We start from the raw sequence: 288,358 nt of genomic DNA, 5'->3' as shown, positions 1-288,358 counted from the left end.
TTTGATATAGTCCCAGCTGTTTATCTTTGCCTTCACTATCACAGCTTTGGGTGATGTGTCTGTAAAGATGTCTTTGATGTGCAAATCACGTAGTGTTTCGCCTATATTTCCTTCTATATATTTTATGGTTTCAGGTCTTATGTCTAGTTCTTTAATCCATTTTGAGTTGATTTTTGTGTATGGTGTGAGGTGGTGGTCAAGCTTCATTCTTTTGCATGTAGCGACCCAGTTTTCCCAGCACCATTTATTGAACAAACTTTCTTTGCTCCAATGCATAGTCTTTGCTCCTTTGTCAAAGATTAGTTGACCATAAACCTGTGGGTTTATTTCTGGATTTTCTATTCGATTCCATTGGTCTGTATGTCTGTTCTTGTTCCAATACCATGCGGTTTTGATGATTATGGCTTTGTAGTATAGTTTGAAGTCTGGGAGTCTGATGCCTCCATTCCCTTCTTTTTTTTTCAGGAGAGCTTTGGCTATTCGGGGTTTTTTGTGATTCCATATGAATTTCATCAATAATTGTTCTATTTCTTTGAAGAATGACATTGAAATTTTGATTGGAATAGCATTGAATCTGTATATTGCTTTTGGAAGGATGGCCATTTTAATAATGTTTATTCTTCCAATCCATGAGCAGGGGATGTCTCTCCATTTCTTTGTGTCTTCTTCTATTTCTTTTAACAGTGTTTTATAGTTTTCTTTGTATAGGTCCTTTACCTCTTTTGTTAGATTTATTCCCAAATATTTGATTTTTTTTGTTTCAATAACAAAAGGGATGGTCTTTTTGATTTCTTCTTCTTCAGATTTATTGTTTGTGTATAGGAAGGCTACTGACTTTTGCGTGTTGATTTTGTATCCTGCCACTTTACTGAACTGATTGATGAGTTGAATTAGCTTTTCTGTGGAGTTTTTGGGGTTCTCTATGTATAATATCATATCGTCTGCAAATAGTGATAGTTTGACTTCTTCTTTTCCTATTTGGATTCCTTGGATGTCTTTCTCTTGTCTTATTTCCCTGGCTAGGACTTCCAGTATTATATTGAAAAGCAATGGTGAGAGTGGACATCCTTGTCTTGTTCCAGATCTTAATGGAATTGCTTTCAGCTTTTCACCATTGAGAATGATACTGGCTGTTGGCTTGTCATAGATGGTCTTTATGATGTTGAGGTATGTTCCTTGTATCCCAAGAATTTCAAGGGCTTTTATCATGAATGGGTGTTGCACTTTGTCGAAAGCTTTCTCAGCATCTATTGATATTATCATATGGTTTTTATATTTCTTTTTGTTGATGTGTTGGATAACGTTGATTGATTTACGGATGTTAAACCATCCTTGTGCCCCTGGAATGAATCCAACTTGGTCGTGGTGAATTATCTTATGGATACATTGTTGGATTCTGATAGCTAAAATTTTATTGAGGATTTTTGCATCAGTGTTCATTAGGGAGATTGGCCTGTAGTTTTCCTTTTTTGTGTTGTCCTTGTTCGGTTTTGGTATTAGTGTAATGTTGGCTTCATAGAACGTGTTTGGTATTGTCCCTTCCTTCTCAATTTTTTGGAAGAGTTTGTGAAGGATAGGCACTAATTCGTCTCTGAATGTTTGGTAGAATTCATTTGTAAATCCATCAGGTCCTGGGCTTTTGTTTTTGGGGAGGTTTTTGATTACCATTTCAATTTCGCTAATTGTAATTGGTCTGTTTAGGTGTTCTATTTCTTCTTTATCTAGCTTTGGGTGATTGTAGAGTTGTAGGAATTTGTCCATCTCCTCTAGATTGTTAAACTTGTTTCCATATAACTGTTCATAGTAGTTACTGATTATTCTTTTGATTTCTGCTGTGTCCGTTGTGATTTCTCCTCTTTCATTGATGATCCTGTTTATTTGTGCTTTCTCCCTTTTTTCCTTTGTGAGCCTGGCTAGGGGTTTGTCTATTTTATTGATTTTTTCAAAGAACCAGCTCTTGGTTTCATTGATCTTTTGGATTGTTTTTTTAGTTTCAATTTCATTTATTTCTGCTTTGGTTTTTATTATTTCTTTTCTTCTACTGGTTTTGGGGTTTTCTTGTTGTTCTTTTTCTAGATCTTTGAGCTTCGAGATTAGGTTGTTTCTTTGCGTTCTTTCTTGTTTCTTGATGTGAGCTTCTATTGCTATATATTTTCCTCTTATTACTGCTTTTGCTGCATCCCATACATTTAGGATATTGGTGTCCTCCTTGTCGTTCAATTCAAAAAATTTTTTAATTTCTTCTTTGATCTCCTCATTAGTCCAATGGTCTTCCAGTAGTGTGGTTTTTAATCTCCATGAGGTAGGAAAGTTCCTTGCCTTCTTTTTATGGTTTATTTCTAGTTTGATGCCTTCATGGTCAGAAAAGATGGTTGATATGATTTCAATCTTGGTGTATCTGTTGATGTTTGTCTTGTGCCCCAGTATGTGATCGATCCTGGAGAATGATCCGTGTGCGCTTGAGAAAAATGTGTACTCCATTTTTTTGGGGTTTAGTGTTCTATAGATGTCTGTTAAGCCCAATTGCTCTAGGTCTTTATTTAGAGCTTTGGTTTCTTTACTTATTTTTTGTCTTGTTGATCTATCCATTGTTGATAGTGGTGTGTTGAAGTCTCCCACTACGTATGTGTTTTCTCTGATGTCTGTTTTCAGAGAGGACAACAGTTGTCTGATATATTTTGGTGCTCCTTCGTTTGGTGAGTATATGTTAATGAGTGTTATTTCTTCTTGAAGTATTGTCCCCTTGATCATAATGTAGTGACCATTGGGGTCTCTTTTTATCTTTTTGAGTTTGAAATCTGTTTTATCTGATATAAGTATAGCTGTTCCTGCTTTCTTTTTTGGTCCATTTGCTTGTAGGATTGTTTTCCATCCTTTAACTTTGAGCCTATTTTTATCTTTTGTAGCTAAATGTGTTTCCTGGAGACAGCAAAAGGTTGGGTTTTGTTTCTTAATCCAGGCTGCAACTCTGTGTCTTTTTATTGAAGAGTTTAGTCCATTTACATTTAGAGTTAATATTGATATGTTAACATCTGTATTTGCCATTGTGTTTGTCTTTCCTTTGATTTTATTTATTTATTCTTTTAATAACTTTTTTTTTTTTTTGGCCTTCTTTCATTGTTATTCGTCGCTCTGAGGTTCTGGCTTTAGGACTCCTTGTAGTATTTTTTGGAGTGGGGGTTTAGTTGCAATGAAATTCCGGAGTTTCTGTTTGTCTGGGAAGGTCCATATTCTTTCTTCAAAGAGGAAGGAGAGCTTTGCGGGATAGAGTATTCTTGGTTGGCATCTGTTTTCTTGGAGTCTGTTGACTATGTCCCTCCACTCTCTCCTTGCCCGTAGTGTTTCTTCGGAGAAGTCTGATGTCAGCCTGATTGGTTTTCCTTTGAATGTTATCTGTTTCTTCCCTCTTGCCAGCTTCATTATTTTTTCCTTGTCCTGGATTCTTGGGAGCTTTACTATTATGTGTCTTGCTGTATTTTTCCTTTCGTCGTGGAAGTTTGGTGTTCTTCTTGCTTCTTGTATATCAATTTTCAGCTCCTTCTTCACATTTGGGAAGTTCTCTTCAATTATCTCTTTGAATATTTTCTCTGTTCCTACATCTCTCTCCTCTCCTTCTGGTATTCCTATAACTCTTATATTTCCTTTCCTCATGGAGTCAGATAGTTCCCGAAGTCTTTCTTCGTTCTTTTTCCTTCGTACTTCTCTTTCCTTTTCTGTTTTGGTTCTTTTTATTTCTGTGTCTTCAAGATTACTTATTCGTTCTTCCATTTCATCTATTCTGCTTTCATTGCTTTTCCCAGAATTCTTTAGTTCTTCCATTAATTCTTTGATCTCCTGCATTTCTTTTACTTCCCTCTTTAGGGACTCAATTTCTTTCTTCTGACCATTGTTTTCCCTCTCTAGGGACTCAATTGCATTCTTCTGATCGTTGATTATTTTTCCCTTATCATTGTTTTCCTTTATGACTTCTGTCAGTTTTTTAATCACGGCAATTTTAAATTCTCTTTCTGGAAGGCTCAGAAATTCTTCCAAGTTATTGTCGTTGCAATCTGGGGGCTGGCTTTCTTTTTGTGGTGTGCTTTTTCTCTGGAGAGTTGCTAGGTTGCGTGTGGTTCTTCTCCTCCCTACTGTCTGTTTTCTAATTTGCCGTATGCGTTGGGACACTGTGTTGTTGGGACTTGCCGGCATCTTGGGTGGGCTTCTCTGTTCCCCTCTGGTTCTTCCAGGAGTCATCTGTCAGTTTCAAGCAGCCTTTACTGGAGAAAGGTCCCTGTTCTAAAATGCCGATGTGGGGACACACTCCCCTGTGCGCCTGGTCTGCCCCGGCGGTGGGTTCCTGCTTCCCTCTGGGCTTGGACTGCAGGCCAGAGGGGGTCTGGCGTGGGCGAACTTCCCCCGCTCACCTCTGGCTCCTGAGGAAGCCTTCTGCAGGTAGTCTTTACTGAAGAAATGTCCCTGTTCTAAAATGGTGATGTGGGACACACTCCCTGCGCTTCTGGTCTCAGGCACACTCTTCTGCGCGCCTGGTCTGCCCCGGCTGTGGGTGCTCGCTCTCCCTGTGGGCTCAGACTACTTGTTCAGAAGGGGCCCGGTGTGGGCTAACTCCCCAGCTGGCCACTAGCTCCTTCAGTAGCCTGTTCTGGGGTCAAGTCGCTAGGTGGCACCAGAGATCTCTCCTAGAGCCCTTGGGGAGCTGATTTTCCACCCCGTGGGACAGGGAGCAGAGCGGGGATGGTAGGGTACACCTCAACAGCTTTGGGGTGCTGTGTCTGCCTTGTGCCCCACCGTCGTGGGGAACCCACGCCCCTAATTTCGTGCCCCGGGTCTCAGTTCCAAAGCCCTCAGTTCCAGGACGCGGGCTGTAGCCCAGATCAGTGGCGCGGGAATGGCGCCTTTTGAATCCCGCTCCCCTGCCTGGTCTCAGGAACTTTTTATGTGCCAGCAATTAATCTACGTGCTGCCAGACATTCGCAACATTTATTGGGGTGAAATACTGTTTCATCATACTTGGATCCCAACCACATTATAAGGTCCTATCAAAATATGTGCAGCTAAGGCACCCCAATTCACCTCTTTTTAATAATATTATTAATAATATTAAAATTATTAATATTAAAAAGATATTAACAACAAAAGATATTAACTGATATTAACAAAAGATCAGTGCCATTAGCACCTGAGCTGCCCACACAAGATTTGAACCCTGATCATCTCCACAGCAGGGCTTTGAGCTCTCTGCTACTCCTCTTTTTCCTTCCCTCCCTCCCTCTTTCCTTCCTTCCTTCTCTTTTTTTGTTTTTTTCTCTCAAGTCAGATCAGATACAACTCATTACATGTTCCTCTGAAAATTCGCGTAAGCGTCCTCGGAGGTTGAAGAAAAGAGAAATCACTGAAAAGAGAAATAGCTCTCACCTCCGCACAAGAACAGCAGTCCTGCCCTTAGACTCCTAAGTGTTGCCTTCTTGAATCTGCGGTATTCTTATTGCATAGAAACAAAGTTGGTGTAGCCAGACTTTCCGTTCACAAAGAAATTTTGCAGAAATCAGGCAGTCAACTTTGGTGGGGGAAAAAAAAAAATCTGACCCCAAGAAACGTGACCCAAAGAAAAGCTGTTTTATAAACTGAATTTTTGAAAGAAAAGGTTTAATGTTTAAGATTTTCTTCTATTGCGCAGAGGTTGCCAGATTTAGCAAATAAGAGACCCACTTGAATTTGAATTCTAGACTTGTCATAAACATTTTATTTAGTATTAATGCCCCAAGCAACATTTGGGACATATTATACAAAAATTATCTGTTGTATATCTGAAATTCAAATTTTGCTGGGAAGTCAGTATTTTACCTAGCAAACCTATTAATAAAGAAAAACCTAAAAATTTTCTTCTAGCCAAACTTTCTAGCAATTATTTAAGAATAAAAAAAGGATTTTGCAATTCTTTAAGGAAGTCTGGGTAAGCGATTAAATGAGACAATAATTTCTTCTGTAAAACATTTGAGATCTAAAGTGTCATTTTTGTACATTTGTATTTTTATGTTTTGTCACAGTATTCTACACTTTTAAAAGCATAATTTTGAATTTGGAAGAAAGGATCATTCTGGGTTAAGTCTGTTTCTGACTCAAGCCACTCAGAAACACATATTCATAAAAAGATTTACACAGCAAAGAAATTGATGAACTTCAGTTATCATCAAGACAAAGACATTAAAACAAATGAGGAAGAAAAACTGTCTTTTCCGCATATCACTTTAATCAACCAGAATGATTGACTCCACTGTACTCTGTTCTTTAAATAAAAATGATATATTAATGTCTTATCTGTTCTTGGCAGAAGGTATAATCTTTGTGTAAGATAAGCCAAGATTACAGAAGCTAGAGGATTTGGAAATTACAACACTGTCTTTCAAGACAGATGACCCATCTTCAGAAGAAATCCAGAGCTTTGTGGAGATCACAATACCCAACACAAACCATGAGGGACCACTTTACTCACCCTTCAAAGTATCTCTGACGTCTCTCTCCACCAATTCCTTCCCCTTCACTATTGTCACAAAACAGCTTTCCTGTGACCTAATGCTGAGTAAGCCCAACTTCAAACACACAGTCAGGGTCTTACATTCAGATTAAAAGTTTTGGCTGAAACTATTATCCTAGAATTCTATAAGCAGAACTAACTTGGAGAAGGAAAAGCTGAGGTCACATTCACCTCAGCCCTACACAGTGTTTAGAAAAAGATACGGTGGTGATGCACTCCCTAGCCATCCTTGGGGAAGCACAGCCGCCTCTGATGTGTAAACATGGGCCATCCCCCTACACGTGTGACTTATAGAACGAGTGTTCTCATAAATATTACATGAAAGAGGCTGCAACTGTATTGTTTGGAAGCAGAAGGTCATCAGTATTCTTTCCAAATTATCACAGTGGCGATTTCATTTTCGTAGAACTTGGTTGTTTGGAGAGGTTGTTCCACAGTTGTTTGGATCTGTTTAGGACATGAGGATCATGACTGACCAACACAAACAACCAGAGGGCAGGTCATTTATTGGAGATAAAACCAGACTACGGAAAAAAAAACCCACAATATTTAGGATTAGGATATCTTCTCCATGAAACATTATGAAACAGAAGGGGCTCTTGTTCTTATTACATCATTGTAGCTCTCAGGAATCTACACTCCAGCAATCTCTGATGAACTTAGCTAATTTAATAATTAAATGTAGAAATAAGATTATTTTATAAAATAAAATTACATCTTTTCCTTCTTTAATTGTCTCTCTTTTTTTTTTAACTCTTTGAAGTTCCTGGAATATGCCAGCCTATGACTCACTAGGAATAGGCGAAGATCACCTAACCAACAGGACAGTATTCGGCCCTCACCAGAACCTGCCCACCTGTCAGATTCAGGGGGATGAAAAAGTTAATGAGTCCTTGTACTTGCAGAGCCTAAACTTTGCACGCTAGTAGAGAGAGGGATGACAAAACAGAAATAACGTGAGTGAAAACCAGAGACTGGGAAGTGCCAAGAAGAGAAGTCAAGTATTATGAGCACAAACAGAAGGAATAGTTTAATTTAGATTTTCCAGAGGAATAACTGCTGAGTCTTAGGAAGTGGGTAGAATTTCACTTGGCAAATATGGGGGAAAGGGGTAGATAAAAAATCTAAAGGAGCATTGGCTCACAGTAAAGAGTATGAAGGATAAGTCTGAGAGTCAATTGTAAGCAACTGATAGAGTACCCATTAAGACAGACTTGTACTTTGTTTTTGTTTTTTATTTTTTGTTTACCCAGTATCTGTTCCCAGTATCCACTTTCCTTATTCTGGTAACAGCATCTGATTTTTTCTTTAGGGAACTCTCCTTCCTAACAGTCAGCTGCTGTTCCAGTAGGGCTAGGGAGAGTATAGAGTAGGAAGAGAGTCTCATAGATCCTTGCATTTAATAGCTGCATGGAAGAAGGCAGTGCAAAGGAAACAGAGAAGGAATGGCAAAGGAGGTGGGAGCAAGATCAGAAAAATGGTGCTGAAAGACTGTACGGTGGTGACTGGGAAACAGTCATTGAATTTACTGGAAAGAAGGTGTGGATAACACACGAGGAAAAGAGAGGGAGACATGTTTCTACAGAATGCTAAGGCTGGAGCAGAGCTAAAGAGGGTTAGTAAGAAAGGAGAAGGTAAGGGAATGGAAATTGCCAGTGCGTATTTTTCAAATCTTTCAGGTAATTTAGATGTGAAAGAAAAATGAGCAACAAGGCCTCCAAAGCAAATGAAAAATCAAGTGTTTGTATATACTTAAGCATGATTAAAAACCGATGGGAAGAATCTAATTGAAAGGATGAAGATGCTTGAGAAAATCGAAATCTTCAGCAGTGTGAGGTGCCTGGCAGGTGGGAGGGGATATGACCCAGAACACAGGTGGGCTCTTCTTTGGCAGGATTCAGAGAGCAAACTGGTGCAAGTGAAGCGAGAACAGTGTGAAGGGGGCATTCTCAGACAGTCGCTTCCATTTGCTCTCTGCATAGGAAGTGTGAGGGTGATGTGGGATCAGGAACCAAGACGAACAAAGAATAGAAAGGGAAAATAAAGTCAGAGGAGGAAATAAGTGGCTACATTTTTAATACAGTTATTTTTGGTCAATTTTTTTTTCAGTTGTCTGTTGTCTTTAATCAACATCTAAATAGATAACATATTCTTCTATAATTATAATATGGAAATATCTATGAACAAAATAGATACATTTTTGGCAAATTTCTAGAAAAGAGTGGTGTCAGTCAAGTTCATCCAAGTTTTTAAGCAGCAGCCTCTTCACAGCCAGGGCACGGTCAGTGTTCGGGAACAGTGGTAAATATCCGTAGTCGTGCATCCCTTTGATTTCTTCTTTTAGTGCTCTGATAAAAGTGATGTGAATGTGCTTTCTCTCTCTCAAAATATTTTAGTCACAATATTGGTGGGCCACAAGTTGACTGCAGGTAACTGCAACAGCACAAGCTGAAACAGCATAAGGAGGGACTGCTGACTCCAGTGCGAGGAGATGAACTGTCTGGTTTACCATCTGGTGCTGCTGGACAGTTCTCTTCTCCTTCAATTCTTCTGACGCGATTTGGATTTCATACATCACCCCACAGCCTCCTGAAATATCAGTTACTTTGATAGCAGTAGCTTGAGGAAACTTTTCTTTAAGAACTAGGGTCACTCTGAGCTCCCTCTCAGTCTGTGAGGCAAACATCCGCTGAACACAGTGGAGAAAAGGAAACCCGCGGCTCCCGCGGAAAAGGTGCTCCACGCCGCCATGCCCGGCCAACGCGGCGCGCCGCCCGAGTGGTCAATATTTTAAAGACGGGTGTTTCCACCTTACACCCATCATAATAGCCTACACAAAAAGACAGAAATAACAAGTGTTGGTGAGGATGTGGAGAAAAAGGAAATTTTGTACCTTGTTGGGGAAAAGTAGATGAGCCCACCCCCTGTGGAAGACAACATGGAGATTCCTCACAACATTAAAAATAGATCTACCATGTGTTCCAGAAATTCCATTCTCTGGTATTTGTCCACAGTATGCAAAAAACACTAATTTGAAGGAACATGTGCACCCTTATGTCCAATGCAGCACTATTTCCAATAGCCAAGTTATGGAAACAATCTAAGTGCCCCAAAAAGGAGCTGCTTAGATGGTGTGGTCTATATACACAACAGAACCCTACTCAGCTATGAAAAAAAAAAAAAAAGATGAAATCCCCCCCATTTGTGACAACAAGAATGGAGCTGGAGGGGGTTATGCTAAGTGAAATGTCACAAGGAGAAAGACAAATACCAGATGATTTCAGGCACATGTAGAACATAGAGAAACCAAACAAGGCACAAATGAAACTCAACCACAACAAAGCCTAGAGCTATGCCTGTGGAAATGCGGCTACTGAAGCGGGAGTGGAGTGAATAAATAGAGAGTCCACTGATATATGGGGGACTGTGGGTAGATATGGCAACATACATATTAAGAGGTGTGAATCTATTCCCCTAAATCACACAGAGTTGTAAAGCAATGTTATCACAATAAAATGAAGTACTATGTGAAAAAGAAATTTAAGTTAACATGGTATAAATGCAGAGTGATTTTCAAAAATGCACACTTGAAATGTAATACTATAATGCAATGTTACTATGTTACTTCAACTAAAATATTTAAAAGAAAAAATAAAAACAAAATACACATATTTGTTTGCAGGAAGACTTGCACACCCATCAGATTAGTTACAATGGAAGAAATACATTTGGAGTCACCTGAAAAAGCTTCTCTCCTCTTGAAAACAGGCTAAGTTACAAATAAGATAACACAATTGGGCCTCCCGGGTGGCGCAAGGGGTTAAGCAACCCACTATGAAGCAATTCACAGCCTCTGCAGCGTGAGTTGGATCCCCAGCCGGCCAGGGAGCAACACATATGGCACAGCAGACCTCTCCTAACTCACCCACTGCTCCCCTCAGCAGTGTACTTTGGTCAATCTGCCTGTTCTGTTCCCTACTCTGTCTCTGCTGAATTATCTCACCCCCCACACCTCTGGCCTGTACCCCAGCTCTTGTATGCATAAATAAATAAATCTTTTAAAAAAAGAATTTTAAAAAAAGATAATACAATTAACCCTTCAGCTTCAGGTAATAGTCAAGGGTTGGGGCAAAGGCATTTTTTATGACAAAATTAGGAATGAGTTTTAAAACTGAAAATGAGTTTTGAAATCAACAACTTAAGTCTGTGTTGCCAATTGGTTAATATTCTCATCAGGTAAGGAGCATGCATTTTTATAAATTACATCAACTGTAGCTACTGACAACCACACCAAACATCCAAATTTAATCAGTATATGGATAAATGGAGTGTTTGAATAAATAAATAATTTAAATAATGGCTTTGTCTTTGATGCTTGGTTATAAAAGCCTTATTCCATGACAGATATTCTAAAGGTATCATAAACAACCATCCACTAACATAAATCAGAGCATATACCTTGCAAAGCAATATCACTGATGTCTATCATCTGGCTGTGATTGATTATTTGCTTATCCCGAGCTCTTCTAAGTGCCAAACCAGGTTGGACACTGAAAGCAGGTTTGGTTCTAAAGGGGGCAGAGGGTGCTCTAAAGCCACTGCATTAATGGTTTCAAATTTTTAATTGCTCATCTTCAACATATTCATGGTCTGAAATAAAGTAATTGTTAGGGAGCAAAATCAAAGTAGCCAAAGTAAATGAGCAAGATGTCTGCATAACTCTCCTCAAGGAAGTTCCTGGTATGCAATTTTAAAGACAACTTTGTTAAACTGACATTCAGTAAAGGTCAAAAAAAAAAGTCTATGGGGACTTCCACACTCATATTTGTCTTACTGCATATCAATTTTTCACCAAATCAATCATTTTACCACCATTTTTTAAAAATCTGTCATGATGATGTATAATTTTTAAATGTTCTGACTCTGATGACACCATCGCTGAGATTCTTGAGTCCATTTTCTCATTCATGGGACCTTCTCATTGGAAGTTTCCTCTGACAATCATCATCTGTCAAAATCTGCTTTAACATGCTACCTCCTCTGTGAAGCCTTTTCTAGCTCCAAGTAGTAAATTAACCCCACGCTCATCCTCACATACAGTAGGCTATTTACCTATCTCTGCCGCTGGAACTTGTCGTACCCCTAGCAAAGAGGACAGTGGCTAAAATGTAATCTTGATAAATGTACGATTTTAAAAGTCACTGGAGGAGGCTCCCTGGTGGCACAAGAGGTTAGGTCGCAGCACTATGAAGCCATCCACACTCACTGCAGCACAAGTTCGATCCCCGGCCAGGGAGATACCCACATGTCACAGCAGACCTCTCCTGTCTTGCCTGCTGCTCCCCTCAGCAGTGTGTTTCAGTCAATCTGCTTGTCCTGCTCCCCACCCTGTCTTTGGTGAATCCTCTCATCCCCCGCACCTCTGGTCTATACCCCAGTTCTTGTATGCATAAATAAATAAATAAATCATTTTAAAAATTAAAAAAAATAAGTCACTGGACTACAGCTAGTCTCTCCATGACTAACGTGACATCTCAAGCAGTTCCTTGATGCTATCCTTCCAGTCACACCACCCACCATGGTCTCCTCAGACAGCACCCAAAACGCAAGCCCTTCCACTCACCCATCCTGTTTTGGATTCATCCTCAAAGATTTCTGTGTTTACCATCTTGTGCTCTCATAGTCACACCCATGTGCCAGTCTCCTTCCTACCCACCTTCTCTCCCTCCATAATTTTTAGGTCTACAGCAGGAGGGGGAAAGTCTATATTCTCTTAACTGTTTATTGCTACTTTCAGACACGTCCTGTACATGTATCTATAAAACTCTCTTCAGGCTTCCTGACTTATACCAGCTACTTCTCCTTGTCCATTTCATTACCCAAAAGTTATTGATAACTTTGGCACCTATTTCACATTTTCTCTCATTTTTTACATTATTAGAGGGAACTTCAACAACTACATGGAAGTATTTTAAAAACAGCAAAAGCACTAGCTGGTTTTTTTTTTTTCTGGTTGTATTTTTTTTAATTTTATATATTTTTTACATCATTTTACATTTTTTTACAATGTATGCATTTTCGTCTTAGTTATAATCCCGTAAAATTCCCACATCCTTGTTTTGATCCTACTCCCTTCTCCCCACCGTGATTTTTACTTTATTATAATTAGTTTTTTTTCTGATCCCTTATTTGGGTCTTCTACATTCCTGTTATAAGCAAGATCATCCAGTATTTTTCTTTTTCTTTCTGGCTTATTTCATTGAGCATGATCTCTTCCAGCGCCATCCATGTTACCAGCTGGTATTTTTGAGCACTTTCTATGTGCCAAGCATGGTGCAAGTACTTTGATGTTTTATCTTGCTTAATCTGTCCAGCAATCCCATGAGGCATGAGCTTCTTCAGTTAACCTCATTTTACAGTTGAGAAAATGGAGGCTTATAAACTTACTGACTCTTGGCCAGCATCACATAGCTCATCAGTAGCAGAGCTGGGAATGAAACCAACCCAGGCAGCCTGATCAGGGAGCTGCCCTTTAAACCACGAGCCTGCTACCCAGTCTCTAGATTAACAGAATAGCCCTGCCCCACAGGTCCCTAACTTCCCAACCACAGCGGCCTCTATAATAAGTACCCACTGCCAATCCTAGGCATTGCTTATCCTTCCATGTCACCTTAGTGCTTTCTTCCCCCTTTCACCTGTTCCTCTACCCAATGGGAGGTCTCCAGTCCTGCTATTCACTTCCTACCTTTCTAGATCAGTAATAGCCATTAATCAGTCTTCAGAAAACTAATTCCTGTCCTCCAGCCTTACTTGTTCCTCAAATTACTAGTCAGAAATCACTTTAATCATTTGCTTTCACCTCTTATACCCAGGCCTCATATTACCTCACCTCTCAGCTGCATCTCACCATACTGCTCCCCCCTCACATTCTAGAGCTTGGGTTTGGCTCCCCTACCAATAGTTTTTCCACTATTTCCTGAATTTTCTGAGAATTCTTACTTGGTTCTTCTATCTAACCCTTTGAAATAGGTTTCCCAGGGTATCCTCACTGGGTCTTTTATATTTTTTTTCTTTTATAATTTTGAATGAATGTTTACTAAGATCTATTTCAAGATCATAAAAGCACAATCCGGGCATAGCACAGACCTGTCAGTTTTTTGAAGAAATTAAAAAATGCAACAGACTTCTCATGGGTGTACCTCGTTAATGCCATCTTGATTTTCATGTTCATCATTTTCATGCTTATGTATATAACACATGCCAATTTTTTAACTAATTATATACATATATAATTTTTTTGCTGGTTTTAAAATTTATGGTATCAATGCTAAAAAGAAACAAGTCATCAAGTCCTAAAGAGACATGAAGGAAACAAATGCAAATTACTAAGTGAAAGAAGGCAATCTGAGAAGGCTTCTGTATGATTCCAATCATAAGATGTTCTGTAAAAGGCAAAACAATAAAGACAGTAAAGGGACCAGGGTTTGCCAACCTCAGAGTTGGGAATAGGGCTTATGAATAAGTAGAGCACACAAGAATTCTAGAAAAGTGAAAATATTCTGTATGATAAAATAATAATTGATGCATATCATTATACATTTGTTCAAATTCATAACCTGTATAATACCAAGAGTCCAAATGTCAACTCTAGGTAATTTTGATGTATCTGTGCAAGTTCATCAGCTAAAAGGAAGGTACAGGGACCTCCCTGGTGGCACAGGGTTTAAAGTCTCAGTGCTATCAAGCTATTGCCAGCCACTGAGGCATGAGTTTGATCCCTACTAGGGAGCTGACCCATATGGTGTAGCAGACCTCTCCTGTTTTGCCTGCTGCTCCCCTCAGCAGTGTATTTCAGCAGATCCACCTATTCTGCTCCCCACTTTGTCTCTAGTGAAGCCTCTCACCCCCTGCACCTTTGGCCTACACCATAGTTCTTGTATGCATAAATAAATAAAAATAAATCTAAAAAAAAAAGGGAGGCTCACTCTGGTGGGGGATGCTGACAATGTGTGAGGCTGTGCATGTAGGGAGCTGTGCAGAGTAGGGGGCATATGGGGAATACTGTGTTTGTCAGGGAATGAACCCTTGGTTCAATATTGCTGTCAACCTAAAACTGCCTTAAAAAAAGTAAATCTTTTTCAAAAACACTTTATGGTATAAACTGTACATACATGTCAGCAAGATGTTATTGACATTCATGTTTTCAACATTTTTTTAGAAATCTAAACAATTTGTTGTTTTTCCAATGAGTGAGCACTTAGGCTGTTCCCAGGATTTCAAAATGTTTATACACGGGACACCCTTATACTCTTAAATTTTACTGATGACCCAGAAGAACTTTTCTTCATATGAATTTTATTTGTAATATTTATCATATTAGAAATTGAAACACATTTGTGCAACAAAAGAACTCACAAGCACACAAACTGTGCCATCATAGCAAGCCATTCTCGCAGGTGTGAGATGTCACAATATATCCTGTAGAAACCGGAAAATTCCACTGTACTTGTCAGGCAATGAGCATGAAAATCAAATAACTACATAGTTTTATTCTGAGAAGGTTTGAACTTAACAGACTCTCTAAAGGATCTCAGGGACCAACAAGGACCCAGATCACATTTTGTGAGCGCTAATCTTGGGTATATAAAAGGTTGACAGGACCCTGCCAAAAATAGTTGTATTGTACACACTCCCAGCACCTGGCAAGTCTGCTCTTTATTTTTGTGGGTATCAATAACATTTACTATAACTTGCATTTCTCTGATTTACATGTGTGTAAATGCATCTGTATATGTGTGTATAGTAGGGGTGTGTGTGTGTGTGTGTGTGCATGACGTTATCCTTGCTTCTTTACATATCCTAAAGTCTTTCAAATAGATTTTTTAAATATTTAGTCTTTTTCTTATGTGCTCACAGATTTTTTTTCTTCAACAAGAATGGTTGTTGTTATGCAAAATAATGAAATTAGACTGCTATCTCACAACATACACAAAAATTAACTCAAAGTGGATAAAAGACTTAGATGTAAGACCTGAACCATAAAATAGATAGAAGAAAATATAGGCAAAACACTCCATGTCATGGGTTTGAATGATGATTTTGTGGATTTATCTCAGCAAGCGAAATAAAAGAGAATATAAACAATTGGGACTAAATCTGCTACAGTGAAAGAAACTGTCACTACACCAAAAAGACACCCTACTGAATAGAAGAAAATACTTGCATATCATACATACAGCAAGAGGTTGATCTACAAAGAAGTCATACATCTCAAGAAAAATTAAAAAATAACCCAATTGAAAAGTAGACAAAAGAGTCAAGAAGACACTTCTCCAAAGGTGGCCAATAAATCGCTTATTGTCAGGGAAATACCTATCGAAACACAATGAGATGCCACCTCACACTTATGAGAATGGGCCATGTCAAAAAGACCAGAGGTAACAAGTGTTGGTGCAGATGTGGAGAAAAAGAAACCCTCATACACTGTTGATGTAAAGACTGCAAAAACGCTAATTCATAGGGACTGCTGTATTCATTTCAACACTGTTCATATCGGCCAAGCTATGGAAACAATGAAAGTGCCCAAAGGTAGCTTTTGCACAACTGAGTGAGTGGATGAGGAAGATGTGGTAGTTACACACAGTGGAATACTACCCAGCTATTTAAAAAAGATAAACTCAGTGGTGCAAGGGGTTAAGTCTCAGCACTATGAAGCTATCTGCAGCATGGCAGCCATTGCAGCATGGCACAGTCCTGGCTGGCTAGGAAGCTACCCACATGGTACAGCAGACCTCTCCTGTCTCTCTTGCTGCTCCCCTCAGCACTGTATTTCTGAGAATCCACCTATTCTGCTCCCCACTCTGTCTCTGATAAATCCTCCCACTCCCCAGACATCTGGCCTACACCCCAGCTTTTGCATGCATAAATAATAGATCCTTAAAAAATAAAATAAAAAATAAAAAAGATAAACTCTTAACTTTTGTGACAAAAGAAAAATAATTCAGGAGAAAGACAAATACTGAATGGTAATTACTTATATGTGGGATATAGAGAAAGAAAACAATGGTTTAGATAAAACCAAACCAATAATAAAACCTAGACTCTGACTATAGAGGCTAGCAGAGTGGGAGAAAAAGGGGAGAAGCAAAGTGGGGAGGGGACACAATGCACTGTGGTGAAGGGCTATTGGTGTCAGTGGTGGGCATGGCTTGAGAACACATACCTGAAGGGTGTGATCTTGCACCTCTATCTCATACACAGTGTTATAAACCAATGTCATGTCAATCAAAAAAAAAGTATGGCTGCTTTTACCACAAGCAGAAATAGGGTCACATTTACTTTTTAATATTCATAGTACTATTTAACATTTACTTTAAAAAATTAAAAATTAGTTTATACAATCAAAACCGTACAAGGACCTTAAATTTGATATTCTTTCTATTTTATCAGTTACATTTACAAGTTACTGTTGTGTCTATGCACATATATTGCACATGTATTTATATATAAGCTATATATACTTTCTCTAAATAGTTTAGAGATCATGTATACTACACTCCTGCATAGTATATTCCTGTATAATATGTTTAATATATAATTAGATAATATTTGTTATACAGTATTATGATATACGTATATATTTTTATATTTACATTTTATACATTATATGTAATATACATTCTAGTTCACTAATTTGCCCTTCAGCTGTGGCAAATCCATCATTTAACCCATTCTGACTTTTCTATATCACTGGCTATATCTCTTATTCCTAGAACTTAGTTTTCTTTTTCCAATCTATCTGATCTTTTCTCGAAGTGTCTTACTCTTTTTTATATTTTTAATTATTTATGAATTGAGCCATCTGAGAAATTCTTACTAATTTTTTCCACCAGGTTATTTCATTATTTTAAGTTTTCAGCAGTATAACCCTGCTTTTTTATGCGCTGAGTGATTTTTTTTTCCCTTGATGACCATCTCTTTGAAATCCTACGAATTTTTTAGATGATGTCAATTTCAAAGTCTGGAGTATTGTAGTCATTACATAACTTAATTTAATGTCACAACATGTCATGCATGCCCTAGTGACTCACATTTTCTGGTCCCATTATCTTCCTCACAAGTTCTCATCTTACTGAACTTCTGACTTAGCTAAACACAGTATTCCTTGATGCCACCAAACCTTTGCACGCAGGAGTCCATACCCCTAGAATACCACCAAGTACCTCTTTGACCTAGAAATTTCCTGGCATCCTTCAAATTTCAAGAGGCATTTCCTCTCTGGCACCTTCTTTCGACTTCTAGATCCCTGATGCAGCTCGGCTGCAAGATGCCAAATGCCCTTTATCTTATTTTTTGGAAAAACTACTTAAATTGCTGTATCCTCTATTATACTGTGAATTCCTTGAAAAGGGGGCTACTATTTATCTTACCACTTCTGATGCCTCCCATAGTGCCAGGCCCATTGTAAATATTCTGCTGACTCATCAATAAAAACTCTCACAACTTGCAATCTAAGAAAGATTACATGATCTGCCTGGTCTCTTCCAGATCTAAGATCTATGACCTTATATCATCGGCCCAGGGGCAAATCAATTTTATCTAGAACTATACAGGAAAAATATGCTTGTTCTTTTCCTATTTGGAAGCCCTATATCACAGGATCCTGTAATATAAATGTCACTATAAGCTACCCCGTAGGCTGCCACTTGCAGCTTCAGTCTATTTTTTAAAATTCATAGGGATAAGTGTACATTATCCTCTCTTAGAGCAAATAGCCCTTCAGCTTGACCAAGTTTAATGTCCATAAAAATCAGAAATGCCACAAATTGAGGCATATAGAAACATCTCTCATCTCTCCTTCAGGCTCTGTCTGCCATCTGCATCTACATCTCCACTGCTAACCTGCATCTGACCACTTTCAATCTAGAAACCTCATTCTCTGTGGAATACTTGAATCAGAACTAATTACAGCAATAACTAAAATGGTCCTATGAATGCATGCACGGCACAACAAGAATACTTTTACTGGATTACTTAGCCGTGGCATGCTAGGTCTGTTAATGTGCTCTGCCTGGCTTCACCGCAGACATACTTCAGAAAATATAAGCCTGCAGTTAAAGTAACAGAAGGCCAAAGAAACCTGGAGAAATAAAGAATCAAATTCATCTCCTGGGGGAAATGCTTTAAAACAATCCACTAATGGGAACAAGGCACTTAATAGGTTCATTTCAGAGCAGATCTCAGAGGCTGGGTCAGTGCTGAGGAGTCATTCATGGGGGTTTTCTGCCACATCCCTTTTGCCTGAGTTTAGAAAAGCAGCCTGAGAAAGGGTTCAACAGAAGGTTGGGCCGGGGATTCTGATGCCCAAGTTCGCAATGTGCAGCATCCCTCAGGGAGGAGCAGGAAGGACGGCCTGGCCATTCTCTGGTTTTCTCTTACTCCTTACTCTCTATGAAGAAAATGCAATCTAAAAATCTTAATTCAGTTTGGTGTTGCCAAGGCATAAAAGTAACCAGCTCAGTCTTTCGATCATTCTATCAAAATAGAAGGAAATATGGGAATAAATAGGAAGCCACAGGACAATGCCTGAAATCAGAAGGCAAAAGTTCAGTAGTTAATACTTTGGACTCTGAATCAAAACAGAGTTATGTTTGGAACTCACTCCTTCCACTTAGAGCTGTGTGACCTTACTTTTCAGAGTCCTACAGTCTACCTATAAGAAAGGAATGACAGCACCTACACTGGCAATAAACATTACATAAGGCTTTGACACAGGAAAACAGGCATTTGTTAAGTCCATTTTATTAGTTTATGAAGCCAAAATCAGTTTTAAGTCTGTTCAATTCCAGTCAAATGTTATCCCTTAAATAAATAAAAGGCAAAAATAAGCCTAGATCAATTTAAAAATTAATTTCTTTCCCAAAAATGTTAAAATCACAATAAATTATTTTACTACATACATGAAAATCAAGTTCAATTTCCCTCACTGTTCAAAAGCAGAGTATTCTTATAAGGTCTTTCTTAATCTGAAATGGTCTAATGCAAAGAAGCAATCACCATTAATTTACATGGAAAAAACGTTTAGCAATCCCAGGCCCAAAAAATAACCTAACAAATCATGTGTGTGTGTGTGTGTGTGTGTGTATAATTATTTGTAGAAATATATTATGCAAAGAATATAGAATGTAAAATGGAATAGCACTCAGCTATGAGAAAGATGAAATCTTGCCATTTGTGACATGACCTTGAGGGTGTTATGATAAGTAAAGTAAGACAGAGAAAGACGAATACAGTAATACAACTTCAGTAATATGTGGGATATAAAAATAGCAAACAGACAAAACAAAATAAACTCTTAGATACAGAGAACAGATTGGTGGTTACCAAAGTGGAAGGGGTCGGGGTGAAATAGGTAAAGGGGTCAATATTATGGTGATGAACAGAAAGCAGACTTCTGGTGGTGATCACAAGTGTTTACAAATGTCAACTCATTATGTTGTACCTGAAAGGTATGTGATGTTACAAAACAAGTTACCTCAATGAAATTTTATTTTAAAAGAGAATGTCTTTATCATTCGCTTTATCATAAGAAGAAATGAAGAAATGAAGCGAATAATCTAAATGAGCATGAAACAAAGGACTCACCAAGCAAGGAATGTGGTATAGTCAATGAAATCACATTAATGTATCGATGCAGAACAATCTTAAAAATGTGAAATGCAGCAAAATAATGTACATCAGATGAGTTACAACATAGTCTACTTATATAAAATAGAGAAATGTGGAACATGTATACAGTGCTTTTTATGTACAGACCATATTTTAATGATATAGTTTGAAAACAGAGAAAATGTGTTATTCCCATACATGGGAATAAAAAATACTGAATCTGGGAATCTTTATCTTCAGGAATAGGTAGGAATATGATTGAAGAGAGGCACCTAGAGGGTTTCCACTCCACTGATAGTGTTTTATTCCTTAAATGGATGAGATAAGAGAAAAAGAGCCATTGAAGGAAAAGCAGAGGAGGCAGAAGAGGAGGTGGGAACGTGGAGGTTAGCTTGAAGAAAATAAAAGAAAATGCTGATTTGACTTAAGTGAAGAGTAGGTACATAAGTATTTGGTATATAACTCTCTATGCCTATCTGAATATTTAAAACATTTAATGATTTGATAAAAGAGATAAATCTGTAATTTACACAGCCCTAATTCACCATCTTGTATCTTAAAGGCTGGGAAGATTTCAAACACACAAGCACACAGACACAAGTGCCCATACATTCAAAAGACTCTCACCTACTGATATTTGGCGGCAGATGCTATGGCAGTGCAGGTTGGGGGTTGGGCAGAGAGGAGGGAACCCTACACTTCCAAAATACCAACAATAATGTAAGCCAACATTACCTCAATTAAGAAAAAACATTCTCACCAGAGGAAGCAAGCCAGTGTCTAAACTCTCCATTTTTAATCTCTGTAGCCATAGCCCTCCCGGCCATCGTGCAGCTGTTTGAATGTATTTGTAATCTTTTTGAACTAAGCTCCAAAGAATTCTGTTCATGAATAAAAAAATTATATTAGCACTTACTCATCAGTACGTCAAGACAAAAAAATAGTATATGAACAAGAGAAAGGTTTTGTTTCCTTCTTCAAGAAGAAACTTGATGTCAGCCCAAATTTTGGTTCCCGGTTCAAGTCAGTTCAACTTACTGGTAAATATATATTTATAAAAAATGTATAATTCCTTAATTAGCATGTGCTACATATTCTGGCTTCCTCAAAAACCACAAGTCTTCCACAACCTTCTCTTGGTCTAGTAGGATAATAAAAAATGCCCTGAGAAGAGGCTGCCCAAGGAGCCAAAGGAGGAGGCAGAAACACCTCATCTGAAAGCAAAGAGGCCCCCAACAGTTAGTGCAACTTTCAACATGGAGGATGACCACTGAACAAAAACATGGACCTTTCTTGGCCATCAGAAAGCTCTATGTTGACAACTCAACCATCTTGTCTGAACACAAAAGCCTCTTTTAGTTAGCAAGCGTGTCACATAATTCTTTACAAATAAGTGTTATATATTTTTCAAGTGGTGTATCAATACATATGCATCCATAGAAATAATTTTACGGAAGTAGCATTAGTGAATTATCCCATATTACCTGCATTCTGCTAGATTTTCTCAGCTAGGGGGAAAAGGCAAGAAATTACAGAGGGTACACACTGGAAATGTGCCCCAAATATAGGTGCTATATGTAGCAGTAGAAAAACATGAGAGTTGATACACTGACACTCAACTTATTCCTTTTCATAGTGTAGGATAAACTTGGGAATGACGGCATGAGAATTGGGCCAAGGGCCAAGGACTGAGGTATAACCACAGGTACCCCAAATCTTGGATTTCCTGAAGCCCTGGGATGACTACAGGAAAAAGCTGAGACCTAGTAGTTACTTTGCACGGAGAACAACCAGCTCTAACAAGATCTAGGCAATGGATTTCTATTTTTATTTTGGCTGAAAAGGAATAAATGGAGTACCAGGTTTCCTCAGATCTCTCCCTATTTGTATTTTCAACCATATGACAAGTTTTCCTACCTGATAGAAGGCACAATCTGAACAGTTGACTTTGGTTAATGAAGATTTGCGTGAGCTTGAGTATTAAGTGTCAAGAAGTGAACCTTCTCATTATTCCAAAATCAAATTCTGGATGGTATAGTTGAGAATTTGGAAATCTCCTGATCCAGTGGCCTCTCAATTTAGCAGATCATCAGAATCTGCTAGTCTTATTTAAAAAGATCTATTGGTGGAGACTCCCTGGTGGCACAGAGGTTAAAGACAGTGCTATCAAGCTATCACCAGTCACTGCAGCACAAGCTCGATTCCCTGGCCACCAGGGAGCAACCCACGTGGCACAGCAGACCTCTCCTGCCTCTCCCACTGCTCCCCTCAGCAGTGTATTTCGTGGATCCGCCTGTTCTGGTCCCCACTCTGTCGCTGGTGAATCCTCTCACCCCCCCCACACCTCTGGCCTGTACCCCAGCTCTTGTATGCATAAATAAATAAATCTTTTAAAAAAATTTAATTTAAAAAAATAAAAAGATCTATTGGGTAAGAATCTCCAGATCTGTTATATGCTCCACAGTGTTTGCTGCAGTATTATTTATAATGGCTAGAACCTCGACGCAACCTAAGTGCCCACTAATAGAGACCTGGATGAGGTATTTCCACACAATGGAATACTATTCAGCTATGAGGAAAGATAAAATGTCTCCGTTTACAGCAAAATGGAAGAAGCCCAAGAGAATAAGTGTAGTAAAGTGAGTTAGAACAACAAAGACAAATATTAGACATTTCCATGTATATGAGTAAAACAAGGAATCATAGCGGAAGAATCGACAAATCAAAGTAATTATAAACTAGTGGGCATTCATAAGTGAGGTTTCTGAGGTTCAGAGAGCAGAGGATGAAATGGGATAAAGGTGAGAAGTGTAAATGAAGAAATCATATTTTATTGAACATCTAAAAAAATTAACACAAGTACAGTCAACTTTATTGAACATCTAAAAAAATTAACACAAGTACAGTCAACTCCTCCGTTATGACGATCAGCTATTATGTGTAAAGTGCCTTCTGTGGATTAGACACTTTGACAATCATCACCTCTAATACTTACACCTATTCTTAAATCCATGCTGAGAGAAGACACCTTCATATTATCTTCTCTCTCTAGGTTATCAGCACTATTCTTAGCTTATCCTTTCAAATGCTCTTGAATGATATTATTAAGTTTCCACGTGCTGTGTCAGAAAGTCCTGCCACCTAAGCGAAGAAGATAAAGTAGTGGAGCTGGACTTTGCAGGAATAGTAGGTGTGACAGTTTCCTAGGACTGTCAAGGTAAACATACTGTTTTCAGGGATGTAGCATGAAAAGCTCCATAGTGGCCACGTAATTAACAAACTCTTTAGAAACGAACATGCTGATGATTCACAAGCTGGGATTAATAACACAGTGCAAACCATGGTGCTTGACTGCCGGTCATTTCCAGGCTGGGCTCCCAGAATGCATCCCCCTCACACCACCAGACATCTCCATGTTGGTCCAACTTCTGATTTAGATTGACAGGTGCACTTGAGCACTGAGACACCTGGCTGTACACACAGAATGGTTGGGCTTTTACTAAAAATGCCCACCACAAAACAAGTTTAACTTCAAGCAATATTGTTGCTGCTGTTTCCTCTGCTCTTGCTTCCAGAATTTCTATCAACAGACACTCTGACTTTAATCAAAATTCACATTAAGTGTTTCATTTTTCAAATGATTATTTGCCATCCTACAGGTAATTTACCTGTGAAGCATAATTTGTCAAAAGGATAAAATTAAATAAAACAGCATCTGACAATTTCCCTGGCAACACCACCACCAGTTCATGCCACTTGCCCTCCATTCCCTTATATAATTTCTGAGACCCAAAAAAGCCTCCCAAAGGAAAGTGTTGGCAACTTGAAGACATCACCAATCCCCTTATAAATAGCTGTTCCTCTATAAATCCCCTATAAATAGCTGTTCCTCTAAATAACCAGAAAATTGAATGGATCACAACACGAGAACAAATTAGCAACTCCACAGTAAACACTGACAACACTTCTCTTGTGATTATTTAACCTCCTCAGTCAATCATGTAAATGCTACATAAGCTAAACTACTAGATAAAACATAAAGAAGATATAGAGATTTTTCCACAAATTAAAAACTTCATGAGTTCTATCTACAGAAAAGTAGCTATTTAAGGGTCTTCAAAAGCTTAGCTCTAGTCAAAATTTCCAAGCTCATTCACAGTACATCATGCTTGATCCTCCCAGAATTAGCAGAGAGAGCAGTCACTGAGGAGTGAAGAAGCACATTCTGAAGTGGGAAACCTGAGTTTGAGTCCAGATTCTCACTTTACTTGCTGTCCGACAAATAGTTATTTTATCTACCTGAACCTTTTTAAGCATGATGCCAATCAAAGAAACCATAAGAGAATGATAGATCTATGTAAATTTTTAAATATCTGTACATATTTTCTTTAAAAAGTATTCATTTTGGCATACATTTTTTATATCTCGATACATAGTTAAATAGCCAAAAAATGGAATTCAACAAAAGGTATTACAAATGTATGTGTGTATATAGATACATATATATGCATATATAGTCATAGCAAACATTTATACATTCATATTAGAAGTAAAGTGAGGAGTTCAGCAAAAGTAGAGATATGGGCCAGAGAAATAAACGTGGGTCTCATCAGCAGAAAACATAATTGAAGCTAAGAACATGGGTAGGTGAAGCCGTAAGAAGGGTCCTGGGAGCAGAGAAGTAAGGTGAACTGGCCCCGTAACTGAGTGTGTAGGAATGTGAAGATTTGATGGCCAGCGGGAGAGAGGCAAGACCGAGAAGAAACACGGCCCAGGTGAGGGAGGAGTCTGGAGGGTCAGCTCACAGGGCTGCAGAGCTGAGGCCAACAGTGTCCAATTCTATGGAAGGATCAAGTAACTTGGGGACCGCATGTCACTGATCAGTGGGACCCTGCAGAGGTAATGAAGGATCTGGGAGGGGAGGAAAAGAGAAATCTGGCTGAGAAGGGTAGGAGTGAGATTACCAAGAGGTATGGACAATTTTTCCTACTAGGCTGACCTCTCCTTTTCTTTGCGGTTTGCCATGTTTATTGCTATTAACAAAATGTAAAAGGATATTAATACTATCAAATTCAGTGCTCCCAGGCCTCCCCGGTGGCGCAGCGGTTGAGCGCTGGGTTGCGAAGCTGCCCGCAGCCTCTGCAGCGCCGGTTCGATCCCCGGCTGCTCCCCGGCCACCGTAGGAGGGTCCCACACGGCGCGCAGACCTCTCCTGCCGCCCGCTGCTCCCCTCAGCAGTGTACTTCGGTCCTTCTGCCTGCTCTGCTCCCCGCTCTGGCTCTGGTGAATTCTTTCACCCTCCCGCGCTTCTAACTGTACACAGTGCTTGTATAAATAAAAATAAATAAATCTTTAAAAAAAAATAAATTCAGTGCTCCCAAAACAAGTACAAGTCAACAAGTATAAAATACATAATATTAATTTAAAATATATGGGAGGGGCCTCCCTGGTGGCACAAGTTAAGTCTCAGCACTATGAAACAACTGCAGCCACTGCAGCACGAGTTTGATTCCCAGCTGACCAGGGAGCAACCCACATGGCGCGGCAGACCTCCTGTCTCGCCCGCTGCTCCCCTCAGCAGTGTATCTCAGTCAGTCTGCCTGTTCTGTTCCCCACTCTGTCTGGTGAATCCTCTCACCACCCCCCACCTCTGGCCTACACCCCCAGTTCTTGTATACATAAGTAAGTCTTTTTAAAAAAAATAAAATAAAATATATGGGAGATTTATGTAACACACAGTACATGTTAGTATATGTTAGTTACCATTAGGTTTGCAAAGAATAAAAAGTTAACTTATTTAAACACCTAACATGACAATGTATGTAAAGTTCTTATTTCAGTACCTGATACTAATATCGATACTAACATCAATTTTAATCTTTACTGGACAAATTCTACTTCCACTTATTTTACTTCTTTTAAAGTCTTTTACTTCATATATGCCTCTATTGTAATTATAGTTAAATTAATATGGATTTAATAAGCAGCCAACTATCTCACAAAATTCTATTCAAAAGTATTTGGTTGTGCTGTTTTTTAAGAAGATATTCCAAAATATGTTTTTTCTAGGTTATTAGACAATGTGACCAAGTTATTTAATGAGATTAATAAATTCTCATGCTCAAATAAACTTTTAAAAAAAAATCAAAGGGAAATACATGCTGCTTACAAACATTTCTTTTCTGTCCTTAACTTTACCGACAGCCACTGTTCTATTCTGTTCTTGCTCACTTTTCAAATAAAACAACACAATGTGCAGCTGAGATTCTGATGTCTCCATACAAAGGGACCAGGGCTCTTTAAAAAATAACTGACCACATGTTTGGCACAGCAAACCTAAAGGTGAGCCTGAAGATCCATGTTGTCAAGGATGCTCTCGAAGATACTTGAAAGTGATGGCAAAGGATCAGGTTTGAGGGAGTTCCAATGTCAAGGGCACAATTTATGCAAATATGTATATTATAGATGGGGAAAAAGATACACAAAAACACTTGACTTTTTTAAGATAAAGAACATAATAAAAAGAACAGCAAATGAGTTCTTTTTTTTTCCTGAAAATTGGCCTTCACCTGAAAAGCAACAGGAATCAGCTTGCCACCCGGCGTTATGAACGCATTTCAACAGGTGTGAGGGCTCAAGAAAGTGGGACATTCTGTGGTGCTAATATATTGGACATAAACCACACCATTCTGCAGCGTTCCTCTGCTGAAGAAATCTGTCTAAACCCTTCCAAAATGCCCTAAGAAAATAAGTAGGATTAAAGCTGTATGACACAAAAGCACATTTATTTTTCTGACAACTATAGATTATTCAGTAATACTTCGCAGTGCACCAGTAAGCAGGGAGCCTGGAGAGCTAATAAAAGTAATGAAGTCTTTGTAGTACATGAACTCACTGCTATTAAATCTCTTCTGAGAAATGGGATGAGCCTGCCAAGTTTGTTGGGAGGACGGCTGGATTTGTAAGCTGATGAAGTGAAAGAGTGTCGCCATGTGGCAATGGGGCTGTGAGATAATGGGCACTAATGCTCAGAAGGTGAATGCTTATCTAGCCTTCGACTATTGAGAAGTGATGATGACATACAGTTGGATTTATCACATTTGTATTTGTCAGCAAAATCTGGAGATAAAACCACAGCTTTATAATATCCAGAGCAACCAGTATTGAGCTACATATGGAAACTTCACATTTTTCACCCCATGACTGATATAATTTGCCATCCCTGTTTAAAGACGGGAACACTGACTGAAGTACCTTAGTGACCCAGAGCCCTGGAAACCCATGATGATGTGGAGATCCACAGAAGATGCTCCTCGAGAGGTCTATCAGTCAAGGCCCGAGCAGGACTCAGCACACTCCAAATCTGGAATGCTTCAATTACAAAGGTGTGGGCATTGTGCAAAGAAGCCACAAAGGAGGTGCAGGACCCCAAGGTACTGACAGTGGGGCCATTTATCACCCGTGGGACAAAAGGTCCAAGAAAAGGAAAGGGTTACTAACATCTAGAGATAGAATGGTTTGTTCAGAAAATATGACCTTCATGGAGCTGTGACCTTCAAAGAAGCTACTTGCAGGAGGGCAAGGAAGAGTAATACCCCAGCCTCGATTCCCTCTACTCTCCAGCAGGTGCCGCCACAGAGTAGGGTGGAGTGGCAGGCAAGCGACTGAAGGGGTGAAGGGGTCGATACCCAATGTAAGTGGAAAGGTACAATTATTGACTCAAATAACCTCTTGTGTCTTTGGCTCAGTCTATTTTATTGATAATTCCCAAGATATTATTTGCAGGTTCTAACATAAGAACACGCAAACATTAATCCCCAACAGTCAATTTCGTTAGGCATTTCCAGGTCACATTATCTCTTGCTTCTCCATAAAAATCGAGACTTAAATCCCCAAGAGAATATTTATTTTCATCCTGCAATGAATGCCTGTTGTTGAGTAGTGACTTTTTTAAAAGTGAATAATTAAAGCTCTCAGTTCTTTCTTTTACAAATCAGGTGACCAATGTACTTACTGTGAACGATGACAGGTTTTTGGCTGCTTGTGAACCCTGGAAATATTGATCAGTTCAAAATATTTGGAGGCTTGCATCTCCCCGAATTTGCTTACTGCAGCCCTTCTTCCTGGTCGGTCAGGAGAGCACCAGCAATTTTGTTATCATGATAAATTATCCTTTCTGGTAGGTCACTCTTTTTTACCTAAAGTCACAATTTGCTCCTTCCTTCGGGTCACAACCTGATTTTTCAGGATGACAGATTTATTGCTTGCTTTGTGCTCCAAAAAACAAATAGCCAACATTGCTCAAAACACAGTCCTGTCACAATAACTTTGGCTATTTTCCAATGGGAATGAGAGGCAGCGTTTATTCCTGTTAGACAGTGGAGAAGAGAGAGAGGGCATTTCTACATTCTCTGACTCTGGGTGGGAGAACAATAGTTAGGTTTAAACCAAGTTTCCAGTTTAAGCAACTGGTAAGCACGATGTAATTGGCATAGTGTTGGGGGATCTTTTCTTCATTTGAGGGAGTGCAAAGAGCAGAGCAAACAGCTACTTTGGCCCCCCAAAGGCAATCTTTTCACTGGTGACGCATTTCCCTCAGTCATCAGAAAGCCTAAGGTCCCCCAGGAAATATCCCTAAGACCTGACAATAAAGCTGTTATGTTTCTATGGAAAAGTAAGGCCATGTAGCAGAGCTCTCACAATAAATTGTAGACTGAAAGTGAGCAACGCTTCCAGGTCTGTTGCTCTAACACACACATACACACGCACGCACGCATGCACGCACGCAGACTTAGTCTTCCATGCTTCCTTCCCCAACCTGATGGCTGGGAATGCTGCAGATCTCCAATTCAGAATCCCACACCGCTTCTACACTGTCCACTTCAAAAATGCATTTCTTCCTTGAAAAGTCTCAGACCTGTGCACACCGGAGTCTCTAATTTCAGCTCAAAGTCCAGCATCCTTTGAGATTTGTCAGTTAACCTCTTGGTTCACTAAACTAAGTTCATCTTCGTCCCATAGAGAACTAAAATCCTGATCTCAGTCAATGGTGCCACAACCATCCAACAAAATCCTCTCTTCCTTGACTTATCCTGAGTGTCTTCATACAATGGAATACTATATAGTAGTAAAAAATATACTACTAATAATAAATGCATGAAAAATAACTATATGTTTCATTGTAGATTAATCTTAACAACATAATACTGAAAGGGAAAAAGTCACAATTAACACATGTTATAGGAGTCTATTTACATGTAATGTGAAAACAGGCAAGATGAGCAACATTTCACTCTATCATGAGTGGTGGGTATTTATAGTAGGGTGTGTGACAAGGCCAAATAGATATGGTCATTATCCATATCTTATCTTCCATACATTATTACTGAATTTTCAAGAAGAGACTATACCAAGATAATTAACCCCAGGATCTACATAGGTGAAATGATGAAAAGTCAATGAGTAGTAGAACATTGAAAATCCAATCAAATTCTATTCAATGCCATAAAAAACAAAACCATCTCCAACAAAAATCTGAATATTTCATTTTCAAAGTGAATCAAATGATACTATATAGACAGACATAATTCAAATGATTGGTACTTCCAACCTTATTCTAAAACAAGTTTCCTGCTTCATCTTACTGAGCATTTGTTATCCTACAGCTATAGGTAAGGTACTGTACTACTTCTGATAATACAAATATGATTAAGACAAATTTTCATTTCTCAATGAAATGAACAAAGGAGGGAATAAAGAAAGAGCAACAGTGTTTAAGAACTATAAAACTAGGTTTAGAAAAAATGCTATAGTAGAAGAATCTACAGATTCTATGGGGATACAAGAAAAAATACCTAATTTTTGAGGGAAGTAGAGTCGGGAAGGCTTCAGAGATGAGGATTTGTTTGTTTTGTATTGTGTTTGGGGTTTTGTCTTGTTTTGGCAGATGAAAGGAATTCATGTGTGCAAACAAGTGGTGGAGCACTTTCCAGAAAGGACATGTAGAGAAGCATAAAAAGAGGAACAAGCAGAGTGTTATTTGGGAAATGAAAATATAGGATATAAGATCAGAAAGTGAAGGACCTTCTACAAAATTCCTTTTTATATTGCAGGCGACAGCTCAGCTAACTACAGCCTGTTTCATAAATAAAGCCTTACTGGAGCAGAGCCATGCCCAGCAGTTTATATGTCATCTATAGCTGCTTTTGCACTATAATGGCAGAGTTGAGTAGTTACAACAGAGACACTATGACCACAAAGTCTAGAATGTTTACTATCTAGACTTTGCAGAAAAAAAAATTATCAATCAATGCAACAATGAGGCACAATATAATGATTGTAAGGAGGAATATAAAGGCATAATTTTTATATCTCTAGAAAACGCTCATGCATGGTGGTCAGGGGTTGGGTACTGAACGCTACATCATGACAGAAAAAGTCAGAGAGATGGTGGTTATAATCCATGCCATTTTGGAAATGCTGTGTAGTATTCCATAGTATGAATATACTATAACTTACTTACCCTTTCTACCATTAGTGGACATCTGGGTTGCTTCTAGGCTTTTTTCTTTTATTAACAATGCTACTTTGAATTGTAATATATCTCTTAGTCCACTTATACAAGGATTACAGTTTACAATAAACACCACACAGAATTAGCAGGTCATGTGATATGCGTAAGTTTAGTTCTACTGGATAACACCAAATTATTGGCAAAACTAGTTAAGCATGGTGAGCACTTCCCCAGTCTCTGCATTACCAGGGAGGAAAGGTAGAGCAGAGACTGAGATCACAGACTCTGTAACCAATACACCTGCAACAAATCCTTGCTATTACTTTTTACTTTGCAACCTTACAAAAGTCACTTATCCACTCTGTGCCTGTTTTACTAGTCTGCTAATGGAAATAACTATAAGGTTGTTGAGAGAATTAAACAAACTCCCTATAAAGTATGTAAAACAATGTGTAACTACACAAGCATTAGATACCTTTTATGAATTCAGTTTGCTGGGAATGAAGTGGTAACTTTTTTTGGTTTTTACTTGAATTTCCCAAATTCAAGTAAAATTAGACCATTTTCTTTTGTTAGACATTTATCTTACTAATTCCTTAAAGTTCTCCATAGATCCTGAACTAATCATTTATCATTTATATATTCTGAAAATATCTTTTCCCAGTCTATGACTTGTCTTCTTCACTCTCTTTATGACATACATATATTATAGATTTTAATCTTAGGAAAATATGAATTTTCAAAAGAAATCCTCCAAATACTTGAAAGTCAATGCCTAATAATTGGAGAGAAGTCCACCAAAATGACTTACACCAAAATGACTGCCAGTCACATGACAATTACCAAGTCCTTCCTTTAGCTTTTTATTAAATTCTACTAGCTTTATGCCACATCGAATTCTTAAACGAAAGTAAATTTACCACAGCCAAGGATACAGAGAAAAATAAGCACAATCCTTGTCCTCATCAAGCTTAACATCTAGTATGATGAATGAGCAAACACACTGAAAGAAATCTACGAGGGCAAGTACTGCGAAGTCCAGGCAGTATATATGCCACTGTACGTACCACCATAATCCATTCCTATATTCAGGAAACTCATTTCATATTTCCTCAAGGAGAGGAAAATGATAAAATATGCATTTACTGCTGTAATGATCAGGAGATTTGAAAAGTCACTGTTTATAAATAGCTTCCAAGCCATGAAAGAACAGGTTTAGTTTTTGCAATTAGGAGATCAGGAACAGGAAAGTTGTCAGAGATCCAGTGTCCAAGGAGATGACCCCTGTTCTCCCATTCCTGCCCTTACCACATGTCACCAGGGGAGGCTTCAAACATACTGTGCATACAAGGCAACTGTACGCAAATCCCAAAGTGTTGGTTCAGAATCAATCCAACTTTGGTCCTTAGTTCAATTATCAGAGAATAAGGAATACTTTAAAACACAATTTTCTCTGACATTAAAATATATTAGAATTTATTTTAATAATCAAAACTTATTCCAGTGACCTTATAATAATCATTAGCAGTCAGAAGACCAGTTGTTAGGAACAAGCATTTAAATGGATTTACTGATCTTGATTCAGTAAATGTTTATGTTAATAATGATAATGCTAGTAGAAAAGGGGCAGCTATGTGCCAGGTCCTGAGCAAAGCATTTTCTATCACTCATTTTATTTTATGTATCAGTAGTCCTATGTGCTAGGTATTACTAGCATTCTCTTTTTTCATAATCTATGTGAATTATGGTTGATCCATTCAAATCAATAAACATTTCTGTACATCTGTTATTTGCAAGGCACTGTCTGAGGCATTTTAGAGACTGTGAAAAGCAACACAAGTGATTATACCAGAGACTACAGAGCTATGAACCATCATAGGAGAAACACCACTGCTTTACAACTCAAAGACAGGAGTAACCACACATCTAAAGTAGTCCAGGACTGCCCTAGCGACGCAGGAGTTGTCTCAGCACTATCGCCAGCCACTGTGGCATGAGTTCGATCCCCTGCCGGAGAGCTCATCCACATGGTGCAGCAGACCTCTCCTGTCTCCCTGCTGCTCCCCTCAGCAGTGTATTTCAGTAGATCTGCCTGTTCTGCTCCCCACTCTGTCTCTGGTGAATCCTCTCACCCCCTGCACCTCTGGCCTGTACCCCAGTTTTTGTATGCATAAATACATAAACAAAATAAATCTTAAAAAAATAAATAAATAAAGGAATCCAGAAAGGTTTCATTCAACAGTGTTAGCACGTTGTGGCTTTAAAACTGTGGTAGCCCCTCTCTCTACACACAAACCACAGGGAGTCCGCCATGGGCCTGAAAGGGAGGGGTCACCCATGGGAGAGGGCTCTTCTGGTTGCACACTCAGCTCCATCAGGGTTCCTGACAGCGTTGCTAATCTGCCCACCCATTGGCTCCTTCTGATTCTGATTAGGTGTCAGTCTTGCCTGTTGGTGGTATCATCTGCCCATGAATTGGACCCTGGTCATACCTCATTCCTTCCCAGTCTGTCCCACACTCCCTGGAAAGACCTGTTAGGACCCAGCAAATCATGTCCATAGAGTTCTTTAAACTCCTCAGAGTCTCATGCTACATAAGAAAATGCATGGAGATTTAAAGGAATATCACTGAAGCCAGCTAGCAAAAAATATTGGACTGCCTCTGGCAGTGGTCAGGAACATGAAAGGTGGTTTGGGACCAGCATGGGCACACATAACACCCATGTCTTCAACTCACTTGTTCTTTTTCCATTTATATTTTGTAGAGGATCTATAAGAACATGTCATCGAAAAATAAATATTTCCACAGAAGTGAGCAGAATTTTCCAATGTCTCATCCAAACCAGTCTGTACACATGCATAGTCTGAATAACAGAATTATTTTTCTTCAGTCAATGATTGTGTTTGTTTTCTTTTTGTGGTCCTTAGAAGCTACCAATGAGATAGCCTAGAAAGTGTCAGGCCCAGAGAGCTCATTGGAATGAATTTGCTACTCCTTGGCTTGTCTCAAGAAGCGAGAAATTAGGGCCTCCCTGGTGGTGCAGAGGTTGAGCGCTGGGTTGCGAAGCTGCCCACAGCCTCTGCAGCGCCGGTTCGATCCCCAGCTGCTCCCCGGCCACCGGAGGAGGGTCCCACATGGCGCGCAGACGTCTCCTGCCGCCCGCTGCTCCCTTCAGCAGTGTACTTCGGTCCTTCTGCCTGCTCTGCTCCCCGCTCTGGCTCTGGTGAATTCTCTCACCCTCCGGCGCTTCTGACTGTACCCAGTGCTTGTATAAATAAATAAATAAATCTTTAAAAAAAAAAAAAAAGAAGCGAGAAATTGCAGAGGGTGAGGAGTGACTCACAAGCTGAGTGGTAAATCCCTCTACCTATGGACCTTTTTCCTCCTCTGGACACACTCAGCTCACAGGAAACAAAACCACAGCCAGTTCATCAATTTTGGGCATGGAGAGGGTTGTGGTTAAAAAAAAAAATCTTTCTTCATCATCACTTACAGGAGATGAGGAAAGAAAGAAGAATGAACAAAACAGGAAGAGCTGAAATCCAGTCATTACAGTTCATCTTCACCTGAATCAATCCTTCAGTTTCTTCCCCTGTAATGGGGTTGTCTCTGAGGGTCCCCCTAGTTTAATAAACATTTTCCGACTAGATTACTTTTTTCCAGACAAGCTCATTCTGTTATGCTTCCCACCAGGTTGGTTTCCCTACATACAGAGGAAGAAATCCTCAGAAGCAGCAGAAATTAGAGTTCAGGTCAGAATCCTTACTGAAGATTAGAGTTTCTCTCTGTGCACAGAGGTCAAGCCAGCACCACCTCTCAATTTGCCAGGGACAAATTGCCTCTCTCTATGGTAAACTCAAATCCAACTCGTAAAAATATTTTCAGTTAGATGTAAAAGCTTTTTGACTAATCCTGTTAACTGTGTCATTGAGTCACTCAAATACTTAGGAATAGAATGTGCGTTTAAGATATTGAGTAAAGATGCCTGCTGCAAGACTGGCTATGCCTCTCCTTCACACCTTTGGCAGTTTCTTTTCTAGGTATGGCCTTCCCTGGCTTCTCTATCTAACAGTCTGTCCTCCAAGTCCTGTCCTCACCCCTGTTTTATTTCCTCTTTAGTGTCTCTCCTCATCTAACATGATATATTTTATTTATTTAAAGTACTGCCTGCCTCCTTTCTGTGACAGCAGAGCTTTGTCTATGTTATCCTGCTGTATCTGTAGCACCTAGAACAGTAACTAACACAGAGGAGGCACTTAACAAATATTTGTGGAATGCATAAATAAATATTACTTATTATGAGGCTATAACAACTGCCATGTATAAGAGAGAAGCATAAATTAGGCATTGACCAAATAAAGGCAGCCCCTATGTACAGCTCCAGATTATAAGGAAGTCACACTCTACTCTACCAAAAATAACTAAATAAACGAACAGCACATCTGGGCAATCATGACACAGTCCAAAGTCTTATGCATTGATCAGGGGACACATAGCTTTAAAATGGTAACACATTATTCTAGTGTTTTCGATCTGGTTTCAGTAATCTACACAGTAGGCAAAGGTGTCTTTAAAAACGTTCTACTGGAGAAGCATCAATCTGAATGCAGTCACAGCTTTTGCTTCTCAAGCACAAGTTACAATGGAGCTCACAATAAAATGTTACTTTGGCTCTAACATACATTCCAGAATAGAAGAAAATCCAGAACATACATTCCAGAATAGAAGAAAATCCAGAATCTCTCTCTTGGGGCTTCTCCTAAATTATTTCCAGATACCTGTGGCTGAGCCCATCCGAAAAGGACCAGGCAGTGAGTGAGGAGCCCTTTCCAGAGCAGGACTGGCCATTCTCACGCCTTGCCCGCCCAACCAGCTCTCAATTCGTGGTGCCTTGGGTCTCACTCTCAGCTCGCCCAGGCTCCAGTCAGCTCAAGAGTACTGTGGTAAGAGGCTCTTCAGCATGGAGAGAGACCACCCTCATGACCAAATTCACCGTTCTATTTTTCCTCCCACAAATCACAACTATCTTTTCATCACCTGATGCACAGAGTCCCCTGCCCCTATACTCCGCTTGCTCAGAAAACACTGGTTGGTCACTTCAGCCAAGAGCAGACCTGGAAACTCAAAGAAACCTTTCACATCGCACCACCTCTCCCCACCATCACTCACCTACACATACCTTCATTTATATGACAAGTCTCAGGGCCTCCCCTGGTGGCACAGCAGTTGAGCACTGGGCTGTGTAGCTGCCTGCACACAGCCTCTGCAGCACTGGTTCAATCCCCAGCCACCGGCAAGGGTCCCACATGGAGTGTAGACCTCTCCTGCTGCGCCCGCTGCTCCCCTCAGCAGTGTATTTCATTGTTCTGCCTGTTCTGTTCCCAGCTCTGGCTCTGGTGAATTCTCTCACCCTCCCACGCTTCTGACTGTACCCAGTGCTTGTATAAATAAATAAATAAATAAATAAATAAATAAATAAATAAATAAATAAATAAATAAATAAATCTTTATATGACAAGTCTCCTTTATTCCTATGTCCCAAAACCAAAGCAGTTGGCAACTGCACTAAATGGGCTCTCAAGGAGCTGCACTGTCCTGTTTATCCTTGGACGTAACGCTTTCTTATCTTATTGCCAATTTACCATCTCTAATGCCTCCCCCACTTGTAGACTCATCCTTTTTGTTGGTAGAATTCAATGCCTTACAGTCACGGGACTGGGGACCCTATGGCCTTGCTGCCTGTGAGTCAGGAGGACACTCCTAGTGGCCTAGAAACCACACATAATCTCTGTCAGGCGGCCCCTCCATCATCACACCAGTGAGAGTACGTCAAATCCTTCTCATCTTGCCTGATTGGTAAGTAACATGTAACCACAGTTGCCAAGACGAAAATTTGGTTCTTTTTTAACTCCTTCTCCTTCACTTCCCATGTCTATTCAGTTCTATTTCCATAATAGGAATTACATTTATCTACTTACTTTCACCCCTACTGTCCCTTTCCTAGTCCAAACTGACAGGTATAGCATGATATTCTGCAACAGTTTCTTAATACTCTCCTTGCCTCCCCACAATCCAATTCTTACTGCATCCAGAATGGTCTTTCTAAGTCAGACATATCTGATCTTTATTAATATTATTATTATTATTAGTTTCTTTCTTAGTTCCCTGTTGTCCTCAGGGTAAAGATTTTCAGACTCCTTAAAGCAGTTTACAAATGGGATTCTCATCTAGGGTTATTATTCCTGATTTCATGTCTTGCTCCTCCCTTTACTCTGTCCTCAACACAGAATAGAAGGACATCCTGAATCTCCCTCTTGGGGCTTCTTGTAACTTATTCAAACACTTTCTTCTGATCTCTCTATTCCAGCCTTTCAGGACTACTCATCCAGCAACATGCCATATACTATTCCAGTCACCACTAACTCTTTGAACACACAGTTTCATTTTCCTGGCAAATTCTGTCCTCCCCATCAACTTTCTTGGATTTGACTTTAGAAATCATGTCTTTAAGAAATCTTCCCTTACTTCCCCAAAATCTTCAGTACTCCCATCATGCTGATCTTGCTTCCCCATACTACTGTTCAAGTTCTGTTATCACTGCCTGTCTGTTGGTACCCCATTTGGGCCTTGATAAGCCCTGTAAGGCAGGGTAAGGTAGACAGATACATCCCTTAATGTGTCTCTAGTAATTAGAAGATGACCAGCAAAAACTAAGCACTCAGACCTCCCTGGTGGCGCAAGGGGTTAAGACGCAATCTATGAAGCTATCCACAGCCACTGCAGCACGAGTTCTATCCCGGCCAGGGAGCTACCCACATGGCGCAGCAGGCCTCTCCTGACACTCCCGCTGCTCCCCTTAGCAGTATATTTCAGTCAGTCTGCCTGTTCTGTTCCCCACTCTGTCTCTGGTGAATCCTCTCACCCCCCACATCTCTGGCCTGTACCCCAGTTCTTGTATGCATAAATAAATAAATCTTAAAAAAAAATAAGCACTTGGGCCTCCCTAGTGGCGCAGCGGTTGAGCGCTGGGTTGCGAAGCTGTCCGCGGCCTCTGCGGCGCCGGTTCGATCCCCAGCTGCTCCCCGGCCACCGGAGGAGGGTCCCACATGGCACGCAGACCTCTCCTGCCGCCCGCTGCTCCCCTCAGCAGTGTACTTCGGTCCTTCTGCCTGCTCTGCTCCCCACTCTGGCTCTGGTGGATTCTCTCACCCTCCCGCGCTTCTGACTGTACCCAGTGCATGTATAAACAAAACAAACAAACAACCCAGCAAACAAATAAATAAAGCATGCCTCTATAAAAAAAAAAAAAATTAAAAAAAAAAAAAAAGCACTCAATTTATTTTTAAGAGTTAATGCATGAAGGTGTTACCAGTTGTCACAGGTTGATTTCTCTGAAAGGTTAAGAGTGTAAGAGACATATTGGGGAGCAACCAATGAAGAAAGGGGGAAATGCCAGATAGATGAAGGAAGGCGTCTGACTGAGATGCACCTCTGACAATGTCTCTGCCAGCTGAGCAGAGTGTGGAGCAAAGATGCCCAGGAAGTGGGTCTGAGTTGGGCAAAATGGCTAGACCTTCTGATACCTTGCTTAGTCACTGGAGAGGGTCACTCCAAGCTGATCAGGACCCCAGCCTGAAAGATGAGACAAGCTCTGAAAAGCCAACAAGCGGTGCTGTCAGCTCTTCACACTCCTGGCAGCTGGGTAACGAGCAAGTCCTTTCCCAATGGAGGGTCGAGTGACTGTCGAAACGTCTCCCCAGCTACCACCATATAAACACAGGCATTCAAAGGGGCGTGACTTGGGCTTTGACAACAATATCCAGAGATGGATTCCAGAATACTTTGAACATTAAAAACATGACTGTATTAGGGCCTCCCTGGTGGCGCATGGGTTAAGACGTAGCACTATGAAGCTACCTGAAGCTATTGCAGCACGAATTCAGTGACCAGTCAGGGAGGTGACCCATATGGTGCAGTAGACCTCTCCTGTCTCCCCGCTACTCCCCTCAGCAGTGTTTTCAGTCAATCTGCCTGTTTTGCTCCCCATTCTGTCTCCAGTGAGTCCTTTCACCCCCCATACCTCTGGCCTATACCCCAGTTCTTGTATGCATAAAATAAATAAATCTTTTTTAAAAAATCACTGTGCTAAATATATAACTCCCAAGTATTTTTGAGGGAAAGGGTGTCATTACTTGATTACATCAGTTCTGGCATATTTGGTTTTCAAAAACTAATCATCTTTTTATTTATTAACAGCAAATATACCTATATTTTCTTGTTTTTTATTTTTCTTGAGGTCACAATGGCTTGCAACACTGACTCAGAGTTGCAGGTTCATGCGTCTTTAGATGTTACCCCACCGTGGCAACCATTGTCCCCACCATAATCCATGGGGCCCCCTGCTCTCTGTGTTCCCCACCTTCCCTCTCCCCCTCTGGTAGCCTTAATTCTACAATCAGCTTTCAAGGATTTGTTTTGTTGTGGTTGTTTCCATCTGTTCCTTTGTTTTGTTTTACTCTATTCACATACAGAAAATGTGACACCATCCAGTATTTGTTATATCATTCTAGAATCATTACTCCTTCATGTCTAAAATGGATTTGCATTTTGCTACATAAATTATTAGAACTTCTGAATGGGCCATTTTTAATAACTGGTATAAAAATAATGAAAGGTATATTACTGTCTTAACATGCTAATATCATCTAAGTTGAACTCAGGGAGCCCAGACTAAAAACACTGATCATTTAATAATAGCATAATCAACAGAATGAACAAATCCTATGAAAAATGAGAATATCTGACTCTGCTTTAAGCATTTCATGTGTATATTCAATCTTCTAACTAGAAATTTTAAAATATTTTTAGTAGAATCTGAAAGCATTTTTACTAAGTTTTCATAAACCAATAGAAATATTTCAGGAAAATATTCTAAGGGAGGCAAGTTGTTTCATGAAGCCTAAATTAGAAAATTCCATTTTAAACATTCTGTGTAGAAATGTAAGCACCACAAATATGTAGTTTCACTAACCTTAATAATGTGTGGAATAAAGGTAGTTAAATGCACCCTCACCTTTTTATTTATTTATTTAATCATTAATATTTTGTGCTCCCCTTCCTAAATCATCTTTGTGATTTGGTCATATCCTGACATTTTACAATCCTTGGCTTTCTCTACCTTATACACATACTCAAACCTGGCTTCCGAAAGGACAGAGTTTATATCTTCCCTTAAAGGAAACGGATTTGGTAGGATATTTGAAAGGCACAAATTCTTGTTGGAGAGGATGGGCAAAGAGTTGGGATATGAGGACACAGACCAGAATCTGGCCTTTGGTAGTCTGCAATTCAGTAAAGGAAAAAAAGACCTACAAAAACTTAACTGATAAAGAAGCAATTAACAGTAAAGAATAAATGTGGTGTGAACATGAGCCTATTTGAAATAATAAGGGGAGATTTTAATAAAATGAGGCAGGGTGTGTGTATGTGTGTGTGTGTGTGTGTGTGTGTTAATCTCTTCACATGAAATTTGCCTTCCTACCAGAACTTTAAGGACAGAGTAAAAAATTGCTATCTATACATGCAGTGTTTTACTGACTTTAAAATACAGCAGATATAAAACAGCTGCTTTTTGAAGGCATGGCTGAGAAATGGATCTTAATGCCATCATTATCCAAAAATGATCGCTATGCTGCTATCAGTCCCTGATTATCATGTGAGATTGCATGGGTTGTTCACACCTCTAGAAGCCTCAGGATCTCACCCCTTTCAGATCCCTAAACTCTTACTCTAGATTAACATACTTCAAACAGTTTTCCACTTTAATGGTTAACTTCCACTTAAAGCAGTGAGTTAGATGTCAGGAGAATGTTATTCAGTCAACCACTATTTATTGAAAGCCTAGTAGGAGCCAGGCTCTCAAGAAAAAATCCTATCAACTTGAAAGGAGTTCATCTTTTCCTTCACACCACAAAGACTGCAGTGCAGTGCAGTGTGTGTGTGTGTGTGCGCGCACGCGCGCGCACGTGCGTGTGCATACACATGTGTGTGTATTCTCCTACTGCATTACACTTTGGCTAACTTACAGGACTGTGAGCACATACTGCCTGGGTTCAAATCCTGGCTCTGCCACTTACTTGCTGTGTGGCCTTGGACAAGTTTCTTGACTTCTCTATAAGTCAATTTCACCATCTAGAAAATACTTATGTCTTAAGGTTGTTATGAGAACTAAACAAAATGTTAAATATATTTAATGCAGCAGCCATTTCCCCTTGCTTACCAGTTTAATCCTTGCACTAGACCCCCCCCCCCCCAGGGAAAAAGGAAATGGAAATATCACATAACCTGACTTCAAACTTTACTAGAATGCAACAATATTAAAAACTGTTGGCCAAAAAATAGATACAAAGGCCAATCAAAAGTTCAAAAATAAATCTTGCAACTAATCTATGATAAAACATCCAAGACCATAAAATGGGAAAAACAGACTCTTGAAAAAATGGTGCTCCACATAAGAAACTAAATACCAAATGGACTAAAGGTTTAGATACAATGATACAATACATAGAATAAAACATTAGTAATACATTCCATAATATCAACAATAAATATATTTTGGGTGACTCAACCCCTATGGCAAGAATTTTTTTTAAAAAATTAGGATTGCCTTAATCCTTAAAAAAAAAAAGCTCCTGTATAATGAAGGAAAAATACAAGATAATTAAACAGACACCCTATAAAATGGGAGAAAATATTTCCACAATATATAATAAGGGATTACTAACAAAGATATACAAAAAAGCTGTAATTCAACAATAAAAACCAAATAACCCAACAGGATAAATGCACCACGAAAAAAGAACACCCTACAGGAGCCCTGCCACTCCCAGTTAATCCCCACCCCTTGGGTATCCGGAGGCAGGGCTAGGGAGGGTTACTCGCTAGTGGTCCAAGATGGAAGTGGCCTTGGTGCACATGCGCATCACAATGGCCTCCCAGGGGGCGGGGTCAGGTCACGCTTTTGAAATTTGGTCCTGACAGTTAAGGTTTGTTTTACTTCCAAGAAACTGCCCCTGACTCTTGAACAACTCTGCAAGACCTCTTCAGTGGCTGGCCCATGCCTCTTAACTTGGGGGAGAGGACAGTGGTGGAGAGACCCCTCAGCTCTCCCCCAGTTCTGGTCCTGATCCCAGCGGCAGTAGCCAGGGTCGTGACCCCTGGAAGCTTGAGCCTTGCTGTTCTCCGGATTAATTAACCCTAAAAACATCATATTCATTCTTCTGGATATGCCCCAGAAGGATCCGTGCCAGAAACAAGCCTGTGAAATACAGAAATGTTTACAAGCCAACAACTACATGGAAGCTAAGTGTCAGGCTGTCATTCAAGAGCTGCGTAAGTGTTGTGCGCGCTATCCCAAGGGAAGCTCTCTGGTCTGTTCAGGATTTGAAAAAAGAAGGGGAAGGAGAGCTGACACCGAAGTCCACAGCAAAGTGAAGTTCTACTGAGAAGCAGCCAAGTACTGCCCCAACTTCCACCAAGTGAATTCCCTGTATCCTCCTGACTCTACTTCAGGCAAAGTGCAGCAACTTTCTAATGAAAATATCAATTTTAAAAGGTAATGAATTTACTTCTCTATACCGGACAGATAGAAACATAAGTATCTTCTAAAAACAAACATGTAGAATGCAATAAACGGAACTGCTAAAATGAACTGTTAAGGGAAAAAAATTTTAAAAACCCAGACTTAAGTATATCATTACAGAAAATCAAAGATAAAGTCCTCAAAGAAGTCAGAAGAAAAAACATCTTACCTGCAGAGGAACAAAGATAAGATTTATATCCAACTTCTCAGAAGGCATGCAATCAAGAAAAGAGTATAGTAACCTATTTAAAGTGTTGAGAGAGAAAAACAAAACACCAACCTAGAATTCTGTACCCTGGGAAATAATCCTTCAAAGGTGAAAGAGGAATAAAGATTTTTCTGAGAAAAACAAAAGTTGATGGAACTTGTTTCCAGTAAAACTGTCACATAATTTTTAAAAGCAGTTTCTTCGAAAAAAATGACATAGATTAGGTCATCAAAATAGCATGGGTATGGTATTGTTATAGAGCAGCCCCGATATTAAACGGGTTCCTGGCTGTGGGTCCTCACCCGCGTGCTTTAAAGAGACTTATGAATACTCTACTACAGACACATGCAAAAGGGTTAATAAAAGGTTTATTTACAAGAGGAAAGGAAATAAGGAAAATGTACAACTCAGGGAGAAAATAGGGAAATAAAGTCTTTAATGCGTCCTACCCGATCCGACGACCTGGAAACCCAAAGTCACTCCCAGAGCTGGCCGGACGCTCCGAGCTGGCCGAGAGCCCAAAAATGGAGAGCCCCCCAAAGCCCACGTGTCTGCCTTTTGTATCCACCTGGCTGCTTAACCCCACCCTCAGGTCCCAGCCACCTTCCCTTTGGTGGTGATGGGATTTGGAGTTCCCAGTGTCTTTGGCTTTGACCTGGGGTGGGGGTGGAGTCCACAAAGCCTGTATGGAATTTACTTTGGGACAGCCTTTTCCCCCTAACAGTATCACTTAGTTATAAGGTTGGTAAAACAAAATTCCAAACAGTGGCCGCTATCTGTGCACTTTGCACATTTTCCCCATATCTACATGGGGTTTTCCCAGAGACTCCAATTCCCTCCCACATCCCAAAGATGTGCACAGTAGGCTCACCGCCATGTCTCAGTGCCTCTAGTCTCAGAGTGGTTGTGAGTGTGTCTGTGATGGAAGGGCCTCCTGTCTAAGTTTGGCTCCCACCTTGTGCCCTGAACTTCAGGCACAGACCATGGTCACCCATGACCCTGAACTGTAATAAGCAGATTGGAAAATAAATGGATAAACAGAAATGATTGTTTAATATAAGAAGTGTTTGGGGGGGGGTCTTTACTCAAAAACTTGGTGATATTTTTGTGACCAGAAATATACTGTAGGAACTTAACTCTTGTTTATATCAATTAGCCTATGGTTGGTCTTGTTATGTCTTTTTGCTGAAAGTTGAAGTTTCCAAGAAACAATTGACATTAAATGAGGAATTACTGTACATGGAAAACTCAGCTCTGCATAAAAAAAAGAGCATCAAAGACGGAATAGTTGGAGGTAAAATAAAAACTTACTTTCTTATTCTTAATTCATCTAACAGATAAGTTTGTTCAACATAATACCAACAGCATATTTAATTATGTGTGCTTATGTATTATATATATTATAAATAGTACTTATGCATGTTTATATATAAGTAAAATGAGTTACTTATGCATGTTTATATATAAGTAAAATGAGTAACAATGATTAAAAGGGATGGAAGAAAGGAATTAGAATGACTTTATTATAAGTACACTTCCCATGAAATGGTACAGTGTTTTTTTAAAGTACACCTGGATAAATTATAAATATTTATTATAAACTCCAGGGCAACCAAAGTAAAATAAATGTATAATTGCTATGCTAAGAAAGGAGAAAAAATGGAATCATATTAACTGCTCAATAAAATGCGCCTCCCTGGTGGTGCAAGGGGTTAAGCACAGCACTATGAAGCTACCCACAGCCTCTGCAGCAGGAGTTTGATCCCAGCCCGCCAGGGAACAACCCACATGGCACAGCAGATCTCTCCTGTCTCACCCACTGCTCCCCTCAGCAGTATTTTTCAGTAGAGCCGCCTGTTCTGCTCCCTTCTCTGTCTCTGGTGAATCCTCTCACTCACACCCACACCTCAGGCCTTTACCCCAGTTCTTGTATGCATAAATAAATTTTTTAAAAATTGAAAAAATAAATGCTCAATAAAAACCTCAAAGGCAGAAAAAGACTGGAAGACAGAAATAGGAACAAAGACCAAGAACAATGAATAGAAAAGTTAATGAGGGCCTCCCCTAGTGGCGCAGGCGGTTGAGCGCCACGCTGTCGAGCTGTCCGCAGCCTCTGCAGCGCCGGTTCAATCCCGGCCAGCCGGCCAGTGAGGGTCCCACATGGACCTGCAGACCTCTCCTGTTGCGCCCGCTGCTCCCCTCAGCAGTGTATTTAGTCATTCTGCCTGTTCTGTTCCCCACTCTGTGTCTGGTGAATCCTCTCACCCTCCCACGGATCTGACCTGTACCCCAGTTCTTGTATAAATAAATAAGTAAATCTTTAAAAAAAAGAAAACAGTTAATGAATATTAGTAACGAATAGGGTAGATATAAACCCAACTCTATCAATAATCACTTTAAATGTCAATGACCTAAATACACCAATTAAAAGAGCAATTGTTAGAGTGGATCAAAAATATGACAAACTATATGCTGTTTACAAGAAACTAATTAAATATACGGGCACATACAGAATAAAATAATGCTAGAGACCTAGAGACTAAAAACCCTAAGGAAATCTAATAGTCAAGAGGGTGCTAATTTTATTATTCACTTCTAATTAGTGAAATTTTCACCCATAATTTTTAGAAGAAGAACAAAGATATTCTTTACCATCCTGCTCATTTGTCCCTTCATAGTACAAGTAGAAAAAGTCCAGAGTAGCTCTCCCCTAGGTGAGTGGGTCAGAACTCTCCTGGGAAGACTAAAGTCAGATGGAGGAATTGGGAGATGGGAGGGGAATGTCTTTTAGATTCTGCTATGGGTACCTTATTCAGTCAATAATTATTTTACTGCAGGCTTTTTAATGTAGCAGGCAAAGTTGAAGGTGATAACACAAGTGTAAAAAAGGAAACACGCTGCCCTCTAGACGCTGCAGGGTGACCCCTCCAAAGGCAAAGTTAAAAATAAGTGAGCTGTTTAAAAAAGTCTTCTGATTTCTTGTTTGTTTGGTCTTATTTTAATCATTCAATGGAGAATGTGCACCAGGTAGCCAATGTGAGAGTTTTCTAGAGCAACTGCGTGTGGGAAATCAAGGGGAACATGATTCTCACAAATTGTTCCTCTCTTAGAAGCACCCTGGCAGAAATTGCCAGAACATGAGTCTTCCAGTCAGAAGTGAGTAAAATGCTGCAACTACTCCAATCAATACATGACTGCTCCAGCATCCCCACAGCCATGTGTATGGAAGGGCGCTGGCAGCACAGCCATCTCTGTGCTAACATTAGCATGCTCAAGGAAAACCAAAACCTGCTGTTTCGGGCTGGCAGACCTTCTTAAAGGCTCCCCACCACCCCCAACACCTCTACCACCTCCACCTCATCTTAGATGACACTGACTTATATGCAGGGTAATGCAAGAGAAGGCAAGGCCCTTTTTCATCTACAAGGACTATGGCTAAACTGTCTACAGAATCTCCCCACCCTCCAGATAATTGCTTTTCTTATGTACCCATATTAACAAACAGGAGATTGAAAAAATGAGAGGAAATCCAATAGATAATATAGCCAATGTTTCTGGATCCCAGTCCCTAAGATCTTGGTGTTCCCTCTGCCAGAATCCCCATTCCTGCAGATATTTACATAGCAGGCTGCTTCTCACCAAAGTTTTGGAAGTTCTTACAATTTGGAAAGGTTTTCCTTCCCTGACTATCCCTTCTAACGTGGGATCCACAACTCCAGCCCTCCACAGTGATGGGGCACCCTTTTGAGATAACTGCTTATCACTCTTGATAACTCATTTGTTTTTTTGTTTCAATATCAGGTGAATACAGACCCCATGAGGGCAGGCATCTCTGTCTGGTTCTCCATTGCAGGGTCAAGGGCTCCATACATGCTCAATAAACATCTATTAGCCAGTGTACAAATGCTAGACCCCAATGACTGAAGTAGCTACTGGTCTACAGTTACAGTCTGAATATTATTTTTCAATTGCTCCATTTCAATGGGTTGAATTCCTCATAAGCAAGTCAAAAGCAAGAATTGTTGCAATTATGCAGGGAATTCAGGTGCAAAACACCCAGGTTGACCACAGATGTCCATTTGAAGAGCATCAATCTAGTTTCTACAGAACTAGAAAGTCACTTTACTTTGTGGTATGAAACTGATTCTAGTCTCAACTCAGCTGCTTCTCAGCCCTGAGAACCTGTCATCTCTCCACGATGGTTTCCTCCATTTTTTAAAACAAGGTTTAGCTGATAATAGGTAATGTTTCTTTCACATCTAAGAAAAAAAATATTTTTCTATAATTCTAGGATGAATTATAAGCAAGATTCTGTTTTATTTTAGCAGGGGTGGGGGGGAACCACATTTATTTTTTATCTATTTTTTAAATGTTTCCCCCTCTGTTGAAATGTGTTCACCACAAAGCTTTAAAGATTTTTGTTAGCAAAGACTTTAATAAAGAAATTTTACAGTTATCAGTTACATACCAAAATGCTTCCATTGAATCCAGAGTTAAATGTATAGTAACAATAGCTAATATCTATTTGCATTTGCTTCTAAGTATCTCACATATACTGTCAATTCTCACATCAACTTTATGAATATGTAATGATATAGTTGATGATAGAGGACAAGAATAGAAAGGCTGGAAAGGAGATGCCCCAAGACCAGAACCTGACTCACAAGGAGGGGATTGAGGGGAACAATCTGACCATTAACCCAGCTGTAGAGGTCGTGACCCTTAGGCACCAGTGCCTTATCACAAGGCATAAGACCCAAGCAAGATCAGATGCTATAGGGAGTGGAGCACGGGCCTGAGGGTAAAGATATGGAAATTGGACCCACCCTGGAATCTCTGGTTCCTTCCTGGTTTTTCCTAGTTATCTTAAATCAGCAACAAGCAGGCCACACCATGGAGGAGTGACCCCTCCCAAAGAGAAGAGAACTATATCCATACAGTCTCTGCACAGGCTCAGGGCAGCACTCCATCGGCCCACCTTTGACTATGCGGATGCCTCTTCTCACCAACTCTCTCCTGCAGGGCAGCAGCTTCCTGCCTGCCCATGACCTGTCAAGGCCGCCTGCCTGCAACCATGCAGGCTTCTCTTAGCAAACCTGTCTCTTCTGGGGCTGCTCTTCCTGCTTTCTTGTGTCTATGCAAGTGTCCTTTATTCTTCTGTCCCTTTCCCTAATAAACCTGCTCTTTCAATATAACTACTGTCTCTGTCTCGTGGAGAAACTCACCTGGGAAACTCGCCACATGCTGCTGAAATGGGAGCTCTGGGGATACCTTTCCCAGAGTAAACCCAAGGACTCCGCACTAACTCCAAAAAAAACGACATCATAATCACATCTTTCATAGATGTAAAACTGAGGCCCAGAGGGCTTAACAAAGAGCTTCAAGTCACCCAGTATGTATATTTCAAGTGTAGATCTGAACTATGCATGCACCTAGAAGCTTCATCACCATTTTTTTTAAGATTTATTTATTTATACAAGAACTGGGGTATAGGCCAGAGGTACGGGAGGGTGAGAGAATTCACCAGAGACAGAGCGGGAAGCAGAACAGGCAGACAGACCAAAAGTACTGCTGAGGGGAGCAGCAGTTGAGACAGGAGAGGTCTACCATGCCATGTGGGTCTCTCCCTGGCCAGCTGGGAATCGAACCCGCGATGCAGAGGCTGCGGACAGCTTCACAGCACTGCGCTCAACCCACTGCGCCACCGGGAGGCCCAAAATAAATAAATCTTTAAAAAAAAAAAGAAAACTGCTTCCTCTCAGAAAACAGCGTATATTCATTCAAAAGGCAAATAAGGGCCTCCCTGGTGGCGCAAGAGGTTAAGCACTGCACTATGAAGCAATCCGCAGCCTCTGCAGTACGAGTTCGATCCACCGGCCGGCCAGGGAGCACACCCGTGGCTCCCCTCAGCAGTGTATTTCAGTTGGTCTGCCTGTACTGTTCCCCACTCTGTCTCTGGTCAAGCCTCTCACCCCCCCCCCACATCTCTGGCTTGTACCCCAGCTCTTGTATGCATAAATAAATAATTTTTTAAATAGATAAATAAATAAAAGGCAAATAAATTCTGCAACATTTATGACAGTTTAATAGCCCTCTTATATACAGTTCCTGAAATAAGAAAAAGCATTACTAAAAAAGGAAAAGGGACAAAAGATAGGAATGTACAGTGCAAAAAGATTAAATATAATTTGCAAAGAAAATGTAAAAATGTCTTCAAACTCTGCTATCAAAAATGCCTATAAAATTTAGTTTCTTACATTAATATTCTTACTAAGACAGTTCATAGAAATATAAATTGACACAACCTTTTGGGGGATTTTTTTAAAGGGTACCTGAAGCAGTAAAAGTAATTATAAATGTAGAAAAATATTCCCATTTATGAAAATTTGGATAGCTGTTGAAATTCAATGACAGATATATAGGAATTCTTTGTATTAAACTCAACTTTTATGTTTATTTGAATTTTTCATATTAAAAATATTTCCAAGAAAAATTTTTATTTAAAAACATTCCATTCTTCTTAGGCTAAAACTCAAAATGTGTATGCAAAATATTACTCATCTTGGCCTTATTTATAATGCTCAAAAAATTATCAAAACACATTTCTAATAAAAGAAATGTATTATTTTGTATAATTAATGTGCAATTAATGTATAATAAATGTATAATTATAATGTATAATGTATAATAAATGTACAATTAATGCAAAATTGATAGAGTAGAATATTAAGCAACCTTCAAAAAAATCATGTGTATAAAGAATGCACCATGACACACAATAAAATTCCTGGTATAACATCCACTCAAAATGAAAGAAAACCAAAAAATATATATATATGTATTTTGAAAATATATTTATATCCCTCCCCACAAAAAGGGAAAAAATACTCAAATCACACAGATCCTCTTGGATGGTAAGATTATAATTTTTTTTTAAGATTTATTTATTTATTTATACAAGAACCTGGGTACAGGCCAGATTCACGGGAGGGTGAGAGGATTCACCAGAGACAGAGTGGGGAACAGAACAGGCAGACTGATGAAATACACTGCTGAGGGGAGCAGCGGGCATGACAGGAGAAGTCTGCCTTGCCATGTGGGACCCTCGCCGTCCAGCCAGGATCGAATCTGCACTGCAGAGGCTGTGGACAGCTTCACAGTGTTGCGCTCAACCACCTGCACCACCAGGGGAGGCCCAAGATTATAATTTTTAAAAACTGCTTATACTTCAAAAGTATCTTCTGCATTTTCCTACAACATTCATGTAGTAATGTTACAATGAGGAGAATATGTAATCTAAACATTAAAGACAGAAATAGTGAGTAAGAAAGAGAATCACAAATGTAAAAATTAACTAGTCATACTTGTAGCTGAGCTGTCCCCAAAATGCTACCATCCTTAAGGGAAATGCCCACCAAATACGGTAACCTCATCAGATGTACCTGAGCAAACAGAAAGCCTTTCCAGCTGGGAGCTCCAGTGACAAGGGGGCAACCATTCAAAAATAGTGTGAGAGGGTCTCCCTAGTGTCCTAGGGGTTAAGTCTTAGCACTACCATGGCTACTGCCCACCACGCCAGCCCCTGGCCAGGGAGCTAATCCACATGGCACAGCAGACTTCCCCTGTCTTGACCCTGCTTCCCTAAGCAGTGTATTCCAGTAGATCCACCTGTTCTGCTTCCCACTCTTTCTCTGGTGAATCTACTCACCCCTCCCCCACCCCCCGCATCTCTGGCCTACACCCAAATTCTTCTATGCAAAAATAAATAAAATCTTTTTTAAAAAATATAAGAGAATACTGTTGAGCAGAGCCCTAATGAGGTCACTGAGCCTCAACAGCCTTCACAAACCTAACTGACTCCACATGGGGGAGCCTGGCTGACCTCTCACTTGAGCACACTGTATGATCTTAGACACTCCTGCAGGATTGACACTTCAGAAGCCCCCAAAATAACTGACAGCATACAACAGAAATAATTATTCCTCTTTGTAGTTCATGAGTATCATTGTTCACTTTTTTTTTAATATTCTTTCAAAATCAAAATCCCCATGATCCAGTTCTGCAAGGATATGTTAAGCTTTCTTATTTTCTTTCTTTCTTTCTTTTTTTGGTAAGCAATTGAGTGGTCAGGGTTTGAAAATAAACAAGATGGCTGCAATTGTCTGATAAATACTCCATTTTTCCAGATGGAAGAAATTAGAGAAAATTTAACAGAACGTCAAAATATTTATAAGAAATACGAGATGAGAGAATTGTGTGAGACAGAACAGATAGAGAAAATAAACAAATGTAGTCCTTTGCCACCTCCTAGGTCTCATTATAAATCCCTTAACTCCCTGAACTGCCTGAGTTTCCTCAACCGGGAGGAGAGCTGAGGTGAATGAAAGTGTACACAAAAAAATATTAAGGGTAAACCTTGTTGGGAAGGATGTAGAATCCATTGGCTTCCTTTGGACCTGCACATCCAGCTGTTGGGTGCCGAGGACATTCTATTGCATCATCTTGCCATGTTAAGTGCAGTAACTGCCTTCATTATGGGAGCTATGCACGCGTAACTAGTTTTGTAGAGAACACCAACACGTGTGACCAATGGGACTCAATGATTGGGAGCTCCAAGATGACTGAGGTATAATTTAGATATATTTGAAAGGTGAAAGCCCAATTAACAAATACTAGAAATATAATTTTTAGGATGCCACTACTCCAATTATTTCAAAGAGTATGGTTTTAAAAAAGACGAGACTTGAACTCACAGATGAAAAATCAAATTATTCACATATTTCTCCATAGGAGGTGTGCATTTTTAAATTTTACCTTGGTTAGCTGTATTCAAGTTTTTTTTTTTTTAAAGAAACCTGTGTATATCTATTACTCTCATTCTTTTTAAAAATCTTTCTTTCAACCAGGTTATTTTATTTTACCAACTTTAGGTCAACAGCAAAATAAAGTGGAAGTTTAAAGAGATTTCCAATATATGCCCTGTCTTCACACATGACATCCTCCTGGATGTGGGCTGATACCATGTAACCCAAAATGCAGCTTTCCCCACCAGAGTGGTACATTTGTTACAAATGAGGATCCTACACTGACACATCATATTCACCCAGAGCCCATACTCTGAATCAGGGCTCACTCTGTTATGCTTTCTATAAGTCTAGACAAATGTATCCATGTGTCCACATGTATTCACCATTATAGTATCACAGCGCAGTTTCACTGGTGTTTCAACAGGTGCTTTAACACTGGGGAGGTTTTTTTTTTATTTTTAATTCTGTGTTCTTAAAAACCCAAATGAATCCTTCATTATCCTAATTAAAACAAACATAAAGGCAAAATTTCAGTATTACAGTGATACCTAGCATTCATATTCAAACAGCTGTTGAATACTACTACTAAAAAAAAACAAACTTGGTTTTCCACTAATATATCTTTTTAAAGATTTATTTATTTATGCATACAAGAGCTGGGGTATAAGCCAGAGATGTGGAGGTGTGAGAGGATTCACCAGAGACAGAGTGGGGAACAGAACAGGCAGACTGACTGAAGTGCACTGCTGAGGGGAGCAGTGGGCAAGACAGGAGAGGTCTGCCTCGCCATGTGGGTTGCTCCCTGGCCAGCCAGTGGTCAAACTCGTGCTGCAGAGGCTGCAGGTTGCTTCCTAGTGCAGTGCTTAGCCCCTTGCACCACCAGGGAGGCCCAGTTTTCCACTAATATTAAGGGAGAAAGTCTGCCATTTAAAGATGTTCATCATCAAACAACATTCCCCCCTGTAGTCCCCTTCACACCAGCTCCTTGTTTAATCACTGCTTCTTCTGCACATTTTCCTCATTTGGGTCCTTTGGTCTTTCTTTAGGCTACTTCTTATCTGAATGCTCTGTGTCCTATCTTCACTTCCACCAGCCACCCTTCAAGTCCCAGTTGTGTCCTACCTCACCTACGAAGTTGCTGTGGATTCTCCCTCCCAACAGTGATTCATCCCTCTATACTCTCACTTTGTCACTATGCCAACATTTGACTCCAATTTATGCACTGATTTCTACCAAATTTTCATAAATTTGTATGTACAAGTAAACTTTTCATATGGGTAGGTTTTATCTCCACAACTGAGTTGTAAACAGCCAAAATCTGGGCTCATGCTGCTCACTAAACTCTTTGCATTTTTTATTAAATGGCATCAGCCCAAATCCATGTTTTTTCTATTATGAGGAAAATAAGTAAGGTCAGATGACAGTAAAAATAATTTCCTTATGCCTCAACTGAACTAAGACAAGACCATAAACCCAAATCCATGTGATTCACTGTGGCTCATCCAGATGTGTCTCCAAAGATGAGAGATCTAAGCACACTGATTTCAACTCTACTAGATAATTAGATGATCTATAGCTACCCAGGTCAGCCTTCCTCCAAATTCCACACCCAATGGGTTCCTCTACAGATAACTGGAAATGTATTACAGGCAAATTATTTACACTAGGGTATATTTCTCTGAAACTAACCTGCCCTGACATGTCTCAATAAAAGCGAGTGCTTTATTTCTGGAAAACAAAGTACTTTAAATACATAGGTACAAATTTTCAGCATAGATCTCTCATGGATCTACAGATGTGGAAACAACTGTAACATGAAAGGGCTGAATTGAGAAGGTGTGTTTGTGTAACAAGGACAGCTTCTCTTGGCTGACATGGCTGTTTTCTGCTTAAAAGCTTTTTAGTGCTATTGTAAGAAAGCTGCCCTTTTCTTTTTCAAGCCCACCCCTTAGAAGAAAGAAAATATGGTTGGTGATCATTAGCCAGTTTTATTTTATTTACTGAGATAAGATTTATAGCTTTTGAGTAAGTCTAAATTCTTGTGTACTACCCACAATTACCTTGGGACAGAATATCGTGAGCAACTGTCTTTGTAAAAGACTCTGCCAAGACAGTGAAAATTCCTGACATCACTGGCCCCAGTGACCTCAAAGAAATGGTCACAACACAGTTCATTACTGATTAAAATAGTCACCTAACAGAAGATCATGTGTGGGGAATAAGTTTTCTAAATGCAATGGAAAAGGGAAGATTATTTTAAAATGATATTGGGATAAGTAAGTTGAGTCTGTTAACAGAAAAAGGGAGGCAAGAAAATGATATGTGTTAATGCACAGAATCAAGCCCTCAAATAGAACACAATAGTTTTAAAATCATTAAGAACTAGTAGAATACCAAACAGGTCTTTGGAAGAATGATAATACGTTCCTCAGATTTGATGCAAAAGAAAAAAATATGAAAGAAATGATAACTAGATAAAATTTTTACAAATGTAAATTTCTAAATAACAAAAACAATCAAGTTTGGAGGAAAATCAATCTAAATACCCAACAAGGAGTGTTATATCTCATCTTAAGGATTGAAAATAACATAACTCTCCCAAAAAACAGGAAGACAAAAGAAACAGCTGGTGATACAAAAGAAAATGAAAATTATTAAACAGCATGTGAAAAAATATTCATATACTAATAAAAATATTGGTAACAATTATAGCAATTGATGCTTATTTGTGCTAAGATCTTTATATGTGTTATCTATTTGATCTTCATAATAACATTAAGTGTATACATCCTCATTCCCATTTTATAGATATTGAAAGTAAGGTTTAGAGAGGTTGCTAACTAATCCAAGGTCATATAACTAGCATTTGATTACACAGGATTGTGTTTACCGATCTACATATACTCAGGATAGCTACTCATCACTGATTATTTGTAATGTGGGCAGGTGGTAAAAAAACAGTCAACTTACATGCTGACCAGTTCAATGAGCTATAACTCCTCCGGAAGACATGACAATAATTGGCAACACAGATCAAGCCACAATGATACTCATATATTTTGTACTGATAATACTATTTCTTAGGATTTCTAAATCAAAAGAATAAAAAAGATGAATATATAAAGATGTCTACTGTATATTAACTCAAAACAGCAAATATTTAGAAACCACCATATTCAGTTTAAGTAACTTTTAAAAATATCTTTATCAAGTAGTAGCATAGAACAACATAGAAAAATGTTAAAAATCTAAGGTAACACTAAAAGATAAACATGTCATTTTATTTTTAATCTAAAATATAAATGAAGAATGAAAGGGTATACAGGAAAAAAATGAAAATATCTATATTTGGATATTTTGCAGCCATCTCAAACTAAATGTGTCCAAGCTGAACTTATAATCCTTATCCAAATTTTGCAAAATAAACAATCTACATTAAGAAAATACTCTAAAAGTTGTTAAAGAAACACTGATAAATGTGAATTTATTTCCTAATCATACTTCTTGATTCATTTGAGCCAAAGGATCTAAAAACGAACTAAGGGCCTCCCTGGTGGTGCAGCGGGTTGAGCGCAATGTTTTGAAGTTGTCCGCAGCCTCTGTAGCTCGGGTTCGATTCCTGGCTGCCCAGAGAGATACCCACATGGTGAAGCAGACCTCTCCTGTCTTGCCCGCTGCTCCTCTCAGCAGCGCTTTTGGTCATCTGCCTATTCTGCTCCCCACTCTGTCTCTGGTGAATTCTCTTACCCTCCCACATCTCTGGCTGTACCCCAGTTCTTGTATAAATAAACAAATCTTAAAAAAATTAAAAAAATAAAAAAACGAACTGATATGCAGTTAAAAGGTCTAGAAATGCTTTAAATTTAAGCAAAACTTCTAGTAGCAACCACAACAGTGCTAGTTGAAGTACAAGTTAGTGTTATTGCAGTCCACTCTTCAAAGAACAAGATATTTAAAAAAAAAAAAACTAACATTGATTCACCGCCTTTTATGGGGAAATCATAGTTTTAAATTTGCTACAAGAAATGACATCCTGGGTCTACCATCACATAGTACACAACTGACCTCTAGACTCCATAGAAAGTAAAACCTGCCCCAACAGTAAGCACCAACATTTTTCAACAACACCAAAGTTACCCTAATTTTAGAACAAGGCACTCAACAATCCAGTCAAGGGCATTATGTGCTAAATCTACTCATACTAGAAGAACAATCCTCATCAAATTTGAGTCCAATTTTGAATTTTTAAATAAAATTTTATTGATTTATCATTGGTTTATAGACACACAGCTTCAGACCTAGGCTCCTTTGTTCACATTCTGGTATCTGGATCCTGGAATCCCTTAATTTGGTATCTTGATTCATCTTCATCAACGAATTTACCCACTCCCTTAACATAATATTTTGGCAATAACAGTTAGTGTAAAAGTGAATGAAGTGACTGCAATACACTATCTGATTTCTACCTTGGTTCTTACTCAACTGAATTGTAGTAACAAAAATGTTCTATATCTGCCTAGTCCAAACACAGTAGCCATTAGCCTGTCATAAAGGACTATTATTAAGGATTTACAGTGTCATGAATGCAGCTGAAGGTATAAATTTAATTTTAAATAATTTAAATGTAAGTATAAATATGGCTACTGTGTTAGACAGTACAAGAAGCCTTATCAAAAGATTTTCTAAGATGGGTCCAAGAAGTTTCATCTAAGACTGATTATTTGTTATCTTCTCATACTTGAAATTCTCATCTCTGGAATCAGAGAAATCATGAGAGAAATCAATCTAACAAATACATGTTAAGACAATCTTAGTTCTCACTTTGAAGGCATAGCAGCAATTGATTAAAACAGGTTCCTGGATTAAATGAATTAATAAGTGATATTCTGTGTAACAGACTGACTTCAGTCTCAACACAATTCAGCTGATCTTTTCACCTGCTCAGAGGAGAGCACAAGATTTAAAACTTCAATAGAATGCTTACGTATGACTGACAGCAATACCTATCAATTGGATCTGCCAGTACTGCCAATTTAGCCATGTCTACCTCACCATTTGCATTTCATTACCGACCACATGCCATACTGAAATGAAGACACTGCTTTGCATAAATTTGGCATAGATTTGCATGCTCTCTGGAGACTCCCAATTCACTGCAGCAACTATAATTTAATCATGCTAACACAATTATTCTCACCCTGATGGCAGCAAAAATCCTCACATTTGCACAGTATATCAGAAGTAGCTACTTATTTATCTCCAAATGTCACTTCCGTCCATTTCATTATAAATAGAATCCTCATGTTGAACTAGACATGGGATCATTACAACAAAAACTGTATTCCCAAGTCACCTTTGCCACTACATGGCTATGTATCTAAGATCTGATCAGTGGGATATGAGCAGAAGTTGTGTTGTAAAACCAAGCATAAAACCATCCTCTGATTCACCCTGAAGTTTCTGCTGGGTGAAATGTGACCATGATGGTTATTACTGAGGTAGGTTTCTTAGTCCATGTGAAGAAAGGCACATAAAGAGAAACCAGAAGCCTGGATGTTCATGAAGCTGCTATACCAGACCTGCCATCTGGTTTAAGTCACTGTTAACTTTGCACTATTGTCACTCATCACTCGTAGTTGAGTCAAATCCTAACAAGCACACACACTACACTTGACTCAAAAAGAAAAAAAAGTGTTGAACTCCTCTGGAGTTTCTCTAGGATGATCTTCATTATGGATGACATCTTTATTATCATCAGAAGAAACCATATTAATCTTGAGGTCTAGGATAGCTATAATAATAAAAGCTGCATTAATAAAATTGGAAGGACTGCCTCTCACTTCATGAAGTTTGATAAATGCAGACGAATGGAAACTGAAGGGATGGAATGAATATAAAACAAAGCCATTTTCTGGTTTACAGGATGGCAGGTCTATGGGAATTCCAAGTCTTATTGTATACAATGTAGGACTTTGCCCAGGGAGTGGACTTTGATTTGTAAATACTCTTTATTTTTTTTTCCTGTTTATTAACATTGATTTACAACCTCTGTATCTATTTTGAGGGTATTGGTTCACACCTCTATAAATATAAGTTGTCATACCACATCTACTATCAAAACCCCAATAATCTTCCACCATAGTCCACTGAGCCCACGCACCCCCCCACCCTTTGTTCCCAACCCCTCTGGCAGCCTCAGTCTATAGTCAGATTTCTGGGGTTGGGTTAGGTTGGATTTGGTTTGATGTGCTCCTTTGCTGTTCTTTTGTATTCAACATACGAATGAAATCATCAAGTATCTGTCTTTTTCCTTATAACTTATTTCACTTAGCTAAATCCCCTTTAGTTCCATTTATATCATCACAAATGGCAAGAGTTGACTTTTTTTATAGCTGAGTAGTATTCCATTGTATATACACACCACATCTTCTTTATTCACTTATCTGTTTTGGGGTACTTAGGTTGTTCTCATAATTTGGCTGTTGTAAATTGTGCCGTAATGATTATAGGAGTACATGCATCCTTTTGAATTAAAGTTTTTGTATTCTCCTAGGATAGATACTGAGGAGAGGGACTGCTGGATCATATGATAGATCTATTTGTAATGTAATGTCTCCCAAAGGGGCTGGACCAGTCCACATCCCCATCGGCAGTTCCTTTTACTCCACATCCTCATCAACCCTGTTGTCACTGGTCTGTTTGATATGAGCCATCCTCACAGGTATGAGGTGAAATCTCATTGTGATTTTGAAATGCATTTCCCTGATAATAAGTGATGATGGACAGTTTTTTCATGTGCCTGTTGGCCATCTGTAAGTCTTCTTTGGAGGTGTCCATTGAGTTCTTCTGCCCACTTTTTGATTGGGTTATTTATTTTAATTTTGTTGAATTATATAAGTTCTTTGGAAGTTTGAATATTAACCTCTTGTCAGATGTATGATAAGCAAAAACTTTCTCCCATTTTGTAAGATTTTTTTTGTTTTAATGAGTTTCTTTTGTTATGTGGAAGTTTTTTAGTTTAATGTTGATTTGTAAATATTCATTTTTTAAAGATTTATTTATTTATACATACAAGAAGTGGGGTGTAAGCAAGAGGTACAGGGAGGTGAGAGGATTCACCAGAGATAGAGTGGGGAGCAGAATAGGCAGATCTACTGAAACACACTGCTGAGGGGAGCACTGGGTGAGGCAGGGGAACCATGTGGGTTGTTCCCTGGCCAGCTGGGGATTGAACTCATGCTGCAGTGCCTGTCAATAGCTTTAACCCCTGCACCACCAGGGAAGCCCTGATTTGTGAATATTCTTTTTTTTTTTCATGCATTTGGGTTATCTTTAGATGTTTAAATGTTTAATAAAGTAAAATACACTTAAGAATATATATAACAAAATTTATTTCTGAAAAATTATTTTTCTTCTAAAATATTAAAAAATAAAATTAAAATGAGAAATGCAAACGCAAAAATGGATACCTAATTTTATTTATTTATTTTTTTAAATTATGTCTTTTTTAATTTCTATATTCCCCATACAATTGCAACCCCCTGATTTTGACCCCAATGCCTCCTTTCCCCACTCCCCCCTCTAAGGTGTGTCTCTGGTACATAGTTGTTTGTTGATTTTGATTTTTTTCTTTCGTATAGTTATTCTTTTTTTTTTAATTTTTTTTAGATAATAAATTTTATTGTTATATTCCCCATACAATTGCAACCCCCCCATTCTGACCCCAATCCCTCCCCTCCTGCCCCCGCCCCCCTAAAAGTGTCTCTGGTTCATAGTTTTTTGTTGATTTTGATTTTCACTTTCTTATAGTTATTCATTTTCCTGGTCCCTTATTTAAGTTTTCTAGATTCCTGCTATGAGTGAGACCATCCGGTATTTTTCTTTTTCTTTCTGGCTTATTTCGCTGAGCATGATCCCTTCCAGCGCCATCCATGTTGCTGCAAATTGCATGTGTTTATCTTTTTTGAATGCTGAGTAATATTCCATGGTATATATGTACCACATCTTCTTGATCCAGTCATCTATTTTTGGGCATTTGGGTTGTTTCCAAAGCTTAGCTATTGTAAACAGTGCTGCTATAAACATAGGGGTGCAGGTGTTCTTTGGAATTGATGTTTCTGTGTCCTTTGGGTAAATACCTAGGAGTGGAATTGCTGGAGCATATGGAAGCTCTATGTTTAGTAGGTCCAGAAATCTCCACACAGCTTTCCACAGTGGTTGGGCCAGTTTGCACTCCCACCAACAGTGCAGGAGAGTTCCTTTTTCTCCACACCCTCGCCAACATTTGTTGTTGCTAGTTTTTTTAATATGTGCCATTCTCACTGGTGTAAGATGGTATCTCATGGTAGTTTTGATTTGCATTTCCCTGATGACAAGTGATGTTGAACATTTTTTCATATGCCTGTTGGCCATTTGCATTTCCTCTTCAGAGAAGTTTCTTTTTAGCTCTTCTGCCCATTTTTTGACTGGATTATTTTCTTTGTTGTTGTTGAGTCTCATCAGCTCTTTGCAGATTTTTGTGATCAGTCCTTTATCATTAGTGTTGGGTGCAAAAATGTTCTCCCAGTTGGTGGGGTTAAAGAACTAGACATAAGACCTGAAACCATAAAATATATAGAAGGAAATATAGGCGAAACACTACGTGATTTGCACATCAAAGACATTTTTACAGACACATCACCCAAAGCAGTGATAGTGAAGGCAAAGATAAACAGCTGGGACTACATCAAATTAAAGAGCTTCTGCACAGCAAAAGAGACAATAACAAAAACAATGATTTGTGAATATTCTTAGGGAGCAATGGCCAATGCAGGCAAACCCCTGAGAAGCAGAGAACAGGCAACCTGATGGCTACAAATCTACCTCCCAGGCTGGTGCTTTCCCGCAGGCTCCACTGAGCTTTTCTCCATTTCAGTCCCTCCCTCCCAACTAGAGGAACCAATGACTGCTAGAGCTTGAAGCCTCTTATGGGTCAATGGGAGAAAAGAGAGACTAAGCAGAGTTGGAATTTCAACACGCACTTGTTTTCTGCCTCCTCCCCTGGGCTCTGAGCTCCAACAGGGAAGGGACTTCATCTGGGTTCTTGACTGAAGCCTCCCCATGTTTTAACCAATGTCTGATCATGGGGGGAACACATAAGCACTTCTGAAATTTCACTCATGAATTTTAACTCATTAATGAATAAATTATGGTGGTGGGATTATGTGTGTTAAAAGCCATTTTTTCTTTTATGATATTATAATATTCTTACAATATTAAAATTAGAAGCTAGGATTGCTTGTGTAATTTTTTTGAATAAATTAAACATTATGAGGGGGAAGTAGCATTTTTTTTTAAATATTTACTTATTTTTTTATACAAGCACTGGGTACAGTCAGAAGTGCGGGAGAGTGAGAGAATTCACCAGAGCCAGAGCAGGGAACAGAACAGACAGACTGATGAAATACACTGCTGAGGGGAGCAGCGGGTGGCAGGAGAGGTCTGCTGTGGGTTAGCTCCCTGGCTGAGGATCAAACTCATGCTGCATTGGCTGCTGATAGTTTCCTAGTGCAGATACTTAACCTCTTGTGCCACCAAAGAGGCCTGGGTAGTAGCATTTTTATCCAATAAACAAGTGTTGAGCTGATATTACTTACTGGGAACTCACTGTATTGGAGAACACAGGGATAAATAAGACAAAAAGTCCTTGCCCTTGAAGAGTTATTACAGTTCGCTTTCAACTTACAATGAGTTTATGTCCTGATAATTCCATTTTAAATTTAAAATAATATAAGTCAAAAATGCATTGAATACATCTAACCCACAGAGTATCATAGCTTAGTCTAGCCTACCTTAAAGGTGCGCAGGAAATTTATATTAGCCTACAATTGGACAAAATCATCTAACACAAGCCTATTTTATAATAAAATGTCAATATCTCATGCAATTTATGAATGTTGTTTTGAAAATGAAAACAGAATGGCTGTTTGCCCTGGTGATCATGTGATTCACAGTGGCTTCCCAGCATCACACGATGTTTCACTAGACTGAGAATAGATCAACATTCAAAATTCAAAGTATGGTTTCCACTGAACACACTTCACTTTTGCATAATCATGAAGTTGAACAATCCCAAGTCAAGCCATCTTACATCAAACCACACTTAGGTCAGTGTATATATACTGGAAAACTGGTGGTGTCTGTGCAGGATTTATTTAAATTAAGCAATAAATGTTAGTTACTTGTGTAAAGTATGGTATAATGTGAAAAGGCCAACACAAAAATTCCAAAGCCTTTCCACAGCTTGACTTCATAAAGTAAAAGTTACATATACATCAGTAACAATCAGCATCCACGCAACTGCTGGCACAGATTTGTAAAAAGGACAAGAATACTGTCAGGCATGCTTTCATTAGTGTCTCTGCATAAAGTCTGTGTTCATTTTCACAGCCCAGGCCAGGGAGCACCAATTACTGGGCCCCCTGCACACTCTCCTCTCGTACTTCCTCTGTCATTTATACAGTGACTCCCTTGAGCCATTCTCCATGAAGAAATGCAAGCTCTTCAACAGAGGAGCAATCATATCTAGTTTATCCATGTGTCCCACTAGAACTCAGCATAAAGATAAACTCAACTGCATTCACAAGAGACCTTTTACCTTCTGTGTATCTCAAAGAAAGAATCTCACATAAATGGAACCCTTTAAATCCTTGCATATCATTACAGAGATCTACTTCAAAAGTTCTCATACCAGCAATGGTTGTGTCAAGGCCTGAAGACAGTTAATATTTATTAAGCACCTGCTGTTTACCATCACTTTCCCTTAAGTACTTCACATTCATAGACCATATAATTCTAACACCCACCCGTGATAGGAGTACTATCATTCACCCTAATTCACCATGCCAGACAATGTAGACAGGTCTCCCACATCTCCCATCTAGCTGCATCTTAATGAACCTTCAAGTCCTAATTTGAGGTTTAGAGGCTGTTTAACACCAGATGCACATCTCATATTGTTCACTACAGGACCCCCTGTTTTATCAGCAAAAGAAACATTAACTTTAGAGCCAGATATGCATGGAAGACTCTGGTTTTTACTAGTTGAATAAACTTGAGAAAATTATTTACCTTCTCTGAGATTCAATGTATTATTTGCAAATAATGATTGAATTCACCTAACTGTTTTAAGATGGACTTCTATTTAAGGAGCAGGAAGCAAAAATGAAATAAGAAGGGTGCGGGATGCAGAAACCTGATTCAACTGGCAACTTCTCTGGTTATTACTATCTGATAAGGCTGAACAGTTACAGTAGTGAGGAGTTTACTACCAGCTGCTCCTTCCTTTCCCTCCCTACAACACAGGTTGATTCCTGTACGTAGAAATTCCATGTTCAACTAAAACGGTTTTATGTTTGCTACTTAGTCATTTACCTCATTTTGTCTTTTGCTTTCCATTTCTGCTTGGGAATTGGGTAACCAGAATCTCTTCCTGTGAGCCACTTACTGGTACTTCAAAACAAGGGCATTGTTGCTAATAAAAAATATATTCCAAAAAGACCTGGCTTTCCCTCATGACACTGCTCCAATGCTAGTTCTTAAGGCTAACTCTAAGGGGATCTGAAATAGAGAATCCACCCTAGGCAAAATTCTAAGGAAATCAAGGGTAGGCAAGTCTTATCTCCATCTTCAGCCTCCTCTCCCAATAAGTGCTCTTTTTAGCAAGTGTGGCTTAGGTCCTGGAACCAGGCCTCCCGATTATTAGCTTTTGTGATTTACTAGCTGTGTGACCTTGAGCAAGTTGCTTACCATCTCTGAACTTCAGTATCCTCATATATAAAGCAGCTTAATATTATTTGCCTGATAGGGCTGTGGTGGTTATGAGGCAGACAGATGCTGCTGATATATTATTCTCTCAATATTTTGAGATAATTTTGAAAAATTCAAAATGAAAAATAAAATTATTTTAAATACCGCACAATTGCCGGGGTCATTGGGGATCAGGGTTGGAGGCTCAGCGGACCACCTAGGCATTTTCTGCCCTTGACTATATACTCACTTTATCACTTTAATACTAAACAGATGAACTTCTTACTTCATTGGTGTGTCAACTGATAACTGATACTAGTAAAGAAATACTTCCACCCCTAAGAACTTTATGTTTCCTCAAATTGCATATGAGCTGCATTCAAATTCCAGTACAGCTGTATGTGAGACCCTATGCATTCAATACTGCAGAGAATTCTAGATCACAGTTCCTTTTCTTGAGATTCACAAATGCCAAGCCTCTCTTAAAGAATTTAATTGTAAATATACAAGAACAAGTAATAAAGTTGGGGGGAAGAATAAATAAGAACACAAAATACCAAAAATAAAACCTGGCACATTATGAAATTAATTGTTAGAAGAAGCAGATTAAATAATCAAAAGCAACTCCAATATTTCTGAATCAGAGATTTGATCTGAGAGCAATTATTCCAACACTACCTAATGAATGACTCAGAGTGAACTTGAAAGTGGAACCAAGATACTGTGTGACTTGTTGACTCCTGGATTGTGCTTATCTCACTGTTTCTATTTCTTGATCTGAAAATTGGGTCACTAGGTTAAACCAGCCTAGAAACAGATTTTGAAAAAAATACTAATCTACCAGAAAAACAGGAAAAGTGTTTCCTAATGTTATTGGGGGAAATGTACACTATGCAAAAGTTCAAGTGATTTAAAGCAGCGTGTAGAAATTAAACCCCGTTTTAAGAAAAGCAAGAAGTAGAAATTATGAAAAACTGCCACCCCCCAAATTGGTGCTTGTTACTAATGGTATTTTATGAGCATTCCAAATAAGGTGAATTATTTGCATGGCCCCTTTATTTTGCACAAAATAATAAAATTAAGCACCCAGGCATTACCAGATTATACCGTTTCCTGGAAAATTGCTTCCTTTCCAGATTATTGCTCAATTAAAAATAGAAGAGAAAGTTACAACAATTATGAATCAAAGCAGAATTTCAGCTATTCTCTTTACTCTTTTTATTTCCCTTGAGAAATAATGTATCCTTTATAGCTTGTAACTTTCTCAAGGTCCACCAGGAAGGACCCTGAAAATAGATACCTAGCATCTAACTAGACACTAAGTATTGGCATAAATTTTGTGGGTGTCACTTAATGAATAGGAGATATTGCCACAACTTAATTTTATTATCAGTCAAACCGACTTTAGAAAGCATTATGTTTTTCAGGGACACTGGAATGTCAGCTGAGCAGTGTTATCTGACTTGGTCAGGTCAAGGCAAATTATCTGCTGGTCTAGGGACATCCTGACCATCAACTCCAACTTCTTAGTAATCTAGCTCAACCTGAATCCTTTCCTTTCTTTCCCTCTAAGCAACCAGGGAAAGCCTATATAATTCTCATCTTATAAAAGAATTCATTTAAAGGTGGTTTGAAAGTTAATGGTTAAACCCATTGTTTGTGGTTCCATGAATATAGGTCACAATAGTAACAAGCCTTTAGACAGAAGGTACATAAAGAGGTAGTGAGCAGTTCAGGACCTTATTACAACATGTCTATCAAACTCAGAGGAACAAACAATGTGTCTGATTGATTAAAAAAAAAAAAAAAAGTCTGGCAGACAGCTCTTTTTGTGCCATTAGCCCCAAACCTTGCCCCAAATTAAAACTGGAAGTTCAAGCAAAAGTTTTCCTGACTCAGTTCTCTAGAATCAGCCTCCTTTAGAACAAAATTCTCCTTTATATTCCAGATTCTCATCTTTCCTCTTTCATGTGCAGCTGCTGGTGACCCAGGAATGTCTGCAAACACAATTGTACCAAGGAGGGAAATACCAATGGAGAACAGAGCAAGACCCACCTGCTTCCCCCCCCCAACAGCACAACATAAAAGCCCCCTTTCCTTTCACTTTTAAAACTTCTGGTCCAGTCAGACTCTCATCTTATGGGAAAGGCCAAATAATAAGATGGCAAGAGAACAATATGCATGTACCTTTGAAAATAGTTTAGTGAGAGGAATCTAATTTCTGACCAATATTTATTTATCAAACTAATATCACTTCCAAAGTCTCCCAATACCACTTATTTGGACCCTTGGAAGCTGTGGGTAATATGATGGTGGCTCTTATCACATTATTGTTGTCACCCATGTGACCATGAACTTTTTCCCTTGCTCTTATCACCAACCAAGTCCTATGTGGGTCATACAAGAGGTTTGATGAACAGCTCTGGAAGCTAGACTGGTTTAAACACAGCTAGTGAGAGATTCAGACTAAAGGTACAGTATTAGATTGTAAAAGAGCACTTTAGATAAAGGGAATGCAATTGGAAACCAGAAGATTAATTATAAGACTATATGGGGCAATACTAAATTTCAGATTTATAAATTCTAAATTTGAAATTATTTCAGATTTATAAAGCCCATGCAGCTGAATAATAGAAATTGGATGTGGGGATAGTATAAGCTTTTATAAATGCTTTCAAATGTATATATAGTATGAAAGAAGATTGCACTCATGCTCATTTGTATGGGGAATTAAGTCATTAAATTGTCAGAGTCAAAAAAAAACTATGAAGCAGAGACTAAATGTAAGTGAACACTAGGAGTGAGTACACTTAAATTTCATTTTTCACAGAGATGAAACCTGACCAAATGAAAAAGTAATTAACTAGCTTAGCAAATACCAAAGCAATCACTTCTGCCAAAACACAAACAAAATTCTCTTCAAATGTTTGAGCAAGGGTGATCTCTAGTGTATTTTCCATAGAACCTACCAATATGTTACAGATGCTTAATAAACACTTTGATAATATTGGCTGAGTGATCAGTCTCCTATATTTAAACATATAAATCATATCCACCTCTATACCCACATACCATTTACTATCCAAATGTTCAGAGTTTCTTTAAATAAAAATAAGTAGATTGGAGGGGATTTAATCACTTAAATTACAGATACTCAGAAACTAGGGCCTTAGTTCTCTTTACTATCTTGCAAGATGGATGGTGAAAGAGCTAAGAAGGCAGAGAACCTGAAGCCAAGAAGACTGATGCTGGTGACCAGGTTAAGAAGGCCAACAAGGCCTGGGCCTCCCTGGTGGCACAGGGGTTAAAGTCTCAGTGCTATGAAGCTATCTGCAGCCACTGTGACATGAGTTCAATTCCCAGCCAGGGAGCTGACCCACATGGTGCAGCAGACCTCTCCTGTTTTGCCCACTGCTCCCCTCAGCAGTGTATTTCAGTAGCTCTGTCTGTTTTGCTCCCCACTCTGTCTCTGGTGAATCCTCTTACCCCCCAAACCTCTGGCCTACACCCAAGTTCTTGTATGCATAAATAAATAAAAATAAATCTTTTAAATAAACTAATCCACATAAAGTGCATATAACTGTCTAGTCATAGCAATTAGTACTGAAATATTTGCTATTATTAGGGAGACAGATGATAGGATGGGAATATTCAAGTGTGTGTGTATGTGTGTGTGTGTTCTAATGAGCCCAACTTTATTTTCTTTCTGTACCACCTCTCCATACATCACACTCACAGATCAATGAATTAGTGGCAGTTGTCACTGCTCTGAATTGCTGATGTAAAAATCCCTGGGGAAATACAATGTTTCCAAGCTTCAGTATGACTTTCAACATATGTTTGGTTCTCAGGACTCCCACTTCCTCTACACCTTATCTTCATAGAGTTTGGTCGGAAATGGTGCTGTGTTCTAGGGGTGGCCTCAAATGAACCAGCTTTCCTGACCCATGTGCATTTCTCTCCCTTTTTGTGCCTGAGTCTCCTCTCTGACTTGGACTGTAAAATCCCACACATAGAGATTGTTGTATCCTAACTTTGCAAACTCTGTCTTGCGTACTTATGTGAAATGAATGCCTGCTAAAATGACATGTGCCTTAAAAAGGACAGGAAGAGAGCAAAATTTAAGGGACATGGCAGACAGTATTGACTGCTTACTCTGATCCATTCTTTTGTTCTTCCTTACTAACAGAATCCTATTTTTTTTCTCTCTGTTGTGAGCTCTGCTTGGGGTTAAATCATGAATATTGTTACCACTCAGGGCCATTGACAGGACTGAGGATGGGCAGATGACAGAGATCTTACCAAGGACATCAAGAGAAACCTGTGAGGGTGTTAAGGGTTTCTTTTCTGATGAAAAGACAGAAAATGGGACATGCTAATTTCTCACCTTGGATGTTGCATTTTTGCCCAATGTGATTCCCAAAACCACTGCAGCCACCTTGTAACAATGAAAGCTACCTGAGGGCAAGTCAACATGTGAATAAGGGTGGGGATAGTGAGATTCAGGATCCCTGGATGTCACAGAGAAATGAATTCACCTGTCCAGGAGTTGCCCTCTGCACATATATATACATACATATACGCACATATACATAGACACACACACTCATGATGTGAGAAAGCATATACTTTCCTTAATGTTGAAACCAGTTCAGTCCAGACTTTGTTACTCCCCATATCTTAACTAAACCAAGGGGAAAGCATTGTCTTCAAGAGAAAATAACTTAAGGATTTGTCTGGAGCTGGGGTGGGGTGAGGAGTTGGGGAGAATCTGCATGAAGTAGTAAATGATGGATTCAGGATATATTTTAATCTATTGTTTTAATTGTAAGAATAGTTTATCCTCTTACTTACATAAAAGCTGATTTTAATATTCCCTTAAAAAACTTTGCATGAAAAATATTTAGTGCTATACAGATGACAGAACTGCTATGGCCTTTGTCCATAGCGAAGACCAAAATCAATTTAATTTTATTTTATTCAACACCTCCATGTTAACAAATCGGAAGTCAAATCTGACATCTACCCAACATCACAACGTATGGTGGGCTTACCTTAGGCATAATTATGAAAATAAATCAATGTTAATTGTTCAACTCGTTAGCTCCCTTAACTGACACTAAATTTCTGACATCATGATGAGCTGCGGACAGCCCTACCTAACCACAGTAACTCCCCACTGAGTTGGACTTTGGGACAGAATGTAAAACATTTTACATCTATGGAGCTAAATAAAGGAAGAAATATTCCTCAAATCTTTCTCTAGTTGTGAAGCCTCTTTGCATGAAACTGAAGTCCAATTATAACAGAAGAGAGAGCCCAGCAAAGGGAGGATGCCCTGAAAAACTGTATGTCCTATCAAAATTCAGAACGAAGAAATGCAGAATCAGGACTAGCAAAATGTGTCCTTATTTGTAGTTCTGTTTCAATTACCCTATCAAAATGGACTGCCCCTGGACATTTCTTTAGAACTGCAATTAGAAAGTTTAGGTGCCCTTAATCAAAAAGTCCTACTCTTTATTTTAAAACATTACCTTTTTCCTGGTATGGTGGACTGCTGTCTTTCTAAATCTTACCAATTTTTGGATTTTTAAATTAGTATTCTCAAACATTTTAATCTTTAGTGTCTCCCCTGTTGAAGCTTTCAGGATTCAAATCTCTGTTTTTGAAAAAAAAAATGGGTTTTGGTCTTGTTATTTACCTTGTTCATGTCCCTCTGCCTGTTTAGCCAACTTTATGCTACCCCTCCCCCATGAGTGTAGGAGAATACTACCTCCATCCAGTATCTACTTGTTGTCTTCAATTTTCTTCTCTTTTCAGTGATGACTCACATGCAATTATACGGCAGATGGGACTCTGCCACCAGTCCAGGTCTCACCATAAAGGGCATGGTCACTGCATCCCTTTAGTTTGGCCACTGAAACCAGGCTCTGCCATCTCTAGGGACACTCTGACCTTCATTTGTCTCCTACTGCAGGATTCTGTGTTTTAGTAGATCACTAGACAGCACCATAAGAATGTCAATAACTATATGTCAAATTATTAAAATACTGAGAGCCACAGTGACTGAAAGGACACACTTGACCTTATTTGGCTAACGGTGAAGCCAGATCTAGTCCAAGCTCCATTAAAGACTGAGGAAAGCAGACTGGTGAGTGCCCAGGCCCTAGAAGTAAATGGACCCATTTCTTTTTCTTTTTAATTTTTTATATGTTATTATTGAGGTAGTATTATTTTACAGCACTGTCCATGATTCAGGGGACTAGGTTCATACTTCCTCAGATATACATCACCATACTCCACCAGTCCCATCTCTTACTAGAGAATCAACCTAGGAAAAATAATTTAACTTCACAAATATCCAGTGTTCTTATTCTTAAGATGGTTCTGGGGGATATTGACCCCTGTGGAATAATATCATTTCCTACTACAGGATGCTTGAAGTGATTGATTGAAATAATCTTATTAGAATTTAGCCCAATGTCTGCCACAGAGTTGAACCAAAAGTTAGCTATTAAGTGCTAGAGAAGTAGTCCAGCCCTGCACCCTACAAGACAGGGATAGACATGCCTCACTCTGTTTTACCCCAAGTGATCAGCCCTCAGTTCACACCATAGAGATGATCATCAATTTCACCACTCTCATTATCCTCACATTAAAGACTTTCCCATGACCTTCTTTATTTTCCAATAGATTGGTCCCATTCCCCATGATTGTTTTTCTTTTGCCATTTCCTTCCTTAGTCTCTGAAATTACCATTCTCCGAGATCTTCCTTCTTGATATTTTCCTTTTCCAGGCATTTACCCAGTGTCCACACCTGTGAACCATTGTGCTGGGAATGGACAAATAAAGGACTCATACTTTAGCAAACAAATAAAAGAGAAAATAAGCCATCATGATACAGAAAGAAAAGACAAGTGTATGATATATAGATGTGTGATATCTATAGTACAGGGACTAACACGGTATAGACTACAGCATAGAGTTATATGCTGGCGGCTGTGTGAGCACGAAAGGAGATCATTTTACTGAGATTGGAGACCTGCCAAGACCCATGAAGAAGGGACTGAGCACCTGCTAAGTGTCAGATGCCAAGTCAGATGCTTGAGACACATTGCTAACATTTCACAATGGTGATAGGAGGTCAGCCCCATCTTCTTCATTTTAGAAGAGAAGAACTCTTCACACAATGCTCAAGAGAACTTGCTAAAAGTAAGCATTTATTGAGTATCTACTATGTATAATACTCAGATACAAACAAATATAGTTTAAGTCATTTACACATACATTTATGCTGTCACTATCTCCACTTTATGGAGGCACAAGAATAAGTACATGGTCCACAGTCACGCCACAAGTGACAAGGCCAAGGTGGTTTAAATCAACTAAATATGTTATGTCTATATGTTCATGTATACATGGGTACATAAACACACACACACACACACATACAAAATATCTAACAACAGGAGAATGACAATTTATGAAGAAGACATTTGAAAAAACAGTGGCCAGAAATTTTAAAATATGTTTTTTAAAATGACAATGGAATGGAAAAATATTGACCATAATAAGTGTCTAAAAGGGCAGGCTATAATATAATGCATACAATATGATACCAATTTTGTCTATGTTTAAGTAAATACATAGGAAAAGACTGAAGAACATACTTTAAAACATTAAATCTCAAGATTACAGATGATTCATATATCTTTCATTCATACTATTGGCATTTTCTTTTAAATATTTATTTATTTATGCATACAAGAGCTGGGATACAGGCCAGAGATGCCAGGGGTGAGAGGATTCACCAGAGATGGAGTGGGGAAAAGAACAGGCAGATTGACCAAAATATACTGCTGAGGGGAGCAGCAGGGGAGACAGGAGAGGTCTGCTGTGCCATGTGGGTTTCTTTCTGGCCCACCAGGGATCGAACTCATGCTGCAGAGGCTGCGGATTGCTTCATAGTGCGGTGCTTAATCCCTTGCGCCACCAGGGTGGCCCCAGCATTGTCTAAGTTGTTTTATTTTCTTCAATATATACATATCAACATGTGCACAGATGTTTACATTCATGTACAAATGTGATCGTAGTTCTTTGTTGTTTTTTTCTTGTTTGGTCCTCCCATTCACATAATCATCTTGCTTTGCACACAAAAAAAATATATTTACATGAGTCCTTCTCAGCCACCCATTAGGCTCTATTTAGTGCTTTTTAAGGCTGTACTATAGCCAATGGAATGGAGAACATATAATTTATTCAGCCACCCTCCGTGGTTAGCTATTTCCTCTGTTTCCATTGTCTCACCAGTAAAGAAATGCTCCAAAGATATATCCTTACACACAGGCCAGGCTCAGCTCCAGTGGAATGTGCTTAGGCTATTGAACATTCACAGCCCCTCACGCCTGTGTGGTTCTGTGTGCTGCTTCCTCTTGGGACTACCCTACTTACTACCTAGCTCCTATTTGCCTTATTTCCTCTGGGATGCTTCTTCTCATTGTTCCCAAAATGGATTAAGAATCCCTAGTGTTCCCCAGCATCCTAAGGTTAGCCCTGGTAAATGACTCTCAGTATATGTCTCTTTCACTAAATTAAAGCTCATAAGGATGACTCTGTGTCCTTAGCCCCAATGACAGACTCTTCCACATTTCAGTTGATGGAATAAATGGATGGATGGAAAAATGAAGAGATGAATGAACAGAAACACCAAACATTCTGACGTGTTGAGGAACGATGAGTAGTTCTTTGCAGCTAGAGTGCAGAATGAATGTGAAGGCAAATTAGAGAGACATTTTTTAGAAGATCAGATACTATAGGGTCTTAGGTATCAAACAGATAAATTTTTTTCTAAATAGTATGGCAGATCATTAAATGCTTTAAAGATGCAGGATATTGTTTCTAAGAATTCATTAGGCAGAAATCTAGAAGATTGCTTAGAGGAAGCCAGAATAAAGATCAGGAACCATTAAGAGAGGAGAAAGGTGAGCGAAGTGAGGGACGAGATGAGGGCCACTATCTCTGCGCCAGTGGTCAGGATGGAGGTGCCATGTGTGTTAACATTTAATCTTTCCACCATCCCAAGAGTCTCGGTTCATGCTGCACCCACAGTGAGGAAACAACATTAAAGGAAACACAGAAGTCACATAATTAATGATGTGATCTAATGGCACCTTAAGTCGCTCTGGCTCTAAGGCAATGAGCTCTCCAAGGGGCATGTGCAAAGTCAAGGTAAAGGCAGGACTAGAAAGGAGGGGATGCCAATGAGAGATGTTGAGGGAGCAGAATGCACTAAGCTTTTCAATTGAATAGACATAATAAGTAAATTAGAAGAGTTCTTAGAATAAGCCCCCAATTTTTTTCAAAGATTTATTTATTTATGCATACAAGAGCTGGGATGCAGGACAGAGGTGCAGGGTTGGGGGTGGGTGAAAGGATTCACAGAGACAGAGTGGGGAGCAAAGCAAGCAAATCTATTGAAATACATTGCTGAGGGGAGCAGCTAGCATGACAGCAGAGGTCTGCTGCTCCATGTGGGTCACCTCCCTGGATGGGGATTGAACTTGTGTTGCAGTGGCTATGGATAGCTTTATAGTGCTGCAACTTAACCTCCTGAAGCACCAGGTAGGCCCCAAGCCCCAAATTTTTGATATAGCAATTTGGTGAGAAATTCATCAAAAAAAAAAAAAAAAGGTGACATTCGAGATGAAAGATAATGAGTTCCATTTTGGACATGATGAATTGAACCTGCACTTAAAATGTCTCAGTATTTTACTTATGTTTCTATCATTGATGGGCATAAAGCATTATCATCTTTACATTTAAAATTCTTTGCATTTCCCCAGTGTAAGTCTTTCCAGTCATCAATATTATTGACAACTGATATTTCTTGAGTGATTGTTATGAGCCAGGCTACACATCATTTAATTCATAAGATAATTTTTCAAGGCAGAATCTTGTAATGATGAAGATCTTGAGCACTAGAGTCAAACATGGATTTGAATCCAGTTTTATCATGTATTACCTGTGTGGTATTGGGTAAATTACCTAAATTTTTCAGTTTTTCATGAGTAAAATAGAGGTAAATAAAATAATTATTTTGACAACTGAATGAGAAAATGTATGTAAAGCATTTAGCAAGATGCCATAGAAATGATGCATAAAGTCATAGAGGGAAAGAGAGGTCAAAACCAGTCAAAAATCGTATCTCTAGTAATAGAGCTGTTCTAAACCTCACATAAATTCTAATATTAATGTAATTAATTGCAATAAAGTTTTAAGATTATACTAAAGACAAGAAGCTACTCAATTTAAATACAGCCCAATTAAATTTTTGTGGTAATGAAAGTTAATAAGAGGATGGGTTGTTAATCTCACACTTCCAAATTTTTTATTAACTGATAATCTCAACTTTTTTCTTCTTAATTACTAGGGATATATTGAAAAATTAGACAGTTTGTGACATTGTAGGGAATATAAAAGGATATGAAGGAAGTCTATAAAGGATTAGTATCTAAATAAAGTTTGAAGGCATATTTTATGAGATTTCCTGGAAATAAAAATAATAGGCAGAAAATAAGCCTACCTCTTCAAAACTCATTTTTGTCTTTCAATTGCATAGAGCATAAGATGACCTTTGTAAATATTTTCAGTTTTTTCCCATTAATCTTTCTTTTTCAGTTTTATCATTTCTCAAAATACAATAGAAAATGAAGCACATATGCATTGATGCCCTCATTTTATTACAATCAGTAGATTGATGTTCTGAATAATCAGCTTGCCATGAATTGAGAAACTCTTAAGGTATAGATATTTTTAAATTCTACTTTATCATTTTTGATTACACATTTCACTTTTTCACAAAGGATTGCAATAGAAAAGAAACAATATCCATTAGAATAACTGAAACACAAATCAAAGTAGCCCACATAAAATTTAGCTATATAAAATATTTGATCCTAGACATACACAAATTATTTGAAAGATTATTTAATTCATGTGTTCTACCAGATAATGTTAGTTAATATATAGCTTTCAGTTTCATGAATTAAGAATGTCTACATCTCTTTTGTAGCTCTATATTTTAAAAATATTTTAAGTATTTATTAGTATAAATATTAAATATATTAAACACTTAAATATTGACATTTTATGTATTTTAAATAATTACTATATTTTAAATAATTACAAAGTGATCTTGAGATCATTAGATAATTTAATTACTTACCTAAATGTTTTTAGAGACCTTAAATGGAAACCAAAAGGAACTGAGTTTATTCCACTTTAAAAAAAGATATGAACCATAGTCATCAGCCACAGAACAGAGATGGTGATACACACAGGGAACTCACCACAAGCCTACAGAAGAATGATGTCTCAGACATTTCAATTGCCAAAGATTGACTAAGGCTCTGTTTAATTTTTAGTGCTGTTAAAAGTGAGTAATATTTACTTGGCCATAATATTACTGTGTAAAAATCACTTATCTTTCCTGCCAGGTGCCACATTTCTCACAGTTATTAAAAAGAATGAGAAACAATCTTTACATAGTCACTCCTTTCCCAAACCAGCCATCCCACCACCTTACATACTGTGTTAAGGAAACTGATTAATAAAAAGTACCAAACCTAGCCCAGGTCCCAAATAAAATCAGTGCCAAAGCCTTTTCCTTTTTAGTGCTAAGATGCACTAGTAAACAATGGTTTGGCAAGAATGAATTGCTTCAGTATTTGGAAGTTTTCTGTAAATTCCCCACTATCTGGTGCAAACCAGTCCATTTGAATGACTAGTAATTTAGAGTGCTTGTTTTTTTAATAAACTCCAATTCTAAACATTCTTAAAGGGCCTTGCTGGTATATGTTGTGTACCGTGCTCAGAAGAAATGCAATTTTACAGGAATATCAGTTCCTAACAGATATGCCTTAATGTCATGGAAGAGTATATTCAGGAAGTTTACAGTGACTGTAATTCATTAACTGGACTTAACATCATCACACAACATGGGTTCAGATGACATTGTTGAATGCCTTCTAGATTTTGGCAAAGATGCCTTGGAGTCATTAGTTATCTGTCAATCATTTACAAATCCTTTCTGAAATCAGTTAGCAAATAATGTTTTATCCTGATAAACATGTATCCTTGTGAATGTGAGTCATTGTAAGTTTGTTCTGTGTTGGTATCTAAAGAGTTGGCGGGATAGTGAAGATGTTTAAAAGGGAATGCTGTGATGCAAAGTGCCCAGTTTGCCAAGAGGAACTGGTGAGACTGTGCCTTGGTGGAGAAAAACAAGTGCTAATGATGAAGGCTGTGGTTGGTTTGTATTTTTTGCCGACACAGTAGCTTATTAGCTCTCTGAGCTGGTTCTCGGCACCTGTTATTTGCATCACATGTGAATGTAGCTGCAGTTCCACTTTCAGAAAAACATGTTCACTTCTCACAAAGTACTGAGTACCTATTTCTATTAGGTTAGCCCAATAGATAAGCTTCAAAAGACCAAAGTAACTTATTAATGTAATGTTTCCACAGCTTGCCAGTAAATTCTGCAGAAAAGTGAGTAAGAGAGTGACAAATAGCAAATAACGCTTTTTAAAGCTTCTGGGAGGAGGTGTTAGATTCCTGATAATTCTATTATCTCTCATATTTTTCATGTATTTTATAAAGTAATTCTCTCTGTTAAATTTGATTGAAATTTGATCTCTGTGTCATCACATATTTTATTAACCATACACAAAAAGGAATAAACTCAAAGCAAATCACTTCATAATGCTATTAAGTTATAGGAATTGTGTGAAATCTCTGAGTATCAAATAGGTTCCATGACTAAGACAGAACAAAACACAGAGCCTCCCTGCTGGCTCACGGGGTTAAGTCTCAGCACTATCAAGCTATCAGCAGCCACTGCAGCATGAGTTCTATCCAGGCTGGGAGCTGACCCACATGGCGCAACAGACCTCTCCTACCTGGCCCACTGCTCCTAGCTGGCCCACTGCAGTGTATTTCAGTTGATCTGCCTATTCTGCTCTCCACTCTTGTGAATCCTCTCACCTCCACACCTCTGGCCTGCACCCAGTTCTTGTATGCATAAATAAATAAATCTTTAAACACATACACACACACAACAAAAACACCCCAACACATCAGGCTTGAAAATATATACACATGGGCTTTAGGCATGATAGGGGCAGATTCTTTTCCAGAAACCTTGAAGAATAAAATAAAATTTAAAACTAACTAGTAGGATAAGTTACATTCTAACTTACCCAGTATCCTTATTTTAACCAAAGTTTCCCTCCTCTCTTTGTTAACCACAAATTAAGCACATCATACTGAACCCTTCCTAATAAGGCACAGCTCTGTGAATTTTTGCCAGAGGTAATATGTGTCCACAGGACCTTGCAAATAGTTATTCCCTTCATAAAGCTTTTTCCTCCACAGAAAGTAAAGGTTAGATTTAGCCTCATTAGCATTCTCATTTAAACAACTGATTTAATTATTATAATGTGTTAATTGATGGATAGCTAGCTATCTTTCTACTCATCTATCTCTTCTTTGTAGATCCTTGGCCAGGATATATTCATTAGCACCATCCCTTCCAAATGCCTTCTATCGACAGCGGTTCAAAGATTCAAGGAAACACTCTTGAGTTTCCTAACTTCACAATTCTAAAGAAATGAATAAAACATCCAGCAATTGATCTCTAACCTCTTGCTGTTGTATTCCAAAGTGTAAGGAGTACATTCTTAAATAATCTTGATATCTGTTTCAAAAAGATGAAAGATATAACATCAGCCAAAATGATAGGTTCCTAAAGTAATACCCAGTGAAGCTGGACCCCCAGTTCCTTCAGGTTCTGTAGGTCCCTTTACAACACATTCAGAACAGGCAGCCTCTGGTTAGGATGCTGACCTTGACTGACCACAGAAAGTTTCCATTCCCAGAAAAAAATCTTCAACATGCTTTCTTTTCTGCTGGGGAGGGGGGGAAGGAGGATAAGGAGTGTGACTCTATTTTTTCAAAAGAAGATATAATCTATTTTAATCCAATTTGGATTCCTTGCATACCCCCAACTGCACAAAAATAAAACATAAAAACACACATTTAAAATAGAACAAATTGAGGGGCCTCCCTGGTTCCGCAAGGGGTTAAGACACAACCTATGATGCTATCCGCAGCCACTGCAGCATGAGTTCGATCCCCAACCAGGGAGGAGACCCACATGGCACAGCAGACCTCTCCTGTCTCGCCTGCTGCTCCCCTCAGTAGTGTATTTTGATCACTCTGCCTGTTCTATTCCCCACTCTGTCTCTTGTGGATCCTCTCACCCTCCACACTTCTGGCCTGTGCACCAGTTCTTGTATGCATAAATAAATAAATCTTTATTAAAAAATAAAATAAAATGAACCACATTGACAGGTCATTTTGCTTTATAAAAAAGTTCTAAATATAGTGTTCTCTGAATACATTAACCAGTGTATTCCATATATGATCTGTGCTATTTTTTAAGAACATGGCTACTTCATAAAATATAATCAAGATGACAATTCCAAGTTCCCCTTATTCGTAGCGCCCACGAGGCTTGCCAGTTTTCAGGTGTCAATGAATGCTGAAGTCAAAGCTGGATGGCTGACTCTAGGAAAAGCATTGCTGGGCTGGCGTGAGCTGCAAGCTAATCTGCTGCTTTTTAATGTAAAATGTAACATTATTTTGACATTTAAGAATGATGACAAACTATGATAATTTAGACATGAGCATTTTGGAGACATTTCTCAAATATGAATGAAGTGAACCTGTTGCTTCAAGAATTTCTACTGAAAATTTGGATTTTTAGAAAACTTATCTCTTTCTAATGAGTTTGACAGTTTCCTTATATTTAAAGACCTTCGCTGAGATTAGTGGTGATATTAGTGAGCAGACATTTTGATATTGTATAATGACAAATGTGGACATCTGGAAATTTTGCAAATGTGTTGAACATGTTATTTCTTCACATTACCAATGTAAGGTATAATAAAAATATGCATACATAAAAGGTACACCTGAAACATAAAATAAGCAAATAAATTTTAATATGATAGAGAACAAAAAGTCCAGAGATATGGTTTCAAATGTCACATTTCAACTAATCTTTAAGAATATACCCCTGGTGGATTTTGGGTATAGTGTCAAGGAAAAATATTCATAATTGGTTTTAAAAGTTATTATAATATTCTACATTCTTTTTCTAACTTCATATCTTAAAGACCATATGTTCTAATGTACTTCAAACCAAACAATATATCATTACAGACTGACTGCTGAGGCAGAGATGAGAATCCAGCTGTCTTCTATTAAACTAGACATTAAAAAGATTTGTGAAAAATCCTCCTTTTGTAAATTATTTTGTTTTGAAAAATAGCTACCTTTAACTTAAAATGTGTTATTTACACTAACATATAATGGACTCATTATTATCTTGATAATTTCATCTATAAGTAATCAATAATGGTTTTACTTTCTCAATTTTAGTATCTAATGCAAGAAATGCTAATATAGGTAAAAAAAATTTAGGGGTACTAGTAATTTTGGAGGGTACTAATTCTATTTTTTAAAGATTTGCTTATTTAGGCATACAAGAACCGGGGCTGCAGGCCAGAGGTGCAGAGGATGAGTGGATTCACCAGTGACAGAATGGGGAGCAGAACAGGCAGACTGACTGAAACACACTGCTGAAGGGAGCAGCGGCTGAGACAGGAGAGGTCTGCTGTGTCATATGGGTCACCTCCCTAGTGGGGGATAGAACTCATGCTGCAGTGGCTGCGGACTTAACCCCTTGTGCCACCAGGGAGGCCCCTTGGTACTAATTCTTTTTTAAGAGAAGAGCTGCTTTGTAGTTTTATGTTCCTTAATATACACATGGGTCTGTACCATGTCACTACTTGATTATTTGAAAGAATAACAGCAAAGAACTGACATGGATGATTATAATCCCCTAATCTTTCATGTTTGAAACACATACTTACTTGCCCAGCTAAAATATTCACTTTCCAGTCTCCCTTGTAGCTGTGTGAATGTATATATCAAATTTCTGTCTATGAGATGTAAGCAAAGTGTTTATGTAATCATTTTGAGAAGTAACCTTTAAAAGGAGCAGGCATTCTCTTCCCTTCCTCTATACTGATACCTGGTAGTGGTGGCTAGAACACTAGTAGCTATTTTGGAACATGAGGACAAAAGATGACGGAGAGTAAAATGAAAGGAACCAGATTCTGAACTTTGTAGTGCCCCTGTACCATCCCTGGATCACCTACAGCTTAACTTCTTTTATAGGAGAGAAATAAAGATCTTATTTAAACCATTGTTGTCCTAGTACTTCTAGTACCACATATAGTAGAAGTACCAGGACAGACTTCTACTATATGTGGTCAAAAGCACAATTTTGATGGGAAAAAATGCTAAACATTTTGGTATTTCCAAATAGCATCTCAGACCAAAAAGAAATGTTTGCTCCATTAACAAAATTAAAACAAATAGGTAAACAATTAACTGGTCCACAACATTTCTCTAAGAATGCACTAATCCAAGAATCCAAGCTTTATTAATTTGAAAAACAATAGAGATGGTCAATAAAAGCCTAACACAGTAGAGTCTGGTCATTAGTGTTTTTTTGTTTTTTTTTTTTTAAGTTAAAAAGTGATCCAGAGCTTGTCCATGGGTTCTGGTACAAAATAGTAACTTTAGGGCCTCCCTGGGGCGCAAGGAGTTAAACACAGTGCTATGAAGCTATCCCAGTCGCTGTAGCATGAGTTTGATCCCTGGCAGGCCAGGGAGATACCCACATGGCACAGCAGACCTCACCTGTCTCACCCGCTGCTCCCCTCAGCAGTGTATTTCAGTCAATCTACCTGTTCTGTTCCCACTCTGTCTCTGATGAATCCTCTCACCCCCTGCACCTCTGGCCTGTACCCCAGTTCTTAGATAAATAAATAAACAAATCTTTAAAAAAATCAAAATAGTAACTTCAGAATTATGGGGAATATATTATACGTTCATCATTATGCCAGCAATCTTCTCAAAGCATACATTTTATTTTATTGGAGGTGAAGAGTTAGGCTGCCCCTTTAATCAACTGAACAATGTACAAACAATGTAGGGGTAACTCCTCAGCAAATGAATAGTCATAATAAATAAATTGGCTGATCAAAACATGAATAAATAAATGACCCTAAGCTTAGAAATACCACCTGTAGTGTTTCAAAGTGTCAGTCATATCTGCAGTCATCACTTAAAGAATTAATGTCTGCCAATGTTATCATCTAAAATATATTTACAGAGGTCAGAAGAGCTACGTCTGTCCTTCTCTCTGCAAAGAGGTGATGACATCAAGGGGAGCATGTCACAAGCCTAAGTTTAGTTAGAGGCTTTAAGCTGTTTTGTACTAAGTATCCACTAAGTGTGATCTTCTGACCCCTCAGTTTTACAACTTTCCACTCTCTGTGATGCATAGCACCTCTCCACTTCTGAGTTAATCATTTCTTTACCATTATCTGCCAAGAGTTCTTATCTCTTTTGCTGTCACTTTATAACAGGGTCCTCTTATCAACCTGCATAGAGTCATGTGATCAGCCTAAGCCTATCAAAAGTTTCCGTTCTTCTGATTAGAAACCATCATGAAACTGGATACATGGTTTACAGCAGGTCACCAATGCTGGAAAAAGTACAGAGTCCAGGGAAAGACTTACTTGTTACTTTCTGAATTCTTGAATTTTTTTTTTTTTAGCTTTTACTTACTTTCACTAAGGGTTACTGTAGTCTGAAGTGTCCTCCCCAAGGCCACAACACTTGACAAGCTGCACTTTTTCATATGCTCAATGATTTCTTCTTTAAGCAAAAGGACTACCTATAATTTCACAAAGAATGTCTTCTAATACAGACACGGGGAATTTACAAGAATCTCTAAAGCACGGACTTACACCTATTGGTAAGTAGGAGCTGCTTTATTTATCACCTATTTATTATTCTGCTTCACATGAATGCATGAAATGTAATCTCATTGATGTATCTGGCATTTTAAGTCATTGTTTTTCCTGTTGTGTTTATTAAAAGCACATAAACCCATGCGTATATCACACATCTGAAATTCAAAAAAAATCAAATGCACATGTCAAACATCTTCATTACAGTCACTGGTGTTGGATGTCTCTGTATTATTAGCCTAAAGGAGAAAATAGTGTTCCTAATATATCTATTTCATCCCTAATATTTTCTGATAATTTTTATCAGAAATAACATGCTAAAACTTGAATAACTTGAAACAAGTTAACCATATGGAACGATCATTGGTCAAACATTAAGAGAAAGCTTCCAAATATTTGTGAAGTTTCCAGCCACACCACAGTGTGCTGTTTCATTCATTGCAAGTACTGTAGAAAATCTTTGTTTTTCTGGCAAATAAAAATTTTGCAAAAAAAAAAAAAATCAGAAGAACATTAGGAGTCACCGTCTGACTTTCAAAAGCATGAGTATGTCTTGTTATAAACTTAAGTAAGTAGAGCTAATTTTCACTTTCAAAAAGAACAAAAAAATGGAGTCCCAAACTTTTTAGTTATACAGCAAGAATACATTTAATTAGTCCTAGAAGTAAAGTACTACAGGCAGTGATTCCCAGCCATCTGTCAGCATTGTCTGTGAGTTTCCTTCTTCCTCTCCCCTGGTTACTTAAGGACCGAGGTCTTTTCTTGTAGCTTTCGGACTGGAATTTCCCTGCGAATTTGCAGAGGCCTGTCCCGAGATCCAGCGCTGTTAAAGAAGGGAAATCAGGGCTTGAGGCTTTGTCTGGTCCGCCTTGGTAGATGGCTGACTCCACTGAACGCAACGACTGCTGTTTTTTGGGTTTTTAATGGGCCAACTCGACCCTAAAGTATATCAATGAGGAAAAGGTTACCAAAAAATATTCTGTATTCACGAAAAAGACAACACAGGGCAGGCAGGAAGAGAGCAGCAGAGAATCAATAGCTCTGCGGATAAGAAGAAAATATGGGCACAAGAAAGGTATTGGAAGAGAGGCACAGAACGATTTCAAATCTTCTCCTTGTCCAAACCGTCGCGGCGCATTGGCGATGAGTTCCCTGCAGGGAGCTAAGGCGCTGGGCGTTCTTTCCGCCTGGCGTCTGGGGTTCGCCGCGGGAGCGCGCTCGAGCTGGGGTCGCGCGCCCCGAATGAAGCGCGCTCCAAGACTCGCTCCTGCGGGGGGCCATCCAGGCCTCCAGCCGCAGGTCTGGTCTGGTGCAGTCGGGGTTAGGGGGCTGCAAACTAAGAAGCCAGTGGGGATTCTAGACCACACACGCCGACCTCCCGAAACGTCCCATCCCTGGGCGTCCCTCCGACCTCGGGATGAATTAATGGGTCTAGGGGAATGGGAGGAGACTCTTCTGCAGTTCATTCTGCTACCACAAAAGAACTGCGTGTTCACCCACCATGCAGGTGCTCAGCACAGGCTTTGCTGGGACAGAGGCGGGTCCATCCTGAGAGTAAATAAAGAACATCCGTAAGGATGGGAATGGCGGGGTTCCAGTTCTGCCCTAGAGGGACTATTAAACACTGAACCTCAAAAAAAAGTACCGAAGGAGGCCCTCAGCACACACTGAACCTGTCCAGGTACTTCCGGATGCCAGATCCCTAGAGGACAAAATTCCAGTCAATTTTCCAGTAAAAGTGACCTCTTTCGGAATCCAGCTTGCAGGCCTCCGCCCTTTCCGGCCGGTGTTGCAGCTCCACCAGTGGTTGTGAGATGCTCCCATTTGCAACATCTTTGTCACACAGACAGGCCTGCTGGCACTGAGAGTCCATCCACTCTCAGCGTGGCCTCCAAGGAAGGTTAAAGATTCGTCCTGGGCCTCTCGGCTGGACAGAATCAAGGAGGGAAAGGGGAGAGAAAGGGGGGAGGGGTCTGCGATGTCATCAGATTGAATCCAGCAGTTGGATTGAAGGCACTGACTGCCTCCTGAAGGCTAGTTGTCTCTTGGCACGGGGTCTTTCTGACTGCCCAGGGCAGGCCCACTGAGAAGACCCAGAACACAGCTGCAGAGTGCCTGAGGGTCCAGGGACGCTTTGAAATGAGAAAATTGGAGTTGGGATGGGAGTGGGAGGTGGCTCACAAATCTGAGCTCACTGTATACCGAGAGCAGATGTGGGTGCCAACTCTACATTAATTCCATTGTGTTGTTCTAGAAAACTGGCTGTTTATTTAGTAAGCTGTCTCTGTGGATCCTAGCTGGGCCAACATTTTTCTTCTGTGCACACTGGCAGTTTCATGAAAATTGTGTATAAATTTCTGTGCTCATATAGAAAAGTGGAATTAAGATATTCCTTCTACCTACCTGAAGATCATCCTTCATTGTGGATAAGAGAGCAGATTCAGGTTATTAACAAATTGTTTCTTTAAGAGTTAACTAGCTCTGGTGCACAGTCCAGATTCTTGAAATCTGGCTTAGGATTTTTTTTCTCTCAAATGGGGTGATTTTCCAGAATGAAATGCAGTACTAACTTAAAAGAGAGGGAAAGAATAAATTGCCCATCTATATCAACAAAAGAGCCAGATTTGTGTGCTAGAAAATGTCATACAGGTATATATTGACATCCCCCCCCCATGTGCCCAACATTATCCTTTGATATGTATTAAATTAGCATAATTCTCCAGATTAAATGCATTTATAGAATACATTATACAATTCGATATAATATATATTATCCACTGGAAGTCGTGTCTGCAGAGTTATGGGTATATAATACACAAAGTAAACACTGTATTAAGGCTGTGAAGTCATTTACTATCTGGTCCCCTAAACACTCTTGGAGTCTGATTTTATTCCAGCAAGTTTTGTACCCATAAGGATCGCTGAAAAATAATGCCACCATGGAAAGTGATATAGCCTGTTGTATCACCCTAAAGTGTATCCAACTTGATTTGCAGTGCAGTTGAGAACACCAGTCACCCAAGCCCTTATTCTGAGCTTGCTGCTACGGTTGGGCAGCCCGGTCACTCCAGGAAGCTAAGTGCAGGTGCCTCCTCTACTCCCTGTCCTATCCCAAAAACATTGCTTCCCAGATACTGTTCCTGACCTGTATCCACAAGTTGTGACCAGAGTAAAAATATTTCTTTAACCCCTTTCTTACTGAACCAAGAGAAGTTTATGAAAGAAAAGAGAACAGAGGCTCAGTAATTCGTTTTTCCTTTACTTGACCCCTCTACCCAGACATAGTGTCCAGGGTTATCTTGGATTTAGGTTGAACTTGAACTAAGCTAGAGAAGGACTCTGGTGCAGACTATCACGTGGAGGCCCAGACTTCCCTCAAATACCTCTAGGGATGCTCTGAGCAGGGTAGTAGTCAGACTTTTTTCTTCCCATGTCCAGAACCTACTCAGAATAAAGTTATTTGGGTTGCACTTCCTCATCTTAGCTTATTGGGTCAGAAACTTCACTGAGAACTCTATTTGGCTTCAAGGAACGTTAGGAGTTAGGCGTGGGGGATAATATGGTTTGAGAAAATCTTGGGAAGAGTTGAAATATGACCAGTGTGAGTTTGAGAGATTAAACCTGGGAGAGCCAAAGGAACTGAAGTTGACCAGACAAATCAATAAAGCTTATCTCCTTTTCTGCCTTTTGGGAAACTCCATTCCATGTGATTTTGTGTGATTGGAAAGCAAGAAAATACATACCTGAATTTTTTTAGTGTATTATAAGACATCCTTACTTTTATTTTATTTTTAAGATTTATTTATTTATGCATACAAGACCTGGGGTACAGGCCAGAAGAGTGGGGTTGAGAAGATTCACCAGACACAGAGTGGGGAATATAACAGGCAGAATGACCAAAGTACACTGGTGAGGGGAGCAGAGGGAGAGTCAGGAGAGGTCTACTGCGCCATGTGGGTTGCTCCCTGTCTGGCCTGGAATCGAACTCATGCTGCAGTGGCTGTGGATAGCTTCATAGGTTGCGTCTTAACCCTGGCGCCACCAGGGAGACCCCATCCTTACTTTTAAACTCCAAATAACCTGAACGCAGCTGGCCATGAGTTGTGTGAGCACTTTTATCTGAGTCACTGAGAACTGTATCAACCACTGTAAGACAGTCAAGTTAGCAAGTACCTCCCACAGTCAGACATTTTTAACAGCCTTTCAATGGTTAGCAATTCCCTGTTTAGTTATTTTCTTTACAGAAAGAAGAGTTTGGGTGAAGCTGCAAGAAAGAGAAGACAAAGAACTGACATTTATTAAAGAAATGTGTACTGCTTTACTGGCATCCTCTCATATAAAGTTTAGTTTATTAATCCTATTTTAAGGGTGAAAACAAGTAATCAGAAAGGTCAAGCAATTAACCTAAGATCACTCAGCTTGTGAGGAGAGTGTGATGTAAATGGAATCCATAAATCGGATTCTGAGCACTTTGCTCAAGGTAGTAATTATTTGCCCTTGTGATATATCATTATTTATTTTTTTATTATCATTATTTAAAACATCTACACATGACTCTTTATCTTCCTTTTCACTCCACAGTGGAAATCTGATCCAGAACCTTGTAGAATTCTGAAGGAGGGAGAGGAAAAATGTATAGGGAGAGGGGGAAATTATATAGGAGACAGCATGGAAACTTAGGGCAGAGCAGAGCCCTGGGAAGCCACTTCTGGTCTATTCCAGAGTTTTCCAGAAGGCTCTCTGGAGAAAGGTAGCTCATAGTTATGGATGTATGGGGCAACACAAGGGTGAACAGTGTGGAGAGGAAATTCTGAGCATCTACTTGTTACAGTCTGAGTAGGGCAGTATGAGGAGGGAATTTTGAATAAGACTCAAAGTAAGTTCCTGGGTTTAGAGATGACTTTTCTCCAAAAAAAAAAAAAAAAAAACTTATTTGTCTGCTGGGAGAAGGAATAAAGAAAGAGTTTAAGCACCCCCAACCCTCCTACCCCCCCCTTTTAAACACTTCACAAGCCAGGATGTGTCTCCTGCAATGAGAGGCTGGTCCCACATCAAGCGCTACTATTTTTCACAATAAATGCTCATCCTTGCTCAGAATCAGGCCGGTGGCTGCCTCAGCTTCTGTCCCGTCCCCAGGCTCCATCTCCTCCAGCAGATTCCGTAGCATTGGAAAGAAACCCTGCGGGGAAGCCGAAGAGTCAGTCCCAAGCCTAGGCACACGCTGGCCGACTCACTCCCTAAAGTTGTTTTCAAGTTGGAGAAGCCGGCACCCTTCAATGGCGCCATCAGCCTAACCTCCGTGACCCTAACACTTTCCCTAATTCCGAGGGGTGGTGACCCTTTTATTTGTTGACCAAAAGTGATCCAAATTGATGAACGCCCCACATCTCTGAGCTGCCCGTAGCTCTTTAATCTTAAAAAACAGAAACCCGTAGCGCGGGACTTTCTTAAGGCAATCGATCCATTCCTGTGCTTCCAGAACATGGGAATTCGGAAACAAAGAGGCTTGTTATTACCTCTTCCCTCCAGAAACTTCCAGTCTGGCCTGACAACAGTTGAAGGGTAGCCTAGAATAATGTAATGCTAGGGGCTTATTTCCTAGCCCAGGTCGAGGAGTGAGAAGGGAAGTGGAAGCGGAATGCCAGGGTTCAGCTAAGCCCTCGGCGCCTGGTGGGTGGTCTTCCAGCGCCAGGATCGGCCTCCAGAACGTCACTCCAAATTCGGTTTGTCCGCAGTATGGACAGAGGTGATTCCCAGAACGGTTCGCAGTGTGGAGTTGGAGCCGACTCGGATCTCCATTTCAATTACAGAGAGGAAGAGGTAGATTAGACTGGACCACCTACCCACCTACCCAAGCCCCGGGCCCCAGCAAGCGCCTTTCCAAGACCGGCTCTCCCGGCTCACTGAGAGGCCGTCAGCTCTGCCAGGGCCGGACGCTCCTGGACCCTTTGCGTTGGGTTGCGTTGCCCCAACGCAAATGAAGCCAAAAAGTTCTACAGTGAAGTCTTGTTTACAGAGTTGTAGATTCCGATCCTGACCAAACTGCAAAAATCTCACCTTTGCTCAGAGCAAGGATGTAAGGTTTTCTGGAAGAAGGAGGTGGAGGGAGTTTGGCTCACCCCAGCGCTCACTTCCCTTCACGCTGTCCTTCTCAGGAAAGGTAGAGCCAGGATAGAGCGCCCCCTCCCCCGCCCCCGCCCCGACACCCGCAGTGAGGCTGGATCGATCGCTAGTGGCCATAGTTCTTTCCTGGGTTGTTTGTCTAACCTGGTAGCAGTGGTAGCGGCTGTTACCGAGGGTGTCCCTAAGCAACTTGCGTGCAGTAGTAAGGAACTCTTACTTTTTCCAGCGAGTAGAAACTCCTCACCTATTCAAATGTTTTTTTTTTTTTTTTCAAAACTTCGGCCCGTACAGAGAGCTCCTTGGGCATTTGTGTCTGTGCTGATATTTACCCCCTCTTCTGTCAAGCGTGCGCGGGACGTGGGTGGGGGAGGGGACAACCTAGAAGCGAGGATCAATAGCTCGCCCTTTAGAGCTCAGAAGCCCAATTTTGGAGTTCTTGTTAAACTTAATTTTCTGAGAAAAGCCAAAGCAACCACGGGAGGGCTTATCGGGTGGGAGGAAAAGGGGAAAAGAAAACAACATGCAAAGCCCGGATTTCAGTAGCTAATAAACTTGCTCCTCCTCCCCCTCGGTCTGTTCCGACCCCTAGACAAAAATCTGTATTTCTTCAGCATCTGAAAAGTGGGCACGAGGCACAAGAAAGGTTATTATTCTTGTTTCTTCAAGACACCAAACAGCAGGCGTGGAGAAGGCGTCAGGAATTATTTCCAAGGATGTGCGCGGTTGGGCAGGTCACGGGAGGGTCCCGACGTCCAGGCGCGTGGGAGAGTTCCAGCTTCCACGCCAGTCCTTCCGCGGCCCGGGGTTTGCCGAGCCCAGGAAACTCCAAGCACTCCCGAAAAGCTTGGCATGTTATCCCTCTGCAGCCTGCTCGCGATAAAGCGCGCGGGGGCCGACCCACACCTCTCTGGTCAAGGGTAGGCTGGTGCCGGCGCGCGCTCGGAAAAGCGGCGGGGAAGAGCAAGAAGAGTGGAGGCGGGGAGCACAGCACGCTAGTTCCTTGCTCGAGGGTTGGGCGTGCGAGACCTCCTCAGCCGCAAACCGCCGGGTGGATGGGGCGCACGGCGGGGTAAAACTGACCCCGGATTAAATATGCCAGGACTGCGCTTCTCGCGCTCATCAAGGCTACCGGAGCCTCCCCCAGCCATCATCCTTTGTAATTGCAACCGTCAATCAAGGCTTTAAGACAAAGTCAGAACCGGGAAGGACTGGCTCAGGGGACCAGTCTCCTCTGAAAGAAGGTGGAGGCGTGAGGGAAGTGAGGGGATAGGGGAAAGTTTGCCAAAAGTTGGCTGAGTGCTAGGAAGAAATCGCGAATGCGCAGAGTAGTTTAACCCGGAGCTGTCTCCCCGGACCTCCCAGGTTCGGGTTTCTGGTCTCCGCCATCAGTTACGTTCACCGCAGCCAGGCTGGATTCCTAAGTGCGCTTCCACTAAGAGGTAGCCTACGTGGCAGTAGGTAAGGTGTTGCCAGCGGAGGTGGGATGGGGCTCTTAGCAGCCCAAGCCGGTGGCTGTGTCTGCGCGTCAATGTTTAGATCACACCGGTGTGCTCTCCCATCACAAGGTGATGGTCTCCTCGCAAGCCGCCCTTTGCGCGTCTACCTGGCTCCCTAGCGACTCTACGGACTCTGCCTCCTAGAACCATCCCCAGGTAACAGACCAGATGTTAAGGGAAGCCTCGGTCTCCTCTCTCAGCAATCCCATTCTCGGAAAAATCCAGGCGGATCCCAGGTCACGGGGCAAGTGGGTCTCAGCTGCAGGGGAATCCCTGGCCCAGTGGAATTGAAGGGTCAAGGAACCAGAGCGGATGTTCGGAACTAGGAGAGGGTTCAGAGGGTGGAGAAAGTGAAGTGAGGAGGGCGGTGCTGAGCAGGGCAGCCCGAGCCAGGTAAGTCTTTCCCTCCGTCCCAGCAGTCTGGTGGTCGGAGACTCCACCAATTTCCTAGACCCCTAGCTGAGAGTGATCGGGGAAAACATGAGGGTGCCTGAGGGTTTCTGACAAGGACCAACCTGTGGAAGAGTTCCCGCCTGCCCCATCCACTGCAGGCGGGGATTCAGACATTCCTGAGGGGGTCTGATAGGACTGGCTCACCGCAGCTCTTCCCTTCCTGGAGCTGGAGGCCTGGAGCCCCAAGGACTTGAAGTTCCTTTGATTCTTAGAAAAGGAAGTTTTCTTCCCTCTTGAGATCTCCTGTGCTTTCCGTGCCCCTTCAGTTCGCTGCTAACAGAGTGGTCAGCCTGGACTAGAACTTCAGAGCAAGTGAAATGCCTTGGACCCTTTCTCTGTGATACCACTGTGGATTTATTTAAAGGGTAGACTTTTAAAACCCTGTCCCCAACCACTGCTGTCCCCTGCCCCCCCCCCCGGGCCCCCCATTGCCCCTCCTGGTGTGTGTGGAGATGAATGAATACCAGCTGGCCCTTTTGTCCCCATCACTCCCACTCCTGGTCTTGGGGGGTGGGGAGGGGGAGGTATTGGGGGATGGGAGGGAAGCCTGTTCTCAACTGAAGAGTCTCTAGTGCGGCCTAAGCAAGTGCCTTTCCCCAGACTGAAGCTGGGTTATGAATGTGATCACAAAGTGCCAGGCTAGAGCAATCTCAATCCCAAGTCCAGGCAAGGAATTGTCCACAGACGTTGACATAGTTCTGTCAGACTCTCTACTTCTTTCAACTCTTCTTCCTCCCACTCGACCTACCAGAGCATCTATATCCCTCCCACACTGAGGGCTGCAAGCTCCCCTGAGGATCTAGACTCAAATTCCCCAAAGCTGCCAGCCTGGTATTTGGGAAGGCATTTCATAAGCCCCCATAACCACTTTGATTGCAGTGGGAGGAGTTTGTTCTTAAATAAAGTCCTTGAAATGAACTGACTCTCAAAGTCTGCTTGAATCTAGAAGCAGAGCACTGCAATTACTAGTGAGCCCTGAGACTTACCTCCCTTTCTGAACTATGTGCGTGTGTGTATATTCTTAATTCTTAAATGTAGATATAGTTTTAATTCACAATATGTAAAACAACTAGTAATACTGAAAATAAATTGACATTGTTGCTTGATACTACCAGATCTGAGCATCTCAGTAATTTTGGCAACTTCAACCCACTCCCCCTAACAAGCTAGTGGACGCCCCCACCCCCCAGTTTAAATGTTTTGATGAAGTGTAGATTATGCATGTCAATGATTGGAGTATATTTCAATTCATCAAATACTAGACCAGACAGTTTGAAAGTGAGAGCTCAATGCCATTGAAATAGAATAAATTCAGATCCTTTGAGATTCAAATTTACCCCCTTGTGGGTGGACTCTGATAATTATCAGCCTCTCAGCCTACACTGAGTATAAGTCATTTCACATGCAGCCAGGAGGCTGGAGAAAAAAAATGTTTTTCATCTTGTTGGTATGAGATCTGAAAACTTTGAAGACGTAGCTGGGTTGGTGGCTGAGGAGTTTGCATAACAGATGGTACTTTAAAACTTTTTAAAGTGCTAGTTGGGCCTCGGGTCTCATTTGGATGGTCCACCAGAGGCACCAGAATGAAAGAGGAAAGCCCACACTGATCTTTGCAGTCTACATGGAAACAAGTTCACTAAAATTTAGGAAATCTGCCTGCAAGATAATGCCCCAGGATATGTATGTGTGTGTGTGTGTGTGTGTGTGTGTGTGTGTGTGTAGGTAGGTGATTTTGAATGAACTGGGAAGTGTGGGGGGCAAATGGGTAGCTGTTCCTCAAGTTCCAGGCAAATGAGTGAATTCTCGACCTGACTGTCTCCTGGGAGAGGGATGCTGGGCCACTCCGGGCAAGCATGGCCCACGACGGGGCCTCTCCGCTGAGTGCTGAGGGGGAAAGAAGCTTGGGTGTCCTGGAGGGAGGGCAGGCTCGGCTTTTGCGAAGAGCAGACAACTCAACTTAACATCTCTTTTCTCCTTTAGGTTGTTTAAATGGGTGCTAACCTCCCCCTCCAGCCCCTCACTCGACCAACAGACACGCGAAGGCACACCCCACACCCACTCGATCCCCATCCCTCCTCCTGGCTTCCCCTCCGTCCGCAGAAATCTCCGTCCTAACCTCATCCTTCGCCGCCGGGCTCAGACAGAGGTCGCTTCTCACTAGCTGTAAGATCAGGCAGCTTTTACATCCCCCGCCCCAGGCCAGGTTGGGTTGGGAGGGGGTTAAGGCGGGGTGAAGAGGTTGGGGCAGCCGAGGTTGGGGGGGGTGTCGGGATGCGCCTCGTCCTCATTGGCTGGCGGCTGGTGTCCGACCCGAGTCCGGAACCCGCGTCCCCACTCACTGTCATCACCCCTCACCCCAGACTTCCCCTGTCCCCGACCCCACTTACCTCCCTTCTCCTCCTGTTCCCCTCTTTGCTCCCCGGCACCGGCACCCTGGGGGTTGGAAAGGGCTGCTCTGGGACCCGGGGCGCGGAGTGGACGAGGCAGGAGAGGGAGGCTGGAACTTCGCAACTCCACAGTCCTGACAGCGGGGAGAGGGAAGCAGGGGCCGGGGAAGGGGCGGAGAGGAGAGAGGAGGGGAGAGAGGCGATGTGAGGCGAGAGAAACAGAGAGAGAGAGAGACCCCTGCCGATCCCGAGCCAGAGGGCGGGCGAGGAAGGGAAAGGAGTCACCCGAGCCGTCCGGGAGCTGCGGCTGCGGCTCCGCCGCGGTGGCAGCAGCAGCTCCGCGGCCGCCTCGGCTGCGCGCCCGCAGCTCGCCCATCCACGGATCCGCGCCCCGGGCAGCAGCGCCCTTGCCACCGCCGCCGACTCGGCCCTTGCCGAGAGCGCCAGGGCGCCTGGACGCCGGCTTCGCCTCGTCCCGCAGCCCCTCTCGCTCTCCCCGCGGCCTGGGGACGACTCCGGAGCTGCGAGACTGGACGGGGCTCAGAGGTCCTGACCCGCAGCGGGGAGAAGACGGAGGAAGGCTCCTGCGAGCGGGTGGGTGAGCAGGCTCCCCAGGCCCCCCTCCTGTGCGCCGGAGTTGAATCTGTGCTGCCCGTGTCCAGGTGCTGGGCTTGCGGACGGACACGGACCCCTCGCCCCCGCTCGCGGCCGCCTTGTCATGCTGCCTAAAGTGGAGACGGAAGCCCTGGGACTGGCCCGATCGCATGGGGAACAGGGGCAGATGCCGGAAAACATGCAAGGTAAGGAGGCGCCGGCGGCACCCGGGCTACCGAGGCGACCTCACCCCCCGGCTCGCCCTGGCCGCAGGGGCCGCCCGCCTCGCGCGGGAGCCCAAGGGGCCTGGCTGGGCGCTCGCCGAGGCGGGGTGGCGGGCCCGCGCGCGGCGCCCGGCCCCTTCCAAAGGTGCAGGCATAAAAGTTTATGGCTCTTGAACAATGAGGGGCGGAGGTTTTCTAAGTAATGCCTAATTGTCCGCTTCTAATTAAGAAAACAGAGGTTTCGAGCTTTATGGCTTCAGGAGAGAGGCAGCTTCTGGCTAAGGGTACTTTAGAATAGTAAGATCATTCTAACAAATGGAAGGTCTCCCTGAAAACCCGGGCGGGTTCTCGGTCAAGGGAACTTTAGCCAATACTTCTGTGTGGAGGAGAGGCACTGTGTAGGAAAGTCAACTATAGAAATAGGTGGCTCAGGAGGGGCTTATTTGAGCGGTTGGAATGGATGTGGGACCCCTTAAGTCAAGGCGATTACCCGGAGCCGGCTGGCATTTGGGCGATTTCAGAACTGCAGGCAGAACTTAAGAGGACCAAAGTTACCCCTGCGCCACCCGCGCGCGGGTTGTCCCGAGTGAGCTGAGGGCTGGGGACTGCGGTCCCGGAGCTTGGGAATATGGAAATCCTTTTATTTGTGGCACGGGCTCTTGTTTGCTAACGACTAAAAAGCAAATCCCGCTGACTATATTTTCGATCCAATCCAAAATAGCGACTCCAGATCTGACTGTTTAAAGCCTTCAGAAGTTTATCGCAGTTGCCCTGGGCCAGGGGGGAACAATGCTAGGAAAAGTCACCGGTGCTCTTCCATCCTCGCCCCATCCAGCGCGCAGGATATGCCGGCCGGCGAGCTTGTGATCCCGAAGCTTCCTGCCATCCCCTTCAGCGAACTTGAAAGTGCCGGGGAGGTGCTGAGAGCAGAGTTCAGGGCTGGTGCACGCCGCGTTGCGGGATAGGCAGCTACCCGCGCACCAAGCCCTCGGCGCCTGGGGCCTCATGTCGCCCCGCTGACTTGGGAAAAGGGGGTGCCGGGAAGTCGTGCGTCGGGCTATGAGATCTTTGATCCTACAGTCTCTCCAAGCCCCCTGGAAGGGCTGTGGCTGTCCCCCGGGGCTGAGGTCTCGGAGACTAACTTGTGGGTTGACGGCTGGGGGAACCCGGTGGTCCCAAAGAAGTATTCCCGCACCTAGGATTCCCACGAAGTGGGGACGTGAAGTGGCGCAGGGAAGTCAGATCCGGGGACCTCCGCTGCCAACTCTGGAGAGAGATTATCCATTGGGCGTTCCGTGAGGCCGGCGCGATTCTTGGATGCAAAGGGAAAGTTTCTACTCATTTCCGCGCGCGCGTTTCTGAGGGACTCGCGCAAAGTTCAGGCAGCAAGAAATAGGGGAGGCAAGAATAAAGGTTTCAGTGCGGGGGAGGGCGGGAGGGAAATACCTTTGTCACATTTTCTTTGTAAAATTCGTGAGGGGCATTCTTGACGACCTGATACCCAGAGCAGGAGGTCAGCTTTCCTTGTGCCCAGTGCGAAGCCGCCGCAGGCTCGGCCCCGGGTTCGAAAGCAGCGTGGGAAGCTCCTGGACACTGCTTCCTCCAGGCCACAGTGCGCCCTCGAGAAGGGCTCGTGGGGATCCGGGCCCATTTCCATGATTGCTCTGCTTTCAGCGCTGGAAGCGCCACAGTCAGATCCGTGGGGGATCCAGAAACAGGACCCGCGACAGGTTCGGGGGCTGCGCGGGGCGCCCAACTCAACGGGAATTTTACCGCGCGCTTCTCGGCGACCCTGACTTCCCAAGGCCCCATCGTCTCTTCCTTTCTGTAGACAGGGATTTCTGATTCGGTTCTCCAAATGCACCTGGGAAACTCTGAAAGGTGCCCGGGGATCGCACAGCGGCATCTCCTTGCACGGTCTCTGTCTTTGAATTTTCCAAGGGGTCCCTATCCCCTAGTTGGTCTTTTCGGTATTGAACGCCCTAGGTGGGCACCGAGTACCCCTGTAAACAGTTGCCTTTCTGTGCCCCTTAGGTGCGAAGTTTGAGTTTACTTTGGGGGAAGGGATAGAAAATAACACACATTGGTAAAGTACACATTTTTTCCGTCCCTAAAACGTGCCTCAAGACAATAGTCACGAGTTTTAGAAGAGACGGGTCTGTGAACGAACTTCTCGAGACCTCAGTCTCCCCGAAACCCCCAATACCAGAGCGTGGACCTCATAGGGCTGGGACTCAGGCCGGCCCCGCCCGGAGGACTATGCTCAGCATCTCTTTACGCCTATTTCATGGAGCCCTGGAGCCTGGCTCTGCTGGATCATCCTTTCCCCGGGTCCCCCAGCCCCCGACCTCTGGCTAACTCACTTGGGTTCAAGACTCAGCCCAGGGGTCTCCGCCTCGCGGCGAGAGGTCTGAACTCGGTCGGCCCCGGCTCGGCCCTGGGCAGGGGGGTGCCGCAAGTGACACCCCGTCCCCGCCCTGCGCTCTCCCGAGTCCCGCAGAATCCGCTGAGAAAATAGAACTTTATTTTTTAAAGAAGAGGAAGAAAAGAACTAGTATTGACCCCGAGGCCACTATGGTAATAGGGGTTGGGGTGGGGGCTGCGCGCTCTTTCCTTTTTGGTAAACAAATCAGAGGAAACTTCGGCCCCGCCAGCGGTTCCCCATCCCCCCCCGCCCCGCCCCCTGCAAATGCCACTGATTAACTTAAAACAAACTCGACTTGGTGTTTGTGCGCCTGTGTGTAGCCGAAGATTGAGCAAGGGGCGAGAGGCGAGGGTGCCCCTGGGTTTCAGAGGAAGGAGCCCCGAGGGGTGCGGGCCGGGCTGCGCGGTCCTGCCCCTCGCCAGCCGCACTCGCCGCGCCCGCTCCCGGGTACCGGACGCGCGTGCACGCGGAGTCTCGGGGCGGGCCGGGACCAGGTATTATCTGGGGTCCCTCGGTCGGTCCCCTTCCCGTGCATGGTTTCTCCTGGGGCTGCGAAGACGCCTTCGCTGGGCTGCGTCGGGAGGAAGGCGGTGACCAGATCCGCGCAGGGAGCGGCGCAAAGCTGCGGCCTGATTTCTGTTCAACTTCACTGGCTGATCTCGAGGTGTTTATATTTTGCAATGATGATCGGAAACATGTGAAGTTCATTACAGAGCTTCAATACTTTGCGACGAAACCAAACCCGCATGTGTATCCTTTCCCTCTTTTCTCCTCCGGGCGTTCCACGCCCCCCCCCCACCCCGTTCCTTTTTATTTTTACAGATTTTCAAATGTGGGGAGATGAACAGTATCCAGAACAGGAGTCCTGTCAATACGGAACTGAATGTTTCGATTAGTCTCAGATCTGAACGCTGGGAGCCGCAGGCTGTTTTGTTAAAGTGGGGCTGCTGCTGAGAAGCAGGTTTCTGGGGCTTCATTTTCTCGGTCAAGTGTTTGCAGCTTGGTGTTGCCATCCTTATACGCGAGATGTACTTGCAGCAAACTTAAAGAGTGGGAAAATAATGTTTGTGCTTGTTAATCTTCCTTAGGCAAAAGTGGCATTTTCGAACTTAATTTTAAGGATGTTTAAAAGATATTATAAGTTGTTACTTGATGCATTTTACATTTATGTTCTCATTTGCTGCTTTTCAGAATTCTGAGACTCGTGTTCTACAGTGGTCATTTTTTAAAAAAAAGTTAACAAAAGAAGTTGGAATTATTTTTAAATCAAAAAAATGTAAAGCAGATACTTATTGAAAGTTTACTCTTTACTTTCACTGTACAAAAACTGTTCTCTTCAGTACAACTGGGTAAAAGATATTTTTATTTTTCATTTTACTGAGTGATATTTGCTCACCAAAATGCCTTTCATTGCAGGATTACAAGCTATATAGTAAATTAATTGAATATGTGTATATATATATATACATTTCTCTTCTTGTTTCAGTGTCTCAGTTTAAAATGGTGAATTACTCCTATGATGAAGATCTTGAAGAGCTCTGTCCCGTGTGTGGAGATAAAGTGTCTGGGTACCATTATGGGCTCCTCACCTGTGAAAGCTGCAAGGTTTGCTTATAAGTTGCTATCTGAGAAATATCATTTTCAAAACCAAAGTGAACCATTGGATTCCTTTATAAAGCTAAATTTAGGCTTTGTTTAGACTCAACAAAGGATGAGGTAGTCTTAGAAAGATGATTTTTAGAAATATGTGTCAAATTTAGTTCAAAAGGCAGAGAAATTTATACTGTTTAGAAAACTTTGCCCAGTCTCATGGCTTTAAAATATTTTATTATTGTAAAGTGATGTAGCCTTAGAAAGACTTCTATTTCTTGCAGTCCTAAATATTGATTTTGCTTGACTTATATATATATTTAAAGCATCGTTGTTCTTGAAAGGGACATGACAAAGTATTTCCCAAATACATTTTAACTGCAGAGTGTTCTGTGCTCCAATTCTAAACATTTTTATCCACAGACATAAAAGACTAAGTTCCCAAATGCCTGATTTCACTCTGATTTATACTAAAAACAATTTTAAAGATTTTTTTTTTGAAATTTATATCAGAAAGTGCAAGAAACCAGATCTTTGTTTACTAGAGTACTTCTCATGAATATGACCTCTTTAAATGCCAGAAATCTTAATATGTGAAATGTATTATATTGTTGCTAATAATATCAATGATAGTTTCGAGATTTATCTCAAATCTTTTTATGTATTCCCCATTTTTGATACTATTTTCAGCAGCTTTTTAAGTAGAAAACTCAGTACAATATTTAAACCACTGCCAGGAAAATCCCTGCATTCTCTATAGCAAAGTAAGATTGTGTCACTTTATGCTTAGTAGGATAAATAACAATAGAACATCCTGGTAAAGCCGTTATCATATTATAGAGTTACACATTTTATTTTTGATAAATTCTTTTGAATAAAATATAAGGAAAGCATGTCCAGTGCTAAAATATACAGCCTTCTGCTGTATATTTCTTTCCTTTCCATTAGCTTTGCCTTTTTTTTAAGAGTTCCCTTACTTGAATGTATTTCAATGGAATTATGAATATTTTCCCAACTTATTCTTTAAATCCTTCTGCTTTCAACTATTTAGTGTTGACATTTGTAAAAGATCTGAGGTGTTTTGCTCTTCAATTTTTCCACTGGCATTCTGCAATAGTTTGTCACTGAAATTGTGTTAGACTACTTAATAATGCAGACCCCATGAGTACCTCTATCTGAACATGAAGGTTACTAAGAAAGCAGATTTTTTTAAATCATGGGTCAATATAGAATGTACATTTTTTCCTCTGACTGTGAAGATGAAATGGTGTATAGCCAAATCTCCTGAAGATTTGATGTAATTCTTCAGGAATATAACTGTGATGCCAGAAAAGTCCCCACTATGGCCTGGCAGTATTTTGGAGGGTTGATCTTGTTAAAATGCAAAACAAACCACAGAACCACAGAAGGGCTCAAATGGTACAATGAAAAGATTTACTGGTGATTTCCTTAAGATAAAACAATGGAAGAGACGGGTGTCAGATTTATAATGTCTGTCTATTTTCTCTGTCTTATAGGGATTTTTTAAGCGAACAGTCCAAAATAATAAAAGGTACACATGTATAGAAAACCAGAACTGCCAAATTGACAAAACACAGAGAAAACGTTGTCCTTACTGTCGATTTCAAAAATGTCTAAGTGTTGGAATGAAGTTAGAAGGTAAGATTCTTCTAAAGACTACTGCCTGTTAGAACTCTCCAAGGACATAGGATTTAAAACAACATTGTATTTGTAATATGGTAACATTATTTTCTTACCCCCTTAACATTACTGACAAAAATAATGTAAGATCTTTTTCTGTTAGAAGAATAGTCTAAGTCTCATTGACACTCTGATTAAATGTACTAGGAAAATTTTTTAATATAAGTTGCCCACCCACCTTCTTTTTTTTTAATTTGGGGACCAGATGCATTTGACACTAACAGGTTAGGTCAGATGAAAGCAAGAGTAAAGTAATTCAAGGGAGAATAAATAAAGTAACTTGCAAAAGTATTTTTACAAGAAACCCTTGAGTTTTCAAATCAGTAGGGCCTAGTAAAAGCTTAATTTTTTAAAATAGGTGTACTTGTCATAATTGCTACTATAAATTTCATGATTTCTGTGCAAGAGTTAAAGGCTTTGTTTGTAAAAAAGGAGTTTATCATGTAAAGTATCTTTTCTGATAGGGCAGGAAAGCCTATTTTTGTATTTTTGAAATGATCAAGTCTGCTTGAAAAGCCGGAAACATGAAAAATAATGAACTATTAAATCAGTAGCACTGGTTTGAGAAGAACAAGAGTATGGTTCCTCAAAGACCACATTAAACTTTATGTTGAAAGAGCAGAACCTGTACTTACAATGTACAGATTGGCAGACAGTAAAGTTAATATGTGACTGCTGTAAATAATTTGTAGTTCATGAACTATTATGGGCTATTACTGTTTTTTAGCCTCTGACCCACTGAGTTTCTACAGATTAAATATACTGCAAATGAAGTAACAGTAAGGGATACATATCACTGATATGTGCCACATAGAAGAGTGCATTTTATTTGATCAATGAGACGCAGGCTAGTTTTGTTTGGCATTTTCCTATTATGTGGAACTTAGACTTAATAGAAATACCCAAGAAATTTCAAATAAATCTGCTAAATTGCTAATAGATTCCTCTCCAACAGAAGTAACCACATTGGTTATCATGAGGACTGTTAACTCAGTATTGCTTTTAAAAAGTACTAAAAAGTAAATTAATGCTTATTAATTTCTTTATCATCAATCACTTTATTATTTTCTAAACAGCAAGCTAGTGTGGTAGATGCTTACCATAGTATGAGACTGAGAAAATAAAATGTTAAAAGTTAAATGCTGTGGTTACTTATGATGTCATTTGATTTTTTTAACAAAAGGTTGTATTTCTTTACCTTAAAAGGTATGTTTTTTAACTATAAGTCACTCATGGTGCATACTCAAACTTCCTTAACAGTGATAAGGAACAATTGAATATCCAACAAATTATCATCCACTCAAAAGACTCATTATTATCTTGTATAGTATTCTAGATTCCTAGCATTCATGATAAATTTTTAATGCTATACTAATCCTAAGATAAAAAGCTCAAAAACTTAACCTCCAGCAATTTCAACATGTCACAAGCTGTCAGAGATTGCTGGTTTCTCTAATTGCCATTGGCCACTGTGGGCTTGGAGAGAACTAACTTATTAGGCATGACCCCAGACTCCACACGGCAGGCGTCGTGATGGTGGACTTCCTTGACAGCTCATGAAATGAATTTGCTTTAACTATGTCCAGGTCTGCTTAAATTAAAAACCATAACTGGTGGTTATCTGATGTGTGAAAGTGATATTTTTAAGAAGAATGTGTACCTAACCCTTTTGCAGCAAAGTAGCCAAAATGGCTTTCAGGATGGAAGATATTCTTAGGAAAAATATCCAAAGTTTAATCCAGAAATAGGTTAATATTTTTTCCCTCACAGTTCAAATTTCTATGGAAAGACCACAACGTAAGTGGTAATAAAAACTGATCATCTTAGCAGGAAAACTTAATCTTTCTTAGCCATTCACTGTATACCCACTGTATAGCAAAAATTATGCAGTCTTTCGAGTTAATATGTCCACTAAAGGGTTAATATGTCCCTACCTCTCCAAAATATTTTTTTGATGACAAATACACGTTGAGGAAAGGATTCATAAATTAAGAGGACAGGGCTTTTGTTGGAATATTTGCGGGCTATTGTAAAGAGAACAGCCACACACATACCACTTCTGGTCAATTTTCAACATTTCTGGAGCATGTGAATAATCTGCATCTTATTTATACCCTTCTTCCTTTCTTCCTCCAACAGCGGTAAGGGCTGACCGAATGCGCGGGGGACGGAATAAGTTTGGGCCAATGTACAAGAGAGACAGGGCCCTGAAGCAGCAAAAAAAGGCCCTCATCCGAGCCAATGGACTTAAGCTAGAAGCCATGTCTCAGGTGATCCAGGCCATGCCCTCCGAGCTGACCATCTCCTCTGCTATTCAGAACATCCACTCTGCCTCCAAAGGCCTACCTCTGAACCATGCTGCCTTGCCTCCCACAGACTATGACAGAAGCCCCTTTGTCACATCCCCCATTAGCATGACGATGCCACCTCACGGCAGCCTGCAAGGTTACCAGACATACAGTCACTTTCCCAGCCGGGCCATCAAGTCCGAGTATCCAGACCCCTATACCAGCTCGCCAGAGTCCCTCATGGGCTACTCCTACGTGGATAGTTACCAGACAAACTCCCCAGCAAGCATCCCGCATCTGATACTGGAACTTTTGAAGTGTGAGCCAGATGAGCCTCAAGTCCAGGGCAAAATCATGGCCTATCTGCAGCAAGAACAGGCTAACCGGAGCAAGCATGAAAAGCTGAGCACGTTTGGGCTTATGTGCAAAATGGCTGATCAAACCCTGTTCTCCATCGTCGAGTGGGCCAGGAGTAGTATCTTCTTCCGGGAACTAAAGGTATGTCATCAGCTATTATAACTTATAACACTCCTTACCAGAAAGACCTGACCATGTTCCTGGTTAACATAGGCTTGGTCCTAAAAGTACGTCTTCCTTGCTTTTGTCCTTTGCATGGTTTATGGAGTAGAAGAATTTTATGACCTGGACTAGAGGACTATAGTAGCTTAACTTTGTGGGGCTTTTCTTGTTTTTTAATTTTAGCAGGGAGGGAGGCATTCAGTGTAAAACACAGGTAACTTTGTTTTCTCCGAATAGTACATTTTTATTTCCTTTCACTGAAGTAGTTTGTGGCTAGAAAATTTAAGTCATTGTGAAACAGCACTTGGTAAACTTTTAAAAATGAACCAAATAAATTGCTACAATATAATTGCTACAATATAATTCCTTTTTTCAAAGGAAAAAAGATGCCAACATTTAGTTGTGCTTAGACCCAAAAGAATGCAAATGATACCACTGGTTAATAGTATCAAGTCGGTATTTACTACCTGTTTACCTCAACATTAGGTTGGTAAAGCCATTGTTTTCAGAGCAGATTCCAATAGGATGTTGACTGTCATTGGCTGGGGAGTGGCACATGTGAGGGTGAGGGCTAGTGTACTTGGCTGGGGTTTTAGTCTCATAATCTATGTCTGTCATTGATTTTAATGGATTGGTACATTGTAAACACAGTACTTGTTTGTATAAGGATCTCTGTTTAACTACATAATTATTTTATTTCCTGAAACTTAAGACTGAATTAATATGGGAAAGTTATATAGAAGTTTGGAATCTGAAGTAGGTACCATGCCGCGTTTGGTAGTCGGTGGTTTCATTCTCTGTTGTAAAAACAAAAGTGAATTCTGGGCTTGTATCTGTTACAAAATCAACTTCTTCCTTTTGCTGTCATGGGGAAGAAGTGGCCGCTGAATTACTGTGGCTTCTGATCACCTAAGACAGTTGAGTTTAAAATCTGCCAGAAGGGCAGTATAAAACAGACTTTGAAGGGCTTTTGTTCAAAATTGTTTGTGTAGATGGACCAGGGTATATGAAAACCATAGCAGTCTTCATGAAGCACTGTGATTTGTACATGGAAACAGAAACAGTTATGTGAACAGATCCGATTCAGTTCAGAGATGACCGTGGGCATTCTATTAAGACTGACATATGTGGCATTTGGCTTTCTTGTCCTTTGTTGCTACCTTTGAAGAGCTGAAGGGGGAGACTGAGGTCGCAGGGGGCAAGCAGAGGGCACTGAGCCAACAGGCTGGATGTTTTCAGAGGATATAACTGCTCTGTGATAACCAGGGCATTTTAAAATTAAAAACAAAAAAAAAAAATTTTTTTCTATCTAGTGTCTTCACAATTTTATCCTTAAAAGGACAGGCAAGGTATTAGAAAATGAAAATGATAATTTTTTTTTTGTTTTTTTTTGTTTTTTTAAAGATTTATTTATTTATTTATACAAGCACTGGGTACAGTCAGAAGCGCGGGAGGGTGAGAGAATTCACCAGAGCCAGAGCGGGGAGCAGAGCAGGCAGAAGGACCGAAGCACACTGCCGAGGGGAGCAGCGGGCGGCAGGAGAGGTCTGCGCACCATGTGGGACCCTCCTCCGGTGGCCGGGGAGCAGCTGGGGATCGAACCGGCACTGCAGAGGCTGCGGGCAGCTTCGCAACCCAGCGCTCAACCGCTGCGCCACCGGGGAGGCCCGAAAATGATAATTTTTAAACAGAGCTGAAAGTTAGGAAATGTGAAAATGAGGCAAGCACAGCCTTTGGGATCAGATGGACTCGAATTATATCCTAACCATTCAATAACTGTGCCCTCGTGGGCAGACTGTGGGTCCCTGAGCCTTTATAGGGTAGAGGGTATAGAGGAAATAACAATACATCTGTTGAGGGTTTGCAAGGAATAATGAGACTGAGGAAAGCAGCTAGTAGGGGGAGCCTGGCAGATAATACACTCAGTCTGTGGGTGCTATTTAAAAGTTATTGTTGGGCCTCCCCTGGTGGCACAGCAGTTGAGTGCTGGGCTGCGAAGCTGCGCGCACAGCAGCGCCGGTTCGATCCCCGGCCACTGGGGAGGGTCCCACATGGCGCGCAGACCTCTCCTGCTGCCCGCTGCTCCCCTCAGCAGTGTACATCGTCATTCTCATTCTGTTCTGTTCCCTGCTCTGTCTCTGGTGAATTCTCTCACCCTCCCACACTTCTGACTGTACCCGGTGCTTATATGAATAAATAAATAAATCTTAAAAAAAAAAAAAGAAAAGATTAACATGTAAGAAAGTAAAAGTTTAAAAAAATAAATAAATAAAAGTTATTGTTGCTTGATGGCAAGTGTGTGGAGGCTTTCCATAATACTATCTTTATATTCAGAAAGAAAATGCACTTGTACTCTCTTAGTAATTTGGCTTTGGGAAACATCACCACATGTGTTACAGAGGAATATCATTGTATAAAAAACACTCATTAATTACTACTAACTGGAGACTAAAATTTAACAGGCTGTAAATTGGGTGCAAGATGAATACAAAGTTGAGTAAGACAAACTATTTCCTTTCAAGGATTTTATAAGACTTTCATAAATAACTATTAAAACCCATAAAAATAGCATAAAGATAGCGAAGGTTGTATTTCACAAATTCTCAGGCCAATTAATGCACATTATCTACAGGTAAAAAAGGGAAGTGTTATATAGCAAAGATAGACAGTCATAGGCAGGACTTTAAGAGTGCTAGAGAAACATTCTTCAAATTTCTCTCTTCTCCCCCTATAGCTAAATTCTGTGAAACTTCTTGTAAAGAGCATGAGGCTTAATATTTGGCTAAAATACAGATGCTTTGGGGAGAGGGTCATATTAAAGCATTGGCACTCACTCATGCTGTTGTTCAGTGTATTTGCAGTCTTCCATGGTTTGGAGAAGGAAAGGAAAAGAAAGTAGAAGCCCTGGGGGTACCTGTCAGGGGTAGGAGACACCCCCTGGAAAGACAGACAAAGTTGACCCACTTCACGGTTTGCTGTGGGCTTAGACTGTACAGCAGCAATTCAATGGGCATGTTAGAAATCATTTTAAAATCAGTTGTGAGATGACTATTCACATTTGGAAGAATTCCTTCTCCTTTTGTTTATAAATTTACTTTGTTAAAAACAGAGCAAATCCTTTGAAGCCTGCATGGAGACATGTGCCTTGTAATATCTCCACAGGGCAGGGACTATTTAATTATGACCTGCAGGAAGAAATATATTTTATACTGGAATTTGTGCACCAACACCCACACACACCCCACCCCTGGTCCAAAGTTTCACTCGAGAGTGCATGACTTTCTCTATACCAGGCCTGCTGATATTTCCTATTCTACCCTGCTTTAGTTTAATTTATTTCATGTTTTTTTTTAAATTTCCGCTCATGACCCACTAAATTGATTTCATGACCCACTAATGAGGCATGACCTACAATTCAAGAAACATTGCTCTAGGGAAGGTTTTGTGGGCCATCCACTGGGCGTGGCCTACCTGCCACCACTAACAACTCCTAAAAAGGTCTCTTCCTCCTGGCAGGCCTCCAGGACATCTCTGAAATCTGCAGCCCCTAGTCCTCACCCTATCTTCTTGTAAAAGTTGTGGTTTTTAAATATCATTTGGGAAGATTAATGTTTCCCTGTAAACATTTGTCTTCTCCTTTTTAACTTCACATCAAATTACCCATCAAGTGGGTAATTAAAGGGCCGATGGCTTATATACCTCTACAACCCAAAATGAAAAGTCACGTATCTACTCCTGGAAAATAATAGAATAATAAGGCCAATGACCTCTTGCTCTCTTTCCCAGGACAAGTTACAAGCTCTGGGAAGCACAAAAGGGAATACAGATGTCATTTGCTTACTATGTAGACTAGAAGGACCAGAGGAAATTTGGTGGGTTGATTTGTTTTTCTACATATTTTCAAGAGGCAAATGGTTCCCATTCAAAATATTGGAATAAAAACAGAATTTACAATGCCAAAACTTGTAGCTTGTGAAATAGCACATAAAAAGAAAAAAAAAGTGGTGGGGGGGACATTATACTCATAGAAACCATTCAATTTCAGGACTGAAAGATGATAAGGGAAATAAGGGACAGAGGACATATGTAAGTGGGTTTCTTTGTTTTTCTGTACACCTGTAAGGGGCAATCCCAATCCCCATGCAAAATAGTCATGGAGGAAGATGAAATCCACGCCCTGAAACTAGTAGTTTTGAAATGGCACATGTGCACTAAAAGATACTCTGCCTAGAAACCATCGATTTTTCCAGAGCTGGAAGAGATGGCAGAGGCTATAAAGAAGAAACTGAGGCTCACAGAGATTGCGACTTGACCAAGATTGTACAACTATCGAAGGACATGACTGGGACTGGCAGATTCAGGTTCAAAGTAGAAGTACTTTTGCATAGTTCACCCCCCACTCCCCTACACACACGCACAGATAGACAGCATAACCTTTGACTTCAGAAATACAGGCCTTTGCCAGTGACACTAAAGCAAATCTCTAGGTTATCAGAAGTCCATCACAACCACCCAATTACTAACTCACTAATAATCAGTAAGACATTTTCTCTGAGCCCAGACAACCCCCTGGGAGTGAATTAGTTACTGTAGGAAGCTACAATAATTCTCTCAGACCACTGGGGTATCATTCAGTATGGAGGCTCTATCAGCTAGCACTTCTGAGCCTTGAAAGAGTATTCAGAGCGTTCTCTGGTGCTTTCCTCTCTGCTCACATGTTCATTCTCTGGGTGAATCTGCTTCAGCCACAACATGTGGGTTTACTCAGAAGTTAAAATGGCCAAATACACACATACCCTGTGTTCTACTACATGCTGGGCATATTCAGCATGGGGTGATTTTTTATGTGTCCGTGAACATGTGCACAAAGAGATTTCAGGATTGTACCAGGTGATAGATGAACCACTAATTATAAAAGCATTAGAAGTGTTTCCTGAGGTGATCTTACAGCCCACACATCTTCCAATCTTCAAACCGAAGCTGTTTTACAATGATCTCTACTCTGACTTTTTCCTTGTGGTTTTGGAAATTAAGAGCAAACTCAACACCTCCCTAACCTGCTGACAGGGTTGTCTTTGTGAGTCAAGATTGTAATTTTTCTTCCAGTTATTTTCCTCTCATCTGCATCTTGAATATCTTGCAAACATGAGCAGTGAGAAAATAATTCCCACTTTGTTGAACAACTAATGAACCTAGAGGATCTATTTGATCTTCTAATGAGACCAGATGTCTTGAGAGGATTCTGGGAATGGATGTAGAAGAACTTCCCCTCAGTGAATGATTCTGATACATGCAGGAATTAAAAAAAAAAAATCTGAATTAATCCTGACTGAAACACATAACTAGCTTTTCTGTGGAAAATAGGTCTCAGAGACTCAGGGATTTGTGCCAAAGGAATTCAGCCACGCTTAAGGAAGCGCAGTTCTCACTAAAGTGAGGAGACCCGGGGCGGGAGTAAATCTTTCTTTTTCTCTGGTCCATTACAGAAGCTTTCTGAGCAGAGTCTTCTTTACTTGTTTTTAACTCTCTAGATCTCATTCCCCAGACTTTAGTTCACCACTCAAAACCAATACAGGTCTATAGTCTGAAACGTGATTAAGTCTCCATCTTTAAGCCACATCCTTCATAAATTTATTCAGCCCTTTTTTCTAGAGGGACTGGGGAGAAGAAGGACCCTGTATTGCATCTTTCCACACTCACCTGGCATCCTGCTCCCCTCTGCTTTGCCTGAGTATTGGGGTTCAGACTTGGAAGTCCAGTGCCTTCATCCCTGAGTGCTCACGGGTGCTCCGAAAGTTACAGACAGCCATTTACCTTTGTTTTCATTTCTCTGGATGCAAAGTGTTACTGGGGAGAGGTGAGAGCAGAAAATGAACTTCAAAATTATTTCCAATCAAGAGGCAAGAAATGTTTCTATCTCAAGGCAAATCAAGGCATCTATTATCATTTCACTTACTCATCAAAATGATATCAGAATAATATAAATCTACCCTACATAGATTTACAAGAAAATGTGAGAATTGACTGTTGTTCCACCAGAGATGAATACTGCCATTTTCTTCTGTCTTTGTAAATTTGGGGAGAATAGTGGATATCACCTCCCAAAAATCTGTGCTTGTTTGTAGTCAACTCTTTCCCACCCCATCTCCTGTCAATCCTGAAATTTTTTCCTAACAGTTTTTAGTTATTTATTTAAAAAGTATTAAACTTGCTTGATGCCATGAGAGCAAACTGCAAACCCACTTCAGACTCCCTGAAGATTAATTCAGAGTCGATATGCTAGTATTTTCCCTGTGACATGTGCTCTGTGGGAAGTGGGGATATTGGGTAGTAGGAGTATTAGTAGTGATGATCATAACTTCATTCGGGGTTTGCTTGTTCACACACCCGAGCAGCTTCCTATTCCTGTTAATATACTTAACTATCTACTAGAATCATGGGGAGAGCAGGACAACAGCCAACCATACTTAAGACATCCATATTTAACTGGACAATGGCCAAGGTGTCTGACTATGAACAGTAGAGAAAATGGGGAGGAAATCAGGGCGTCCCTGGTGGCACAAGGGGTTAAGCACCACACTATGAAGATGTCCACAGCCTCTGCAGCATGAGTTCAATCCCCGGCCCACCAGGGAGAAGCCCACATGGCACAGCAGACCTCTCCTGTCTCCCCTACTGCTCTCCTCAGCAGTGTACTTCAGTCAGTCTGCCTGTTCTGTTCCCCACTCTGTCTCTGGTGGATCCTCTCACCCCCTGTATCTCTGGCCTGTACCCCAGCTCTTGTATGCATAAATAATCTTTTTTAAAAAAAAAGAAAATGGGGGCCTCCCCCCGGTGGCGCACTGGTTGATCGCTGGGCTGCGAAGCTGCCCGCAGCCTCTGCAGTGCCGGTTCACTCCCTGGCCACCAGCGAGGGTCCCACATGGCGCGCAGACCTCTCCTGCTGTGCCTGCTGCTCCCCTCAGCAGTGTACTTTGGTCCTTGTGCCTGCTCTGCTCCCCGCTCTGGCTCTGGTGAATTCTCTCACCCTCCTGTGCTTCTGACTGTACCCCAGTGCTTGTATACATAAGTAAATAAATCTTAAAAAAAAAAGAAAGAAAAAAAGAAAAAGGGAGAAACCAGCATTTTCCTTGCTTTGCTCAAGGTCATATGGTGAAGGGGGAAGAACTAGCTTCTGTTGGATGCCCAGTTTGCCTTTGCAGTACTAGGTGCTTTGGGTCATTTTCTGGTTTGGTTTCTGGTGAACTAAATACAGCATTAGGTCTCCCAAGGGTGGAAGAGTGTCACATAGTAACACGTTCTTTCCAAACAGTCTCTACTTCTCAGGGTTCCAGTGACCCACAAGAGATGCATAGTAAGACTTTGCTAAGCAGGTTTTGAACCAATGAAATAGTTTAATCAAATGTTCAGCCACCAAATCAGTTTGGGAGGATAGAGAGGTATGGAAAAAGCAAAGACATGGAAACAAAAAACCTAGGGAGCTCATCGGCCTCCAAAACTTGGGGTATTGGTCACAGGTGAGGGTTTAGGAAATACACAGTCAACAAAAATGCTTCCATTTTTCCTTGACTACAGCTTAGACAATGGATACCAATAATAGCTGCCATTTATTGAGCCTTTACTACGAGTCAGACAATCGTGTTTTGTCTGTGTTATCTCATTTCATACAGATGACTCCCATGCAGGGGGCCAGATAAGGCCACCTCGACACATTGTCTGACTTGCCCCAAGTCACATAGCTAATGTGTGGTAGTGCTGTCATTAAAATAGAAACTAATCATGAAAGTCTTTTGTAAACTGTAGAGGACTTATAATTGTTAGCATTATCACTATGCCCAGGTCAGTACCACTTTAAAAATAGGTCTGCAGAATCTCTGTGATTTCTGAAACTGCAGAGAGAGGCTTATATTCAATGGTCTACTCTTATGTCATTTTTTTCCCTTATGTATTTCAGCAGGGGACAGAATCGGAACGTGAGTACAGAGAAGTTTGCATCAGAAAGGGATGCAGGTGGGCCACTGATTGTAGAAGCTTCTCAGGGGCTTCTAAGCCTTAGTCTGTAAAACCAGTCTGTATCTGGAGGTGCACAGAATGAGGCAGTTAGGTGTGCAGTTTTGCTGAGTTCTTCCCTGACTAGAGAATACTTGGACAGTCTCCCTGCCCTTAGCCCCCCAGTGCCCAGCACCTGTTCTATTGCATAATCAGTGGAAACAGTTTTGCCAGTGTGTGCCTGCCTGGAAGCATGTATATAACTGTTGAGGGTAAATTTGGTCCCTGCTTATGCCAGTACTTGGACTTGGCTAGCAAGGCACACGAGTACCTCAAGGATCTTAGGGCCCCCTGAATCTCTGGATCCCTTCACCTCCCTGTCTGCACATGTCATACAAAGTCAGGTAACAGGTAGAAAAGAAAAACTCCAAAAATATGACTCATGTGTGACACCCCTTAATACTTCTGAAGGACTTTGCCCTCTGAACCTATGGGGTAAAATGGTCTTTATATTTTCCAGCCTAAGTAAAGAATGACTTTGCTCTGACTTATTCTCCTACAGCTTAGGAAGTAGATCATACAAATCTTTGAGGGCACAACATCCATTTGCAGAATGGCTGCATAGAAATTGAGCATTTAAGCTATTCTTCACATTAAAGACATTAATCTCTAACCCAAGAACACCACCCACACTCAAGAACGACATATACCACGTCAGCTAGTCTAGCAGCTGGGACTTTCATAAATGTCTGCTACTCAAAACCTAATTCCCTCAGCACTTCTGTATTCCCCATACACCAGGCTCAGCTCATGCAGCCAGTGGCATGAGGTCTGCCCAGCTTCTCCGGGACTTGCCTGCCTTCCATATCATTTTATATTCTCCATTCGCCTCTACCTCCACCTCTAGACTCCCTGTCTCTTTTCTTACTCAACCTGAATTTCTTCTGTCCCCTCTAAGGCCTCAGGTGTCCCAGAGGCTCCTATAATAGACATTGCAGTAAATACTCACTTAACATTGTCACCCACAGGTTCTTGGAAATGGCAACATTAAGTGCAACAATGTCTAATAAAACAGGCCCTTGAATTGCATTTCTTTCAGACATCAGCAGAGACCTACTTTTTCTCATCTGTGTAAAAATGAACCCAAGGTGTCTGAGGGCCTGCTTGCTGTGATTGGCTCGGAGCTGTGCTTCTGGGTTAGGACTGTGTGGCACCGTGCTAACCCTTGTCCTCAGCGGTCTCTGCGTTTGCCCTTCAGGATGGAAATGTGTTCCAGCAAGGAGGGCAACCCCTACTTTCTAGGCTGGAGGATGAGTGGGGAAGGAAAAGAACTTCGGTAGGTTGCCCTAAAAGTGGGCTGTATTCAATAAGAGTGGGTGAACACCTGTCAGTGGTGGATGCCAGCAAGGTGATTTCCCCACAGTGGGCACAGCTTACCTTGCAGGAGAGACTCTTGGCTCCGTCTCTGCACAGTAACTGTGCATGCATCCCTACAGCCCATACAGGAAGGCAACTTCAAAATTCTTGGTTTTGAATAGGGTGAAGGTTTCTGTGCACAGCAAAGTAGTTCTACTTCATGCTTATCTTCAGCTCCACACAGCCCAAAAAAGGGCTGCCAATGTTTCCTATGCCAGTGGGTTCCAAAATGAAATCATTTCCAAATGCCATATTGTTTTACCTAGCAGACTGGCTCAGTGAATTCCTCATATCGGGTGTACTCTGAAGGACTAGCCAGAGACTTTGAGGAGGGAAATTAGAAGTCTGAAGTACACTGCGCTGTTGGACACGACTGTTGATCATTTCTCACAAAACTAAAAGAAGACTATATTATCTTGAATAGGATTACACAACATTCTGGATTAACTTTACAGCCAAACTTGATCCACTTCTAATTCTGTAAGAATGCTTTTTCTTTACATGACAGATAGAATAATTGGCCAACAAGTCTAAAGTCTGTCCTTTATTGTGCAACAAGAGCATTGCAAAGGTGGAATGTCACCTCGGATGGTTCCATTTAAAGGCGCCCATCTCTCTTGCTAATTCCGGGCACGAGGGTGTAACTGCTCTTTCATCAGTGGTTCTCAGTGTTGGTTTTTCCAGTTTACAGCAGGAAAAATTGACTATCGCATTTCTAAATACCCTGTTTACAGGATATTTTACCTAGGAGAGCAGTATAATTATTTCATTTAAATTAAAAACATATCTTTTCTGGGGCTGAAACAAAGTAGACAGTGGACACATGTTGAATCAACAGACTCAAGGCTGAAAGGAGAGTCGCCCTCTGCAACGGTGAAGACGATATACATCTTGTCTTTTATGTTAAGCAGCATTAAAGATATATCCTTGGTGATCTGAAAAGTTCCAGAATAATGTTTGCAATGACTTCCTAATTTGTGCTCCTGGCATTATACAGGCACACATACATTCATCGACAATAATTACATACACACAGAGGCCTGTGGTCACCAAATAGTTCTCCAGCAAATCTCGTGTGTATATCAGAGTTTTGAGTGCACATCCTGTTTTCAGACATGTTCTCTGAAATGTTGGCTCTTTCGAAGGTCTGTTGTTTTATTTTGACTACTATATCCTGCCTCCTGAAATCTCTACCGATGGTGCCTTACCACACACATTCTGTCACCACCTTTCTGCTCTTTTTGATCTAAAGTTGTAATGAATTAGACTTTGCTTATTACCGAGTGAAGGTATTACTCTTTCATTTCCCCTTGTAAAATAATGATACAGATTAGTGTTTGTGGAGAAATGTTGCCAACAGAATTCTTCAAAAGTTTTCCTTGGTGATGAAAGCTATTATATTATTTTGACTAGCTAATCAAATGTAATTGGGTAACTTGAAGTGCCCGAGCTTCTCCTTGTGCAGTTATCAAAGCAGGAACTGGGATGGTGGAGCTGATAAAAGGTGTCTCATGTTATTCTTTCAATTATAGATCTTACAGAGTGAATGAAAGAACAGTTCTGCTGCTAAAAACTCAGAGGCTTGAAATGCTCCTTAAAGTTAACTGCCATATTAGCCAGTGAACACCTTATTATATATTTTAATTGATTCTTGCTCCAGCTTTGGAGGAAAGAAGTCTGGGTCTGTTTGGCAAGTAAGTTAAGGGATAAGATGCTTGAGCACGCAACATTGCTGCTTATATTCGGTTCAGGTTCCATCAGTATCTGCAGTGAAACAGTAGCCTCAGGTCTCTTTTGGAAGGAATATCTGGCTTTTAAAGCAATAATGTTTTGTTCTCATGTATTGGGATTCATGATTATTAATGTTTTCAAAGGAGTTTTATTTTACCATTGAGAATTACTTTTATGGTTTTATCAATAAGATGTGGCAATCTCAAAAACACAGCCTCATATCTTTTGAAGGGTCCAACTGAGGTTTTAGAACAAATGTTGCTTCCATGTCACCCGTGTAGCATTTTCATGAGTTGAATCACGCTCTCAAGCTGTCCCTCAAACTACTCTGGCTAAATCATTAGTTGTGACCTAGGATTAGGACAGATTCAGTTTTTAATACCTTTTAAAAGGTTCACTCACTTCCTAGCTCATCATCAAACATTTATTGAGCTCCGACTGTTTGTCAATCCCTATGCTAAATTACTAGAGATTAAAAAAAAAAGAACTTCAGAGAAAGACAAATCCAGCTCACATGTGGAATATAAAGAAATGAAACAAAGGAACAGACAAACTAAACCAAAATAAACACTAGAAATGGGAGTGTAGGAATGAAGCTACCAGAGGGGAAGGGTGGAGAGCAAAGACAGGGGACCCAGGGACTATGGTGGAAGACCATTGGTGCAGGTGGTAGGTATGGTGTGAGCCGGTACCCCTAAATCACACAGTGTTGTGAATCAACTCTGCCTCAATAAAAAGAATAATGCAACTGAAAATATATATTTTTAAACCACCCTTTACTTGACATACTGTTAAGTCTTCTGGGATACTTTTCTCATTTATGCTGGAACTCCCTGGCATTTTCACAGCACCAAACACCAGGGCAAGCCCTGACCCTGAAATTTTGAGCAAGTGCCTGGGATAGGCATGTGAAGGACCCCAGCTATAATTGCACCATTTTAAAAATTATATTTGAACTGAAAAATACAATTTCATTTCTATAGATCCCAAGCCAACCACCAAGAAGTCCCTGGTGCCCCTCTATGCTTTGCCCCCACCTTTTCATCTGGTATCCTCATTTCTAGACTCAGAGAAACACAGCTTAGCCCAGTGATGACTAAAGTGTAAAAGACTAGTGCAGACTCCTTTAGGGGTGCCCTGGAGGCTGGGAGCATGTGGTCAGGGATGGGGAAGTAACACCTATGAGAAGGCTACAAGGATGAGTCATGACCCAGGTAAACAGGTGAGACTAAGGGGGTTAGGGAGTTTATTAACAGAGACACCTTGTGCAGAAACAGGTATTGTCATTGTACTTCTGGAAAACTGGGAATAATTTTAAGGCTGAGGAGTTAGTGTTTAGGAAAGTTACAAGAGATGAATCTGGACAGGTGACTAGGGACATTTACATAAGGTCCTTTACATGGATTTTATTCAAGGCAGGGAGGGAGTCTCAGGGGAAGCTAAGCACAGGAGACCCAGAGGGCTGGGAAGAGACCGGGCAGGCTTGTGTCCTCATCATTTTGGTTTTGGTTTTCTCAACATTTAGCTAAAGCGCTTTCCAACTTTTTAGGTGCTACTTAAATTTTGTTGTTGTAAAGAATGCATGTTGGGCCCTCCCTGGTGACCTAGGGATTAAGTCTCAGTGCTATCACCACCGTGGCCTGAGTTTGATCCTGGCCAGGGAGCTGACCCACTGCTCCCCTCAGCAGTGTATGTCAGTAGATCCACCTGTTCAGCTCCCCACTCTGTCCCTGGTGAATCCTCTCACTCCCCCCCACAACCTCTGGCCTACACCCCAGGTTTTTTTTACGATTTATTTATTTATACAAGAATGGTGGTACAGGCCAAAGATGCAGGAGGATGAGAGAATTCACCAGAGACAGAGCAGGGAGAGAACAGGCAGACTGACTGAAAACAGTGCTGAGGGGAGCAGTGGACAAGACAAGAGGGCCTCCCCAAAGACAGAGGGCCTCCCCTGGTGGCGCAGGTGGTTGAGCATAGCGCTGTGAAGCTGTCCGCAGCCTCTGCAGTTTGATCCCGGCCAGCAAGGGTCCCACATGGAGCAGCAGACCTCTCCTATCTCACCCACAGCTCCCCTCAGCAGTGTATTTCATCAGTCTGCCTGTTCTGTTCCCCACTCTGTCTGGTGAATCCTCTCACTCTCCCGCGCATCTGGCCTGTACACTGGTTCTTGTATAAATAAATAAATCTTAAAAAAACAAAACAAAACAAAAAAACAAACAAAAACCCCCAACTGAATGCATGTAGTTAATATCTTTTATATGCCTGGCTATTTTTGCTTTTCTTTCCAATAGATGTTCTAGGTAAATTACAGCTATTGGTGAGGTGCATTTATTTGAGTTTTTGGTCCATGTTGTTGTGTTTTTTCTCCACACAACATAGTTTTTGACCGGAAAGGTTTTTTTTCTTTCCTTTTTAATCTCAAATTGCTCTATTGCTATTTATTTCACAGTCATTGATTTAATGGCACCTAATCAACTTTCCAGTTTTTATGCTTGTTAAGGTAACTGTGTAGCCCAGTGTACTTAAAGTGATGACAGATCAAATTTAAAAATTGCTTTTTCTGGCCTCCCTGGTGGCATGGAGGTTAAGCCTCAACACTATCACACTATGATTGCTGTGGCCTGAGTTCAATCCCCAGCCAGGGAGCTGACCCACATGGCCCAGCAGACCTCTCCTGTCTCGCCAGCAACTCCTCTCAGCAGTATATTTCAGTAGGGCCACCTGTTCTGCTCCCCACTCTGTCTCTCATGAATCCTCTCACTCCTACACCTCTAGCCTGCACCCCAGTTCTTCTATGCATAAAGAATTAAATAAATCTTTAAAAAAATTGCTGTTCCCAGGTCCCACCTCTGACCTGATGAATTATTCCTTCCTTCCTTCAATATGTGGTAATTGAACACCTGCTAGGTGCCAGGTCCTGTTCTAGACCAGGGAAGTCTGTAGCGAGCAAGATCAACCAAAGCACTGCTTTAACCGATGCTCACCTTCTAATGGGAGGGAAACATGACAAGCCAAAAAGGTAATGTGAACTGATAGAATCATGTGAGTATGGTATGGGGAGGCAAGGAGCAGTTAGAGAGTTTAAGACTGACATGAAGAGTTGACACTTGAGTTGAGATCTAAATAATAGGAAAGAACCAGGCTAACACTGGAGACAGAGAAGTCCAGACACAGGAAGTACAAAGTTCCTGAGGTAGACTCTTCCTTGGTATTTGCAAGAAACATGAGGAAAGCCAATATGCTTGACTGAGGGGACAAGTGGCTTTTGATAAGGCCAAAGAGTGTGACAAAGTCCAACTTGTCAAGGACTTGGATTTTATTGTCTTTGAAACAGGAAATTATGGGAGGATTTTAAGCAATGGAATGACTCAAATTCTCATTATAAGGAATGTTATTCTGGCTGCAGGTGGGAAGTGGGTTGAAAGGAAGCAAGAGGAAGTAGGAGATCCAACAAACCAAGAGAGAAATGGTGACAGGCCAGGGCACCCGGTGGAGATGGGGAGAAGTGGACGGACTCCTGATACTCACTGAGGTAAAGATGACAGCATCTGCTGGAAAGGGTTTTGAGAGAAAAAAGATGAGACAGCAAGACTAGGTTTTTCACTTAGGCCATTGAGAGCCATTTGTTGACAAGGGGAAATAAAATCTCTAGGAGCATTTAGAAAAATGCCTGCTCATTTTCTATTTTTTTCCAAAGATTTATTTATTTATGCATACAAGAGCTGCGGTACAGGCCAGAGGTGTTGGGGGTGAGAAGATTCACCACAGAGTGGGGAACAGAACAGGCAGATCTACCGAAGCACACTGCTGAGGGGGACTGCGGGTGAGTCAGGAGAGGTCTGCTGCGTTATGTGGGTTGCTCCCTAGCTGGCCACGGATCGAACTCGTGCTGCAGAGGCTGCATACAGCTCTGCAGGCTGCGTCTTAACCCCTTGTGCCACCAGGGAGGCCCATCATTTTCTATTTTTTCAAGGATTTATTTATTTATGCATACAAGAACTGGGGTACAGGCCAAAGGCAGGGGGTGAGAGGATTCGCCAGAAACAGAGTGGGGAGCAGAACAGGCAGATCTACTGAAATACACTGCCCGGGGAGCAGTGGGTGAAACAGGAGAGGTCTACCACGCCAAGTAGGCAGCTCCCTGGCTGGCCACGTATAGAACTTGTGCTGCAGAGGCTGAGGACAGCTTCACAGTGCTGCTCTCAACTCCGTGTGCCACCAGGGTGGCCCCTGCTCATTTTCTAAATGTTCCCCAGACAGAGAGGTCTAGATACCAGAATCGCTCCTTAGCTGCCACTTTGAGGAACAACTGATTTGTTCTGATCCATGTTTTTATTCAAGAGGGCACAGTTAAACTATCTCATGCAGATAAGAATTCAAACTCTCCTCAAAGTCCAGGATTCTCTCCAGTTTCATTTTGCAATCTACTGAACTTAACAAGCCTTAACATTCTTTTAAATGCAAAGAAGATGCTTCCTTCTGCAGATTATGTCATGTCCTGTCAACACAGTGAAAATGTGAGGTCGCCCCTCCCTTGATCCTAACTTCTCAAGAAGGCTTGTTAGGGCACAGCTACATGAAAACCTAGAAATTTGGGGGATCCAAAAGTTTGGGTAATTAAGCCAGGGGAGACGGCTCCCTATGCTGATAAAAACTGACTGGTTTGCAGATTTCATTGGAGCAACACCCAGGGAAATGAGGGCTGAGAACATGGTGTGCCTGCCCACAGGACTTTCCTGTTGGAAGACTGACTTTGAGGGGTAGGGAGAGGGCAACATCGGACCACTTGTTTTAAAAGTACAGAGTGTTACCTTCAAAAGTGTTTTTTTTTTTTTTTTTTTTTTACTTCATTGTGGATTCTACAGGAGCCTTTGAGGCTAGTTTGAGTCAGCGCTATGACATTGTCCCAGTTTGTTTTCCATGGTGCTTTTCATGAGGATAAACATATTAGTTATTTTAAGTATTCTGTATAAATTTTCTCTCCATTCCTCAGTTGTCTTGGTGGCTCATTTAAGCACCCCTGGAACTTTCTCTTCTAAATTAGCACAAGATTTCCTCAGTATTTTCTTTGCAAAACTTCTCTCCTCCAAATGCAGAACTGTGAGTGCTCTATGAATTATCAAACAAATGCAAGGATTTTTCTACAAAATTCTCGACTTGAATATTCAAGCTTGAATATGCACACACGCCAGAATCAGTAACCTTGCTAATAGCATTGAGAGTTGATCTTGTGTAATTCTTGAGTCTCCCAATGTTCCAATACATTTGGCTTCCCATTACTTAGTAGCTTACTTAATTTACTTCTAGGCATATGAAATAAAAAACCCTGATGTTATTTTGCCTAATATCTTTGGAGTTGAAAAAACTTCTTGCCAGATTATTTATTCATGCAAGTCTACTAAGGATCCTGAAGCTTATACAATTTAAGAAGCTCTCAGTGAATAGGGTTGCAAAAAATCTTATCTTTTGCATATTTCACACAAACATTAGACCTTACGCAAGCACACTGCATAGATCCCTCAAAGTCTAGAAAGTGACCATACAAGGCAAAGTTTCTAATACTAAGCTTAGTTTCAGGTAACAATGTTTTCACTTTGCAGGCATTCCTTGTGTTAGGGTATCATTTTAGTTCAGAGGGTGGTGGGAATAAAGCCAAAAATCTACATAGATGATAATATTTTAAAATTTGATCTAATCAGCTTTGTCTAGGTCATCCTAATCGAATAAAATAGATATAAAAACCAGGTACCTGCACCGATTTTTTTTTCTTAAAGTAAATTTCTCATTGACCATTAGATGATCAAGATTGTTATGTTCATAGACTAAAAAAATCATCTTTCCATGAGCTAAGTACAACATCTACAGTATCAGCAGATGTTCTTTAGCTATTTAGCCTGACCTACTACCTCCTTACCTCACTGTGTTCAATACCACCCACAGTTCCACTTGTCCTACCCCATTCTCCTTGCCCCAAGGAATTTCTAATATGCATATCAAACACATCTAAATAGAAAGTGATGTAAGTTCTCTTTCAGTTCCAGTGAATGCCTAAAGAATTCATACTTGACAATAATAGTAGTGCTTTCTGTGGATACAGGGTTCACAGTGATCACAGAGAAAGATGAGGGATTTCCTATGGTAACATTATGAACGTGGTGTAAAGGTTTGGGGACTTCTCATAAAAGAGAAATTCAATTTTCCTATTCTTAAAAGGGATCACAGAGGATTCCTCTTAAAAGTATTGAATTATCTCACATTTTCTGTTCGATTATTTACTTAGTCTTGCCTTCCACATCAAGTAAAAAGGTAAGAGTTCTTAAGTGAATAATTAAAAGGAACTTTGGAAAATATAACCAATTTCAGTTTCAATGCTGTGTGTGTATGTCTGTGAGTGGTTATTTCTAAACTGGATGTTAGTTGGCTTTAAAAAAGAATGTTCAAGAATATTTTGATTAAGAGATTACTCTCAAGAATTCATAGTTTAAAGTAAATTGAAAGGCTTTGAGAAAGTTTTTTGTTGCGTTTTACCCGTTCCTAATATTGCTATAAAAATGAAGTGACTTTCTTCATTATTTTTCATTTATGAGGTATTGTCATACAGGAGAAGAATTTAAAAGTTCTCACCAAAAAATAGATTAGGTGGTAGATGATAGGTAGATAGATACAGAGATACATACATGCATAGACAGATACAAAGAGACATAGATACATAGATATGATATATACATATATAAGTAAATAAGTGATGGATGTGTTAATTGGCGAGGTGGGAGGAACCCTTTTACAATGTAAACAAAATCACCATAATGTACACTTTAGAGATCTTATAATTTTTAAGTGTCATTTACATCTCAATAGAGCTGAAAAAATGACTAGGAGACCAAAGGCATAATTTTATACACTGCTGTAGGTAGTTGGGGAAGGCATCTACTTTGCTATTTATAACAAGCTGTCAGTATATGCTAATTGAATGAATGGGGGGCAGAGCCCCTTTCTGTATTTTCTGTGGGCTTGAGCTTTCTTAAGTCTTTTGAGGAAAAATTAAGGTAGAGACAGCAGGCAGTCTAGCAAATTTGATGATCCAAGTCATATTTTGGAGTGTCGAATGATTATCTCTAAACTCTGTAAGTCAAGAATATCTTTTAAATAAAATGATCAATCAGGAGATTGATAATAACATTAATAGAAAATCTGATAATAACATTATAGAATAACATTAATAGAAAATCTGATGCAAAAATTAACTGAACTTGTAAATACGACAGAATTAGAGTGGGGTTAAGTTGCTGACTTTGCTCTTAGAATGCACCAAAGCGGATGAGGTATGAACAAGCAGTGATGACTTTCAGGGGAGTGTGATGTCAGTTTGACAGGCTCTCAGGTCAGAGAGACTTCTAGGAGAATTTATAGGAAAGAGCAGAAACAGAGTTGCCTTCTGAAATGAAACAAAACTACCTACTTTCCCAGACATATGTATCTTTTATGAGATGATCTTTTTTAGGGTCATTTTCTTCTTTGTTGTGGAATTATTTGCCCTGATGAATATCTACTGATAACATAGAAATTAGTCACATCATTAGAAGAAATATTTTGATGACTGTTGTTTAATTTCAAACTTAAATGTACCATACAAAACACTTTCAGAGAGGAATTAATATCCACAGATATTACTTGAAATGCTTTTGCAATATGGTTTTCCACAGGTTTGAGCTCTATCTTACTTCACTTTAGAAAGTAGGAAATGAACCCTAATCTATCACTAATTACCTTAGATGTAAAAGCACTTGGCTGCAGAGATGAAATATTTCACAAAGGTTTCTGAGGTAAGGAGCATTTATTTATTTTTAACTATCAAAAGGCAGAAACACATTGAAATGGCACATGGAACAACAATGCCCCAAATCTGTTGTTTCATTACATTGGAGTGTGGGCAAATCCGGTTGCTAAATTATCCCATATTGAGAATTGGTGAATAAATATTTACATAATTGCTCCCACTTTTCCTGACTCTCTTAGTTTGATAGTTTTAGTGCAGAGGAATAAAAATTGTTTTTATTAAAAAAGAGAGCTTTTGAAATTGAATGCTCTAATTAACTGTGGATTGTTTTTTAAATAAGACTATTTCAGATTGAAAAAAGCCTAATTGTCTCCATTCTAGTGGGTTTTGAGACTGTGATGAAAAGATGAGCTGACATTCAGGGAGACCATGTGAACCAGTCCCACCTGTGCCACTGAGCAATCTCACTGTGTGAAAATGAGCCTGTCATCCTATTTAGCAGATTTTTTTCCAAAAGATCTTAAAAACGGATCACTTTTAAAATGCATGCATGGAAGCTACCCTGGGTTGGACTTTATGTTTGAAACTGTTTATTCTGTGTGATAAAGGGCTCCGTAGATATGGAATGCTGGTTCAGGTTGACAAAATGTGTTTTTATTGTGTTAGAATTGGGGAGGAACTTGATTAAGGTTCAGTATGACTGTCTTCTTCTTAAGAAAATACTTGGAAAGGAATAGGATCTAACTCACTTATCAAAAATTAAAGTAAATGAATAGTAGAAGTAAATCCGGTAAAAATTATCTTCCTGATTTGGGATGCTTCTTATGCCACTAAATTCACTGCTCTCAAAGGGAATTCCTAGGTATTGCCATTTATCAAAAGAGCCTGCATTCCAGCAAGCAATTTGGGATAGGCAGAGGATGCAAAAGCATTTTTCAGTATTATAGTTTCTAACCGTATTATAAAATAGCCAGATATCTTTTTCAATTATAGCTTGTTGATTAATAAATAGCAGTTTTGATTCAATATCACAAAATTTGAGTGATTTGAGATTGCATGATTTATCACATAAAGTAAAATTCTTTTAATTAAAACTTCTAAAGGTTAAATAACATTTTATATAAAATTTGGAAAGAAAACAGTTGTTTCCCCGCCATGGAATCTGTTTTTAGTTAATAGGGAAATGGGAGTAAAATATTTTATTGAATCTAAATATAGACTTTCATATATTAAAAGACAAGCTATTTACAGGTGATTTGTTACTAAATAAAATTTTGGAGGAACACTTTTAATTACCAAAAAGGTAAGGTAACAATAAACACAGGAAATATAAATGAATAAAGTGTTCACAGGCTCCTGTTGCTTTCTGGACTATAAATAACCCCCCAGTTCTGCCCCTATTATTAGCATCTATGAACAAAAGAAGATTCCAGAAATAGAAAGGGGAAGAGCCTCTTGGTGAGCCTTGTATTCTATGGCATAGGAAATGTTTCTAGCAAGCACATGAATTTAGGGGGTTAATTGATTTTTAAAAAGGACATTTCCATGCTGCCCATTTGCCAAGGAAATTCTTTTACTGGCATGTTTGTAAAATTGGCCGGCTGATGTTTCCTCTGGGTGACACAAGGTGTGATGAAGAATTTTATCTTAACTTCCTTACCCAAATCAGCACTGATTGCTTGCCTTTTTGTTAACCTATTTGGTTATTATCAGATTACATCCATAGAGGACCCGTTAACATAGCTGAAGTGGGAAGTGGGGGTGGTACCTGGAGACTGCATGGACTCCAGTCCCATCTCAGGGTACCTGCTTAAAGTATTCACAGGTATATTCCTCGGCCACAGTTTCCTGGCTGAAAAATGGAGTAAGCATTTTGAGTCCTCAGTATTCCAGACACGAGGTGAGGCAGTAGGAATATAAGGTAAATTAAAAATACCTGGTGCCTGTTCACAGCCATGGCTGGAGAGACAGACTTTTGAACTCAGTAGTTAGGGCTGACAGAGAATGTGTCACAGAGATGATACAAGTGCCAGGACAGCAGGGCTCTGCTGTGTGTGGAGGGGACTCTGGGGAAAAGTTTGCAGAGAAGGTGCCATTTTTACTAATTCAATCTTGAAGGATGCCCCATCTATGAAAAGGGCTGAGAATATCAGTACTTACTTTTAAGAGCTTTGAGAGGAGACAATGGCCTGGTATAAGCTTGCTGAAAAGCCTGGAAGACAACAGAAACAGACATAGGCTACTGTTATCTTTCATCACACATGCAACAAATGTCTGTTACCTTACTAGGTATATAATAGAATCCTTATTAGGATTCATGAGTATGATTATTAGACCTATTTCTAATTTCCAATTACCTGTTCATTAATTTTCCCCTTTTTTGATAAGTACTTATGAATGAAATTGTTTGAGAACTGATTATAACACTAATTAAAAGTGAGAGGTACAAAAAATCTCAAGTCCGTTGGTTTTGTTTCTGTTTTTCAAAAATCAGTATGGACCAGAACCAAATGAAGAAAAAATAACTTCCCCAAATACAATTATATTTTTCCGGCAAGTAGATTATTTGACAATGATTATTTTTAAAATAGTCATGTTTTTGGTGATCTTCAGGACATGAAATTATGTAGATGCAGCATCCAGGAATGGTAGATTATTTTTTAAACATTAATTACTTTCACAAACTGTGTTTTCTAGTGAAAGAAATCATCTTCTATGTAAAATAAGTATTAGAATTCTCTCTCCAGTAGAAATTGATTACTTTCCTATCTTGAGTCAGACAGCTAGCTCTGTGATTATTTCATTGAGCAATATATTCAACAGATATCTTTTGAGCCTACTGTGTGCAATGTCAAGCAAGAGAATCAATGTATAAAATGTTCCACTATGCCTTTTTAGAATGAGACATTTAAAAAATAGAGCAAGTCCAACATTGGTTGCAAATCCCACCCACACTTCCATTAATATAATCGAATCAATTTTTAACTACAAAAGAGGGATAATGTTTTGCTTCCACAATATGCAGATGGAATGTGCAAATAATTTGAGCAGACATTGATTTAGAATTTACCACTGTCAGTAACTTTTACTCTCACTATTGCTTTTGTCAAAACTAAGTGTGATACAGAGACTAGGTGCAATGCGGTGGAAGTCTGCCCTGTGCGTTTGAACTGTCAGAGACAGACTAGTGAAAAGTCATTAAACTTGCAGCCCAGGTTCAACCACAAGGCAAAGTCCACGTCCTGCCCTCAGCCACGTCTCATTGAGCCCACTCATCCGGGCTTTTCTCTGGGCAGCTCTTTGCCTTCTTCCTTTCAGCATTGAACGGAAGTGAGCATATTTGAGTCAGGAGAGTGAGGAGACTTTGAGTCTCATGTAGCCAGGTTTCCAGAAAATGTCAGCTTGGTAGTTTGAATTTAGAAAAATTAAAAGTGTATATAAAAGCTCTTCTGGTTTCATTTGATTTTTTATTAAGAAACAATAGTGTTTATTTATCATGTTTGGCTTAGAATTGCTTTGCTATTCAGGTCTCTCGATCTAAAGAAGAAACAAAACTCAATAACAACTTTAAAAAATAGTTTTCATTTGAGGGTGGGTGAGGAAGTTATATGGAGATTGAGTGGGAACCTCAACCCAAGGACAGAATAGACAAGCAACAATTTTTTTTCTCCCTTTTCTTCAGAAGTAGTCTTCCGCATGGTTTAATGTGCTAACATAACCCCGGTTCCAATATTTCAAAAGATACAGAACTTCCCAGCATGATGATAAAGTTTTCCTGTGTTCCAATAATAAAACCTCAGCGTACCAGTGATTTCCAGTTCCTTTGTGTCTCAGCAACCTGTGAAGACCAAGTAACTCCTAAGTACTCCCCTGCAGTATCAGTGTGGGAGTCGGAAACAGATGTTCACGGGACAATGCCATTTGTTGTCACTGTCGATACCATGTGGCAACTTTCCCAAACGAAATTGTTTGTGGATGGAAAAGAATGTAAGCAGTGATTCATGCCCAGGAATTTTTTTTTTTTTTGGACTGCAGGCTAACCATATTTTATTTATTTTAACTCATAGAACATTAGCAGATTAAAAATTGTAGGATAATTTACTATTAAAGTGCTTTCCTCTCTTTTTTTGTTTTTTTTGGTGGAGCATTTCCTTCTAAAAGGAGTGACTGTTTTAGGTGGTTTACTGGAAATAATAAATACCTTTTATCTGAGAAATCAAATAAATGTCATGCCTTCCTTAGTGTTTTTTATTAATAATTTGGAAGCATAGAAAATTCAGAATAATTATTAAGTAGAAATGTTTACTGGTAAGGGGAGCATTGCATAAACTGGGGTTGGGATTTTCATGAATATTACCAAGGAGCAACCACTAACTCATACTTACTGTAAGAGATTATAGATTTATCTGTGTAAATTAAATGTTCATTTATAGAGAAGCTTAAAATGTGCTTAAATGAAATAGGTGCAACAAAGTTACTTAAAAATTAGGTCACCATGTCATATGACACCTATACAAACCATTTTTTCAGGAAGAAAGCCGAACAAGAATTTGAGGCATAATATCTATGCTCCTGCCATTGTTATAAAAACAAATTGTAATCCACAAATGAAAGTCTGTTAATGTTTATTCATAACAACAGATGCCTAAGGCCATAATTATAAAATATTTTCTGTTCTTTTAAATACATAGGTATCTCTTATAATTAGGTTTCTACATCACAGAAAATTATTTTAAGGGACATGAAACAAAATCTGACTTTTAAACAATAGCCAAAGAAAAGATTGGTATCACATGTGGTGGAAGGAGTCCTAGATTAAGAAGCCAGAGTCAAGTTCTAGTTCCACTATCATCTAATCAAGTGCAGTGTTGGGCTCCCTCTTACTGGACCCTTTTTGTCCCACTTGCAAGATAACCATTCAGCCTGGGTAACTCTTAGGATCACTCTGGGCTCACACAGTCCTTGATTTTAGTTTGGTAAGAAAAATTGTTTAGATGTAGGGAGCCCACATTCCTGCAGAACTTAGATTACCTTTCTTTGGATCACATACACCTTTGAATATTTGATGAAAGCTGTTATTAATCTTCCCAGAAAAAGAAAAATTTGCATGCAACCCTAAGCCTTCACAGACCCCTGGGAGCCCAGGACCTCAGGTTAAGAACTTGATGGCTTTCTCCAGGCTGGTAGCCTCATGTCTCTGTGAAGATTTTAAAGTTGATTGTTTTTATTTTCCAACATTTCCATGTTAGAAATGTGACATTGGTATCAGCATGCTTGAAGAAATGAAAATGCATGTTGGTTGGTGAACTGAAGACCAGTATAGCGCTTGAAAGAGCTGCATGTGTCCACACAGAGTATAGAGGGACAAAGGACATCACTATTTCCCACTCGAGCCCTTGCTGTGGAACACATGAATGAACTGTGTATGGTCTTTTTACATCTTTCAATGAGCGAACCAAGACTGGTGGTGGTTATTTTTAATTTAAGAAAAATTCAAAATTAAATGTTTCTCCCAAAGTGTTAACGAATGAGCCCAGGTCGGATCCTTTCAATTCTTATTTTCTGAACCAACACAGAATTCTGGATGGTACAAAATGTTTGGAGGAACTCACAATTTAAGTAATAAAAGCATACTAGAAATTAATTCTATTTCAGATTTAAGACTATTTAAACTGCTCATTTCCTTCCAGTATACATCTGTTTGTTTTTTTTTTAAGTCATTCATGGGTAATTCTACATTTTCCTAAATTATCATATCATTTGAAGAAAACTCTGAACGTAAGTCCTTTCATATGCATGAGCTCATGTGTTCCTTTAGTTAGTATCCTTTTTAATACATACTACATAACTAAACATGTATGATTTATTTTAATAGTAGTTCAAGTCTCAAAAAATGTACTGAACCCTTATCATCTACAAAATTGATAAGCTTTGGTTAGTGTTCTTTTCACCCTCATAACTATAGCTTTTTAAGTTTTCTAACTAGCAAATTCTTAATGGGTCACATTTACATTTTTCAGGTCCTGTTAATTTCTCCTTATTAAGGTTAAATCAGACTTAGGTTGCCAGCTTCTGGCACTCAAAGCGAGTCGAAGGTATTATCAAGAAAACAGAAATTCTACCTCTGATGTTACAGGAAAGCCCCCAGTTCTACTTGACAGAAATGATTTCAATTAGGGAGTCCCTGGTCTATCTTTTCTATTTCACTAGGACAAATGTTATTGGTATAAGGGGAAATCCTTGGATACCGGATCACCCACGCACTCTGTGGAGCAGAGTTACTCAGAGCATTCCAAATCCCATCTTTGATCTCTGGCGATATTTTTCTCTGTTATGTCACAGAGGTCACCTGGCTCATGTGTGACAAACTGCCTGCATAAGTCACAGTGCCAGTGGCAGAGATTTGTAACCATGCCCCTGGTCCATTGCCTTTGAATTATTTCACAGGCCCGCTGCTTTACATTTACACTCTGTCGGAAGATGAACAGGGGAAGGGAGTAAAATCAAGGGCAGGGTCTCATCCTGAAGGACAAGGGGAAACAGGTGGAAGGTTAATGGCCCTGGAGCGATTCCACAAGCCTCTCAGGCTTGATATATGGGCCTCGGGCCTAAAACGGGCATTGGCTTTCAAAGATATATTATTTCATTTGAGGAGAGACATTCTGGAGTTCCTGCATTTGTCTGCTGATAGATGATCCTCTGTCCACAATTGGTTATGGCGTGTGAGTTTTCCTTGGGCCTGCTCCCGTACATAAAAATTTTGCTGAGCTCTCCAACCTTTCACATGCCTTTAAGAATGGGACGAGTACAGGCGCGGTTGGCAGGCTGTGGGATTTCTGTTGCTGCTATTTTAGTAGATCCTTTTGAACCAGGAGGCAAGTGGGGGATGAAAGACACTTCTGTTCATTCATATATAACTTGATAAGGGTGGCCTTGCCCAAAAAATGGGGGTGTCGGGGATGTTGGGAACCAAACCTGTGTCAGCCCACTAAGATGAACTCAATGCCCTACTCAGTCAGATGGGTTTCAAAAGTTGCTTCCATAAAAGATAAATGCCATTGAACAGCTTTTGACTTTGTTTGTACCCTCCTAAGCTTTTAATCAGTGGCTTACTCTTTTTTTATTAGGGTGTTCAGAAAATGAACTGAAGTGATTTGTGGAGAGGGGGAGAAAAAATAGTTAGGAAATGATGCTTTCTACAAAGAGCAATGACTGACTTGCTTAATAGGAACCACTGGGCAACAAGACCAAAATCTATGTAATGGCACAAATGTTATAATGAATTGAACTGGTCACTAGATTAATGGAACCAGTCAGTTGAAATAACCTTGTGTGGCCTCTAAAAACTTGCACTGGAGGGTCTAAGGCTGCAGAATCTCTTAGTCCCTACCTCCTCATGGTCACAGATTTTTATTTTCATTGAAATGTCTGGAATTCTAACATGCCTTAATTTATAAGTATTCCAAAAGTAATTATTAACTCTGGTTTGGGGTGTGTCTGTATGAAATCTTTAACCTTAAACTTCCTGATAGCTGTTATACGAGCCTTGTCAGAGATAATGCTTATTTTTATGGTAAGCATTAAGAAAAAATGAACTCTATAAATTCACTGTCTAAACAAAAGGTGGGTTTTCTTGCCAGTTCTTTTGTGTTCCACTGCCCCTGTATTGGGTGAATATTCACACCACTATATGAAATGTCAAAATCCTACTTGTGGATATTTTAATCTAAATAGCTTTGTTGAAAGCAAATTCTTCACATGGAGAAAACTTCCATTATCATCATAAATACATTGGTATGTTTAAGAATTTAATACCAGTCTAATAATAATGAGTGCTAATAGGGATTTAATTTCAACAGATTTATAACAAATTATGAGCACATTCACATCCACTCAAAGGCACCTGTGTCACAATCCCTATTCAAACAAAATCCAGCCCTCAACAGAAAAAGGTGTTATCTGGTCTGTGGCCCTGTGAATCATGGAATTACAAAGATGTTCTTATCCTTCCCTCTGGAATATTGCAGAGCACAGGTTAGACCAGAGTGGGAAGAATGGAGACACGTGTCCAGTACCCGCAGGAAGAAACTGTAATAAGTTTTTAAAGGAAAGCTTCAGAGAGAGAGAGAGAGAGAGAATTGAATGACCAGCGTAGCTACCAGCAGAATCTGCTTTTACACTTGTTGCTTGAATAAATGGATAAAAGACTGCCAAGGACTCAAAACTCCCAGCTGGGGATACAAAGATGAAATAATGCCAGCAGAAGGGCAGGTCCCAAGCCACACAGGCATGCTTTTCAATCACAGAATATGTGGTTGTTTCAGTCATTTTTTTGCTTGTGACCTAAATGCTTCATTCCCGTGTTTGAAAAGTTACTAACTTATTTCAGTCATATCTACCCTTCTTTTGGGTATTTTGTAGTCAGTAGACCACAATCCTGTGGGTTATGTCAATGCCTAAAGCAAAGATCAAATCAAAGACTCTCACATAATAGAAGCTCATTCTGAATTAGTAAATAATGCGAAGCTTCTACATCTGTCAAAGTCTTCTAGCTCAGATGGACACCTCCATAAGCTGATCCATAGGAAGCCAAATACTTGCAAACAGTCTCTTAATTGCTCATTTGCAGTTGGACAAAATGCTAAACGCAGAAAGACTTCAAAGCCAATGGAATCTGCATTGAAAACAGGATCTCAATACACACAGTCTCTTATTGTTGCAAAATTAGAATAACAAATGTTCCCAGCATGAAGCCAACATAAACTTGCCTGAGTGCTATTCAACCTGAGACATATTCAACTTTTTTAAAAAACTGCAGTGGGAGAGGCATATTTAGCACTCCGTTTGTTATTCTATACTGTTCGTTTTAATGATATATTTAGGTCTCCATCACACTTTGTATTTTTACGTGTAATTACCCGTATTAAAAAAACACTCATTAGTGTTATGTTCCACTGACTTAATTATGTCTTTAATTAAATCTTGACTAACTGGGGGTCACTGCAGTGTCAGTGGGATTTGTCACTGTTCTTCAGCAGGTGTCTGGTTGCATCTATTTCTGCTTTTCCTATGGTTTGAATCTATTTAAAAGCTTGCTTTTTCCTAAATGCCAGAAAGAGAGAGGATTCTCATTGGAGGGACCAGACAGCATGTATTTGACAGGCAACTACTCCCTGAGGACTTGTTTGGAAGAGGAAAGTTTTCTTGTCACCAATTTAGAAAAAAAATCTGAGTTGGGGGAAAGATGTTGAAAACAGACTTGGATACAGCAGATGCACTTTCTAAAAGATTAATAGATTTACAATCTAGAGATTATGATCATTATTTATGAACACATTTCTCAAAGTTCCTTAAAGAACAAAAGAAATGACATGTTATTGTTATGAGAAAAACATGTCATTAGATGTTTTATACTTTGTATTAATTATTAGGTTCACATTTATCATTGTAGAAATATAAAAAAAAATTATAAAAGATAGGAGTCCAACTGATACAAAGATTTTTATGTATCTAAATGTGCAAGTTGGGGCCTCCCTGGTGACCAAGGGGTTAAGTATCAGCACCATCACTGTGATGGCCTGAGTTTGATCCCCAGGCCAGGAAGCCACCCACATGGGGCAGCAGACCTCCCCTGTCTCTCCTGCTGCACCTCTTAGCAGTGTATTTCTGTAAATCCACCTGTTTTGCTCTCCACCCTGTCTCTGGTGAATCCTTTCACACACACACACACACACACACACACACACACACCCCACCTTTGGCCTACACCCCAGTTCTTCTATGCAATAAACAAAGAAATAAGTACATATGTAAGTAAATGTACAAGCAAAATTCATTATTTGGAATGAGCTTTAATATATTAATATTGTTATACCTTCACATTTCACAATGGAGTTAGATTTATGATTTTTTCTTAGGTTTATGATTTTTAACACACTACTTAAGGGACATATAATCCCCACATTCATATAATAGGCACGAAATGATGATTTGAAGAATTGATTAGTTCAGACAGGCTTTTATAATTAGTTTTCAGCTTTCAACATCATTTCTCAAAACATTTGCTGTGTATCTACAAAATTTTTTACATTTATTAATCACATCTAAAAATACATGCAAGCTGCCTGAAAAGCATTTAAGTTTTTTTTATGGAATTAGATGACACTTGTAATGTAACCCCTAAGAAACTAAACTTAGACTGTAAGTTTCTAAGTTTATAGTCTAGAAAGTTTAGGACTGTGCAACAATGCTTTTTTAAGGTTAAAAGGACACTTTTTATACTAGTGAAAGGTGTTTTTCAGAACTTGTTTCTGATGGTAACTAAATGGAATAAAATTATACACATACTATCAATATAAAATAGTATTGTAACCTTGTTGTCATTATCATTTGCCGTTATATAAACAATTTAATTTTTGTTGGTTTACCTACAAATGTGATTGGGCAGAGTAAGAATTTGAAAAGAAATATGAACAATACTTTGAAAATTCAATTCATTTCATCATAGAGTACTTATTTCAGCTGCCTCTTAAGTAACACATGCCCTCATTTCTTTTCCATTCTCATTTGCTCTTTCTCTAAGTTATCTTGTCCCTTTTTATGTAATCCAAACATTACATGTGTGACCATACACAACTTTTTAGCCAGCTGGGATTGTGAGATAAGAGCTTTCATGTATGCTATGGATTTCTATACAACCTTATTACTATCCCTTGATAATGAAAGGCTGGTCAGTGTATAGCTAGGATTAACTATTGAGACTACATGAACTCCAGATTTCCTTACCTTTACACACATGATCACTTAATGTACAGCTTAATTACCATAGGGATAGTCAGATATTTTTACAATTCCTTCTCTTATTCAGTACATAGTTAACCCAAGTATCCCTCCTGTGCCAGTTAACATTTTAGAACCCGGAGATTCAACATAAAGAGTACAGACAGAATCCCTACTCTAGAGGAACATTTTCTATTTATTTTAATCACTTTTAATTTTTTTTTTAGAATAATTGCACTAACTTGAAAAAGTAGTTCTAATTTAGCACAGTAGTCTAATCAAGACTTAAAGTTCAAGGGTTATTTTAATAGCTAGTGATCCTTTTTTTTTTAAAGATTATTTATTTATACAAGCACTGGGTACAGTCAGAAGCGTGGGAGGATGAGAGAATCCACCAGAGCCAGAGGGGTGAGTAGAGCAGGCAGACTGATGAAGTACACTGCTGAGGGGAGCAGCGGGCGGCAGGAGAGGTCTGTGTGCCATATGGGACCCTCGCCCGGCGGCTGGGGATTGAACTGGCGCTACAGAGGCTGCGGGCAACTTCGCAATCCAGCGCTCAATCGCTGCGCCACTGGAGAGGCCCCAGCTAGTGATCCTTTCTGAAGCCAGTGTCAAGGTTTAAAAAAAAAATAATAATTATTAGTAAGAATAACTTTTTAGTAAACTTATAGTTAGTAATTATGGAGATGAACTAAAGAGGGTAGAAATCATATAAATGATTCCACTTGATGGAATCATTAGGGGTATTTTTGCAAGTTAGAGCTAAATGATACTCATTTATATAGGCTTTTAGATAAACTCATAAAGCTCTTATTTGTCTAATTTCATAGATCTGGCATTCTTTTTTTTTTTTTTGGTGGGACTCTCGCTGGTGGCCGGGTATTGAACCGGCGTTGCAGAGGCTGCGGGCAGCCTCGCAACCCAGGGCTTAACCGCTGCACCACCAGGGGAGGCCCTCATAGATCTGGCATTCTTAGAGAATAACACGTTATACCATGTAATTTCAATTAAAAAATACATTAACCCCTTTGGAGTAACCTAATTCATTGATTCAGATTTTACAAGAACAATAAACATTGTAACATAACAGATGCAGTATCAAAGTATACTAAATCCATAAATCAAAAAATATAACAGTAAACAGATAACAACAGTGGTTCAGGTTTTTTAGACACAAAGTAATTCTGTGGTTGAACACTGCTAGTCTAATATATTAAGAGTTCCGTCCTTAAGGTCACATTGTGAGCACCCTTATTTTTTTATTGGTGAAAATATTTATATTTGGAATTAGCCATCTGATGATCCCACTCATCACTCAGCTTAGATGATCCCAATTTTGTTGGCAATATCCAAAGCATCACTGTCAGGAGCCATTCGAACACACGCCCTCACTTCTCCATCACATCTGATCAGGGTGTTGACCTTGGCCACATCAATGTCATAGAGCTTCTTCACAGCCTGTGTATCTGGTGCTAGTTGGCCTTGACCTCCACCATGAACACAAGTGTGTTGTTGTCCTCCATCTTCCTCATGGCTAACTCGGTGGTCAGGGACACCTTGTGGCCAGTCTTGTTTCTCCTGGGGGTGCTTTTCTGAGGACATCTGGGGTGCCTTTAGTGTCTCAGTTCTTGGGCTGCAGGAAGGTGGGTGATGTGTGATCTTTTTCTTGAGACTGTGGACACCTTTCAGTACTGCTTTCTTGGTCTCCAAAGTTTTGCTTTGGTTTTGACCTTAGGAGGGTCAGGGATTTCCTTCTTCCAGTGCCATCTTCATGACAGCTGGAAGCAGTCTTGTACCAGATCCAAGGATTAGTTGAAACATGATGGTAAGGTCAGTGTCTCTTGGCTTTGCCCCATGAAGGCTCTAGTGTGAGTTTCGCTGATCTGGGAGTAATGATCCTGCCTTGTGAGGGTAGGAGGAAGAGGCCAGAGATAGACACGCTCCCTTTGCCAATTATAGGTTATATGCTTGGCTTGTTTAAGGCTCAGTCTCTTCATCTGTAAAACACAGTCTTAATTCTTTCAGAGATTTTGCAGGGAGTTAAAGGACTTAACACAAATCACATTCTGGTAGTTTATCTTCAGGAAGTACCAATTTGCCAATTTCCTCTTTCCTTAATCAATGCTTACAAGTCTCTGTGCTGTATTTAATTCACTCAACCAATATTCAACTTGATGCAAGTTACTTCCCTCTTAGCAGAGCAGAGGTCTTCTGATGTGGAAATTAGATGGGCTTTGGAGTCATACAAGCCCAGCCTCAATTCCTAGCTTCACCAGCTACTGGTCATATGCTCTTAGGAAAGTACCTTAACTTGTGTCCTGATATATAAAATAGGGATACTGTACAACTTTCGTGTTACTTTAAAAATAAATCATGTTTCTAGAACACTCTGGGCTAGAACCTGGATTCAAAGAGGTGAATTAGTAATGGTCTCTAACTTCAAGAAGGAGGATACACACTTTTAAAAATAAAAGCCCAAGTGCTGTTCTTTTCTTTTAATTTATATTTTTAATTTTTTTAAAAGATTTATTTATTTATGCATACAAGAGCTGGGGTACAGGCCAGAGATGTGGGGCGGGGGGGGGGCGGTGAGAGGATTCACCAGAGGCAGAGTGGGGAACAGAACAGGCAGACTGACTGAAATACACTGCTGAGGGGAGCAGCGGGCGAGACAGGAGAGGTCTGCTGCGCCATGTGGGTAGCTCCCTTGCTGGGGATGGAACTTGTGCTTCAGTGCCTGCAGACATCTCCATAGGTTGTATCCTAACCCCTTGCGCCACTAAGGAGGCCCCTCTTTATGTCTGTTCTAAAGACAATTTTCTTAACTTTGTAATTCTCTCCTATTTCTTTTGGGTCTGATGTAAGAACTGCTTAGTCCCTGGCACCCCTGGAGGACAGATGAAGGAGAGGAACATGTTTGCATTTTAGCTTATGGTGAGGAGATAGAAAGTCTGGAGGAGTCAAAGAGGAGAAAAGGGAAAGAACTACAACAGACAAGCAGGACTCCTCCACCACTGCTACGTGACTTTCTGTCCTCCTTTTATTAGTATGTCAAACAAGGCTTATTTATGCTAAAAAATGATATCTATCATTAATGGGATGGTATGAGAGCGGGTGGAGAATGAGTTCCAGAAACTTTTAGAACTGAAGAAACTCAGTAATGATGTTACAATATGGTAAGTGCAATTATACAGCTCCCCCGAGGAGATTAAGATCTCAATAAAGTGTCCATTTTCCTCTGGGTAACTGACCTGGGTGACAAGTGGGGACAAGGAAACAAAAGGTAGACACATTTTAGCTTCTGAAGGGCCTCCAGTCAGTGATTTCTACCTTCTCACTTTGTTTGCCTTGTAGTCACATACATGCCCCTCACACACATACACATGCGCGTGCACACACACAAATACACACACTCACACTCCAACACCCCTTTTCTAAATGATTCTCAAGAAGAGTTCAAGAGAGTTCAAGTGCATGCTCCTAGTTTGGTGTCCATTCTTTTCATAGAGTTGGCTGGCGGGGGGCAAGGGGGCGGTCCTTTATTTTCTAATTTTCCTACTTGGACTCTCTCATTTAGGTCAGTTTGTTCATCACAGGTTAATATTTTAATCACTCCACTGCACCCACACAGAGATGTGTGAGACACCCCCCCCCCCCGCTCCTGAAGACAGAAACAAAGCAAAACAACCACCCTCCTAAATCAGGCCTCCCACATGCCACACCCACTTTTCCGGGTCATGACACCTGTGTCCCCTGCCCTGCCACTGCGTCTCCGGTGATTGAGTCCTGCCAGCAAGCAGCCTACATGCCTGCTTCTCCATGGGAATCCGCTCTCCTGAACCCTGAATAGTACCAGTGACCATGGCTGTGTCTGCCCAGGCTGGCTCTTCCCCTCTACCCAGCCTTTAGGGACTATTTTTCTCTCTGTTTCTTTTTTTTTTTCTTAAGATTTATTTATTTATGCATACAAGAACTGGGGTACAGGCCAGAGGTGTGGGGGTGAGAGGATTCACCAGAGACAGAGTGAGGAGAACAGGCAGATTGACGGATGTACACTGCTGAGGGGGGCAGCGGGCGAGACAGGAGAGGTCTGCCGCGCCTTGTGGGTCAGCTCCCTAGCTGGGGATCAAACTCATGCTGCAGTGGCTGCGGATAGCTTCACAGTGCTTCATCTTAACCCCTTGCACCACCAGGCAGGCCCCAGTTTCTATTTTTGATTCCCTCTGCTTCTCATGCTACACTTTCTTGGTGATTTCACCCACAAACCCCTTTATGCTTTACCTGCTCTTCCAGACCCCACAACCGCATTTTGAATTTTTTGCTGAATGCATCTGTGTTCACCATCAATATCTCCTCCAAAGGGCTTCCTTAAGTCCTTTGATTTTTTTCCCTCCCTGCACTGTCATATAACTCATTCCTTTCTGCTGATACCCTAGGCTTTCTGATTTGATCACATCACTCTCAGCTTTCCATACATATTCAGAAAACCAAAAACTCCACCAGGTTAACAATGTCTTTTTCTCTCCCACCCCACAGCTCACTCCTTCACCTTAGACACACCAAGCTCCTCTTCTTTGTCCCCTCCTCTTCTGCAAACATCACACCTTTGTGCACTGGCTCATCTTGCTCTCTTTGGTTGGATAACCCTTTGGTTGGATAACCCTTCACAATATTTACCACACTATGCACAGCGTAATACTTAGGTGAGCTTAAATGTCAATTCCAAGAACTTTCCTCAGTTGCTTGAGCTGGAATGAATTACCATTTCTCATCATACCATAGTATTTTGCTTATTCTACTTTTTTTGGGCTATTTTACATACCAGTGGCTTTGCCATCAAACTCAAAGCCATTGCTTTGACAAAGTGAAGTTCAGGCATGGAATTATTTGAAACTGAGACTGTGTGACAATAACTGAACATAACAGTGATCATGTCGCCTCCTTCCCCCCAGTGTTACTGATCCATCAGTCTTCCCAACTTGACCTTGCCCCTACTTGTCACTGTTTCCTCCCACAAACCGGAGCATAGTTTTGAACTCAGTAGTTATTACACAAAAATTTTCTTGAGCAGAAATCCTCTTAATCTGCAAATGACTGATATTGATTTAAAGCAGTGATTCTCGGGCCTCCCTGGCTGTGCAAGGGGTTAAGATGCAACCTATGAAGCTATCCGCAGCCACTGCAGCATGAGTTCTATCCACGGCCAGGAAGCTGCCCACATGGCATGGCAGACCTCTCCTGCCGCGCCCGCTGCTCCCCTCAGCAGTGTATTTCAGTCGATCTGCCTGTTCTGTTCCCCATTCTGTCTCTGGTGAATCCTCCCACCCCCCACACCTCTGGCCTATACCCCAGCTCTTGCATAAATAAATCTTTAAAAAAAAAAAAAAAGCAGTGATTCTCAAACTTTTTGTGCTCAGGATCATTCTGGAAAATGACTGAGGGCTCCAAAGACCTTTAGTTCATGTGAGTTTTAACTATCAATATCAATAATGTATTAAGAGCTAATGCTGAGAACTGGTTAAAACAGAACCCACAAGCACATATCCCGTTTGTCTCCAGGGTGGTGATGTCATCACATCCTACAACCTCTGCATTTGCGAGAGGTAGAGGGTCAAAAGGGCAAAGAACATCTTCCTATAATTGGGAAAACAGTTTTAACCTCTTGGACCTTCTGATCACCCTTGTAAAACCACTGACTTAAATATGATCACTTTGGCGGAGATACATGTTTTCATTGGAATTGAAGCTTCATGCCAAGTGAAAGTAATTCTCAAACTGGAATTGTCAATTCAGGAAGTACATGGAATGTTGGGAGACACCCGGAGGAACCCTTCTTGACTCTCCTGGGCAGGGATGGCAGAATCATCAAGGCAAAGGGCAGCTCAGATGTAGGGGGCATGGGATCATTGACAAATAGACTCAACCTTTCCTTTCTTGGCAGTCACAACCCCCTCCCCAATATACATTCTTTCATGCTGGTGCCACCCTAGACCCCAACCACATTGAGTTGCCACTAAGGGACAGCTGGGTCCCACTGTGCTCATCTTTCTGAGATCAAGATCCCTTTGGGTCTCTCTGACTACTTTGATCTCTGGACAGCCCCTAAGATGGGAAGATCATGTGCAAACAAAAGCCTATAGTTGCTCTGATTTTCATTTTGCGTGGAAGTCTTATTTGCTTTGTAATACTTGATTTCTTTTAAAGATTTATTTATTGATGCATACAAGAGCTGGGATACAGGCCAGAGGTACAGGGGGTGAGAGGATTCACCAGAGACAGAGTGGGGAACAGAACAGGCAGATTGACCGAAGTACACTGCTGAGGGGAGCAGTAGGGGAGTCAGGAGAGGTCTGCTGCACATGTGGGTTGCTCTCTTGCCAGCTAGGGATCAAACTCCTGCTGCAAAGGCTGCAGATTGCTTCACAGTGTGGTGCTTAACCCCTTGTGCCACCAGGGAGACCCTATAATATTTGATTGAGCTAAGGATAAAGGACTAGGTATGACTTTTGTAACAGAGTGATGTACTCTGATAATATCTATTATTTATTGCGCCCCAAGCCTTGTATTGAGTTCTATGTGTGTACTAGGCAATGAACCCTACCCACTAGGTCCATATTACTGAGAATTAGACTGAAGTTGGGATAAGGCTCAAGGAGGTTATTTATTTGCCCAAAGTCACATTCATCTGTTGGCCACAGGTTAGGCCTGTGTTTGTATCACACTCATCTGATTCCAAAGCTCTCACTCTTTACTTCATCATGAATTTTTCTCATACTCTATTCCCAAGCCTAAAAGGCTGGTATATGAGTGTGTGAGAGAAATTGTGCACACACATGCCATTGTGAAGAGGGAATAACTATACGGTGGAATTTTCTAGAGCCTTTTAAAGGGTAATGTATTCAGACATTGACCCACCTGGTCAGCTTATTAGAGGTGCAGAATTCCAGCTCCAGACCTACTGAATCAGAACCTGCACTGTAACATGATTCCCAGGTGAATTGCATGTATCTTGAAGTTCAAGAAGCACAGATCGTGAGCACAGCCATGGCTCCCCAAACTGAAGAGAATAAAGTGAAGCCATAAGTAGGGTGCCCTGCTGACTAACATACCCAAAACCTTTAGTGAAAGACAAACATGACTTTTTAAAGAACAGGCCTTACTTTAAAAGCTTGCACTTAGGCTATCTTGTCCACGATTTCACACACAACATCCTAACTTTGCTAGACTTCCTAGACTGTGCAGAAGAGGCTCTGTAGTGTCTGATAGTCATCTTTGAGGTCTACCTGCGATGTACTTTATTAAAAGCAAGCAAAGACCTTCAGGTCCCCATTCAAAAATGTGGTTTGTGGTGAAGTCTAATTTGTACCACCAGGCAAAGGTCACACAGAGGTGCTTGTTAATGCACTCACTCTGGGATGAGATCAATCTCCATACTTCACCATATTGATCTGAGAGCACATTGGTACTACCCGCCTGAACTGATTAGCTGAGTGTGAATGAGATAGATGCCACTGAGCCTGAGGATCCAAGTGGGGTGGCACCCTCAGCCAGAGGCGGTGTTTCCACCTCCTCGAGGAGGCTGACCCTGGTTCCTACTCTTAGGATCGTGCACTTGTTTATCAGTTACTCAGGAAGAGATTTTAAACCAGACAAGGTGTTTTTCTACTACTGGGAGTGCTTTTCTTCTGTAGTTTTGTAAGTCACGTGTACAATATAGGGCTCCAGTGTGGTTGATAAAGCTGGTAGATGGCTGCTTTAAAGGGTCACTTTGATGTGACCAAAACAAGTTCACTTCTTAATTAAAAGATCCCGACTCAGAAAAGTCTTCAGAACCCAAAAGGTGTTCCTCTGTTTCCTTCTGTGAAAACTTTTTTCTTTTTTGTGAAAACTGTCATTCCTGTATCTACATGATTGTCTAATTGCAGAAACACGGGGGGAGGTACTGAGTCCAGCTCGTTAAACATTTATATGACCTTTGTGTACTGTTTCTTGTAGTAATGGGCCTGTGAATTCTAGACGTGAGGGGGAAACAACCCAACCAGCCACGTTCTCCTTCACACAGATGTAGAGTCCAGATTCAGAATGAACACAAGCATACCTGCAGCTCTTACCGCTGCACACGTGGTGTCCATGAGGAACTGCGGAGCCATCCATACCCTCTGCTTCTGAGGTTCAGGTCATAGAGTATTCCATTTAAGCACATCATTTTCTTTGTGCTTGATTCTAAGTATGGATCACATAGAAAACAGGCAGATGGGCCTTCCTGGTGTCACAAGGGGCTAAGTCTCAGCTATTCACAGCCACTGCAGCATGATTTCCATCCCAGGCTAGGGAGCTGACCCACATGGCACAGCAGACCTCACCTGTCTCTCCCGCTGCTCCCCTCAGCAGTGGATTTCAGCGGATCTGCTTCTTCTGCTCCCTACTCTGTCTCTGGTCCTCTCACACCCCCCCAACCTCTGCACCTCTGGCCTACACCCCAGTTCTTGTATTCATAAATAAAGAAAATGGGCAGAATATTTATAGGAAGAATAACTGTCCTTTTCTGTATGCGCACACTGTTGCTGGAGGGAAGTGATCTTCAGAGAAGGGGGATGCCATGCAGGTCTGGATTTTCAGAGGCATCCTCCGGGCTTTCCCGCAGCCCTTGCTAGTATTACATTAGTTCCTGTGTCTTCAGACTGAGCTGGTTGACTGGTTGGAGTGGACTGGTCAGTTCAGTCCTATGAGAAAGTAACTTAGCCAACTCATCAAGTCAGTTCATTTTTTAATTAAACTGACCTGTGGTCTCCAGATGATGGAGTCAGACACAGGCCTGGGGAAGGGTGATGAAAACCAAGTCATGCACAAAGCTGCTCATCCACTTGGGACTCATTGTACCTGAGTGTTAAGACGGCAGCGTATGGTGTGGGTGTGGGCGGGATCTTAACAATTAGAATAATAAAAATGCAGTGACTTGAGCCCATGGTTTTTTGAATGAGTCTGTTACATGTCCTTGTCGTGATGATGTTGGCAGTCACACAGGTTGGAAAGCAAAGGGCTGCCAGGTCCAACATGGACTACTTTTCCTATCATTTCTTTATGACTGATTAGGACACTTCCCTGCCAAGTAATTATTTTTTGTATCTTTCTGGACTATAGAGAATACCAAATAGTAATCCTAGCCCACTCCTAGGAAAGTGCATCTGACTATTCCACCAGTTGGAATCCAGCCAAGCCCCGGGGTTGGTACGCTTATGCAGTGGTGTTCTGCGCTGGTTCTCATTCTCCTGTCTTGACCATGTTTGCCCCTACCCCTCTCATCTGCATTCGAGAAGCATTCCTTCCATTTGAAGGACATTTCTCCCATTTTACAATGGCAGCACTTGGTAAAAGGGAATTTGATACCTAGCATTCCACTTCTCAGCCATCTCCGGGACCCCAGTCTATGCTATGTGCGCTACATAAATTCTCAGGGATCCCGATTTGCTGGCCTTCATATATTCAGCAACAACCCCATGGTTGTATATTTCACTAAGTGTGAATAAAGGAATCACTTCCTAGGACTGTTGGAGACACATAGGGATTGGCTAGGGAATGATCTACAGAGTCCCCGCCCCATGGGGACAGGTTCAACAGGGCGATGCCTGTGTCTCAAGAAGGGAGTGTATAGGGTGTGTGGAGGTGGAGGTCCACAGGTTTTTCTCCCTTCCTCTGCAAGAGAAAGAATCTGAAAGTAAATGTACTGACAAATATATGTTGTAAGGTGTGTCCCCCTCATGCACAGGTGCAATAGAGCTGGGGATGCAGTTGGCTAAAAGTGGTTCCTATGACTTTGATTCCAAAATCATGACTGCAGTCTCCCTCCTTTAACTGGCTGGAACTGGGGAACTGAAAAACCAGTCAAAACTGGTGGTAACCAATTTTAGTAAATAGTGTTCCGTGATAACGATGGTCCTTATATTTAGGTTTGGGTTCTTTCCTGGAGTGGAGGTGCAAGCAGCTGTAAGAAAGTGCCCAGGCAGCCAGGAATTATGTGATGGCCAAGTTCACCTTTGGTTCTTCCAGAGCTGGGCCCAGCCCAGGATGGGGCTACCTAGCTCTCACTCAGGGGCACCTCGAGGCCAGGGGTATCCCTATGCAAGGGCACAGGGTAGAAAGGTGTCAGGGGATGTGATCCCAAATGCTGCTCCAGTGGGCACAACTGGGAGACATGGCTCTCATAGACCACCAGCAGAGTGGCCAGTCATTCTACTGTGACCTAATGGACACTTTCCGAAGTTATAAGCAGGCTACTAGGAAAAGGATCCCAGGATCAAATTACTCTTTGCCTAAGTACTTTCAGAGAAAAATCTGCTCCATCATAATATAATAATGTAGGGATTTTTCAAAACTGTGGAGACAGCCTCACCTTATTGCTCCTTTGCCTTCTTGATTCTGCTTCACCCAGAAAAACATTGTCCTACCTCAGTTGAGGCACAGAATGGACCCCCTTGAAACTAAGTAGAGGCCATCCTCTATCTACCTTCAGTCTTTCCCTCAAGTAGGAAAGATCTACCTAGACTTTATGTCTAGGCAGTTCCAGGCTCACTCATTTGATATCTCTTTTTGTATTTTGCAGTTCCAAAAGACTGTTTCTCAAATCACAAACTTCTTTACATTTGAAACAGAAGAGTTAGATTACCTTTAATGCATTTCCTTGAAGGAAAAAAATTGCGACAAAGTTATGTTGAAAATAAACTGGTAGGGAATAAGTAAGAAGATTGTTCTTTATTCTTTTATGACAAGGCACAGTGAGAGCCCCAGGCTGGGGTTCAGAACACCTGGGCTCCCATCCTGTTTCTGGCATCTGAGTAACCTTATATAAGTCACCTGGTCTGAGTTTTTGCCTCTATAAAATGAAGTTGTTGAGCTATGTAGGTGATTACTAGTTTCTTTCAGCGCTGATCCAGCAAAATCTAATTATGCACCTACTGTCAGGACCAGGTATGGTTCAGAATATAACAGTGTGGGGGTACCTCACCTTAGGCAATGAGGGGGACGCCATTCATATTGTCCAAGATACAAAATTAGAAAGAAGGTATCAGTGTCTTAACATGCCAAGCTAAGAGGACTAGAATACTTCCAGTATACACTCGAGAAATTTTTCATTTTCATAGAACAAAAATTGTTTGGCTTCTGGGCATCCATGGTGGCCTAGGGGTTAAGTCTGAGCGCCATCACCACTGTGGCCTGAGTTCAATCCCCAGCCAGGAAGCTGACCCACATGGCGGAGCAGAACTCTCCTATCTCGCCTGCTGCTCCCCTAGTCAGTGTATTCCAGTGGCTTTCCCTGTTCTGCTCCCCATTCTGTCTCTGGTGAATGACCTCACCCCCTGCACCTCTGGCCTATGCCCCAGTTTGTCTACACTAAAAAATAAATAAATATTTTTAAAAATTGTTTGGTTTCCTTAGAAATAACCCACAATTTGGACCTGAACATTTGACTGCTGGAATTCTACCCTCTACTGTCACCACTTTCTCTGATAATGATTCTGGGTTTCCAGAGGGCATAGCTGACTGTACACTCAGCACTGTGACCTTTAAATTTCATGAAGGGAGTATCCCCTCCCCCCAGTCACCCGGGAATTGGGTAGAGGAATCATCCCAGGAGCCTTTGTAGCCAGAGAATTCCCATCACTGAATGGTCCTTCGGGACCTCCTTTGCCTCCGCCCTCATTTTGGTTGTATTTTTGGTGAGCAGTATTTAGGCCACTTGGGTCCTTTCCTCCTTTCTTTGGCTCACTGCCTGATTGAAGCGGCCAGCCAAAAAGGGCCCAAGGACATTTGAGCCTCTAAAAAAAATTTCTGGCTTTGAAATGCAGCTTACAAAGGAAGATGGTGCATTAAGAACTTAAGGGAGTCACAGAGCAAGCTCAGTAGAATATTCCCACTGTTTCCCCTTCTTTACCCCCGTCTCCCCAGGACTGCAGTTGTGCGTCCCTTTCACAAGGTGTGGAATAACCAAAACCTTTAAAGTTATGACTTCATCACCAATGTCCAGGGCTGGCTGCAAAGTGGAATTCTGTGGCTGGTGGCATTATTACCTTTAAGATAGCATCTGGAAATGGGGATCTTACTCACAACTGCTTTCTGGAAAGTCCAACCAAATCACAAGAAAAATTATCATGCTTCAAGGGTTCTGTCATCCTTGTTTGAATATTATCTGCCGGGGGCCTCCCCTGGTGGCACAGCGGTTGAGCACTGGGTTGCGAGGCTGCTCGCAGCCTCTGCAGCGCCAGTTCGATCCCTGGCCACAGGCGAGGGTCCCACAAAAAAAAAAAAAAATTATCTGCCGGTCAGACATGTGAGACTACTGCTTTAATTATACATAGATTTCTAAACTAGAAAGCAGGAAACAGGTAGCCATCATAAGTGATATAACTCCCAGCCAGAGAAAGCACTGGAATATACTTCAATTTACTTTTGCTTAAAATATTTCTTTTCTCATTCATCAAGCTGTTCCACCACCTGAAAACTTTCCCTTGATCTCTGTCCAGTGCTGCTCATATTTTACCTCCTCTCAGTCACTTAGATTAAGTTTCACTACCACCCATGGGGTGTCAGCTCTGTGCACCATGACATGAGCCTGGCTCAGTTCGTTGTTCTCTTACAGCAAAAGCAATGGTTGTGAGAGCCATTGAGGTTCAACTCATGGGGGTTGTTTGCCCAAAGGTATGCAGGTGAGAATGCCAAGCTAGGAACTGGGGTTCCTGACTACAGCACCCACACATTCCTTTACAGTCCTTTGTGGTACTGATTATGCTGTTAACTTGGGGGTTAGATGCATACATCCTCTCCTTCTCTGGACTATCTCAGTTCATCTTTGGAGTAAAACAAGCCATCAGAAAATGGTTTGCTACAACTGAATTATCTCTGCCCCTCTTCACTATAGATTTAAAAGGAACTGCCTGAGAAGCAAAATACTGTGTCTGCTGGGATGACATTGGTAGACCCTATAGTTTACTGTACTCTCTAGAATCCCCCTTTGAAAACCCACAGGGATATTTCTCTCAGGAATTTGGTGCTAGGAGGAGCTTTTTGCAAGTAGTGCTTTGATTTTATCTCATGCACACTACAAATCAAGTTCGTAATCATGCTCTGGCTACAAGAAGCCAAAGTGTGACCCATTTCCAACAGCTGAAACAACCCTTATAGAGCTCATTTTGGGGACAGATCCTATTGTTGACTTTGACTCATTTTCCTACCTTTATTTTCCTTTTATCTCCATTTTCTCATTATCTCATTATTTGCCTTTTATTATACATGCATATAAAATACTTCAAGTCTTTTTTTTAAAGATGCACCACAGCACATATATGTCTGTCTACAGCTGTGCATACATACTGTGCGTCTCTATATAATACTCATTTTCCAATAGTTGGTTCCAAGGAGGTTAACACCTGACATGCTTACCTTGTGCACTAATTATTTTGCATGGCTAGATCTTGTTTGGTCAATTCATTTGTAAATTTCTTAAGAATAAGAACTAGGTCTTTTGTTCAAGTTTCAGTAACACCCAGCACCAATATATGTTGTTTGATTTATTATTGACTGGGATAATATGTCCCTAATCTGACAAGATAAATGACTCCCAGGTCAGCCATACCGTCATACAAACTGTTCTTTTTAATATCAGTCTTACAAGATGAAGTTCATCGCTAGGCTGATTTCCTGCTTTCTTGCAAAAGATTGCAACCTTGTGGAAAAGTCATCCTATTGTGCTAATAACTGAATTGCCAGGTCAAAGCAACTCTTAGGTATGGACATAACTAACCTTCTATGAGCAGCAGGAACCCCCTTTCTTCCCAACTCTTTACATATGCACATGCTTTAACTTTGTAGCCATGGAATGTGATGGATTCCTTAAGTCAGGGGGGAAAATAGTCTCATCATGTTCTTGTGCTCACCTTAATCAGATCACATGAATCACAAGTGGCTGAATATGGAAGTTTAAACAGAAAAGAACACCAGGACTGCTGCGTGCAAATTCTCCTCTAACCCCCAAATGTGATGAACTCACTATTATCTTTTAATTAATGATATTTCAACAGTGTTTTGAAATGCAGGCAAGAGGAGGAATAAAAACTGGCCAAAATCTGTCCTTTGCTTTGTACAAATTCTGAGAAGGTAGCTAAGTTCTATTTGAAAGAAATCGGCTAAATTATATTATGTTGTCTGCTATGATATGTATCTTTTTTAAAAAAGATTTATTTATTTATGTAAGAACTGGGATACAGGTCAGATGCGGGGTAGGGTGAGAGAATTCATCAGAGAGAGCAGGGAGCAGAACAGGCAGACAGACCGAAGACACTGCTGAGGGGAGCAGCGGGCGAGGCAGGAGAGGTCTGCAGTGCCATGTGGGAATCTCCCTAGCCTGGAATGGAACCCATGTTGCAGAGGCTGTGGACAGCTTCACAGCGCTGCGCTCAACCCGCTGCACCACAGGGGAGGCCCTGATGATATGTATCTTAAAAGTGAGATTAACATTTACATATGCTATGCAGTCTCATCACCAAACTTAGGAATGTGCCCACTTATGTAATTATCTCAGATTTACATAAATAATAAAAAAAAACACTGAATAGCTGGTATTGGCACATTTTTATATAAAGTAACAGTGCATTCGACATCCCAGAGAAATAAGGTATACACCATGCACATGAATGTTCTGGATAAATGAAAGTTACCTTTGGAAACACTGAATTTTGAAAAAAAATTAATAATTTTTGGTGGAATGTCTTTTAAGATAAATGACACCATTCCCCCACTTCTTGAACAGAAGAGGCATTTCTTATGGCTTGCAGGGCCGGTGAGTGCCTGTGTCCAGACCCTGGGCTACAGAACAGCCCCTTTAAGGAGGTTCCTGAGTTTTAGGGCCCCTGATCATCTCTACTGAGTGACGGGGTAGAGGTGTTCAGGAAGGGTGGGGTGGGGAGGTGCTGGTCTGCTTTGCTTTCTGTCTCCTCCACTGCTGGCAGCTATCATGTTCATTTCCCAACCACTGTCCACAGTTCACTTTACACCTAATCCTGTGGGGGTGGGGCAGGACCAAGCTGGCCCCTTTCCCTGGAGACTGAGGATATCAGCTGTGTGACAGCTGCTCACCACCCTCAGTGTCTGACTGTCCAGACCTTTGTCGCAGAAGGGACAGCAGGCACACTGGTCAGTGCCTTATCCCAGCCTCGTTAGGGAGCTCTTGTTTGGTAGATGTTTTCAAAGGGACATCTAGAAAATTTAGCAGAGGTTTGTGCCCAAAGGAATAGCATCACAAAATAGATCCTTCTAGTGACTGCGCCTGTGATGAATTAGAACAAAAGGGAAAAGCCCATGGTCTTATCTTCGTCCCAGAATCTGTGGACTGTTGGTCATGACGTAGGGGATATGCAGTGAGTGTGGACTGGAGGGCGTAGGTGTGGATGGAAGAGAAGGGGCAGATATGCAGTTAAACCCCGCAGCCTCCTGCCTCTCTCACCTGAAACAGAATTTAGATTCCATGGTGGGGAAGATCCTTTGTGACTTCCATAGAAAAACAAGAAAGGGGCCAGAATAGTTCTGTTCCCTGGCTAAGCATTGACAGATAGGTCTTTGTGTTATGGAGCAACAGCAACACAATTACAAAATACGCTGTAATCACGTCTGGTTATCTCAGAGTGGGGAAGAACGTCAGGTCGTAAATCTATTGGGTATTGCCACAATTGACAGGGAAGTTTTACTGGCTGTTATTTCTCTTGTACAGCATTGTATTTAGTGCTTGTTTAATCATTGCTAATGTGAAATCATTTTTTCTTGGACTTTGTAGCAGTTTATTATAGAAGTTGGAGATAATCTCAGTGTTCTTTATAAAAACAGTGAAGGATTAAGGCATTAGGGTAGTCGTGTGTCTGCATTGCCCAGAGCAGGTTCTCATTGAGATTTGTTAAGTTGATCTTGATTTGTTTTGGTTTTGGTTTTTCTCTGCCCGCTTCTGAATCTGCCTTTACACATGTCATCATGTCACAAAGGAAAGCATAAGGAAGTGGAGGTCCACCTCCAGGCTTTTCCTTCTTTTTCTTTTGCCAGAAAGAAGAAGAGTCTTCACATCATTAAAAAAAAAAAAAAATAGTGTATTCCAAGAGTTAATGTAACAGGAGTCACGGAGAGAAAAACAAAGAATGTGCTAAGCAAGTCTATAATGTTCAAAACTGCTCTAATGCACCTTCTCTGCCACTCCGTTGAGCCTCTGGGAGTGGATAAATGAAGGATGAAGGGCTCCCCAGCTTCCTGAACAGATGGGAATTATAACTTATTCCCACTTCTCTGCTCTCCTTGTAATGTGAGTTTCTTAAAAGCAGAGATTGTTTTAGTCACTTTTCCCCCCTGACCCCCGCCAGTTTCTAACACTGGTCCCAGCACATCAGACCTTAATGATGAGAAAGAAGACATGGGTTCATGTCCACTTTAAACTACAAGCCCATCCAGTAGAATGCTTTCCTAAAAATATCTCCTTAAAGCTTAACCACAGCAATTAGGGATGTCAGTTTTTTAATGGCCCTGCCAGGGGGAAAGCGAAAAAGCAGTTCCCTTGCAGGATGGCTACAAGGCAAAGAGAGGGGCCGACAAAAAGGTTTCGATAAGTGAGATGTGGGTATGAGAAAGATCTACACATTTTTCTTCTTCTAATTGTTTGCCAAATTCACTGTTCTTGTGAGAAAGCACACGTTTCTAATGATTAACATTCTGGGTTGTGGGAAGTTGTGCTTTGTAACAATATGAGGCTGTGTTCCTTCCACACTCATCTGTATTATCTGTATAAATAGTTTCTCTTATGAGTAACTAGGCTCCTGAGATAAGTCCTTCCTTTTATTACAGCTGATAACACAGGATTATATGAGGTGATATTGCTAACTAGTAAGAGGTTTTGATATATAATGGAATTAGTCTCCATCGTTCCTCCTCCTGAGCACCCAAATTCTACCCAAGTTGTTTACTGACAGCATTAATGCTTGGAGGACTTACTCACAACTGGCAGGTTATTTTTCTCCTCTCTCCCCGACTCCAGTGTCACCTATAATTTTGTTTCTAATGAAAAAAAAAATCTTCAAAATTGCCAACATCTCTTATCTGAAGATAAAGACCAAGTCGGTCATAAAATTTACCCTGTCCTTTTATGCACGGAGCGGCATAAAAACCCTGTCACCCACAGCACCGTAGAGCTGCGTACTCGCCAATTTCAAGATAACATAAAATATTACATAATCAATTATGGAAACTAATGAGATTGAATTTTGGCACAGTAAACCTCCTCAGAGAGTATTAAAACAAGGAATCAATTGCTCAGGACGGGTGTTAAAATTACAATCAGTCAAGAAGCCTCTACCAAGGGCCAGATGTGGGTCCCGACCGCAGGCATTTGTTGGGAGGGTCAGATACAAGTGACAGGGGGCTCAGAAGGGGCAGACGTTGCTGTTCATTTCACCAACGTTGAAAGAGTTGCTTGCTTATACCGTCACGCACTGAGAATGACAGGGACCGTCAGGCAACTTCATTGTTGTGTGAACATCAAAGGGTGGAACTTCAAACCCAGCCTGCTACACACCTGGGCTCTAAGGATGTCACTGACCTAAACATTATTAAGTGACACACGACTATATTGTGGGTTAGGTATTGGAGACTTATGGGTAAACATGGAAACTGGCAGAAGTAAAGGCAGCACAGTCATCTGTAAAGCTGCTTCATTTATCAAGCATTTATAAAATGCCTCTCTTTTGCCAGGCACTGTGGTGGGCACTGTGGGCCTGCAGTTTCAGGGTCCTCAGGAGGACAGATACACAGGCAATTATAAGACACTGCAAAAACAGGGAAGCTGTAATAGAGAATCCCTGTTAGATACCAAGGATGAAATGCACAGTACAAAAGAACAAAGGAAAGACAGCACAAAACATAAAACCAAAAATGTGTAGTGCAAATGGTGGGAGCCACACATGTATATCCACCTACTTCCACAGCTCCTAAAGAAGCAGAGGAACCAGGAAAGACATAGATTTTAAAAGCCCATCCATCTCCTTACTGCCTTTGGACATAGGCATCGTAGGTGACAAGGCAACTAAAATTGCCCAACCCCTTTAAGAGAAATTTCTAAATTTCTCTCTCTCTCTCTCTCTCTCTCTCTCTCTCACACACACACACACACACACGCACACACAGAGTTATAAGTTCTCTCTCTCTCTCTCTCTCTCACACACACACACACGCACACACAGAGTTATAAGTTCTGAAAATGATACATCCCATGCTTTTTCTGAATATAAGACAAAAGTATATACTTATTTGGAAGTGTAGCTTCCATATCCCAGAGGAAAAGAAGTCCAGGAAAAGTCTATTTTACAATTTGAAAATGTCCTCATGCTGGAACATTCTGTTGCTATAGTATTTCTTTATGTTATCTACAAAGGATAGGGCACCATCAAATGAAGAACCCCTTAATAAGATGACTCCAGAAAGTATAATTCTTTTCATTTTCACTCACCATTTCTCCTTTCCAAGTGGCCAGCAGGCAATGGTCTCATAACTTTTCATTTTCCACCTGCAAAATAGGTGCTATGTCAATAAATGTTTTAAAGTCAGAATTCCCTCCAGAAACCTACACATGAATTTTGAGGAATATCCGCCCGTCCCACCACCCCCACCCCGGATCTTGATATTTTTGCCACATTAAATTGGATGGGAGTTGTTTCTGGGGGGATGATCTTAAAGTATGGAATTTGGGGCTTCCTGAAAAGAGCACTGAATGCATGACTCCAGCTTCACATCATAGGCAAAAAAGTACATTGGAACCAAATTGCCATCATAAACTGATAAATTTGAAGTAAGAGGCTGATAGTGTATTTGCTGGAATGAGAATCTAATAAAACCCAGTAGAGCAAAGTGCACTTTGTTTTGAAATCACCCCAGCCTGTGAGACAGGCAGTTCCTGGAATGGGCTCCGGGCTGTAACACGTATGTGCCTACACAGTGTTCGCACAGATTTGAGGTGGATCTACCCAAGCTTCTGCTCACAGCCTGGTTTGTCCTACTACACATCACTCTGGAGAGCTGGGCTCCCACTGTCACTGCCCCACTAAGCAGTGAGCTTTGTCCCCCATGGGAGTCATTTCCACAAGGCAAGGATTGCCTCATTATGCCAGGTCTGCTACTGAAACCCACCAGATAATCAGATCTCAAAAATCTGGCCCTGTTTAGGACCTCCCTGGTGGCTCAAGGGGTTAAGCACCACATTATGAAGCAATATGAAGCTTCTGCAGCACGAGTTTGATCCCCAGCCCACCAGGGAGCAACCCACATGGTGTAGCAGACCTCTCCTATCTTGCCTGCTGCTCTCCTCAGCAGTGTATTTCAGTCAGTCTGCCAGTTCTGTTCCCCACTCTGTCTCTGGTGAATCCTCTCACCACCCCACCCCCACACCCCCGACACCTCTGGCCTATATCCCAGTTCTTGTATGTATAAATAAATAAATCTTAAAAAGAAATACCTATTTACTTAATGAGTGAGATTCTTTTGGTCAGACTCACTGGTTGGAAATATTTCTGGCGGAGATGTTTGGAGATGCCTCTTCTGATCCATGAGCCTGACTGTGGCTTCAATCTCTACAAAACTTCTCTTCCTGAACAGAATCAACATGGTCTACCAGTTGGGAGTCTTTTGTTTATTGCTCTTTCTTCACTGTGTATGTGAATTCCTTTATAAAAGGGATTTCCCAACCGCTCTTATTTCATCCTCCAAACAAAACCTATTTTAGGGCCTCCCCAGTGGCGCAGCGGTTGAGTACTGGGCTGAGAAGCTGCCTGCAGCCTCTGCAGCGCCAGTTCGATCCCTGGCTGCCAGCGAGGGTCCCATATGGTGCCCGGACCTCTCCTGCCACACCCGCTTCTCCCCTCAGCAGTGTATTTCGTCAATCTTCCTGTTCTGTTCCCTGCTCTGGCTTTAGTGAATTCTCTCACCCTCCGGCACTTCTGACTGTACCCAGTGCTGTATAAATAAATAAATAAATCTTTAAAAAAAAAAAAAAAAACCTATTTTACAGTTCTTAGGTGAGAAAACAAGGTTTAGAGAATTGCAAGCATTTTTAGTTAGAAAGCACAGGACCGAGTTCTGAGTGAGTTTTGACTCCATTCAGTGCGCTCTTGATCATATTCACTGTCCTGGATGCTTGGAAATCAAGTTAGTCACAAGCTTGAATCACTAATAGAGGAAATTTCCTGAGAATCATCCAACTACCCAGGGTCCTACTGAACATCTGCTTAAAAATGAATCTTTAGGGCCTCCCCGGTGGCACAGTGGTTGAGCGCTGGGTTGCGAAGCTGCCCACAGCCTCTGCAGCGCCGGTTCGATCCCCAGCTGCCAGGCAAGGGGTCCCACATGGCGCGCAGACCTCTCTTGCTGCCCACTGCTCCCCTCAGCAGTGTACTTCGTCAGTCTGCCTGTTCTACTCCCTGCTCTGGCTCTGGTGAATTCTCTCACCCTCCCGCGCTTCTGACTGTACCCAATGCTTGTATAAATAAATAAATAAATCCTTAAAAATAAATAAATAAATAAACTTTTTTAGAAAATGAATCTTTAAAAAATGAGTTAAACTCATTTGGTTTAGAAAATTCTAGCACCTCTGGATGTCATTTGGAAACAGTCCAAAGCAGAACAGAGGAAAAGGGAATCCTTGAAAAGGTGCACAACTTCATCTCTCTGAGACCCTATTTTTTTAAAGATTTATTTATTTATGCATACAAGAACTGGGGTACAGGCCAGAGGTGTGGGGGTGAGAGGATTCACCAGAGACAGAGTGGGGAGCAGAACAGGGAGATAGACCAAAGCACACTGCTGAGGGGAGCAGCTGGTGAGACAGGAGAGGTCTGCTGTGCCATGTGGGTATCTCCCTGGCTGGGGATTGAACTCGGGCTGCAGAGGCTGTGGTCAGCTCCACAACACTGCGCTCAAACCCTTGCGGCACAAGGGAAGTCCAAGACCCTATTTTCTTACTTGTATGTGGCAAGTAATAATACCAGTTCTGCTAACCTCAAAGGCATGTCCTGTGACTCAAATCCAAAACACTATGCAAAAACTTTTAAAAACTGGAGAAACACCCTGGTGGCGCAGGGGTTGAGCGCTGGGTTGCGGCGCCGATTCGATCCCCAGCTGCTCCCCGGCCACTGGAGGAGGGTCCCACATGGCGCGCAGACCTCTCCTGCCGCCCGCTGCTCCCCTCAGCAGTGTACTTCGGTCCTTCTGCCTGCTCTGCTCCCCGCTCTGGCTCTGGTGAATTCTCTCACCCTCCCGTGCTTCTGACTGTACCCAGTGCATGTATAAACAAACAAACAAACAAACAAATAAATAACATGCATCTATACAAAAAAAATTAAAAAAAAAAAAACTGGAGAAACATATCAGGTGTTACTTTCAAAAATGCATAGTGTATGTGTCCAAACACAGTTGCTGCATTTGGATACAGTAAGGTTTTGACTGGTATGCAGAGGGACGAGTGAACGGTGATGAGTAGCCAGAGGGGCGGAACGGTATCTCCACATTTAGACTAAACATGCAGATTGTGGGTGAAGTAGCTGTGTCTCGGTGTGTTTGGAAGGGGGTTCCAGGGGAATAGGGAGCACGGCTACAATGCCCCCTGAGTGAGGCTCAGCACTTCTCACCCTCAGAATCTACCCCTGAGGGAGGGCCTGTTTCTGACCTTCTCAGATAAGAAAACTGAAGTTTCCTGAGTTTGTGGGAAATTGTCCGACCATACAGCACAGGTAGTTCAGCATCAAGACCATGCTTGGGGGTTTTTCCCCTTCAGAATTTAGTACAAATTAGCATCGAGTTTGACATCTATGACAAGCTATGGCAGTGGGCCTCTAACTCCAGATGTCCTTCTAATTGTCTGCATCAGCCCTCTCTTCTTGGCAGCTTGCTCTGTCTGCATACTATTTCAGCTTCAGTTCAAGGCACTAACCTCTGGTTACAAATGCACAGGCTCATTTGGGGTCATTCTAATGGCGTCTACTGGGGCCAGCCAGTGGCATCTGTATCTTCCAAAATTAAACCCCACCAACTCTACTAACGGTAGACAGACCCATCGAAAATAGTGCCTCTTCCTAACCGCTCATTGATTATAAATACTTAACCTAAGTATGTCTATGTGACCTAAGAAGTATTGTCCAAATGAAAAGAAAGGTTTTCAGGAGCAGTGATGTGAATTCTGAGTGTCTGTGCTGGGTGACCTTGACGGAGACTTCCTTACATAGAGTGAGTTGCCTTATGTGAAAAATCGAGCAAAAACAAAACAAGTAGTGACCAACAGGGTCATTGTTTTCTATTTCTTTTACAGGTTGATGACCAAATGAAGCTGCTTCAGAATTGCTGGAGTGAGCTCTTAATTCTCGACCACATTTACCGACAAGTGGTACATGGGAAGGAAGGCTCCATCTTCCTGGTTACTGGGCAACAAGTGAGTGTGGAGACCAAAAAGAAAAAAAAAAAAAAATCTTTTTATTAAGCATGTTCAGAATGGCAGGAATTTAACTAGCTCAGAAGCACTCTTGTCCTTTGAAAGGGAGAGATCGGCTGCCAATAATTTAGAGAAGCTGATTTGGTCACTCTGTTCCTAAGCCAATGATTACAGCTAAACTTGTAAAAGCAAACATAATCACAGGCATTCTGCCGCTCTCAGCCTGAAAGTTGAGCATGGAAGAGGCAAAACAGTCGCTAGATCAAAATCAAGAATTAGAGCTCAAGGTTTTTTCCTCAAGCTTCTGCATTAATCTACAACACTTATTATCAGCTATTAGAGAATCTTACAAATGACAGAATCTTATAAATGATAATCTTACAAATGACCCTTCATTTTGGAATCATTAGTAGATGGGGCAGATCTGAGTATCACAAACGATCAAAATATTAGGCATGAAGGCAAGTGAGTGAGAAGGGACGGGAGAGTCAACTTTCCAAAGCCATTTATCGTTCAAAAGAGAGAGAGAGAGAGAAACTGATACTAGAGTCTACTCCTTTCTAAATAGGTGTTTGTTTAGTTAACAAGTAATTATTGAGTATCCTACAGCATGCCAGTTACTCTTAGGGAACAAAATGGAAAAAGGCTCCTGCCCTCGTGGAGTTTAATGTCATAGCAGAGAAAAGCTGGCTGTAGGGAATAATCCTAATTAAAAAAACCTGTTGTAGGGACTCCCTGATGGAGCAGGGGGTTAAGTCTCAGCACAATGAAGCTATCTGCAGCCACTGCAGCATAAGTTCGATCCCCAGCCAGGGAGCTGACCTACATGGCACAACAGACCTCTCCTGTCTCGCCTGCTGCTCCCCTCAGCAGTGTATTTCAGTCAATCTATCTGTTCTGCTCCGTAAAGGGAATTAACACACATAGGTGTACATTGTAGTGGGACCAGTGGGCTGCTGCCTTAAACAGATGGGTTGATTTGGACTTATTGAGACGGTGACATTTGAGCAAATACTTAAAAGGCTCTACAGAACTGTGGGTATCCGGGGAGAGAGAAAGTACTTGATAGACCTAAATCCAACGTGACAGGATTTCTTAACTTCCCTCCTGTGGCTGATGTGTTATTAAAATAAATGCGTGGACGACAGTGAATCTCTTAGTGCATCGGGTGGTTCCTATGAGGCGTCACTGCCGCGCTCGGGACACGGCGATATGCCGGGACTTGGGCACCATGATCTTTTACATCCAGCCATAAATGTTTATGTGCTGTGAAACCACTGTGGTGCATATCTGAAAGGGAAGGCTGTCTCCACACCATTTGCCTTATTATTAATAAATCACATTTTCCCAGTCAAATTAAAGGCAAGCACTATTTCAGTGTTTTTGCAGCTGGATCAATCTGACCATCTCCATCACTGGCAGGTCCCTGCTTTTTGCACCTTTCTTGAAAAAAACCTTCCTAGATGAGAAAATAAAATCTCAAGAGACTTGACTTCCTGCACTTTGATATTTCTGTTGATCATTTTCATCCTGTGACCCCAATCTTCAGAGGAAATAGACCCATTTCTAGAGTCTCATCACTGGGATGTCTCTGAGCCACCCCCGCCATCACCACCAACCTACCCAGTGTGGCGCCGCATTAAAGAACAAGACAGTCCACAAATTAACTTGATTCCATTTTCTTACGAGTTTCCAAAATATGCTTACGAGTTTTTCTTACGAGTTTCCAAAAAATACTTTTTCAAAGTATTTCATCCCTGCTTTTCAGAAATACTCATTTCATATTTCGATTTGTCTTAGGTGGTGCCCTAGGTCAAGGTAATTGCCAGGTAAAACACAGAGGAAGTATGTTTCTTGCCTCTCATTTTTAAAAGTAAGAAACGTCAAAGAATAGATGATGTTTACAGCCTGTAGTATCAGTTACCACTTCTTTTCATTTTTTTTTAGATTTAATTTTTATTTACGCATACAAGAACTGGGGTGTAGGCCAGAGGTGTGAGGGGTGAGAGGACTCCCAAAGTCAGAGTAGGGAGCAGAACAGGCAGATCTACTGAAAACACTGCTGAGGGGAGCAGCGGGGGAGACAGGAGAGGTCTGCTGCGCCATATGGGTCAGCTCCCTGGCCGGGAGAGAACTCAGGCCTTAGCGATGATAGCGCTGAGACTTAATCCCTATGCCAGGGAGGCCCACACTCCTTTTCATTTTGATATCACTAGTGAACAGAGAGCTTCCTCATGGAGGGCTCACTGGTCTTTTCCTTAAGGCTTTCTGTAGCCCAGACTCTACCAGCTCCTAGTCCTACATTATTACTTGTTTAGTTAACATTAACATTCTATCAACCTCCCCTATTCTTTTCCATCTACTATAAGGGAATACCCTAATATTAATTAATTATAATTGGACATTTTTATTTGTGGAAATTATGGAACAAATCTTTTATTTGTTTTTGTGAATAGGCTAGACAAAATATTTGACTATATCTCGAGGCTTCCTGGAATTTCTCGAGATTAAAGCAAAAAAAGTGCTATAAAGGACGACTTTTCCAAAGCCCATGACCTTCCTAACAGAAGAGTAACATAGTTCAGTCAAGGTCCTATACATGCTTCTTTTTTTTTTTATAATAAATTTTATTTTTATATTCCCCATACAACTGCAATCCCCTTATTTTGACCCCAATCCCTCCCCTCCCGCCCTCTACCCCCCATAGAGTGTCTCTGGTTCATAGTTTTTTGTTGATTTTGATTTTCACTATACATGCTTCTTTCGTGTCTCCACAGCACCGAGTTCACGCTGACTGTGTTAGGCACATAACAAGTATCAACTGATTTTATTAGGTTAGAGCAGTCATTCATATCTTGAGACTAATTGCTTAATTGAAACTAATTAACTTGGATTCAAGACTCAGAACATTCATCCTCAGCTTTCCATATCTCACCCTGTCCCCTTATAACTTCCAACTTCCTATCTTGGGGCTGAGAGAACAAAGCTATTCTCAAAGATGTTCAAATGTCTGTCTAGCCTGTTCACAAGTCAACTGTTGGCTGAGTAGACGTTACTCCCTCCCCAGCCACCCAGGGAGACACATGAAAATGTTCAGTATAATTTTCTTAGAATGGGAAGTACTTCCATAATTGCTAGAGTGGGGAAACCTAGGTTTTTGCTAAAACAGCAACAATAATCAATTATTTGGTGTACATCAAGTTGAAGATAGTTAAAAGAGTGATGAAAGGGAAGAAAGAATATATGAAGTGGAAGACAGGAGCAATAATCTGGAGATATGATTTTTAAACAGAGGAAAAGTCACAGAAGTGTGGAAAGAAAGCAGAAGCTGAGCACCTCTCTTTGTTATGTTTATAGTAACAAGCAAGCAAGGCAGAGTCTATTTTCATTATTAGCGCAGACTGCTCATTCCCTTTGGTCTAGAAGTGGTCCTGGGTTGGGTTGACCTTGCACTTCAGAGTCTCCATTCTAGAACTTACTAGCTGTGTTGTTTTTGAACAAGTCCTTTTACCTTTCAAACTTGGGTCCCCTCATCTGGCAGTGGGGAATAGAATGGAATCTACCTCAGAGAGTGGCAATAGGAATTCCAGGAACTAGACCTGTGTAAGGTGCTGAAATGAAAATGAGAAGTCATTTGAGCTAAGCTGACATTTATGGAGCCCTATGGAGAAGGAACTGTTGTTAATTGTCATCACTGCTGTGTTATCTCCATTGTGAAAATGAGGAACAGAAGCAAAGAGGCAAAGTAAATGACTCAAGGTCAAGCTCAACCAAGGAGCACTGGAGCACCCCAATGTGGGCAGCCTGGTGTTCAGGTTTGCGTTCTGATCAGTCTCTGTCCTGCCTTCCTGTGCACATCACAGGTGCTGTGGCTGCACCTTCATGTTGGTCTCTAGTTGCAATTTTAGTGCAATACAGGTTCTGCATAACTTCCAAAAAAAAAATTCATTTCTCTTTTATTGAGCCTACATACACCAATATTGTTCTTTTGGTTTTGGTGTGGCCTTCTGAACATGCCACAAAAGGAAATTTAAATTATCCAGAAGCAACTTTAATGTTATCATTCTTCTCTGGTCTTTGGAGAAAATATGGCTGAAATGACAGTTTTTCTAGCTTTTCTAAATAAATAATTCCTCTGCCACGGAGACATACTAACCTACTGCAATGAATTAGTACAGACTGTGAACTTTGAAACAATGATTAAAGTTTGTTCTGAGATGCACTATATCAAATCCTGATGTTGCTATCTTGGGGGAAAAATTAAATGGCATTACTTCAAAAAAGCATGCAAAATTCCCCTAAGGAAGCTTAGCCCTCACCTTTAGGAGAGGAATAACTTTATTCATTTAGTTTTAAAATGTGTCCGAAGGGCTGGTAAATGAGTGGAAATCAAAGATGTGAGAGGGGCAAACTAAGCCCAGTCCGGTGCTTGGTGGTGATAAGAGGTGTTATTCACTCATGAATGGCCTGGACGACTGACCTTTGTGTGGGTTTCACACCTTCCCAGGGGAATCCGTGGTGCAGACTCAGACAGACGTGAGGAAGGTCAGGAGGAAGTGGGAAGGGAATCAGCAGAATGTAGCAACACGGCTTCTAGGAAAACATGCCTTAGTCCTGAAGACAGGCTATTTGATCAAACTCACATTTGCGGGTGGAGGCTTAAACATCCTCCCAGGGTTAGGAGAGCAGGGCAAGGAATTGCTGGATAAAACTTGAACTGTACCCCCAGTCACCTTTTTCATTCTTGGACCGAAGAGATCTGAGACTCCAAATTGTTCATTATAAATTTCCAGTTTTTCTTCTAGAATGTTCTCCTGCCCTGTGATGACCTCAAAAAAGTTTATGCCGAGAATACTAAGATTAGTAAATAGTAGTATTAGATGTGCTGCGGCCCCCAATACCAGGGTCAGAGTTCTGACACAAAGGGGACCCCAGACAGCATTTTTGTGTCCCCATACAGGGGCCACATAGTGCTCTCTACCTGCCCTGCTGGACAACCCTGGCATGAAAGGCTCCAGGTGTTCCACGGCCCCAGGTTCTGAGTTTTTCCTATTGGGTGCAACTTGTGGTAAATGTGCTGAATTTAATACAAAAGATAGGAAGAAAAAGACTAGACTGAATTTTTAAAAAGTGAGGGGATTCCCGTGGGATTCTCTCTCCAGCATTTGAAGAGAGAGGACAGCTGGACAAAACAGCAACAGTGTAGGCCCAGTGCCTAGCATGGTGCTGGCACCTTGTGTTGCTCAGTCAATGTTTGCAGAGTCCGGTCCTGGTATGGTTCATTCAGAATCTGAATGAACTTGAAATAGTTCCCCAGGAAAGCATAGCCCAAGACACCAGTGGTTTGCATGAAAGTGAGGATTCAGTGTTTCCCACCAAATTTCTTACTTAACACTAAAGTTAGCTGTGATGTTTCAATTACGTCTTTTAGCCAGGCATCTAAGTAGACATTAAATACCATTGCTAAACAAAAAGGAAAGGCTTCATCATTTATAGTAAGCATTGTCAAATCAATTCTATATATTTAGCATCTTGTAATTATGACAAATCATTTCTATTGAGTATCTTAAAAATACTCATATACAAAATCTTTATATCTATATAAATAAAATAACAACAGAGTACTTTGAAGTGGATGGCTTTTAGGATTTGCATATTGTAGCTAATTAACAGCCACTGTAACATCATCCTAAGGGAAAGGTCTACAGGCAACTTATTCATTATCTTCTATTATTGTGGATCGTATTAAAATGACAGGCATCTTACAATATACAAGTCATCAAAAATTTCAGCTAATAGAACTAAAAGCAATTTAGCTAAAACTGTTTCTATCTTCATGATGAGTGAAATTTATCCAAAGGGGACATCAGCTTATAGTCTTTCTTCAATATCTCCCTTGAATTTAATGGCACAAAGATTGCATGTAAAAGAGCAATAAATTAATTTTACTAAGTACATAAAAGACAAGGCCAGCTGCTCCTGAAATGAGTACAAACTCTGCATTCAACAATGAAAATATAATTATGTTTGTAATAAAATGGAAGGAAGTTGCAGATCTGTGTGCTGTTTTAGAAATAAATCACCTATCCTCCCACAGAGTCGTGCAATTTGATAAATTATCCTTGAAAGAAATGTTATCGGAATCCCCACTTAATAAGCATGTTTGAGCTTTCAAATTAGCATGTAAATAAATGTATAGCTATAAAGTTGTTGGTATGCCAATTGATTTCCTCAAGTTCATCTCATTAACGGTCTCTCACTAAATATAGAATCCTATGGAACAATTCATTTCCTTTTCATTCTAGCCTGTTGTTTTCAAGAATAAATTGCTAGGAGTTGACCTATTACACACCTGTAGAACTGCACACATCAGATTTTAATGAAAACCCTATCTTAATACTCAAAAAGTTTAATACCAACCCAGTTTTGATTTATTCCCGCACACCTTACTGGTTTAGGGTTTACCTAGGGATTCAACTGAAGTGTGCTGTGTACAATTGTTCTCCAGCTACAGCACATTCAGCCATTAATCCCAAGCTTAAATTAGTAGTGTTGTCCCATCTATTCTCATCGCCCCTCCCCCCATCATCACAGCAGTCTGAGACACCTTATTATCTCTCACCTAGCTTGACTGCCTCATTTAAAAGAGAGGACAATAACAGCCTCCCTGGTGGTGCAGAGTTTAAGTCTAGCGCTATCAAGCTGTCACCAGCCACTGCAGCACGAGTTCGTTCTCCGGCCAGGGAGTTGGCCCACATGGCGCAGCAGACTTTAAAAAAGTGAGGGCAATAAGGATGGAGACTATAGGGCTTGCCCTAAGCTCTTCATTTGTCATGGAAGAGATGGTCCAGATCTCCTGCCATCCTGTCCAGATCTCCTGCCATCCTGCCCCAGTTCTCTCTCCTGTGGCTCCACTGGACCTCCTTGTTGTCATTCACTCATCTATCCCCTTTGTCTCTGCAGGATTTATATTATTAGTGTCTGTAGTAGCTTGACCAGGTAAAGTTTTCAAAGAGGTTAGGCACCACTTTTAAGTAAGAACTTCCTTGGAGTAGAAAGGTGTTCGGAGAACGGGTGAATGAGAGTTGAGACATCTTTGGTCTATGCCTTTGCTTAATAAAGCATCACACTGTGCACAGGGGTCCTCCTGTCCTGTCGGGCTTCCAGCTCAGCATTCAGGTTGCCTGTGAGCGTGCCCTTTCTTTTGCAAGTTCTGAAACAGAAACCCAAGGAACTCTTAGAACTCTTGATGTTTAAATTGAGTGGACAGTTGTCAGCACATGGACAAAGCAGGTAGGACAGTGCTGTGTCTGGTGCCAGGGCTGATGCATTAACTGGGGCTTTTTCATGCGCAGTTGACTCTACATACACTGATTGACACCTTTGGGGGTCATCTTTCCACTGACTCATAATTTTTCTCACTCTAGAAAAAGGTTTCTATACACCCAGTATTCTCTAGTTAAAGCTGAAAATTCAACTCATCATATTTACACAATAAAAAAAATCCATTCTGCCTTGTTTTTAATTGCAAATTCCACTCCAGGGACTAGTTCTCCTGCTTAGGAGGCAGCCCTGTGCCTTCTCCTAGAGAAGCAAGTGCAGTCAATTATGGTAATGAAATGTCAATAAATATAAAAATTTAATACAGTCTGCTCCGGGTGAGTGGCAGATGAGGACTTGCCTCCCAGACAAATTTGCTGTTGCTGCAAATATTAAATGCACCTAAAAGAGTATCTGGTTGCCTGAGAGCTCTCCAGTAAAGAAAGGATGGGGGCGTCAGGTACCACCCGGGCTTTCCCATTATGCTGTAATTGCAGCAGCAAAGCCAGTTCCGTCACTGACAGCCATCCCAACATCTTAACTTATTATTATAAATTGAACTTCTCATGTCCCTATGAATAATCTAGATCAGTGCATCACAGCACCCCACTCCCCCTTTTTTTAAATAAAGGAGGAAATAGCCCTTTGTTGCTTTCCAAATTCAGAAATTATGCTTAGGAATAAGTTCCTAGCTATCTTTAGAGGGAAAAGTGCTAATAATCATATGAAAATAGTAGTCATATGCCACTGCCTTTTGGGAATCATCAAACTAAATGATGTAAATGTCGATTCTTTCGTCATCCATCTGGCACACGCTCTTGAACAATGATTACTTTAAATGTAGTCTTAATAAAATAGAAACATCTCTGCCTTCATTTTCCTCATATACTAGTTAATATTTAGTGCACAGAATGCTGTGGGTCTTGAATTCACTTTTTTTTTAAAGACTTATTTATGCATACAAGAACTGGGGTACAGCTCAGAGGTGTGGGTTGTGAGAGGATTCACCAGAGACAGAGTGGGGAACAGAACAGGTGAACTGACTGAAATACACTGCTGAGGGGAGCAGCGGGCAAGTCAGGAGAGGTCTGCTGCACCATGTAGGCCACCTACCTGGCCGGGTATCCAACTCGTGCTGCAGTGGCTGCGGAGAGCCTTCATAGTGCTGTGTCATAGCCCTTTGTGCCACCAGGGAGGCCCCCTGGATTCACTTTTATGGACAATGCACTGGTCCTTAAACATTCATGAAAGTTAAAGATTTCAAGTATTATGTGATAATACTTTCACAATAGGAAAAATAGATAGACAGCCAGCCAGATGGGTAGAGATATACCTTTAAATTTTAGGTATTTAAAACCTGTTCTCCCGACAAAGATCATCAAAGTGATTTGATTTTCCAAAACAGTTGTAATACATTTCATAAGAATGCAGCTCAAAGTACATTGACGGGGAGAGTCCCCTCTATTATAAATGCCTATTGTATCAGATTTCACTCACAATTCTTAAAGGTCAAAGTGAAATGTACATTTCTGACTCTGATGGTTCTGTGTTGCAGGTGGACTATTCCATAATAGCGTCGCAAGCCGGGGCCACCCTCAACAATCTCATGAGTCATGCGCAGGAGTTAGTGGCAAAGCTTCGTTCTCTGCAGTTTGATCAACGAGAGTTTGTGTGTCTGAAATTCTTGGTGCTCTTTAGTTTAGGTAAGGAATCCTTTTCTCATACTACATATGACCAAAGGTTACTAAATGATGCCATATGATGAGTGTCGGGAACTCAATGCGTGTTTTTGTTCCATCAAGGTAATGCCCCTCTTCTTTTTTTTTTTTTTTTTAAAGATTTATTTATTTGTTTATACAAGCACTGGGTACAGTCAGAAGCTCAGGAGGGTGAGAGAATTCACCAGAGCCAGAGCGGGGAACAGAACAGGCAGACTGATGAAGTACACTGCTGAGGGGAGCAGCGGGCGGCAGGAGAGGTCTGCGTGCCATGTGGCACCCTCACCCAGTGGCCGGGGATCGAACCAGTGCTGCAGAGGCTGTGGGCAGCTTCGCAGCCCAGCGCTCAACTACTGCGCCACTGGGGAGGCCCGATAATGTCCCTCTTCTCAAGTCATGAAATCTTCAAATATGAGAGATGTTTCTATATGTCACTCTGCATGATTCATGCCCTTCGGCTGGGAAATGGAATGGAGCTGTGAGACTGGAGCCCTGAAAATTCCTCTGTCATGGCAAGGAAGACCCATGTCTCCAATTTTAACCGTCTTTCTGCTGTTGGTTGTTAGTGTGTGCCTTTTGTTTCAGATGCTGCTTTTATTCCTGCAGAATATGGATAGTAATTAAAAACTTGTTTCTTAACTCTATCAGGAATAAGTAGAAAGTGCTTATAAGCAGATGCACCACTCTGCAAGTATAAAAGATTGCTGTTGTCAGGGGAAAGGATGCTTCTTTAGGAAAGCTTTGGAGAAGAAAGATAACTAAGCAAGACAGATTAGCTAAATCAAGGTTCTCAGTGAGTCAGTTGAGAAAAATCACCACTGCTTGGAATAAAAAAAGGATTAAGGAGATGGATTTTTATTGACTTCAAAGGAACAGATTTTTCTGCCTGTCCCATCCTTGATTTCTGTATTTTGTTGGCTTAATAAAGCCAACTTAAATAAACTTTTTGCCAAGTCCATTTATTACTTATTGGCAGACAGCTGAGGGAGGCAACTTCCCTTGAATGAAAAGAGTGCAAAAATCAGATTTACCAACATATGTTTTTTCTTTAGTCCTCAGTTGTAAGATAGTTGTGAATTCATATCCTAAGAAATAAAACAAACTGCAAAGTAAAACAGATGTGTCTACTCTCCAAATTTAGTACATTTGTTTTAAAATTCTCCCTGACAGCACCACACAACTGTTGCTAATAAAGGGATAGTTTGAAGTAATAGAACCAGAGTTAATTTTTCACATGTAGTCAACATTTAAAATAAAAAGAGCATTTTCATATTTTGGAAAATGTGATAAACAGGGCAAAAAGAAATGTTACTGAAAATGTAAAAAGACAACAGAATTTCATAGATGTAGTGTTCAAAGGTTTCCAGTGCCAGGGCTGAGTCCTGTGTGGTTTCTGTATTAATCACAATAAATAGGCAATTCCTATTCAAGCCAGTCTCCATCTTTTACCCAAGAACAGTTTTTAGAAAATCAAGAGGAGAACATGAGCCAGTTTCCTGTGATCTCACAAATTATTCTGGTTAATGGCAAGATCTTAGACTTTGCAACCAGTACATTTGATAAGTAGGTAACTGGGAAAAAAATGCAGCAATATATATGTGAGGAATCTTACAGCATCTTGGTGATAAAATATTTATAGAGGCTCATCTCGCTTCAGTGGTATTTTAAATTAGCTGAATAACTGGATTACATTCGAAAACATTAGACATTAACCACCAGCCATGTTTGCTTTCCATCTCTTTTATCTTTTCTTCATCATTTTTCAAAGTGTTATATTTATATTCTCTGCCAGTACTATGGGGGTGGGGTGGGATTCTCTTGGGCTTTCAACCTTGGAAACTCACAAATTATCTTCCTGAAAACTCAGGTCATATTTACCAAAACCCCAGGCACACACTCTCTTGTTTAGTGAGTGTGCTGACTGGAGCCTCAGCACCAGGGACTAACTAGCCCCTCAAAACTATGCCTGTCATTTAAAGAAAAGAAAGCATGACTTTCTGATCAGAGGTAAACAGAATCAGGGGTAAAGAAACAGAGTTTCTTTACTTTTCTTTTTCTTTTGAGATAACGCTGGTTTACAACACTGCTCATGTTTTAGAGGTATAGGATCTCCCTTTTCGGGTGTTGTCACCACACCTCACCCACCACCCAAGCCCCTGTGGTCTTCCACTATAGTCCACTGGGCTCTTTGTTCCTTGTTTGCTCCTCTCCCATCTGGTAGCCTCAGTTCTCCAGGAGTTTATTTTAAAGAAGCAGGAAAAATGTTACTGGCCATGAATTTGAGGGAGTTTCTAATTTATGAATGGAAAAGAATAACTAAATACAATTTAATGACTAAAAACAAGTAATCTTATGGAGAGGGGACTTTATTGAGTATGTGGATAATTCACCTGCAAGTACCCAAGCTAGTCCAGAAACACCTGCTTTGCCTGAGATGGGCCGGGGTCATTTCTTCCAACCACCCTTGGAAGCCGACCCAGGTCCTGAGCCAGTGTCTGTTGTCTCTGTGCTTGTGAGCCTTCAGACCCCTGATGTCTAAAATCCAGCATGTTCTGAACCTGGCCTAGTCTTAAGCCAATCTGACCATGGAAAAGATGGAGGATTTTGTGGGCTGATCCAAGGTTAGAGGCCGTATTAAGAGAAGTTTGCAGCAGGATCCCTGATTGCTGGTGAGAGATGAAAGTGTTTTTGGATAGTTTTGGAGACAGTGGAGTGTGAGCCCGAGCAGGTGCAGCATTGCAAGCTGAAGGAACAATGCAAAGTCACGAGGGCAAGACAGTGCAAAGTGAGTTTAGGAACTACTCTTGGATCAACATAGCTTGAGTGGAAACACATTTGTGGCTGAAGAGGTAGCAAGTGCCTGGTCATGGAAGCCTCAGAGACACTCAGCAAATCCCAAGCACACTCTGTGTCCGGCAGAAAGCTATGTGCGCCGTGGGGATTCAGTGGTAAACAAGAGGAGGCAACCGGAAGCACAGCAGGGTGTTTCAGGAAGGAGGAACTGGGCACTTAGTTGATTTGCCTTCTGGTAGCGATGCAGAGTGGACTGGAGAGGAACAGGCTGGAAACTCTGTCCAGGGTGGACTTGATACCTCTTGGGGTTAGCACTGAGATGAGGCAAGCCACACGATGGGACAGAGTCGACAGGTTACAGGGTGCTTTACTTAGCAGAGAACATAATTTGAACCCATTGATAACTTGGCAGAAAAGAAGATATTCTAAGTTGACCAGTTAAAACTGATGACCCGAGAGAGGCCACAATTAAACTCTTTAATGTTTATTGGTTTATATTCCTACAATATAAACTATATTCTAAAAAAGAATCCAAGTGACAGATGAAAGGAAATTTGCTGTTACCAACCAATGCAGAAATATATCTCATGGAGGAATTAAGTGTAGGATCACGATCCTCAAATAATGTAACCGTCGTGTGTGTTTCAAAGACAAGTCGGTCTCCCACAAATATGTCTCCTGAAAACAAATGCTGACCTGGGAAGCAGTCACCAGGTTTTTAACTGCAGCATCCTCACTAATGTCATTCATTACATGTGCAAGTGCATCAGGAATATTAATGGACCTTAAGTGCTCCAAGCAACAAGTGACCTGGGTGTGCCAGCTAAAATGTTCTCTGGGTTTTGGATTTTTCTTACCTGGAGACTTAATGGCTGGACGCTCCCGCACTCTCATATCCCAGGTGGCAAGAGAAAGTACATGAAGCATATTGCATCCTAATCCTCCTAATGAATGCCCTTGATTTGTTGTAAATTATTCTCTTCTCTGGCCAGCCAGTATTTCTGAAAGCAAGATTGTTTTTCTTTTGAAGAGAATTTCCCCAGCCTGAAAAGTAGCTACTATGTGCTTCAAGTTTCTTTAAGTTTAGGCTAAGTCCACTGATATGGGGAGGAGATTCTGTTCTGCTCTGCAAGTATTTCTTTTTTTTTTTTTTTAATAGAGGCATGTTTTATTTATTTGTTTGTTTGTTTGTTTGTTTTTTTGTTTATACATGCACTGGGTACAGTCAGAAGCGCGGGAGGGTGAGAGAATTCACCAGAGCCAGAGCGGGGAGCAGAGCAGGCAGAAGGACCGAAGTACACTGCTGAGGGGAGCAGCGGGCAGCAGGAGAGGTCTGCGCGCCATGTGGGACCCTCCTCCAGTGGCCGGGGAGCAGCCGGGGATCGAACCGGTGCTGCAGAGGCTGTGGGCAGCTTCGCAACCCAGCGCTCAACCGCTGCGCCACCGGGGAGGCCCTAGTATTTCTGTGCAATAGAATTCAAGGCTCGAGAGCAAGTCTCAGTCGGGTTTCAGTTGTCCTTTCTTTTTCTCTGTATTCCAGGTTTCTGGCACATTGCTTGATGTGTAATAGGAGATAATTCGGTCAAAAAGTATTATCTCAGTGCAATTAGTTTTCTAAGACTAGTTTTTCTAAATAACTACCAGATAACACCTCAAAATTAAATTATTTCTCTTGTCAATTTTCATTCTCCCGTTTCTGAGGAGAGCTGCTCATTTATAAGCTCTTTGGGAAAACTAGCTTAGAGAAAGATTACAAAGAATATGAACTGCTAAAGCCGGGTGATAAGATGCCTGTCTGTTCCAAGTAAAAGCAAGATCATAAGACGATCAGCCCACATTGACTCGATAGTTGAGGGATGTAGTGTGACTAACCCCTTGACATTGACAGAAACTTGCTTAAATAAGATGGGTGAATAAATCGTATCTTGACTCATCATGGGAACTCTTGGCTTCCCACCAGATTTCCAAATTTTAATGTGGTGTTTTGTCACATCATCACAGCCCAGGGAAGATTCATTCTCCTGGAAGCAAACTCCTGGGGGAGCAGGTGTGGCCTTCTTGGGGAATGTCTCACTTGGATTAGCCTCTGTGGAGAAGCAGAGATGGGCAAGGGTCATACTTCAAGACAAGGCCGTCTGAAAAGCTGTTGGCTCAGGAGCCCCTCGGTGTCAGACATGGCTCCTTTGCATCATCTTACTTAGAAATGGCCATCCAAGTAATTGTCGAGATGGCCCAGAAGGAAGCACTGTTTGTGAGACTTGATCTTCAGACTGGAAAATGTCCTGCAAATGGACGGATGACACCTTCCTTTAAAGTCATCATTTAGAAGAAGAAACTGGGGTGTATTTCTAAGGCAAAGTAGAGCATTTTTCTCCTTGCCTGTGGGCTATTTTATACTATCCAAGACTAACACCTGGCAGGGGCTCTCTGTTGTAATATCCTTAGCAAAGCAAAAGCCTTTTTATCTATCTAATTAATACATGATCATGCCCACCAACACAGAGGGATATCTGGTTTACTTCTACTATACCATCTGAGCTAGCAGGCATTTAATAAATATATATTGCATTCATGAACAAAAGAATGTTTTTCCTTCCAACTTTGAGGTTAAAAAAATGTCATAGGAACTGGAAAAATTATTTTGAAAAACACAAGCCCAAAATTTGAAGACAGGAAAACTAGAAAATGAATGCTACAAAGGGAATTTGGCATCATTGATTTTATCTGTGGGAAGGAAATGTCCTCTTTTGCAAATAGAGTAAAAAATGTAATTAATTGCTGATGATAGGTATTTGGACTTTATAGACAAAACTCAGAGACACCACAGGTTCAATTCCAGACCTCCATAATAAAGGGAATATTGAAGTAAAACCAATCATACCAATCTTTTGGCTTCTTGGTACATATAAAGGTTATGTTTGCATGATACTGTAGTCAAGTAAGTATGCAAAGGTTATTATCTTTAACAATAATTATATACCTTAATTTTAAAAGTGTATTGTGAAAAAATGCTAACCATCAGCTGAGCCTTTGGCAAGTCATAATCCTTTTGCCACAAACCTTCAATTTGTAAAACTCAATACCTGTGGGGTGCAATAAAGTGAAGCACAATAAAACAAGCCAGGCCTGTATTTGAAATTGTGATGAGTGTCAGATACCAAAATGGGCCAAGAAGGCGGCAGCAGAATTCTTCCCATCAGTAGTGTGTTAATAATAAAATATCTTCAAGTGGATAAATCACTGAGTTTCTCCCCTACAGAGGGGAGGTACCTGACAGCCCCAAATGCCAGTCCGTGTTTTTTCTGCTAGAGCACAATATCCTTTGGGAGGGACATCTTAATCATGATTCAATATTTTTAAAAATACAGTCATCCCCCAAATGACAATGGTTCGACTGAGGCTATTGGCTTTACAATGGTGTGAAAGCAACATCCATTCAGTAGAAACCTCTCCTGCCACGCCCGCTGCTCCCCTCAGCAGTGTATTTCGTCAGTCTGCTTGTTCTGTTCCCTGCTCTGGCTCTGGTGAATTCTCTTACCCTCTCGCACTTCTGACTGTACCCAGTGCTTGTATAAACAAATAAATAAATCTTTAAAAAAAAAAAGAAGAAGAAGAAAAAGAAACCGTACTTGGAATCTTGAATCTGGGTCTTTTCCCTGGGCCAGCCACCCTCTCCCGGTGCTGGGCAGGGGTGGGGAGCCCAGCCTGGTGACCACAGGGGACGCGAGCAGCACTCTACAGTGTCCTGCATCATAGCTTTTTGGATATTGTGTTTTGTGCCTTCAAGTCCTATCTAGTCTACAAAACAGCCACTTGTGTCTTCTGCTTCTGAGGAGCAGTTATCTGGAGATGAAACTGTGGGCTCATATAAGCAGTCGGAGCAGGTTGAAGGAAAGCATGTAAATGCATTTTTGAGTGGGTTGATCGGGGTGTAAACCCATCCATTGTCAGCTCAGGAGCACCTACACTACATGCATGCTACAGCACCGTCTATATACTAATAGATGAAGCAATGTAGGGAGTGGAGACATTCATCTGAAGAATTTAAGCAAAAAAGAAAACCAATCTTGGGTAAAAATAGGGAAATGCTTATGTGCATTTACCATCTTCATTGCATATACTAAGTAATTCTAAAGCTTTTTTACTTCCTTTGGTTTCTAAATATATGGTAAGTTGTTTGGTTTCTGTTCTTCATTTTTTATTGTGGTCAGACCAGCTCACAACTCTTATGTCTACACGAACTTGGAGCTTTGGGCTGTCATGGGGTATGGAGACAGCATTTGCCTCCACTCTGGTACCTGCTTCTCCAAAGAATTCCTCCCTGTCACCTGCTGTTGTCTCTTAGGTGTGATGGTATTTGGGGGGCAGGGGGCGGCATTCACTAGATCTTTGGAAAGCTAACTGATCATAAGCTTTCTGTCTCTATTTTATCATCCACTTGAGCTATTTGTGATGTTAAAAGGAGAAAATGAACTAGGTGATCACCCTCTTTCTTTTCTTTTGGGAGTTATCAGTGCATTTGGTATTCTATGATTGGCAGGTATTGGGGTTCTATAAGCTGAAGGCTGGGCTGACCCTATGTCTAACAAGGCTGTGGGTGCCATTTCCCAATAGCAGGTGTTCACTTTGCATCTCCATCATAGTTAAAGTTCATACTTTTTTAAGACTTAATGCTATTGCACACTTAATAGACAGTAGAGTGTGAACAGAATCTTTATAAGCACAAAAAAGCCGTCATGACTCGCTTTTACCCTGTTACACGAGGACTCGTAGAACTACTGAGCATCGGTCATCACATGTAGCTTCCAGAAGGCTCCTGTGTTAACACAGCTTGGAAACCACAGCTCTTCAGTCAGGACCCCTTAAGGAGATGCACTCTAGGAAGACAGGAAGGGTCAGGGCAGCTGCTGCCCAGACTGGTGTCTGCTGCCCTGTGATGAGAAAGACTTGACTGTGCTGTGCATACCTTGTTCATCCCACCTGCTCAGTTAGATGCTACCTGGAAAGGGCATCCTAATCCCACAGAGGAAGCTGCAAGCAGCTGTAAACTGCAATTCCACTTGCTAATCCGAGTCCAGATGTAAGTGTGACATGACAGTGTGAATCATGAAGAGGTTTTTCTCCCACCTCTTGTGGCAAGGAAACGGTTTTGCAGTTTTACTTGATATTTGACCGGTTTGGTGGGTGTCTGTTTGGGAAAAAAAAGTGGTCCCAATCTGGGCTGTGCTCAGGACCCCAAGAACCCACCCTTCCCATGCTATGAATCCCCAGAGGGAGTGTGCACAGCAGGTGTCCCAGTACTCCCCCTACTAAGCACTTAGAGAATCACTAGAAATACACTGTTGAGGAAGGGAATGCGAGCAAGGAGTTACCAAAAAAATAATAAGAATTTTTGTGCAGTTTTTCTATAGAGATGAGCAACTTGCTGGGTTTGAGGTCTTTTTTTTTTTTTTTTCGCTATAAGACTAAGTGTCTCGTGTGTGTGTGTCCAGAGGGCAGAGGGTGGTGTGTAGATAAGATAGTGCAATTCTAAGCAAAGTGACAGGAGCAAATGGAGAAGTGAATTCCCCCTTTTGCTTTTTTGCAACATTAAATCCAGTTAATAGAAGAGGTTTCCAAATCTCACAGACAAACTTGATCACAGTGATTAAACTCTTTATTTGCAGGGCCTTAAGCAAAGGGATTGTCCACTTTATAAATCAGAGAACAACAGTAAAGAGTGTATCACTTGCTATGAAACAAATCCACAGCTAACCTAGAAAACAAAACAGGAATGCCTTTCGTGAAGCCTCCCTCCTGAAGTGCTGTAAAAGCCTCAGAAGGGCGGACTCCCCGATGGCGCAGCGGTTGAGCACTGGTTCGATCCCCGGCTGCTCCCGGGCCACCGGAGGAGGGTCCCACATGGCACGGAGACCTCTCCTGCCGCCCGCTGCTCCCCTCAGCAGTGTACTTCGCTCCATCTGCCTGCTCTGCTCCCCGCTCTGGCTCTGGTGAATTCTCTCACCCTCCCGTGCTTCTGACTGTACCCAGTGCTTGTATAAATAAATAAATAAATCTTTAAAAAAAAAAAAGCCTCAGAAGGGTGGGAAGCTAGTTAATATGTGTCCTTGTGCCTCACAATTATGTCTGAATATTAATTCAGTTCTGAAACAAACACAGCAATCTTCATGTCACAACATTTTACTTCATATCTGCATTAAAAAAAATCATCTTAGAACAGCAAAAGCTATTCTTCTTTAATTGTCTTTCCTGAGGCTAGTAACAGTATTTGCTTTAGTACAGCCTTTCTCTAAATGCAGGCATCACACACTGCACTCACACACACACACATTGTGCACACACACACACACACACACCCCCACCACCATCACCAGCACTCATCCACACAGTCACCGGTTGGCTTCCAAAGTCTAGTGATGAAGTACATTCGCCTCACATCTTTACCCAAGTGCACTTCATAAATTGTTCCTCCTGAAGTCAGATAAGCAAGAGATATCCCAGAGTTCTTCTTGCTATTAGCATTCAATGTCTCAGTTTTTACCTTTTCATATGTGATATTCTAATTTAGAAAAACACTCACTGGGCACTTGTCAAGTAACTGTGCCTGTCTCCATACTAATGCCTCCCTAATATATATGCAGCTGAGGGTAATGTGGCAAATAAGCATTTCCTAAAATTTATGTAATCATTTGAAATTCAGAAAGGATTGATTAGCATTCAAGAGATGCCACCGTTCAATATTTACACCATAGAGATTTGGCAGAAGCAAATAATGGCACATAAAGTTGATGCTTGTCTTAATTAAATGCAGTATAATAGGTGTTGTGTGGGTTTTTTTTTCTTTCAATGAGCAAAGCAGTTTAGCAATGACCAGATATAATTCATTTTGGAGTTCTAAGTTTGAACTTAATCAATATGTATTTACAGCCAGCAATGCAGTGATTATAATTTGTTATCTGCTGGCACAAGAATATAATTGCCTAAATAGCATTTATTTAGGCATATTTCTGATTAGCTTATGCCTGGAAATATTTATCATTTTTTAGTTGTTAATGTTAATATTGTCATTTTGCTAACTGCTGCTATTTAGTGAGATGATTTTTCAGTGACGTATTGGCCCAGCAAACTGGGAAAAACCAACAAGGAAGATGAAGGGAGAGTTTTGTGTGCTCTGCCCAGTATTTCCCTTGCTTCATAAGTGCCAGCCACACTAAGATCTTGGGGTTCAGTGGCTGTCTTAGTTCTGACTCATATGATCAGCTCAGATCTGTACATTAGTAAACTCTTGGATACCCCAAGACCTCCGGGTCTATTCTAGAATGGAGCCAACCCATAGCTCACACCTGATTATTTGTTCAACCTTCTTTCCAGTTTCCTGATAAAAATCCGATGAGTTCAATCCTGAGTTCTGGCTGTGTTTGGTTAAGAAGGTTAAATTCCAAACACACCAATTCAAACCAGGAATCAAGAAGAAGTATGCAAGTTAAAGGTTATCAAACATTTGAAACATTAAAATCTGTAGAATACATCAAATGCCTATTATGTACAAAACCATTGTTTGGACTGCTATCTCCGAAGAGAAGAAAACTCTTCAATATGGCACTGAACTACATTTGGGCCCTGGAGACACTGTTCTGAAAATGGTGTACTGTACCAAAGGCGACAGAACACAAAACCGACACAGGTTACACAGTGCCTGTGCTCCCTCTAATGTCCTCCTTTCTGTTCTTTCCACACATGCTATTCTTGTCCTTTGGATGTTATCAATGAGAAATCTTCCCTCCACCCACAGGGTATATAAATTTGACCACAGTCAGAAGCTTGAAAAGAGCTGGGGACTATGGATAGTGTCACTTCCAGGAGCCCAGCAGGGGGCACTGTCACACACAAGCGCGCGCACACACACACACACCCCCCACCCCATGGTACCTGGAGTTTTGACAGTGACTTTGGCCATAGCTCTGGACCAAGTCCTAGTTTGAAAAGAGGCTGCACTGTCATTGGGTCCAACCACCCCTCATTTTCAGATAGGAGATTAACGTGACCAGAGGTGGAGTGGCTTGTGTGGTCTTGCAGGGCCAGGATCTGGCTGAAACACTGGATGTCACACCCAGAAAAAGAGCACAGATAGAGATTTCAAATAATGACTGAATTCCTGCTTTTGTATTATTTTCAAAATTAAATCTAGATATCACTTGGCCAAATTTTCAACTAAATCCAAAGGTTTCATCATTGTGATGTGTGAAAGTAATTTCCCAGAAAGTATAAGGAAGCAAATCACCTTTTATTGCACTGGGGCTCAGTTACCTACGCTGTGTCCTGGGTGCCATAAACGTTGGAAGGAGGCGTCTCCCCCACAGTCACTGACACTTTGACCCTCCCAGCTGTACGGGGTGGGGGTGGGGGGTTTAGGGGGGACGACAGACATGGAGCTCAGTGACAACCATCAAGAACAGTGTGACCTAAGTGACAGTGCTGAGCTCAGCTTGGACAGTCCCGCCTGATAGGAAAATGACTGCATCGCAGGTGTGCGTGATTTTGTCCTGCCTGCAACATAGAAGTTGGGCTGCACACCTGGAAGAACCTTTCTCTCTGCCTCTTGTCCTAAGATGAGATAAATATGTTAGTGTTCTGTCACCTTTTTTTAAATTGTGGTAAAATAGGGGCCTCCCTGGTGCCGCAGGCGGTTGAGCGCAGTGCTGTGAAGCTGTCCACAGCCTTTGCAGTGCCAGTTTGATCCCTGCCGGCCTCAGAGCAACCCACATGGTGCAGCAGACCTCTCCTGTCTTGCCTGCTGCTCCCCTCAGCAGTGTTTTCATCAGTCTGCCTGTTCTGTTCCCCTGCTCTGTCTCTGGTGAATCCTCTCACCCTCCCGCGCATCTGGCCTCTACCCTGGCTCTTGCATAGATAAAAATAAATCTTTAGTTAAAAAAATTGTGGTAAAATACATACTAACATGAAATTTACCATGTGGACCACTTTCATGTACACAGCTCAGCACCAGTGAGTGTAGTGACATTACTTTGCAGCCGCCATCACTATCTACCTCCAGAACTTTCATTTTCCAAAACTGAAGCTTTGTACCCATTGAATTCCCCCTACCTTCCCCCCCAGCCCTTGCAACCACCCTTCTCCATTATGCATAGAATTTTTCTATTTAGAAAGTGCTCTCTACATAGAACATTAAAAGTTCTAGCAACTTGATAGAAGGGGACGAGATTCAGAGATGTGCCAGGGACCACACAGCCCATGTGCTCAGCCAGAGTTTCTGGTTCCAGCTGTGTTGTCCTCACTCCGAGCTACACAGGAAAAGAAGTTGTATTAAGTTTGGGTCCGAAAGAATAATGCACAAGGTAGGAAGGGAGAAAAAGGGAGATGTTAGCTCCTACTGTGGAGACAGTGTGTCTATTGATGAAGTCTGAGGCTTGAATTGAGATTGTTCTACTTGCATCCCTGGGCCCCTTAGCCAACTCATTCTCCCCACAGTAAGATCTAGATAATAATAGTCAACCAAAGGCAGGGCCGTGGCGGTAGATGCCATAATTATTTTAAGAACTTAGCACAGTGCCGGCACATGCAACATCTGAATTTACATTAGCAAAAATCACAAGTAAAGACCCCTTGTTGGGAGACGCCTCTTCTCAGATACAATTTTTGGTTGTACAGATTATATAAAATAGGTCTTCCTCATGTCAGCAATAATCAAAATATTGATTCAGTAACAAATCATACTTTAAAGTCTTTGATCTTCTAACTAAAAGAGCCCCATATCACCTTTGCTATTTTGAAATGTATCAGGGGATACAAACTCAAACCACTTGCCTTGATTTCATCTGCTACAAATCCCAAAACCACACCAGAATCAAGCAGTAAACCATCCAGCCACTCCCTAGGTGGGTAAGGCCCTAGATCATGCCATTCTGACATGGTGAGAGGGTGGCGGGCCCCACTCCCTGGAGAAGTCTCATGGCAGGAAGTTCTCTCATTTTTGTCTCCAACTTCCCAAAATTCTAATTGCTCTATAGTTAACTAATTGCAAAATTCTAATTGCTCTATAGGTTAACTTCACAGTTAAAAGGTTATAGATTCTTTCAGACTTGTGAATACTTTATCTCTAAATCTAACAGTTAAATAGAAATTATGGCTTCATACATACAAAATAGAAGATTTCACTTAGAGAAGTCTACTCTGTAAAATTTTGGACCACTTAATCCTTCCAAGGGAATTGTTGGAATCTGAGAACTGAAAAACCTTTTAATTATTTCTTTTAGTTCTTTTGGAACCTTTTAGATCTTTCTGTTCTTTTCTTAACAAATTTGAAACAATGTATGATGCCCTCATAATTATTATTAATAGCAATTCTATAATAATTACCCCCTCCCTCCTATTGCTAGTAGCGTCATATGCAAGGGGCTAACTGGAGTTGAAGAATGAGGAGTACGCTGTGTCCTGGGCGCCATAAACATGAACTTGTGCATATTTTAAAATATTTTCATAATTCAGAAATGTGCAGCTTCGAAGTCCAAAATTCTGGGTTCTTCCACCTAGAAGCAGAGTAACAGGTATGGCAAAGAGGCCTGTTGTCAGCGGTAACCCTGTTCGCCAACAATACGAGTCCACCAGGACTTCAGCTTCCTTGGCTGCCCCGACACCAGTCTCCGCCTTGCAGAATGTTGGTGTGAGGTTCATCCTCCATGCCTGGCTTCCGAATTACCTTCTCTGAGAAGTTTCCCCTCACTGCACTTCCTATGGATCTAGGTTGCCTCCTAGACACATCTCCACTTATATTACTTTGTAGGTTTTTTTTGTATGTCCTACAAGTAGAATGCCAATTCTGCTTTCATCCTATGTTCCTGGACCTTAGTGGCATGCCTGGAATACAGTTCCCGCACAATCTAGACACTAAATAGCTACTTCTTCCTGCACTCTAGGAGCAAGAACCTTGTATGTGCTTGTTTTAATCCACACAATGAACCTTAGAAGACAAGTATCATTAGCCATTCCTGTTTTGCTTCCCTAAGATCAGAGAAGTCAAACAACTACTCAGAGGCACCCAACTAGACAGTAGTAGACAGACTTGCACACTTCAGACTCCAAAGCCCTGCTTTTCTCCATCATGATTTTTTTGATGACATAATTACGTATGTAAACCATAAGCCACTGTGTATTTGTTTGTCATTTATGATGCTGATAACCCATTCTAAAGAGATCACTCAGGAATCTAGAAGAAATCTGATCCTTCTAGATCTTTCTTTAAAGTGCCTTAGTGGCTAGCAATGCCCCCTCACCCGCATCCTGCTCAAGACTGCCAACTGTGGTTTCATCCAGGGCTACTTACTATTTACCAATTTTAGGAATGGGGTTGCAAGTTTTATCACTGCAAAGCAGAGTGGGAGAATGGGAAATGGAGAGGAAAAGAATTTTGCATGCTTTTAAGTATTTTAAGACTACCTTTATTTTTAAATATTTCATCATGTAATTTGTCATTTAAAGGTTGTCATCATGTTCCTGATACTCAGAGTCAGGATAGAGTTTTAGTAATTAGCAATTCCTTTTATGTTTTTTTTAATTAAAAAAAGAGTATTGTGTTATTGCTTGCCACAAGGAATTATAGGACAAATTGGATAACCACATGTGCTGGCATTTGTCCAGAACAACCCATATCAAAAGGGAGTGGGGTCCATGAATACTGTAACAGTATCATTTCTAATTATAACTTCAAGGAACTTCCTTTCTCAAAGTGGTAGCTGCAGAAACTTATTCTTATCTTATAAAAGAATAAGGCTTTTAGGATTAAAAACATCCTAATGTGCCCTTTTGGAACTGAACTGTATTTTCTGGATTACTGTCTTGATTCCCATAGTTCTAGAATCGTTAAGAAATTCAGAGACTGGATCATTATTTTTATTGAGCCATAATATATTATTATATAATGTACTCATAATCTATTAATTTATTCTCTAGTTGATGGCTGTTTATTACAAACAATGCTAAGGGAGCATTTTTCTCCATGTATTGTGAGTCAATCCTTTTTAATTCTAGAAATTGCCAAATTGTTCTCTAAAGTAGCTGTACCAAGTTAGATTTGTAGTCTTAGAGTTGAGAGCTCCTATTTTCTCATTATTATCAATACTATAATAGGATTTTGGTCATCTTTCTGTTTGATTTACATTCTGATTACCTGTGAGATTAGGAATCTTATGGGTTTCTCTGAAGCATCTGTTCACGTTTTTGTACTTTGGTTTGTATCCTTTCCTTATTGATTTGGGTCCTTATGAAAAGAGCATATTAATAGGACCACTCCCAGATATACTAAATAGTTGGAATAGCCAAGGACAGAGCCCAGGAAACTGCATTCCACCCACCTCTTTAGGTGTTTCTCAAATACTATAGATTAACAGTAATTCCTAAATCTTTTTTTTTTAAGATTTTATTTACTTATGCATATAAGGACTGGGGTACAGGCCAGAGGTGTGGAGGGTAAGAGGATTTACCAGGGACAGAGTGGGGAACAGAACAGGCAGATTGACTGAAATACACTGCTGAAGGGAACAGCAGGTGAGTCAGAAGAGGTCTGCTGCGCCATGTGGGTTGCTCCCTGGACAGCCAGGGATCAAACTTGTGCTGCAGTGACTGCGGATAGCTTCATAGGTTGCGTCTTAACCCCTTGCACCACAGGGAGGTCCCAGTAATTCCTAAATATTACTACTCACTATGATCATTATTTGCAGGGGAAAAGGTAATGAATGCCTGGAACCAGAATTTCCACTAATATCAATATTTTGACATCTCAGATGAGGCCAAAGCAGGTGGCCCATCAACCCTTATCTGAAAAGTACTTACCTGGTAAATGTCTTAACCTGGGTCCCATTGATAAAATGTGGAACTTAAGAAAAAATGAATGTGAGTCAGCATTTAAAACTGAGAGAACCAGCATAAAATTTGAATTTGAGATTCCTTGTGAAATAAATGTATGGGATAAAGATAGCAGATAAATGAATACAAGTTTTTCTAGAGATTCATTACCCCATATATAATCTTATTCTGCAAACATATATATATATTAATATATATACATATATGATTTAGACATATAAACTTTCACTTTAATAAAAACAAATGTAAATGAAATAAAACTATAAGATTGCTAAAATTAGACTACTAAATCAACATAGATTACTAAATATTAATAACACTGCTAAATACCAGCAGTAAGTTTCTTGAGCTCCCAATTTACTTACAGAAATACATCTGCGAGGTCTGCATTGGTATATAGAGAATTCTTCAAAGTGAATATGAGCTGTCTACGGCGCTCTAAATGTAAATAAGAAAAATTAATTTCACCTTTTGTAGCCCTCCTCAGTGGAGCTTGTTGCTCCGGTTGCTTAGCTGCAACGACTGTAGGAAATGTTCTGCGGAGGTAGGCGCGAGGCAGTTTTTGCTCATTTGTTTTAAGCATACTACAGTCATGATTTTAACAGGCTGTGTGAACAGCCATTCACAGGTGCCATTGAAACCACCTACCATTCTTTTTTTTTTTTTTTTTTTTTTTTTTTTTTATTTTTTTTTAAAGATTTATTTATTTATTTATACATGCACTGGGTACAGTCAGAAGTGCGGGAGGGTGAGAGAATTCACCAGAGCCAGAGCGGGGAGCAGAGCAGGCAGAAGGACCGAAGTACACTGCTGAGGGGAGCAGCGGGCGGCAGGAGAGGTCTGCGCGCCATGCGGGACCCTCCTCCGGTGGCCGGGGAGCAGCCGGGGATCGAACCGGCGCTGCAGAGGCTGCGGGTAGCTTCGCAACCCAGCGCTCAACCGCTGCGCCACCGGGGAAGCCCCCCACCTACCATTCTTTATCTCTGCCCCAGGGGCTTTTCCAAGGCAACCTCGGATATCTATACACATACAGCTACATAGATAGAGATACAATCCAATGTGCTGCTAATCAAAAGGATGTTTATGGATTTTAAAGATTAAATTAAGTTAACTCGAGATGTTAAATAGCTCCCATGTGCAAATTGCTTGGACAGTTACAGGACCAGGCTCACACAGTAGATCTGAGGCCCCTGTCTCCCAGGCCCCTGGATCCCAAATGGGGGTCACCGCTCAAAATTCATGATCCAGTTACCCCCAAGTATTTTCAGTCCATTCAAAAATTCATTTAGATGTTGCATGTTTGTCCACAATAAGGCTAACGCAAAATGTCTTTCATTTTATCCAGTGGTAGCAAGTCAATAGACTAATAAGTATCTCATGCTGAGTAGGAGTCTGATTGCCAGTTCGATTCTTAGTTAATAATCATGTTAGTAAAAAATACTTTAGGGCCTCCCTGGTGGCGCAAGGGGTTAAGCACAGCACTATGAAGCAATCCCCAGCCTCTGAAGCACGAGTTCAATCCCCGGCCAGCCAGGGAGCAATCCACATGATGCAGAAGACCACTCCTGTCTCACCTGCTGCTCCCCTCAGCAGTGTATTTCAGTCAATCTGCCTGTTCTGTTCCCCACTCTGTCTCTGGTGAATCCTCTCACCCTCCCCCCACCGTCCCCTCACCTCTGGCCTATACCCCAGCTCTGGTATGCATAAATAAATAAATCTTTTTTAAAAAGTATTTTAAAAATGGGAAGAGAACATAGTAATATAGAGTAAAAACGGAGAGAAAGAAGCCCTAATAACCAGAGGAAGAAGGCCTGAATCAAAAAGAAGATACAGGGCCTCCCTGGTGGTGCAAGGGGTTAAGACGCAACCTATGAAGCTATCCACAGTCACTGCAGCACGAGTTCGATCCCCAGCCAGGGAGCTACCCACATGGCACAGAAGACCTCTCCTGTCTCCCCCGCTGCTCCCCTCAGCAGTGTATTTCAGTAGATCTGTCTGTTCTGTTCCCCACTCTGTCTCTGGTGAATACTCTCACACACACCCCCACACACTTCTGGCCTATACCCCAGCTCTTGCATATATAAATAAATAAATCTTAAAAAAAATAAGATACAGTAGCTGTAAATTTGAACAAGAAAAAACACACCCTTTTAAATAAAAGCATCCCTGCTAAACTTAAAATTTCTTAAAATTATCATTTCTGCATAAGAGATTTTCATATTCCTTTTATCTATATAATTAGCTCAATAAAAAAATCTATAAAAATAAAGATTGCTCTCTGGGCATATGGAAAAGTGAAGAGGGGTATCCTGTGGGCATTCTCTATCCTAAAGGTGAAGATGATTTCTCCATCCTTCTTGTATCCCCTCTGGGCCCAATTCTTGGTACATAGTCAGCTTGCAAACCAAATCCTAGTTTGCACATCTTGGTGCTATATATCCAGATTATCATGTGAAAGAGTGACTGTGACTGTTGCCGTGAGAAGAAGCAGTGATTACTGGTATTTGGCCATGGGTGTGTCCCACTCTAGCTGGCCCTAGGGACTCTTGATTTTGCCTGGGAGTCTTCAGCACTGGCCCCAGTGTGGCTTCTGCTTTTGGAGTGGCCAAGAACCACTTTTTTTTGATTGTGACACATCAAGTCACTTTGTCAGCCCCTGAAGCACAGTGTCTCCTAGCAACCCACAGCTGTGTTTTCATGTCCACATATACCCTTCCACTCACCAAACCATTACATGCAATGGAGGTGGGAGGTTAGGGAGGAGGGACCTTCCTACTGGGTAGAGACCCATGGGCAGAGGCCCCTAATGGCTGTCACATGTAGAACCCATTGCAAGGTAGTGTTGCAAACTCTGAAAAACACATGTGCCAACAGTGTGTGGGTCGCAGTGGCACAGCATACCTGTCCTGAACAACTCCTCAACAGGGAACCCAGCCTGACTATACTTAGCACTGCACTAACCATACATTCCTGCCTGTGATGACTTAATCTGCGTTTCCATCCAAGGGACTCCTCTTGCTCATTAACAGCCTACACAGATGTTGCCTCTGATGATACCTGGATGACGCCCTATGGCATTTTCATATTTACCTCCATGTAGTATAACTGCCATTCTCTCTTTGTACTAGGATTTGCAAACTGGTCTGAAGTCTGTAAGCACAAAACTTGGTACACAGTAAGTGTTCAGGTCCCATGGACTGGATGCATGGTGGAATGGATGCATCAATGGATGAAACATCCATTCATCAGAAGCCATGTCATGCAATTTGAAGTACTACTTTCTCTCATGCTTTCTTTTTTGCTACCCCCATTCATTCAATCCCCAGAATAACACATAAAAGGAAGGGAACCAAAATCCCATGGAAAACTAAGAACTTAACCCAAAGCATGTCATCCTTGATCAATATTTAGTGAAGGAAATATGAAATCATGTTTTTGATGCAAGGAGTTAACAGGTAAACCAGTTTACACATCACTCGCTTGTTTTTATAGCATCAATCTGGTGTAAAGACAAAAACAATCTTGGTCACTAGTAAGTATCATTTATATTTAATGCCTGTGTGTTTATAGCAGTAAAACTCTGGATGACTATCAACACCACTTAAAAATATGGCTCCTTCTTAAATAATTAATACATTTGATGGGGGTGAGCTTCAAGCAACTCTCAGATCTCTCATAATTAATGGGCTAATTACCAGATTCTTGTAAACTGGCTTAAAACACTGGAAGTGTGGCATAGGTGTAATTGTGTGTATAAATGGCAATTTTCACTGAAAATGGCAAAGGGGTGGAGACAGCAAGAGAGTAAGATATGATATCACACCAATTCTGAGGTCTTATTGATTTAAGATCTTCTAAGGCTCTGTAAAGGCAGAATGCAAGCATTCCTGCTGCCCCAAACATTTTTCCAGCACATCTCTAATTACATAATAGTATGAACCATAAGTGCAGGACTCTGCATAACATTTTAGAAACTGCTAGAATCAAATCCTTCCAGCCTGGTTAACTTTTCTGAGCCAGTAAAAAAAAAAAAAAACATTCTAGCAGTGCTCAGGTCCCACAAGAGTTCTGTTTTTCACTCCAGGCTCTTCCAGTTAAGAATTGATGGTAGCTTGCCACTTCCCAGCCCCCCCTCTTTGTTTGCTGTTCTCAGGAATGACCTAACTCTGAGCTTGCTTAGAGACTGGCATTTCAACTCCAAAAAGAGGAGGGAGAAAGGAAAACCATCCTAGCTGAGATGTCTCCCAGTCATTCCCCTAGAGGAAAAAAAAAAGAGTTCTCTAGAAGATGAAACATTGTCTTGTGTCCTTTAGCATCGTTCTGGGCAGTCAGTTTGTTAGGACATATTGGGTGATTATAGGACAGTCTTTTTAAGGAAAGCCATGGGTTTCAAGTTAGCAGGAACCATCTATCAATTCCTGAGATTATGCTATGATTTACTGTCAGAGCATCATGTATTCTCTGATTTTCTGCCTCCCATGAAACATTGTGCTTTCCTTTTCTATTGATGTATCAACTATAATAGTTACAAGCAGCTACAGAAAAATCAATAGCAAGCTTTCATTACTGTGTACATCAAGTAAAGAGCCCCAAGCTGCAAGAGCTCACCTTGTTAGTTGCTTACCAATGGAAGGTGCGCCACACATGCCTGGTTTTTTCCAGACTAAACAAAAATTGTGGAATTCAAAAAATCAATTATAAGGAGTTTAAAGAATACTGCTGTATTCAAAACGGGAGAACCAGGAACACGAGAGCCACTCAAAGGGCACGATGGGAGCAGAATCACTTTTCAAAACAAAAGCAGTGTCACCAAGATGGACATGAAGTTGCGATTGTGAAGGTGCTATTCCCATGACTTCTGTTTTCAACTCTCTTCCTAAGTGCAGGTCTGGACAGTGCAAGTGCCAGGGTAATATTTACTGGATTGACTCTATAAGCAGAAAGTTGTCGCTAGCTAAACTGAAGGGCACCATAGTCTCCTACAGTGTCCCTAGCCCCTTGTAGCCTACAGTCCTCCTCAGTAGCCAGCCAAGCAATGGAATTTTGAAAACCATTTGAATGTCAAGACACATTGCCAATGTCTTAGTCAGGTGCAGGAGGCCTAGACCTACAGATGTACAAAGTATAATTCTCTTTCAAAGCACATGTTGAACAAAGAAAAAGACTGGATTTCAAGCAGCAAATATCCTTTTTTGCCTTTGGGAGCACATTAGCTACCAATTAACACATGTAAATCAAGAAGGCTGGGAGGGGGGAATGTGGATACCAATAGTCTTGGGGCCGGTCAAGGCCTCAGAATTTCTCTAGCATTTCAGCTAGAGTCAGTTTGGACCACATAAAGAGATTTGCAAAGCAGATCTTAACAAGTGCTGAATCTGAACCATGTGAAATCATAAATCCTAGTGAATCCTCAATTTCAAAACATGAGCAGTGAAATGTATAAATATTTTAGGGAATATAAATATGTTTATATATATAAATTTTCTGATAGTAATGATCTGTATACAAGTTTTTTTTTAATATTTAACTATTTGATTCCACTCCAAAATACAGTTAAAAAATTAACTTTGGAGATAATATATTTAGCAAGAAGGTGGTAGAAACTAGTGCCTTGATAATTTTTATGTTCATGTCAGAATCTTAAGAACTACAAAAATATTTTTTAAAATTTCACAGGAACAAAAAGCAAACAACAGACAAACAAAAACCTTGAGGCAGCAAATCAATCCCCTCAAACCACCATTTAAAAACAGATGAATCTTAACAAGTGGTTTCATTTCATTGGCTTTGTTTGGGGAACATGGGAGGAAGAAATATTTCAATGGTGAACTCTTCAGATATTCCATTTTCTTTCATATTTGCCCAACTTATATTTTTTTCCTCCATGTTTCTATGCAATCAGAAATTACATGAGAATTTTAAATTCCCCTTTGACATTCTGGCAGCGCAATAAACTGTCATTTCAGCTAGGGCACTATGTGCCAAAACATTGGCTCAGCAAGGAATGTGAAAAGATTAGTCAGCCTGTGCTGCTTACAGCAGAGGGCCCGAGACACTCACAACAGGCTCCCTCTCCTGTAGCATGACCTGGGAGAAGATCTCCTTTCTCTGGCTCATCAAGTAGCAGTGACATCCAAGATTAGGCTTTTTATTTGCCAATATTCCTTACAAAATCCCTTTCACATTTCAATCCCTTTACATTTTTCACAATGTAAAAAAATGATATTAAGTCAATATGACTTCCATTTATTTCTTTTGATACTTTCTTTGATACTTTCTTGCTTGGTGTTTCACATATTATTTATATGCAGCATTTCTTGTTTTGTAACCTACTTAAGGCGTGGTTGTCCTAACCATAACTGGAGGTCCCAGCAGAATGCAGTATCACTGGATGGTTTTCAGCCAGGCATGATTACAGAATCTCTGTGAACTCAGCTCATACATCTATGTAGCACTTATGCTCTCTTTAATAATTCTGTCATCTGGCAACAAAAGTACATTCTTTCCATAGACTTTTTCTCTCCCACAATTAAAAAGAAATCCTTCTGTGACATACTGAGCTCTAATCCCAAGCGCTGGTATCTCCCCTAGCTGCCTGGGAGAATGCTCGCTGCGTGACAGCCACAGTGTCCGACTGCAGGCTGCCTCAGCGCACACCACGGAAGAGGGTGCAAGCTGGCAGGAAAAACTGGAGCAGGATATTCTGCATTGTAGGGGGCTTTCCAGCCCTGCCATTCTAAGCCCTGAAGGGTCAAATTAATGGGGAAATCCAGAATGACAGCAAATTTGCCATCAACTCATCTGGCTTCCTGCCAGAGAGGTTACTGGTCAGACATCTGCACATGGAGTAGGTGTTGAATAGGTTTTAAAAATATGTAGAGTGAAAGAATACCTTTTATGGTGAAATTAAGAATGCCCGGAGAATGAGGTAATACTGTATGAGCAGATAAACAGAGAATGAGAGCAATAGCTAGAGAGAGGTAGGTTAGGAGTAGAAAATGAAATATGTACACTAAAGCAAAGAAACTGTGATTATATTCATTTCATTCCTTAATCACATGTTTCAATTTTCTTCCTCATTAAGAAAAAATAAGGGAAGTTCATATGTCAAAAGTATTCTAGAATTGCTTTAGCGTATATATTATTCTATAATCCTGCTGAATTAAGTTAGTGCGTTATTTCTGCAATTTTACAAAATTTAATTTTAACTATTTGTAAGTCTCACAAGTACACGTCTCACTTTCACCACATTATTTCCAGAAGTATTTTTGCGCCCATGGGAGTTCCCCATCTGTTCTTCCTTCAGCTTCTGAAGTGTGTCCCCTTCAAACTTGCCTCTGGAGTCCCCAGCTGTGCTCGTGTAAGCGTGATTAAGAGAGCTTGCATGGGAGGGCTCCACCGCCGGCCACAGGTAGGGGTTTCCTGTGCTAGACCTCCACCCACTGGTGCTGTGCTGACAGCTGACATGTGGGGAAAAGCCAGGTCTGCACTAAGGCACAGGCCACGCACCCTCGCTAAACTGCCCAGTCCAGCAAAAAGCCCTGTGGTGAGAGAGGGGACCTGCCGGCCTTGCCCTGGTCAGCGCGGAGCCTCATGACCATCAGCAGCCGCTGTAGCCATGGGATCCCCCTCCTCTGGTCCTCCTACCACTGCCCTCCAGTTGGAAGTGAATATGCTGATCGTTAAAAGCAATATGGGGATTTCAACAAAACATTTAGGGAAGGTCTTGCAAAGCCAAGTGTAGGAGCGTGAGGATGTGCGTGCTCCCGTAAGTGTTTTGTTCCTAGGCTGATAATCCAGCTTAGGTGGCCTCTGGTATCATCACACATCCTACTAGTCAGAAACGCTTTTAGAAGCTTCTAAAGATGTTTCATTTTACTGATCGCTCATTGCGACTGCATGTAGACTGGACTTTAGGAGTAGTCGTGTTGACAGTTCTGGGACCAGGAGTCAACAAGACTTCCGGAGGGTGGGAGAAAAAGTAACTTGGAAACTTTCTCTCTCACCTCCAGTCCCACCAAAAATTTAATCTCTCAAATAACAAAATGCAGAATATGGTTAAACACAAGAGGGAAAAACACTAGATTCCAATGGACCTGGATCCTAACCCAGCTCACAATTCTATCATCAACCAGTGCAGAAATGGTAATAATACTAACAATAATAATATCATCGTCATTAACCCCACCGGGTTGTTTTAAACACGAAATGAGAATAGAAACACAGATTCTTAAAAATGTTCATTGTTGATATAAATTGTAATAGGCAGTTAGTGATAAATGTAAAAGCTCCATTGTTTACAGAATGAAAATCTGAGACATTCCTTTCCATCATGAGGTGGCTTTAGTCAAAAAAGAAATGTTCTTGATTAGATGTCACTTGGAGGAGGAACCTGTTTACTTTGAAATAGTGTTTAGAGGGGCCTCCCTAGTGATGCAAGGGTTAAAGACAGTGCTGTCAAGCTACTGCCAGCCACTACAGCACAGGTTTGCTCCCCAGCCGGCCAGGGAGCAACTCACGTGGCTCAGCAGACCTCTCCTATCTAGCCCGCTTCTCCCCTCAGCAGTGTATTTCAGTACATCTGTCTGTTCAGCTCCCCGCTCTGTCTCTGGTGAATCCTCTCACCTCCTGCACCTCTGGCTTACACCCCAGTTATTGTGTGCATATATAAATAAACCTTAACAAAATGAAATAGTGTTAGAAAAGATCAACAGTTGCCCTGTTCACCTCAGTCAAGCATCTAAAGAATCCCTTTTTTAAGATGTGTTTAACACTTTGAAGAATTGTTTATGTTGGAACTTGGGAAGTGGAAGCCCTTTGTTTTTTCACAACAAAAGAGGAACCACATCACAGTTTGCTCTTGGAAGAACCTTACATGGAAGCAAACATTCTACAGTCAGTAATGGCTTTGGTCCCTGCCAGACCCACTCCCAGTTGCTGTTGTAATCTAATCTCGCCTATTAAGGTATCCCTGATTTTCTCTGCTGATGGAGATGTAAAGACAACATTGCATTCACAGATACTTCAAAATCAAATCTAAAACAGGTATTAAATCCTCTACTTTACAAGGTGGAGCTATTTAGCATTGATAATAATAGTATTAATAATGCTAGTAACTTAGCATGATTAAATACCAGCTGCAAGTTGGAGAACAATGGGTGTCCAGGGCTGACCTTGAAACTTGATGTGGGTATATTTGCTGAGCTACTCTGATGTGCTTGTGAAGGGTATTCTGTGTCTTGTCTTATGTCCTGGAGACTTAACTTTGGAAATTCTCACAAAACAAGGTAAATTTTAGGAAGCCCCTCTTAGGGGTCAGGGGGTAACACTCTGAGCCAATGGAGTACCCATGGACCTGTGTCCTCCCTCGGGAAGCACAGCAGAGAGATCAGAACAGTAACATTTCCTGGTATCTTCAGGAGCTGCTGTTTGATATAAGCTGGTGACTTCAGGCTCAGGAAGAGCCATAGTGGAGTTTTCCTTTAGAAGAGCACTGGGTGGACCAGAGGGTGGAGATATTTCACATTCAACAAAGTCATCATTGCAGGAAGATGAAATAATTCATGGCACTTTGCGTGCCAGGTATTGTCCTGCCTCGTGGCAATTACTGTTAAAACATATATTAAAAGATGAGGTATCTGAAACTTAGAGCAGTTGCCCAACTCCAAGGTCACTTGGTCAGTGCTGTGTTCACAGATTTAAAGCCATCCTTTTTCATTTTTCCCAGCTGTGTAAATGAAAGGATCGATAATTCCCGTAAATCATCAAGAGTTCACCATAATAAAACTACAAGGGCATAAACATTTTCTGACACTTAATATCTGGACGTGCAAAGGCACGCTGACCACTCACTCGTGCTTAGTTGCCTGCTTATTCAGAGTGGAGAACTGAGCATGCCATTTTACAAAGCAAATATGATCAGATATAAGCCATTTTAATGCCACTGCTCTCACTGTCTTAGCAAAAGCCTCGGTTAGAGTAAAAAAAGGATAACTTTGCAAAATGTTTCAAGCTCTTATAAGTTCTTAGGCTAATAGCTTGTTATTTTCTCTGCCACATGGTTAAACAAATTGGTAATATGGATTTTCTGTCTTTCACATACAAGCACATATCCCTGAGCAATTGGATGAATTATTAATTTCCGGTATACCCCCCCAATTGACAAATATTTGGTTTTAATGATCTTGTTAGGTAATCAGTTTCCCTTCCTCCTTAGTTCTTCACCCAAAAGACCCTTCTCTTCTCTTTACAGGCCAAATGATTGGGAATAAGTAGTGGCCAGCTGAATGATTTCCCCCCTCATTTCAACCTCTGCTCCTTAGTGAACAGAATTTTAACAAGCTAAGGGCAATGATATAATAATAAGTAACAAGTATATCTAGATTTTCAAGAGTGGTTTTATTTTTACTCTATAAACTAAAAAACCCTTGGCTATTTAGAAGAGACTTATATAAATAGCATTTCTTTTATGGGTATAAATTCACAAGAGCTTTACTGGCTGTGAATATTGCATTTTAGTACCTTGGAAACAACCAAAAATTGCAACAAGCTGCATTAATTCAGCACTATTGTAAGTGGCAACAAAAAACTGAATTTGCATATAAAGAAATGAACTTTTAGGGATTTCAACTCAGTGCTTTCTCTAAAGTAATGTAGCTAACTCAATTGGGGTACAATTAAAAGGGGGTTGGAGGCATCGGGTACAGTATTAAAATACCTGGCTTTCTTCCCAAGGCTATAATTAATTCATTGTCTCCTTTCTCAGAAAGGATGAAAACAGACCTGCCAGGAGTATTGGGAGATGTGAAATAAAATAGATGAAAGGGCTTTGATCAAAGTTTAAGAACTAGACAAATATTTTATTCTCAAAAATTATTTTATAATACACAGTAAGCCTTTTAAAGGGTCTTCAACATTTAAAAATTGGATTTTAAATTTGGTGATACATTAACAGTGCTTTTAATTCCCTGAATTTCTGATTGTGGTTTTAGGTTGAATTTATTTCTCATGGGTTAGACATTCAGAGTATGAAACAGAAGGGCATTCTTTAAACTTCCTATCAAAAGCTAAATTCAAAGACAAGTGTCTGTATTAGCCTAGAGTTCAAGTTGCTGAGTTTTCATTAGTGAACTAGCAATAAACACTAGAGAATACTGTTCTTCATGTTCTATATTTCTTGCTGCTTAAAAGGCAAAATGTCCTACCCTGTTACACATCTTTGTATTGACTTGACCATAAGGTGTTTGATTCTTTTAAAATGGTCAATACTTATTTTGTCAAATGACAGTTATATTTTATTCCTATCTTGGTTTCAAATTGCTGTTGAAACAAACAAGGCAAGCAATGAGACCCAGGGCAGCAGTAGTTCTTTAGTTTGACTTCACCCACATCTGGCCAATCCCATCCAGCTCATTCTATAGTGTCCCCCTGGGGCCACATCACCTCAGAGAAAGGGGGTGGGAACACATCAAACAGTGAAGCCCACATGTCTGTCTTTCTGGCTCCAGAGACCCAACCCTACCATTTCACAGCATGGCCTTGGTGCTAGACGACTAAATTCAACAAAACATTTTGTGAGGTTTCCTACACAATCAACCGTGGGCATTGAGCTCCAAGTAATACAAGTTATATAAAATAAACTGATTATGTTATAGAGATCGTTGCCTCGATTCAACAATTTCATTTTGAACAGAAATTTTTTAAAAGTGCTCTCCTTAGTTTGATGTAAATTTCTTTCCCCCTTGGGAGTCTTCTTTCTCCCTTCTCTCCCTGTCGCCTGTCTGCACTCGAGCTGGTATCCCTTGCTGCCATCTAAGACCTAAAGGATAGAAAACAACAGGCTATAGCCAGCCTTCTTTAGGGAGCAAAAGTAAACAGGAAGTTGCTCCTGGCAATGGAGCCATGCTGTGGACAAATACAAGTAGTTTAAAAGAAAAGGATTTCTTTCAAATGCTGAATTATGAAGGAGTATTGATTGTATGGGTAGAAATATTTAGAGGACTACATCTTTTGTCTTCTAGACTAATGCTGTAATGTGAAATGTTTCAAGTCAACCATTTATTTTGAATATGGCATCTTGTCTACTAAATGTACATTTATATTCTCAAATGGTACCTCTTTTCCCTCTTAGAAATAATCTTAGAAAGTCTAGAAGAAGCTTGCAGTGCACAAACAAAGCTGAGTAAGTCAAGCCGAATTGGGCTCCTAGCCACACTCACACAAAATAATATTTTAATTGGCTGAGCTAATATTTGATCCGAGTTCATAAAAGCTTGAAATCAAATAATTAAATGCAAATACAGTCTTCATCCCAAAGACGATAAGAATGCCTTTAAGCTAATATTTTTAACAAGAACTGTTCGAGGTGCTCTCTTGTAAATTTTATCATACCTGAGGCAGTTTTCCTCATTCGATTAGCTGAAAAGCTGAATTTATCCTGAGGCAAACCAGACATCTAGTATAGGCTAAATTCAACAACTGGAGCTTAAATTTGGCTTAATATATCCCCACTTGGATCTGCCTATTTAATTCTCTTTCATATGATAACGTTGGTTTATTCATAGTCTTGACTTGCCACCTGAACAAACTGGACCTCATATCTTATTTGAAAAGAATAAGAAAACTTTGCAAAAACCACAAAAGTTCCTGAATGGAAATCTGATGCAAACTTACGATTCAAGCACTGATTCAGGATATGACTATGAGAAAGGAGTCCTCTGCGGGAGGACTGCTTTTCATGAATGTGCGCATTTCCTGTTCTGAGGGGACAGGGGTTCTCTATATTGGGGTGAGGAGCAGGACTCTCAAGGATGGCTGGAGCAGATGCATTCAGAGTCTCACGTGCCCTTGAAATGCTACCTGTTTCATCCAAAGTTGCATGCATCTGCACTTAGTAGGGCATCTACTTGACACAGTTTTTTTGTGCAGTTTAGAGGGAAATTAGGAAATGGCTGCAGCCTGTGCCCCATTAAATTCTGTTTCCTGGCTCAGCTGATTCCCAGCCAGCAACCTTATTTTTGATTTTCATTCTCCATGCATTTTTATGTGGTTTTCACCACCATCTGATACGTAGAGGTTGACATAACATCTGATCTGTTTCAATTCACAATCTTAAAGCCCCTTTAGTATAACCTTCCTTCCTCATTTTATTCTATGAATTCTAGAAACAAATTACAAATGTATAGCCAGAAGGACCATGAGAATGTTCCATGTCAGCTGATGTGTTCCTCATAGTCACACAGGCCCCCAATCAGTTTTGCTCAGGTATGTGGGTCACCACTTCATCACATCAGGGCAGACAGTGTTTTTGCTTCTCCTAGTTGTTGGACTCAATTTCTTCCATTATTGAATCAAGTTATGCTTTTTCTAGAGCTAAATGAAAGAAAATGTGTTCTACTGTTATATTTGTAATCAGTCATAAATGCAACATGATGAGGAACTTTTAAAGTCTTCAAAGTCTTATAGCTGAGACTAGCACATATTCTTTGGACATTTATTTGCATGTGTTTTATATTCATGAGCGCCTAATTCATACTGGCAACTTTAATAGTACATATATCATGTGTCTCTCGTGTGTGTTGCTACTCCTGTGCCGTGTGGGAAATGAGAAACATACGACAGGGTCTCTGCCTTCCAAAGAATGTAATCTAGGAAGGGGCAAGGCCTAGATTGGAGGATCAAGAAAAGTTTGCAGGGGAGATACAATTAGAAATACTCAGAAGAGGTCCTCCCTGGTGGCGCAGGGGTTAAAGACAGCATTATCAAGCTATTGCCAGCAACTGCAGCACGAGTTCTATCCCCAGCTGGCCAGGGAGCTAACCCACATGGCGCAGCAGATCTCTGTCTTGCCTACTTCTCCCCTCAGCAGTGCACTTCAACAGAATGCTCCCCATTCTCTCTGATGAATCCTCTCACCACCCCGCACCTCTGGCCTGTACCCCTGTTGTTGTATGCATAAATAAATCTTTAAAAAAAAAATACTCAGAAGTTCTTCCAGACACAAGCACATGGCAGATGTATAAATTAATGTGAAAATAGATTCTTTCAGCAAGTGTAAAATGGGCACCCATTTTGTCCAGGCACAGCCCTAGGGAAGGGCAACCACGGGCCAGGTGGCTAGATCCCCCTGTTCTAATTGACAGTCCGTTAACCATCCCCATTGCTTTGTGTGATGGGCAACTGGAATGTGTATGAAGTTGTTATGGAGTAGAATGAGGGGCACCCCATGACCCCCAAACCTGCCGCTCTGAATAGGTTCTGTCATCGGCCACATAAGAACAAACATACATTAATGCTTTAGGCCTTCAATAGAAAAGATCGAATCAACAAAAATGAGCTTAGGTGGCTTCCTGGAGGCAGTGACATCCATGCTGACCTCTGCAGGATGTCGGTCCAATAGTCAGTACAGGAAAAGCAGGAGGAGCATGATGAGAAAACTGGAAAAGTCAAGCTTGGTCTTAGACATTCTGAGATTGTCCACCAGCAGTGGGTGAAGATATCCCGCAAGCAGTTGTATCTCCAGGGCCCATGAAGTCATATTCTGCAACTTGAGTCTAGACTATCGAGTGACCTGGTAAAGGTCATTAAAATGCCCTCCACATAGAAAAGGACAAAGGAGTCAAGAAAAAAAGTCCAATTACCTGGCCAGAACGCCCTTTGATTCTGCATCCCAAGAAAGCACAATACATAATGGGGTTTGTGCTTCTTTGCTTACTGCTTTGAAATAATTCGATGCGGAACAAAAATAAAGTCTGTGGTGAATTTGATATGGAAGGATAGCAGCATGTCAAAGGCAAAAAAGAAGAAAAAATTTTTAGTTGGGGCAAAGCAGTATTCAATCGAACAGTTTATCCATCACTCCTCACTTATGGATGCTACCCCCAGTGCTGGGCACTGGCTGGTGCCAGGGCTACAGACATAAAGTAGACCAAGTCCCTGCCTTCGCAGCTTTTCTCCTTGTAAGGGTTACAGCAATTTTAAAAATTAGACAAATAAGTCTAAATACGACATAGGTCATCACACAGGCAACAATAAGGATGTACAGTGTTGGGAGCTACAAGGGAAGAGGAAACACACATTTTTTGGTAGTGGTGACCCCCGGGCATCAGGAATTCATTCACAGGCAGAACAAAGAGGTGGGCTGGGGTATGTTGGTGATGTGCTGGTTCTTCAACTGAGTGGTGGGATCCCTGGTATTCATTATATTAGGCCTTAAAAGCTTGCTATGCATTACATTGAAAATTTTTTTAATTTTTTGCAGTGAAATACATATAAAAATCTATTATCTTGAGCATTTTTTTTAGATTTATTTACTTATACATACAAGGGCTGGGGTGTAGGCCAGAGGTGCAGGGGGTGAGAGGATTCACCAGAGACAGAGTGGGGAGCAGAATAGATAGATTGACTGAAATACACTGCTGAGGGGAGCAGCAGGCAAGATAGGAGAGTTCTGCTGCCCTATGTGGGTCACCTCCCTGGCCAGGGATTGAACTCCTGCTGCAGTGGCTGCTGATAGTTTCATAATACTGAGACTTAACCCCTTGCGCCACCAGAGAGGCTCTATCTTGAGCATTTTTAAATGTACAATTTAGAGTATTGAGTACCTTTATGTTGTTGTTCAGCCCAATTTTCACCACAACTTTTTGTCTTACAAAACTGAGACAGTATGCCTAATAGACAATAGGCCCATTTCCCTCTTCCCACAGCCCCTGGCAACCGCCATTCAATTTTCTGTCCCTATGAATTTGTCTTTTTGTAACTGACTTATTTTCCTTAGATGTCCTCGAGATTCATCGTATTGTAGCACATGCCAGAATTTCCCTCCTCCGGATGCTAGGAACTATTTCATTGCATGTATAAGCCACATTTTGATTTTTATTCATCCATCAGTGGGCACTAAGATTGTTTTTACCTTTTGGTGATTGTGAATAATACTGCCATGGACATGGCTTACAAATATCTCTTTAAAGAAAAATAAGACAGTGATTTGAGAGTAAGGTAGACCTTTTCGAGAAAGGGTGATAGCAATGCCTGTATGAGTAAGTGATACGTAAGCAGAAATGAAGTGAGGAATTGAGTCTGCATCCAGAATGAGGGAATTGCAAGTGAAGTTCTTAAGGCAGAAACAAGCATAGTGTCTTGAAGAAAGGCAAGACCAACGTGTCTAGAGGAGTAAGTGAGGAAAGTGATGTGGTCTCAGGGCTACACTATAAGAAGTTTCAGTTTTATTAAGAGGAACATGTAAGTTAATGAAATACTGTTTAGTACAAAGTATTCAATGCCCTTTGTATTCAATTCTGTATTCTGTTTTTTAATGTCCTTATAGGAGCTAGCTTTAAAAGGGGAACTTCCCTAAGCATTGTTTCTGTATGCAAAAGCTACATTGTTCCTTGTAAAGGATAATTACTTTATAATTTTTAATTTATTTTTATATTTTTTTAAAGATTTATTTATTCATGCATACAAGAACAGTCCAGATGCGTGGGAGGGTGAGAGGATTCACCAGAGACAGAGTGGGGAACAGAACAGGCAGACTGACTGAAATACACTGCTGAGGGGAGCAGTGGGCAAGACAGGAGAGGTCTGCCGCACCATGTGGGTTGCTCCCTGGCCGGCTGGGAACCGAACCCGCACTGCAGAAGCTGCAGACAGCTTCACAGCGCTGCGCTCAACCACCTGCGCCACCAGGGGAGGCCCCTATAATTTATTTTTAACTAAGGTAATGTTGGGGTACCCCTATCAGGTATTAAGCCATAGTGTACCCACCACCAACTCACCCGTATCTCACCATACACCACTGTGCTTCCTTTCCACTTTGTTCCTACCCCTGCGCCATCCCTTGTCCCCCCTTAGTGCTCCAGTTCTGTGGTCGGCTATGAAGGATTAGTTTTTCAGCCTGTCTTTATCTGACTATTAATTTAGTTACGTTATGTTCCACATCTTGGTGACACCATCCAGTATTTATCCATCTCCTTCTGACTTATTTCACTTAGCAGTGAGGGATAGTTACTTTAAAGTAATGAATATATTGTCTCAGATAATAGCTACACAAAATAAGGTTAAAAATAATTTGAAATAGGGCCTCCCTTGGTGGCACAGCGGTTGAGCGCTGGGCTGCAAGGCTGCCCACAGCCTCTGCAGCACCAGTTTGTTCCCCCGCCATCGGCGAGGGTCCCACAAAAAAAAAAAATAATAATAAGGGCCTCCCGGTGGCGCAGTGGTTGAGCGCTGGGTTGCAAAGCTGCCCGCAGCCTCTGCAGCACCGGTTCGATCCCCGGCTGCTCCCCGGCCACCGGAGGAGGGTCCCATATGGCGCGCAGACCTCTCCTGCCGCCCACTGCTCCCCTCAGCAGTGTACTTCGGTCCTTCTGCCTTCTCTGCTCCCCACTCTGGCTCTGGTGAATTTTCTCATCCTCCCGCGCTTCTGACTGTACAAAGTGCTCGTATAAATAAATAAATAAATCTTTTAAAATAAATAAATAAAAATAATTTGAAATATAGGAAAAAAACCATCATGGAGAATTGAAGCCCGACCAGGCTTCATGTAACCGTCAACAACACACGACATATGACAGTGGTCCCTTTGCACAGCCTGGATGTGTTGTAGGCTGGAGGGACTCTGTAATTACACTCTATGGTGTTCACTCAATGCTAAAACTGCCTGACGCATTTCTCTGAACATATCCCTGGTAAGTGCCGCGTGGCCGTGATGTCCAGACAGTCAGGCAAAGAAGCAGGTGATGGACTAATGGGGTGAATGCAGAGCAGTGCATTCACCTATTTGTTGGCAACATGAATCTAGTGCCTCCTTTCAAAACTGACTGACAGTACTCAGTCGTGGATTATGTGGGTGATTATGGCGATCAACTCTAACTCTTGCCATCCACAGGCAAGGAAACTTGAGGCTGCAGATAGTGACATGTCCATGATCTCACAGTTTAGAGTCAGAGCTAAGACTTGAAATCAGGATATTTTATTAGTGAGAAAGATTATTTCTCACTGGGCAAGAGCTCTGCTGTCTGCTAGGGTTACATATATTTTTTTAAAGATTTATTTATTTATTTATGCAAGCACTGGGTACAGTCAGAAGTACGGGAGGGTAAGAGACTTCACCAGAGCCAGAGCAGGGAACAGAACAGGCAGACTGACGAAATACACTGCTGAGGGGAGCAGCGGGTGGCAGGAAAGGTCTATGTACCATGTGGGACCCTCGCCCAGAGGCCGGGGATCGAACCAGCACTGCAGAGGCTGCGGGCAGCTTCACAACCCAGCGCTCAACCGCTGCACCACCAGGAAGGCCCTGGGGTTACATATTTGAACCCTAAATTGACAAAAGGCAGGGACCACTGCAGATGGCATTCACTGTGCAATATTCCTGCCAGGGTCTGGAGCCTCCAGAATCCCACTACTATCCCTTCTCTTCTCTTTTTACACATGCTCACGGACTCCTGGGGTTCCATATCACCCATCCACTGATGAGTCCCCAGATTTAGACCACTAGCCCAGATTTCTCTGCTGAGGTCTAGACCCTGATTTCCAGCCATTTTCCACCTGCTACTCAAACTTGACCTGGCTGTACCTAACCTTGTTAAAAAGTGCCCCTCAAATCTGCTCTTTATTTCTTGCCATAGTGACAGGTACCTAGAAGTCCTCTCAGACCTTTGCTCTCTCCTGCTCTTGACTAGTCCAGGACAAGCAAGCCCTGTCAAGTCAACTATCTTGCTGTCTTTCAAGTCCATCCCCACCCTGTTGCCTGCTACCTACCTCATCCATATTCCTGCAATGGCCTCCTGACTGGTCTCCCTTCACGAGTCTGCACCCTCCTCAACCTCCCTCACATGCCAATGCCTTCTTCACATATCCCTTGAGGTGCCCTTTCTAAACCAGTAAGCTGGCCATTTCTTTTCTTAAAATCTTGCAGCGCTTCTGTTTTTCTTTCAAAGCAAAACCCAAACTCTATCAGACATGCACTGCCCCTCAGTCTTAAAATACCTCCTTCCCGTTCTCCTTCTCCACAAAAGTGAAGCTGCTTACAGTGTTCTAAGGACCTCCCTGTTCTGTCTCCAAGGCTTTGGAGACAGAACATTGTCTGTCAGGACGCCTTTTCTTCTCTGAGTTACTTAGCTCATTCTGACACATCTTTCAAAACTGCTCAGATACCCCATTAACCCTTCTGTCCCCTGGGCTAGGTTCCTATCCTCTGTGTGCCCAAAGCACCCACTCCTCATCTCCTTCACGTTAAATAAGCGACTTGACACCGAGACTGTCTTTTTTCCCCTGTATGTTCAATCCCTCGAATGAATGGCAGACTAAGCCAATGTACTCATGTTGTGTGCATGAAGCTCTGAAATGATAAATAATGCATGTTAGCATGCTTCGTAAATTACAAAGCACCAAGCAGTTGTAACAGATAATACATATGCTAGATGTCCATGTTTTCACACATAGCTTTTGCCATAGAGTTACATTCTTGTGTTACTCTTTTATATACAAAGCACTGAATTGTGTGTTCTAGTTGTTAAAAATAGCTTGTGGGTTAATAAACACAAACACTTGGGCGCGCGCACACACATTTTTGTCAAGGACTTACATGGGATGAGTTAAAACTATTGAGTTTCATGTTTTGCTGGAAACAGAATGACTCTAATCTTAGACATTAGCACTAAAAATGCACCATCCTCCCAACTTCATCCCCTAACCAGCCCTCACTCTTGATAAAGTGAACTTTGTTCATAAGACAAGATCTAGCAAAAATTGTCACAAAATTATACAAATTATTTAACTATAGCTCTTTAACCTACTTTACAAAATTAGTTCCTTATAGAAAATGTATTCCCTTTCTCCTTTTCTAACTTATCAAAAGAAAAGTTCTTCTAAGGACAAATTGTGTGCCCAATTGAGGTGTTCCTCCAAAAGCCTCAAGGAAAAGACATTCCTTAGGCACAATAGGTGCCTCTTTTTCCTTCTTTTATATCTTTTAAAGGACAAGATGTGGGGCCTCCCTGGTGACACAAAAGGTTAAGTCTCTACACTATGAAGCTATTGGCAGCCACTGCATGAGTTCAATCCCTGGCAAGGGAGGTGACCCACATGGTGCAGCAGACCTCTCCTGTCTCACCTGCTGCTCCCCTCAGCAGTGTATTTCAGTAGATCTGCCTGTTCTGCCCCCCATTCTATCTCTGGTGAATCCTCTCACCGCCCACCACCCCCCTCTGCACCTCTGGCCTGCATCCCAGCTCTTGTATGCATAAATAAATAAATTGAAAAAAAAATGGACAAGATGTGATTGCTCCCATCTGTGGAAAATTAACAAAGGAAATCACCTTCTCAGTGCTGGACAGTGCCCTCCATCTGGCCCCTTGTCTCCTTGCTTAGCAAAGAACCCGACTCTGAAAAGAGCATGCTGAACACAGAGGTCTGCCACGTGCAGGTTCCAGGGAGGCAGAAATCAGCATCTTCCTCTTCAGAGAGCCAGTGTCTGTGTCCACCTGAAAAGCCAGAGCTATAATATATTCAAGGAGACCTAAGGGTTTACTTTCCAATAAGGATGGGAGAGTCGGAGCACCCCGCTGTGAGCTTATCATAATGCTGCTTCATATAAAAAGTTGTAATTAGTCCCTGAGTGAATAACGTAGAATAGATGATAAGAGATTGATACTTCAGGAGAAGCACAAAATGCTTTGACGAGTCATTAGTGTGTAAGGGCTTTGGAGGAAGGGTTGGAGGTGCCTCTGTGTACATGGAGTTTCCAAGTCAGAATTTGTAATGATGGAAATTATTACCTTGTACTTCTAAAATGCATTAAAGTGAAGTTTACATCATTTCAAAGGAGTCAAATGCAGAAGATTTTGAGATCCGACATGAAACACTGCAGAAGAATGGGTGGGAATTTTGGTCTCTTTCTAAATTCAAATGTGATGCGAAGTTAATAATGTGGGAACCTAAGCGCAAATCTCGAAAATATATTTCTGAGGATTCCAGAGCAGGTGGTAATTTGTTCAGATTTTGTTTTCTCATGTAGTTTATTAGCAATTCATTTGTGAATTTCTGGTGCTCCCAGCTCCACCCAGAGATAAGTCAGGACCTGCAGGTGTGGCAGCTCCCTTTCCTCACATGATGCTATTGATTTGAAGAAGGGATGTCCCAGGGACAGTGATTAAGATTTTAAATGTATTTCATGTTTAGCGCTTCATGAATTAGCCTAAAAACTAATGCTGCAAGTATTGTGGACTCTTCCTAAATTTCTGGACTCTTCCCAAAGAGTAAATACAAGTGAGTCACAGAAAAGAAACAATTCCAAGTCTTCATAAAGGTGGTGGTGTCTGTCTCTAAGTACTTTTCTTTTCCATAGCTTTTAAGTCCTCGATAGGGTGGAGAAACCCAGGTCTGCCTGTCAGACCAGAGATACAAGAGACTCAGGAGCCCAGGGTCTGATTCCAAATCTGGAAGAGAACATGTGCATGTTTTTCCTAAAAGCAAAACTGAACAGTGAAAATCTTCACTGGCGAAACATGTAAATCAAGACTTGATTATTCAGATCACAAAAAGAGCCACGGAGTCTTTGAATAGAATATACAATCACATTTAACATACTTTATTTCAGAGAGATGTCTACTGTATAAATCATTTTTTTCTTTTTTTTCCTTCCAGTTTTATTGAGGGATAATTGCACGCATCACTGTGTAAGTTTAAACATTCAGCATGATGGTTTCATTTACATATACTGTGAAATGATGAACTAAATCAAATTTTTGAAAGTCAGTTTCTGACTAGGAAAATAAAAGAAATTGGCTTAGACGATACTTCACAGTTTTATGTAGTAGATCATTTCACACTTGCATTAATCTTGGACAAATAGGTCAATAATACAAAGCAAGTGTTAACTAGAAGAGTTTCTGAGGATGCTTTGCCTGTGCCTCGGCCTTGCCCCAAGGGGCTGACAGTCTACATGGGGGACAGGACAGTTAATAAGGCAGCACAGGGACAGGGGCAGGCAGCTGAAGAGAGCCAGTCAGCAGAGCGATGATCCAGGAACTATTTGGTGAATAAATGAGAGTAATTCAATCAAAATCTTTTTCTTTTCCTTTTTAACCTTATAGCTTAAATATCAGGATCACTGGCGATAAATTACTTATAAATTGCCTGTATAGACTTAGAAACAAAATAGACATTCAGCTAGTAAGCATCTTTGGGGCAATTTTAACAATATTACTTGTATTGTGTTTAATGATAAATTCATAGAAATGGCTTAATGGGATAATAAATTCAGTCAAGTGAATTCAACTCTGTTGATCTTTAGAGAAAAAATATACTTATAGCCCCCAAAATGGGAAACCTGTATATTTTCCTGACCAAAAGAAAATTGCATGTATTTTTAACTTTGGGTAGAAAGATACCAGTTTTGGACCAGTACTCATAGAAATTATCTAATAAATGCTGATCTGAAGACTGTAAGTGATCACTGAGTAATGGAAAGTAAATAAACCAGAACTTGTGGCCTAGCCTTTGTTTCATATTGTTGGTAGTTGGGTTTTCTTTTTTTAACAGAGTGGCATAACTCATCACAGAATGTTGGACCAAATTCTCAAAAAATCCATCTATCAGATAAAGAAAGTTTCAAAAACAACTTTCCAAAAAGACTATTCTTCGTTTATCTTACATTTATACTGTGCTAGGACTTACATCCTCTCTGTTAAGCTCTGTGATGATTGTTAGCTTTTCTTGCTTGTGAGAATATCTTTCACTGTAGCATGAACTACTCCATTTCAAATTTTTCTATAATTCAATTTAAATCACAATAACACTGGAAGTTGCCTGTTTTCGTTTTCAATTCCCTCATCCTATCCAAGCTGTGTGGAGGGTAAAAAGAAGCTGCACTGAAGAATTTGTCCAAATTCAGATGAGCTGTATATTTTAACCACAATTGCTTTGTGCTATGATGCTTTATGAAGGGCCCGTATCCATAGTCAGAATGTGAGCCTGACTATGTGTGACATTCAGCACAGGGAAGAGCTGACAGGGATGTAGCCGTCTCCTGGATCCAGGGCGAAGGTATTTCCAGTTGTTTACTTTTTGTGATTTTTGACTCCAATGTCAATTTGGATCCAGCACTATGTTTACAAACATTTTTAAATAATCTAAAATATATCTTAAATAAGATAGATGGAAAACAGTTTATTAACCATGAGTGTCGCGTGTATAAAATGTCAGGTAGGCAATAACTTAGCTGCCAGTTTAAATGCTATGAGAAGAGGCAAGGCCACAAAGAAGTGTAACATTTGTATATTTGTCCAACTCATTAATGTCACCAAATATCGCAGTTTGAAATAGATGTGTTATCTGGCATTCATGCTGTGTCTACTTCACTACTGACTCTTACTCCTTTTCTTTTGGAGCTCGAGATTTGGGGGGAAATCACATTTAATGCAAAGTTATGGCTCAAAATGTAAACACTGAAATCATCCTGGGACACAAGATATGTACAGACCTTAATGTAAAAAAGCATTTTGAGATCTCCAAATGGACATGCATATACGTGCAGGCTAAAGTTAACGATGTGTGGTGCCAAAAATATTGGACATGAGTCTCTATGACAACCATTAATGGAGTCTATTACTTTTACCCTTTTAGTTATAGTATTATGTGGTTTTTTTCAGAATTATTCTTATTTATTTTTGACTGAATATAAAATAAAGCTGGGGATAGAAGGGGTGGCTGCATCTGTTTACTCTTTTAGTCTGGATGTATGTAAATACACACACATATCTGTATATTTGTTTCCAGAGGCTTCTATATACACATTGTTAAAAGTTGTACAGTTAACATAAATAAACTCCAGAAGAGAAATTCCAGCATAACAAATTTTCCCTTGCTCATTGTCTGTGTGTGTATTTGTATGTCAGTCTATCTTATTTTGACTCTGTATTTCTCGCTTTCAATATTTATAAGCACCCTAGGACAGATGCCTTAAAACAACTGGATGAAAAATCAGGAGTTGGGCAGAGCGAATTGACTTGTCCCTCTCCTCGATGAGTCACCCAGATCCAGAAAGAGAAAACGAAAAAGTGTCAGACATTAGAAACCACATTCAGGTTAAAGGGCACTGACCATCCTGGTTTGTATTCTGCCGAAAGGACAAGGCTTTCATTTGATAAAGATCATTAGTCACCGAGATATATATTTTAGAGTTCCCAGTAGCGAATATTCCGTTGGCAGTCACTGGAGTGTACCAGATGGTTCATTAGCATAGGCTAGACAAGTCAAAGGCTTTCAGAATCATTTAAAAAATGTCAAACAGAAACAAGAACCCTGTCACTTTTTATTAGAATTAACTACATCAGACCCTGGACACAGATTTCACCTTGGGTCAGAAAAATTAATACAGAATTATATGAATTGTGTAATATACTGGGTTAAGATAGGTCTTTCTCTAGGGACTCATTTGCTGACAATATATTATGATCCCTCTACTTTAGGCATCCTCAAACCTTTCCTTTTTATGATATGAAAAGAGTTGACCTTGCTCAAAATCCATTGGTGTCTAATTGATTTGAGGTATATGCAGAATTTCAACAAGACATCCTTCTAAAGCTCTTTTGTGATCATTTTCCCAGGAAGCTTGGTGAGTGGGGCTTACTGAATATTCAGCAGCATAAAGTATGCTTTATATCAGGAGGAAAATACATCCATTAATTGAACACACTGCCGTGGTAAACAGGAATTGAAATATCATGCCTTTTTTTTTTAATCCAGATGTCAAAAACCTGGAGAATCTACAGCTGGTAGAAGGTGTCCAGGAACAAGTGAATGCTGCCCTGTTGGACTATACAATGTGCAACTACCCGCAGCAAACAGAGAAATTTGGGCAGCTCCTTCTTCGGCTACCCGAAATCCGGGCCATCAGCATGCAGGCTGAAGAATACCTCTACTACAAGCACCTGAACGGGGATGTACCCTATAATAACCTCCTCATTGAAATGTTGCATGCAAAAAGAGCTTAAGTCACAACCCCTAGGAGCTCTGCTTTCAAAACAAAAAGAGATTGGTGGGGGAGGGAAAGAAGAAGGAGAAAGGGAAACAAAAATACTCTGAACTGCTCCCAGCGACACTAATTAAAAACTTGGTTTAAAGATATTGAATTTAAAAAGGCATAATAATCAAATACTTAATAGCAAATAAATGATGTATCAGGGTATTTGTATTGCAAACTGTGAATCAAAGGCTTCACATCCCCAAAGGATTCCTTATAAAAGACATTGTCATGGAATGGATTGAACTCACAGATGGATACCGACACCATGTCAGAATGAAAAATGGACAGAACAATTCCTGTATGTGTAAAACTGATCTCCGCTGTGAAGAAATTTAGGGACTGATTTGTGTTGTTAATTAAGCTTACACAGCAGGAGGATTGAGCTTACAGAATTCCTCCACGGTAAAACTGAACTGAAACAATTCTCCAGATCCATCAGCTGCACCTATGATAGTCCTTCCCTCTTCCTTGCAAGGACCCAGCACCTTCTGCCCTGTGATCATGGAATCTGTACTAAGGACTTGTGCTTAGCCACACCCATTAGTAGCTCCACAAATCATGAAAAGTCTAATTTTGAATGTCTGTGTCTTAGACCTGCAAACAGCTAATAAGAACAGTCTACGAATATGTTAGCTTGCCATTTAAAATTTGTTCTGGTTTGTTTTGTCATGTGTTCATAATGTTTTTTAAAAAGCAGGCAGTATCCCTCTTCTGATCTTATATAAGCATTAATTACTATTAACGGAAATGACTACAAACTTAAAGCAAGTGCTCCATAGCTAAAGCAAGTTAGACCTTATTTCCTCTGTTACTGAAATGTGGCTTTGGCATTGTTGGATCTCATAACAATTTCTGGCCGAGTGGTTTGTTAGGTAGGATACATCCATCTTTTTAACCATCAAAGGTTGTTGTTCATTTAAATATAAAACATTAAGCATAGTTTGCTGGGATGTCATATAGTCACAGTGCTAAGTAGTTTAAAACAAAACTGAAGCATGTTAAGCTCTGCAAAAAGAAGAAGGATGAGCTGATAGGCTGATAGGTAAAGGTTTGCTCTTGTTGAGACTGAACATCCCATGAACACAGAAGGACAATGATGGCTTTTACATATGGCCTGGAAAGACATTAGAAAAATTCAAATCTTCTCCAAAAGGGAAAGGAAGAGAGTGATACTGACTTTTCTAAGCCATAGACCAAAGTCTGCTGTAGAACAAACATTGGAGGACAAATAATTGCAAAACAAACTCTCCAAACGACAATATCAGTATTACTGACACGCAATGCCACAGGTATGGAAGTCTTGCCTTATTTCACAATTCTAAAAGGTAGCTGTGCAGATGTGGAACAACATTTGTTTAAAATAAAGTATTAAATCTTTCAAGTCAAATAAAATATAGTGTTTACATTCTTTAGGTCCTGTGGGGGGAGGGGGGAGCTGTAATATTACAAAATAGCTAAGCAGTAATTTCCTTAATGTTATTTTTCTGATTGGTAATTATTTTTAACAGTACTTAATTATTGTATGTCGTGAGACACTAAAATCAAGACCAGGAATCTCATTTAGACTCATTTTTTTTTTTTTTTGAGATTATTGGCGGCACAATCACTTGTAGAAACTGTAAAAAATAAAAGTATCTCGGAGATAGTCCCTTAATTTTTTTTCATAAATGTTTCTAGCTTTTGAATAGTTTATTTATATTGTACATCATAGTTTCAACTGTAGACAATTATGATGCTAATTTATTGTTCCTTGGGTTCACCTTTGTATAAGATATAGCCAAGACTGAAGAAACCAAATATATGTGTTTACTGTAGCATGTCTTCAAGCTAGTGAGCATAGTTCAGGAACATAGAAGGGTCTTCATGAATTAAAATCATTCACTTGATTAAATGTCTGTAAATCCTCATCATTCTCACTGTAGTTTATTTAATATCTGTTGTAAATTATGTGACTCGTAGCTTTCCTCCGTTTTCAAGTAGGTTTAACAAGGGTGGAATCTTAACTGGTTTTCCTTTCTAAGCATTGTAAGTTGTATACCAAAGATATTAGTTATTACTTCGGTGTGTACAAAGAGGATTATTTTAATATTTTTAATTTTTAATAATCACCGCTAATACTTGTCCACTTGAAGGGTACACATTAGCTGGGCATTGACAGCTCCCAACGCCAAGTCTCACCAGTGTTGTCTTCCCAACTCAAAGGACAATGAGAAACAGCGGGTTGGAGTCCAGAGCTGCTGTGTTAACAGAATGGCTAGTCACTGCTCTCCCCACTCAAGGCCACGTTGGCTAGAAGATACGTGGAGAGGAACGGTACTGTCAGCAGTGAGATGGGTCCATCAGGTGTGTGGCACACAGGTGGAGGCAACAGAGCAATTACGGGGCTAGTTATATGGAGGGCCTTTAAAATGGCAAAAATCCCAAATACACTGATTCTGAAAGTCCATGTTTTCTTAGTTTAAATGCACAGTAGCTCCCACTGAATAGTAAACCTATAAAAGATCAACTATTGGTTCTATTGCTGACCTAATGATTTACACCGTGTGAACAGTTAGGATGACGGGCAACACAGAGTGACACCCACATTGCTGGTGACATCAAGGACAGAAGCTGATAAACAGGAACACGCCACAGATAGTGTCTGTGGCCCATCCAAAGCTGGCAAATAAAATTGCCCTAGTGTTAATTGTTAACCCGTTTGTAACCAGACTTTTCCTTAGCAACTGCCTTATCAACAACAGGATTTATTAGTAAAAGCAGACTCAAATAAAAGGTTTTTGGCTTAGCCTGGTTAATTATAGTTGGTCTGTGTTTGTAAACATACGCGTTGTAACGCCTGGATATTTGTATGGCAGGTCTTCAGCAGCCACCTTGGGTCTGACCCGTGCGATGTTTAGAGTGTGAAGTCGGTTACTTGTTGACGTTTTCTTACTGTATCAGTGAAATGCATATTGTCATGTCAGTTCTTGCCAGGAATTTCTCAACAAAATGGAATTTTTTTCAGTATTTCAATAAATATTGATATGCCCAGCCTGATAATTTTTAAAGATCTTTATGGTGTCCTCATTCTATCGGATACTAAAGCTTTTAAGGAATTAAGATATGCGACTAGGAAAGGAGTCAAAAGAATTCCACAGGAGTAGATGCTTTCCCCTCTGTAGGTATTACCTGCAGTGGTTTATTTTCCTTAGTTGGATACTTGAAGTATTAAACTCAGCCTGTGCATCTAGATCTATCTACACATGAAGAAAAAAGGTCATTTATTATACCTGACTGGCAGAAAAACCTTATGTATCTGACTTTTTTTGTCACGCTTACTGTGCCCTAATAACTTTCCCAAGTGCTTTTTTTTTTTTTTTTTTTTTGTGGGACCCTCGCCGGTGGCCGGGGATCGAACTGGTGCTGCAGAGGCTGCAGGCAGCCTCGCAACCCAGCGCTCAACCTCTGCGCCACCAGGGGAGGCCCCCCAAGTGCTTTTTTAACTCAATCCATCCTAGAACAGCCCATGAGCTATTATTCATATTAAAGCTTCTTACTCAGAGTCATGTCCATGAAGGAGCAGAGATTTGAATGCAGACGGCTCGGCTCCAGGACCCCAGTCTTAAATACCACACCACACAGTCTCTAACCCAGTGGCACTTGGGATTTGCTTCAAAAGGAGAAGACTTCTAGAGAAAACCAGGCCTTCGGTGGCCATTAAATATACAAATATCAGTCACTTGGAAACATAAAATCCTTTACTCTTTTTGGCGCTTAACCCTTAAAAAGTAATAAGCTTGTGTTCTAGAAATTAGTCTCCTTCCACACCTTTGAGCTTTGCAGCTGTTTAAAGCAACAAAACACCCATTAAATCCATTTTGGACATTAACAATTACCTCTATTACAACACAGTAAAGGAGGCACAAATCACAACAATGTTTTTGAAACACGGTGACCAACTTACCACCGCAACCTTTGCCTTCCTCTAACCTGCCCTTCCCGTTCCCAGCCCTGCCAAGATAACACCAGGGATAATGATCCCTTGCCAAGCGGGCACTTAATTTTCTTAGGATCCTACAAAAAGATATCAAGGAATCAAACCCCAAAACACAGCATGCAGGGGCTAGCAGGTTATGGAGCTAAGATTTTTTAACAACTAAATAGTTTACAAAACAATTATTCCTTGTCAACCTCTTACTAGAGAAAGAACTTTTTAAAAAATTATTCTTGCTGACATTCCATGGAATATGAAAACATGTATTCATATTGAATTAAAGCATAACTTTTACACAGAAAAGTATTTAGTTTGATAAATTCATATATGTTTATATACCCAGGTGATCATCACACAGGTCAAGCAAGAGATAGGGCATCATTTTTTTTTAATGTTTTCATAAGTGCGTATAGACATTTAAAAAAAACCTGGTGGAAATGGAGTTTCTCCAGAACTCCAGCCAGCAGCCAGGGGAGGTCGTTTTGATGAAGGCAGAGACCAAACTTCCATCACTTAGAATAACACTCACAAAGTTGCTAAATCCATCAGCCGGGAGGCAGCCTCTAGGAAAAAACCAGCTCACACTGATGTGCTTTTGATTGTTCTATCTGATATTCACAATAACTTTGAAGAGGTTTGTACCTTTAACTAAGTTTGACGTTCAGTTTGAAGCCATCTCTGATGTATATTTTTATGAGAAACATGTGGAGAGTTTGTTCAACATAACACAGGTCAAAATGCTACGATACTTAGTGATCTTGACATTTCCCTGGAATAATAAAGACCAATTTTCCTTAACGCTGAACAGGAAGTGGATAGTTTAGTCACTCAAAATAAATATTCTCGCAATACTTTAACTGTTTCACATAGGCATTCGTTTTATGTTAAGTTAGGAATCAGTAATTCAGTGACTGATATCAGGCCATGATTGTGGTTTTGTTTGTAGAAAAGCTAAAGCTAAGCACCAATCATTGAAACGTTGCCTGTTTAATTGTTGCTTGGAAAGAGGGAAAGAGGCAAAGGGGGTATAATTAGACCAATGGCTGAGTATCCCTGATGTGAGTTTGATGCAAAACGATCGAGAAACCTGTAGTTGCTGGCGTGCTGGGCCTTCCATGCACCATGCTTGAGCTAGTGCCCATGGGGATCAGACCCCAGGCTTCCCCAAGAGGGGGTGTGGATCCCAGGCTGCTCCCAGGGACACTCAACCTGAGATTGTCTTGGGGAATGTGTCATTGAGAAAGAGCCAAGGAGAGGGGAGAGTCCATCTTCCAAGGGGACAAGTCCTGGAACTTCATTTGCATCTAACTCTCAGCCCTGGGGAGCATGCTCAGCTCACCTGGTTCACCAGCAGGCCCCGGGCCTTGACACCTCCATCACACCACCCAAAAGGTGAAGCCTGGTCCAGCAAGACTGAGTCAGGAACTCCCAGCACTTCAGGCACAACACTGAAGCCCCCCAGGTTCCCAAAACCCTGACTCACTCATCTGCTTTTCTTCATGCACCGCTCCTTCCTCTTACACCATCCCTGTATCTGGGCCCACCACTTCTAATTCTTCCTCACATCAACCCACCCTTCTCTTTCCCTGCAGCTTTAGATCAGGCTCTCAGCATTCTCAGCTGAAATGATGCAATAACCTTGGGGCTGGTCGCCTGCCATCAACCTCAACCCATTCCGAATTTCACTTCCTAAGCCACCAACTTGATCTTCCTACCTACACAGAGCTGATGTCATTTCTTTGCTTACCATCTTCTGATGCCTGGTCTCTTCAGGAGAGGACAAAAACACCCTCAGCAGACAACTTTTGCAACACAGCCCCTGCTGCCCTCCCAGTCTCTACTCCCAGCATGTCCAACCACACAGAGAACCTTCCACGCTGAACGTAACCTGCTCTTACCACCTCTCTGCTTCCACTTGCTGTCCAAGCCTGACTCACTTCAGTCAGACTCACAGAAACCTTTCTGTAGGCCTCCCCAGTGGCGCCGTGGGTTGAAGCTGTCCGCAGCCTCTGCAGTGCAGGTTCGAACCCGCCCAGCTAGGGAGAAACCCACGTGGCGCGACAGACCTCTCCTGTCACGCCCACTGCTCTCCTCAGCAGTGTGTTCAGTTCATTTGCAGGTTCTGCTCCCCGCTCTGTCTCTCGTGAATCCTCTCACCCTCCCGCACCTCTGGCCTGTATCCCAGTTCTTATATAAATAATAAATCTTTTTTAAAAAAATAGAAAGAAACCTTTCTAGCTGCCCCTCCCAAGCCAGAACACCCCATAAAAGTCAGAAGACCCCATAGCTGAGCCAGATTTCTGATGTGAATCCTGTTCTAGTCTCACGGGGTTTGTTTCCCAGGGTCACCCTTCCTTCAGGATAATTCCATGTGACTGCATGTCAGCTCCCATCTGAGCACACAGAAGGGAGGAGGTGAGAGTGGTATTCCTTTTCTAGAGCAAGGTGCTCAGCATCCATTAGAAGAGGGCAGCCAAGGAGATAAGGCCTGTGCTTGGTGGTGTCAGAGCGTGGAAACTGGTTGGAGTGATATTGGTGGGTAGACATTACAGGGAGGAAAGATTTGGGCACAATATGAAGAGAAAGTGTCTGACAATCAAAACTGTCCAAAAATGAAAGCCACTATATTAGAGGCTGGGACATTCCCAGTGCCAGTAGTGCCACCTATGGCTACAATTACTTTTGTTGGATGGCCAATTCACCTTCAGTGACCCTCCAGAATTGACAATCCACAATGTCAATGTGGCCAAAACTACAGAAAGCACCTCTCTCTCTGTGCTTCTTCTCTCCAGGGAAAACCTGTACTTTGGAGTCTGTTAGAACAGTGAGATACTGACCAGCACCATCCAGGCAGCTCCAGAGACCTAAGTGTATTACATGGATTCACACAGTTTATTTCAGTCATTACATATGACATGGGAAAAAAATCACAGCCTGCTAAACATGTTAGGCCAACTCATCCTTACAAACAGGCACGTTAACATTCTGAAAAGAAGGTGTGTCTACTTTTTGAAAAGTTCTATTCATTCATTCAAAACTGCTCTTCGAGCAGCTGCTATTGGTAGGAGGCAGCTCGTGGTGGTGGGGGCTCTGGTCCCCAACATACACCTCCTCAGTGAGGAACAAAATGCTCCGTGGTTAGAGGAGATCCTTTGGGAAAGTTGTTGGTACCTGCAACTGCCATTGAGGTCTTCCTCCTGGCTCTCCCTGCCATCTGACAAAAGAAAGCAAATCATAGTGGTTGCCCTGGAGAAACGCACGGCACCCATAATAATATCTCAACTGAAAGGAAACAATTTGTTTACTTTTGCAATATGACTCACTTGAAAAATATTAATTGAGCATCTACTATGTTCCAGGCTGTGAGCCAGCTGAGGACATGCATCCAAAGAACATACTAGAACTATTTCATGAAAATAATGGCATCTGTTTTAAAGCACTTGTGTGCTAGGCATAGTGTGCTACATACTGTGACAGAATTGATAGTTGTCTCCCCAAAAATTCATACTCCTTTTTTTTTTTTTTTTTTGGTGGGACCCTTGCCAGCGGCCAGGGAACGAACCGGTGCTGCAGAGGCTGTGGGCAGCCTCGCAGCCCAGTGCTCAACCGCTGCGCCATCAGAGGAGGCCCCATACTCCTTTTTTCCTGTATACATGGTTACTCTGTTAAAGGCTCCATTTTCCATCTCTTGCTTTGTTTGAGGTGTGACCTGTGACTCAGATGGGTCAATGGCAACTGTAAGTGAACAGAAAGCACAACAGTAACTTCTCAGTCTTTGGCAAACTTAGAGATAAGCCACTTTCCATGGACTTTGGTTCTTATCCTCGCCCCTGGCTGGGCTCAGGTCTGGACAGAGACCCAGATGGCCAGGGGATTAAGGAGCAACGAGACAAAAGTAACCTGGGTCCCTGAGTGGCCTGGTGGAGTAGTATCCAGGACCAGACTCGGGTGAGAGGGAAAGAGACTGCTTTGACTTAAGTTACTGTATTTTAAGTCCTCTTTGGTTTCATTTAATCCTCACAACAAGCCTATTTTAGGATGAAGGCAGCTAAAGTTTACACAAGTTAAATTACTTCCCTAATTCTACAGCTAGTAAGTGACAGAGTGAGGTCACAAATAGTTCCATCTGTTTCCAGTCCCCAAGCCCATAGCCACTTCACTATAGTGCCTTCCTGAAAGCATCCGCCAGGCCCACGTTCATTCCACTAACTCAGCATTTTCTTTAGAATTCAAAAGAAGCAATGGTGACAGATTATTTTTTTAATGATGGCAGCAAAACCCTGAAATTTTCTTTGCCTCAACAAGAGTCTGGAAAAGCTCAATCAAAACCACTGACATCTAAAACAAGGGTCAACTCCCCAATGCCTTAGAACATCCACAACACAAACATCCTTTAAGTCTTGCATAAATGCAAACTGGTGGGGGGGGGCGGGCACCTTCATTTGTGCAACATCTCCAGTCACCACAGCACCACTGCTTCCCCAAATAAGATCTGAACTTGTGGTAACTTGAAGAGCTACCCTCATGTTCTCATACCTCAGTTTAATTAGTAGTTTTTCTATTTATTTTATTACAACATTATTCGGGAACTATTCTCCATGTATTCATTACTGGGGATGATGCAGATCCAAAGCAATAATGTTTATGCATTTGTCATTTTGGCCCACATTCCACTGCCATCAGCCCAGTTACTAAAGTCCTCGCTATCAAAAAATGTCTTGTCCCCAGGATTTTCCCCAGAAATAAATTAGGACTGTCAAAAGCTCTTTGCTACAGAGGTGGAATGAGCTTCTATAAATAAGTGTGGAAACACGTGTTCCATTGCCCCTGAGTGTTGCTGTAACAGGTTTTATTTCCCCTCTGCTCCTGCCTTGTGGCCTTGTGTTATTTGAGTGTCAAATGTTCCTGAGACCATTGTGTGGCCTGGATTCCAGCCAAGCTCCCTGGGGTGTGCCTACCAGAGCTGGCGCACCCTCTCCAGCCCCTTAAAGGAGCCTGTCGGGACTGCCAAAGGCAAGAGGGAGAGGAGCCCTCAAATCGCTGACCTGGGCTGCCAGACACACTGAATGTGGGTGACCATGCCCCCCACTTACGCCCAGCACCATTTTTTGCAAATGAGGATGAGGATGATGATCAACATTTGAGCCTTCAAAAACGCTGAGCCCCATTTAGTTAAAGCATCTCCTTTCATTCTCATCACGACCCTGCAAGGTGGGAACAATCATGTTGAGACATAATGAGGAAACTACAGCTTCCATGCTTTACATTTGCTTCTAAAATTCACACAAGTAGCTGGCAAGGCCGGGATGCAAACCCAGCACCCTGGGCCACACCGAGCCAGGTACTTCACTTGAACTCATGCACAATCTGTGAAACAAAACACAGAAGAGACAAATTGCTAAGCATGCTTGTTTTTCATTTTATCCTCATGCTGCCCCTTTCTCAACTTCAGTTGAGATGCAGATAGACAGAAATGTCTGTCTGTATAGATGGCGATAGAACACACTATTATCATGTCAATATTAGAATGATCAGCTTGGGAGGCCTCCCTGTCAAGCTATCGCCGGCCCCCCTTCCAACCCCAGCCAGTGAGGGAACTAACCCATGTGGCACAGCAGACCTTTGCTGCCTTGCCCACTGCTCCCCTCAGCAGTGTATTTCAGTAGATCTGCCTGTTCTGGGTCCCACTGTCTCTGGTGAATCCTCTCACTGCCCCTCCTATCTCTGGCTTACACCCCAGTTCTTGCATGCATAAATAAATAAATCTTTTTTAAAAAAAAAAATGATCAGCTTGGCATAACCAACCACAAAAATGAGAAGAGCATGGGTCAATGGTTTTTGCTTTCTCACTTTCTCTCTGTTTATTTTTGTTTTGCTTCATTTTTAAAACAAGGGAGGGCCTCCCCTGGTGGTGCAGCAGTTGAATGCTGGGCTGCAAGGCTGCCCACAGTCTCTGCAGCACTGGTTGTTCCCGGCCGCCAGCGAGGGTCCCGCAAAAAAAAAAAAAAAAGGCCTGTTTTATTTTCAACACTCAAATGCAGGCACTTTATCCTGCCACCCTTCTGCCTGAATTGTTACTGGCCGAAGAGAACTTTATGGAAGGTGCAATATTTCAATGTGGATGCTACTTAAAGAGACATGACAGCAAGTGACCACTGAGAGCCGAGTAGTGGGAAACAGGAAAACAGAGATTCTCAGAGGGAAAAATCAGAGGTCAGAAGGCAGGGTCAAGAGGGACAAAAGTATGAATTCAAGGAGGGAGAGGTTTTTTTTTTTTTTTAAAGGAGATGTGATGAGATTATTGAAAGGTCCATGCTCTCCTTTTCTTTACCGCGCCGAACCTTTCAATTATAATATTGAATTTTTAAAAAAGCACCTAATCTAGGATCAGCCAGGTAACAATAAATGCAATTTCCCCCTCCCATTAAAACTGTCAAGCTATCACCTTATTATGTGGAAAACTTAGCACCCAAATGAGGTCTCAGTGTGTTTAGAGTCTACACCGATTGCTTGTGTGATTTTTTAACTCTGCTGGAGCAGCTTCAAACCCCCTGCATTTATTTTTCCAAGGTGAGAGGGAGTCGAGATGGCACAGGAGAATCTGGAGAAGGGGGTTTCCATCCAACTTTGATTTACGATCCACAAAGATGCCAATTTCCTGTTTTTCAAGCACTGCGGAAAACTTTCCCAAATAGAATCTGATAGGCCACAAAGCCTCCTAACAGATGCAAAGATAGGAGGGAGGCACCAAAGGGCAGCGGCTGGGATGGGAGACGCTCTGCTCTGTTGTGATCCTAAGGAAGAGGCTGGGGGAAACTTGGGGCTCCAAATGTTTTTATGTTCGAACATAATTCATTATAATTACCTGGCAATAGGGAAGCCCAAAGCCTGCTTGTTTTGTAATCAATTAGTAAAATACTTGTTATTAATCATACATGTTTGCTTCTGAGCTCTTGGAACACTTAATAAAGGCATGTTCTCCCTCTGTCTCTGTGCCAGGTCTTTCTCAGGAGGTCAGAAATGGAAAACAGCTCCTATTCATCTCATCAGCGCCCATGCGGGGTCTGAGACTCCAGGGGCACAGGTGGTCGAGGCCTTCTTGGGCCTGGATTCCGGGAGTGGGTGTAGGGGAAGGTGGCGAGCTGAGCTAATTCCCCGGGGCCTCTAATAGGGGCCGCTAAAGCAAAGGCCCTTAACTGAAGAGGCCCAGGATACTGGAGAATCACAGGAATATGATGAAATAGAACCGGCAGCCAACAGGGGCTCTCTGAAGAGAGCAAGGTAAAAAATTACTCAAGAGGGCCTCCCCGGTGGCGCAGCGGTTGAGCGCTGGGTTGTGAAGCTGCCCGCAGCCTCTGCAGCGCTGGTTCGATACCCGACTGCTCCCCACCGGAGGAGGGTCCCACATGGCGCGCAGACCTCTCCTGCCGCCCGCTGCTCCCCTCAGCAGTGTACTTCGGTCCTTCTGCCTGCTCTGCTCCCTGCTCTGCTCCCTGCTCTGGGTCTGGTGAATTCTCTCACCCTCCTGTGCTTCTGACTGTACCCAGTGCTTGTATAAAATAAAATAAATAAATCTTTAAAAAAAAAAAAAAAGAAAAATGTTCTAAAGAGATAAAAACATAAGTTTAAAAAAAAAAATTACTCAAGAGTTTCTTCTATCCAAGAGAAAGTGTCCTTTACTGAAATGACGAAAAATACCACAATCCAGTTAAATCAGCTGAAAGCTTAGCTAATAGCAAAGAATAATCGTTTAATAAATGAAATTATTTCATGACTAAAGGTTACTATTGAGAAAACTCCTTCACTGAAATGAAGGTGATATTGATAAGCTATAATTTGTACTATTTTTCTATTGTTTTATATTAACCTTTGTATTAACCGTGGCTTTGCAAACATGGGGGTTGGGGACACATCTGCTATTTGTCTATTTGGAGACCTCGCAGAGAAAACTGCCAGGACTCCAGGAGCATGAGGCAAGACAGTTCAGCAAGAAGTTCTGCTTTTCATTTTATCATTATACTGCCTGACTTTTCAATTCTATTTTTCTAAGATTTATTTATTTTATGCATACAAGAGCTGGGGTGTGGGCCAGAGGTGCAGGCTGTGAGAGGATTCACCAGAGACAGAGTGGGGAGCAGAATAGATAGATAGACTGAAATACACTGCTGAGGGAGCAAGAGGCGAGACAGGAGAGGTCTGCTGTGCCCAGGTGGGTTAGTTAGCTCTCTGGCCACTGCTTCAGAGAGCTTCATAGTGCTGAGATTTAACCCCTTGTGCCACCAGGGATGCCCCTGACTCTTCAATTCTTAAAAGTCCTTATAGTCCAAACCATGAAAACCTACTGATTTTTCATCATCTATCATTTCACCATGAATGCTCCTATTATTTGAAAGTTATAGCAAGTAAATAACCTTTGCACTTAAGATTTATACCCCATTAGTTCCATCAGCCCGTTGCAATTATTAGCCCACAGACAATATAGTTCTTACCTAGGTGCCTATTTCTTTTGGTCTCTCTTTGATCTGAAAATGCAAGTGAGAAATACCTTCTTTCTTCGAGTCTAAGATCAAATCTTCTCAACACAACCGTGAGACACATTATTTTGTGTACCACTAAAAAGGAAATGTGCTTCTGATATTGTTGTAAGACATATCCTGACTTGAAAGATGTTTAATTGTGAAGAAATATGTCTTAGAAGTGGTAATACAAAATCTTACTCCCCTGTTTACAGGTTTCTTATTGTCAAGCTCAGAACCTCAAATCCCTGGGCCATGGAAGGACCAAGCACTAAGCACTCCACCTGTGACTAGCAGTGTCTGGTCCAAAATTACCAGTAGGGGCTCCCTGGTTAAGCACTGCACTGTGAAGCTATCCACAGCCTCTGCAGCATGAGTTTGATCCCCAGCTCCATGGAGCTACCCACATGGAGCAGCAGACCTCTCCTGTCTCGCCCAGTGTGTTTCAGTCAGTCTGCCTGTTCTGCTCCCCACTCTGTCTCTGGTGAATCCTCTTATCCTCTTACCTCCCGCCCCTCTGGCTGGTACCCCAGTTCTTGTATGCATAAATAAATAAATCTTTTTTAAAAAAAGAGTTGAACATTTGTAGGCAACATGGGATGTAGGTAACTGACTTGAGTCCACTGAACATTTCTTGATTCATTCCCCAATAATCTTCACAAGTGTCATCCCCTTAGTGCTGGCCCTCTGTCCTGTCATTTGTTCTGCATTCAATTAACATTTATTAAACACTTACTGTGTGCTAGGCTATCCTGGCCATTAGGAATACAACAGTGGACAAAACAAAAGAATGCATTTTAATGGAAAAAGAAAAAAATAGGTAAAATAACAAATATGTGCGATATCAAGGGATGCTCTCTGTGAAACAGAGAGCAGCATAAAGAGATAGGAGATAGGAATGGCGAGGGTGGAAGGAAAATGTGGTCAGGGAAAAGCTCTGCCACTTCATATATTCAGAGAAACCTAAGAGGGAATAACCCATTTAGAAAGTTTCCCAGAGGGGTAAAAATATGTGCAAAGGCTCTGGGGCAGCATTATTGTTGACAAAACTTGAAAAACAGTAAGGAGACCCATGTGAAGGGATTCACAAATGAAAGAAGCATCAGGAGGTGCAGCTGGAGAAGGCAAGGGATAGACCTTCTAGGCCATAACAAGGACTTCATTGTCCTTTAGAGTGAGGCAGACAGCAGCAGCAGCTTTGGAGCAGTGGAGGACATGACCTTGCACCCAGGTGGAGAATAGGCTTGTTGGATGTAGGGAGTCAACAGAAAGCTGCTGCAATAATTCAGGGGAAGATGGAGGTACCTCAGGTTAGAGAGGTTGTGGGAAAGATGAGTAGCAGAAAATTCCAAAGGGCACATCTAGAGGATTTGCTGATAGACTGGATGGGGTTTTATAGAAAAAGAAGCAAGGAAGTCAAGACATTCCTTGTTATGGACAACTGATCTGCCCTCAATTCTATATAAAATGTGGATAATTTTTAGAAAAATTCTGTCTAAGCAAGAGTGTCCTTGTCACACAGATATAATTTCAAGACATGTCTCTATGTCCCCTCTTCCAACCAGGTGCTCTTCCTTAAGCCCCTTCTAGAAGGAACTCATGAGTCCTCTGTTGTGATTTATAAGTCACTGGTCCTTGGCCCTGTGTCCCTGCTACCAATAATAATGTCCTAGTATCAAGTGTAAATAAAAATGAATACTTTTCATTAAAAATTACAACTAAAATTCACATGCTAGAGTTTCAGTAAAAACTTTTTCTAATTAGCTTCTAATTGTGTAGTATCGTTTCAGAAAATAAGGATTTAAATGTTACTGAATTTTTTTTTAAAGATTTATTTATCTATGCATACAAGAGCTGGGGTACAGGCCAGAGACGGGGTTGTGAGAGGATTCACCAGAGACAGAGTGGGGAACAGAACAGGCAAATGGACCGAAGTACACTGCTGAGGGGAGCAGCAAGCGAGGCAGGAGAAGTCTGTTGTGCCATGTGGGTTTCTCCCCAGCTGGCTGGGGATCGAACTCATGCTACAGAGGCTGTGGACTGCCCCATAGTGCATTGCCTAATCTCTTGCACCCCCAGGGAGGCCCAGTTACTGAATTACTTTAAAAGAAAAAAAATTGCTTTACTTTCAGTGATCTACAGCACTGCTTTTCAAACCTGAGGGTACACTCACCTGGGGAGCTTATTGAAATGCAAATTCACCCCTGCAAACCCCAAGTGATACTGCTGCTGGTCCCCAAGTGGGTCCCATAGCAAGGAGCAGAAACCTATTAGCTAGGAAATTAGTCTGAGAATAAAATGATTAGGAAACATCCTTTGTAGAACAAGCTTAATAAATAGATAAGAACCATTTATTCAAAAAGTATTTATTGAGGATCTGTTAAGGATCTCGGAGTGCATTAGAAGCTGGGACTTACAAGCCAGTCTAGTGTGAGGAATCTCCTGGTCTGAAAAGGGAGAACCCACATGAATAAAGCTTTCTGGCACCCTTGGGCAATAACAGGCTCCTTGGGGGCCCAGAGAAAGGGTAGGCCCCTGGTGGGTAAGTTGTGTCTCAAAATGTATAGAAGGACCCAGAGCATAAAGGCATCCTGATGGAGAGGAGAGCCAAGCACAGACACAGCTCAGATAACTCATCAATTCCTCTGTAACTACACATTTTTGGGCAACTACTGGAAGAGTTTTGTTTTGTTTTGTTTTGTTTTTAAAGATTTATTTATGCATACAAGAGCTGGGGTACAGGACAGAGGTGTGGGGAGGTGAGAGGATACACCAGAGACAGAGCAGGGAACAGAACAGGCAGACTGACTGAAATACACTGCTGAGGGGAGCAGCGGGCGAGTCAGGAGAGGTCTGTTGGGCCATGTGGGTAGCTCCTGGCCAGGAATCAAACTCTTGCTGCAGTGGCTGTAGATAGCTTCATAGGTTGCATCTTAACCCCTGCGCCACCAGGGAGGCCCTAATGGAAGTGTTTTGGAGGAGGTCTGGACAGCAAGAAGGATGGAGGGCTAGAGGAACCTGAAGGTGATGAGTTTTCAAAAAGAGGTCAGGTTTGTGTGCTGAAGAAATCACTTCAAGTCTCAGTCTGCAGTATGGAAGGGAAAGGACAGGGGCAGATGCTCTAAGGACCACTGAAACCTATGCATAAAAACCTCTAATTTGAGAGAGGAAATATATACCTTGTGAACACAACAATCAGTTTCATAAACTTGATAGTGTGAATAATAAACACAGGAAAGGCTATGGAATAGAAATATATAACTAACTTACCAAGGATTTGCAAAAGAATCCTACATTTAGCTATTGAAAAAAGTTTATAAAAAGAACAAAAATTTTTATCCAACCCATTTAATTTTCCCTATAAAATCATAAAATTCAAAAATAACTCTGCCCTAAAAGTCACAACTTCCAGGAGGATAGATAAAATGCAGGGCCATGTAAACCAGTAAGTTTTGCCTGCCTTTTTCCTACAGCTATGTAGCCACAAGGCGTGGGGGCAGGTGTGCGCAGGTAAGATGGGGGTTTGCTGTTACCACTAAAGATCCCCAGCAAGTCCAGCCACTGGAGTTGACGAAACCATGTGAACCTCACACTGTAATTTGAATTCCCATGAATTTTTTGTGTGCTGCATTTCTTTGAGGGTAAATAATTCTGATTTCCAAGACCAAAATCTGCTTCCCAAACTGGAAGTAAAAGACAAGTTCTGCCTTATAAATAGAGGAAAGAATAAAGTGAACCAGCAGGCAAATGGTCAATAACCCCAGACAGTGCAATTTGTCCGCAGCAGAAAGGAGCAGACTTGGAACAGGGAGGTCCAGAGACCTAATCAGAAACTACTGTGTGGCCCTCATGTCAAAAAGCAGAAATATATTTACAATAAATTAAGAGAAAAAAGTGAACAACTTAGTATGTGCATATATATGCAAATGTGTGTATTTACACATACGTATTTCATTGTCTTTAAACTTATCCATATGTATAAATATTCATAGAAAATTATGCAAGTTCATAAAAATTTTCACAGCGATTTTCTCTAAATTGTCAGATTATAGGTCATTTTTATTTTTTATCTTTTTCTAAATTTTCCAAACTTTTTGCATTAGGCATATAAACTGTTTTGAACCCCCCCAAAAAAAAAGCTGGCCACCCTGGCCTTCCATCCAACAGGCTGAGAATCAGACAGGGAGAGAAAGTCTAAATAAACATCACACTGATTAAGGTATCAGACAGAAGCAAACCAATGATAAGCAAATTTTAATATGGAAAGACCCAAGCATGGTCCAAAATGTATTGTTTTCCCCCATGCTGAGGTCACAGTAAAATTTCAAATTGCATGGGGCCTCCCTGAAGGTGCAAGGGATTAAGTGTCAGCACTATGAAGCAATCCGCAGCCACTGCAGCACGAGTTCGATCCCCAGACAGGGAGGTGATCCACATGGCGCAGCAGACCTCTCCTGTCTCGCCCGCTGATCCCCTCAGCAGTGTATTTCAGTCAATCTTCCTGTTCTGTTCCCCATTTTCTCTTTGGTGAATCCTCTCATCCTCCCCCCACTTCTGGCCTGCACCCCAATCTTATATGCATAAATAAATCTTTAAAAAACTATTAAATAAAATAAAATTTCAAGTTGCATTTGGATTCTCTATAAATAAGAAAAGTAATAATAAAAGTAGCAAGACTCATAAGAACAACAGCTTGCATTTGCCAAGTATCTTAACCTCACCTAATGAATTTTATCTGTTCATTTGATCTGCTCCTCATAACATTCTGAAACAATCCAGACAAGAGTTATTCTCACCCATTTTTCAGAGAAGAAAACTGAGGTCCACAGACAGAAAATATGTTTCAAATCACATGGTGGCAATGTATTTTCTTGTTTTCTATTCACACCTGTGTGTGACATTAAATTCTTGAGAAATCACAGAGCAAATATGCACTCACTCCTTCTAAGCAAGCATGTGCTTTCAGAGTATAAACATATTCACACATTCAAAAATATTGGCAAATTTTACTTTTGTTTTCCCACAGGTGGCAGTTCCTGCTGAGGCTGATTGGCTTCCATGCTCCTGAAAGTCATTTCCTCTCTGAATCACAGCATAGTTGGCAGTAGTTAATAAACAATTCAGAAAGCCACTATAAAAACAGCCATCTGTGCGGGAAAATAAGTATCACAGAATTCGCAGAGCCAATGGAAATGACTAGGGACAATGGGAGTTTGGGAGTGGCAGGGCACAAGCCATCATGTCACCCTTGTTTCCCATCTTCTCTACTGTCTGGCATTCAAAAAAGGGTCTCCTGAAGACAGACTGGATATGAGAGGAGCCAGCCTGGCCTCAGGCTCACCTGTAGGTATGAGGATGAAGAGGCAATCCTGGGCTGCATTTGTTCCTCCACAACCATAGGAGGCTCTGTTGGGGCTGTTTTTCATTCATCACCCACAGCTTCCATTGAGTTCACAAATTCTTCCATTGGGCCTACTAGAACAACCCATCCCACCTAGCACTCCACGGTCTCCAGGCCCTGAGAAGTTTGTTTTTATGCATCAACTTGGCTGGACTATAGCATGTAGTTAATCAAACATTGATTTAGGTGTCACTTTGTACCTGTGGTTAATATTTACTTTAAATAAATAATTATCATCAAAAATCAATTGATTTGGGCCTCCCCAGTGGCGCAGCGGTTGAGCGCTGGGTTGCAAAGCTGCCCGCAGCCTCTGCAGCGCTGGTTCGATCCCCGGCTGCCAGGCGAGGGTCCCACATGGCGCGCAAGCCTCTCCTGCCTCCCACTGCTCCCCTCAGCAGTGTACTTCGGTCCTTCTGCCTGTTCTGCTCCCTGCTCTGGCTCTGGTGAATTCTCTCACCCTCCCGCACTTCTGACTGTATCCAGTGCTTGTATAAATAAATAAATAAACAAATCTTTAAAAAAAAAATCAATTGATTTATCCAATCAATTAACAAAACTCTGAGCAAAACCTGAGGTTTTCCAGAAAAAGAAGAAATTCTCCCTCAAGACTAGTATCAACTCATGGGCCTCCCTGGTGGTGCAGCGGTTGAGCACTGGGTTGCAAAGCTGCCCGTAGCCTCTGCAGCACCGGTTCGATCCCCGGCTGCCAGGCGAGGGTCCCACATAGTGAACAGACCTCTCCTGCCACGCCTGCTGCTCCCCTCAGCAGTGTACTTCGTCAGTCTGCCTGTTCTGCTCCCCGCTCTGGCTCAGGTGAATTCTCTCACCCTCCCGCACTTCTGACTGTACCCAATGCTTGTATAAATAAGTAAATAAATAAATCTTAAAAAAAAAAAAAGACTAGTATCAACTTACCTGAGTTTCCTGAGTTTCCTGAATTTCTTATCTGATTTTCCTGTTTGCCTTACAAATTTCTGGCTTGCCAACGCTAACAATTGCATGAGTTAGATGTGTGTGTGTGTGATACATGGTGTATGCCGTGTGTGTGGTATATGTGGTATGTGTGGTGTGTGTGTATGTGTGTGATTTTTGTGTGGTGTGTATATGTGTATGGTAGTGTGTGTGATGTGGTTTGTGTGGTGTGTGTGTGTTACAGATGCTTCAGTGTTGGGAGGAAAGATTGAAATCCTCCTGCTTCTCATTGCCATTCTCAGACCTTTACTCATACATGCCTGTCATTTGCTAACTCAAGTTCTAAGGCCTTAAAGAGTTAATGCAATCTTCCTGGTTGACACCAATATAGTCTCAATCTCAGAATGGCACATTGAGCACTGGGCTGATGGTATACAATCTTAATGACTTGGGATAAGATTTTCATAAATAGAAAGTTTGCCGAGGTATGTTAGAACAGAAAGAGCCAAAGATAGACATAGTCATTCCAGAATGTGAAACATCTGGCTCAAAATTACTCTGGTTCTGTCCTTTTTGTTCAAAAGATGTCATTTCCTTTTCTTTTCAATATACAATTAGGATACAGACACTCCACTATTTTCAGAGCAGAATTAATCAACCATTCCAAGAAAGGGATCAATAAAATTATGATCCAGAAATTATGTTTGAAACCATGGTTGAATGCAGATAGCCAAACATGAGCACTGGCCACTAGGCCACACACATCAACTGGATAGACAACTCTGACATGCGCAAGAGATGGCCTCTTAGAAAGTTCAACAAAAATGGAAGACCCAGACTCAATCTGACGTTGAGATGTTTCTTATGGGTTATTGAGAGACATACACCATGTACCACACAGTCATATTAGTGACTGCTTGTGTCAGGGCACCTATGACACTTAGCACATTTGAACTTTTGCTTTTATAATGGTTACTTTCTAAAAAATTTTTTTAATATTTTATTTTCTTACATCATTGTTCATTATTGTACAGTAATTGGTTCCTCCCCTCACATGTAGTCTCCATAGTTCTCCAGCCACCATATCACTCATGATCCATCACCAAATTCCCTTGTGTTCTTTCCTTCTGTTTTGACCTCCCTTTTGCCCCCCTCCACTATTGTATATGCCTCAGATGTATGGCCAGCTGCAAGTTTTGTCTTTTTCTCAACCTTTTGTCTTTTCCTCTACATTCCACATATAAGTGAGGCCAACTGATACTTATAGTTTTCCTTCTGACTTATTTCAGCTAGCATAATCCCTTCTGGCTCCATCCATGTTGCCACAAATGGCATAAGTTTCACTTTTTGATTGCTTAGCAATATTCCATAAAATGGTTACTTTTTAAATAAATAATAATTGATCAAAAATCATTTCATAGGGCCTCCCCGATGGCGCAGCAGTTGAGCGCTGGGTTGCGAAGCTGCCCGCAGCCTCTGCAGCACTGGTTCGATTCCCGGCTGCTCCCTGGCCACGGGAGGAGGGTCCCACATGGCGTGCAGACCTCTCCTGCCTCCCACTGCTCCCCTCAGCAGTGTACTTCGGTCCTTCTGCCTGCTCTGCTCCCCGCTCTGGCTCTGGTGAGTTCTCTCACCCTCCCGTGCTTCTGACTGTACCCAGTGCTTGTATGAATAAATAAATAAATCTAAAAAAAAAAAAGCAAAAAAAAAAAAATCATTTCACAACTTCCAGTACATATATATATATATATATATATATATATATATATATATACACATAGTACTTCCAGTATATACTACTTCCAGTTAAGTAATAGTAATCTTCTACTGTATCTCTCCCTCAAAAAAAAAAAAGACTTGTAAAATGAGGACAACACACATTTTTCTGTTCTGAGGTTCCCTGAGCATGCCTACCTAACAGCTCTCTTGCCTTCACTCACTGGACTGCAATTCCTTCTGGCTTTACTTCTATTCACAACTTGGTATTCAGAGCCATCAGAATGTGGGGTGTCCCCAATGTCCTTAACCAGTGATAGGTTTCAGTTATCATCATCCCCATAAATCTCACCACTGGGTGGTTTTGTGGCTTTTTCTTTGGTTGCTTGTCTTTAGCAGAGGGGAAGCTAGGAGGAACATTCCTGCAACCTTTTCTGAAGTATTCTCTTAGGTGGAAAGAGTTTTCATTTTCACAATTCCCAGGTCAGCTCCCTAGTCTTTGTTGCTCTCTCCTGAAGGACCCTAGAACAGTGGCTTGTACCCCTTGTTTCAGCCAATGCCAGCTTTAGCTTTCTCATTAGAAACCAGTTCTCCTGAATATGTATTTTAAATATCCCATATTTGCCATTATTTTCACAAAAAGTTAACTTCTGAAAGCAAGAGCTTTTTTATTAGTATATAATAAGCTAGTTCCAAATTGTGTTTAGCTAAAACCATAGGTACAATTCAATTTATTTAAGCACAATTTCTTATGAATGTACTTGGAGAGAAGGGCAATAAAATAGGGCCGGGAGAATGTCCCTTGTATCCATTATGCTTCCCTTTGCCTACACCAAATTCAAGAACTTTCAAGTATTAGGACAGAATGTTCAGCATTCCAATAATTAACTGAACATAACCTGGAAATGAAAAAGGAGGGAAAAAAAAAAACAACTCTCGGAAACCAGAAATAGTGCACTTAGGTCCCTCAGAACAAAAACCAAGCTGAACTGCAATCGAGTTGCTCGCAATTGGCTGAAAAAGAAAAATAATGAGACCACATACTGAAGCATTTTCTATTAACTATCGTATTTAAAATATACACACAGCCTATTTTTTTCTATATTTGAAAATTGCTTTTTTTTGCTTCCTAACTTGGATGATTTGGTAATATGTAGCTTTATAGTAAATAGTAAATATAGTAAATTTTTTTTTAATTTCAGCTTTATTGATATATAATTGACCAGAATATTCTCAAGTAGAGTCACCTGCCCCCAAGTCACAACCCCAAATTGTATTGATTTGCCCATCATTTACATAACTATATAAATTTGGGGCGTGAACTTCACCCCCCATATTACATGCATCACTCCCCCTCCCAAAGCTCCCATGCCAACACCCTGTCCTCTTTCCTCCTACAGCCCTTCCTCCCTCCTTCCCTAGCATTTCTGGTAGCACCATATTTTTCATGGGGTCTACAAATGATTTTTCTGTGCTTCGCCCATTTGTTTTCTTTGGTTATTTATGTTCTGCAAATGAATGTAACCATCCAGCAACTTTCACTTCCTGACTTATTTTATTTAGCATCATCACCTCGTGATCCATCTAATTTTGTCCCAAAGGCACTATTTCATCTTTTTAAATAGTTGAACAGTGTTCCATTGATTATATATGCTATAATTTCATTTTTTTAAAGATTTATTTATTTTATTATTTTTTTTATTTTTATATTCCCTATACAGTTGCAACCCCCTTATTTTGACCCCAATCTCTCCTTTCCCTGCCCCCCCATAGTGTGTCTCTGGTTCATAGTTGTTTGTTGATTTTGATTTTTTCTTTCTTATAGTTATTCTTTTTCCTGATCCCTTATTTAGGTTTTCTAGATTCCTGCTAAGACCATCCGGTATTTTTCTTTTTCTTTCTGGCTTATTTCGCTGAGCTTATTTCCCTTCCAGCTCCATCCATGTTGCTGCAAACTGCATGTGCTTATCTTTTTTGATTGCTGAGTAATATCCCATTGTGTATATGTACCACAACTTCTTGATCCAGTCATCTATTTTTGGGCATTTAATATTGGCGAGGATGTGGAGAAAAAGGAACTCTCCTGCACTGTTAGTGGGAGTGCAAACTGGTCCAACCACTATGGAAAGCTGTGTGGAGATTCCTCAACCACTAAAGATAGAGCTTCCATATGATCCAGCAATTCCACTCCTAGGTATTTACCCAAAGGACACAGAAACATTAATTCCAAAGAGCACCTGCACCCCTATGTTTATAGCAACACTATTTACAATAGCTAAGCTTTGGAAACAACCCAAATGCCCAAAAATAGATTTATTTATTTATGCATACAAGAACTGGGGTGCAGGCCAGAGGTGTGGGGGGTAAGAGGATTCACCAGAGACAGAGTGGGGAGCAGAACTGTGGATTGACTGAAGTACACTGCTGAGGGGAGCAGGGAGTGAGACAGGAGAGGTCTGCTGCACCGTGTGGATAGCTCCTTGGCCAGGGATCAAATTTGTGCTGCAGTAGCTGCCGATAGCTTCATAGTGTTGAGATTTAAACCCTTGTACCAACAGGGAGGCCCTGTTTTAGGTCTTATATACAAGTTTTTAAATCATTTTGAATTAATTTTTGTGTATGGAGTTAAGTTATGGTCTAATTTCTTTTTTTTGCATCTGTCTGTCAAGACTTCCTGGCATCTTTTTGTAAAGAGACTTTCTATTCTCCATGGTATAGTCATGGCTCCTTTGTCAAAGATTAACTGCTTATATTATGTGGGTTTCTTTATGGGATCTCCATTCTATGCCATTGTTACGTGTTTCCATTTTGTTCCAGTACCATACAGTTTTGATTACTAATGCTCTGTAGTATAGTTTGAAGTTAGGATGTGTGATGCCACCACTTTTCTTCCTTTCTCTCAGGATTGCATTAGCTATTCAGGTTTTGTGATTCCATTTACATTATACATATTTTGATAGGTATTGTGATGACAAGGCAAATAAATTACTTTAGGTAATTTATTACCTAACATTTTAACGATATTTATCCTTCCAATTCATGGATGTAGGATATCATCCCATTTCTTTGTGTCTTATTTCCTTTGACAATGTCTTATAGTTTTTAGTGTATAGGTCCTTCACCTCTCTTGTTAAATTTATTCCCAGGTATTTTCATCCTTTTTGGTGCAAATGGAATTGTTTTCTGAATTTCTGTCTTCTAATGCATTGTATATATAAGTGCAACAAATTTTTGTGTGTTGATTTTATATCCTGCTACTTTGCTCTATTATACATTTATTATTTTGAAAGGTATTTTGATAGAGTCTTTTGATTTTCTATGTATATTATCAAGTCATCTGTAAATAGTGATAGAGTCACTTCTGTTCCAATTTGGATTACTTTTTAAGTCTTTTCCTTGCCAAATTGATCTGGTTAGGATTTCTAATACTATGTTAAACAGTAGAGGAGAAAGTGGACATCCTTATCTTGTTCCTGATCTTAGGGAAAATGTTTTCAGTGTTTTACCACTGAATAGGATATTGGTTCTGGGTTTGTCATATATAGCCCTTATTAATTTGAGATGAGTTCTTTTATTCCCATCTAGTGCTTTTTATTATATGTGGGTGTCAGATATTGTCATATGCTTTTTTATTGTCTATAGAAGTTATCATGTGATTTTTATCTTTCTTTTTGTTGATATGGTGAATAGCATTGATTTGTTTGCATATGTGAAATCATCCTTGCATGTATGAAATGAATCCCACTTGGTCATGGTGATTTTATTTTTTTTAATCATTGGATTTGATTTGCCAAGATTTCACTGAGGATTTTTGCATCTATGTTTATCAGACATTTCATTCTATACTGTGTGTGTGTGTCTGTGTGTGTGGTGTGTGTGTGGTTTGTGGTTTTAATATCAAGATAATGTTAGTTTCATAAAATGTGTTTCTGATTATTTTTATTTGGGTTTTCTTTCTTCTTTTCATAGTGAACCAAGCAAAGGGTTTATCAATTTTGTTTATCCTTTCAAAGAACCCAGCTCTTGATTTCATTGAGCTTTTGTATTATCTTTTTGGTTTCTATTTATTTCCACTCCAATTTTTATCATCTTCCTTTACCTGATTTTATTTGTTCTTCTTTTTCTAGTTCCTTTAGCCATAAAGTTAGATTTTTTGTTTGGGATTTTTCTTCATTATTGATGTGGGTCTATATTGCTATGTACTTCCCTCTTAATATCACTTGTAGTGCATCCATTTCCATTAGGATCTAGTCGCTTATCTTTTCATTTTTGTTAGTCTTAGATAATTTTTTGTTTCTCCTCTTATTTCTTCATTGACCCTGAGTTTATCCAAATGCATTTTGTTTGGTATTCACATATTTGTGAGCTTTTTAAAATTTACTTTTAAGTTGATTTTTAGCTTTTGAGCATTATAATTAGAAAAGATACTTAATATAATGTTTATTTTCATATATTTTTGAGACATGTTTTGCATCTCTGGATTTGATCTATCCTTGACAATGTTCCATATGCACTTGAGAAAAATGTGTATTCATTTATTTGGAGATAGGAGGCTCTGTAAGTGTCTATTCAGTCCCACTGATTCATTACTTCAATTGTGGTCATTATATCCTTATTTATTTTCTGTCTGGATGACCTAGCCACTGATGGTAAGTGTTGTGTTGAAATCCCCTATTATTATTGCATTGCTGCAAAAGTGTTGCTTTAGGTCTGTTAGTAGTTGTATATATTTGGATGCACCTGTGTTGGGTGTGTAAATATTGATGACAGTTATATTTCCTTGATGAATTATTTCTTTGATCATCACATAGTGTCCATCTTTGCTACTCATTACCTTTTGTGGCCAGTACAATTTATCAGACATGAGAATAGCCGTTCCTGACTTTTTTTCTGATGTTAATTTTGCTTTATTCAATTATTTTCTTCAAAGCCTTATGTCTTTTCCATCAGTTGGAAAATTATATCAATTAACTTTATAGATGATAGCTTATATGTTCTTTAATTTTTTTAACTTAGTTTAAATGTATCTAAATTATAGGAATGACAAAATATTATTTTTTATTGGGGAAAAAAACAAGGTGATATACAGTAATAGAAACAGTGTGGGCTGGAATCTTTGTACCCAGAGTTCCCTGGATTAAGGCCTGTGATAGACTCATTCTCAACTTTAAATTATCCTAATGATAAGCTTGTGTAGAAAAAAAAAATTTTAAGATTTATTTTATTTATATAAGAGCTGGGGTACAGGCCAGAGGCATGGGAGGGTGAGAGGATTCACCATTCACAAAGCGGGGAGCAGAACAGGCAGATGGACTGAAATATACTGCTGAGGGGAGCAGAGGGCAAGACAGGAGAGGTCTGCCACGCCATGTGGGTATCTCACCGGCCGGCCAGGAATCAAACCCATGCTGCAAAGGCTGCAGATAGCTTCACAGCGTGGCACTCAACCCGCTGAGCCACCGGGGAGGCCCTTAGAAAAAAATTTTAAGAGTTCCATAATGAGTGTAGAAAGATAAAATTCTAATATCAAGACTGTAATTAAATGAGCATCACTTAATGAGTAATTTGGGATAGTTTGACAAAGATAAAATAATGTAGTTTTAGAATTTCCCCCCATAACTATTTCATAACATTAAGCAATCCAAGAGAATTGTAAGTAATGGCAGCATAGTGACTATTGATTTTTCTCACTTGATTTGTCTTGAGTTGATGTTGAGTGAGCATTAGGTAGCCCTATTCCCTGAGCTAGACACTGACATGTAGAAAGTTTACTGCTGCACTTAGAGTTTAACACATGGCACAGATATCCAGTCTCCAGATTGCTGAGCTGTGATAAAATACATTATTAAGTGAAACATCAAATGGAGAAGCCTGTTCATTGTGTTGTGGTTATAGTCATTTAAAAAAAAACCCTTTGGGAGGTTAATAGATTAAAATGAGTTGTTTAAATTTCCAGGACATGCCTCTCATTCTAGTAAACAGTAGAATAAAAGATTTTAGTACGTTAGGTAACATATATTTTAGTTTTGACCCAGTCCCTCATCTTGAATATTTTGCTTCCCTAGACCTCTGTTTCCATAGCTATAAATAAGAATGTATCATGGAATGATCAAGAGTTTCTCCATTCCTAACATCCTGGGATTCCATGAATGGTAAATTTACATGCACTATATTATAAGACGAGTCAAATGAACTCTTGGGGGGAAATACAGTATGAATAAATCCAACCATTAATATTTTAATGTGGGTCTAAAGAAGAGATTTTTAAGTTCACAGAAATTAAATATGATTACATGTATTAAACAATGTTTAAATTCGGTTCTTACTTTTAAATGCATGCCATCTTTGCCTGTCAGTTAGCAAAGATGAAAATTTTAGGTATCCAGGAGTATCTCAGCCTTTGCAATGGCCCGAGCTCATACACTCTCATTCTTCTGTAAACTGGTTTGAGTTCGGCTTCTAATAGTTTCAACCAAGAGTTGAAATATAAATATAAGCACCTTAGAATGCAATTCAACAGCTGGCAGCATCCACACTGCCTTTTGAAGCCTTTGCCCAGCAGCAGCACTTACAAAATATTTTTTGTCATCCCCTGCCTGTGATTTCCTTAGCCTCCCACCCCTGTCCTAGCAGAGAGCAGAAGCTCAGTGGCATACTGATTACATGAGGAATCACAGAAAATTTCAAGGTCCCAGCAGTGGGAGAGGTTTTTATGTCCATCTCTTCACAGTGTGGGTCATTTCAGGGGTTATAACTTCAGGATAGACACCTAAAACCATAGATTCCTAAGTGCTAACCTGTTACCACAGAGCAGTTTTTACAAAACTGATCAAGTTCTGCCCTCAGTAGCAGAGCCACACAAAGCGATACAAAAACCTGTTACTCTAACACTTGATGTGTTTGCATGCGTAAATTATTCTACTACGGTGTGATGCTAAGAATAGAAGAAATTTTCTAAGTGATTAGGCCCATTCACTTTTTCCCTCTTATTTCTATTACTCTTGCTTTTTTCTTTTTTAAAAAAGATTTATTTATGTAAGCACTGGGTACAGTCAGAAGCGCGGGAGGGTGAGAGAATTCACCAGAGCCAGAGCGGAGAACAGAACAGGCAGACTGACTAAGTACACTGCTAAGGGGGCTGCACGCCATGTGGGACCCTCGCCAGGCAGCCGGGGATTGAACCGGCACTGCAGAGGCTGCGGGCAGCTTTCCAACCCAGCGCTCAAGCGCTGCGCCACAGGGGAGGCCCTTTTTTAGTTTCTTAATGAATTCTTAAATGCTTTTAGCAGTATAAATGGATTTAGAAATCAAATCAACTAAAAATGACCTATTCACTCAAGGTTCCATATTTTTCTTAATTCAAGTAGCCATTCAACATCTTAGTGAGATAAGATGACTAAGGGGCCAGACATACAAATTCTGATCCAATTGCAAGGGTCAGGACTCACTAACTAGATTCTCACAAGCCAGGAGTCCACTGTAGGTGAAGTGGAAATTCTATCACTAGGAGTGCACTGTTCCCACTGCATCTGAGTTCACCTAGTCACTATTCGTTACTCAAATGTGAATGGGCAACACATCTGCAAACAGCCACCCCAGAGACATGACAGAGGGTCATACGGGAAGATGTCCATGTTTCTCTCCTTCCAGGTATCATGGCACACCAGTCTACTTGCCAGGAGCTCAGTGACACAGCGGTCACCACATGAAGTCATCAAGATCAAGGTCAGCCTTGGCTCAAAGGCACCCTGCACCTGTTTACTTCCTCATTCTGCAGTTGCGCCGCCAGACCAACTCCTCCAACTAGTCAAAAACCTTGGGAGATTTGGGGGTTCTGCTTGGGACCACACCTCTCTTGGTTACCACACCTACTGTAGATTCAGACCCATCGACAAGACCTGAAACTGAAAGTGGCAGTCACCATGAGGCACCTTGCTAGTGGCATGAATGGATCAAAGGGAATGGGGAAGAGGCATCTGTTGTTATGAACTCCCGCCCACCTGCCCCTCACTTCCTGGGCTGAGTGACAGGCTGGCTGTGACCCCAAGCAGCTATCGCTCACAACAGTGCCTCCTGATTGTGTCTGGCAGTCAAGACTTGCTGGACTCCTGGGGACCACAGAGGCTGCAAGCTTCATGTTTCAGTGTTAGACATTTGCACTCAATAAACTCAAAGGCAGGTGACAAATGAGGGAACTGGAAGATCCAAAAGAAAAAATACCACTGGCATAGGATGCACAGCACAGGACACAGCAGAGGAGCTCGGCTGTTCCTATGACTCCATGACATTTTTGCAAAGCCAACCCGGGTCTGGGTGGAAGTACCATGGAATTCAACAGCAGCTGGGAAAAACCCAAGGGGAGGGATAGAATGTCAGTTTCCACAGCCTGCAAGGAAGAGCTGGGCAACTGCATCTCAATCCTGTTGTCAGGTTGTAAAAAATGCTAATTAGTTCAAAGGTCTGCTTTTCTCATCTGGGCTCTACCGGAGCCCCCTCTCTTTCCCTCCCTTGTAATGCTGCTCTTGCTCTTGCTCCCTTGCAATGCTGCTCTTGCAATGCTGCATTGCTCTTGCAGTGCGGCTCTTCCTTCCACGCTGTACCACCTCTACCTGCACAACCACTCATCCAGTACACAGGAATTATATTCGATAATATTATTTTCCTCCTTTTTATTGGGATTTGGATTCAATCCTGTTATTTTCTTTAAAAGATAACAATGTACTTAGCAGACGAGGGGGTGCCAGCACCTATATTCCTGATATTTAAATGATTCCTCATTGTCCACAAGAAAAAAAATACACAGGAACCCATTCATGCTTGAACTCATTCATGCCTGAACGCCTTCTGATTCCTCACAAAATTGCTCATTCCAGGCAAGGTGGCTCCACGATTGTCTCCTTCCTTGTAGCTCATGCTACCCATCTCTTCTACTTTCATTTATAACACTATTAGACTGAAAGTATCACAGAATCACTTTATATTCATGCAGCCTGATACTAGCTAAAATATAAACACACAAAATAGCTGGGAATGAGTCATGTCCTGATTTGACTGTTTCTTCCTCTTCAGCCTGGAGGCACAGATCCAGCCCCATCACCCCACAGAGCCCCCCAACGTTCTGTCCTGCAGGAATCCTTTCCTCCTCAAAACTACCCTTGCATCCGTCATCTGTTCAAGTCATCAAACAATCAACCATGATTTACAACTCTTTTGCTGTTTTCAGATGCTATCATTTATATTTTTCGTGAGTTTATGCTTTATCTCTGAAGGGGCCATGAGCTGTTGGCCCGTACCACAACCTCTGAAGTCATAAATAGCCCCTAATAAGCACAAATAATATTCATCCATTTAATTTGTCAAAATGAACTTGAATTTTGTGCATTGTTTAGTTATGGGCAATTAATATGCATCATTAATTAAAGCCAGAAAGGTTTTTTAAAGCATAATAAGATGTGGTGACCCTGCATGGCTTTATAGAAAAGTCAGACTCTTCCTCTATTTCTTTTAACAATAAAGAGTGACACATGAAACACAATCATTTGGTACCAAATTTGGAAATGGAGTTTGATTCCTAAAAACATAATTGTTAAAGGAAAATATTTAAGTTGCCTAATTGATCTTTTCTGACATATGTGTATGTGTATACATGGATATATTATTTTGTCTCTCACCCTTTATTCAAGCCAGTTCCTAGATGGCCCCCAGCCTTCCCTCCAAACTCCAGATAATCCCTAGTCTCTTCCCACAATAGGGCCGACCCGTGTAACCAACCAGGATATTGTTGAAATGAAGGCGTGTGCCACGGTTAGATCACAGACACAGCAGTGCTGCCTCGCTCTCCCGGGGCCCACTCACTTTGGAGGAAGCCAGCTGCCCTGTGGTAAGGGCACCCACGCAGCTCTTTAGGGGTCCGTGTGGCTGGAACTGAGATCTCCTGCCAACACCCAACGCTGACTTGCCAACATGTGGGTGAGTCACCTTGGAGGCAGATCCCCCAGGCCCAGGCAAACCTTCTGCAGACTGCAGCCCCAACGGACATTGTGACCCCAATTCCTTGGGAGGACCTAAGCCAGGATCATTCAACCCAGCTTCTCCCATTTCTTTGGCCCACAGACCCTATATGAGGTAATAACTGTTCACGAGATTGTTTTGAATGAGTAAGTCTTGGGGGAATGTGTTACATGTCACTATGTAACTAACTATGCCTGTCAACATGGAAAATGTTACTTGACATAAATAAAAATAAAATAATAGTAATGATGATAGAAGAGTTGCTATGACAAACCAAGCTATTGGAAGAATAGATTGAAAGATTAGCTATAGTGTGTAAAAAGATGAGGGGAAATAATTTCTTGTAGTGAGATAAATTTAATGAACCTAGTGTTAAAATATGGAGAAAATATTTTAAAACTTAAGTACTCCCCAAACCCCCAAAATATTGAAATCATTATTTTAGGGATAATTAATTTGTCAGGTTTATGAAAGAGTCCAGAATGCACGTTAGTGACACGTACAAAAGGAAAATGAAGTTGTTGGTGTCACCTCCTAGTCGAGACCAGTGTCATCTCCTGCCAAAACTATTAAGAATCTCTGACTAGTCTCCCCTCATGTCTGTCCCCCATATATTCAGAATGAAGGCAGAACTGTCTTCTTAATGTTCAAATCTTGCTATGTCACCATTGCTTTAAAACACTTCAAGACATATCCCTTGGGGGCCTCCCTGGTGGCACAAGAGTTAAGCACAGCGCTGTGAGGCTGTCAGCAGCTTCTGCAGTGCAAGTTCGATCCCTGGCTGGCCAAGGAACTACCCACAGGCACAGCAGACCCCTCCTGTCTCGCCTGCTAGTGCCCTCAGCAGTGTATTTCAGTCAGTCTGCCTGTTCTGTTGCCCGCTCTGTCTCTGGTGGATCCTCTCAAAGCCCAGAGTCTTGAGCATGGCCACAGGGGCTGTGTGGCTTGGCCCTGTCTTCTCCTCAGCCCCAGCTCCGGCCGTCTGCATGTGCTCTGTGCCCTCCATCAAGACAGGCTTTCTCGAGGTCTGTTAAGCTCATCATGCCTCTTCCCACCTCTGGACCTTTGCACATACTGTTCCCTCTGTGTGGTACACTGTCGGAGTCCAGCTCCAGTGAACAGGGTTGAGAGAGGAATTTGATTGAGCCGTAGAAATTACCAAGAAATGATAGACACAAAATAGAGTTTAAGCTGGAGCCAGGCGATGTAAGGTCTCTCATTTGTGTTTAAGCGTCCTGAGAGTGTTGTGTAAGTCGTTTTTATTAATATAACCAGCCCCTGCCTTGGGTTAATTACTAAACAATAAAGTATTTTTTTAACATTTGGCTTTATCCGGACACACATTCACCGCCAAGGTTTTATGCCATCAGGTCATTCTGCTTTTTTTTTTTTTTAATCTAGTTTATCCCTTAAACATAACTTTACAAACACACAAAAAAAGCATTCAAATATGTACACAGGCCAGTCCTCCGACCTGGACTAATCAGTTTTTTAACCACAACCTTAATGTTTTCCTTGTCGCAACACTACACGCCTTAGGGGTCTCCAACAAAACATTCCTCCAATCTCACCTCTACCCCACACCAAACCCTGCCCTCCTCTTGGACTCTCCCTTCCTCATTCTTCAAATCTCAGTGCCAGGGTCAGTCCCTCCGGGAGCCCTTTATGAGTGCCCTGGTCCAGGAAAGGCCTCAGCCGCATGCCAGTCAGGCCCCCGTCTTTCCCTCTCAGCCTTGGGTGAGTGTGCAGTTACGTGGTCCTCGTGTCTCCCATGGCCGTGAGCAGAGTCAGCCCTACTGTGCATGCCCTGTACAAAGTGCCCAGCCAGGGCTGGTGGCAAATCACATCCTTAGCTCTCCGGCTAAGCTGTGAGGGTCTGCAACACACACCTCCTGGTCCTTCATCTATGGGGGAGAGGTGGGTGGTAATTTACACTGCACCGTCCATGAGAACAGATCATTTCTGATTTGAGTTTCCCTGGAGTCCCCAACAATTAGCACATGGGTGACATTCAACAAATACATGTTGATTCAATTTGTTAATTTATTAATTAAGGGCCACTTCAGTTCAGAGAGGACCTACCTTAATTTGAGTGCTATTTAAAGGCTTCTTGCCTCAAAGTATCTTCTACCTTGTTGCCCTAATTACCCGTTCTACTGTCATCCCTTAAGTGATTCTCTAACCACAAATACCTCTGAGGAAGGTAACACTTTATTTTTTTTAAAGATTTGTTTATTTATTTATTTATACAAGCACTGGGTACAGTCAGAAGCACAGGAGGGTGAGAGAATTCACCAGAGCCAGAGCGGGAAATAGAACAGGCAAACGGACAAAGCACACTGCTGAGGGGAGCAGCGGGTGCGGCAGGAGAGGTCTGCGCACCATGTGGGACCCTTGCCAGCGGCCAGGGATCGAACTGGAGCTGCAGAGGCTGCGGACAGCTTCACAGCCCAGCACTCAACCACTGCACCACCGGAAGGCCCGAGAAAGGTAACACTTTAAATCAATAACATCCTAACGTGAGTTAATTTATCCAAGAATAAAGTCAATAGATTATAAGACCCCAAGAAAGTAGACAAAGAACAGATGAATTGTAAAAGGGAAGAAAGTTCTAGAAAATTCCCATTTCCCCTACTCTGAGCGCTGTATTTCACAAGAAACAATTACAATAAACCATAAAATAGGAATCATTTCCATGACAAAATGAAAGGATTACTTCGCATTAATTTTCACCATCCAGATTGATCAACGTACAACCATATTCCTTTTTTCCATTCTAACTTTTCCACAACATATTTTCAACCAGGGGGGTCTGAAGCTAATATTACATAGGAGATCTTTTTTAGGAAATAAATGCAAAGGTACAACTACAAAGTGTCAGTGATTGTTTAAAAAAAAAGTCCACTGGGCCTCCCCAGTGGTGCAGGGGTTAAAGTTTCAGTGCTGTCAAGCAATACCCCGCCACTGTAGTACCAGTTCCATCCCTGGCCAGGGAGCTGACCCACATGGTGCAGCAGACCTCTCCTGACTTGCCTCCTACTCCCCTCAGCAGTGGATTTCAGTAGATCCACCTGTTCTGCTCCTGCTCTGTCTCTGGTGAATCCTCTCACCGCCCCCCACATACATACCTCTGATCTACAGTCCAGTTCTTCTATGCATAAATAAATAAATCTTAAAGAAAAGAATAACAATACAACAAAATATAAATATAAAGCATAAAAGAGGGAGATCATAACCATACATAAAGGGTATAGGAAAGCCAGTTCACATATCCAAGTAAAATAAAAACGGGCCTTCTGCAGGAGTTAGGAGAGAGAGCTCACTGGACTAAGATTTAGTGACTACTGAGGCTAATTTTCCATGAAAATTTAAGGCTCATTCCAGATTTGGTCCATTCCATGCCGCTGGGGGGGCCATGTCACGTGTTCATGCATGATTATATTTATGTTTGGACAATCACATATTTCTGCAAAATTGGGAAAATTAAGAAAAGTTAACTATAATTACTCCCATACTTCCTCTCAAGTTGGTTGATGTTGTTCAAAGATTCGTCTTTGAATCTTCTCATCCACTATTTGTCTTCACTATCGTCAATGCAATCAATAGCCATATGCCTTGAGTTTTCACCACCCCTATGGAGCTCCTCCCATGTTCCAGGCTCGGTCCTAGGCTTGGGGGAAATAGCCAAGAACACGAGAGTGAGGGTCCAGGCTTTGGGGGTGGGGGGGTTTCAGGAGGGAAACAATAAATGGACAAACTCTCAAATATTGGGGGAAGGTGAACAGCATGGAAATGTGTTGGTAAAGAGCGACCAGGTGAGGTAAGCCGGCCACAGCGAATCCAAGGGGAGACCTGAGGGACAAGGAAGCAGACCTTCAAAGATGGTCCTGGTCACTGCAGGGCGGGCAGCCCCAAGCCAGCGCTGAGACTGTTCAAGGTGCCGAGAGACGAGTAGCCCCACGAGAGCCAGAAATTTGGGGGCCAGGGAACGAGTTCAGGTTCTATTCTAAGTGCAGTGGGAAGCCTCTGACAGGAACTAAGTGGTGACACAATAGAATCTGCATTTGAACATAACCGCTCTGGCTCCTCCGTGAAGGATGACTGTGAAGTGGGACCAAGTGTGGAAGCAAGGACCCAGGGAGGGGGCATGCAGCAGGACGTGAGGGAAGCCGAGGCCGAGTGGCTTCGGTCACCACCATCCTGGGGTCGCGGCTCCCTCCACCACTAATTAGGCAACTAGCAGGACCCCAAGAAAATAAGACAACTGCAAACACTAAGCTTCTCCAGGTCTGCTTTTCCAAATGCCTTTTTTCCATACGGCGCGGACGGGAGGATGGAAGGTGAGGAAGGAAGGACGGAGGGGGTGACGGGAAGACAGTTTCTCAGTGTTCCTTGTAAAGATGGAAAAAATAATCCTTCCCCTCAACGGAGGGCAAAAATCAGAATAAACCACTCAACTCCAGAGTCAGGCGTCTTAGCCATAGCCTCGAATCCGGCTCATGCCCTTACGAGCTGGGTCACCTCACTTACTGCTCTGAACTTCAGGTTCCTGGTCTCTAAAATCAGGTTTGTAATATTTTACAGCATTTCCATGGAGTTTAAATGAGATCGCAGAGGAAGCGTGTGGCTGGTTGCTGGGCAGCACCGAGGCCTCCCCTCCACCCGCGAGGGCTCGGACCCAAGCACAGGTTTCCAACGCGGTGCCCTTCACTTGCGATTCAACCCCGGCACTATCGAGTCACTCTGAAGCCTGTCCAATCTCACAGAACTGCTTTTGTGGGTGAGACATCTCTGAGAAGTTCAATTGTGTTTGGATCCAAAATCATTTGCCATTCTCCTGTCCCTAACACACAGGTCCTTGTGTGTTGATCTAACCAATTGGTAGTGTTTTGAGTAATACATCATGAGGCCAATGGCGCCTTAACGATGTATTACATTAATATATCATCAAAGCCATGGCATTGTTATGATATATTACTTTAATACATCATTGGAGTGCCAAGGCTTTAATGATGTATTACTCAAAACCATAGCAACAGCTAGAAAGAGCAAGATAAGTTTTGTATTTTTTAAACTTATTCTCAGTAAATATTTCTTAAAATTTCTTAAGTTTCCACAATAAAATATGTGTTCAAAGGAAATACGTGGACGCAAGTACTCGTGACAAGCATCAAGATGGCTCCTCGGTGATCTTCTTGCACTGTTTACCATGTATCCTGCTCTGAACTTCACTTTAAAATACCTTCTCCAACTCTCATAAAAAATAATATCACTGCCCAATGTATGATTCTGTTAGTTTTCCAAGGATCTCCAGTGTAATGGAGCAGGCACACATTTCTAGAGTAGTTGTTTTTCCAATAGTTCAAGTATTTTCTACCTAACTTTACAGAGGATCCTCAAATCTGGCAGAAATGTCCTTCGATGAACTTACGGGCAAGCTCCTGTCATGTAACATGTAACATGTATGTATATGTGTCATATATAAGGTGTAGGTGCTCCCTGAGAGATTTCCTATCTGCCAGAGGGGTCTAAATCTACATCTCAAATCTCAAATCTTCCACCTGGTGGTCTTGAGCCCCCACTATTTTTAGCATAGTGAGAATTGGCAAAGAAATGAGAATAGTATAATTGTGCTGATTGTAACAATACCCACGTTAATAATAACAGGAAAATCTTTTTGCCCAGATCTTCATGGCAAATCTCAATTAACAGGAGTTCCACCCTCTTGTGAATGGTCTGAAGAGCAATCATACCCTTAGCATGTGCTCACACACACACCAGGTGGGAGAACAGGACCCAAGGCCAAGGAGCTGACCCCAAAGCAGCCCTTCTTCAGAACACCCCTGATGTACACATAGTGAGAGCCCCTTAAGTTCAATTTAAATTTGATGAAACTTTAGAACCAGCTCTTTTAGAAAGGGGTATCACAGTGGCAGGCAGAGCTGGAGGCATTTTTCTGAAATTTTTCCAGTATAACTTTACGCTCTCGGGGTCTGGCATGTCGTGAGACTCAGAAGCACAAGAGACGACTCTGCCCCGTCTTAACTTCTAGGCAGGGGTGTCTCTCTCCCGTCAGGCCCACCCCTCTTTGCACCCCTTAGGGACAGGAAAGCCTTTCCTCATTTTGAGTGCCTGATGGGGAATTGAATTCTCCCTCTCTCTTTCTCTCTTCATCTAGGCTGAAGGACTGCTAGGGAGCCAGCTGCGACAGAATAGATTAGGCGAGAAATGATGATTCAGCACCCACCGCTTCCTGCCATGTGCTAAACCATCAGTTTAGTCTCAATCAGCAGATAAAGAAAAAGCCTGGAGAAGAGACAAGAAGATTCACACCGGAAAAGGAAAGAAAAAGAATGACAAAGATACTCAAATCAGAAATGTGAGATTTGTGATAAGGTTGGACTGCAGATAAAATGTACCAAATGTTTTTGTCATTTGAAGATAACTAGACAAAGGGAGCCTGGTTGCTTATGAGCCACAATTAATTAACCACAGAGCTACATGGGCTCAGAGGTGCAGCCAATTGCTGGTTTTACAAATGAGGCTAATAAAGCGCTCGGCACACTGCCTATGATTCCTGGAGCATGTTTGGAGTGGTTCTCAGTTACAATCTGTGGCCGGGTATGTAAGTTTCTCTGCCCAGAATGGTCATGCCTTGCCTCATCATCTACACTTGGCCTAAAGTGCTGCTCCTTTAACATTTAAGCCTGAGTCCTACCTCCTCCAGGAAGCCTTCCTGATTTCCCCCAGCCTGTGATTTCCCTCTGATGCTTACTATCACTTAGCTTTTATCATTTGCTATTTTGTAATTTTATTTCCCCTTTCTAAGGTACACCCAGTAACTTCAACTTCAGGAACTTCAGAAAGAGCACCCTTTGAGGATCCACGGATCTGTGTAGGTAGGGGTGGGCAGTGGGAGAAGCATGACTTTTGGGGCAGAGATGGAAACTGCCCCAGTGTCTTCTTGTAAAGCACCTTTCCAAAAGCAGCTGTTCAGCACAGGTGACCCCAGAGGCAGGGAACAGGTAGTATATGAACTTCTATAAAGACAGAAGATATCTGTGGTGCCATCATGTATATTTGCCTGTTTCCTAAATTTTGCTGCAAGTTCCTTGAAGCAGGTGCAAAATAAAATTTTTCATACCCCTCTTTTCACTATTAGACTACAATCATTTTTTTCTTAATTTCTAAGTTGAAATGGTTCACAGTATTATTTTCACGTATATTTAGATCTAGGAAGATATAGTTAGAGGTGTAAAGACATATTTATGCAATCTGAAGTTTCTCTACCATAAAGAAAAGTTTGGGGCCTCCCACGTGGCACAAGGGGTAAAGCACTGCACTATGAAGCAATCGCAGCCTCTGCAGCATGAGCTCAATCCCCAGCCGTCCAGCAAGCAACCCACATGGCGCAGTAGACCTCTCCTCCTTGCCCGCTGCTCCCCTCAGCAGTATATTTCGGTCTGTCTGCCTGTTCTGCACCCCATTCTGTCTCAGGTGAATCCTCTCACCCCCCACACCTCTGATCTGTACCCCAGCTCTTGGATGCATAAATAAATGAAACTTTTAAAAAAGAAAAGAATAGTTTGAAACATACACACGTAAAAACTATGAAGTACTTGGTAATTTTTTGTCTGGATTCTTTAAAGAAAATTAGAAATAATGGATTAATCAGAATCCTTATTAGGAAGCAGATATTACGCTACCATCCCCAAAGGAGTTGTCGTTTTGTATATACACAAATTAATAATTGCTTCAAGTAAACAAAAGTTGCTCACATTCACCTGAAGAAGTCGCTTCCTTAATTCTAACTTTTCCCCAAAACCACACACACAGAGCACTCGTGGAAATCAACTCAATTTTCAAAATCTAAGAAAAGGCACATTCTTTACAGAACATTCATCCGTCAAATTAGTAAAACACATTCTCAGGCGACAATATCTCAGAAAAGGATCTGCCAGCCACTCACTAGCTCACATATTAATAGCAGACTAAATACTGTGGTTTGCCAATCTGGCAAGACCGCACAAGGAATCGGTGCCATTGCACCTAATTCCACTAACCACACAGATGCGTGCCTTCTTTCCTTGCAGCATTCAAATGCTCTCAAATGCTTAACAAGAACAACACAAGAATTGAGTTTCCCGTCAGGGTCAGGATGTAGCATTTCTGCTCCACATACAATGAACAGATCCCTTTCCTTTTTCACTTTCCAATGATGGTGTGTGTCGGGCAGATACAAACAATAGAACTCAGCACTTCCGAAATCTCGGCATCGGCACATACATTGAATGGAACAAAGTGACGGCCACATGACACTCTCTGAGGCAAAGCACTTCTCCCCAGGAAAAAAATGTGGTGAGGCATTATACATTTCCCCAGCAACTCTAGTCTCTTCTTGACCTTCCTTCCTGCTGGTGCTATATCCTTTGTTACCAAGATAACTTGTTTATAAAAGTGCCTGTATCAGTTACTGAAAACAAGTGACACGTGCTTACCTGGGGTGTGTTGCAAAAGGGATGCCAGCTTCAAGCAAGAAACTTAAGAAGACTTTCCTTTCTGAAACTGAGGTCTATTATGTAAGAAATCTGAACTTCTAAAATTGACATTTAGATATAAGAATTCCCAGAGTAGTTTTGCTTTGAAAATCACAGATAATTTCTTTCCACTTTGTGTTCTCTAAACTTTCACCACCTGCAAACTCCCCCTCCCCCATATCTGCTCCATCCATACTGCCCTATGCCAGCCCCAAACAAGGCCCTTTTTTTTTCCCTCCTGACCCCTGCTGACCCGGCCCCCCCTCTACCCAGAACACTCCATCCTTGGCCTAGTCAATTACCACTAGGACTTCAAGTCTCAGATGAGCCTTTGCTTAGCTCAGGAAATGGCCCCTGTGGGCTAGCCCTTCGCTGGCATAGATGCACCTCCTCAGTCTTCCCACACTACTGCACTGCCCCTCATGCCACCAAGCAGGCTGCATTTCCTTTTTAAGATGCCTCACAAGACTGAGATTCTTCAGGGACACAGACTCCATCTTTCTCACCACTGTACCCCTAGCACTGGAGGGCATCGGGCATGTAGTGGATGGACTCACAGCTTCCGTGTGGGATATGCAAGTGAACATGACCTCGAGATAGCTAAGCATTTGCACTATGCATGGAGTTGGGGTATTGTTCCCCACAAAGGCTGTATGTTGATTAAATTGTGCCCCCTCTCATCCATTGTGTCCCAGTCCACTGACCTCTCTCTATTTCTTGAATAGACTTGGTTCTTTCCTGCTTCAAATTTCATCCTCCAGTTCTGCATTTGGCCAGATGCTGCTTGTCATTCCTATCTCAGCCTACAGGTCACCTCCTCAAAGAGACTTCACAAGCCCCTCATTCTGAACTGACAGCACTTCATACCATTTTGTCCATTATATTTCCTGGCTGGCTCATGTTATACGCCATCTGATGTTTTATTTCTTTTTTTTAAGATTTATTTTTTATTTATACAATAGCTGGGGTACAGGCCAGAGGCATGGGAGGGTTAGCAGATTCACCAGAGACAAAGCAGGGAGCAGAACAGGCAGACGGACCAAAATACACCACTGAAGGGAGCAGCGGGCGAGACAGGAGAGGTCTGCTGCACCATGTCAGAATCTCCCTGGCTGGCCGGGAATCGAACCTGCGCTGCAGAGACTACAGACAGCTTCACAGTGTTGTGCTCAACCTGCTGCACCACTGGGGAGGCCCATGATGTTTTATTTCTGTATTTGTTTATTTTGTCACTCTACCACTGTTAGAATATAAAAGCAATGAGGATGAGACCTTGGCTGTACCTGGGATACACAGCTATATTCTCAGAGCCTAAAACTTCACCAGCACTTAGTAGATGCTTGATGAATGAGTGAATTAAAATAAAAAATTAATTAAAATTAGAAGATTTAAAAATTCTTCAATCTAGCTCAAAATTTATCATGAAATATTCAGAGTAGTACTTGAAAATGAGTTAGGGAAACCACAGGGACGCGCACTACTTACTGAGAGTAACATTCCCTTTGTATTTTTCGCATACCTAACTCACCCTTGAGTGTACCGGAGCATAACACTCTAAAAAGCAGGAATGTACCTTGGGTGACACTCATCCTGCACAGGTGATGGTTGAGGAGCTGACCTGGTAGAAGAGGAACACTCTCTGGGAAAAGGATTTCTTACCTGTACCTAAGCACATATAAACCCAAGAATCTGCCCAAGTAGGCCTAAGAATTCCCGGCTCCCAAATAGGCAAAAAGATGAGTTTCTTGGTTTAAAAAAAAATACTAAGAGCTACAGAGAAGAGCTTGAGTTCTTAGAGAACCCAAAGGGCTTTGAGGTTTATCAGGATATCATAAATCAACAAGCACATTCAGGTACTTGCACCATTAGGCATTTCCTGGATCTTGTGAGGCATAAATACAACATCTGGATAAATAGCCATCTACTGGGAAGACGAGGAACCCAAGAATCCCTGCAGATTAAAAGACCTGCAGCCACACTCAGCAGACTCATTGGTGAATGACATGGGAAAAATCACTATTGCACTGAGCTGTACTAGGACTAACACAACGAACCATCCCACACTAAGTAATCCCAGAACTGGCAAAGGCACAATAACCATCCCAGACTAAGATGAGTGATACTGTACAGGCCAACCTGGATTTGTGTCCAGGTTCTTCCTCTTATTAGCTGTGTGATCCTGGACAAGTTCCTTAACCTCTCTGATTAAGGAACCAGATAATAAACCAATGATAATAGATTAATACTATCTTAGGGCAGTTGGCAGAAAAATAATTGGAAAGTATATAAAAGCTTTAGCAGAGGAAAGTCCGATAATTGGGGGCTACTGTAATCATTATTGTCCTTAATAAATAAAAGTGGTTGTTATGGAGATATCAATGTTGTAGAGTGAAAAAATGTGGCTCAGATGTTGAGATATGGGCCTCCATTTACAAAAGAACTACAGAAAAGTAGTTCAAAGTCCAAAGCTCAGATCACTACATGTCTGTTCTTTGCCATGCCCCCTTTTAAGAAATCCCTTTGAAATTTGGGGTATATAAGTTAATATGGCATAGTGTTAACAACATGTTATTGCTTCTCTAAAAGGAATTATATTGTATATCCGCAGGATGAGACTCACCACTCTTGGGCTATAATTAGTTCATGTCCATTAAATAGAGGTTGCACAACTTCCTAGTAATTTACTGGTATCCTAAATTATAAGCCTGCTTTTTGAAAATGTTTTTGCCTGCGTCATTTTTCCCTCTCAATCTCATTTAGATCTGGGTCTCTTATCTCAGAATGACAAGTAGCTGCTTTTTGCATATCAGAACGCAGATTCTAAAATCATTCATCTGACTATTTTATGAATTTCACCAATTTCATGTAGCAGCTGAAAGACACATAAGGCAAATGAACTCACATGGAATTAACTCTACCTAGACTATCTTTTCCAAACCTCTTCAGAAAAAGCAGTGATATGAAATGTCATTAGTTGGTGAGTGATATTCCATGCCGTTAAACTGATTATAAGCAAATTAAGTAGGTAGAGTATGCCCTGTTGACCAAGAATATTTGAATCAATGATAGACACCATCCAAAGTCTTTAAAGAGATTATCACTTTTTAATAATAAGAAAAAAGGGGGCCTCTCTGGTGGCACAAGGGGTTAAGCACCGCACTATGAAGCAATCCACAGCCTCTGCAGCGTGAGTTCGATCCCCAGGCCGGCCAGGGAGAAACCCACGTGGCGAGGCAGACCCCTCCTGTCTCGCCCGCTGCTCCCCTCAGCAGTATATTTCAGTCAGTCTGCCTATTCTGCTCCCCACTCTGTCACTGGTGGAGCCTCTCACCCCCCACATCTCTGGCCTGTACCCCAGCTCTTGTATGCATAAATAAATAAATCTTTAAAAAAAAGGAAAGAGGGCCTCCCCTGCTGGCATAGACTGTTGAGAGCAGCACTATGAAGCTGTCTGCAGCCTCTGCAGCACCGGTCCGATCCCGGCAGGCCACCGAGGGTCCCACATGGTGCAGCACACCTCTCCTGTCTTGCCCGCTGCTCCCCTCAGCAATGTATTTCATCAGTCGGCCTGTTCTGTTCCCCTCTCTGTCTCTAGTGAATCGTCTCACCCTCACGCGAATCTGGCCTGTACCCCAATTCTTGTATAAATAAATAACTTAAAGAATATATATTTAATAGAAAAAAAAAGACAAGAAAAAAGGAATGGTAGGCTTGGTGTCATTCCCCATGGTACTACAAGAAAACAGGCTTTAACAATCTTAAATTAAGATGCATGATGAAAGTAAAAAAGCAGAGTCATCCTTTAAGAAATAGTATCTTGGGCCTCCCTGGTGTCACAAGGGGTTAAGATGCAACCTATGAAGCAATCTGAAGCCACTGCATCATGAGTTCAATCCCCAGCCAGGGAGCTACCCACATGGCGGAGCAGACCTCTCCTGTTTTGCCTGCTGCTCCCCTCAGCAGTGTATTTTGGTCAATCTGCCTTTTCTGCTCCCCACCCTGTCTCTGGTTAATCCTCTCACCCCCCCACCCCTCTGGCCTGTACCCCAGTTCTTGTATGCATAAATAAATCTAAAAAAATATATATCTTATATAAAACAGAAATAAATTTGCATTCATTTGAAAAATTATAAGTAAATCAATACTACATAAATTACAGGTACTGAAAATTGAGCAGCCTGTTTTTTTTTAAGAAAAGGTAATTTATATTATGCTTTATTCAAATATTAAACAATATAGGGCCTCCCCGGTGGCGCAGTGGTTGAGCGCTGGGCCGTGAAGCTGCCTGCAGCCTCTGCAGCACCAGTTCAATCCCTGGACACTGGTGAGGGTCTCACATGGTGCGCGACCTCTCCTGCCGCCCGCTGCTCCCCTCAGCAGTGTACTTCATAGGTCTGCCTGTTCTGTTCCCCACTCTGGCTCTGGTGAATTCTCTCACCCTCCCGCGCTTCTGACTGTACCCAGTGCTCGTATAAATAAATAAATAAATAAATCTTAAAAAAAAAAGGAAGGAAAACACTTAAAAAAAATGGATAACAGAATGTATTAACTCAATATACTTATAAAGAATATAGTAATAAGAATCGGCTAGAGCCAAAGATCCCTTGACCAAAGGTTTAACTGTTTAATTAGGAACATACCACTCAGGTGGTGGAGAGGAGCCTCATGCTCATTATTCTCCCATCAACTTCACTGCACTTAACCAAGTTTCATTTCCATTTTCTTATCCAATTACATCTTGCTCAGTTCCTCACTAAAATTTATAGCAAACTTTGCAAAGCTTTTGACCTGTATCATCTTATTAAACTTTTATGAAAAATCAATGGAGTTCCATCATATCACAGGGCTGTTCCTCACACAGTTGTCAGTGGTGAGTGGAGAAGTCTATTTATCCCCAAATTTGATGAGAGATATTTGAACTGCAAGAAGTTTTCATTTTACAAGGGAGGGTGCAATAAATAGGAAATTCTTATATTTTTGAAAATATGGCATTTCAAAAATTGCAACCTTGTGAAAATAAGCCTAAAAGAAAAACAAAAGAGTAAAATTTTAATCATTCATCTTGGTTGTTGTTTTCACTGGTTCTTCCCCAGAATGATACCTCAGGAAGAACCCAGGAAGCCGACGGCCAAAGCAGCCAGGGTGCTGGAGTGAATGGGCCAGGCCTGCAGGGTTGTGCCCGGAAGAGAAAAAAGTGCCCTGGTGCCCCAGGGGCACCCACGCCTAGGAGCTCCGACTCATTCATTCCCAGGCTCACCCCCACCTCCTCTGTAGGGTTTTTAAACTGATTCACATTTGTAAAGAAATGCCAGATTGTTGCTCAATGCTTTGCCAACAAGAAGTGCAATCCCTCCTCTGCCCCTATTTACTCCCCAAACAGTAGCAGACTAGGTCTCAGAAATTTTTTTGAGGACCAAACTTTACTAGTTCCATGACATCCCAAATGAGCTCCTGGTGGGGTTATGGAGCTTCCAATCCTGCCACCACAGTGAGAATGAAGAATTTGGAAAGTTGCAGCCATGACTGCTTTGGTTACATGAAAACAATATTAAAGCGCGGTGCAAAGAAGGAGGCGTTCAGCAGAGAAAAAACAAAAAGCAGGCTGAGTCCTAACACCCAGGAAGAGAAGCTCCTCCTGGAGTTCACAGTCCGAAAATTAGAGCTGCCTCTGTCCAAGAGAGGTCCAGGCATGGCTTTCAAGTGGTTCTTATTACAAATAGTTAAAGGCAAGCTCAAAGGAACCGAGGCTGAGACCTCCCTGGCCTGCAGTTGGATCTTGCAACAAAGAGACCTCTGGCTCAGTAGGCTGAGCGAGAGGTGGGCAGTGAGACTTAACCAGTGATTCTGACCCCAGGCCGAGTTCCTGGGTGAGGACAGTCTGGAATCGCTCCTGTGCAAACATTTCCATCATCTGCTCCTCTGTGTGAACGTCAGGTCTCAGCCACTGTCCAGCAAGCTGCTGGCGACATCTGAGGACACCCCTGAGCCCCACTGCATCCTCATAGCAGCACTTCTTGAACCTCTATCTGGAGGTTGCAGGGTGGGGAGGACTCCCTCGTGCCGGGTCTCAAGGTCTTCAGCAGAGTCACCACTAAGGCTGTCTGGTGGCTCCCGGACCTGGGAGCTGCTATTAGGACAACTTTCTCAGCCACTGTCTCATCCGGTGAGACGGATGACCTTGTCTGTTCATTTTGGACTCTTCTAATTCTTTGTGTCTCTGGATATGCTTCACTCTCCATTCTGGAACTCTGAGTCCTAGGGTGATGAGAACAAAAAAGGCACTCCCAAACACAGGGTGCCTGTGCAGGTGCCACCTTGGGACTTGGGGGCCAAGGGGCAAGAAGGGGCTGCCCACATTGAGACTCAAAGCCCCATGCCTGACCCCAAGAAAGGGCAGATTTCAGAAATTTTTTAAGGAAAAACTCAAATCCAATTCAAGAACCAAGTACAAACAGTGTGAGAGGCCCAGATTTTCAGTCCACCTGAGTCACTCTATGGGAAGTACCAGGCCTCTCTCCTGAGCCCAAGCTCCAGGTGTGCACCTGAGCCCCTGACTTGGTTACCTCTGGCTTCCTCTAACTCAAGTTTGTACAAACCCTTCCTCTCAGTAATGAGCACCATCCCCTGGTCACACAGGTCAGAAGCCTGATAGACCAGAAACAGCAGACCAAAATATATGTCTCGAATCAGAACCCACTCATCCAACCCCACCACTCAGCCCCCAATTCCATCTTTACAACCAAAAGAGTAGCCCTCAAAATCTCTCTTGAGGATTATGACAAATAACTTCCTAATTTCTTTCTTAGCCTCCCATATTGACCACATAAATTCATGATAAAATCTGACATCATAATTATCTACCCCCCCCCCAATTCTGACCACATACACTTCTCCACTAAAATCCTCTGGGGCCCACTCATTCACCTGCAGAATAAAGTCCGGCTCCTCTGTGACTGAGCCAAGCTTTCTCTTCTGTTGTGGGCTTTTTCAGGACTTATTCCTGAGCACTCTGACCTGCAAGGCTGTGGCTTTTGCTCTTCCCACACAAAATGCTTGACAGAGGGACTCATAGACCCCTTACAACATTGCCTCCCTCTCAAATCCTGGAGCCAGTCACCTGAGTTTGGTTTCTATGTGGTAATAAATGCACACTCCATCCTTCTTAGCCCATGGCTCCTTCTCCCCGGTAAGAGCTGTCAGGATGTTTCTGAGGAGGGAACAGCTGCCGGGAAAAGCATAACTTAAAAGCCCGCCAGCAGACAATCACCAGGTGAAACGCTCCAGGCCTGGCTGAAGCAAAGGCCAATGACCTATTTCCTATTTTAATTTTCTCCACCCACCCTGTCACTGTCACATGCAAGATAGCCCCGCTCCATTGAACCAGAGTCAAACGAAAGTTCGGATGCATTTCCAAACAATCCAAGATTCTCATTTTCTCTAAACACTGATGAAGTCTGGATGTTGCCCGAGATTTTGTCCTGTGCCTTCCTGGAGTTCCTCCAGGGTCACTTGCCCACTCTACAGCATGGAGTCTTATGGGTTACCTGCCACATCCATTTTCCCGTCAGAATGCCAGTTCTCATCCATTCTCCTTCATCTCTCCCTACTGCACTTCTAGAGCACCCCAACCCCCACCCCCAGTGCTGAGTGGTAGCCTGGGTCCCAACTCCTCAGGTACATGGGCTGAAGGGTTCTGGGAAAGTCTTTTGTGACTTGTTCTTTAAAAAAAAGACATTTCCAACATGGACTCTCTCCTTTCAGATATTGATGACCTATAATTGAGGGAGAAGGTGTGGAATCGGCTGATTGTCACAGAGGTAAGGCTGGAGGCTCAGATGAAACAAGCCTGATGGGAGCATTGCCTGCTTCTCGGCTTTCTCTCTTTTCCATGACAGCGATTTTTTTTTTAAACTTTTTGAATCCTTCTGAGTTGGAAATTTTAGCAATTACTTGCAGCACACAGTATTCTGACTGATGCATATTACCTCAATTTCTACCCATAAACTGATAAAATGGCATTTACATCACCAGAAAGAACCTTATTCCTAAGACACATGTGTCTGGACATTGAGATAGCACCGACACTTCAAAGAGAAACCGAACTTGCAATCTTCCTTCAGACCCCTGCTTCCCTTTCTCTGTTCTCTATCTCAGTAATCTAATACTGCTCTCCACCCAAACACCCAGCCAGCCCCTACAGCCATCCTCGGCCTTTCCTTCCCTTCCAGTAAACATTGCACTGTCCTCTCCATCTCCAGGGGACACCAGGTCTTGCTGCTCGTACCTTCTTCCTGCCCCACAGCCACTGCCTTGCTTCATACTTTCATCATTTATTCCCTGGATTAATACAAAAGGGCACTTAGTATCTCTGTCCTAGGGAGTCTCACCATCCAGTCCAATATTACAACAATGACAAATGCTGAGCATGTTTGCTGGGCACCGTGAAAGCACTTTATATGTATTACAATGGCATATTACTCAACAATCAAAAAAGATAAACTCATGCCATTTGCAGTAACATGGATGGAGCTGGAAGGGATTATGCTCAGTGAAATAAGCCAGAAGGAGGGGCCTCCCTGTTGGTGCAGGAGTTAAAAACAGTGCTATCAAGCTATCACCAGCCAATGAAGCATGAGTTCAATGCCCCTGCTGGCCAGGGAGCAACCCACAGGGTGCAACAGACTTCTCCAGCCTTGCCTGCTGCTCCCCTCAGCAGTGTATTTCAGTAGATTTGCCTGTTGTGCTCCCCACTGTCTCTGGTGAATCCTCTCAGCCCCCTGCACTTCTGGCTTATACCCCAGTTCTTGTGTACATAAATAAATAAATCTTTTAAAAAAAAAAAAAAAGGAAGCCAGAAAGAAAAAGAAAAATACCGAATGGTTTACTTATAGGAGGAATGTAGGAATGTAGAGGATCCAAATAAGGGATGAGGTGTGGGGGGGGGGGGTGGGGGGGGGCAATTATAATAAAGTGAAAATCAAAATCAACAGGCAACTATAAACCAGAGACATTCTGCAGGGAGAGGAGAAGGGAGTAGGATCAAAACAGGGGTGGAAAGAGCACAAGGGACCATGGTGATGGTTCACAGGCGAACGGGTAGTGGAATTTCACAGGGACTATAACCGAGATGAGAAAGCATACATTGTACAAAAATGAAGAATGATGTAAACAAATATAAAATAAAAAACATAATAAAAATAAAATAAAATAAATAATAAATAAAATAAAATAAAAAAGCACTTCATGTGTATTAACTCAGTTAGTCCTCAAAATAACCTTTTGAGTCAGATTGTTACCAGACAGCGAAACAGTGGCATTAAGGTGGCAGACAGGGTTAGAACTTGACCCCACAGAGTGCAATTCTCAACCATCAAACTGTCCTCTTTCTTTTTTTAAAATTTGTCTTTCAAACCTACGACCGTTTCTTTGGCTGTCTTATTATTATCACTTTTGCTTTCTTTTTTTAAGATTTATTTTATCTATGCACATAGGAACTGGGGTACAGTCCAGAGGTATAGGGGGGTGAGAGGATTCACCAGAGACAGAGTGGGGAACAGAACAGACATACTGACTGAAATACACTGCTGAGGGGAGCAGCAGGCAAGTCAGGAGAGGTCTGCTGTGCCATGTGGGTAGCTCCCTGGCCGGGGATCAATCTCATGCTACAGTGGCTGTGGATAGCTTCATAGGTTGTCTCTTAACCCCTTGTGCCACCAGGGAGGCCCACACTGTCCTCTTTCTAACCACATAACCTGAAATCCCTCAGGGGTGCCTCAACCTGCCTAAAAATCTTCACAGTTGAATTCCTTTTTCCCACCTCTTCCATGGGAACCCGGGTTAGTTCTCTAAACTGCCTCTTACCTGCATGCTTTGTACCTGGTGTTCCCTCCACCTGGAATTTTTCTTCCATATTGTGTGCATTCAGCTAATTCTACTCACACTGCAAACTCCAGTCAAGTTTTACTTCCCTCCCAGCCTGACTCTTCCTTGCATTAAAAGTCAGCCCTCACTTGCTCAGTTTACTAATCCTGCTGTCATGTCAGAGTGCTGCCTCCCCCATTAAATAATAAGCCTATGAGACTCTGACTTACTTCTCTGTGTACCCTTGTGAATGGCACACAGTGGATCTAAATAAGCACTGAGGACTGAACGAAGTTACGTGCTTGAGGCTGTTCAAGGGACGAGGAGCACCCAGTGATAGAGGGAAGAAAGATCAGAATTGACCGTTCTTTTATTTTTTATCATTTTATTTTTTTAATATATTTTTTACATCATTCTTCATTTTTGTACCATGTATGCTTTCTCATCTCGGTTATAGTCCCTGTGAAATTCCACTACCCGTTCACCCATGAACCATCACCATGGTCCCTTATGCTCTTTCCACCCCTGTTTTGATCCTACTCCCTTCTCCACCTGCAGAACGCAGAACTGACCATTCTTAAGGATTGACCGGTGAACACTAATAATTATTTTACAGCACCTAACACATTACTAAATCATTAAAAATCTGTTGATACTGTGAGCGCTGAAGCAAATGAATTTTGGAAATCTTTATAACAAGCAGTTGAAAAGAGACAAAGTATAATAAGAGAAGACACAGTATACTCCTGTCCATGCACAAGTTATTAGCAGCTGGGATTTTCTCAAGAAAAGAGTTAACAAACATCTTGGCAATGAGGAGGGAAAGTCAAATTTAGTTAAAATGATATTATCATAGAAGGGAACTGATGCAGTAGGCTAGCCTTCTAAAACTATTCAGTTCATCTTGATGTACCCTCTGAAGGGAATATAATTTTTCTCTGACTTTAACCTTGATTACCATGGGGAAAAGCCTTAAATGGGATGTTCTTTTGACGATAGATAAAACATGTGTCTGAGGCGTCACAGTACATAAGCACGACTCTCCAGGGATTTCACTGTTTAGTCATTCTATGGCCAACAGAATATCATGCCCTATTTTTATGAAGCTATGTTTATAAATATGGCTGATTGTGGAGTGCCTGCATGGGCACTGCCTTTTCACTTCCTTTCAATCCTATTAGCCATATATAACACAGAACTAGCATAATTTACGAAAATTTTCATTAAGATTATAAAAAGAGCATAATCCAAAGGGGGGAGGGGCAAAAGGGTGGAGGGGGCAGGAACCAGGAGGGAATGGAGCACAATGGGCTGTGGTGGTGGGTTTCCTACGGAGGTGATGCCTGGCGGGGAGAATCCTCATGTTACCACAATTAAAAATTAAACTAATTGATTTATTTAAAAGGGTACAGGTAAATGACATTGTCCAGTATTCTAAATATAAATAGCTCCAAGCTGTTGATGATGGGGACAGCCCAGGACAGTCAGGAAGATTTTGTATATATCAGAAGATGAGGGGGAAGTAATTTGAGAAAGTAACCAAACCATGCAATGTTAGAACTAGAAGATTCCCTGCAGATGACAAGTCTTTGATCACAAACTTTCCCAAGGCTCGGGGAAATCAACAAGAAGTGCAGTAATACTGCAGCTACAAGCCTTTCAATCCCGTAGATTCTTAGACTTGGATGTGTTTCAGCCCTAATCAGATAAATCCTTTGAAAAGCCATGGTCTTTGGGTTTTGTTTTTTAAGTTATAGTAGGATACACACCCTTGAGTTTTTATTACACGTTTACTGTTCTCACCCATATATCAGGTACATTATAAGGAGACCTCACGTCAGCTTAATCCCCAAACATAATCATGGCATCTTTTATAAATCAGAGGGCAAGGGGTTGGAAGATTTTTCCATCCATTACTACAAAGTAAAATTATTCTTCTTAGTGTAATAATTAAAACAGAAATTACAAATAAATATCGCAACTGTCATAGAATCAAGGGCATTAATAAGGAACAAGTTTTGATCAGAATGTTCATTTTTGTCCATTCTTAATAAGTCTAGCAGCATTTATTTTACACATTTTGTACTTTCATGTGCAAAATACTTCAGTAACATTTGCTGCCCAGAATCCCATCTCCTGCTTATGAGAGAAAGCAATCAGGAGAAAACTGAAAACTCTCAGCACATTTAGGCTTCCTGGTTAAAAACAGACACTATTTAAAAAGTCAATAAAACTTAAAGAGAATATAACATTCATAAAAATAATTTTATGAAATTTTAAAATATTTTAAAGGATAGTATGCTTTAGGAGGAATAATAAGAAAATGGAAATAAGATATCCCTTTTATTGAGATAGAATTAAATAAGATCACAAGATGATCTGGGAGGGGGAGAGACAACCACAAGAAACTTCTCCTTCCATAACTCTAGATTTGGACCATATTGAAATTAGAATTTTTTTTAGAAATGTAAAATATATCATCTAATAAATACAAGTGAATCAATACAAATCTGGCTTAAAGGAAAAGCAATTGTTTAGTCCATGAGATGACAGCAGTGCTAGGAAGTGTCTGCGTGCCTCTAGAAATATGTCTCTTACTAAGTTAACCAAGTCCTAAGGTTCCAGGATTTATTTCCTTACCTTAAAATCTCACCTTATTTTACAATATGGGGAATCCTTGGCTAGGGGGATTACTAATTTAACAGTCATTCAGACTCGTGTGTGATCTAGTTTATTATCATTTCTCAGTGTTGCAAGGGCCAGGGAGAAATGAAGAATCCGAATAGCAAGCTACAGGCAGAAGGAAGCAAAAAGAATAAAGATGACACAAGCTCAACTTGCCAAAGAGTTTTCCAACGTTTAACCAATTTGGTAAAGATTAAGTGCTAGAACATCTTCAAATAACCAGACAGGTTTTAATCACTGTTAACCTCCGGTTATACACCCCAGGCCTGGATCCCTGGCATCCATCTTCCCTATTTCATAGACTCCCTGACCACATTTGTTTTTGCAAAGGTCACTTAATTAGTACTCTGGGTAACAGTTATAAGTTAACATTATCTTCTCCTAGATAATGATAGCATTTTGCATGTGCTAAGTAAAACAGGAATTAACAAAATTCCAATGGCTTACTTAAATGATAAATAATGAGCCATTTTAAGGAAGAGATCTCCTGGGGTGTGCGGAAAAACCTGCCGCTGAAGGCAAGCTCTCCCGGATGTGGAACTCTGCACAGGCATAAACAGGAAATGCGCAGCTTGCATTTGGCCTGACCCACGATTGGGAATGGCTCATTCAAAGTGGGCACAGAGCTTGACCCTTGGCAAAAGCTGAAGCTCTTGTTTTGTTATATTTTATTTTCACATCTGTGCCATCCATTTTTTTTTCAAAATCCTATCCAAACATTGAGATAGCTACAAAAAATATCACACATACCAACAACCAATAAAATCATCTCCCTAACCCAAATTATATGATGTTTTCATAGCTTTCATGCTGCCTTCTTGACATAGCATGTAACAAAACTACTATCAGCAAAAAAGTTTTACGCTTAAAAAATCCTCTAGGGAGGGCCTTCATGTTTCTTGTGTATTAATCTCCAGGTGTAGATGAAATATCCCATTCTAGGTTACCCTTCTAAGGACAATAGATTTTTCTTTAAATTTAAACATGAGAGCTAAAACTTTGAATTTCCAGTGATGCTTTAAAGGTCTGTAACCCCATAACAACACAGGAGATCAAAACCTGTTAGCAGATGTGTACTGATTTACCAGGAGTGCTGTGAAGACCTCAGTGTGCCCACCCAACAGAGTGAACCCATTGCGGGGTTCAGAAGCACCCATATTGGTCTCCTTGAGCACCATCATCTCATCAGTAAAACTCGCCTCTGCACCGTGACTGATACCATTCCATACCCATCTTGATCTGAACTTAAACAAAGGTTATTTCTGGAGAAAAGAGGCCAACAAATCACATTTTTCTAAACGTCACCAGTTCACTCAACTTTAAAAATATATCAGAAAGCTTGACTGTATAACTTAGAAGTGACAGAACTGATGGAAACTACCAACTTATATAGAAAATCATTATTTAAATTAAATATTAAACTTATACACATGAGAGTCTTTTCTGTCCTTGTTTTATTTTGAATTTTAGGGCATGTAGAATTTTAGTATGCTGCAGTATTTACCAATTTTTTAGGTATGTCATAACAAAAGAAATTAGTAATAACTGGCAAGCCTGAATACAGGACGTTTTCCTAGATTCTTCTTTAACACGAAATAAGCTGACTACCCTGCATACTAATATGCTGCATGGCAACACAACAAATCTTTAACAACTTAGGCAGTGCTTCTGGAATTTGTAAAGGAGATGCCATAAAGAGGTCAAAGGAAGAAGGCAGAAAAACGTAGGTTTATCACTCATGTATATTAATCCCCATTAAGACAGGACCTGATATCGCAGCGTCTAGGAGGAAGAAAACAAAAGCGTTCACTTCGTAAACATCCCCAACTAGGAGCCAAAGAGGCTCGGAGGGTTGTCTGCAGAGGCAGATAGCGGGCACCCATCCATCCATCCCTGACACACTCCCACCGAGGAGGGGGTCTGCTTTGCATTTATTGGGTTTGGGGTCTGGGCTGCCCTGCAACATCAATAAAACAGAAGTGGGGTGAGTCACTTCAGATGTCTGGGATGGCATGGCGTTGACGCTGCTTGTCCTCCTAACTGACCAACCAACTTTGCTGTTCCCTGGCCAGGAGCACAGGCAACAGGGGTTCATAAAGGCTGGTCTTCGCTGCACACAGAGCCAAGCACCTCAGCAGTGACACAATATAAACTTCACTACATGAAATCCTGGAAGTTGATGTAAACAGCTTTTAATAGCAGTGAACATTTGTTCGCTTTGTTTAGACCATCTGGATGTTCCATTGTGTTCGGGTCAACACTGACTGCCGCCGGGTGACAGTTGATATATGTTAAGTACAAGCAAAGTGCCTTGGTCCACTCTGGGGACCTTAAAGAGAACTTTTCAGTGTTTTGTGGAATATTCTGTCAGATCACAGCCGAGTTGCCTGCATCCTTATAGGCTGTGTGCCAAAATCCTCGGGCTTTTTTATCAAAGAAGAATTTTGCTTTTACTGTTTGAAAGGTTAGGAAAACTATGCCAAAGTTCTTCCAGGCAGCTTGGAGAGCACATTCTGACAGGAATGATTTTCAATATGGAGGAAAGAATAAAGTGCACCCCAATCCTAGGAGATTGCAGGCTTTGCTTGTATAATGCACAGTGTGTCTGACAAACAAGCCATTAGAGCACGACCAGAGAAAACCTCACCCATAAACACAAAGCAACAAGTGTTTGAAAAGCAGCAATTATCCCCTAAAAGCACATTTTTCTCCACCTGCACACACCACTTCAACATGCAACTGTGTGCACCAAGGTTTACCTTCTAATGCAAAGAAGCCTCCTCATGCCCCTCCTGATGTTGCAAAGCAGAATTATTCAAGAGTGAGAGATGCCACTACAAAAAGGAAGCAGGGACTGAAGGAACCAGTGTTTATGCAAGCACAGTTGGTGCCTGCAAGGGAAGGGCTCAGAAATCGCCGACTCACTCACCTGCCAGTGAGCTTTATGGAAACATGTGCAAACATCTGTGCTTCTGGACCTGCTGGCAACTACTGCTGTCACTGCCACCTGGGTGACACTGGGGATGCGGCTGCCATGGAGTTGTTATTCTTGGACATTTTGGGCAAATTAATAAATGGTATGTTAGCATTTACTCATTCTTTGAAGTGTGTTATAACAAGAGAAATTGACACTGATTCCCAAACCTGAAGACAGACTTGAGATGAAAATACAGCTCTGCTCTCCTTGTTATGTCAGTTTTTAAATGATTTAATAAATGGAATTTCACTTCAGTAGAGATCTAGACACATGGTAGTGTACCTATAATGATTTGATCCCAGACTGTTCCTGCTAGAACCATGGTGACACCCTCTTGTGTTGGGAGTATGGCCAAGTTTCAAAGAACAAATGGGGGTAGAAATTTAATAAGCGCAATCTATGATTTATCTCACTCTGGATACATAAGTCAGGTAGCACATGCTTCTAACAAGTACCCCAGTTTTTGCATGTCCCTTCTACGTGCGCATGGTGTGGCAGAGGAAAGAAAAGCTTGCAGGAAAAGAGGGGATCAGGAAAAAAACTAATTATAATAAAGTAAAAATCAAAATCAACAGGCAACTATAAACCAGAGACATTCTGCAGGTGGGGAGAAGGGAGTAGGATCCAAACAAGGGTGGAAAGAGCACAAGGGACCATGGTGATTTTTTTCACGGGTGAATGGGTGGTGGGAATTTCAGGGGACTATAACCAAGATGAAAATGCATACATTGTACAGAAATGAAAAATGATGTAAAAAATATATAAAATAAAAAATAATAGTAAATTTAAAAAAAGAAGAAATGGCATGAGTTAGATCGTCAAGTCTGTGAAATGGGGGTGCAATACATCGATTTCTCCTAAGGATTGAAAAAATCCCCTAAGGATTTCATCTACATACAAAGACACCTAGAACAATATACTGTATTTCAACAGTGTTGGTTGAAAATTATTAGAAAATCTAAACTGAAAATGTGATTATGTGAGGTTATTATAGTGGCAAATAAGGACCCAAAAATGTCTTTGAAAAATTACTAAATGGGGCCTCCCCGGTGGCGCAGGCGGTTGAGCGCTGCACTGGGAAGCTGTCCACAGCCTCTGCAGCGCGGGTTTGATCCCGCCGGCTGGCAAGAATCCCACATGGCGAAGCAGACCTCTCCTGTCTGCTCCCCTCAGCAGTGTATTTCAGTCCGTCTGCCTGTTCTGTTCCTTGCTCTGTCTGGTGAATCCTCTCACCCTCCCGTGCATCTGGCCTGTACCCTGGTTCTTGTATAAATAAATAAATCTTTTTAAAAAAGAAAAAGAAAAATTAATAAATGGTTGTTTTAAATTAATTAATAAATGGTTAAATTAATAAATTAATAAATGGTTAAATAAGTTATTTTTTCAGAGATATCTCTGTTATTGAACAATTTATACCAAACATTCTAAGTTGCATTTATGGGTTAATTATGTACCAAGAGCAAGATAAACCTTCCAATAGCTTTTAAAAACTGCCTTAATCTCCTAATTCTTTTCATGACCAGAATCAAAGAAATCCTATTCACACGTTTAAAAGAAAAGAGCACAGAAAAGTACATTTCTTCTGAGAAATAAAATTTATACATACATTATTGTGTCCATTGAAAGCACCACTTTGAGAATAATTTTTAAAGTGCCTAGAACACTAGCTGGCACATTATAGAAGCACAACAGATATTTATTAAACAAATGGAAAAAATTTTTAAAGATCCTAGATACATAATTCTATAACCCAGCAATTTCTACTTTCAGGAAACATCAAACATAATTGCCACAGCAAATGCCTATGAGTTTCTAATAAAACAACATACAAGGCCTCCTTGGTAGCACAGGGGTTAAAGACAACGCTATCAAGCTACTACCAGTCACTGCAGCACAAGTTGGTTCCCCAGGCCGGCCAGAGAGCTACCCACAGACCTCTCCTGTCTTGCCCACTGCTCCCCTCAGCAGTGTATTTCAGTCCGTCTGCCTGTTCTGCTCCCCATTCTCTCTGGTGAATCCTCTCACCACCACCATCCGGCACCTCTGACTTAACACCCTAGTTCTTGTATGCATAAAAATTCTTAAAAAAAAAAAAAACCTATAACTACTACAACAAAAATGGCCACGTAGGATTGTCTGAAAGCAAGGCTCCTGTTCATCAGAATAGAAATGATTTTCAAAGGATGGTGAGGAAGATACTGATATGATTTTTTTCTTAATTCATGTTTTTTATTTCCCACTGTATCTTACATAACACATTGTGGTGTTCAAAGTGTTTTTATATTCATTATCTTATTAAAAATGACCCTTTCTCTCAAATAAAACACAACTTCAGTTTGGCTAAAGAATAATTGTAGTTGAATTATTAGAACTTTGCTTGATTTTTCTATCTACCTTTTATTTCTCTTAAATAAAATTATATGTAAAACAACTTGTTATACAAAGGGATTGAACATGCAGTTTCTGTGGTCAATTGTATTATTCCAAGATGGCAACATCATTCATTCCACAAGTTCTCTGACACTCTGAGATTGGGAATCCTCTCTTTGAAGGGAGGGCTCTATGGCCTCTCTCCTTGAACCTGAACACACCTTTATGATCACCTCAACCAAGGGAATGGCAGAAGTAATGCTGTGTGACTTCTGATATTAGGATTTTTTTCAATGCCATGTTCTTCTGCCTTAGTCTCATGGCACACTCACTCTCAGCACCCAACCACCATGCTGGAAGGCACCCCAGCTGTCTACAGGGCCCACCCAGAGAGGACTCTGGCTGAGTTCCTAGCTGACAGCTAAGTTGGACTTGCCAACATTCGGAATGATAGATCCTCCCCCCAACATCTTGAAGGTGGGTCCTCCAGACCCTAGTCTAACTGCCCGAGTTGAGGAACCCCACATAAACCAAAGACCCATGAACATAATGAATGATTTCTTTGTTTTAGACCACCAAATTTAAGGGTGGTTTGTTATGCACAAGTAAAAAAATACAGTGTCTAAGATTAGAATTCTAAGATCCTGCAACTCTGTTCTAAGCTTAATATTTATAATATTTTGCTTCAGCAGATGACACTATGCAGTTACTATTTGTGGAACTTGTTAGAAATAGTGGGCTAAATTTTAATACTAGCTAACTGTATTGGAAAGCTTATCTGAACTTCCTATTTCCCTTTACCTGCAAAATATAAGTAACAGCTTAGGGTTAACGTATGCTTTCCAGAAGCAATACATAAGAGTGGGTGTGAAGCAACATACCTTCAAAAAGATAGAGCATATAAATATCACTAAGTCAGTTGAATAAGTCAGTTGAGTAAAGCAAAATGCATTTTGCTTTATAATTTTGTTGGTTGCTGTTGTTATAATTTTGTTGGTTATTGGTCAAATGAAGAACTATAAATGGAAAAATGCTTTGTAAACTATAAAACATACCGCTAAGAGAAGTTGAGATTAATTTTAAAAAACATCATTTCAAAGCCTACGTGTTAGCTCCAGTTAGATACACAAGATCAGAACACTGTAAATAATGCATTTATAAATTCATTAATCCTTTTTAAAATTCCAGACTAATGAAAAATAGTGCATTTTCAAGCAGCTACTTTGGCAGCAGGGGATTAGATTAGATGACCTCTTAAAGTTCTTTTCAGAGCCTGTGAATCTGAGAAATATAGACTGTCTTACTATCTATACAAACCCCATCACAGGATTTTAAATCTAATTTCAATTACTTAAATTCTGTGCTTCATACAAAAATGACAAAAAAGTCCATCTCAGTGCCAATATGAATGAAGTAATAATTAAATCAAGTTCCATAAAAAATAGCATGAATGCAAAGATCATTAATTTCTCAAAAACGTGAATATGATTTGCCTCTGCTTTATAAAATATCACTGAGCATTTTTAATTTTTAAAAAGTAACGATTTTATAATAGCTGCAAGATAACATGTGATTATAAATTAATAAGATGTAGTGTTCAAGAGATATATTCCTAAATAACAGTATTTCATGCAGGTCCAAAAAAACAAGCAGTAAAATATTTCTTAAGATCACGTTGACAAAATCTTACCGAGGGGATTTTTAAAATGTTAAATGCAATGAAATTAATATTCATGACTTCATCTGCATAAGCACTGGCACAGTCTTACTTGATTCCTCGATTTTCTGTGTAAATATTTGCTATCTCAGAATAAAAGCAGCAACTCATTAGATCCAGAAAAAATTACAGCAAAACTTAAAAGCAAATTTTGATCAAATGTAGTGGTAGGAGCGAGCCAATGATTTAAAAGCTTCTGAACGATAAAATGTAATGTCACCGAGTTTTTTAAAAAGTGAAGATGCTAATTCTGCTGATGAAGATATTGTTTTTCCCCTCTTGTGCCCTATTCATTATGCAAGACTGCAGAATATGAAGTGTAGATGTGTGATCCCGGGATCTAATGATCTCCCACACCTGCTCATCTGGTACAATTTTAATTAACACTCCAAGGAGGTTTGTCAAGAGTAATCAAAAACATTGTCGCTTATAAAGCTGTGGCAAGAAATCAATAGTTTTCATCAGAAAAGGTAAGGTCTGGCATAACTGAACCATTTAATTGCTTCATTCCAATAAACAAAAACTGCACATTTTAATGACTTGATTCGCGAGATCAATATCTAGCCACATATTGCATTAAACAGCAACATGTGGTGGGATATTCGGAGTCATTTCCATTCCGAAAGCAGCATTCCTCTTTTTTATTTCATCCCGAGTGGCAATAGGTTGCTGCGCCTACGCGGTGCTATGATTTATATCCAATGAGTGACCTCTAGGGCCGTAAGACTAGAACGGGTGACTAGTTCTCAATGGTAAGCTACTGGCACTTGACAAAGTGCCTGAAGCAGGATGAATTTACTTCGCTTTTCCTCAATCATCAACAGGCTCTGCCCTGACCCCCGTTCTGACTCCTATAACAAGATCTCCTGTCGCTGCCTGAAAAATTTACTGTCGTGTCTACTTCTCATTGAGCTCCAGTGAGTACTTCTGTCACCTTCAGTGAACTGACTCTGTAGGAGATTTAACTAAACACCAGTGCTAGTTTAAAAACTAAATAAGTGGGCTTCCTATAACCCAGGACTTGTTCAAAGGCATCCGTTTCAGACCGGCATGATTTTCTAAAAAGTTAAATCTTTGTGCTACATTTAATTCAGAGCAACGTTTGCCTCCCCCCCCACCGACTCATTTATTCATGTGAAGTGCTGCTCACTACAGACATTAAGAACTATCTGTTTATCATTGGTTGCCGTGGGAAGCAGCATTTAAGTCGTTTTGAAGGTTGCTTGAAAACAGAAATTCTTATTAACTTGAAAAATAGTGTATGTACTATGCATGAACTGAACATCCTCATGTTCTGCTTCAATAATTACACCACAGATATGCAATAGGAATAAAGACATCAGATTAAACACGTGAAGCACTTTAATGCCTTCGGTGCATCCTTCTTCCTACTGATGTTTTAAAAGATATTGTCAATAAAGACTTTTCAACAAAGACTTCAAAAATACCCAAATATTAAAGTATCAGCCTATTATAGCATCTATAGTAAAACATACACACAACGCATAAAGCCACATTTATGTAATATACCTGATTTTAATAATCAGCTTAAAATAATTAAGCAATCAAAAGGAACACTTGCAAAACCCCTGTCAACAACGAGGCAATTAAAAGACTGACGTTTGATGGTTTATTCCATCTCACTAAAGCCTTACGCAAAATTTCCACTCCCTCTTTAATTTTCAATTCTTCTACCCTCCCTGCTTCACAGCTCCTGGCTATTGGCTTTTACAATCTGTCCCTAGGGAGTGAGGAGTTATTACCCCTGTCGATGGAAGAGAAAGGGATGTTATTCCCTTGTCACCCTCTCTGGCTCCTGCAGATTCTGAGCGCTGATGTATAGCCTTCATTGGAGAGAGGCGGCTGAGCCGCTGTTAGTCCTGGGCCCTGTCAGATCCATCTACCTGTGCCACCGGCATTACTTACTGAAGTCAGAGTGACACTCGGTGTCCCCAGAGTCGACTGAAAAACTCCAGGAGCAAGCCCTGCACAAGGTACTCTGCCACCACGGAGTCAACCGCGCCCGCAGTGACAAGTGTCCAAGCCCCTCGGCAGAAGGGAGGCTTTGGTATAATGGCAAATGCGAAAGTTTACTGGCAAAGTCCTTTGGGATCATGCCAAATTCATTTTTTAAGGCATAGCATATAAAGTAACCATTGTAAGGTCTTATGAACAAGCTGGTTGGGGGGACGCTCTACTCCTGGTTCATGCTGTTGTGGATCATTTGATTCTGCTCATTACTGTGATTTCACCTTCACATCATGGCAGGGAAGAGACTGGAAAGTTCCACTTCATTCGTAATGCTCAGGCCCACATTTCTGTCTCTCTCTCAGATTCCAAATATGAATAACTGCTTCCATTAATTGTCAAACATATTTTACAAAATGGCTGAGAAATTTTATTATCAACAAGGAATATTTGCATGGCCAAGAAGGACATGGTTATTTCTAGAATTCAGCTGTTAGTTCTCCATCCTGATTTACATAGTCAAACTCTAGGAGAATTTTCTTACCAAGATATCTAGAGCCTTTTATGCTTTTTTGTCTTTGGTTTATGTTTATACCTTGTATCTGTCCTTTTCCCTCCCTGCCTTTACCCTAAGGTGGGGAATCAGCAGGGGCTGGTGGGGCAGGGAGTGGCCCTGCCCTGCTGCATCAGACACAGGTTCTTGTCCTGTCAAGACCAGAGTCAGATGCCAAGACTCTTGTGATCTTTGATCACTAGCTTCTATCAGGAAAAAATCCTTTGAACCCCCAAAATATGTATATTTATTCATTTATAAATTATATACAAATACAGATTTCAAATCCCTCTCAAAATCCTCAGAATCAATTGTTCGATTTTAGCAAGGCAAGAGTTGCACACACCACTCATTACATAACATCCCCAATGGAGCGTGTAGGGCAGCACCCCATAATGAAACACATCAAGACCATAGCAGAGAAAGGTATGATTATTCTTATGACACACTAATTGTGCTAAATAAAACCTATAAATAGCTACACATCAACTCAGATAAGCTCAGGCTGAGCTGCCCAACAAATTTCAAAACAACTGACTTTCAGAGCTTTTTGGACACCAGGACTGTGGATAAGGGATTGTTCTAAAACACATGCAAAAAAAGAAAAACTAGATAAAAGAGGGTAAGATCACATAGAGCAGGAAGCACCAGCACTTTCCTTTCATATGCTGCAGAGCACACGCTTTATTTGGAAACCGATACACACTCATGGACCCACCGCCCTTGCCTGGGAGCTGCGCATTGCTGAAAACTGTCCCAGGCAGAATGAGTGAACATCTAGGATGCAGAACCAAGTCCCTAGTTCCCTCTCCATACATAAAATGCAAAACTTCAAAGCATCTTTAGCTAAAAGCTCATACCCGAGCCAGTCCTTCTGTCCTCTAACTCAAGGAGACAAGCTGCCTTCCTGGGCAGACAGGTTCTCGCCTGGGAAGGCATGACAACAGCCAGGCAGGGACTGCCCACGATGAGCATGATGCACGCTAACAGCTCCTCTGCTAAGTTGATTTGTTTCTGATTTGTACTCACCAGTAAGGAAAAACGTAAACACGTTGGTTAAGCTTTGTGTGCTAAAACTCTTCCAAGTAACTAGAATTAACATCAATTTTATTTCTCTGGAATTGACTCAGCCTTACCATTTTGGTGGTAATATTTTAGTACGGTCAACAATCTATTTCCCAGAATGACCTCTGTTATCCCCAAGGGACCAGGTGAATTGAGGCACAAAAAGGGTGGAAGCACATGGCTAAAGGGTATGTTTTTCATTGAAAAGCTTCAGCAAAGGAACTTTAAAATTGTAACGTAAAGCATTTTCCCCAAAGTGCATCCATTCATCATAAATGCGCTTCCCGCAGCCCTGATGGCCAAGTCCTCATCTGCTCTTGTTCACATTCTCTTTTAATGAGACGAACCATACGGCAGTTAAATGAATGATTAGTGACGTCAGAGGCACCTTGCCTGCTCCTAATAATGGTCCTGTTATAACTCCTATTATAATATCCTTTCAATTTTTCCTTTCGTTTCTATTTTTTTCACCTCCTCATAGCCCATTAGGGCAGTGTCTTTCCAATCACTGACTGATATCCCAGTGACAGAAGAGAAACTCAGAGTAGAGTGCACCCCACCCCGTCTACACCCCCTCCCAGTAGGATCCTGAGCCTGAATGACAAAAAATAATAATTCTGTTGTTAGTGCAGAAAGTTTTAGAAGTTCACAGCCTTGGTGTTCTCATTCACAAGTCTCTCGCCATGGCCCTTACAAATACCAATTAAAGGAACAGTATTATGTCTAGTTCTTTAATCCATTTTGAGTTGATTTTTGTGTATGGTGTGAGGTGGTGGTCAAGCTTCATTCTTTTGCATGTAGCGACCCAGTTTTCCCAGCACCATTTATTCAACAAACTTTCTTTGCTCCAATGCATATTCTTTGCTCCTTTGTCAAAGATTAGTTGACCATAAATCTGTGGGTTTATTTCTGGATTTTCTATTCGATTCCATTGGTCTGTATGTCTGTTCTTGTTCCAATACCATGCAGTTTTGATGATTATGGCTTTGTAGTATAGTTTGAAGTCTGGGAGTGTGATGCCTCCATTCCCTTCTTTTTTTTTCAGGAGAGCTTTGGCTATTCGGGGTTTTTGTGATTCCATATGAATTTCATCAATAATTGTTCTATTTCTTTGAAGAATGACATTGAAATTTTGATTGGAATAGCATTGAATCTGTATATTGCTTTTGGAAGGATGGCCATTTTAATAATGTTTATTCTTCCAATCCATGAGCAGGGGATGTCTCTCCATTTCTTTGTGTCTTCTTCTATTTCTTTTAACAGTGTTTTATAGTTTTCTTTGTATAGGTCCTTTACCTCTTTTGTTAGATTTATTCCCAAATATTTGATTTTTTTTGTTTCAATAACAAAAGGGATGGTCTTTTTGATTTCTTCTTCTTCAGATTTATTGTTTGTGTATAGGAAGGCTACTGACTTTTGCGTGTTGATTTTGTATCCTGCCACTTTACTGAACTGATTGATGAGTTCAATTAGCTTTTCTGTGGAGTTTTTGGGGTTCTCTATGTATAATATCATATCGTCTGCAAATAGTGATAGTTTGACTTCTTCTTTTCCTATTTGGATTCCTTGGATGTCTTTCTCTTGTCTTATTGCCCTGGCTAGGACTTCCAGTATTATATTGAAAAGCAATGGTGAGAGTGGACATCCTTGTCTTGTTCCAGATCTTAATGGAATTGCTTTCAGCTTTTCACCATTGAGAATGATACTGGCTGTTGGCTTGTCATAGATGGCCTTTATGATGTTGAGGTATGTTCCTTGTATCCCAAGAATTTCAAGGGCTTTTATCATGAATGGGTGTTGCACTTTGTCGAAAGCTTTCTCAGCATCTATTGATATTATCATATGGTTTTTATATTTCTTTTTGTTGATGTGTTGGATAACGTTGATTGATTTTCGGATGTTAAACCATCCTTGTGCCCCTGGAATGAATCCAACTTGGTCCTGAAACCATAAAATATATAGAAGGAAATATAGGCGAAACACTACGTGATTTGCACATCAAAGACATCTTTACAGACATATCACCCAAAGCAGTGAGAGTGAAGGCAAAGATAAACAGCTGGGACTACATCAAATTAAAGAGCTTTTGCACAGCAAAAGAGACAATAACAAAAACAAAGAGAAACCCCACCAACTGGGAGAACATTTTTGCACCCAACACTAATGATAAAGGACTGATCACAAAAATCTGCAAAGAGCTGATGAGACTCAACAACAACAAAGAAAATAATCCAGTCAAAAAATGGGCAGAAGAGCTAAAAAGAAACTTCTCTGAAGAGGAAATGCAAATGGCCAACAGGCATATGAAAAAATGTTCAACATCACTTGTCATCAGGGAAATGCAAATCAAAACTACCATGAGATACCATCTTACACCAGTGAGAATGGCACATATTAAAAAAACTAGCAACAACAAATGTTGGCGAGGGTGTGGAGAAAAAGGAACTCTTCTGCACTGTTGGTGGGAGTGCAAACTGGTCCAACCACTGTGGAAAGCTGTGTGGAGATTTCTGGACCTACTAAACATAGAGCTTCCATATGATCCAGCAATTCCACTCCTAGGTATTTACCCAAAGGACACAGAAACATCAATTCCAAAGAACACCTGCACCCCTATGTTTATAGCAGCACTGTTTACAATAGCTAAGCTTTGGAAACAACCCAAATGCCCAAAAATAGATGACTGGATCAAGAAGATGTGGTACATATATACCATGGAATATTACTCAGCATTCAAAAAAGATAAACACATGCAATTTGCAGCAACATGGATGGCGCTGGAAGGGATCATGCTCAGCGAAATAAGCCAAAAAGAAAAAGAAAAATACCGGATGGTCTCACTCATAGCAGGAATCTAGAAAACTTAAATAAGGGACCAGGAAAATGAATAACTATAAGAAAGTGAAAATCGAAATCAACAAAAAACTATGAACCAGAGACACTTTTAGGGGGGCGGGGGCGGGGGCGGGAGGGGAGGGATTGGGGTCAGAATGGGGGGGCTGCAATTGTATGGGGAATATAACAATAAAATTCATAAAAATAAAAATAAAAAAAAAAATAAAGGAACAGTATTACCAAAGCCTGTTTAGCCAGAGCCAATATTATGTGCCCAGAGGAATCTATCTGCATATCATTTGGGCTTACTTAATGTCAGCATTTATAAAAATGTCCTTATGCCTCTTTTTCTTTGCAACAGAGACTTTTTACACTCAGAATTTTGAGAGCCCTAGAAGAGACTCTGTAACCGAACTATAGGGGAGCTACCGTAGGTCAAAGGGCGGTGCCCAATAGGTCACTGCCTATGGGTTTCCACCCAAGCTCACAATTTTGAGGCCACTCTGCCTCAGAGAACAATGGGGCTTATTTAACAAACAGGGGAACAAAGAGTTTCGAGGCCACAAGTGACAGACTATCTCACCCCAGAGAGTGTCCACGGTGTCCAGAAGCCACAAACAAAAAGTTGCTCGTTCAAGATGGCACCATCCCGCCACCGAGGGCCTGAAGCTCGTGGCAGCTGGGAGCGGCGGGTCAGGCTTCAACTTGCTGCAGGTGGAGGCGCTCACAGGCTGGGCTGCCGAAATGATGCCACAGCAGACGCAACCATAGTCTGAGGAGCTCCTGCCTTGCCTTATATCCTCTTTCAGGGACCGCCACCTTGGTTGGCCCATTTTCTATCCTAAGTGACCAACTGGACCATGTTAGGACCAATCAGCCCATTTGGCTCAGAATAATTAACCAATGAGCTGATGAACATCATTGGTTCCTTTAGCTCGCACCTGATTGGTCCATTCTATCATACAGACACCAAATATTAAAAGGGCTTGCACAGGTCTGGCCTATTATAATCCGAGGACAGGTTCATGGGCTGGGGGCTCCACGACACCATAGCCTTGGAGCTGGTCCAGTGGGGCCCCATGCTCCTCTGTGCAGTCCTGAAGTAGGGGCTGCGTGCCCTGGACCTCATGGTACAGGAGCCACTGCGGCCTCTGCCACTAACGGCCTCTGCCACTACCCGCCTCTGCCGGCAGCCTGAGCCCCAGTGGGGCCACTGGTGGTGGGTGGTAAAATGCCTGCCTTCTGCTGAGGCTTGCATTGCCCTCAAGCAGCTTCGGCAGCTCGGTGCCAGAGTCCCTGGGGGAATGGGAGTGGAAGGGGGCTTGGGAAATGCCTCTGGCATTCAAACCCCAGCAGCCATCAAACCCCAGCAGCGCTGGACTCCGTGGAGGCATTCCCCAGCTATCTGCTGCAGGGCAGCCTGGGTGCTGTCCAGAGGCAGTGATCTGGGCGCCAGCAGGGACACTCCCACTCAGCTTCCTGCTGGCAACCCTGCTGGAGCAGGGGAGAGGCTGCTCACAGGTGGCAAGGCCACCTCTTTTCCAAGGCTCCCGCCGCTTAGCCTTGATGTAAGGCCCAGGTTTCAAGCTGACCAGCCTCAGGCCAATGTACAAAAATTGTCCTAAATATAAACTCTGTCCTAACCAGCATGATTATGGAGATTAAAATTTTCCAACAAAATTTGAGAAGAAAATGAGATTGATATTCCTTTTTTTGCTTCCCTGGTAAAATGTTTTTCTTAGCTTATTGTATGTTTGCCTCTGGTTCATGTCATAGATGACATGAAGAAATGCCTGACTTGAACAGGCTCGGTCAGTGGAATAGTTACAGAGTGGCTTCAAAGTAGCTCACTAATTCCAGCCACATCTCCAGGAAGATTCAGTCCCTCCCACAGACAGATGCACAAATAGCAAACAGGTCACTTCATCCATAGGTGTAGCAAGAGTTCCAGAACAGTGTGTACAATAGAAATACACCAACCAGGCCTCCCCGGGTGGTGGCAGCGGGTTGAGCGCAGTGCTGTGAAGCTGACCGCAGCCTCTGCAGCACAAGTTTGATCCCCTACCAGGGAGATTCCCACATGGCACAGCATGTGGCCGTGCCCATTCTCCTCTGGCGCCTGCTTCGCCCCTCAGCAGTGTATTTCATCAGTCTGCCAGTTCTGTTCCCCACTCTATCTCTGGTGAATTCTCTCACCCTCCCGTGCATCTGGCCTGTACCCCAGCTATTGTATAAATAAAAAATAAATCTTTAAAAAAAAAAACACCAACCACACCACACATATATTTTATTTTCTTGTAGGCATAGTGAAAGATCAAAAGAAAGATGAAATTTCACTAACATCTTATTTAATCCAAAATATTTCAACCTGTGACATATTAAAAATTATTAATATAGAATTCCATGATTTTTTCATTCTAAGTCTTCAAAATTCAGTGTGTTTTACACTCACAGTTCATATCATTTTGAACTACACAAATCTCATCAGAAATTTGACATGCATTTAGGTTCCATGAAATTTAAAGTAGAAATACATACACTCATATACAAGTTGTTATGAACCATGCTTACAGGTTTTCCAAAACAGACTTGTCATTTTTTTTAATAATTTCAATTTTTGTTAAAATTGAAAATTAATTAATTAAAATAAACATTTAATTTTCCAGTTACAACAGATACTTTCTGAGTGCCCAGCAGACTCACAGCGGGCGGGTTTTGAGCAGGTCGTGGCAGTTCCAGAGAACTACGGGAAAGACTGGAGGATGGAGAGAGGCAGAAATCCTCTTCTGTTCACCTGAGGGTTTTCTGACACAGTAGCCCACCCAGAAGAGGCTGTGTCCTCTGCTCTCTGATAGAAAGTCCCACCCATCATCATGTTTGTGTAGGGACATTATGGGGGTGACTTCCATTAATCCATTCAGTGTCACCTTGAGACTCGTCTCAGTGAGATTTGATTAGGAAGCAGAATCATGATCAGCTCTATGGACTAAGGGATTTATTATAGGGCTTAGACATGACACAGCTGGGGTACCGGGGGACTGAATGATCAGTGTCACTAACCAACCCTCCTGGAGACCGGTGCAGGGGATAGCTAAGACTTAGAGCCACTCCAGAGAGCCAGACCATCTCGCTGCTGGAGCCAGGTGTGAAGGGGCACTGCTGGAGACTCTTGAAAGGCAGATGTTGCTGTGCCTCCTGGTGGACCTGGCCTCCACTTGTCCTTGGGGCTGTTTAGGGCAGAGCAGCTAAACCTGCTCTTCCCAGAGTCACATAAGGAAAGGGATGCTAAGGATTGTGGGTCCTCTCAGCCAAGCTGACACAGCACAAAACCACCACAGACTCCATGAAGAAGTTTGTCTCCACTCTCAGGACAGAGTAAAGTATTTCATCTAAGAAAATAGTTTATTTTCTTCATGGACACTATGAATCACATAACTGATCACATTTCTCCCTCTGCTCTGATAGCTAGGAGGTTCTGAACTAATAAGTAGCACCAATAAGTAGTCCTAACATGCATTTTGTGTGTCAATCTTCTCCCAGTTTCATTTTTTTATTACCTCCTTTTTCTTGTCTATTTGTTGTAGCCTGTTATGTGTAGACTTATAAGTTGTCCCAAAAGATTTTGGACAGGGAGAATGCATAAATAAAGGAATGGATGGATAAATATAGATAGATGAACAGATGAGTGAGTGGATCTGACTGTTGCTGAGGGTTCAAATCTTGTCATAGTCTTTCTCTCTGAACCTTGTTCCTTGAATACAAAAGCCCCTCCCATTTGATGACCCACTGGTTCCTAGAAGCTTGTGCCTTTGGGGATACCCCAGAACTGCTGTCTAAAATAAAACTCCTATCTGCCCCACCCCCAGCCACACAGAGACTGTTACCGTATATGTTACTTCACAGTTTCTCGCAATCTGAGTCACATCTTCAATTATTGCCTGCTTAGTTTTCCCTCTTCCCACCTCAAAAGGATGTGGGCTCCCTGAGGCAAGGACATTGCCTGTCTTGTTTACGGATGAACCCCAGAGCCAGCCTGTCAGCCTGCACAAATGCCTGTGGAGTGCGTGGAGGAATGAATGAGCAGCTGGTCAATGAATGAATACCTAGATCTCTTTTTCTTCTTTTTTTTTTAAGATTTATTTATTTATGCATACAAGAACTGGGGTACAGGTCAGAGGTATGGGGGGGTGATTTACCAAAGACAGACTGGGGAGCAGAACAGGCAGAAATACACTACTCAGGGGAACAGTGGTTGAGACAGGAGAGGTCTGCTGCACCTTGTGGGCAGCTCTCTGGCTAGCTGGTGATTGAACTCATGCTGCAGAGGTTGCAGATAGCTTCATAGTACTGTGCTTAACCCCTTGTGCCACCAGGGAGACCCTCCATTTTTTATTTCAAAATAATCTCCAATTTGATTGTCTATCCCAAATAGACAATTATTTTTTAATTTTATTTTTTTAATTTTATTTTTATATTCCCCATACAATTGCAAACCCCTTATTTTGACCCCAATCCCTCCCCTCCCCACCCCCCACCCACCATAGAATGTCTCTGGTTCATAGTTGTTTGTTGATTTTGATTTTCACTTTCTTATAGTTATTCATTTTCTTGGTCCCTTATTTAAATTTTCTAGATTCCTGCTATGAGTGAGACCATCTGGTATTTTTCTTTTTCTTTCTGGCTTATTTCGCTGAGCATGATCCCTTCCAGCGCCATCCATGTTGCTGCAAATTGCATGTGTTTATCTTTTTTGAATGCTGAGTAATATTCCATGGTGTATATATACTAGTACTTTTTTAAAAAAGATGTGGGGAACAATCATGTTTAGTCTATTTATTTAATGGATTAGCCAAATAGTGAGAACAATTTTCCCATCTGTCTTCTCACTAGGTAAGTGGTCGTAAGGGTCTTCTTAGCATGTTTGCGTGTACCGTCATCCAGGCTTCACTCTGAGGAGCTCAGTGCTACTTCGGGTTTATTCTGGAGCTACCTGTTCTAAGCCTGTGTTTGGAAGCCAGTTCCAGTCCCTTCCAGTCTTTCTAACAGAGAAATCAAAAGTGTAGAATGAGGAACTGGGAAATGTTTTCACAAATGGTTTTTATTATCACATCAATCCCATTTTGCTTTTGTTTCTTTTTTAAGGAAATTTTCATATACTTGCTCTTTCTTGGAATGATAGAAGTCAGGTCTCCTGCACAGTCTAGCAACTATCCCTGAAAATCCTCATGGCCCAGAAATTTGGCACCTATTTTAAATTACACCTAACTTTCACATCAGATGTTGGCCTGGGCCACATTTATACTACAAGTCAAACAGTTTCAGAATATTTGCATTAGGATGAGGGTTTTTTTTTAATCATCTAAAAATATATCCGTAAAAGGATGAATACTGTGTGAGGCCACCTATATGGGAAAACCTAGAGTCGTCAAGTTAATAGGCAGGAAGCAGAATGGCGTCACCAGGCACTGGGGAGGAAGGAGAATGTGAGGTGGTGTGAGGGGCGTGGAGCTTCAGTTTGGGAAGATGAAAAAGTTTTGGAGACAGTTGGTGGTGACAACTGAACAGTGTTAATGTGCTTGTAGTCACTAAACTCACAACACCTAGAAAGATTAGAATGATAAATTTTATGCATATTTTGCCACTTTTTTTTTTTTAAAAAATGGGTAGTTGCTGAGTCTGCCTTAGTCTGCACACACACTACTCAATGGATCAGCTCAGTACAGTGTCTGTACTTCGTGGTGGGGGAGATAATGGCCTGGAGAAGCTAGCCCCTGGGGTGTGTGGGTGTCACCGTATACGGTAAAATGGATGTCACAGCTGTGCCTGAATGTTGAAATGGGAAGTTAATCCTTGAGTGTCTGGGTGGGTCCTCAGTGTCATCCCAAGTGTCCTTCTAAGAGGGAGATTCACCTCAGAAGGGACAAAAGAATAGGATGCTATCCTGCTGGCATTGAAGATGGAGGAAGGGGTCAGGAACCAAAGAAAGCAGCTCTAGAAGCATGAAAAGGCAGGAGGCAGATTCTTCCTTAGAATTCCGAGAGTGGGGCACATGGTGCAGCAGACCTCTCCTGTCTCACCTACTGCTCCCCTCAGCAGTGAATTTCAGTCAGTCTGCCTGTTCTGCTCCCCGCTCTGTCTCTGGTGAATCCTCTCACCCCTGCCCCTGCACCTTTGGCCTGTACCCCAGTTCTTGCATACATAAATAAATAAAATTTAAAAAAAGAAGAATTCCAAGGGCAGGGGAGAGAGGGGAGCGAGCCCTGTGGACTCCATGATTTGGGCCCAGTGCAACAGATTTCAGACTCTGACTTCCAGACTTGTGTGAGAATAACTGTGTCTTGGCTTTAAGCCAACAAGTTTATAGTGCTTTGTTACAATAGCACTAGAAAACTAGTATATCCATATATGATGCTCATATATTTATATAAGAAATATCATATTTCAATAGGAAAACTATGTGTTGACATAAATGCCTTATACTTTGAGTACCTTCCATTTTTATCTTTAAAAACTGTGTATTGGGCCTCCCCGGTGGCGCAGCGGTTGAGCGCTGGGTTGCGAAACTGCGCGCGGCATCTGCGGCGCCGGTTCAATCCCCGGCTGCTCCCCGGCCACCGGAGGAGGGTCCCACATGGCGCGCAGACCTCTCCTGCCGCCCGCTGCTCCCCTCAGCAGTGTACTTCGGTCCTTCTGCCTGCTCTGCTCCCCGCTCTGGCTCTGGTGAATTCTCTTACCCTCCCTCCCGCGCTTCTGACTGTACCCAGTGCATGTATAAACAAAACAAACCAGCAAACAAATAAAAAATAAAGCATGCCTCTATTAAAAAAATAAAAAAATAAAAATAATAAAATAATAAATAAATAAAAACTGTGTATTAAAGGTTTGTCAAATAATACTGATACCTCAGAATTATAATCAAATAATAGTATTTGAAAATTCAATATTCTAAATGCTCAGGAAAAACCTCCCAAAAGCAAACTATTCCTAATCTCAAATATTCTGATATATCCCAAAAGGCATTTAAAATCAAAGGCAGGAGACAGACAGAATATACTTAAACACCCTTGTATTTGCACTCATTCTAATTTTAATACGCACTTAGGTAAGAACAGCATCTGAGACTAGGGAACAGTAAGTGAATACATCCTTAGCTCCCAGGGCCTAATACCTTGGCAAACAACATGAAATCTATCCTGAGTCACTGCAGGAAGTCCCCAGCACTAAAGACATCCTTCAAGATTCTTCAGAGTCCATTGATGCCTTCATGGAAGCCTAAATATTAATATTTCAAAAACAATTAGAGTTTTCAGTACCTGAACTGTGGCATTGTAATGTTCTAATATTTGCCTGGCTCGTATCATCTGTCCAGTCACCCACGCACTCATTACTTTCAGTTCCATGGCACCGCCCTCCCTGGAGAGTAGGTTTCCTCTCCGTTCTCCTAAGAGGACTTTCTGAACCAGAAAGCCACTTCTTGCTCCGAGCTCTGTGACTCTGCTGTAAAGTCTAACGTGGAGATGATGAGATATTTATAAAATGTTGAGATTCAACAGAGAAGCTAGTAAGTAAGCGTCTCTATTAAATAATTAAACTCTGCAGATTTTATCTCCTAATGCTGCTGAAATATGCCCCCTTCTCTTCATTCCCATGCCCACCACCTGAGCCTAAATTACCATTTTTTCAAGATGCCCCTTACCTGTTGCCCTTCATCCCCACCTTGGGCCCTTCCAATTCATTCTCCATTCAGCCCCCCGAACTAGCTGTTCTAAGTGCTATTCTGGACATATCACTCTGTTCTCAGTGATAAGAAATCCTTGCAAGAGTCAATAATGGCCCTGCAGAGCTGACCCTTTCAGTCTCACCATTTCCTCTCTCTGTACCCCAGCAACACTGGACACAGTTCAGGTCCCCAAATGTGCTGTATTCCCTCCCATCCCAAGGCCTTTCTTCATGCTGTCCCCTCAATCTGAGGACTTGGCCTCACCACCACCCTGATCTTGGCAGGGCTAATCTTCAACAAGACAGGAGCTACCAGTATTTTTAAACTTGTCAGAATAGTACACAGCAACAAGTGAGATCTATTGAAATATTTATTTTTGCTATTACTAATATTAATATTATCACCATCCTATAGAGCTCAATTCTACAGATTCCCAGAACAGAGGTTCAGACCCCTTTCAAATATGCAGAGGGGTATTATTAACCATAGTCTCCGCTGTACCTTATAGCCTCATGACATACATTGTAACTTTTCTTTTCTTTTTTTTTTTTTTAATTTTCTAGAGGCATGTCTTATTTATTTATTTATTTATTATTTGTTTGTTTGGTTTATACATGCACTGGGTACAGTCAGAAGCGCGGGAGGGTGAGAGAATTCACCAGAGCCAGAGCGGGGAGCAGAGCAGGCAGAAGGACCGAAGTACACTGCTGAGGGGAGCAGCGGGCCGCAGGAGAGGTCTGCGCGCCATATGGGCCCCTCCTCCGGTGGCCGGGGAGCAGCCAGGGATCGAACCGGCTGCAGAGGCTGCGGGCAGCTTCGCAACCCAGCGCTCAACCGCTGCACCACCTCCTTCAACCATTTCGCCCACTGCCTTTCCCCACTTCTGCCAACCACTTTTCTTTTTACCATCTTTGAATATAATCTTAGTATTTCCCAACCTTTCCTAACTCTCAAATCCATTTCACAGCCTCACACATCTCCTCTTGAATTCTGTCATTATGTTACTTTTGTGAGAGATCTGATTAAGGAGTGATTTAAGGAAAGAAAACAATTTTGTTAGATATTATTAAAGAGTGTTTATATACAATATGCAAATATTTGACTTACATAACTATAAAAATTGACATTTTCTCACATGAGTAACATGTTTAATTACCTTTTAAACCACTTATATGAAATATTCACACCTATATTCATTGTAGCACTATTTACAATAACCTAGATGTGGAAACAACCCAAGAGCCCAATGATGAATAATTGGCTAAAGAAGATGTGGTACACATACATAATAGAATACAACTCACCTGTAAAGAAAGACAAATCCTGCCACATGAAGCAATATGGATGGAACTGGAGGTGATTGTGCTAATTAAAGTGAGTCAAAAGGAGAAACACAAATACCAAATGGTTTCATTTATATGTAGGACATTAAGAAACAAAACACAGGAACAGACAAAACCAAACCAAAACAAACCCTTGGAATCTGATTATAGAACTAAAGTGGAGGGAGTATTCAGGGGGTACAGTAGACTGTGGTGGAGGTTTATTGGTTTCTTTGGTGATCAGTATGGTGTGGCAACATTTATTTGAAGAGATGTGATCCTGTACTCCTAATACACATATATAATGCTGTAAACTGATTTTATCTCAAAAAATAAATGAAATATTTATATCAAAAATATTTGATGACAAATAAATTTTAAATTATCATTTTATGTTTGCTTTGGGGATGAAATGTGCATTAAATAGCCTGAATACATTTGTTTAAAGATTTATTTATTTATGCATACAAGAGCTGGGGTGTAGGCCAGAGGTGTTGGGGGGGGCAATGAGAGGATTCACCAGAGACAGAGTGAAGAGCAGATCAGGCATATTGACTGAAATACACTGCTGAGGGGAGCAGCGGGCAAGTCAGGAGAGGTCTGCTGCACCATGTGGGTAGGTCCCTGGCCAGGGATCGAACTCGTGCTGCAGAGGCTGCAGAGAGTTGCATAGGTTGCATCTTAACCTCTTGCGCCACCAGGGAGGCCCTCTGAATGCATTTAACTACATCTAATAGAAATTAAAAACTGCCATTGGGACCAGTTGTTTGCAATCTTATATTTTCCACCAAATTGTATTTGCTATGTTTATTTCTAAATTAAAAAAAAAAAAAGACTACCATCACTATTTGGAAATACTTCCACATTACTCACATAGGTGGTTTTAATTCCCCACAAATGAAGAGCTAAGTTGGAGATAATTACCATTTTATTTCCCCTTTTGCCACTGACTTTTGACATGGAGTGGCATCTTGATGTGCACATTAGAATTCAGATCAGATTAATGCATTTGCAGATTTGATGAAGAGCATCTTGAGGTAAACAGGCAGAATTACTATAATTTTTGTGCCTTTTATTAACTTCTTTTTCTCCAAATCAGTGTTCCCTATGCTTCCCTCCTTTAATGCACAGGCAACTGTGGGCTAAACTAACCAGTAATGACGACAGGCAATTCACTGGAGCCTGGCTCTGTGGGAGGCAGTGAGAATGAGGGCTCCTCTGGTCCCCCCAACCATGGGGCTTCCTTACAGCCCTGATGCATGGAAGCGGCTACTCCACTATTCCAGTTGAATGGGGGGATATTTTTGGAAAGATTTATTTATTTATGCACACAAGAACTGGGGTGTGTGTAGGCCAGAGGTGTGGAGGGGAAGAGGGGATGAGAAGATTCACCAGAGAGAGTGGGGAGCAGAACAGGCAGATCTACTGAAATACACTGCTGTGTATTTCAGGTGGTGAGACAGGAGAGGTCTGCTGCACCATGTGGGTTATCTCCCTGGCTGGTGGGGATCGAACTCCTGCTGCAGTGGCTGGAGATAGCTTGATAACGCTGTCTTTAGCCCCTGCGCCACCAGGCAGGCCCTGAATGGGGCAATTTTTTAAAATTATTTTCTTTACTGACATTGTAAAAATAGATACGTAAAGCAGATGTCTTTGCTACCTCTAAGGTTGTCAGCTACAAGGTGCAGCTCCCAGGAAACGTATCCCCTCCGGTGGGAGATCCTTCCTAGGATACCCCAAGGTCAGTACCCCCAGTGCTGATGTACATAATTGGCCTAAGCCAACATCGGGAGTCTTTCCAGGGCTCATGTTCCTGATCCTGTGATGCTAAAGTGGAGCATGAAACACAAGTACTTGTGTCCAAACCCTGGAGATCACAGCTCCTTATCTTATTAGTGACTATATTTATCACATGACTTTCTTCCTTTAGGTAAATATCTGGATATTGGGAAAGGCCCCCTTCCCTTAAACTATTCAATGTCACTGTTGTGTCCTTATAGACAACAATGACAGAAATAATACTTCAACAGAGGGTTTTCAGGCAACCTTGCAATAACTCCACATTTCCCCAGAGGTCTATAAGACAACAGGTTGATGGTGACTTATCTAAAAAATGGATGGACAGCAAGTACTTCAGACAGTCCTCCATAAATATTGTTTCTCTCTGCAGAGCTTTCGAAAGATATTAATGGTGGTGAGTTTGAGATTATGTTTCCTGATGAGAACCTGGAAAGTAACTATTCCAGGTAGCCAGATTAAAGCAAAATAGTTATCAGATAAGGGTTTATCTGAGTGTGTGTGTGGGTATGAGAGAGAGAGAGAGAGAACAAACTTTGGAAATGAATTCTGAATAATAAAAAATTCCTTTCTTTTCTTAATCTTCACAATTTTTCAGAAATGAATTTTGAATTATAAAATTCAGAAATTAATTTTGAATTATTTTGAATTGCTTTCCTTTCTTAATTTTAACAATCACACTTCTTTCTACCCACTATTTTCAGTAATCAGCCAAAATAATCAATTATGCATACCTTACTATACTGGCACTTTGAAAATAAAATACATACACAGTGATATGTAACATGAACTTCTATAGGTTATAAAATAATAAAATTAGAACATTTCAGGATTCAACATGAAGTTCAAACAGTCATTTTATCAGCAAGGGCAACATTTCACCATGCTAACTGTATAGGCATACTATGTTTTTCTAAAATTCTTCATTTGGTAGTCAAGAAAACTAGTTTCCAGAGAAGGTAATCTACATAGAGTGATTCAATCAATCCAGTTGAAATCATGGACTCACAAATATCATTTAGCATCTATACAGGACAGCGCCAAGGGCCAACTCTGTCTGCAATTCACTAATTGCTGGCATGGACACCGACTTGACATAGAGACTCAGGAGTCATGCAAGAAGGTTCATTTGCAGAAGGTATCAAGACTCAGAGGCTTTGTCTTTTGCAAAGGGCAGTCACCCCTAAACTGAGTCTCTCAGATCCACTCACAATCTCAGGCAATGATTTAGATGATTCAAACCTCAATAAAATGGCACCAGTGTGTAAAAGGTAAAACCTCTATCATCTTCATAGTAAAAAAAAAAAAAAAGGCCATGATTGCCAAGGCCCTGCTTCAACTTCCCTTTAAAGAAAGATTTCTTTTTAAAGTTTCTCTGTGTTATCTTAATTTAATTATTTATTTCAAAAGTGAAAAACAAAAGGGTTCTTTGACTCTGAAAAAACAAAGCCCTCAGGTGAGCCTCAGGGACAACCACACACATCTGTGGATTGCAGAATCATCCCCCTTAGGCAGAGACAAGATCTGTCCCCACTCCTTAAAGTCAAATCTGATTAGAACAAAATTCCTATAATTGTAATAGGTATAGTGTTGATTTTTTTCCCTTATGATCACATGAAAAATCAACTAAAATGATGGTAAAGAAGTAATGTGATGTTATTTGGCGGTAGATTTTGGTGAGTCAAAGATGCATATTTTAATATAGAGAGCAGCTATAAGCACACACACAATGAGGGATAGCTCAAAGTCACTAGAGGGGACCAGGTGGAATTTTAAAAAAATATTCAACTTACTGGGCCTCCTTTGTGGTGCAAGAGGTTAAGCGTCAGCACTATGAAGCAATCCGCAGCCACTGCAGCACGAGTTCGATCCCCGGCCAAGGAGCTGACCCACAAGGAACAGTAGACCTCTCCTGTCTCACCCTCTGCTCCCCTCAGCACTGTATTTCAGTCAGTCTGCCTGTTCTGCTCCCCACTCTGTCTCTGGTGAATCCTCTTACCCCCATACCTCTGGCCTGTAGCCCAGTTCTTGTATACATAAATAAATAAATCTTTTTTTTTTAAAAAAAGGCAGATGGTGGGAGTGCAAACTGGCCCAACCACTATGGAAAGCTGTGTGGAAGTTCCTCAATCTGCTAAAAATGGAGCTTCCACATGATCCAGCAATTCCACTCGTAGGTATTTACCCAAAGGACACAAAAACATTAATTCAAAAGGACACCTGCACCCCTATGTTTATTGCAGCACTATTTACAATAGGTAAGCTATGGAAACAACCCAAATGCCCAAAAATAGATGACTGGATCAAGAAGATGTGGTACATATACACAATGGAATATAACTCAGTAATCAAAAAACGATACACTCATGCCAATTCTAAGTGTTGCAGCAACATGGATGGAGCTGGAAGGGATCATGCTCAGTGAAATAAGCCAGAAAGAAAAAGAAAAATACCAAATGGTCTCACTCATAGCAGGAATCTAGAAAACCTAAATAAGGGATCAGGGAAAAGACTATAATAAAGTAAAAAACAAAATCAACAGGCAACTATAAACCAGAGACATACTGGGGGGCGGAGGGAGAAAGGAGTAGGATCAAAACAAAGGTGGTGGGGGCCTCCCCTGGTGGCACAGCAACTAAGCGCTGGGCTGCAAGGCTGCCCGCAGCCTCTGCAGTGCCAGTTCGTTCCCTGGCCGCCGCGAGGGTCCCACAAAAAAAAACACAAAGGTGGTGGGAAATTTACAGGGACAATAACCAAGATGAAAGTGCATACATTGTACAAAAATGAAAAATCATGTAAAAAAATACGTAAAATTTTAAAAAGGCAGAAAAGAAGGAAGAAAGGAACAAAGATGGTGGGCTTGAATAGTGGATCATAGTAAAAGCTCCACTTAAGGTAATGTTAGAAAAAGTGTGAGAAAGGTGTAAGCAGCAATGACACTGACTGCCATTTAACTACTTTCTTAGATAGATCTTTGTTAATATTTTAATGTGCATTTGTCTCAGTTTTACAGGCAATTGGCCCTACATCGAAGAAAAAGCTCACTGGAAAATTCTTAGCTATGACTCCATTAGTGAAGTCCCTCAACAGACAGCAACTAATGCAAACTCCCAGCTGAGGCTGCTGTCATCAGCAGAAGTGCTCGTTTATTTAACTGATGGCTGCTGTCTTCACTGAACTCAGGAATATATGTGCTGTACATAGTAAAGAAGTAGGTTATACTTGTATACTTTTGCTCCCCAGTACTAAAGGCTCTTGTGAGTCTGAGATACCTACTTGGTGCCTCAAAAAAATAGTAAGATTAAATTTAAAGAGGTCAAGATGTTAGTCACACACATGTGCACAAAAATCTCAAGAAATTTAATATTGGTAAGAAAATTAATGATACCTACACATCAACAGCTACAGTTATTTAAAAACCAGACTTTGTGGGTCCCCTGAACACATTAATATAGCAACATTTTTATAGCAAAGCAGACTGAATACCTGTGATAAATAATTCCTAGTCCCACACAGACAGGAGTCTTTAAAAAAATCTACTTTAATCACAATAGAGTTTAATTACAAAACCAATGAGATATGATCAACACTCCTTGCCTCCCCCATTTTCCCAGTGCCCAGTACCACCACTGCATACACAAGTATGCACCTGTAGATCCTTGTTTTGAAGAAACTAGAGGTGTCAAAAATAAATGTGTGGTCAAGGCCCTCACAGAGGGGGCCTCGGGCTACCGAGGTTCTAGTTTGAAAGTAATTTAACCATGAAGTAGAAGAGATACTGTCTAAGTCAATCAGCAATGTTGAAATGATTTTATTCCTAGGTTGTGAGTCCATATGGCACACCACGCCATCAACTCAAACCACAACTTAGCAAAGAGGTAGACTCTAGAGTTAGGATTTCAGCACGAGGTCACCTTCCTTCTCACACCTTCAAGGTTAACTCTTGGATCCAAACCACCGCCATCTTACTGGATTCTTAACAGATTATTATCTGTTAAATACCTCCTAACAGATTATTCCATTTCCAGCCCTCACTCCTTTACAACAAATTCTTTTAAAAAAAAACAAACAAAAAAAAAAGATTTATTTATGCATACAAGCACTGGTGTGTAGGCCAGAGGTTGGGGGCGGTAGGGAGGCAGGTGAAAGGATTCAACCAGAGACAGAGTGGGAAGCAGAACAGGCAGACTGACTGAAATACACTGCTGAGGGGAGCAGCGGGTGAGACAAGAGAGGTCTGCTGTGTCATGTGGGTTGTTCCCTGGCTGGGGATCCTACTCATGCTGCAGAGGCTACTAATAGCTTCATAATGCTGAGACTTAAACCCTTGTGCCACCAGGAAGGCCCACCTTACAACAAATTCTTAACACAGGCCCAGCGTGAGACTTATAAATGTCTGTTAGGCCATGAAACTCCTCTGCTGCACACCTCTCTCAGTCTTTATGTGGTCTCTAGGGTCCCATGAGACCTGCTATTCTCCTCCCCACAAGTGCTCTGACCTCACACCCTCCCTCCCGCCCCCTCCCTTATTCCTCACTCATTGCCATCACTCTAGCCTCTTTGCCTGTTTTTGGGTGGGCTGGACACATTTCCATGGGTCTTTGCAGGGTCTTTGCAGAGACTCTTCATTTACTCACCCGTCTAAAACAAGTCTTCACCGGGCCTCCCCGGTGGCGCAGTGGTTGAGCGCTAGGTTGCGAAGCTGCCCGCAACCTCTGCGCCGCCAGTTCGATCCCCGGCTGCTCCCCGGCCACCAGAGGAGGGTCCCACATGGCGCGCTCTCCTGCCGCCCGCTGCTCCCCTCAGCAGTGTACTTCGGTCCTTCTGCCTGCTCTGCTCCCCGCTCTGGCTCTGGTGAATTCTCTCACCCTCCCACGCTTCTGACTGTACCCAGTGCTTGTACAAATAAATAAACAAATAAATCTTTAAAAAAAAAAATAAAAAAAAAATAAAACAAGTCTTCACCACTTCAAGTTTTTATTTAAATATCTCTCACTCAGAGGCCTACTCTTACTACTTTTTTAAAATTGCAAACTAGCCCACTACCCAAGAACCCTGATGTTTCTTACCCCTAACTTTGCTCCACTTGGCAGTTATCACCTTCTGAAGGCCAAACTTTTAATATCCAATGTGTTATATAACTGTATATAAATTTATGATTTATTTATATATTTATTTTATTGCCTGTGTTTCCTCACTAGATTTATAAGACCCATAAGAACAAAGATTTTCCTGCATTTTGTTCCCAGTGTCTACAACATGGTCATATTCAGTAAATCTCTATTGAGTTTGTGAATGAATAATTCAGAGGGTGCATTTTCATCAGGAGTGAGTCATAAAGAGTCCTAATTACAATGATAAGGAATCTACACTTGATCTTGGAGACAAAAGCAAATAGTGGGAAAGATGGGTTAAAAGAGCCTCCAATAGAAGGATAGCTTCATGATTTTGCAATGATTTTGGATTTTGCAATGATTTCTTGGAAATGACACCAAAAGCACAACAAAAGAAAATATAGATAAAATGAGTTACATTAATTTAAAATATTTATGTATCAAAGGACAGTGTCACAGAGTAAAAAGCCTACCCAGAAATGGAAGAAAATGCAAATCATGTATCTGATAATGGGCTTATATCCAGAATATATAAAGAACTCCTACAACTCAACAACAAATAGATCCAATTTTAAAAAAATGATTAAAGAACTTGGATAGACATTCAAGATAAAGACATTGAAATAAGATATAAGAAACGGCCACTAAGCACATGAAAAGATGTTACCATCAGCAATCATTAGTGAAATGCAAATAAAGCTAAAATGAGATTCCATTTCACACCCATTAGGATGGCTGTTATTTAAAACAAACCAGAGGGCCTCCCCGGTGGCGCAGCGGTTGAGCGCTGGGTTGCGAAGCTGCCCGCAGCCTCTGCGGTGCCTGTTCGATCCCCGGCTGCTCCCCGGCCACCAGAGGAGGGTTCCACATGGCGCGCAGACCTCTCCTGCCGCCCGCTGCTCCCCTCAGCAGTGTACCTCGGTCCTTCTGCCTGCTCTGCTCCCCGCTCTGGCTCTGGTAAATTCTCTCACCCTCCTGCGCTTCTGACTGTACCCAGTGCATGTATAAACAAACAAACAAACAAACAAATAAATAAAACATGCCTCTATTAATAAATAAATAAATAAATAAATAAATAAAATAAAACAAACCACAGTGGCCTCCCTGGTGGTGCAGGGGTTAAAGACACAGCACTATGAAGCTGTCCGCAGCCTCTGCAGCACGAGTTTGATCCCCCAGACAGCCAGGGAGCTACCCACATGGTGCAGCAGACCTCTCCTGACTCACCTGCTGCTCCCCTCTGCAGGGTATTTCAGTCAATCTGCCTGTTCTGCTCCCCATTCTGTCTCTGGTGAATCCTCTTGCTGCCCCCATACCTCTGGCCTAAACCCCTGTTCTTGTATGCATAAACAAATAAATCTTTAAAACAATCATAAAATAAAACAAACCAGAAAAGATCACACACTGGTGAGGATGTGTAGAAGCTGGAACGCTTGTGCCCACACATCCATTGTGGGACACAGTGCAGCAGCACCTCAGTAACCGAACACTGAAGGGCCGCATGATGCAATTCCACCTCTGGACATGGACCTACAAGAGGTGAAAGCAAGGACTGAATGAAGAGGTACACGCCCAAGTTGACAGCAGCATCATTCACAATAGCCAGCATGCAGAAGCCACCAAGTGTCCCACAGCAGAAGAATGGAGACATAAAATTGAATATCTACATGGAATGCAATGCACACAACAGGATCATCTGAAAAAGGAGTGTCATGCAGACACATATTACAATGTGGAGGAAGCTTGAAGAAATCCAAAGAACCCAAAGGGCAAGTGTGGTATGATTCCACTTACCAGAGCTACCTCCAGTCATCCAACTCATAGGCAGAAAGTAGACGGATGGTTGTCGGCAACCAGGGGAGCAAAGAATGGGGAGTTTAATGGGTATAGATTTCAGTTTAAGAAAATGAAAAAAGTTCTGGGTTTGGGTGACAGGTACATAACAATTTGAATGTACTTAATGTCACTGAAATATATACATAAAATGTGGTTAAATGATCAATTTTATGCTGTGTATATTTTACCACAATAAAAAAATTATTTTTTTTTTATAAAGGTCCTTCACAATGGTGCCAAATAAGCCCCTCCACCACCCCATACTGGGCCAGGTTAGTCTGTGTGTCCCGTAGAATATGACCAAAGGGATGGGCTTTCAGTCCTGAGATGGGGTTGTGAAAGGCCCTGCAGCCCCTATCTTGACTCCTCAGGCCACAGAAGCAGCTGCCACGTGACCCATGGCTCACAAGGCCAGGAAGGAAACCTACATCTGACAAGTAGGAGAACTTGGAAACAATTTGGGGACCCTCACCTCCCAGCCTATCTTCCCAAAATGTTTCTTCCACTCCTTTTCAGTCACAGGCAAAAGGCCCTCCCTGTTGTCTCTTAATCTTCTCTTAAAGAGGAAGCCTGGCCTCCTGGAAGGTGCCTCAGGCCCAGTTTCTCAAGGTGGACAAACAGAACATGGCCTGTGGCCTGTAGACACTGGACGGCCTTCTCGGAGCCCAGGCCTCCAATGTATCTGGACAAACTTGAATCCTTCATAAAGCCCATGGGAAACTGTTGGAATTACCCGACTATGGGGCCTGCCAGCCTGTGGTTAAGAAGGTCTGGGCTTTCTGCCCCCAACTAGCCAGGTTGGTGTCTGAGCAGGTGGCATCTGCACTAGGGCATCCTAGCTGAATTCTCTGCATCTGGCTGCTCAGGCCCTCAGTCCACACATTCCCTGAGCTCTGGCCATGGCAGCAGCCCCGCCTGTCAGGGCTTGATGGGACCTGTCCTCTCCTGCTACTCTTACTCATACCAAGTAGAACTGCTGCCTGATTTGACCATTAAATATCAACAAAAACAGGGGGAGATTTCTAGCTCCTGGACATGTCTGTATTTGTAAACAACATTGGGGTAGAACAAACCCTCACCCCCCAACACACACACCCAGCATTATTAATATGAGCAAAAGCAATGGCCACGGTATTGGCCGGTTACTGGAGTTTCAGGCAGAAATACATTATTGTCATTATCAGGTAATAAACCCCTTTTTAAAAAGTCTCCATGCAAATGCTAGCAGCTCATTAACTATGAACCACAGGGCGACAGTTCCAGGGGAGGCTGAGCACACGGTCATGTGGTCTTCAGGAAATACGTGGCTGACACCAGGCAGTAAAGGCCCCTGTGCCAGGACCAGCCCCCTGCAGTTGGGATTCCTCCCTGGAAGGACCTATCCACACTGTGAGAGAATGTAGCACATGTGGGGGACACTGGAGGAAGAGGGGGCGTCACTGTGGCCTGGTGGATCAACTGGGGGCGTCGGATGGCAGGCAGGATGGTTATCACAAACAAGCTGTCTGCTCACAGTTTGAATCTATTTCTGGAGACTGTTTACCTAAATGAAATTGCTTTTCCACCGGGACAGGGTTCAAAGCTCAAAAGATAAGTGCAGTCAGCTGCTAAAAAAGATGCAAGCCTGGGAAATTAGGGGGCAAGACAGAGTTAGATTCATCCTAGGGAAAGAGTCTCAATGCCATGAAAATAACATGGAGTCCTTTTAGACAGTTGATTAATTTCAATTTCAAAAGTTCAGTCACTGTTTCAGTGACCTAATGAAGAGCTAATATCCTCCCCTAGAATGAGCTCCTAGAAGGTGTGCAAGAGCAGGATGGCAAGGCCTGGATGTTCCTCCCCCACCAGTTATTACAGGTAATGCCAGACTGAGTCCTTGCAGACAGATCTGGGGAACCCCAGGCCCAGAACAATAATGAGCTGTGGGTCCTACTCAGCCCCTTCCTGGGCTTTAGTTACTCTATCCTTTGGGATGTGGCTCAGGACAGTCACCTTTAAATTATGCTCTATGGAAAAGTGGATCCAGGTCCAGGCTGGATGAAGGCTCTATCACATTTGTCCTTTTCACAGCTACCCTAAGGGAAAGTTCTTGTTTGACTTCTGCAGAGAGCAGAGTGTGGAATTCATCAGACTCCTCAGTTAATGGTACATTATTATCACTGACCCATACCTATGCCCTCTCTTTAATTTGTTTTAAGTCCCTTTTGACCCTCCTACTCACCCCTGTCTTCCTCTCCACCCCCCAAAGGCAGCTAGCCTCAAGTATGGAATATTTATTTTATTTGCTTGCATATTGGGATAGTGCTGTTTTGTGGCTGTTTTTCTTTTTGCTCATCATCCTTTTGCCCAATATTTCTTTTATTCACATTACCACCTAGTCCTTGCTTATTTGCATTTTCATTGTTTACAGGTTTTAAATGATATCAGAGATAAGTCTTGTAATTTTTTATTTACATTTCTAGCATGGAATTTTTTTCTAGTCTCTGTGACTCTTTTTTTTTTTCTTATCTCCCTGCACCCCCAGCAGGTGATCATGGCTAACAGCATGGACAGGGTCTATCCACATATTTCTCCAGGGTCATTCAATACATTTAACAGTGGGTATACATATACATGTGATTTAGCTTAATGAAGTTGGACTC

At 41.2% G+C, this 288,358-nt stretch overlaps 2 protein-coding genes across 3 annotated transcripts; both read left to right on the top strand.

Annotated features, from left to right (window-relative positions):
* The first annotated feature begins 41,903 nt into the window (after positions 1-41,903).
* On the top strand, positions 41,904-42,324 carry CMC4 (C-X9-C motif containing 4). Its single transcript, XM_084245036.1, is given in 2 exon segments — positions 41,904-42,161; positions 42,163-42,324. Coding segments are annotated over 2 exon segments (207 nt in total). The 5' UTR covers positions 41,904-41,999; the 3' UTR covers positions 42,208-42,324.
* A 38,723-nt stretch (positions 42,325-81,047) lies between these two features.
* Positions 81,048-202,798, top strand: NR5A2 (nuclear receptor subfamily 5 group A member 2; the record flags this gene model as incomplete). 2 transcript variants are annotated; one of them, XM_084244781.1, is made up of 8 exons in its annotated part: positions 81,048-81,111; positions 92,228-92,365; positions 96,295-96,413; positions 97,916-98,057; positions 100,239-100,885; positions 152,974-153,093; positions 161,969-162,116; positions 202,551-202,798. In XM_084244781.1, 8 exons carry the CDS (start codon positions 81,048-81,050, stop codon positions 202,796-202,798), a joined length of 1,626 nt encoding a protein of 541 aa, XP_084100907.1. The 2 variants fall into 2 exon arrangements, with proteins under 2 accessions (XP_084100907.1, XP_084100908.1); XM_084244782.1 differs by lacking the exon at positions 92,228-92,365.
* Positions 202,799-288,358: the final 85,560 nt, after the last annotated feature.

Source organism: Talpa europaea (assembly GCF_964194135.1).
Source record: "Talpa europaea genome assembly, chromosome: 10".
NCBI lineage: Eukaryota > Metazoa > Chordata > Mammalia > Eulipotyphla > Talpidae > Talpa > Talpa europaea.
The sequence above is the reverse complement of the archived record's forward strand: the minus strand, read 5'-3'. Positions and strand labels throughout refer to the sequence as shown.